Source organism: Oncorhynchus mykiss, chromosome 13, assembly GCF_013265735.2.
Source record: "Oncorhynchus mykiss isolate Arlee chromosome 13, USDA_OmykA_1.1, whole genome shotgun sequence".
In the NCBI taxonomy this organism is placed as follows: domain Eukaryota; kingdom Metazoa; phylum Chordata; class Actinopteri; order Salmoniformes; family Salmonidae; genus Oncorhynchus; species Oncorhynchus mykiss.
Window position 1 is genome coordinate 31,947,036 of NC_048577.1, and position 288,358 is coordinate 32,235,393.

Genomic DNA, 288,358 nt, shown 5'->3' on the forward strand with positions numbered 1-288,358 from the left:
CAGCGCAATGCTTGACGCACAACGAAGAGCTGCTGGCAAAACGCACGAAAGTGCTGTTTGAATTAATGTTTACGCGACTGCTTCTGCCTTCCACCGCTCAGTCAGATTATATGTGCAGGACATTATATGTGCAGGACACGCTAGATAATATCTAGTAATATTGTCAACCATGTGTAGTTAACTAGTGATTATGATTGATTAGTTTTTATAAGATAAGTTTAATGCTAGCTAGCAACTTACCTTGGCTTACTGCATTCGCGTAACAGGCAGTCTCCTTGTGGAGTGCAACGAGAGAGAGGCAGGTCGTTATTGCGTTGGACTAGTTAACTGTAAGGTTGCAAGATTGGTTCCCCGAGCTGACAAGGTGAAAATATGTCGTTCTGCCCCTGAACAAGGCAGTTAACCCACCGTTCCTAGGCTGTCACTGAAAATAAGAATGTGTTCTTAACTGACTTGCCAAGTTAAATAAAGGTATATATAAAAATAAATAAAAATGTTAATGGCAAATCGGCGCCCAAAAATAACGATTTCCGATTGTTATGAAAACTTGAAATCGGCCCAAATTAATCGGTCGACCTATAGTCTGAACCTATATACATTTGTTATCTTGTTGTTATTAGTCCCACCCTTCAGCTCCATTCAACCCTTCCCATCTATCGCTTAACACCATCTATATTGGATTTCTATTTGCAATATATTTTTCAACTGTGCTGTGATGCTTCACAAAAGCACTGACACTTTCTTTTCTCATAGTTTCCACAGATTGTAAATGAAAGAAACATTTTATTATTGATCGATTGACTTTTCAGATCACCCAGTATTGCTATCTGCAGTGTTAGCTCTAGTTAAATGCCATTCCTGGACCTGTGACCAATAACGGCCTACATATGGACAGTACCAAAATAAATGATCTAATAACGCAACAAAATCTGCAGAGCTGCAAAGATTGTATCCCCCATATATATACACAACTAAAAAAAGGGAACACTAAAATAACACATCCTAGATCTGAATGAATGAAATATTCTTATTAAATACTTTTTTCTTTATATAGTTGAATGTGCTGACAAAAAAAATCACACAAAAATGATCAATGGAAATCAAATTTATCAACCCATGGAGGTCTGGATTTGGAGTGACACTCAAAATTAAAGTGGAAAACCACACTACAGGCTGATCCAACTTTGATGTAATGTCCTTAAAACAAGTCATCATGAGGCTCAGTAGTGTGTGTGGCCTCCACGTGCCTGTATGACCTCCCTACAATGCCTGGGCATGCACCTGATGAGGTGGCGGATGGTCTCCTGAGGGATCTCCTCCCAGATCTGGACTAAAGCATTCGCCAACTCCTGGACAGTCTGTGATGCAACGCGGCGTTGGTGGATGGAGCGAGACATGATGTCCCAGATGATGTCCTTGCACAAAGGCGGAGGTAGCGGTCCTGCTGCTGGGTTGTTGCCCTCCTACGGCCTCCTCCACGTCTCCTGATGTACTGGCCTGTCTCCTGGTAGCGCCTCCATGCTCTGGACACTACGCTGACAGACACAGCAAAACTTCTTGCCACAGCTCGCATTGATGTGCCATCCTGGATGAGCTGCACTACCTGAGCCACTTGTGTGGATTGTAGACTCCGTCTCATGCTACCACTTGAGTGAAAGCACCGCCAGCATTCAAAAGTGACCAAAACATCAGCCAGGAAGCATAGGAACTGAGAAGTGGTCTGTGGTCACCACCAGTAGCACCACTCCTTTATTGGGGGTGTCTTGCTAATTGCCTATTCCATTTGCACAACAGCATGTGAAATGTATTGTCAATCAGTGTTGCTTTCACAGAAGTGTGATTGACTTGGAGTTACATTGTGTTGTTTAAGTGTTCTATTTATTTTTTTGAGCAGTATATATATATATATATATATATATATATATATATATATATATATATATATATATATATATATATATATAACATTCTATTGGTTGCAAAAATGCTGTATAATAATTCAAATTGAAAAAATTGAAGTTTTGAATCCGGTGTCGTTCTGCGTGTCAATTCATAAACCATGTGCCATGGAATCGGTACATTAAAAATCTCTTCCCAACTATTTAGCAATGTATATGCCACAGCTGTCAATTTGTTGGTCCTTAAATGTATATATTTTTATTTATCACAATTTTCTTTAACCAATTTTGGTCTTTAATGCAGGGCCGACAGACAAGTTCTTTACCCCTTTCACTTGCTTCTTCCATTTTTCTGGTAATGTTGCAATTATTTAGGGGCGGCAGGGTAGCCTAGTGGTTAGAGCGTTGGACTAGTAACCGGAAGGTTGTGAGTTCAAACCCCCGAGCTGACAAGGTACAAATCTGTCGTTCTGCCCCTGAACAGGCAGTTGTTCCCAGGCCGTCATTGAAAATAAGAATTTGTTCTTAACTGACTTGCCTGGTTAAATAAAGGTAAAATAAAATAAAAATTTGGTTGTAATTTTGGGGAGAGACATTTCCATATGTCTGTGTTAGCTGCATGTGTGACATAACTCCACCAGTCCTATTTATGATATAATTTACAAAGATTGTACCTTTTTTTATCAATTAGTATATTTGAGTTTAATAATAATATTTGTTCTATCTTTTCAGGTGGATTAAACTGACATTGCAACCAAATTTCTATGGCTGGTTTAAAAAATAACATTTTGTAGAATATTTCGTTTTCAAATAACCGAAAGTGAGTGGTTGTAATCTGAATAAAGGCAAAAAAGGCCATTCTTGAACATGGGGTGTGTCACATTCGTCATATTGATGAGACCAAGACGCAGCGTGATAAGCATACATTCTTCTTTTAATGAAGGAAAAACTAGAAACAAAACGACCGTGAATATATATATATAACGAGTGCTGACAGGCAACTACACATAGACAATAACCCCAAAAAACAAATTGGAAAAATGGCAACCTAAATAGGATCCCCAATCAGAGACAACGATACCACGAACAGCTGTCTCTGATTGGGAACCAATTCAGGCCACCATAGACCTATAATATACCTAGACTAACAAACACCCCTAAAAATACAAAAAAACCTAGACAGGACAAACAAGCATACCCACTCTCGCCACACCCTGACCTGACCAAAATAATACATAGAAAACTAAGGTCAGGGTGTGACAGGGTGAGACATTCTTTTTAATTTACAAGATTTTGGATTTAAGTATAACTTTTGTATGACTGATGCCTTTCGTGATAGGTGCTTTAATATTTAATCATTTCTGCCCTCCGAATTCATATTCATTATATAAATAGGCCCTTTTAATTTTGTCCGGCTTGCCATTCCAAGTAAAATTGATTTTTTATTTGCTCATGTAATTTAAAAGCAGGTTGCTAGGTTTAGGCAAAACTATAAGCAAATAGGTAAACTGTGATATGACTAAAGTGTTAATCAGGGTGATTTTTCCACAAATGGACAGGTATTTTCCTTTTCATTGTAGGAAGATCTTATCTATTTTTGCTAACTTTCTATAAAAATGTATTGGCGTGAGATAATTTCTCTCTTTCAGGATATATATACCAAGTACAGTTGAAGTCGGAAGTTTACATACACCTTAGCCAAATACAATTCAACTCAGTTTCACAATTCCTGACATTTAATCAGAGTAAAAATTCCCTCTTTTAGGTCAGATAGGATCACCACTTTATTTTAAGAATGTGAAATGTCAGAATAACAGTAGAGAGAATGATTTATTTCAGCTTGTATTTCTTTCATCACATTCCCAGTGGGTCAGAAGTTTACATACGCTCAATTGGGAATTGGTAGCATTGCCTTTAAATTGTTTAACTTGGGTCAAAAGGTTTGGGTAGCCATCCACAAGCTTCCCACAATAATTTGGGTGAATTTTGGCCAATTCCTCCTGACAGAGCTGGTGTAACTGAGTCAGGTTGGTAGGCCTCCTTGCTCGCACATGCTTTTTCAGTTCTAACCACAAATGTTTTCATTCCAAATTGGATTGAGGTCAGGGCTTTGTGATGGCCACTCCAATACCTTGACTTTGTTGTCTTTAACCTGTTATGGCTGCAATCCCGATATCGGGAACGATATGACAACTACCAGTGAAAATAGAGGGCGCCAAATTCAAACCACAGAAATCTCATAATTACAATTCCTAAAACATACGTGTTTTATATCATTTTAAAGCTAGTCTCGTTGTTAATCCCACCAAAGTGTCCTATTTCAAATAGGCTTTTCAGCGAAAGCACTACAAACGATTGTTAGGTCTCCACCAAACCACAATAAGCGCAGCCATTTTCCAGCAAAATATAGCATTCACAAAAAGCATAAAGATAAAATTAATCACTAACCTTGAATTATCTTCATCAGATGACACTCAAAGGACTTCATGTTACACAATACATGCATGTTTTGTTTGATAAAGTTCATATTTATATAAAAAAATCTGAGTTTACATTGGCTATTTAGATTCACTAGTTCCAAAAACATCAATTGATTTTGCATAGACACATCGTTTCAACAGAAATACTCATCATAAATGTAGATGATAATACAAGTTATACACATGGATATATAGATATACCTCTCCTTAATGCAACCGCAGTGTCAGATTTCGGAAAAAGCAACCCATGCAATAATCTGAGACGGCACTCAGAACAGTAGCCAAATTAGCTTCCATGTTGGAGTCAACAGAAACCAGAAAATACATGATAAATGTTTCCTTACCTTTGATGAACTTCATCAGAATGCAGTCCTAGAAATCCCAGGTCCACAATAAATGCTTGATTTGTTCGAAAATGTCCGTTATTTATGTCCAATTAGCTACTTTGGTTAGCACGTTTGGTAAACAATTCCAAAGTCACGAAGCGCGTCCAATATAACGTGACGAAATGTCCAAAAGTTCCGTAACAGTCAGTAGAAACATGTCAAACGATGTACTGAATCAAATCTTTAGAATGTTGTTTACATCTTGAATAACGTTCCAACCGGAGAATTAGAATTACTTCAGATGAGCGGTGGAACGCAAGTCCTTCCCCTGTGAACGCGCCTGGTGAAAGCATGGTCCACTCATGGCTGTCGTGACTATTTCCTGTGTCAATCGACCTCCCTTCACATTAGAGTCATCAGACAAAGTTCTATTGACTGCTGACATCTAGTGGAAGGAGTAGGAAGTGAAAACTCATCCATATCTCGCTGTAACATCAATTGGACCTTGGTTGAAAATCTGCCACCCCCAGAAAAAAAACAGGAAGTGGAATTTCTCAGGTTTTTGCCTGCTATGTGAGTTCTGTTATACTCACAGACATAATTCAAACAGTTTTAGAAACTTCAGAGTGGTTTCTATCCAATACTAATATGCAAATACTAGCAACTATGACTGAGGAGCAGGCCGTTTGATATGGGCACCTTTCATCCAAGCTACTCAATACTGCCCCTGCAGCCATAAAAAGTTAACTTCTTATGGTATTGGGGATGCTTGTGTCCCACTTGGCAAAAGCCAGGGAAAATGCAGCACGGCAAATAAAATAAAAATGATATAAAAATCAAACGTTCATTAAATCACACATGTAAGGTACTCAATGAAAGCTACACTCTTTGTGAATCCAGCCAACATGCCAGATTTTTAAAAGCCTTTTCGGCGAAAGCATAAGAAGCTATTATCTGATGATAGCACAACAGTAAACAAAGAGGGTAGCGTATTTCAACCCTGCAGGCGCTACACAAAACGCAGAAATAAAATATAAAACATGCCTTACCTTTGACGAGCTTCTTTTGTTGGCACTCCAATATGTCCCATAAACATCACAATTGGTCCTTTTGTTCGATTAATTCCATCCATATATATCCAAAATGTCAATTTATTTGGCGCATTTGATCCAGAAAAAAACAGCTTCCAAATTGCGCAACGTCACCACAAAATATTTCAAAAGTTGCCTATAAACTTTGCCAAAATATTGCAAACTACTTTTGTAATACAACTTTAGGTATTTTTAAACGTTAATAATCGATCAAATTGAAGACTTGAGATCTTGAGATGTTGCTTCAATTTATCCACATAATTTTCTATCTAGATTTTCTATGAGACACTTCAAATGAGTGGATGGACAAATCTGGGATCGGTGTGGAAAAACTTGAATGGCATGCACAGAGCCCTGACCTCAACCCCATCGAACACCTTTGGGATGAATTGGGACGCTGACTGCGAGCCAGGCCTAATCGCCCAACATCAGTGCCCGGTCTCACTAATGCTCTTGTGGTGTCATGGAATCTAGTCCATGCAGCAATGTTCCAACATCTAGTGGAAAACCTTCCCAGAAGAGTGGAAGCTGTTATAGCAGCAATGGGTGGACCAACTCCATATTAATGCCCATGATTTTGGAATGAGATGTTCGATGGGCAGGTGTCCACATACTTTTGGTCATGTAGTGTATAAAATAAAAGTGTACTATACATGACTGTACCCTATACAAGTCTGTGTGGCTTAGGTTAATTTTCCATTCATCCTAGAAACTTTGTAAAGTTGTCTAAACATTATGATAAATGACGTACTTGTTTTTTTCTCTAACCAGCATACTTAAGCTAGCTAATAGAATACCCCTTTCAATATTGATTTTAAGACTGTTAAATTACAATTGCTGCTGGAAGTTAACTTATACAGACGTTGATTTACGGACCACGTCAATTTGGCTAGCTAACAGCTAACCTTCAGTGGATAAACTAGCTAGTTATCTCTAAATGTTTGATTTGCTTCCCAGTAATGTAGTGATGTAGTGATGGCAGTAGTCAGACAGACAACTTTACCAGGATGAGTTTAGACTCAACATATAGGATAGGCGTACTTGCCAATATCAAGCTTTCTCCAAGAACCTTCTCTGTTTGCTTAGCTAAATGCCAGATGTACTGTATATGCTCCCCTTACGTAGGCTATCTGAAATAACACAATGTTTACTGATCATGAAAAGCATGCAGTTACCTGCGGTGTAACTATGATCTAGAGCTATATGTGCACAAACGTTTTGCATGGAATCATAGGAAATTAGTAGTTCCTATATGCTCTTTAGCAGTCCCTTGAAAACCACATGCAATGGTCAATGGTTTTAGCTGAGCTGGGTGTCTCCCCCCCCCCCCCCCCCCCCCAGCAGGCATATCAAACATTCTGAACCTTGATTTATTTATAACAACCTATTCAGAAAGTAAACCAAATTCCCATTCCATATGTTCGTTATTGAAAAGCACTGATAGGGAGAAAAGATTCATACGATTGACAAACTAAAATGATATCTTTGAATTGATAACTTGAAATAAATTTGATTGCAAATAGCAAACAAGACAATCTGGAACTCAGGTCACCAAAATCTTATTGCAGATCTACAATATAACAAATATTTTCCTTTTTCAAACTCCTCCAATATCTTTAGTATTATTTGTACCTTCTAAATTGCATAGTTTCCCATCCAACTGAAAGGCAGTGAGAATATTTATGGCATGCTACTGATGATTGAACCCTGGCCTAAACCATCGCCGGATGATTTATCCTCATTCTTCTTTGTCTAAAGCTATGAATGTCACTGTTACTAAATCTGGAGCTAGCTAGCTTCAACGGCCCCGAAGCATGCTGAACAAGACAAAATGGAGTGCTATATTTAGGCACTCCAGACACCGTTTGTAGTTTAAGGATGGAATAAAAGAGAATGAGAGAAAGAGGAGGAGTGGGATGAGGAGAGAGGAGGAAGTCTGTTATTAGTAAAAAGTTACCCTACAGTGGTATGATTATCTTTTTAAATGTAATCACACTCCTTGGGAAGTTTTGAAGAGGCTTTTAGGAGGAAAACAATTGTCCAGCTGTCTGGTTCTTATCCACGGCCCATGAATTCTGCAGATTGTAGCAGGTTAACCGTGCCAGCCATTTTAAACTGTCTCCTTGGTGTGGAAAGTGGAGGGAGGGATTAATTGTACAAACATGAACTGACAGAGGCTTCCAACGGAGTGTGTACCATTTCAGTTCTTATTTTAAAACTGTATGGGTTGTTGGTGGTGTTTCATTAATATACATTATATATTATATGTATCAGGTTTTTGTTGTGAACTTTTCATTAAACACACACACACACACACACTTGAGAAAGTGACACAAATGAGGGTATAATGCTCAAGTTGTGTTAATTGGTTTTACAGCCTTGTGTTTTTAAATTACACAATGTCAGATCCATAGACCCGCTTGCCCTAATATTGCATGCAGCAGAGTCAGAGGGTCAGTACTGAGAAGGAAATTACACTTGCTGTCTTCTCCCGTTCCCTTCGCCCATAGGGCTGGTGGCTGGTGTGTGATCTCCAGGTTCAGAGTGAGGTCAGAAGGTTGTCCCTGAGGGATAAAGAGATGGGTGAGACAGTGTTGACCACAATGGGCACCCCTGATTGGGGTCACCATGTCGACAAAGGCCAAGCAGGAAATAGTGACCAAGCAGGATACAGTACTAGACACCTTTCAAATCAAATAAAAAATGTGTCACATGCTTCGTAGACAACAGGTGTAGACTAACAGTGAAATGCTTTCTTATGGATCCTTTTCCAACAATGCAGAGTTAAAGAAGATACTCACTGTGTCACATTTTTTTTTCAAGTAACAAATTAAACCAAAGAGTAAAAATAAGATGTATTATTTTTTAAAACTTTTATTTAACTAGTCAGTTAAGAACAAATTATTATTATTATTATTATTCACAATGATGGCCTAGGAACAGTGGGTTAACTGCCTTGTTCAGGGGTAGAACGACAGATTTTTCCCTTGTCAGCTCAGGGATTCAATCTAACCTTTCAGTTACTGGCCCAACGCTCTAACCACTAGGTTACCTGCCACTCCACATATGGGTCTTTCTATAAATAATTGGGCCAATGTGTGTGATTAGGATCAACATTTCAAAATGTTTGAAACAAAAATAAAAAGGATGTTCATGCAGTTCCACATGTGTACTTAGAGGAATAAAAGTGAATATATGCAAATTGGCCCATAACTCTACCTATACAACATAGGCCCTGGACTATACAGCCTTTAAGCAGGGTTCATACAGACATTGGCAGGTCAAATTCAAGGATTTTCAGGGATTTAAGCATGCAAAAAAAAAAGGAGGCTATTACCACTAAGAACATTTGTACTTTTTTGGGGCCTTGCCAATGCTTTCATATTGAAAGTATTATTACATAAAAAAATATGTGCGAATAATGTGGACATTGCCAATCAAAATAGTTTGGATGGATACATGGCAATTTTTCTGTAGCCTATGTGGCCGACGCAGGCACACGTAATAAATCCATGAATAGCGGTAGCATTAATCGCACTATTTGAATATCACCATCGCTGTTTTTATAATGCGAAAGTGACCAAAAACTAGGCTCCTTTTTTAATAGACGGGTCTGTATGGAAAGCCAAGATAATTTTCTCTAATTATCTACCTTGCATCTACTTACTAATTTTGAGCTACATTGCAGCATGTTAGCTAACCCTAACCCTAACCCTTTAATGTAACTCCTAACCCTTTAATTATTTAGCTAGCATATTAACTAGCCCTAATCTTAAACCTTAAACCTAACCCCTAACCATAACCTTAACCCCTAGCCTAGCTAGCATTAGCCACAACAAATTGGAATTTGTGTAATGTACACAAGTAATTTGTTTCTGTTTCACAATAAGCTTTGATAGTGTTGTTTAAAAATGCAGGTCTAACATGGAAAACAAAATGTATTTGTCATGTTATTTCATTACCAGATCATATATAATGAATTTTGAATAAGTAATTTGGTAATGAAATAACATGACAAATACATTTTGTTTTCCATGTTAGTGTCAAGTTCTGACCATAGTTCTTTTGTGTTTTCTTTGTTTTAGTGTTGGTCAGGACGTGAGCGTTCTATGTTGTGTGTCTACTTTTCCCATTTCTATGTTTGGGAACCATATTTAGGTTGCCTGTTTTGTGTTGGGTTTTGTGGGTGGTTGTCTTCTGTCTTCGTGTGTCTGCACCAGACACAACTGTTTCGGTTTTTTTCACATTTGTATTTTGTAGTGTTCCCGTTTATCGTCTTTATCAAACATGATTGAACACTATCCACGCTGCGCTTTGGTCCTCTCCTTCGTCCACAGAAGAAAGCCGTTACAGTTAGACCTGCAATTTTAAACAACACATTATCAAAGCTTATTGTGAAATGGAAACAAATTACATTCGAAATTCGTGACAGGCACACAAAAAAGTCCACTATTTTATATGTATTACATGATCTTCATCACAATGCATTTTGTGTGTATTACACAAATTCCAATTTGTTGTGGCTAATGTTCGTGACCGACGTGAGTAAACCATTTAAACGTTAAGCTGTCATCAATGCAAAGGTTGGCTATTTAAATAATCTCAAATATAAAATATATTTTGATACACTTTTTTGGTTACTACATGATTCCATATGTGTTATTTCATAGTTTTGATGTCTTCACTATTATTCTACAATGTAAAAATGTAAGAAAAACCCTTGAATGAGTACAGTAGGTGTTCTAAAACTTTTGACCTGTAGTGTATGTACATACTGTATTCTATGGTGTCTTAGCCACTTAATGTTTACATATCTGGCATTACTCATCTCATATGTATATACTGTATTCTATACTATTCTACTGTATCTTAAACCGTTAAACCGTTAAACCGTTAAATCTTAAACCGTTAAACCGTTAAACCGTTAAACCGTTAAACCGTATATACTGTATTCTAACCTATTCTATGGTGTCTTAGCCACTTAATGTTTACATATCTGGCATTACCTATCTCATATGTGTATACTGTTTTCTATACCATCTCATTCACTTAATAATGTTTACATATCTTGCATTACTCATCTCATATGTATATACTGTATTCTATACTATTCTACTGTATCTTAAACCGTTACGCTCTGACATCGCTCTTCCATATGTATACAGTGCCTTGCGAAAGTATTCGGCCCCCTTGAACTTTGCGACCTTTTGCCACATTTCAGGCTTCAAACATAAAGATATAAGACTGTATTTTTTTGTGAAGAATCAACAACAAGTGGGACACAATCATGAAGTGGAACGACATTTATTGGATATTTCAAACTTTTTTAACAAATTAAAAACTGAAAAATTGGGCGCGCAAAATTATTCAGCCCCCTTAAGTTAATACTTTGTAGCGTCACCTTTTGCTGCGATTACAGCTGTAAGTCGCTTGGGGTATGTCTCTATCAGTTTTGCACATCGAGAGACTGACATTTTTTCCCATTCCTCCTTGCAAAACAGCTCGAGCTCAGTGAGGTTGGATGGAGAGCATTTGTGAACAGCAGTTTTCAGTTCTTTCCACAGATTCTCGATTGGATTCAGGTCTGGACTTTGACTTGGCCATTCTAATACCTGGATATGTTTATTTTTGAACCATTCCAATGTAGATTTTGCTTTATGTTTTGGATCATTGTCTTGTTGGAAGACAAATCTCCGTCCCAGTCTCAGGTCTTTTGCAGACTCCATCAGGGTTTCTTCCAGAATGGTCCTGTATTTGGCTCCATCCATCTTCCCATCCATCTTCCCTGTCCCTGCTGAAGAAAAGCAGGCCCAAACCATGATGCTGCCACCACCATGTTTGACAGTGGGGATGGTGTGTTCAGCTGTGTTGCTTTTACGCCAAACATAACGTTTTGCATTGTTGCCAAAAAGTTCCATTTTGGTTTAATCTGACCAGAGCACCTTCTTCCACATGTTTGGTGTGTCTCCCAGGTGGCTTGTGGCAAACTTTAAACTACACTTTTTATGGATATCTTTAAGAAATGGCTTTCATCTTGCCACTCTTCCATAAAGGCCAGATTTGTGCAATATACGACTGATTGTTGTCCTATGGACAGAGTCTCCCACCTCAGCTGTAGATCTCTGCAGTTCATCCAGAGTGATCATGGGCCTCTTGGCTGCATCTCTGATCAGTCTTCTCCTTGTATGAGCTGAAAGTTTAGAGGGACGGCCAGGTCTTGGTAGATTTGCAGTGGTGTGATACTCCTTCCATTTCAATATTATCGCTTGCACAGTGCTCCTTGGGATGTTTAAAGCTTGGGAAATCTTTTTGTATCCAAATCCGACTTTAAACTTCTTCACAACAGTATCTCGGACCTGCCTGGTGTGTTCCTTGTTCTTCATGATGCTCTCTGCGCTTTTAACGGACCTCTGAGACTATCACAGTGCAGGTGCATTCATACAGAGACTTGATTACACACAGGTGGATTGTATTTATCATCATTAGTCATTTAGGTCAACATTGGATCATTCAGAGATCCTCACTGAACTTCTGGAGAGAGTTTGCTGCACTGAAAGTAAAGGGGCTGAATAATTTTGCACGCCCAATTTTTCAGTTTTTGATTTGTTAAAAAAGTTTGAAATATCCAATAAATGTCGTTCCACTTCATGATTGTGTCCCACTTGTTGTTGATTCTTCACAAAAAAATACAGTTTTATATCTTTATGTTTGAAGCCTGAAATGTGGCAAAAGGTCGCAAAGTTCAAGGTGGCCGAATACTTTCGCAAGGCACTGTATAGTCTTAATTCATTCCTACTTATATTTGTGTGTATTGGGTATATGTTTGTGTAATTTGTTAGATATTACTTGTTAGATATTACTGCATTGTCGAAGCTAGAAGCACAAGCATTTTGCTACACCCGCAATAACATCTGCTAATCATGTGTATGTGACCAATTTGATTGTATTGTCAATAAACCCACTAGGCTATGTAATGTGTTGTCATTATATAAAGGATAATTCATAGGAATTGCGTTGGGTGCTGCGAAATAGTCTATCCAACACAATTGAACACAGTAGACTCTGTGTCCAATCCGAGGCACAAAAACACATGAAAGTATGAACTCATTACCTTGATACTTTCTCTGTTAAATCTAACGAAACCCTAAATTGAGTAGACAACAGAGGGTAAACATCAATTCGCTAGGGATTTTAGATCCAACGTGGGTCCAGGCAAAACTCTCTTTACCGGCGTAACGAATGACAAATATTCTGGACCTTCATTGCCAACACCTTTTTTTCCAGCACTTGGGCTGTTGTTGCATTGCATGTGCTATCACAACAGCTGTTTGTCACTCCACTAACGTTCGGAAATTTCTACCTGGATCAGATGATGATGTGTGAAAATATTGTGTAACTAATATCTAATCTAACTGATTAATGCTTAATATATGATATAATGACAACATACACAGCCATAAACGCAAGGACAGAAAATGCATGTTTTATATCACAAGATTTTGTATAGAACCGTCAAGACACCAACCATGATAAAGGGGTAAACACAGGTTTTTAACCAACTTGTGACTTTATTGAATATAGCTATGATCCCCCTTATATCTTTATGTAATTACATTATCTTCTTTTTTTATCAAGGACTTATCAACAGCTCTAACAAGTTTTCCAGTGTAGGAAATCCTCACTGGTACCCTAGTTTATAGAAATACCCATATTTGGGAGTAGAAAATAGCATAGCTATCTATACAGTGCCTTCTGTAAGTATTCAGACCCCTTGACTTTTCCCACATTTTGTTACGTTAGTCTTATTCTAAAATGGACACACAATACCCTATAATGTCAAAGCAAAAACAGGTTTTTAGAAATGCTAATTTATTAAAACATTTAAAATTAAATATCACATTTCTATAAGTATTCAGACCCTTTATTCTGTACTTTGTTGAAGCACCTTTGACAGCGATTACAGCCTTGAGTCTTCTTAGGTATGACACTACTAGCTTGGCACACCTGTATTTGGGGAGTTTCTCCCATTCTTCTCTGCAGATACTCTAAAGCTCTGTCAGGTTGGATGGGGAGTGTTGCTTCACAGCTATTTTCAGGTTTCTCCAGAGATTTTTGATCAATTTAAAGTCTGGGCTCTGGCTGGGCCACTCAAGGACATTCAGAGACTTGTCCCGAAGCCACTCCTGTGTGGTCTTGGCTGTGTGCTTAGGGTTGTTGTCCTGTTGGAAGGTGAACCTTCGCTCCAGTCTGAGGCCCTGAGTGCTCCAGAGCAGGTTTCATCAAGGATCTCTCTCTGTACTTTCCTCTGTTCATCTTTCCCTCGATCCTGACTAGTCTCCCAGTCCCTGCCGCTGAAAAACATCCCCACAGTATGATGCTGCCACCATCATTCTTCACAGTTGGGATGGTGCCAGGTTTTGTCCAGATGTGACACTTGGCATTCAGACCAGAGAATCTTGTTTCTCATGGTCTGAGAGTCTTTAGGTGCCTTTTGGCAAACTCCAAGTGGGCTGTCATGTGCCTTTTACTGTGGAGTGGCTTCTATCTGGCCACTGTACCATGAAGGCCTGATTGGTGGAGTGCTAGAGAGATAGATGGTTGTCCTTCTGGAAGGTTCTCCCATCTCCACAGAGGAACTCTGGGGCTCTGCAGAGTGACCATTGGGTTCTTGGTCACCTCCCTGACCAAGGCTCTTCTCCCCCGATTGCTCAGTTTGGCCTGCCGGCCAGCTCTAGGAAGAGTTTCGGTGGTTCCAAACTTCTTCCATTTAGGAATGATGGAGGCGACTGTGTTCTTGGGGAACTTCAATGTTGCAGAACATTTTTGGTACCCTTCCCCAGATCTGTGCTTCGACAATCCTTTCTTGGAGCTCTACAGACAATTCCTTAGACCTCATGGCTTAATTTTTGCTCTAATATGCACTGTCAGCTTTGGGACCTTATATGGACAGGTGTGTGCATGGAGCCCCAGGCCGAGGGAGATTGACAGTTCTTTTGTGTTTCTTCCATTTGCGAATAATCGCACCAACTGTTGTCACCTTCTCACCAAGCTGCGTGGCAATGGTATTGTAGCCCATTACAGCCTTGTGTAGGTCTACAATCTTGTCCCTGACATCCTTGGAGAGCTCTTTGGTCTTGGCCATGGTGGAGAGTTTGGAATCTGATTGATTGCTTCTGTGGACAGGTGTCTTTTATACAGGTAACAAGCTGAGATTAGGAGTACTCCCTTTAAGAGTGTGCTCCTAATTTCAGTTTGTTACCTGTAGAAAAGACACCTGGGAGCCAGAAGTCTTTCTGATTGAGAGGGGGTCAAATACTTATTTCCCTCATTAAAATGCAAATCAATTTATAACATGTTTATTTCTGGATTGTTTTGTTATTCTGTCTCTCATTGTTCAAATAAACCTACCATTAAAATTATAAACTTATAATTTCTTTGTCAGTTGGCAAATGTACAAAATCAGCAGGGAATCAAATACTTTTTTCCTTACTGTACATGTAGGTAGAGTTATTAAAGTGACTATGCATAGATGACAAGAGAGAGTAGCAGTGGTGTAAAGAGGGTGGGGGGGCTTGGAGGTAAGAAGAGTTTAGATGCCTCTTGGACCTAGACTTGGCACTCCGGTACCACTTGCAATGCGGTAGCTTAGAGCACAGTCCATGACTAGGGTGGCCGGAGTCCTCGACAATTTCCAGGGCCATCCTCTGACACCGCCTAGTTTAGAGGTCCTGGATGACAGGAATCCTGGCCCCAGTGATATACTGGGCTGTTCGCACTACCCTCTGTAGTGCCCTGCGGTCGGAGGCCGAATAGTTGCCACACCAGGCAGCAATGCAACCAAAGCTCCCAATGGCACAGCTGCAGAACCCCTCAAGGATCCGAGGACCCATACCAAATCCCCTCAGTCTCCTGAGGGGGAGTAGGTTTTGTTGTGCCCACTTCACGACTGTCTTGGTGTGCTTGTAATGTGTATTTCCTATGTGAACTCCTGATACTGTATAATTCCCCTTTGAACTCCTGACTCTGAATATCACAATGGCCATACTGTACAAATAAATGTTGTATAACTCAATAAATAGTTAAAACTTTCCAAGCTACCAGGTGTTGATGAATTCCTCAATAATGCATGTTGTTGCTGGATAACACCTTTGAGTTTTGGGACTGCCCCAATTGTTCAGTGGATGCTACTTCAACAGTGAGAGAGTTTTTCCCCTTCCTGCTGCCTTGCATTTTATGTATAGATGCTGGAAAAAGCAAACCTGCTAATGTTCTACTCATGTAGTTAGGAATAACACAGAGGTCTTGTGGTTGTCTGATAAATACTGCTGGGCGGATACTTGGAGTTTAACTTGGACTCAAGGGCAGACATAGTAAATGTAGATCTGGGACACTTCAATGAGTATGATAAAGTGCATTCAGAAAGTATTCAGATCCCTTGACTTTTTCCACATTTTGTTACTTTACAGCCTTATTCTAAAATGGATTAAACCAGGTTTTCCTCCTCATTAATGTACACACAATACCCTATAACGACAAAGCAAACAAAGTTTTGACATTTTTGCTAATTTAGTAAAAACTAAAAATTGAAATATAACATTTACTTAATTAAGTATTCAGACCCATATGGCAGACATACGCCCCCTTTGGAGAGATTGGGTACCCCTAGTAAACTGGAAAAAAAATCTGTCAAAAATTGCTAATATATGCAAATAAAAATTATTATTGGATAGAAAACACTCTAAAGATTCTAAAACCGTTGGAATTATGTCTGTAAGTATAGCAGAACTCACAGGGCAGGCATTCTTCCAAACTAGTTTTTGTGGCCATGAAAGTTGGAGCAACTTTGACATCATGGCCCCCACCCTTCCCAACCAGTTATGATTCTGGGGAGACTTTCTATCTCTTCCGCTAGATGTCCTCTTTCAGTAGAGCTTTGAATCGTTCAAATCCCGCGAGAATTGACCCTATGGGAGTGAAATTAGTGCGTGCCACGAGAGAATAGGCTGTGCGTATGGGCGCGAATTGGTCCCAGCCATTCCTTTGTTCCAGCACTCAGGAGAAGGGCAGACGATGGCCGATTGAATTGAAGTTTGTTTTGCGTGTCTAAAACATCATAAAGCTTGCTTCTGCACTTAGTTTGACCTGTTTAGTCGACATATAATATGTAATTTTGAAGTTTTGATGCGCAACTTTTCCGGACCAGAGGACGTTTTGGGTGCATTTCAGCTGATGTTATTAGCAGTAGCTAATACAAAGACGCAAGACTTGAAACCAAACGATGTATTGGGTAAGTATGAAGCCTTCCAGAACATTCTGAACGAAGACCATCGAAGGTAAGGGAATATTTATGCTTAAATCTGTGTTTCTGTTGACTCCAACATTACGTAGAAATGTAGCTTGGAACTGAGCGCTGTCTCAGCATATGGAATAGATTTCTGTAACGTTAAAAATAAATCTAACACAGCGGTTGCATAAAGAAGCAGTGTATCTTTCTAACTACATGTAGAACATGTATATTTAGTCAAAGTTTATGATGTCTATTTACGTTATCTTGCCGCGCTACATAGATTTCCTGCGGGCATTTTTGAGTAATTTCTGAACGTGAACTCACTGTAAATGGACATTTATGGATATAAATGGCATATTATTGAAAAAAAAAAATATGTACTGTGTAACATGTCATATTACTGTCATCTGATGAAGATTTTCAAAAGGTTAGTGAGCGATTTATTTTTTAATCCTGCGTTTGTTGATTGCATGTTTTGGCTATTCAAATGAGCTGTGTCTGGTGGTGGTTTTACATATATATGTGCTATGTTTTCGCCGTAAAACATTTTAGAAATCTGACTTGCTGGCTAGATGAACAAGGTGTTTATCTTTCATTTGAGCTATTGGACTTGTTAATGTGTGGAGGTTAAATATTTTTAAGAATATTTTTGCGTTCCATGCGCCACCGTTTCAGCTGAACGTGGGAGGGTTGATCCCCAATTGGGAACCAGTATCGTAGACAGGTTAAAGCACCTTTTGCAGCGATTACAGCCTCGAGTCTTCCTTTATACACCTGTATTTGGGGAGTAACTCCCATGCAAATCTGTAATCAAGGCAAAGGGTGGCTACTTTGAAGAAAGTCGAATACAAAATATATTTTGATTTGTTTAACACTTTCTTAGTTACTATATGATTCCATATGTGTTATTTCATAGTTTTGATGTCTTCACTATTATCACTAATCACTAATGTAAAAAATAGTAAAAATAAAGAAAAACCCTAGAATGAGAAGGTGGCCCAAACGTTTGACTGGTACTGTGCAAAACAGAAAGCTTAAGTTACAAGGCAATACTGACATGAAAAAAAGTTTTCAAGTACCGTTGACAAATCATGCATTCCAATTCTTGCATAGTTTGTAATGTTAAATCTTTTGAAGGTTGTACGGATTATTATGAGCTAATTCTAAGATAATTGCCAGATACAGTATGTGTGGAGCCATGTTTATTGACATCAGACAATGCATTCTGGGTGTCATGTAAATGTCTGTCAGACCAAAGATGTTATAACAAAATGAGGTAAAGGGATGGTTCACTCGTCTTTCGAGTAAACTTTTGGAAGTGAATGATGGTAGTCGACACACCCCGGATTGAGAGTACACTGCAGGGACCACTGTAGAAGGATCACTGTGTTCATAAATGTCAAAGGGTTAGGATTAGGTGAAGGGTTAGCTAACATGCTAAGCAGCTGCGAAATATGTAAATATTGTAAGTAGTTGCAAAATGTCTAATTAGCTAAAGTTGTCTGTGATGACATTAAAACAAGCAACCTTTGGTGTGCTAGATGTTTGCATTATACACCCACTTATCCACTCCAACAACACTACTTTTGTTTTTGCCTTAAAGAAACGTATGTCTTATTTAACCATAACAAACGTAACTTAACATAATAATTTGAGTGTCCTGGATTTATGTTTACTATTTTACGTGTAGACTATGAGTCCAAGCTGAGGAATTCTTCATTTCATTGAATTATATTATTTCCTAATCCAAAGCATGTCCTAATGGATAAAAAAATTATATTTTTTAAATATTGCATAATTAAACAAACAGAAAATGTATGGCAGTTAGTTAGACCGAAACATAGACACTCATTTAAAATCAGTAGGTCTTCTGAGGTCAGAAGTATTTGCATTCTATCACAAATATTTCTCATTCTCGGAAGATGAGGCTTCAATGATACTACGGGGATTCACAGAAAAGCATTATATTTTGAAATGGTATACATTTTAGAGCACCTATAGTGTCCAAATGGAGGCTAAGATATTCATGGGTGTTTCTGCTTCAACGGCTATCTCTATAGTTTGTGATATTCTGAGAACCCTGATATTACAGTTCATTGTGCACAGTGCATTGGAAGTGCAGAGGAGATGCCTCACAGCTGAAGGAACCTCATTCAGGGTTACTATGAGACATTGAAAACCCAAACTATAAAAGGTAAATTTAGAAGAGTCCTACAAAAGCAGAACACACAGAACACGCAGTCAAAAGGTCCCCAGTCCCGAGTGAATGTACTGTGTTTGTGGATTGGACCACAGAGTAGATGTAGACATAAGATAGACCATACAGCTACACTTTTAGAAAAAAAAGGTGCTAAGTAGAACCATACAGGGTTCTTTGGTTTGTCCCCATAGGGCACATGTGTCAAACTCATTCCACGGAGGGCTGAGTGTCTGCGGGTTTTCAACCCTCCCTTTGACATGAATGATCAATTAAGGTCACAGATTAGAAAGGAACTCCTCTCACCTGGTTGTCTTGGTCTTCCTAGGCCCTCCATGAAATGAATTTGACACCCCTGTCATAGGGGAACCCTTTTTGGTGCTACAGTTTTACTCACTGTTTTAGCACACTCTGCCAACCCTGATGTCCTTGCTGTGTCTGAATCCTGGTTTAGGAAGGCCACCAAAAATTCTGAGATTTACATACCCAACTATAACATTTTCCGTCAAGATAGAACTGCCCAAGGGGGAGGAGTTGCAGTCTACTGCAGAGATAGCCTGCAAAGTAATGTCATACTTTCCAGGTGCATACCCAAACAGTTCGAACTTCTAATTTTAAAAATTAATCTCTCCAGAAATAAATCTCTCACTGTTGCCACCTGCTACCGACCCCCCTCAGCTCCCAGCTGTGCCCTGGACACCATTTGTGAATTGATCGCCCCCCATCTAGCTTCAGAGTTTGTTCTCTTAGGTGACCTAAACTGGGATGTGCTTAACACCCCGGCAGTCCTACAATCTAAGCTAGATGCCCTCAATCTCACACAAATCATCAAGGAACTCACCAAGTACAACCCTAAATCTGTAAACAAGGGCACCCTCATAGACGTTATCCTGACCAACTGGCCTTCCAAATACACCTCCGTTGTCTTCAATCAGGATCTCAACGATAACTGCCTCATTGCCTGTATCCGCTACGGGTCTGCAGTCAAACGACCACCCCTAATCACTGTCAAACGCACCCTAAAACACTTCTGCGAGCAGGCCTTTCTAATCGACCTGGCTCGGGTATCCTGGAAGGATATTGACCTCATATCGTCAGTTGAGGATGCCTGGTCAATCTTTAAAAGTAACTTCCTCACCATTAGATAAGCATGATCCATTCAAAAATGGACTAAGAACAGATATAGCCCCTGGTTCACTCCAGACCTGACTTCCCTCGACCAGAACAAAAACATTCTGTGGCGGACTGCAATAGCATCGAATAGTCCCCGCGATATGCAACTGTTCAGGGAAGTCTGGAACCAATACACGCAGTCAGTCAGGAAAGCAAAGGCCAGCTTTTTCAAGCAGAAATTTGCATCCTGTAGCTCTAACCCCCCCCCCCCCCCCCCCCCCCCCCCCCGCAGCTACTCCCCAAGCCTCCCCAGCTTCTCCTTTACCCAAATCCAGATAGCAGATGTTCTGAAAGAGCTGCAAAACCTGGACCCGTACAAATCAGCTGGGCTTGACAATCTGGACCCTCTGGCGCCATTGTCGCAACCCCTATTACCAGCCTGTTCAACCTCTCTTTCATATCATCTGAGATCCCCAAGGACTGGAAAGCCTCCGCGGTCATCCCCCTCTTCAAAGAGGGAGACACCCTGGACCCAAACTGTTACAGACCTGTATCCATCCTGCCCTGCCTATCTAAGGTCTTCGAAAGCCAAGTCAACAAACAGATCACTGACCATCTCGAATCCCACCGTACCTTCTCCGCTGTGCAATCTGGTTTCCGAGCCGGTCACGGGTGCACCTCAGCCACGCACAAGGTACTAAACGATATCATAACCGCCATCGATAAAAGACAGTACTGTGCAGCCATCTTCAACGAGCTGGCCAAGGCTTTCGACTCTGTCAATCACCATATTCTTATCGGCAGACTCAGTAGCCTCGGTTTCTCTAATGACTGCCTTGCCTGGTTCTCCAACTACTTTGCAGACAGAGTTCAGTGTGTCAAATCGGAGGGCATGTTGTCCGGTCCTCTGGCAGTCTCTATGGGGGTGCCACAGGGTTTAATTCTTGGGCCGACTCTTTTCTCTGTATATATCAATGATGTTGCTCTTGCTGCGGGCGATTCCCTGATCCACCTCTACGCAGAAGACACCATTCTTTATACTTCTGGCCCTTCCTTGGACACTGTGCTACCTAACCTCCAAACGAGCTTCAATGCCATACAACACTCCTTCCGTGGCCTCCAACTGCTCTTAAACACTAGTAAAACCAAATGCATGCTTTTCAACCGTTCGCTGCCTGCACCCGCACGCCCGACTAGCATCACCACCCTGGATGGTTCCGATCTAGAATATGTGGACATCTATAAGTACCTAGGTGCCTGGCTAGACTGTAAACTCTCCTTCCAGACTCATATCAAACATCTCCAATCCAAAATCAAATCTAGAGTCAGCTTTCTATTTCGCAACAAAGCCTCCTTCACTCACGCCGCCAAACATACCCTAGTAAAACTGACTATCCTACCAATCCTCGACTTCGGCGATGTCATCTACAAAATAGCTTCCAACACTCCACTCAGCAAACTGGATAAGGTTTATCACAGTGCCATCCGCTTTGTTACTAAAGCACCTTATACCACCCACCACTGCGACCTGTATGCTCTAGTCGGCTGGCCCTCGCTACATATTCGCCGCCAGTCCCACTGGCTCCAGGTCATCTACAAGTCCATGCTAGGTAAAGCTCCGCCTTATCTCAGTTCACTGGTCACGATGGCAACACCCACCTGTAGCACGCGCTCCAGCAGGTGTATCTCACTGATCATCCCTAAAGCCAACACCTCATTTGGCCGCCTTTCCATCCAGTTCTCTGCTGCCTGTGACTGGAATGAATTGCAAAAATTGTTGGAGACTTTTATCTCCCTCACCAACTTTAAACATCTGCTATCTGAGCAGCTAACCGATCGCTGCAGCTGTACATAGTCCATTGGTAAATAGCCCACCCAATTCACCTACCTCATCCCCATACTGTTTATATTTATTTACTTTTCTGCTCTTTTGCACACCAGCACATGACCATCTTATCATTTATCACTCCAGTGTTAATCTGCTAAATTGTAATTATTCGCCTACCTCATGCCTTTTGCACACAATGTATGTAGACTATTTTTTAATACAAAAAAAATCATAATTCTGTGTTATTGACTTGTTTATTGTTTACTACATGCGTAACTCTGTGTTGCTGTCTGTTCACACTGTTATGCTTTATCTTGGCCAGGTCGCAATTGTAAATAAGAACTTGTTCTCAACTAGCCTACCTGGTTAAATGAAGGTGAAATAAAAATAAATAAAAAATAAAGTTGAAGTTGGAATTTTACATACCCCATAGCCACATTTAAACTCAGTTTTTCACAATTCCTGATATTTAATCCTAATACAAATTATTGGGTCAAACATTTTGGGTAGCCTTCCACAAGCTTCCCACATTCAATTACAAATTCTTATTTACGATGAAGGCCTACACCAGCCAAACCCAGACAACACTGGGCCAATTGTGCACTGCCCTATGGGACTCCCAATCACAGCTGGCTGTGATACAACCTGGATTTCAACCAGGGTGTCTGTAGTGACACCACTAGCACTGAGATGCAGTGCCCTAGACGGCTACGCCACTCGGGAACCCCTTTTACGAACGGAGAGAATTAAATTAATGAAAGACTCTATATTCCCAGGTGGCCATTGAGTCTGATTTTAACAGTCAGTGTCACCATTTGCGTGACCTCTTAGCCGTTCATCAGTTTCAAGCCTTCAGCTTTGTGCTCTATCTTCTAGCTTCGGCCCTTGGGATTATATCTCCTCATCCCATGGTGGCCTTTTCCATGATCTCTGTGCTTGGAAAAAAGTCCAAAATGGCACCCTTTTCTTTTTATTGCTCACTACTTTTGACCAGGGATCTAGGCTAGGATAGCATAGGCTGTGGGAGTCTATGTATGCATGTGAAATGGAACCCTATTCCAAGTATAGTGCACATTTGACCAGGGACCATACCACCCTAGGGTACTATTTCAGACACATAGACTTAACATGCAGACTTAATTCTAGAAAGATCTTGGGAGATGAAAGGCAAGCCGTGATGATTGTAAATCTCAACAGCCAATAGGAGACAACCACCTTACTATCCTCTGCATTCACAGAAACTAAGCAACGAAAACCCACAAGCAACAGAATACTGAGCATGATCATTCGCAGGATCTTTGGTACGAACTTAACTGACCTTTCTCACCTGTATCAGACACGAGTCACGCGGAAGGATTCAAATGGATTCAGCACATTTTTATCATTCACTGTTTCAACCTGCTTATGCAGCATCTTACAGTAAGAAGGGCTACTGGTGTGTGACGCCTCCCCACTTACCCCTGCTCTAAGGCTGCGTTAGCAGCGCGAATCATATATTTTGTCCAATTATTGTCAAAAGAACTGATCTGATTGGTCAAAATACCATTTATTGGAAAAAGATTAGAATTGTGCTTACTGTGTAAACACAGCTATTGGTCTGCTGGCTGGCACCTCGCAGACTGTCTCCGAGAAATAAACCAATAGGAGAACCATCCATATTTATTGTTTTCCCCCATGACTCTTTTTGAAGCATGCTGTGTGTTTATGGAGCTAATTGAAAGCTTTGAAAAGTATTCCGTTTTTTGGTTTATAAATACTATTCATTATCATAATTTTAAGAATATACAGCTACAATGAATTCCTATGGAATATAAACATGCCCGTAACACTGAATAACAACTCACTGGCAATTGTGTCCTTTTAAAACTGTGCATGTCAAGTTTTGTGAAAATGTGAGGAGAAGAAGAGAAGATGGATATGAAAATCTAAAAAATAAATGAAAATGATTGAAAGATGAGTTTCAATGGAAAGTTAGGAGAGTACTCTGGAACTACAATACTCCTAATCTAAGCTGGAGAATTGGAAGACAAACAAGGAAGGGGATATTGTTGAAACCATGGCCTTCCCTTTGGATTGAGTGTGAGGCGAGATATGAATGGTTTCATTCGTGAGCTTCCTGATAGCTGAGATGCTTCACTTGTCAGCTTAGGAAATGACTTTTTCTGTTAAAAATGAGTTGGCTCGCAGGTGAAGAGTACTCTGTAGATATTCGCTGTCAACATTACTTCAGGAAACCATCCATATTAATATTTCAATGATTTGTGTTCTAAATTTGTTTTGATATTTATTGTGAAATGGCCAGGATTTAGGCAGGATGTACAGACACAAACAGCTGGTCAGTGGTCCCCAGTTCCCAAGCCTTCAGTTTGGTATAGGCCAATGTCTGGACTATGTCTGAACTGCATTCAGCATCACCAAGATTTATCGTTTGATTATCACATATATGCATTTCATTGCCTTTGGTCAGAATATAGCCATGGTTTTGTATAGCCATGCTTTCCTAAAGGTCAAAATAAGACCTTCAAAAAAGCTAATAAAGTACGATATAGTCAAGGACTGTTTATAACCAAGCCTGAACCAGTCCTGCTCTGAATACGTGCAATCAAGTCTTCCTCCTTTTCCAAAACTGTGGATCAATGTCAGTGACCATCTGCCTCTTTTTTCTCTCTTCCTTATAGCCATTTCACTCTAAGAAGGCTGTTGAGCTTGGAAAGCCTTTACTCCTGCAGTATGAAATAGCAGCAGTTAATACATATCATCAGCAGTCAATACTCTTTCTAGTCTGCAGAGACAGCTGCGAAATGTGGTTATTGCCTCCCCATCATTATATAACTGAATAACTCACTAGAAATGCTATGAACAGGGTACACTCTGTAAAAAGCTGAACTGGTATAAAAAAACATATTCAAAAACTAAAAAGTAGGAACTGGAAAAATTGAAAACAATAGAGGATAGAAAAACAGCGTCATAGTAAATCAGTTCTTGATAGCCTCCAGAGGTTGAAAACAACTGTCATTGATATCTAGATGAAGTGCTGCCATTTACTGTGGATGAATGATGATATTATCACTTTACATTGAGCAAGCGTTGCATGGAAAGGTTGCAGATGGAGTGAATACTCAATGACAACAACAAAACAAGGTTATAATAGGTTGAAATGGGATGACTCACCTCCTACACCGCCTTTGAATTCAATTGAGCTTCATCATTAGGCACAATTAAAATTAATTAGCTCTAGGATACATTACTTATATTCTATTCTAGACTTGGAGTACAGTACTTCATACGACACATGAAAGAGCTTTGTGAGGTAACGCCATTTTTTTTCCCGGGAGAATCCATAAAGACAAGGCCAGTCTTGATATTTAGTTGGCCCCATGTTGAATCTCAACTATACTTTATGTCAAGATTTCTGCCTGGTCAGTCAGTGCTCTACATTCTATAGAGCACAAATCCCTGACATAGAACCAGCTGCTACCATGGAGGTGGCCCTTTGTCCCTCCAGTCCCCATTTAGATGACACAGGAGTCCAGGGACCGGAATGTACACTAAATAATGCTTGCTTACGGTCCATGGGACATCCTCAGCTTTACAGTACACTCAGCTGTTCTTCCAGGAAGTCAAGTTCGGAGAGAAGAATGGCATACATACATATATTATGGACAAGTCAATGGATGCTGTCAAATCTATTGTAACCAACAACAAAAATCTAACGGTAAAATTGTGTGATTAAATGTACTATTGTAAATGAAATGCACTACATCTGCAACCTTGCACAGTCTTGCCATGCGTTATATTTCGGTCATAGTTGTGGGATGTTCTTTTGTTGCATGAGAGTCACTGTCAGTGTCGCCTATGTCCAGTTTGTCAATTTGGCATAGTATAGTAGGGTGTGTTACATTTACACAATACCTAATTTTGGGAAAACAGTAAACATGCTAGCTCTTGAATTATGATTAAAAGCTTGGCTCTCTTTCTCGCCTTGTCGGTGTCTAACACACACACACACACACACACACACACACTTATGTTATATGTCATAATATAACTTGAAGGGTCTGTCCACAGCTCAACTATTTTAATTGTAATCAGATATCGGGCTTGGGAATTCAAAAAAGCTCAGTAGTTCATAAGGAGGACTAGGTGATGCATATATATCTCATGACTTTCCCAGTTCAAGGTACCTAATTTGTCTCAGAGGAAAGTGACAGAGCGGTGAGGAATGTCTCCCTGCAAAGAAAAGAGGATAATCCTTTTCTCAGCCTTTCCCTCAATTTTCATTCTGGAGAGTGACGGCGAGGGATTGAGTCACACACGCATGACCATGCAAGGAAGTCACGTAACTTTCTTTTCCCCTAAGAGAGAGAAAATAAATATTGTTTGAGGAAACTTCACAGAAGTCTATCAAGTGTAGAGCTTATTGCACCTAGGCTAACATATCCTTCCTTTGGTTGAGCAGCTTCCTTCACTAACGACCCTGGAAACACACAATAGAGGCTTAAACTCATGTAGCTAGTGGAGCTGCATGAGAGAACACATTCCCATGTCCAGCCAATGAGAGCAATAACACTTGGTGAAAAAAAATTGTGTAGGCATTTCCCTTGATGTATTTAATCTACAAGGATCACAACAGAGCAGTAGTCACATATGACATACAGTACAAGTTAACGTACAGGTACTGCTAAATGGGTGCCTCTATTATAGTGTGTGTGTGTGTGTGTGTGTGTGTGTGTGTGTGTGCGTGCGTGTGCGTGCGCACAACCTGCATCTTCCGCATCTCCTATACCTGAGATAGCAACCAACCCCATTAGAAGTGAACTAGAGAGATCCAAATCAAGGTAGGTAAATGTTTGACTGCTTTTGTTGGAAGCAAGCTGATTCCTCCCACACCAACTTGCAGGAAGTCATGTACCATAAATAATGGACTAATCTAGTGGCCCACTTAAACAGTATTGTAATGTTGGCCAGATGAGAGGTGGAGGATGTGTAAAAGAGGAGAAATGGGGTAAGACACTGCCAGCATGCTTGACTGACCTTCTGAAGTGCACTCAGAGGGTAAAAGGTACAATACAAGTCATTGAGTCTGTCACACCCTGATCTGTTTCACCTGTCTTTGTGCTTGTCTCCACCCACAACAAGGTGTCTCCCACCTCCCCTCATTATCTGTTGCCAGTTAGTTTTGTTCGTCAAGCCTACCAGCGGTGTTCCTGTTGCTCATGGCTGCTTAGAGTTTTCCCGGTTTTGACCATTCTGCCTGCCCTGACCCTGAGCCTGCCGTTCTGTACCTTGTCCCACCACACTGGATTATTGACCTCTGTCTGCCCTGACCCTGAGACTGCCTGCCGTTCTGTACCTTTTGGACTCTGATCTGGATTACTGAACTCTGCCTGCCCTTGACCTGTCGTTTTGCCTGCCCTCTGTTCTAGTTTTAAACTTTTGTTACTTTAAAACTGTCTGCATCTGGGTCTTGCCTAAAGCATTGAAAAAAAGGCGCAAGTTTAAGTTTGTTCCACCTGAGCGAGTCTGACCATAAGTCAGAGACCACTATAATGACACACTAAATGTGTTTGATGGATTGTGGGAAAAGAGCTGGAATAGGCTTTTGTAGACTACAGTCCAAGCTATGTCTTCCAATGCTGTTGTCGGCATCCAAAGATTAGCCAACTTGAATAAATGCTTGGAGGTAAGGATGACAGCAGTGTGTAATCTACGGCGATACAGATATCACTTATTATTGATATCTACATAGAGCATGGATGTGAATCACACTGCTGCTCTCTCATTTATCTTTTTGCTGTGGATGGCTTTTCACAAATCTACATTTGTATTTGAACTCAATAATGGCTGAATTCAAGAAGTTTAAGCTGCCTATCAATCATTGTTTATGAAATCAGTGGACAGCCAGTGTAAAATGTGCTCTTGCAACAACTGCAAAGCGCGAATCCAGGCCTATGGAATAAAAGTGGGGCATTTATTGCTCTATCTAATTCATGCTGATGAAATAAAAAATCTATACTGTAGGCCTAATGGACACTTTCCCAAAATCGCAAACTTTTGATAGACTTAAATGGGCAATCTGTAGTTGCTACATCCATTTTTGGACGTATACATTATATACACAGTACCCGTATATACAGTGCATTGCGAAAGTATTCGGCCCCCTTGAACTTTGCGACCTTTTGCCACATTTCAGGCTTCAAACATAAAGATATAAAACTGTATTTTTTTGTGAAGAATCAACAACAAGTGGGACACAATCATGAAGTGGAATGACATTTATTGGATGTTTCAAACTTTTTTAACAAATCAAAAACTGAAAAATTACTTTCAGTGCAGCAAACTCTCTCCAGAAGTTCAGTGAGGATCTCTGAATGATCCAATGTTGACCTAAATTACTAATGATGATAAATACAATCCACCTGTGTGTAATCAAGTCTCCGTATAAATGCACCTGCACTGTGATAGTCTCAGAGGTCCGTTAAAAGCGCAGAGAGCATCATGAAGAACAAGGAACACACCGGGCAGGTCCGAGATACTGTTGTGAAGAAGTTTAAAGCCGGATTTGGATACAAAAAGATTTCCCAAGCTTTAAACATCCCAAGGAGCACTGTGCAAGCGATAATATTGAAATGGAAGGAGTATCAGACCACTGCAAATCTACCAAGACCTGGCCGTCCCTCTAAACTTTCAGCTCATACAAGGAGAAGACTGATCAGAGATGCAGCCAAGAGGCCCATGATCACTCTGGATGAACTGCAGAGATCTACAGCTGAGGTGGGAGACTCTGTCCATAGGACAACAATCAGTCGTATATTGCACAAATCTGGCCTTTATGGAAGAGTGGCAAGAAGAAAGCCATTTCTTAAAGATATCCATAAAAAGTGTCGTTTAACGTTTGCCACAAGCCACCTGGGAGACACACCAAACATGTGGAAGAAGGTGCTCTGATCAGATGAAACCAAAATTGAACTTTTTGGCAACAATGCAAAACGTTATGTTTGGCGTAAAAGCAACACAGCTCATCACCCTGAACACATCACCCACCACCACTGTCAAACATGGTGGTGGCAGCATCATGGTTTGGGCCTGCTTTTCTTCAGCAGGGACAGGGAAGATGGTTAAAATTGATGGGAAGATGGATGGAGCCAAATGCAGGACCATTCTGGAAGAATAAACTCCTGATGGAGTCTGCAAAAGACCTGAGACTGGGACGGAGATTTGTCTTCCAACAAGACAATGATCCAAAACATAAAGCAAAATCTACAATGGAATGGTTCGAAAATAAACATATCCAGGTGTTAGAATGGCCAAGTCAAAGTCCAGACCTGAATCCAATCGAGAATCTGTGGAAAGAACTGAAAACTGCTGTTCACAAATGCTCTCCATCCAACCTCACTGAGCTCGAGCTGTTTTGCAAGGAGGAATGGGAAACAATTTCAGTCTCTCGATGTGCAAAACTGATAGAGACATACCCCAAGCGACTTACAGCTGTAATCGCAGCAAAAGGTGGCGCTACAAAGTATTAACTTAAGGGGGCTGAATAATTTTGCATGCCCAATTTTTCAGTTTTTGATTTGTTAAAAAAGTTTGAAATATCCAATAAATGTCGTTCCACTTCATGATTGTTGTTGTTGATTCTTCACAAAAAAATACAGTTTTATATCTTTATGTTTGAAGCCTGAAATGTGGCAAAAGGCTGCAAAGTTCAAGGGGGCCGAATACTTTCGCAATGCACTGTACACAGTACCAGTCAAAAGTTTGGACACACCTTCAGTACTCATTCAAGGGTTTTTCTTTATTTTTACTATTTTCTACATTGTAGAATAATAGTGAAGACATCAAAACTATGAATTAAGATGTTCAGAGGAAACTGCGTGAATCAGGCCTTCATGGCCGAATCACTGTAAAGAAACAACTACTAAAGGACACCAATAATAAGAAGAGACTTACTCGGGCCAAGAAACATGAGCAATGGGCATTAGACCGATGAAAATCTGTCCTTTCGTCTGATGAGTCCAAATTTTAGATTTTTGGTTCCAATTGTGTGTCTTTGTGAGATGCAGAGTAGGTGAATGGATTATCTCCATATGTATGGTTCCCACCGTGGAGCATGGATGAGGAGATGTGATGGTGTGATGGTGCTTTGCTGGTGACACTGTCAGTGATTTATTTTGAATTCAAGGCACACTTAACCAGCATGGCTACCTCTGCATTCTGCAGCAGTACTCCATCTCATCTAGTTTGCGATTAGTGGGACTATCATTTGTATTTCAACAGGACAATGACCCCAAACACACATCCAGGCTGTGTAAGGGCGGTTTGGCCAAGAAGGAGAGTGATGGAGTGCTGCATCAGATGACCTGGCCTCCACAATCACCCGACCTCAACCCAACTGAGATGGTTTGGGATGAGTCGGACCGCAGAGTGAAGGAAAAGCAGCCAACAAGTTCTCAGTATATGTGCTCAGTCCTTCAAGACTGTTAGAAAAGCATTCTAGGTGAAGCTGGTTGAGAGAATGCCAAGAGTGTGCAAAGCTGTCATCAAGGCAAAGGGTGGCTAAAATATTTCATAGTTTTGACCTTAGGTAGGTGTGTTCAAACTTTTGACTGGCCCTGTATATCCTTTGATACTTGAAGAATATAACTTAGAAATTGCCCCATGAGCTTAGTTCAACAGTCACACTCCATGAGAACCAAAAATATAAGCTTGTTTTTCCCCAATGTCTGTAAACATTGTAAATGTAAACAAATACTGTATAGCCTCATAACACGGTTAAACCAATCATTTTGATATCATGGATGGCCATGCATCAATAGCTCCGTCTATTCATCTGAGAGTGATTACATTTCTCCAGGCTCATCACTCAGCTTTTTACCAAAACAGAGGCGGGGGAACCATTTTGTTGTTGTTTAATCTATGGAGTTGCTCTTTCAACATCTGTATATTATCAAGATGTCAACGTGTCACCAACAAAAAGGTAAACAATAGGCCTATAGCAAATGCAGCATATGGCATTCATTTTTCACATCTAAATAGCACGCCATTCCATGAGCGCAGGACTTATTTTTCAACTCGAATCAATGAGCCCAATCAGTCCTCTATGACAATAAAATCATAAACAACAGAGTAGTGCTGGCTAATAAATCCTTAGTTTTGGGGTTATGCTCAGGTAAAACAATTTGATAATCTATACTTCCATACATCCATAAGTTCCATTCTTGAAGATCAAGGGGTATAACATTTATTGGAAAGACTGGAATTCTGATAATGAAATCTTATTCTTATATGTAGTAGAAAGAGATGGGTTAGAAGAAGCCTACATAACCTACCCATAAAGTAAAATGTAACATCCATAAACTTCAACATTGATTTATCCTGCGATAGATGTCGTTCAATTGGTAACATACATTTGTGTCTTCTTCTAATGCCTCTTAAGGGGAAAGTAATCTAAAAGTAACTGATTTTACGTTACTTTACTGATTACAATTTTGGGCAGGTGACATGCAACTGTAACGGATTACATTTAGAAAGTAACCTGCCCAACCCTGTCACATTACAATTTCAAATAATTGACCCAATGAGTAGGCTACTATATTGCAAAATCAATATTTTTTTATCCTTCAAGGACACCAGAAAAGAGCAGGTCGTTTTAGTATCGATCGCCACCACTTTATTGAAAGACGACCCTCCAAAACAAAGTTTCAGTGTCGCAGTCCTACCCTGAAAGGTTACCGTATGCTGTGGTACTCATAATTTGAGCAGGAGACAAACCAAATATGGCCAGTTGGTTCTCAGTCTGAATTATTAACAAGAAGAAGTGGAAACAAATGTAATTCTTCTCTCCATCACCGTGCACAGTATATCTCCCCTTAGAGTTGATGTCTGCGCCGCCGTGGAAAACAATTAGCATAATAAAAAAATCCTTATAGAAATCTGTCTGTTTAAACTAGAGATATGTTTTGCATGGGTAGTGTCTCAATTCACCACATCCGCCAATGGCATCCTTCCCCAAGGTGGATGAGCTACAGCAGTGTTTTTCAGACCATGAGACATCTTGAAAATGTCTCTTCTCACGAAAACGTCTGTAGCATCCAAACAGTTTGGGCTACACACTAATATGACACCTCTATGGAGAGATGAGACTCTCACGAAACACAAACATGTCAGTGTTTTGCTCTAGGATGACTCACAAGACTAGTCTTAAGGTAGCCGGTACCAGTTTAAAAAATTTATGGAAGTACTGTATATATGGAAGCAGTTTAGTGCCATTATTTTTTTTGGGGGGGGGGGTAAAATATATAATCATGTCCTGATCTTTCTTATATCTCTCAGATATAGGACAGGACACTTTAAAACAATGTTATTAGCCCATAGAAACACATTGAATAACATCACCCACAGCCTGCATTCAGAATGACTGCCAGGGTAGGGAACATTTAATACTGAGACTACCTTTATCATATAAACAGGAACAACCATCTCAGCAAGTGTTGCAATTAATCCAATGACTGTACTAACAGATTGGATTTGTTTGAAAAATGTATGTTTTATATCTTTTTGTAGCATAAAATTAATGAAGCAATCATTGTACATTCAAGAGCACAGATATTAAAACAAACAATTCTGAAAATCACCCTGCAATAGAGCAGGCTCGAAATATGATATATGGTTGTATGCAGAACCTTCTTGCCTTCCAAAGAATTATCAAAGAACCCTTTCCTCTAAAAACGGTTCTTAGGATGTTAAAGTTTCTAGGTAGCACGCTTTGCCTTTCAGCTAAAAACGGTTCTTGATAGAACCCTATCCCTCCACAAAGAACCATTTTTCTAAGCATGTAGAGGTTACAAGGGACCATTTTAAAAAGTTGGCAGAGCAGAAATACAGGAGTCTATAAAGCTGCCTGCTCAAATCTACACAACCCTATAAATTCATGCAGGTGCGACTGATTGTGAGAATACTTTTCAGACAATCACTAATGAAGCCATATAAAACAACAGCACTCGATTCCCTTCATGCTACAGGTGGTCAAGAGGACAGAATGTCACCAAACCAGAAGGCCATGTTTCTGGGCTCTGTCAGACAGACAGCCAGAGACTGGAAGGGGTGGAGTAGAGAGAAGGGTGTGCTGCTGTTGTCACAGACAAACTCATACTCAAACACCCCTCCCTGGCTGTTGCCACAGTGTCACCGTAAATTACTGTCCCCCTCCCAATCACTTCAGGGGCACCCTGCCTGCATTGTCATGCCCTACCGAAGCGAGCGTCTCACCAGCACTGGCAAGCCCCCCACTGGAATGCCCTACTGACAGGTACTGCTGAAAAATAGAGCTAAAAAAGGATGCCATCGATTTAAATATAGCCCCGAGGTATTCACACATGGCCTTGAGGCTATACCAGAACATGGACCTTTTGTACAGAAAGGTGCAGTGTGCCGGCTGCCCCCTTCCATCAAGGGACACAGGCGGGAGGACAAATGTTCCTAAGTATCTTTTGCTTGATCATAAGTTTAAACTTATTATCACACATGTACCATACTTGTAACTGAAATTATCATCGCAATGTAAAAGGAAAGCTAACCATCAAAATGGAAAATATGAAGGTGATGACTCATTCAGTAGTAACCTAACCTGGAAACTGTGCCTTGGGTGTATGTACTATACTGTGTGTTTGCGTGTGTGTGCAACAATACAACCTTGTGACATGAATGTTCAGGAAAAAAAATGTGTGGGCACTGGGTTTTCTCCATGTTTTCTTCTCTCAAGTTATATTATTGCATTTGTGAGGAAATGAGTCGTTTGTTAAAACCACAGGGAGAGTTCCTTGGGGTCTAATTAAATGATTAAACTCCTGAGATGTGTGGCGCCTTGGGGTAACAATGCTGTTTCTGAAGTGAACTTTGATGACATCTTCGTCTTCCTCAAGTTAAATAAACATTTTAATCAATAATAAATTCCAATCGTCATCCTCAACATTATCCACATCGTCATGAATATTCATCTCAAATTTACACTTTATGAATAATCTTTTCTGAAATACATCGGGTCCTTCCTAAATCGCACCCTATGCCCTTTAAATTACACTACTTAGGGCCCATAAGGCTCTGGTCAAAAGTAGTGCACTATGTAGGGAATATGGGGCCATTTGGGACCCAAACCTAGGCTACTGATGCGTTCATGACTTCCTACCTACACTGAAACAAATGGTACTTTGAATTGACTTAATTAAAATGTGTACATCGGTTCCACATGAATGAAACATGTTAGATAAACACAATTTTTTCATTTTTCAGTTTACTTATTTTCTTTTTGTCAAGCAAATATAATTTGTTCAAGTAAATGCATTGTACTGGAACAGAATCAATTCAACATGACTTGGTAAAGCTAATTTTATTTGAATTAAATGTGTAGCTTGAAATAGATTTGATCATGTTCCCTAAACCTGATCATTACTTTATAATTAACATTTTATTGATGATATTACTCATAATTAATATCATCAATTATGGACAAGGTTCTACATAATTATTAACGGAAGCACAAGATGAAATGCTGCCATTGTCTACCTTAGTGTTTGTATTTACAAAAATGAAAAGAGAATGTTAAAGATGTGTAACCAAGAACCAAGAGACCATTTACATCAGTGACGAAGAAGGCAAAAGGCATGAGTTTAAAAAATGACTGTATATTTTGTAACGACAAATATCCATTCACTGACATTCAGTGTACAATGAGTTGCACAGGTCTACATCACAGTAATATAGGCTATATATATATATACATACATCTGTATAAAAAAGAGTTGTCCTAACAATGGTTGTGGGTTCAGTTGGGTTCAGTCAACTGAGTAAAGATACATCCGTTATTAATGACATTCTCTAGACTTTAAAAACACATTATCTGAAATAGAAGTGACACATTTTGTTTCTAATTCCCATAACAGCACACACGCGCACATACACATACAGTTGAAGTCAGAAGTTTACATACACTTAGGTTGGAGTCATTAAAACTTGTATTTCAACCACTCCACAAATTTCTTGTTAACAAACTATAGTTTTGGCAAGTCGGTTAGGACATCTACTTTGTGCATGACGCAAGTAATTTTTCTATTGTTTACAGACAGATTATTTCACTTATATTTCACTGTATCACAATTCCAGTGGATCAGAAGTTTACACACACTAAGTTGACTGTGCCATTAAATTCCAGAAAATGATGTCATGGCTTTAGAAGCTTCTGATAGGCTAATTGACACAATTTGAGTCAATTGGAGGTGTACATGGGGATGTATTTCAAGGCCTACCTTCAAACTCAGTGCCTCTTTGCTTGACATCATGAAAAAGTCAAAAGAAATCAGCCAAGACCTCAGAAAAAAAGATTATAGACCTCCACAAGTCTGGTTCATCCTTGGGAGCAATTTTCAGACGCCTGTAGCTTTTGCACAAAAGCTCTGACGAAGGTCATGAGGCCGATACGTAAGCTTATTAAAGATCAGTGATACTATCAAGAGCAGTGTGCGGTTTCCTTTTTCCTTCATCTTGTTCAACTGTTACCATGCACCTGCAAAAAAGATTGCTCAGATGTGCGAGTGCCTTTTGAATTTCAAATGCCTGTAGGTACCACGTTCATCTGTACAAACAATTGTATGCAAGAATGAACACCATAGTACCACAAAGCCATCATACCACTCAGGAAGGAGACGTGTTCTGTCTCCTAGAGATGAATAAATCAATCCCAGAGCAACAGCAAAGGACCTTAGGTAGGTACAAAAGTATCTATATCCACAACGAGTCCTATATCGACATAACCTGAAAGGCTGCTCAGCAAGGAAGAAGCCACTGCTCCAAAACCACCATAAAAAAGCCAGACTACAGTTTGCAACTGCAAATGGGGAAAAAGATTGTACTTTTTGAAGAAACGTCCTCTGGTCTGATGAAACAAAAATAGAACTGTTTGGCAATAATGACCATCGTTAAGTTTGGAGGAAAAAGGGGGAGGCTTGCAAGCTGAAGAACACCATCCCAACCGTGAAGCATGGGGGTGGCAGCTGTTGTGGGGGTGCTTGCTGCAGGAGGGACTGGTGCACTTCACAAAATAGATGGCATCATGAGGACGGAAAATGATGTGGATATATTGAAGCAACATCTCAAGATATCAGTCAGGAAGTTAAAGCTTGGTCGCAAATGGGTCTTACAAATGGACAATGACACCAAGCATACTTCCAAAGTTGTGGCAAAATGGCGTAAGGACAACAAAGTCAAGGTATTGGAGTGGCCATCACAAAGCCCTGACCTCAATCCTACAGAAAATGTGTGGGCAGAACTGAAAAAGCATGTGTGAGCAAAGAGGCCTACAAACCTGACTCAGTTACACCCGCTCTGTAAGGAGGAATGGGCCAAAATTCACCCAACTTATTGTGGGAAGCTTGTGGAAGGCTACCCTAAACGTTTGACCCAAGTTAAACAATTTAAAGGCAATGATACCAAACACTAATTGAGTGTATGTAAACTTCTGACCCACTGGGAATGGGATAAAAGGTGAAATAAAACATTCTCCATACTATTATTCTGACATTTCACATTCTTAAAATAAAGTGGTGATCCTAACGGAGCTAAAATGGGGAATTTTTACTAGGTTTAAATGTCAGGAATTGTGAAAAACTGAGTTGAAATGTATTTGGCTAAGGTGTATGTAAACTTCCGACCTCAACTGTACACACACACTCACACCGACACACACACTCTAAAATGCTTCCAATTGATTGTGTCTCAGATAAAGGAGAGTTGTTTTAGGCTAGATTGTGTCCCTGACAATGACTCTCAGCCAGTGAGTCATCTTTGTAAAGCCAGTTGTGTAGGTTGGTACGACCACAAATTACGCCCATCATTTGTGTCCTACAGATAGTTTGCACATAATTAGGTATGACATCACAGACAGCAGTAGGTTCGTGGGCAGTGGGAGAGCGCTGAGGACAGTTTCTCCTCACTAATGAGCGGTTTGGTGACAGAAACATAACAGGGAGAAGGCAAGAAGATACAATCAACACAATTAGAATGACGAGACCATAGGCCTCAGCAGCCCTAACAATCTGTTCCTATTATATAGCCCTGCGTATTGTTTGTAGTAATGTAATTACTGTTTGGATCAATAAGTATGTTCCTGCCTGCCAGCCAAAGACAAAGAACCAAGAGGAAAAATGTATCCTACAAGACACAACTCAAAATGTGCTGTTGTGTCGCTTAGGCTTTTTTTTCTCTCAAATATATGTAATGAAATAAAAAAACAATCTCCCAAGCTTACTTTGTACTCCTAAGCTTCCAAATGCTATTTCAAACTCTAATTTGTTATGAATCACTAAAATAACATTATTTAAGAGCTAGATTCAATCCGGACCCCTGAAGATATGCATTTTAGCGTGACTGACATTCAAATGTAATTTTCCCATTAAGCCGACATATGCAGTGTTTACAGTGAATGTGGTCTTAACCAAAAAGGTGCATAGCTGAAAAGGGGCAATCAGATTAAATCTAGCTCTAAATTTGTTCTGTGTGGTGGAATGTACCGATAGGCCATATTTTTTACAGTGATACAATGACAATGAAGGGGTTAAACATCACAGAGAAAACTGATATGATAAGTGCCTAGGATTTACTAGGTGTGAAGCTGTCACTTCCCTCCACCAGAATCCTCCAAATGTTAAACATGAGACAGGAAATCCTACAGGCTTTCCTCCTCATCCACACATCAAAAGATTGTGATGCATCTCGTTGAATGGCTGTCCAAATCTTCACAAAGCACCAGCACCTGCCCCTGTCGTATCTCACCTCCTCACACACACACACACACACACACACACACACACACACATCTTCCACCTGACACAGGGGAACAGAACTGCCTGATTGATGGTGGCACATCCTTCTTTTCAGCACCGTGGCTTCCTTTGTCTTGTGAATCTAAAAAACCCAGGCATACAGTTGCAGGCATAGTGGTTAAATGTGGACAGTGAGGATTTAGCATGTTACCACCAACAAATCCAGGGGGACAACATCTCCCTTTCAATTTTTTTCAACCTTTATTTATCACAGACAATGTTGAGACAGCCTATGGGGAGGAGGTCCGAGAACTGGCAGTGTGCTGCCAGGACAACACCCTCACCCTCAATGTAAGCAAGACAAAGGAGTTGATCGTGGACTACAGGAAAAGGCGGGACGAACAGGCCTCCATTAACATCGACAGGGCTGTAGTGGAGCAGGTCGAAAGTTTCAAGTTCCTTGGTGTCTACATCACCAATGAACTATAATGGTCCAAACGTACCAAGACAGTCGTGAAGAGGGCATGACAAATCTGAAAAGATTTGGCATGGGTCCCCAGAACCTCAAAAGGTTCTACAGCTGCACCAACGAGAGTATCCTGACCGGTTGCATCACCGCCTGTCAGAGACTCCAGTCCACCAAGTTACAGACTGTATTCTCTGCTGCCGCACGGCAAGTGGTACCGGAGCACCAAGTCTAGGACCAAAAGGCTCCTCAACAGCTTCTAGCCCCAAGCCATTAGACTGCTGAACAATTCATAAAAATCGCCAACAGACCATTTACTCTGACCATTTACCCTCTTGTACAATGCTGCTACTCGCTGTTTGTTTGTTAACAATGCATAGTCACTTCGCCCCCACCTACATATACAGGTTACCTAAACTAGCCTGTACCCCTGCACACTGACTCGGTACCGGTGCCCCCTATATATAGCCTTGTTAGTCTTATTGTGTTACTTTTTATTATTACTTTTATTTGAGCCTACTTGGTAAATATTTTCTTCTTCTTGAATTGCACTGTTGGTTAAGGGCTTGTAAGTAAGCATTTCACGGTAACACTTGTTGAATTCGGCACCTATGGCAAATAGTTTGATTTGACTAGGCAAGTCAATTAAGAACACATTTTTATTTACAATGACGGCCTAGGAAGAGTGGGTTAACTGCCTTGTTCAGGGGCAGAACGACAGATTTTTACCTTGTCAGCTCGGGGATTCGATCTAGCAACCGTTCAATTACTGTCCCAACGCTCTAACCACTAGGTAATGCTGCCGCTAACCTCTGTGGGCTGGATAGCCTATACATCACATGAGGTTGGGCGGCACCTTAATTGTGGAGAACAGGCTTGTGGTAATGGCTGGAGTGGAATCAGTGGAATGGTATTAAATACATCAAGCACATGGTTTCCATGTGTTTAATGGCATTCCATTTGCTCCCTTCCAGACATTATTATGCACCGATCAGCACAAGCACTCTCCATGACACAAACTGTCAAACATTTTTTGTGTAATTTTAAAGCTAATTTCCTGCTATTCTAAACATTTTGCCATGTCTTATGTGTGTTCGTGTGATATTTGAGTGACTCAAACATTACAACAAAATCTATAGGCTAAAAATCCTAGCTAAAATGGGCTAGTTGATCTGGATATTTCTTACAAGTTATAAATAGCTCTCTAAGGTCTGCAATAACTGACATGACAAGAGGAAGACTGCTGAAGCGCTACCCTTTTTCCAAATTGCACTGTGTGCATTCTATTACCACAACATTCAAGAGTAAGTTAAAAAGCCAGATTGAGTTCCTGCTGACCGGGGGCGCGCCACACAGTTTGGGAACCACTGGGCTAGATGGTGGAGTAGGCCCTGCTCAGTAGGTTCATGCTGTTTTTTTTGTATCTTAGTACTTGAACAGTTATAATAATTATATACATTGAGTGTACAAAACATTAGGAACACCTTCTTAATATTGCGTTGCACCCCCTTTTGCCCTCAGAACAGCCTCAATTCATTGGGTCATGGACTCTACAAGGTGTCGATAGCATTCCACAGGGATGCTGGCCCATGTTGACTCGAACACTTCACACAGTGGACCCTTCATGACATACACGGGAAACTGTTGAGCGTGAAAAAACCCAGCAGCGTTGGGTAGGTTGTAGTGGGTGACGGTGTGACTGGCACCTACTACCATACCCCGTTCAAAGACACTTAAAACCTTTTGTTTTGCCCATTCACCCTCTGAATGGCACACATGCACAATCAAGTTGTCCCAACGCTTAAAAATGATTTAACCTGTCTCATCTACACTGATTGAAGAGGATTTAACAAGTGAAATCAATAATGGATCATAGCTTTCACCTGGATTTACATGGTCAGTCTGTCATGGAAAGTGTTCCTAATGTTTTGGACCCTCACTGTATGTAAGAGTAGTAAACCAATTCAAAAAGAGGCCATATCTAATGTTTACACAGACTGCATAGCATGTGTAACATTCAACCTGCACCTAAAGCTGAGAGAGCTTGTTAGGGTTAAGTTTAGGCATTCACTTTTTATTGCTGGATTTGAAGATGGACCCTTTGGCACCTGAGGCAGATAGCAAGCTGTCACAGTCAGAACACATAGACACTATGGTTGCTAAAATGGAAAGAGGTCTGTCCACGACAGGGCGTTGCTCTGCCTTCTTGACATCTCAGTCAACCAGACAGGTCCTACAGGCCCTAGTGTAGTCGCACCTGGACTACTTGCCAGCTGTGTATTCATGTGCGGTAAAGGACATAGGTAAGTCGGTCCAGAACAAAGTAGCAAATATCGTACTTAGATATAGTGTCAGTAACATGCATGTCATTCCCTCCTGGCTCAAAGTCGCCTTACGGCGAGGATAGCTGTGCTACAGGCCGACAGAAACTTTCAACCGGTTTTCCCAATTAAGCTGCTAGTTGGAGTCAGAGGCCGAGCCTTCTCTTGTCTCTACTCCTCCCGTTACTGGGTCTGAGACGCCGAAGCTTCCCACCATTAGCTCTGACAAATTGAAAACTCTAGTCATTGGCGACTCCATTACCCGCAGTATTAGACTTCAAACGAATCATCCAGCGATCATACACTGTTTACCAGGGGGCAGGGCTACCGACGTTAAGGCTAATCTGAAGATGGTGCTGGCTAAAGCTAAAACTGGCGAATGAAGAGAGTATAGAGATATTGTTATCCACGTCGGCACCAACGATGTTAGGATGAAACAGTCAGAGATCACCAAGCGCAACATAGCTTCAGCATGTAAATCAGCTAGAAAGATGTGTCGGCATCGAGTAATTGTCTCTGGCCCCCTCCCAGTTAGGGGGAGTGATGAGCTCTACAGCAGAGTCTCACAACTCAATCGCTGGTTGAAAACTGTTTTCTGCCCCTCCCAAAAGATAGAATTTGTAGATAATTAGCCCTCTTTCTGGGACTCACCCACAAACAGGACCAAGACTGACCTGCTGAGGAGTGACGAACTCCATCCTAGCTGGAGGGGTTCTCTCATCTTATCTACCAACATAGACAGGGCTCTAACTCCTCTAGTTTCACAATGAAATAGGGTGCAGGTCAGGCAGCAGGCTGTTAGCCAGCCTGCCAGCAAAGTGGAGTCTGCCACTAGCACAGTCAGTGTAGTCAGCTCAGCTATCCAAAATTGAGTGCCTCGACCTAGGTTGGGCAAAACTAAACATGGCGGTGTTCGCCTTAGCAATCTCACTAGGATAAAGACCTCCTCCGTTCCTGTCATTATTGAAAGAGATCATGATCTCACACCTCACACCTCAAAATAGGGCTACTTAATGTTAGATCCCTTACTTCAAAGGCAATTATAGTCAATGAACGAATCACTGATCATAATCTTGATGTGATAGGCCTGACTGAAACATGGCTTAAGCCTGATGAATTTACTGTGTTAAATGAGGCCTTACCTCCTGGCTACAGTAGTGACCATATCCCGCAAAGGCGGAGGTGTTGCTAACATTTACGATAGCAAATTTCAATTTACAAAAAGAAAAAAAGACCTTTTCGTCTTTTGAGCTTCTAGTCATGAAATCTATGCAGCCTACTCAATCACTTTTTATAGCTACTCATTGAGTTCCCTGAATTCCTATCGGACCTTGTAGTCATAGCAGATAATATTCTAATCTTTGGTGACTTTAATATTCACATGGAAAAGTCCACAGACCCACTCCAAAAGGCTTTCGGAGCCATCATCACCTCAGTGGGTTTTGTCCAACATGTCTCTGGACCCACTCACTGTCACAGTCATACTCTGGACCTAGTTTTGTCCCAAGGAATAAATGTTGTGGATCGTAATGTTTTTCCTCATAATCCTGGACTATCGGACCACCATTTTATTACGTTTGCAATTGCAACAAATAATCTGCTCAGATCCCAACCAAGGAACATCAAAAGTCGTGCTATAAATTCACAGACAACACAAAGATTCCTCGATGTCCTTCCAGACTCCCCCTGTCTACCCAAGGACGACAGAGGAAAAAAATCAGTTATCCACCTAACTGAGGAACTCAATTTAACCTTGCGCAATACCCTAGATGCAGTTGCACCCCTAAAAACTAAAACCATTTCTCATAAGAAACTAGCTCCCTGGTACACAGAAAATACCCGAGCTCTGAAGCAAGCTTCCAGAAAATTGGAACGGAAATGGCGCCACACCAAACTGGAAGTCTTCCGACTAGCTTGGAAAGACAGTACTGTGCAGTATCGAAGAGCCCTTACTGCTGCTCGATCATCCTATTTTTCCAACTTAATTGAGGAAAATAAGAACAATTTGAAATTCTTTTTTGATACTGTCGCAAAGCTAACTAAAAAAGCAACATTCCCCAAGAGAGGATGGCTTTCATTTCAGCAGTAATAAATTCATGAACTTCTTTGAGGAAAATATCATGATTATTAGAAAGCAAATTACGGACTCCTCTTTAAATCTGCGTATTCCTTCAAAGCTCAGTTGTCCTGAGTCTGAACAACTCTGCCAGGACCTAGGATCAAGAGAGACGCTCAAGTGTTTTAGTACTATATCTCTTGACACAATGATGAAAATAATCATGGCCTCTAAACCTTCAAGCTGCATACTGGACCCTATTCCAACTAAACTACTGAAAGAGCTGCTTCCTGTGCTTGGCCCTCCTATGTTGAACATAATAAACGGCTCTCTATCCACCGGATGTGTACCAAACTCACTAAAAGTGGCAGTAATAAAGCCTCTCTTGAAAAAGCCAAACCTTGAACCAGAAAATATAAAAAACTATCGGCCTATATCGAATCTTCCATTCCTCTCAACATTTTTAGAAAAGGCTGTTGCGCAGCAACTCACTGCCTTCCTGAAGACAAACAATGCATACAAAATGCTTCAGTCTGGTTTTAGACCCCATCATAGCACTGAGACTGCACTTGTGAAGGTGGTAAATGACCTTTTAATGGCATCAGACCGAGGCTCTGCATCTGTCCTCGTGCTCCTAGACCTTAGTGCTGCTTTTGATACCATCGATCACCACATTCTTTTGGAGAGATTGGAAACCCAAATTGGTCTACACGGACAAGTTCTGGCCTGGTTTAGATCTTATCTGTCGGAAAGATATCAGTTTGTCTCTGTGAATGGTTTGTCAAGGTTCCATTTTAGGACCACTATTTTTCCTCTTGGGGATGTCATTCGAAAACATAATGTTAACTTTCACTGCTATGCGGATGACACACAGCTGCACATTTCAATGAAACATGGTGAAGCCCCAAAATTGCCCTCGCTAGAAGCATGTGTTTCAGACATAAGGAAGTGGATGGCTGCAAACGTTCTACTTTTAAACTCGGACAAAACAGAGATGCTTGTTCTAGGTCCCAAGAAACAAAGAGATCTTCTGTTGAATCTGACAATTAATCTTAATGGTTGTACAGTCGTCTCAAATAAAACTGTGAAGGACCTCGGCGTTACTCTGGACCCTGATCTCTCTTTTGAAGAACATATCAAGACTGTTTCAAGGACAGCTTTTTTCCTTCTACGTAACATTGCAAAAATCAGAAAATTTCTGTCCAAAAATTATGTAGAAAAATGTATCCATGCTTTTGTCACTTATAGGTTAGACTACTGCAATGCTCTACTTTCCGGCTACCCGGATAAAGCACTAAATAAACTTCAGTTTGTGCTAAATACAGCTGCTAGAATCCTGACTAGAACCAAAATATTTTTTGATCATATTACTCCAGTGCTAGCCTGTCTACACTGGCTTCCTGTCAAGGCAAGGGCTGATTTCAAGGTTTTACTGCTAACCTACAAAAGCATTACATGGGCTTGCTCCTACCTATCTCTCTGATTTGGTCCTGCCGTACATACCTACACGTACGCTATGGTCACAAGACGCAGGCCTCCTAATTGTCCCTAGAATTTCTAAGCAAACAGCTGGAGGCAGGGTTTTCTCCTATAGAGCTCCATTTTTATGGAATGGTCTGCCTACCCATGTGAGAGACGCAAACTCGGTCTCAACCTTTAAGTCTTTACTGAAGACTCATCTCTTCAGTGGGTCATATGTTTGAGTGTAGTCTGGCCCAGGAGTGTGAAGGTGAACGAAAAGGCTCTGGAGCAACGAACCACACTTGCTGTCTCTGCCTAACCCTATTACAGGGGCTGAGTCACTGGTTTACTAGGGCTCTTTCATACCGTCTCTTGAGTGGGTTGAGTCACTGACGTGATCTTCCTGTCCAGGTTGGCGCCCCCCCTTGGGTTGTGCCGTGGCGGAGATCTTTGTGGGCTGTACTCGGCCTTGTTTCAGGATGGTAATTTGGTGGTTGAAGATATCCCTCTAGTGGTGTGGGGGCTGTGCTTTGGCAAAGTGGTTAGGGTTATATCCTTCATGTTTGACACCCCCGGACAGGGCCATCGGATGGGGCCACAGTGTCTCCTGACCCTCCTGTCTCAGCCTCCAGTATTTATGCTGCAGTAATTTGTGTCGGGGGGCTAGGGTCACTTTGTTATATCTGGAGTACTTCTCCTGTCCTATCCGGTGTCCTGTGTGAATTTAAGTATGCTCTCTCTAATTCTCTCTTTCTCTCGGAGGAGGACCTGAGCCCTAGGACCATGCCTCAGGACTACCTGACATGATAACTCCTTGCTGTCCCCAGTCCACCTGGCCGTGCTGCTGCTCCAGTTTCAACTGTTCTGCCTGTGATTATTATTATTTGACCATGCTGGTCATTCATGAACATTTGAACATCTTGGCCATGTTCTGTTATAATCTCCACCTGGCACAGCCAGAAGAGGACTGGCCACCCCACATAGCCTGGTTCCTCTCTAGGTTTCTTCCTAGGTGCTTCTACACCTGCATTGCTTGCTGTTTGGGGTTTTAGGCTGGGTTTCTGTACAGCACTTTGAGATATCAGCTGATGTACGAAGGGCTATATAAATACATTTGATTTGATTGAGTGTATCACTATTGGTCTTTGTGCTAGGCATTGATGTGTTTAAGGTACCGAAGTGTCTGTTCAAGCAGTTGGCACACAGTTCAAACACTCATCGGTACAACACAAGACACGCAACCAGAGGTCACTTTACAGTCCCCGGGAAACAGTCCCCGCACAGTATTATGTAGAGCCATGACTACATGGAAGGCTCTGACACCCCAGGTAACTCAAGCTAGCAATAAAACCTTTTTTTTAAACACATAAAAGAACACCTGCACAAATGGGACTGTGATGAGACAGCAATTTTATATATACTGTATTGTCACATTCGATGTATGGAGGAGACCAAGGCGCAGCGTGAATTGAATACATGTTATATTTTAATGAAGACAGACACTAAACAAACAACATGACGCTATACTACAAACATGCAAACACAGGCAACTAGACATAGACAATAACCCACGAAATACCGAAAGAAGATGGCTACCTAAATATGGTTCCCAATCAGAGACAACAATACACACCTGCATCTAATTGAGAACCAATCTAGGCAACCATGGACATACATAAACACCTAGATAGTAACCAACCCCAAAACCTACAAAACCCCTAGACAGTACAAAAAACACATACATCACCCATTTCACACCCTGACCTAACCAAAACAATAAAGAAAACAAAGAATACTCAGGTCAGGGCATGACATGTATTAAACCTAGATATTGTGTGTAAATCATAATCAAATCAAGCTATTTGTCACATACGCTCGAAAACAGAGAAATGCTTACTTACAAGCCCAAACCAACAATGCAGTTTAAAAAAAAAACACCCCCCCAAAAATAAATAAAAGTAACAAACAATTAAAGAGGAGCAGTGAAATAACAATAGCGAGGCTATATACAGGGGGGTATCGGTTAGTCGAGGTAATTGAGGTAATATGTAGATTTAGGTAGAGTTATTAAAGTGACTATGCATAGACAACAGGGAGTAGCAGCAGCGTAAAAGGGGGGCGGGCAATGCAAATAGTCTGGGTAGCCCTTTGGTTAGATGTTCAGTAGTCTCATGTCTTGGGGGTATAAGCTGTTTAGAAGCCTCTTGGACCTAAACTTGGCACTCCAGTACCGTTTGCTGTGCGGTAGCAGAGAGAACAGTCTATGACTAGGGTGGCTGGAGTCTTTTTTAGGGCCTTCCTCTGACACCGCCTGGTTAAAGAGGTGCTGGATGGCAGGAAGCTTGGCCCCAGTGAAGTACTGGGCCGTTCCCATTACCCTCTGTAGTGCCTTGCGGTCGGAGGCAGAGCAGTTGCCATATCAGGCAGTGATGCAACCAGTCAGAACCTTTTGAGGATCTGAGGACCCAAGCCAAATCTTTTCAGCGTCCTGAGGGGGAATAGATTTTGTCGTGCCCGCTTCACTGTCTTGGTGTGGTTGGACCATGCTTGGACCACTAGTCTACCTGCTGGGGTGGTAGGTATTCTAGTGGTTAGAGTGTTGGACTAATAACCGAAAGGTTGCAAGATCAAAACCCTGAGCTGACAAGGTAAAAACATGTCATTCTGCCCCTGAACCCCTGAACCCACTGTTCATAGGCCGTCATTGAAAATAAGAATTTGTTCTTAATTGACTTCCTAATTAAATAAAGGTAATAAAAATGTTAGTTTGTTGGTGATGTGGACACCAAGGAACTTGAAGCTCTCAACCTGCTCCACTGCAGTCCCGTCAATGAGAATGGGGGCGTGCTTGGTCCTCTTTTACCTGTAGTCCACAATCATCTCTTTGTCTTGATCACGTTGAGGGAGAGGTCGTTGTCCTGGCACCACACGGCCAGGTCTCTGACCTCCTCCCTATAGGCTGTCTTGTTGTTGTCGGTGATCAGGCCTACCACTGTTGTGTCATCGGCAAATTTAATGATGGTGTTGGAGTCGTGCCTGGCCGTGCCGTCATGAATTAACAGGGAGTACAGGAAGGGGCTGAGCATGCACCCCTGAGGGGCCCCTGTGTTGAGGATCAGTGTGGCAGATGTGTTGTTACCGACCCTTACCACCTGGGGGGCGGCCCGTCAGAAAGTCCAGGATCCAGTTGCAGAAGAAGGTGTTTTTGTCCAAAGGTCTTTAGCTTATTGATGAGATTTGAGGTCACGATGGTGTTGAACGCAGAGCTATAGTCAATGAATAGCATTCTCACATATGTGTTCCTTTGGTCCAGGTGGGAAACGGCAGTGTGGCGTGCAATAGAGATTGCATCATCTGGATTTGTTGGGGCGGTATGCAAATTGGAGTGGGTCTAGGGTTTCTGGGATGATGTTGTTGATGTCAGCCATGACTAGCCTTTCAAAGCACTTCATGGCTATAGACGTGTGTGCTACGGGTCGGTAGTCATTTAGGCAGGTTACCTTAGTGTTCTTGGGCACAGGCACTGGTCTGCTTAAAACATGTCGGTATTACAGACTCGGACAGGGAGAGATTGAAAATGCCAGTGAAGACACTTGCTAGTTCGTCAGTGCATGCTCGCAGTACACCTCCTTGTAATCTGTCTGGCCCTGAGGCCTTGTGAATGTTGACCTGTCTAAAGTTCTTACTCACATCGGCTGCGGAGAGCGTCATCACACAGTCTTCCGGTACAGCTGGTGCTCTCATGCATGTTTCAGTGTTATTTGCCTCTAAGCGAGCATAGAAGTAGTTTAGCTCGTCTGGTAGGCTCGTGTCACTGGGCAGCTCTCGGCTGTGCTTCCATTTGTAGTCTGTAATGGTTTGCAAGCCCTGTCACATCCGACGAGCGTCAGAGTCGGTGTAGTACGACTCGATCTTAGTTCTGTATTGACGCTTTGCCTGTTTGATGGTTCGTCGGAGGGCATAGTGGGACTTCTTATAGGCTTCCGGGTTAGAGTCCTGCTCCTTGAAAGCAGCAGCTCTAGCCTTTAGCTCAGTGCGGATGCTGCCTGTAATCCATGCCTTCTGGTTGTGGTATGTACGTACTGTCACTGTGGGGACGACGTCATCGATGCACTTATTGATGAGGCCAGTGACAGATGTGGTGTACTCCTCAATGCCATTGAAGGAATCCCGGAACATATTCCATTCTGTGCTAGCAAAACAGTCTTGTAGCTCAGCATCTGCATCCTCTGACCACTTTTTTATTGATCTCGTCACTGGGGCTTCCTGCTTTAATTGTTGCTTGTAAGCAGGATTATGGTCAGATTTGCCAAATGGAGGGCGAGGGAGAACTTTGTATGAGTCTCTGTATGTGGAGTATAGGTGGTCCAGAGTTATTTTCCCTCTGGTTGCACATGTAACATGCTGATAGAAATTTGGTATAACTGATTTAGGTTTCCCTGCATTAAAGTCCCCGGCTTATAGGAGCGCCGCCTATGGGTGAGCGTTTTCTTGTTTGCTTATGGTGGAATACAGCTCATTCAATGCTATCTTAGTGCTCACCTCTGGACTGATAAACAAATAAAAAAACACAATCGGTCAGGGGCATGTAAAACATCTGCCTTCTGCTCCGGTCCCATCTTAATCAATGATGTTCTGTACATTATATACCACGTCTAAGGGCTGTTCTTAGGCACGACGCAATGCGGAGTGCCTGGACACAGCCTTTAGCCGTGGTATATTGGCCATATATCACAAATCCCGAGGTGCCTTATTGCTATTATAAACTGGTTACCAACTTAATTAGAGCATTAAAATAAATGGTTTGCCATACCCATGGTATATGGTCTGATATAACATGGCAGTTAGCCAATCAGCATTCAGGGCTCGAACCACCCAGTTTATAATTAAGCAATAAGGCATGAGGGGGTGTGGTATATGGCCAATATTCCACGGCTAATGGCTGTTCTAAGGCACGACGCAAAGAGAACCACCCAGTTTATAATATGTATTATGTCATGTTTCATGTGGACCTCCTGAAGACTAGCTGATTCTTTAGTAGCAGCAAATGAGGATCCTAATTATTTTTAAATACCGTCCACAACACCCTAGCAAAACCGAATACTATTTGAAGGTAACAGCGCTCACTGTTGCTCATAGTGGCCAGTTTCCACAGCATCTCCCGACTTCCTGAAATATGAATGGACATCGAATACTGCCTCACAGGTGACCTGGTTGCCATGAGGGTTGGGGTGGCACAATAGGATCAACAACAGTGCCCCTGAGGGACAGAATGTCCTTTATTGTCCCCCCCCAAAAGTTCTAAAAACACTATACACAAAGAGACAATCATGATTCAGTCCTAGGTTAACAAAATGTGCAGATTCAGAGATACTATTAGGTAATGATGACCTTTACAGGACACACAAGTCAACATATAACATATAACATATATTCTACCGACTGTGGTACAAGAAAATTATTTCAAAACCCTAACTTCTCCACAAGGTGCTTCTGGAAGTATTCTTATGATGATTATTGTGTTATTTTGGACATACAGTATACACAGTCACCTTATTCGCACCCTCGATAATGATGAGGAAAAAACACTACAAAATAAATAGTAACAATACTGAGCTATATTGTATGCTCATAAAAATTGGAATATTATATTATTTTATACTAATACGCCATTATTTTTCATAATAAAATAATACAAATGCATCTGGTTTCCAAGCCTTCTTCTCTTATTTGTTAAACTAACTTCTATTGTCCACCAAGAGTGGCTGAATATCCTCTTCTCTTCAGTTTGCTCCTCTACTGATGTTGGAGAGTGAGGTAGCAACAGTGTTCCTCTCCCCATGTCTCCATCTTTATATTCAGTGAGCTTCCCAATACCCTCGTAAAGTAGGCCATACATCATCACCTGGGATATCATTGCTTTAGTGGTGCAATATGTGAGATGTCAGATAGACCTACTCTATTTGTTAAAAAAGGCTTTTGTCATCTCATCAATCTTTCTAACTCCTCTAAGAAAGAATTTAAGCCTGCCCCTTACATTACCTCGGAGAGATAAAGGACAGGCTTGTGGCCAAAACTGTTGTTTGTGTATGCGGAGGCATAATGCCCATAGGGGGCACAGAGGCACATGCCCCCTCAGATTTGTCCTCTTTACATTTTTCTTAAATAATAATAATTTTTCCTCTCTGTCATACTACTAGCCCCCTATCAATTTCATGAAGTTGGCTTTAGCTAGCCCAGAGAGTTTCCCAACCTCATAACTAGCTACCAAGTAGCCATTTTAGTCAATCAATTAAATTACATTTATATTTGTGCATTTTAGTCATTTAGAAGAGCAACTTACAGGAGCAATTAGGGTTAAGTGCCTTGCTCAAGGGTATATTGACAGATTTTTCACCATTTGCCGAGTACCTACAAGAGTAGCTAGCAAGAGAAAGAACAGTAGCTAGCTTGTCTAACTATGTTAGCTGGTATGCCTGCTGGCAAGGTTCGTATACTTTAGAAAAGTAAACAATAGCTACATGTACAGAATAAGACTCCTATTCCTTTCAAACTTTTAGCCAGACTTTAGCAGAGATGCAGGCCTAGCCCCCTTCTGGACCAAAACTTTTCACATGAAAATGCAATTTGGATACAATGGTGCCGGAGATGATGACTGCCATTTTACAGTCTCCTAACCAACTGTGCTATTTTGTGTGTTTCTTCACATTGTTTGTAACTTAATTTGTACATAATGTTGCTGCTACCATCTCTTATGACCGAAAAGAGCTTCTGGATATCAGAACAGCGATTACTCACCTCGAACTGGATAAATATTTTTTCTTTAATGAGTTTGGCGCGAAGGATATACTGCTTCTCTGAGACCAGGCACAAATCCCTGTCATTCGCTTGAAGAAAATACGAAATACAGGGGGCAGAGATCGGGGTGCCTTGTGAGAATTTGTTGGCGAGTGTGTAACCCGTCTCTACCATCCATTCTATTGGCCAACTTGCAATCACTGGAGAATAAACTTGATGATCTCCTATCGAAACTATCTTACCAATGGGACATTCAAAATTGTAGTATTTTGTGTTTCACAGAGTTGTGGCTGAACGATGACACGGTTAATATACAGTTGGCTGGGTTTTCCGTTCATCGGCAGGACAAAACAGCTACATCTAGTAAGATGAAGGGTGGGGGTGTGTGTCTATTTGTCAACAACAGCTGGTGCGTGATGTCTAATATTAAGGAAGTCTCGAGGTATTGCTCAGCTGAGGTAGAGTACTCATGAAAAGCTGTAGACCACACTATCTACCGAGATAGTTTTCATCTATATTTTTCATAGCTGTCTACTTACCACCACAAACCGAAGCTTGCACTAAGACCGTACTCAACTAGCTATATAAGGCCATAAGCAAACAAGAACATACTCATCCAGAAGCGGCACTCCTAGTGGCCGGGGACTTTAATGCAAATAAACTTAAATCTGTTTTACCAAATTTCTACCAGCATGTTACATGTGCAACCAGAGGAAAAAACTGTAGACCACCTTAACTCCACACACAGAGACACATACAAAGCTCTGCCTCGCAAAATCTGACTATAATTATATCCTCCTCATTCCTGCTTACAAGCTAAAACTAAAGCACGAAGTACCAGTGACTCGCAGAATACGGAAGTGGTCAGATGCTAAGCTACAGGACTGTTTTGCTAGAACAGACTGGAATATGTTTCGGGAATATGTTTTCATCCAATGGCATTGAGGAGTATACCACGTCAATCACCGGCATCATCAATAAGTGCATTGACGATGTCGTCCCCACATTACAAGCAACATCCGCACCGAGGTAAAGGCTAGAGCTGCCACTTTCAAGGAGCAGGACACTCATCCGTACGCTTATAAGAAATCCCGCTATGCCCTCAGAGTAACCATCAAACAGCCAAAGCCTACATGTTTCAAGCAGACCACCACAGTACATGTGCACAAGAAAGTGAAGATAACCTGCCTAAATGACTACTACCTCAATAGCCATGAAGTGCTTTGAAAGGCTGGCTGTGGCTCATATCAACATCATCATCCCGGAAACCCTAGACGCACTCCAATTCACATACCGCCCCAACCGATCAACAGATGACGCAATCATACTCCACACTGCCCTTTCCCACCTGGACAAAAGGAACACCTATGTGAGAATGCTGTATATTGACTACAGCTCAGTATTCAACACCATCGTGCCCACAAATCTCATCACTAAACTAAAGACCCTGGGACTAAACACCTCCCCCTGCAACTGGATCCTGGACTTCCTGACGGGTTGCCCCCCTGGTGGTGAGGTTAGGCAACAACACATCTGCTACGCTAATCCTCAACATGGGGCCCCTCAGGGGTGCGTGCTTAGTCCCCTCCTGTACTCACTGTTCACCCACGACTGCATGGCCAAGCATGACTCCAAACCATCATTAAGTTTGTTGACAACACAAGCGTGGTAGGCCTGATCACCGACAATGATGAGACAGCCTATAAGGAGGAGGTCAGAGACCTGGCAGTGTGGTGCCAGGACAACAACCTCTCCCTCAACGTGAGCAAGACAAAATAGCTAATCAAGGATTACTGGAAAAGGAGAGCCGAAAATGCACCCATTCACTTTGATGGGGCTGTAGTGGAGTGGGTCGAGAGTTTCAAGCTCCTTGGTGTCCACTTCACCAACAAACTAACATGGTCCAAACACACCAAGACAGTCATGAAGAGGGTACGACAACACCTTTTCCCCCTCAGGAGACTGAAAATAAATGGCATGGGTCCCCAGATCCTCAAAAAGTTCTACAGCTGCCCCATCAAGAGCATCCTGACCGGTTGCATAACTGCCTGGTATGGCAACTGCTCAGCATCCCACCATGAGGTACTACAGAGGATAGTGTGTACGGCCGAGTACATCACTGGGGCCAAGCTTCCTGTCATCCAGGAACTATATATTAGGCGGTGTCAGGAAGGCCCAAAAAAATGGAAAAGACTCCAGCCCCCCTAGTCATAGACTGTTCTCTCTGCTACCACACGGCAAATGGTCCCAGAGCGCCAAGTCTAAGTCCAAAAGGATCCTTACCAGCTTCTAACCCCAAGCTATAAGACTACTGAACAATTAATCAAATGGCCACCCGGACTATTTACATTGACAGGAATGGGGGGTTTTAAGTTACGTGGTACGCTTACCTTGAAAAAGGTGTTATAAAAAAGGTGTACAAATCAATAACAATATGATTACATTTGACATAATCACTTATTACTGAATTTTCAATATGATTCAACCTTGGATTTGAAATCAAAAACCTATGGATTTGGGTTACACTGATCTTTCTGCTGCACCACAAAGTCTGTAGCATTCTTAGAAGTCCCCTACAGATTCATTACCTATAATACATCTCTGCACTATTTTAGTTATCTGACTATTCTCTCATTGTTTATTTAATTTACTTATCTCAGCAAGTTGATGGTATCTGTATAGTGTTGGTGGGGCATATCATTCCGTTTTACTGTACTCCTGAACCACTATGATAAATATAATAGTTTTTCTTGAACGTATTATGCAAAGCTGAGATTTACTATGAAGTCCAAATTGTGGGAATACAGGTGAAATCAGTCACTGGTGTCGTAGCAGGAAGATCAGAATGCCATGAAGCAAGAAGTTATTCTAATCCCAGGTGAGTAAATGCTGACTAACAATGTTTAAATAAACATATATGTGTCTAATATGTACGGGGTAAAAACTGCAGCTATTTTGTGGCGTTCTGTGGACATCCTAATGACTTTTTGTTTGCAGGGTATCATGGGAAAATGTTAATCCACTTGTGTAAAGTTGTGATCACGAGAAAATCCACATGAAACTTTATATGAAATCACATCACATGTAAAGTGTTCCAAAACCACATGTATTCACATGAAATACAATTTTGCATGTGCAAAACATGTAGAAATTTCACATGTGAAATCATGTGTTTTTTCCGTAAGAGAACTATACACATGCTGGGGCATCAGGAGAGATAATGCAGTGCAATGGAAAAATAGAAGAAGGGGTAAGGGGATTATTTGAGTGGCCAGCCTAAATGACATTATAATTATTTATCTTTATGTTCCCATACAGTAGATGACATGGGTATACAGCAGTGGCAAATTATTGCTTTCATTGAACCATATCACAGCTTCACAGACACATTTTTTGGCCATAAATCGAGAAGCATGTCTAACATGTTGTTTTGATAAAAGTGAAAATAAGGTAATTTGCTCTCAGGAGGAAAAACAAAAGTGAAGAGAGGAGAGTCGTAAAGTGTGCAGTGACGTAGGATAGTCTATGCGATCGCATGCTGGAGTTTGTTCTATTTGCCTATGGAGGCTGAGAGAGACACACCGCAAACAAAATATTTCAAATTCTGAAAGCAGTCGGTCGGACTGAGTGAAGTGGAATCGGAGCTGAAACACCCCAAGAGCGATAAAGACTGTGGACCCGCACTGCGTTAAGAGGATACCGGTGTAGTTGTGTCAAACACATCATATTACGCGATTTCTGAAACTGAGCCTGCGAAGCACTCTTCCCTTTTCACTTTTTGGAGCGCAGCGGGCAGCTTTTAATTCATACTATATTTTCCCTCGGAGACAGGAGTGTGGTGTATGTTGCCTAGCAATTACAAGTTAAATGGTATTTTGGAGAAGTCAGCATTAAGAAAATAAATATTGGAGCACCGGACCAGTCGCACATCGGAAAAGCAATACTTGAGAGGACTGTTATGAAGAGGGGTTGAGAAAGGACGATGCAAAGGCTGTCAACGCTTTGAAGTTCGCGAGACCCGACCTCAATCTCTGACCGAATTTCAATCGGCCCACTGAATTAATTATTGGAACCTGTCATGTTCGTTTAATGTACACGGAGAAGAAGAGTTATTTACATGTAGGCTATTATTAAAACCACGCAAAACGCGGTACCCTGGAAAGTCCATTCACTGAAATATATAGCGTTGTAATACAGAAGGAAATAGACTACTGAACTACATAGTACAACCAATATTTCCGAAGAGACGTTTGAATTTCCTCTGAAATGGACTGACACCGATCAAACCAAACGTATCTCGATAAGATAATGATCGACAATTTAGAGGCTTATTGGGACTTCAGAGTTGAGAAAATGCATAATGATAAGTAACTGACTGACAGTTGGTGTTTGATGTGTGCAAGAATCATTCCAAAAGTGGTGTGATATCCTCTCTTGTGATGATTGAGTATCCCTACTCTGGTACCGGAGGCATCTCGTGGTAACACAGTAGCTGCGGCAAGGAAGGAGTGGAGTTTGGAGAAATCAGCAAATAAACGCACAGAAAAAATGTGGCTGCGAATTCTTCCGCAGGTATGTCAGGTGCATGCGAGATGCTTTGAAAAGGATTGTTGTCGTTTCAGTTAACTGCTATGTTGTTTTGTTGGCTCAGCCGAGATTGTGTTTTAGACTCTCACTGCTTGGGACTTTGATTATTATTATTATTATTATTATTATTATTATATATATATATATATATATATATATATATATATATATATATATATATATATATATATATATATATATATATATATATATATATATATATATATATATTCCCAGCGATGCAGAGTTTAGAAATAATAATACAAATAAAATAGTAACATGAGGAATAAAATAAAATACTCAAGAATGGAGCTATATACAGAGAGTAGGCTACCAGTAGGCCTACCAGATCAGTTTGCAGAGTTACGAGGTATTTGAGGTAGATATGTACATGAGAGAAGGGTAAAGTGACTAGGCATCAAGTTATATAATTATACGAGTGAAATAAAGAACAGAGTAGCAGCAGCAAATGATGAATGTAAAAGTGTGTGTGTGCAGTATGTGTGTGTGTTTTTCGTTTACTACTCCTGTAAAGAACAATATCTAGTGAACAATATACTTTTTCAAATGCAGGTTATTTTGGCACTGGAGCTCTCGATCACTACTAACTATTATGATTAAAAGGGTTATTGCTAAATATTGTTATGTAATTATTTTGTTGATTCATTCACTTGGCTTGTATTCAAGAATCCCAATTCCAGGGTTCTTAAAATAGCCCAATGACAGAGAGAACTTGTCGTCACCTAAATCAAAGTTCAGCTATATTCTACAACAGCATTCTTAATTTAAAGAATGCTGTCAATTTAACAGCAACAGCATTCTTAATTTAAATGTATAGGCTAATAACAACAGATAATCCCTTTAAAAGCCCAACCCAGATACTTGGACATGAATGCATTGTTACATTTCAGACAATCTTTCGGTGTTTTTGTGGCTCGTCTGATTTAGCCTAACTTAGGAGAAGATTATGCGTTGTCATTACACGTTTGAATGAGGGTCAAATCTAAATCGGTTTAATTAAATATGACTGTTTTCTTATACAATCATCACATCCGCATAGCCAACATTACCTGCGCAGATTGAAAGCGACGAAGGCAACAAAACACTTATTCAGCCCTTGCACAGGCCTACTTGCATGGGATTCTCCATTCTTGAATTCCAGGGGTGTGTATCTGGTGTATGCATTTGATCATACCTTCTTTGTGCAGTATATTCAAAACAGTATCAACATAGACACCACAATGCATTGAGAATCAAACTCATGCAGGTGCAAGTAGGGGATTCATTTCTACACAGCCACGGCCTGTGAATCACACTAATCCTATTGCTTGAGGTAAATCTGGCATTTGTCCAATGGAGAGAGCGGAGTGAATGCTACCCAGGGCTAGGAGGTGAAGGGATTGACAGTTTTAAATGCAGTGAGATTGGCATTCTAATTTAAGCAGAAAAGACAACCTGGACAATGACGAAGTGGAAATGAAAATAAAACCAACTATGCATATCTGATGGTAGATCAATCATCAACAGTAGCTAGACAACAGGCACATTCTCAGATCACTTTTTATTTTTACTGGGCAACCAACCCATGTCTTTGATTTTCATGTTAAATTGAATCACCAACATAACATCATTTTTATACTCTAAATTTGCCAAACTGTCTTACCCTGTAGACATTATTTTCCTCTCCACCAAACAATACATTTTACGTTTTCGAATGAATCACTAACATAATGTTATTTTTATACTCCCAATTTGCCTTGCAGACAGACTCTGTAGGCCTACAACTTTTTTTCCAGTCTACCAAACTTTTAAGGACAGTCCTAAACAGGGCCCTCTTTCAGAGGCAAACAGATCCTTGTTCCTTCATCAGGTGTGAATGTCAGTGAGACTCCAGTCTGTTCAGCCTCTCATATAAACTCTTCCTCAATAAGATATCAATGTCTACTTCTTCAATTAAATATCTCAATGTCCTCCTATTTACAGTCTGGGTCTGTCTGTCCCCGCTGATCTAATTAACTCAACGCAGAGTCCTCAGATGGAAAGGACCAGACCACAGAGCGGACATTCCCATTAAATTCTACTTAATTCTAGTACATTACTTCTATTTCAATGGGCACAGAAGCTACAGAGATTTAAATCCTCCCACCCAACCATATCACATAACTGATCACCAATGGCTGCTTGGCTGACAGATGGGAAAATGGCTTTTGAGGAATAACAGTGTGTGCTAGCACTATACAACAAGGTTCCCCAACAGGCGGCCCACCCATATTCGGCACGCAGGTGATTTTATTTGGCCCCCCAATTTTTCAGAGGAAAAAACATACAGTGGCGAGAACAGGTATTTGATACAGAAACCTTTGTTTGCAATTACAGAGATCATACGTTTCCCGTAGTTTTTGACCAGGTTTGCACACACTGCAGATCCTTCTCCAGATCCTTCAGGTTTCGGGGCTGTCGCTGGGCAATACGGACTTTCAGCTCCCTCCAAAGATTTTCTATTGGGTTCAAGTCTGGAGACTGGCTAGGCCACTCCAGGACCTTGAGATGCTTCCTACGGAGCCACTCCTCAGTTGCCCTGGCTGTGTGTTTCGGGTCGTTGTCATGCTGGAAGACCCAGCCACGACCCATCTTCAATGCTCTTACTGAGGGAAGGAGTTTGTTGGCCAAGATCTTGCGATACATGGCCCCATCCATCCTCCCCTCAATACGGTGCAGTCGTCCTGTCCCCTTTGCAAAAAAGCATCCCCAAAGAATGATGTTTCCACCCATGCTTCACGGTTGGGATGGTGTTCTTCATCCTTCTTCCTCCAAACACAGCGAGTGGAGTTCAGACCAAAAAGCTCTATTTTTGTTTAAGACCACATGACCTTCTCCCATTCCTCCTCTGGATCATCCAGATGGTCATTGGCAAACTTCAGACGGGCCTGGACATGCGCTGGCTTGAGCAGGGGGACCTTGCGTGTGCTGCAGGATTTTAATCCATGACGGCGTAGGGTGTTACTCATGGTTTTCTTTGAGACTGTGGTCCCAGCTCTCTCCAGGTCATTGACCAGGTCCTGCCGTGTAGCTCTGGGCTGATCCCTCACCTTCCACATGATCATTGATGCCCCACGAGGTGAGATCTTGCATGGAGCCCCAGACCGAGGGTGATTGACCGTCATCTTGAACTTCTTCCATTTTCTAATAATTGCGCCAACAGTTGTTGCCTTCTCACCAAGCTGCTTGCCTATTGTCCTGTAGCCCATCCCAGCCTTGTGCAGGCCTACAATTGTATCCCTGATGTCCTTATACAGCTCTCTGGTCTTGGCCATTGTGGAGAGGTTGGAGTCTGTTTGATTGAGTGTGTGGACAGGTGTCTTTTATACAGGTAACGAGTTCAAACAGGTGCAGTTAATACAGGTAATGAGTGGAGAACAGGAGGGCTTCTTAATTAAAGAAAAACTAACAGGTCTGTGAGAGACGGAATTCTTACTGGTTGGTAGGTGAACAAATACTTATGTCATGCAATAAAATGCAAATTAATTACTTGAAAATCATACAATGTGATTTTCTGGATTTTTGTTTGAGCTTCCGTCTCTCACAGTTGAAGTGTACCTATGATAAAGAATGACAGACCTCTACATGCTTTGTAAGTAGGAAAACCTGCAAAATCGGCAGTGTTTCAAATACTTGTTCTCCCCACTGTATATATATGCATTATCAGTCAAAAGTTTGGACACACCTACTCATTCATGGGTTTTCATGTTTTACTATTTTCTACCTTGTAGAAATCAAAACTATGAAATAACATATATGGAATCATGTAGTAACCAAAAAAGTGTTAAACAAATCAAAATATATTTTCTATTGGACATCCTTCAAATGATCCACCATTTGCCTTGATGACAGCTTTGCACACTCTTGGTATTCTCTCAATCAGCTTCATGAAGCTTCAGCTTCATCTCAATCAACTTCAGTCACCTGGAATGCATTTCAATTAACTGGTGTGCCATGTTAAAAGTTAATTTGTGGAATTTCTTTTCTTCTTAATGCTTTTGAGACAATCAGTTGTGTTGTAATAAGGTAGGTGTGGTATACAGAAGATTTGGTTAATAGACCAAGTCCATATTATGGCAAGAACAGCTCAAATGAGCAAAGAGAAACGACAGGCCATCATTACTTTAAGACATGAAGGTCAGTCAATCAGGAAGATTTGTGCAGTCGCAAAAACCATGAAACTGGTTTGATGAAACTGGCTCTCATGATGACCGCCACAGGAAAGGAAGACCCAGTTACCTCTGCTGCAGAGGATAAGTTCATTGGAGTTAACTGCACATCAGATTGCAGCTCAAGTAACAGACACATCTCAACATCAACTGTTCAGAGAAGACTGCGTGAATCAGGCCTTCATGGTCGAATTGCTGCAAAGAAACCACTACTAAAGGTCCCCAATAATAGGAAGAGACTTACTTGGGCCAGGAAACATGAGCATTGGATTTTAGAGCAGTGGAAATCTGTCCTATGGTCCAAATTTGAGATTTTTGGTTCCTACCACCATGTCTTTGTGATACGCAGAGTAGTTGAACGGATGATCTCTGCACGTGTGGTTCCCAAAGTGAAGCATGGAGGAGGAGGTGTGATGGTGCTTTGCAGGTGACACTGTCTGTGATTTATTTTGAATTCAAGGCACACTTTGCCAGCATGGCTACCACAGTATTCTGCAGTGATACACCATCCCATCTGGTTTGCGCTTTGTGGTTTGCGCTTTTTTTCTCCAACAGGACAACGACCCAAAACACACCTCCAGGCTGTGTAAAGGGCTATTTGACCTAGAAGAAGTGCTGCATCAGATGACCTGGCCTCCACAATCACCCCGGCCTAAACCAAATGTAGATGTTTTGGGATGAATTGGACCACCGAGTGAAGGAAAAGCAGCCAACAATGCTCAGCATATGTAGGACCCCTTGAAGACTGTTGGAAAAGCATTCTAGGTGAAGCTGGTTGATAGAATGCCAAGAGTGTGCAGAGTTGTCATCAAGGCAAAGGGTGGCTACTTTGAAGAATCTAAAATCTAAAATATATTTGGATTTGCTTAACACTTTTTTGGTTACTACATGATTCCATATGTGTTATTTCATAATTTTGATATATTCCCTATCATTCTACAACGTAGAAGATAGTAAAAATAAAGAACAACCCTTGAATGAGTAGGTGTGTTCAAACTTTTGACTGGTACTGTATATCCATTGATATCCATTAAAACTACTTTCAGTGCGCACTAATCCTGTGTCCCTGTCACTAGAGTAGTGAGTTGAACTAGCTTTGGCTGCCTTCTATTTGAAAGAATGGTAACGGCACTGGGCAGCTAGTTGGCAGAGTCAAAGTAGACTTGAATAAAATATGCCATTTAGCAGATGCCTTCATCCAAAGCAAACGGGTACATGGTAGGGGAAACATATCATAGAAACAGGCTTACATTTTTGATATCATGAATGGTCAGTCCTTGCATCTATAGCTCTGTCTATGAATTTGAGAGTGGTTACATTTCTCCAGCCCCATCCCTCAGTTTTTTACTGAAAGAGGAGCAGGTAGACACTTTGTTATTGTTTCTACTGCTGATTGCTACTTTAAGAAGTTAAGATGCAGATTAAATACACACCAAAATATGTTACAGATACTATAAAAATGTCCCATCACTCAGACTGTTAGTGAATACACAGCATGCAGAACATCAAACAATCAAATATATTTTAGAAAAATATATTTTTACAACAGAATAATAACCACAGTGGTTATAGAGAGTGCAACAGTTCAACACCTCAGGAGCAAATGTCAGTTGGCTTTTCATAGCTGAGCATTCATAGGTTGAGAGAGAGAGAGAGTCGAAACAGCAGAACCGGGACAACGGGTAAAAATAAATCAGAGGAAAAACAATTCCACTTCGATTCCATTTATGGATAGGTGCATCTTTGAATTCGCTGTTGAATTGCCTGCTCCTTCTCCATTTTCGGGAACACCATCCCACTCCCCCAAAGGAATCGATAGTATATCTTGGCTCACACTGTGATTGTGATTCAATGCTCTCAGGTTCATGGGTCAAAGTCATATAAGGTTTTCAAAGTAACAATAAAATTAAACAGCAATTACAATTCCCTGAAATGCTTTTTTATGTTCATTGGAGAGTCACCTATGCCCTATTATTAGTTATAATCAAAAATAATAAATCATTTGTATTGTGATTCATATGAATGAACCTTAGTAAAATGTAATTCATAAAACTAAGTGTTATAATCACAAGGTTATATATCCATGCTTAGACGGGCAGAAATATAACTACCCAGAAAAACTGACATTATTTTATTTTGACTCCCTCATATTTGATGTGTCACAGGTTTTTTACAAAAACATCCTGCTAAAATCTATAAAAATATATTTCACTTAATCCTTTGAGATTTGTTTTTGTCTCTCTGAGTCAACAAAACAAAGTTATTGTGTTTTAATATAAAATACTGGTGTTATACTGTATGACAATGTTTTGTTACCCTGAATGACACATATCACTACGGGCCACAAATATGGATTAAATGTGATTCCTTTAGCAATAACAATAAGGATCCTATGAACTATTATTAGTAGCAGCAATAGCATTTTTCTTTTATCTATTTTTTAAGTTATAAAACTGTGTAAAAAACAGAACAAGATCTTTAAATTGTGCAAGCTAGCTGTACTTATAGTTGAAGTCGGAAGTTTACTTACACTTAGGTTGGAGTCATTACAACTAGTTTTTTAACCACTTAAAAAAACTGTAATTTTGGCAAGTCGGTATGGACATCTACTTTGTGCATGACACAGCTATTTTTTCAACAATAATTCACTGTATCATAATTCCAGTGGGTCAGAAGTGTACATACACTAAGTTGACTGTGCCTTTAAAAAGCTTGGAAAATTCCAGAAAATGATGTCATGGATTTAGCTTCTGATAGGCTAATTGACATCATCTGAGTCAATTGGAGGTGTACCTGTGGATGTATTTCAAGGCCCGCTTTCAATCTCAGTGCCTCTTTGCATGACGATAGGAAAATCAAAAGAAATCAGCCAAGACCTCAGAAAAAAAATTGTAGACCGCCACAAGTCTGGTTCATCCTTGGGAGAAGGTTTCTCCCAAGGCGTTCTGTCTCCTGGAGATGAACATACTTTGGTGCGAAAAGTGTAAATCAGTCCCAGAACAACAGCAAAGGACCTTGTGAAGATGCTGGAGGAAACAGGTACAAAAGTATCTATATCCACAGTAAAACAAGTCCTATATTGACATAACCTGAAAGGACACTCATTAAGGAAGAAGCCAGTGTTCCAAAACTGCCATAAAAAAAGCCAGACTACGGTTTGCAACTGCATGGGGACAAAGATCGTACTTTTTGGAAAAATGTCCTTTGGTTTGATGAAACAAAAATAGAACTGTTTGGCCATACTGGCCATCGTTATGTTTGGAGGAAAAAAGGGGGAGGCTTGCAAGCTGAAGAACACCATCCCAACCGTGAAGCAAGGGGGTGGCAGCATCATGTTGTGGGGGTTGCTTTTCTGCAGGAGGGACTAGTGCACTTCACAAAATAGGTGGCATCATGAGGACGGAAAATTCTGTGGATATATTGAAGCAGCATCTCAAGACATCAGTCAGGAAGATAAAGCATGGTCGCAAATGGGTCTGCCAAATGGACAATGACCCCAAGCATATTTCCAAAGTTGTGGCAAAATGGCTTAAAGACAACAAAGTCAAGGTTTTGGAGTGGCCATCACAAAGCCCTGACCTCAATCCCATAGAGCATTTGTGGGCAGAACTGAAAAAGCGTTGACGAGCAAGGAGGCCTACAAACCTGACTCAGTTACACCAGCACTGTCAGGAGGAATAGGCCAAAATTCACCCAACTTATTGAGGGAAGCTTGTGGAAGGCTACCCAAAACATTTGACCCAAGTAAAACAATTTAAAGGCAATGCTACCAAATACTAATTGAGTGTATGTAAACTTCTGACCCACTGGGAATGTGATGAAAGAAATAAAAGATCAAGTAAATCATTCTCTCTACTATTATTCTGACATTATACATTCTTAAAATAAAGTGGTGATCCTAACTGACCTGAGACAGGGAATTTTTACTTGGATTAAATGTCAGGAATTGTGAAAAACTGAGTTTAAATTTATTTGGCTAAGGTGTATGCAAACTTCTGTCTTCAACTGTCGATCGGTTCTATTCTAGCGAGAGAGAGAAATTACCCATACGCCACACACATAAAGAAGATGGGTTTTACTATGAGGTACAATTTAATTAACTTAGGATTAAATAAGAATTGAACATTTCAAACAAAGCATAAATTAAAAAACATTCCATAAACATTGTGCAAAAAAATAGTTTTGCTTAAAATCATCATGAAACAGTGGATATCTTTCTCAAAGTAATATCATGGCATTTGAAAGAAATTATTCCACCAAAAAAAACAAAAACATTTCCTTATTCTGAACATCAGAATATTAACCAAATCCATTGTCTGAACATCAAATGCAACTCTTGAATGTTCTCAAACTGAACTCATCATTCAATATCATCTTTAAAACATGGATTTATTTGTAGAATGCTTGTGTATGTCGTTTTATTGTGTAAGCATATGTAGTATTATGTAGCCTAACTGGTGTGTAACTTGTAATTTGGACTGTAAACTTTCTGTAAACTTTTCCCAGTCAGAGTTGCAGAGTTTTGAATTCCTTCGTTTTGTAGTAAACGGCTCTGGAATACCTTAAAATGCCATGCAATAGTTTAAAATGATGATATTCCGTATTCATACAACAAGTAAATATGAATTGCATTATTAAATGTTGTAAACTAGTGAAAACATGGGATAACACAGCTACTGTCATTCAGTGTAATGAGTGACATTGTGGTATAACATGAAACTTTTGTTGTGCTGAAGCACAAAAGCGTGATACTGAAGGACGGATTTCATTCCTTGGTCACCTATATAAAGTAATGACCTTGACCTACAAAGATTATCCTTACTTTTCATATTTAATATGTTTTCTGTGTTGTACTGAAGGACATGCGTTTTTTTACAAAGGTTATTTGAGGGTGAAAAGGTGAAATCATCAAATATTTCAGAGAGATTTACTCACCTCATCACATTGATAGAGGGTCTTCAATGGGTCTTCTTTGTGGGTCTTCTGTGATTACCATCATGTGATATGCTTTAAAATGGCTTTTTACCGTTTTTAAACTGAATGATATTGATGAAGCGCAAAAGTCTGGACAAAGGTTATTCAAGTTTTTAAATATTTTTTAGATACAGTATGTCACCCATTATTCTATATATTGTTGCAAACACTTAACACAATTATGCCATGGGTGTTAATTTATCTTTTTATGTGAAATGAATGGCCTTCGGACATCAAATTTACAAGTCTCGTCTTTGACCCCCGACAGAGATTTATGGTCTTCACTGATCTTACTCTCTGTCAGCTCCATCTGTGGCGTTTAGGGGCAGGACTCGGTTGTATACTGGTGGTCATGAGCGCAATCTAGATGGGCCCCGAGCTCTTTAGCGATGGTCTCGGTGGACTTCTTCTCCACGGCAGCACAGGCACCCAGGGGTCAGTTTGGCAAGCAGTACTAACCGTTCTTTCTTGTTGGTAGAAAACAATTATGGCATCTATTAGGCTATAGTTATATTCAAGAATCACAGCATATACTTGAAATAAACAATAGCCTTTTAAATAATATGGATTTGCATGTACCACCTGCCTCCTGCACAGTCTCCCCCAGGATGAAAACGTTTTCAGGGATGAAGATGTCATCCTGAAAACAAACAAACGTTTTGTTAATACAACAGAACCCAAATATATCGGTTGGCATTAACAAGCTACCTGTCTTGTATGCTTTGTCCACACACACACACACACACACACACACACACACACACACACACACACACACACACACACACACACACACACACACACATTTATTTTTCAGCAAACATTAGCTATGTCAACTTCAGTCTAGCTAAATGAGATGGACCTAACAAAACATTACAAAAACAAATCTGTCAGCAAAATGTATTACAGTACTTGACTATCTGAGGTGGAAGCTAACTACATTAACTAACGTTACCTAATAACAGGGGTAAATGGATAAACTGTGTTGCAATTTTAGTTGCAGTTGAGTTGCTTACTAACGCTATTTGCTGGGGGGTGTTACACAAAGTTGTCCAGTGTCTGATGCTAGCCTTGTCAACAAAAGTCATGACCGGTTAATGTTACCTCAGGCTCCATTGCATTGACTCGTGTCACCTCCTCCGTTCAGTCGCTTTTGCTTGACTCCAAAGTCAGCGATTTTGATGATGGTCGTTCGGTAACCCCTACACCATAACATCGAAAGTGCCCTTCATCGCGAATTCTGCATCCGCGAAATGCTGTATGCATATCCTGCTAGCTCGAGCTGGCACGTCCTTCCTCTTCAGGACATGGAGCCACTTCTATAAAAGTTGTAGGTCCTTGGGCAGCCAATGGTAGTTTACCGAGGGATTTTCTTTGAGCCAATTCATACAGCCTGGCGCTATACAGTTCATGTTTGAATCACTACTTGCTGTTGCCATCATCGTTGTCCACCCCTAACCTCACTCTCTTCGATTCACTCCCCGCACGAAAACTCAATACCACAGACAATTTGCTGATTCCTGACAGTGACGCACTGGCGTCAGTCTTTACTATGGCAATTTAAAATGGCGCTGACCTTAGCTCAAATAAACCTTGTCGGCGATCAAAATACTAAATATAGAGATGTTTTTATGTTAAATGCACATGTTTAGTATTAGTGGATTGAATACATATCTTGCTTAGATATACTTCCTAAAGTGTTTCCATTCCCCTTTAATGCTGTGGGGAATATGATACATCTGTGTGACTGCGAACAGTTCCAGCGACCTTTACCACAGCCATGTGTCTCATTGACTACTTATATGGCATATGTGCATTTACACTATGGTTTGACCTTTCAAGACGCATGATGTGCGGGCTTCTCTCCCAACTCCCGTCACCTATAAAGCTTAAAGTTTATCTCAATACTTTGTTATATACCCTTTGTTGGCAATGACAGAGGTCAAACGTTTTCTGTAAATCTTCACAAGGTTTTCACACACTGTTGCTGGTATTTTGGCTCATTCCTCCATGCAGATCTCCTCTAGAGCAGTGATGTTTTGGGGCTGTTGCTGGGCAACACGGACTTTCAACTCCCTCCAAAGATTTTCTATGGGGTTGAGATCTGGAGACTGGCTAGGCCACTCCAGGACCTTGGAATGCTTCTTACGAAGCCACTCCTTCGTTGCCCGGGCGGTGTGTTTGGGATCATTGTCATGCTGAAAGACCCAGCCACATTTCATCTTCAATGCCCTTGCTGATGGAAGGAGGTTTTCACTCAAAATCTCACTATACATGGCCCCATTCATTCTTTCCTTTACACGGATCAGTCGTCCTGGTCCCTTTGCAGAAAAACAGCCCCAAAGCATGATGTTTCCACCCCAATGCTTCACAGTAGGTATGGTGTTCTTTGGATGCAACTTTGTCCTCCAAACACGACGAGTTGAGTTTTTACCATAAAGTTCTATTTTGGTTTCATCTGACCATATGACATTCTCCCAATCTTCTTCTGGATTATCCAAATGCTCTCTAGCAAACTTCAGATCGGCCTGGACATGTACTGGCTTAAGCAGGGGGACACGTCTGGCACTGCAGGATTTGAGTCCCTGGCGGCGTAGTGTGTTACTGATGGTAGACTTTGTTACTTTGGTCCCAGCTCTCTGCAGGTTATTCACTAGGTCCCCCTGTGTGGTTCTGGGATTTTTGCTCACCGTTCTTATGATAATTTTCACCACGAGGTGAGATCTTGCGTGGAGCCCCAGATCGAGGGAGATTATCAGTGGTCTTGTATGTCTTCCATTTCCTAATAATTGCTCCCACAGATGATTTATTCAAACCAAGCTGCTTACCTATTGCAGATTCAGTCTTCCCAACCTGGTGCAGGTCTATAATTTTGTTTCTGGTGTCCTTTGACAGCTCTTTGGTCTTGGCCATAGTGGAGTTTGGAGTGTGACTGTTTGAGGTTGTGGACAGGTGTCTTTTATACAGATAACAAGTTCAAACAGGTGCCATTAATACAGGTAACGAGTGGAGGACAGAGGAGCGTCTTAAAGAAGAAGTTACAGGTCTGTGAGAGCCAGAAATGTTGCTTTTTTGTAGCTGACCAAATACTTATTTTTCACCATAATTTGCAAATAAATTCATAAAAAATCCTACAATGTGATTTTCTGGATTTTTTTTCTCATTTTGTCTGTCATAGTTGAAGTGTACCTATGATAAAAATTACAGGCCTCTCTCATCTTTTTAAGTGGGAGAACTTGCACAATTGGTGGCTGACTAAATACTTTTTTTGTCCCACTGTATATGTTCGACGCCGCAAGGCTGAAATCCTCGAAAGCGCTTGCATCAGCAGCTCCACTTGAACATATTAATCAATGGTAGCCAGGTTGCCAGCACACACATGTTTTAAAGCTCACCTTCCCCAAGCCAAGGTGACTGGACTGATTGCTGCTGATAGTGTGATGCTTGAACTTCAATCAGTCAAAGTTTGAAGCCCAGTAATGAACCAATATCCCACTATACAGTATGTCATATACTTTAGGTGAGGCTGCCAGGTGTATCAATCAGTGCAGTTAGGAGTCTATTACAGAAGATATGGGAATGCAGTGTTTGCACTCTGCAGGAGTGGAGTACAGGTTATCTCTGTTAAGGTCAGGATGGAGGAGTTGAAGGTCAGAGAGGGGAGCTCTTCTATCTGCTCAGGGTCATGTTCAGTAGAGCACATAGTTGCAAACCGTTTTCCAATGGAAAACAGAAATCAGCATTCTTATTGGACATGTTCAGGTACAGTGGTGCTTCTCAGTTTCACTCCATTTTGAAAACTGTTCCCCCTAATGAACGGAAAACTGGTCATGCACAGCCCTGAACCTATCGCAGTGAAGGATAGCTCAATGTCAGGATTAGAGTGCTGCTGCAGATTTTATTAGATGTTTCCTCGTCTAGCCCATGAGAAATCTATGCCACTTCTGTGCAATTGGTCCCAAGGTATAGCAAGCAACTGGAGGAGAAATTCTAACCACTTGATTGATTGAGTCATAGGACATCACATCTAAAATCCTTATATAAATAGATGTAAAGTAGAAATTAGGATTTGGATTGCAATACATACATTCAGAGTTCCTCAAACCAATACAATGTGTAAAAAGAAATCGGAAAATGGTTTGAAACAAAAAGATATGTTACGACACATCACATAGACTGATGGCTAGTTGCAGTCTTTGCTTAACTACATATTAGCTCCTTTGTAAATTCATTCTATAAAAAGATAACCAAATCGGAGAGGACAATAATAGTCGCTCAGGAAAGCCTTTGCTTTTCCTCTCCCTAAGCCCTTACAACATGAGCCCTGTAAAATTCTCCGAAAATGGGTCTGATCAACTTCAAGTGAAACCTCATTACCTTGGCCTCATTACCGTGGCAGTGTTGACAGAGAGCTGGGTATTTAAAGGGGCAATCTGAGATTCAAACAAAAACAAAGTGGCCACCACTTTTTAAAATGTAAAAATGTATTCACTATTCCCAGATGGCCCCTTTAATAGAATGAAGGAAATAATTCCTGGCAAGCCAAACTGCGATCCATCTGCTGGCTTGCATGGCTGTTCTTTATTTTTTGACAGCACACTATGCTCACAGACGCATGTATAGAAGCACTTAAAGACACTGTAGGAGCACTCACTGGTTGCGTCCCAAATGGCACCCTATTCCAAAAGGGTCCATAGGGCTGTGAAAAGTAGTGCACTGTGTAGGGAATTGGGTGCCATTTGGGACGCATTTTTCTCTCTCGTTTCCATAGGAGTGTTGTATGAAACTGATATGTCTGTCATAAGGCCAATCAGGGCTGTGAAAAGAGTTGGTGGTGTAATAACCGGGTTACATAGAGATGATGGCTATACTGTAAAAATGTCTTAACTGTTGTTTGTAGGTATAGATTAATAGATTATACTGTATATGGGCCACACTGTATATTTGACCTTAGATACTGCAGCATTGTAAAATAACTGTTACATGCTGACCAGACCGGACCCGTCGCGTGCACGAGCGCTGCAAAATAAATGTAGAAATCCTTGTTATTCAATTATTGCACCCACACTGCTCGCACGCGCCAACAAGTGTCTGGGCTAAAGGGCTAAAGTAGAACTCCTTTCTATTTCTGACGCAGATCGCGCTGCAAGTCCTGCTTCTCCCATCTCCTCATTGGTTTATAGAAGCAGGTACCCACGTGCCATCTCCTCATTGGTTATACCCACGTGGGTGATTGAAAGACAAACTGTTTTGCCGGTCGTCGTGGTAATACTATGAAAGTGTAGATGCCAATCACCATATAAATTCAAAGATGGAAAAAGCCTAGAAGGAGGAGAGATGACTAGAAACGATTCGGTTGACCGTTTTATGTGTGGATTAATTGTTGGAGTAGAGGACCCTGTGCATTTCAGGTAAAATAACAACTCAATGTTTATATCCCAGGACAAATTAGCTAGCAACAGCAAGCTAGCTAAATAGGACAAATTATCTAGCAAGTGCAAGCTAACTATCTAAATTGCCATACATCGTTAATGCTTTTCAAGCTGTCCCCAAATTAATGTTGGTTCAGAGTTTGTTTTGATATTTTAACCTGCGTATCGTGATCACGTTTGGTGTAGGGGGACAAATTAAATTTATGCACGATGGCGCACACGTGCAGCCGGTTTGGGTTGCGTGTTAGAGATTGCATAGCACAGGGCTGAAGGGTAAGAACCGACGCTGGAGTAGAGAAGCAGGTACGGGGCGTCAACATTTAATTGGGAACAGACATGGAACAAAACTGGAACAGAGTCAGCACCGGGTAACATAACGACATACAAATATTAATCCTTAAGTGGGGAACAGAGCTTGGGAACAGAATGATATAAGGGAGGTAATGACACAGGTGATAGAGTCCGGGTGTGTCCAATAATCGCTGATGCACGTGACGTGGGATGGCAGGTGTGCGTAATGATGGTGGCAGGAGTGCGTAATGGTGGGGAGCCTTGCGCCTTCAAACACCAGGGAGGGGGAGTTGAAGCAGGCATGAAAGTGCCTCCCCCCTCCCCCTCTAGGTGCGCCACCCGGCCCGACAAGCTGGCTTAGGCACCCCCGGTTCCATCAGCCCCCGGACCCGACGTCACCACCAACTGGAAGGCCAGCACTTCCCGATGCTTCGTTTGATGGTTGCTGCGTTCTGTAAGAACCGATGCTGGAGTAGAGAAGCAGGTACGGGGAGTCAAGATTTAATTGGGAACAGACATGGAACAAGACAGGAACAGCGTCAGCACCGGGTAACAAAACAACATACAAACATTAATCCTGAAGCGGAGGGACAGAGCTTGGGAACAGACAAATATAGGGGAGGTAATGACTAGCGGTCAACCAATTATGATTTTTCATAAAGGACCAAAAACAGGATATACTGATTAATCGGACAATTTTTATATATATATTTGTAATAATGACAATTCTGTACAGCACTTTGAGATATCAGCTGATGCAAGAAGGACTTTATAAATACATTTGATTTTGAATTACAACAATACTGAATGAACACTTATTTTAACTTAATATAATACATCAATAAAAATCAATTTAGTCTCAAATAAATAATGAAATAATAATCTATTTGGTTTAAATAATGCAAAAACAAAGTGTTGGAGAAGAATATAAAAGTTCAATATGTGCCATGTAAAAAAGCTAACGTTTAAGTTCCTTGCTCAGAACATATGAAATCTGGTGATTCCTTTTAACATGAGTCTTCAATATTCCCAGGTAAGAAGTTTTAGGTTGTAGTTATTATAGGACTGTTTCTCTCTATACCATTTGTATTTCATATACCTTTGACTATTAGATGTACTAATAGTTACTTTAGCATTGCCATCCTAATCTCGGGAGTTGATAGTCTTGAAGTCATAAACAGCGCAATGCTTGAAGCAGAGTGAAGAGCTGCTGGCAAATGCAGGAAAGTGCTGTTTGAATGAATGCTTACGAGCCTGCTGCTGCCTACCACTGCTCAGTCAGACTGCTCTATCAAATCATAGACTTAATTATAATATAATAACACACAGAAATACGAGCCTTAGGTCATTAATATGGTCAAATCCGGAAACTATCATTTCGAAAACAAAACGTTTATTCTTTCAGTGAAATACGGACCATTCCGTATTTTATGTAACGGGTGGCATGCCTATGTCTAAATATTGCTGTTACATTGCACAACCTTCAATGACTCTTTAGAGATACTGGTTCCCATTTGGGAATCTACCCTCCCACGTTCAGCTGGAACGGTGGCGCATGGAACGCAAAAATATTCTTAGAAATATTTAACCTCCACACATTAACAAGTCCAATAGCTCAAATGAAAGATAAACACCTTGTTCATCTAGCCAGCAAGTCAGATTTCTAAAATGTTTTACGGCGAAAACATAGCACATATATATGTCAAACCACCACCAGACACAGCTCATTTGAATAGCCAAAACATGCAATCAACAAACGCAGGATTAAAAAATAAATCATTCACTAACCTTTTGAAAATCTTCATCAGATGACAGTAATAGGACATGTTACACAGTACATTTTTTTTTTCAATAATATGCCATTTATATCCATAAATGTCCATTTACATTGAGTTCATGTTCAGAAATTACTCAAAAATGTCCTCAGGAAATCTAGGTAGCGCGGCAAGATAACGTAAATAGACATCATAAACTTTGACTAAATATACATGTTCTACATATAGTTAGAAAGATACACTGCTTCTTTATGCAATCGCTTTGTTACATTTATTTTTAACGTTACAGAAATCGCACACTATTCAATATTCTGAGACGGCGCTCAGATATAAGCTACATTTCTCCGTAATGTTGGAGTCAACAGAAACACAGATTTCAGCATAAATATTCCCTTACCTTCGATGGTCTTCGTTCAGAATGTTCTGGAAAGGTTCATACTTACCCAATACATCGTTTGGTTTCAAGTCTTGCGTCTTTGTATTAGCTACTGCTAATAACATCAGCTGAAATGCACCCAAAATGTCCTCTGGTCCGGAAAAGTTGCGCATCAAAACTTCAAAATTACATATTATATGTCGACTAAACTGGTCAAACTAAGTGCAGAATCAAGCTTTAGGATGTTATAGACATACAAAACAATTTTCAATTCAACCGGTCTTTGCTTGTCCTTCTTTTGAGTGCTGGAACAAAGGAATGGCTGGGACCAATTCGCGCCACAACGCACAACATATTTTCTCATGGCACACACTAATTTCACTCCCATAGGGCCAATTCTCGCGGGATTTGAACGATTAAAGCTCTACTGAATGAGGACATCTAGTGGAAGACATAGAAAGTCTTCCCAGAATCATAACTGGTTGGGAAGGGTGGGGGCGATGACGTCAAAGTTGCTCCAACTTTCATGACCACAAAAACTAGTTTGGAAGAATGCCTGCCCTGTGAGTTCTGCTATACTTACAGACATAATTCCAACGGTTTTAGAAGCTTTAGAGTGTTTTCTATCCAATAATAATTATTATATGTATATATTAGCAATTTTTGACAGATTTTTTTTTCAGTTTACTAGGGGTACCCAATTCTTACAAAGGGGGCATAAGTCTGCCATATCCTTATGTCATATGGTCTTCACACAGTTTGCAACTAGCCAGGCAGCCAAAACCTGCTGCATATACCCTGACTCTGCTTGCAAAGAACACAAGAGAAGTGACAATTTATCTAGTTAAAAGAAATTCATGTTATCAGGCAATATTAACTAAATATACAGGTAAAAAAAAAAAAACTTGTGTATTGATTTTAAGAAAGGCATTGATGTTTATCGTTAGGTACACATTGGTGCAACGACCGTGCTTTTTTCGCGAATGCTCTTGTTAAATCACCCGTTTGGCGAAGTAGGCAGTGATTGAATGATAAATTAACAGGCACCGCATAGATTATATGCAACGCAGGATAAGCTAGATAGATTAGTAATATCATCAACCATGTATTGTTAACTAGTGAATATGTTAAGATTGATTGTTTTTTCTAAGATAAGCTTAATGCTAGCTAGCACCTTACCTTGGCTCTTTGCTGCACTCGCATAACAGGTAGTCAGCCTGCCGCGTAGTCTCCACGTGACGGGGGATAGGCAGGTGTGCATAATGATGGGGAGCCTGTCAGGGAGCCTGTCGCCTTCGAGTGCCAGGGAGGGGGAGCTGGAGCAGGTGTGGCCAAGCATGACAGATCTAATGTAAAGATAATTCTAACCTGTGCATTGACTATTACAGTTTAACTGGTAAAACTGGTAATCCAGAAACTCATGAAGTAACACGGACACGCTGGCCGATAATTGTCTGTCTCTTATCTATTCCTATTTTCTTTTCCTATTTCCTACTTTACTGTGACCGTCCCATAATCTGAATCTGATTGGTTTACTCTTCATGTTCTTAAGGTTTAGTGATGGGGTGTTGTCGGTAGATAGAATAATACAGAGATGATTTTGTCCAATATGGGCATTGTGAAACTGGACATCACAGGATATTTGCTGTCTAGTCCTTACATAACTAAACATGGCTAAATCAAATAAATACCAAAGCAATAAAGCGACTATTTCTGGACAAATATAATCCTTTATTTATTTTTCAAATGCCAGTCATTGTGTAGTCTATTTTCATTACAGTACTCAATGGCTATAAACCTTAGAGTCTAAGGGATAACAGTCTCATAATGTCTGAATAGGAATCTATGGGCCAGTTTCCCAGACCCAGATAACCACCATCATGCCTTTTAGTGAGTTTCAAGCACAGATTCAACTACAAAGAAAGGCACCGATTGGCACCCTTTGGTAGATGTGTAAAATAAATCGGGAAGTTATTAGGCTTTGGGTGGTGTATCGATACACCCAATCACGACAAAGATACAAGTGTCCTTCCTAACTCAGTTGCCGGAGAAGAAGGAAACTGCTCAGGGATCTCACCAGGAGGCCTATGGTGATTTTAAAAAACTGATACTGATCTAAATGACAGACTGAAAAAAAGGAAGCCTGTACAGAATACAAATATTACAAAACATGCATCTTGTTTGCAACAAGGCACTTAAGTGAAACTCCTGAATACAAAGTGCAATGTTTGGAGCAAATCCAACAACACATCACTGAGTATCACTCTTCATATTTTCAAGCATGGTGGTGGCTGCATCATTTTATGGGTATGCTTGTCATCAGCAAGGACTAGGGTGTTTTTGGGATGAAAAGAAACGGAATAGCATAGGCACAATCTTAAAGCAAAACCTGGTTCAGTCTGCTTTCCAACCGACATTGGGAGACGAATTCACCTTTCAGCAAGACAATAACCTAAAACACAAGGCCAAGTCCACGCTAGAGTTGCTTACCAAGACAACATTGAATGTTCCTGAGTGGCCTAGTTACAGTTTTGACAGAAATTGTCTTGAAAATCAATGGTAAGACTTGAAAATGGCTAACAATGACCAATAATCAACTTGACAGAGCTTGAAGAATTTTTAAAAGAATAATCGGCTAATATTGTACAATCCAGGTGTGGAAAGCTATTAGAGTCTTACCCCAAATGACTCACAGCTGTAATCACCGCCAAAAGTGCTTCTACAAAGTATTGACTCGGATGTGTACATCTGATATTTCTGTATTCCAAAAAAAATTATCCACTTTGTTATTATGGGATATTCTGTGTAGATAGTTGAGAAAAAAAATCGATTTATTCATTTCTGAATTCAGGCTGTAACCAAAAAAAGTGGAAGAATCAAAGGGTATGAATACTTTCTGAGGGACTTTTTTTTTGAGTCCCATGCAGCTTTGAAGCTTGTCAAGGTTTTTTTAGTTGACTAACTATGAGAAGATTTCTTTCCCAACTACGCTTCCTTAGCCGATATAACTCAGGCAGCGCATCTCCATACCTGCGCCAGGGTTTCACCTGAGCCAATTCTGTATGTTAATTCAATTCAACTGCACAGTCTACGGTGGTTTGAGAGCAGCAGGTACCGGGGATGGTGCCATAACAAAGCTTTGGGGAGCCAACCATGGTTTTGGTTGACTTTTCCGATGAGTTACTTAAATTAAGTTACTGTATGATTGTTTTGTTTTTGCAGAGTATATACTCAGTTTCCCGCTAACACAAACTCATCAAAGCAATTGTTTGCGGTTCCCAAAAGGGTTATCTTGTTTATTTCTCCTTTTTGTTTGATCAGAGGACTCGAGTGCAGTTGGGTTTATTTGTGGATATTTTGTATTCTTATTATCAGTGCAATTACATAGCCTCAAAGCAGCTCACAAACTAGCTAATTGGGAAAGGAAGTGGGAGATATCTATGATGTAAGGCGAAGAGACACTATAGCCGTGTCTCAGTAGTCTGTAAATAACAAGCCTTTTCACTCAATTGTTATTGATGTGAACTATATTGAAACAAAAATACAAATGCAACATGCAACAATTTCCAAGATTCTTTATTTAAATAAATAAATTAGGCCCTGATCTATGATTTCACATGACTGGGCAGGGGCGCATCCATGGGTGGGCCTGGGAGGGCATAGGCCCACCCACTGTGGAGCAGGCCCAGCAAATCAGAAGGATTTTTTTTCCCCACAAAAGGGCTTTATTACAGACATAATTACTCCTCCGCACCCCCACATACCCCTCAGACGATCCCACAGGTGAAGAAGCCGGATGTGGAGGTCCTGGGCTGGCGTGGTTACACATTGTCTGCAGTTGTGAGGCCAGAGGGACATACTGCCAAATTCTCTAAAAAGACGTTGAAGACAGTTTATGGTAGAGAAATTAACATAAAATTATCTGGCAACAGCTCTGGTGGACATTCCTGCAGTCAGCATGCCATTTTCACACTCCCTCAAAACTTGAGACATCTGTGTCATTGTGTTGTGAGACAACTGCACATTTTAAAGTGGCCTTTTATTGTCCCCTGCACAAGGTAATGTGTAATGATCATGCTGTTAAATCAGCTTCTTGATATGCCACACCTGTTAGGTAGATAGATTATCTTGGCAAGGGAGAAATGCTCGCTAACAGCGATATTAACAAATTTGTTCACAAAATTTTAGAGAAATTAGCTTTTTGTCTGTATGGAAAACTTCTGGGATTTTTCTTTTCAGCTCATGAAACACTTTACATGTTGCATTTATAATTTTGTTTAGTGTAATTGGGAACAACGATAGGGAGTTGCTAACAAGAGGTACTTTTACAAGTTCAATATGTTATTTTTGTTGTTCTTCTAAGTTACTTGCTTTTCAAATTTACTCCAACTTCTACTGTGGAAACCGGATGCACCTGAGCTCAATTACAAGTCTCATAGCAAAGGATCTGAATACTAAATGTGATATTTCAGTTTTGATTTTTTTTATACATTTGCAGAAATGTCTAAACAGTTTTTGATTCATTCATTATATGGTATTGTGTGTCCATTGATGATAAAAAAAATATAAACATTTTTTAGAATAAGGCAGCAACGGAACACAATGTGGAGAAAGTTAAGGGGTCTGACTACTTTCCGAATGCACTGTATATAGAATGGTTTATTTCAAATTCAACGTTACAAAGTATCGATGGCAGCTGATGCTGAATTGTTTGAAACAATTCATATAAATACAATGTGCACAAGAAATTCATCAACACAATTGAAAAGGCAACTTTAAAATATATTTATTTTAGGTACTGTGTAAAGACAACGGCTTTCCCACACCACATGTCCCTGCTAGAATCACCTTAATGACCTTTTATATTAGTAGACAACTTTTTGACATTAGCCGAAATTGAAAATGAAAGGCTTTTAAAATAGCCACAAAAGTTTGAATCGTTGCATTAATCAAGTGTGAAACATTATGTGGAATATGGTTTAGATAAGAAGCTCCTGTATAGTTTCAATTGCTATCCTTATTTTGTTTGTCTCTATACTATGGTATCTACAGTATGCTAGTAGCTGCAGTCACATACGAAGCAGGAATGTAGCTTTGGCCACACCACATCCAAGGCTAGTACAAACAGAAAAGTTGCAAATCTGATGTTGAAGAAAGATCTCACTAAACATTTTACTAATGTAAATGGCTCCACTATGCTACACATTCCCACCCTTTTGCTCTCTTTCTCTCTCCCTCTTTCCGCTTGTCTCCCCCCCCCCCTCCATCTCTGCTGTAATGTTTATGGTGCACTGTGGATTGTCCAGAGGCCTGATAACCCATGCTTGGCCAGGCTGTAAACACTGGCCTCCTTCCACGACAAAGTGACATATTTATGGTCCTGTGAGTGGGGACTTTTTTTATATCCCAGGTCTCCCGGTATCTGTCGCAGGCTCGAGGCGCCTGGGATATGCAGGAAGTTGAGTGGAAGCGTTTGACTCCGTGTTTCGTTCCCTCGTGTCACGAGCGTCTCAAAGAGACTGCAGCTATCCAGATGAACGTCATTGTTTAGTTTCTCCAGAGGGAAGACATTAAAAATACAAAGGAGAGAATCAGTCTGTATGGGGCATGACCAGGGGATCTTATATCAACGTACCACTCCGACATCTGATTTATTTGAACATGTACTGGTACAATCACCTCCATTCCCAAACGTACACATTCACCCATATGCAAGCACAAACGCAGACCTACACACACACACACACACACACACACACACACACACACACACACACACACACACACACACACACACACACACACACACACACACACACGACTGCCCGAGGGGCTGCACTAGAATTAGAGTAGGGAGATGTATGCAAGAGAGAGGTGCACTGTGTCGTTTTACCGCCATCCTTGATACAAGCCTGAGCATCCTCCATTAATTACCCACAGAGACAGCAGCTCCTCGCCGTGCCAGAGCTGGCATTAAATATATTGACTTGCTGGGCTACCGTAGGAGCTGGTGTCATTCTCATTTATCACAATTAGCAACCCTACAGCAACGATACCAGCCCAGAGTCAACCGCAACCGCAAGGTCAAGTGAAAAGGCAAAGTCGAGAGGCATACTTAGGGTGTATCCCAAATGGCAACCTATTCCCTATGTAGTGCACTACTTTTGACCACAGACCATAGATTAATGATTTATCCGACAGTCCCCCCTCAGAGGGTATCAAAATTGGAAAAAATAGGGATAGGGTTCTCTCATAGCCATTTTTTCTCTCAGGGTTTTGATTCCCTGGTGTTCTCAGTAGCTATCCCACTGTGTGAGAGGACGTTTATTTTTGGACAGTAGTGTGTGTGGTGCAGTTTCCGCTGTCTCTCATGCTTGCACTCACTATCTCTCTCACACACACGCACACACACACACACACACACACACACACACACACACACACACACACACACACACACACCCTCAGCTACTCTCTCGTTCTCTCTCTCTCTCTCTCTCTCACCGACACACACACTCTCTCAATTCAATTCGCTTTTTTGACATGGCAAGTTCATTATTACTTACATTGTCAAAGTATACATATCAAAAAATAAAATATATTTATATATTAGATATATATTTATATATAAATAAATGGTGGAACCAACAGCAATAATAATAGTAGTAGTGGACATGGGATTACAATTAACAACAACTACAACAACAATATTAATGAGAACAACAATACATTAAAGCAATGGTAGTGGACCAGTGTCAACATGACTGAGAAGACACATGACATGGTATGAAAGACAAAACAAAACGGGAAATATTATTGACATTACTTTGCACTTTTCACTGGCTGTCCCTCAGGTTGTGGCAGGAGGACACATATTTGGCTGCCAAAACTGCACATTTTGGCTTTTCACCCAATAAATATTAGATTTTTTCTTAATCTTTTATAGTTTCAAATTCTTTGTGTTGAATTATAATTTTGGGAAAGAAATATTATCTTAGGTCTGAATATTTGCCACAGTGTAATAGGAAATGCAGCTTTGTCTCTACCTCTCCCTTGGAGCAGAGTGAGCACGGCCTGTCCTCTCTGGGCAGCCAGGTTTGTCTGTGACGACCAGTCTCTATAGCCAGACTGTGCTCACTGAGTCTGTACCTAGTCAATGTTTTCCTCAGTTTTCTATCAGTCACAGTGGTCCGATAGTCTGCCACCATACACTGTCTGTTAAGAGCCAAATAGCATTGAAGTTTACTTAGATTTTTTTGTGGTGTTTTTCCAATGGATGATTTGTTTTGTGATGATTTGGTTGGGCCAGATTTTTTGAGTGCTGTCCTGAGGCTCTATGGGGTTGGTTTGGGTTGGTGAACTGAGCCTCAGAACCATCTGGCTGAGGGGACTCTTCTCTTTTTTCATCTCTTGACATTGTAGCTGTGTGATGAAATGTTTTGGGGTCACTTGTTTTTAGATGGTTGTAAAATTTGATGGCTCTTTTTTCTATTCAAATGAGGAGGGGGTATTGGCCCAATTCTGCTCTACATGCGTTATTTCAAGTTTTTCTTTGCACTTGCAATACAGTCTTGCAAAACTCTGCATGCAGTATTTCGATTGGATGTTTGTCCCATTTGGTAAATTCATTATTAGAGATTGGACCCCATACTTCACTGCCATATAGAGCAATTGGTTCTATAACTGATAGAAAAATGTTGAGCCAGATTCTAATTGGAATTTCGATTTTGATGTTCCTTTTAATGGCATAGAATGCTCTTCTTGCTTTGTCTCTCAGCTCATTGTCACGTTCTGACCTTAGTTCTTTTGTTATGTCTTTGTTTTAGTATGGTCAGGGCGTGAGTTGGGGTGGGTAGTCTATGTTCCTTTTTCTATGTTGTGGTTATGTGTTTGGCCTGGTATGGTTCTCAATCAGAGGCAGGTGTCGTTCGTTGTCTCTGATTGAGAATCATACTTAGGTAGCCTTTTCCCACCTGTGTTTTGTTCCACACGGGACTGTTTCATTTGTTTCGTTTATTCACGTTGTTATTTTGTATTTCAGTGTTCAGGCAAATAAACGTCATGAACACTTGTACCACGCTTGTACCACGCTGAGCATTGGTCCGATATTTCCTCAGACGAGGAGGATGACGATCATTACACTCATTCACAGCCATGTGAAAACTATCTGTGTTGCTGATATTTAGTTCTAGATATGTGTAGTTTTTGTGTGTTCTAATAGAACTGTGTCCAAATATAATTTATATTTGTCATCCTTATTTCCAGACCTTTTTTGGAATATCATTATATTTGTTTTTTTTAGGTTAACGGTCAGAGACCAGGTCTGACAGAACCTGTGAAGATGATCTAGGTGCTGCTGTAACCCCTCTTTAGTGGGAGACAGCAGCACCAGGTCATCTGCGTATAGCAGACACTTGATTTCAGTGTTGTGTAGGGTGATACCAGGTGCTGACGATTCTTCTAATGTTTCTCTCTCACTGACACTCTCTCTCTATCTCTCTCTCTCTCACCGACACACACACACACACACACACACACACACACACACACACTCTCTCTCAATTCAATTCGCTTTATTGGCATGACGTAACAATGTACATATTGCCAAAGCTTATTTTGGATATTTACAATATAAAAATGAGAATCAAAATTGTCAACGGCACAACAATAACCAAGGGTCAAAATAACCATACATTCAACAATAACAATAAGCATACAGTATAGTACATGTGCAGGTTGATTGGTCTGTCAGACACTGTCCCTCAACTTATGGCAGGCAGCAATGTAGTGCGCTGCCAACCCACAGTTCTCTGCGTCCTCCCCCAACAGGACGGATAGCCTATCCTCATCAGAGAGGTCTTTGAAACCTTGAAAAAGGGTTTCAAATTTGGGAAAATGACGCTCTCTAATTGTTTTATATTTTGTCAGGAAATGCAGCTCCGTCTCAGGTTCTGCTGTTGTGCAGTGGTTGCACAGCCTTTCCTCTACAGGGAGCCAGATTTTCCTGTGTCTACCCTTCTCAATACCCTTCTCTCTCTTGCTCACCGACACACTCTCTCTCTTTCTCTCTCTCTCACCGACACTCTCTCTCTCTCTCTCTCACCGACACTCTCTCTCTCTCTCTCACCGACACACTCTCTCTCTCTCACCGACACACTCTCTCTCTCTCTCACCGACACACTCTCTCTCTCTCTCACCGACACACACTCTCTCTCTCACCGACACACTCTCTCTCTCTCACCGACACACACTCTCTCTCTCTCTCACCGACACTCTTTCTCTCTCACCGACACTCTCTCTCTCTCTCTTTCACCAACACTCTCTCTTTCACCAACACTCTCTCTCTCTTTCACCGACACACATACTCATTCTCTCTCTCTCTCTCCTCCCTGCCTCCCTGTCTTCCCCTGTGATAATAAGGCAGGGTAAACAGTGGAGTGTCATAATGCCCTGTATGTGTAAACACCATTAGAGCCTTAAACAGAACAGAGCTGCTGCTGAGGCTGCAGCACCACAGCATGCAGGCACAGTGCCTGAGACAACATGGCCGTCCAGCTGAGAAGAAAGGGAGGCAAACTCTTCATCCAGCACCCACCCTTATTGATGGGCATCAGTGACAAGGGTCCATCCTTGTTACTTACGCCAACGGAGCATCCTCTGTTCCTGTTAAGTTAGTTAGCTTGCCATGGCACCTGCAGGGCTGGTTGTTTATCTACCCTATAATTTTAGGTTGGTCGATGAACACAAATTACAGTACAGCCCAGCTTCGAGGGTGGAGGTAGCTGTTTTTTTTTTGTCAGGCGTCAAATGAATAGAGAGATGTGTGTGTGTGGTAGACAAAGGCCTACTAATAGTCTCCCTAAGTGTTTGACCATCATGGCCCCCATCATGGTGCTTGCCTGTCACTGAGGTCTGCCGAGACTCCATGGCTGAGGAGAACAGACGCTTGGCCACTGAAATATGTACCCGGGAGAATGTCAGAACCCGGGTTCCACTTTCAGCTGGCAGTTTCAGGTTGTGTCTGCCATCCCCCGGCCCCAGCTTACCTCCAGATATCAATGTTGTTGTTTTTTGCAAGACAGCCGCCCTAGATTTACTCTAGCGTCCCTAGCTGTGCCTGTGAAAGCAATCATCAGTACAGGATGCAAAGCAGGCAACGTCTTTGCATTCTCCTGAAGCTCAAATACTTATGTGTGCTATTATTTCTCATTGCTGTGTGCTTCCTGTTCTGTTGGGGTACTCAACAAAACCTCTCCGAGGCTTGGGTTTGGAATGTGGGAAGTTGGAACAAACTTGGAGATATCTGATAGCTGAATAAACAAGGCATTCATCACGGTCTACTCGCATTGTTTTTCTTTCACTCCCTCCCCCCCATTAGTTGTTATAAATTGTTTGTTGGGGTCTGGTAGAGGCAGACCAAGTTCTACATCCCATCACTCACATCGCAGGGCCGGCGAGGCTGCACGCTGTTTTTTTACGGGCTCGTTCACAATTTGTTGTCAGCGTAGTAGACGTTGTTGTCTTCCATATGTGCTGCAACGTGTCTGAATCTGAATCTCAAATGAGCCATTTGAAAAGCCACCACTGAGGCTGCACAACGCAACACAGAGATCACGGTGGGAAATGTATTCACGGGCGGTTGACTGTGCCGTCTTGTTCGGTATCCAAAAATTCAGTGTAATTCTTCTCCTGACTGTTGCATGATTGGGCCCCGAGTTTGCCTACTTTGTCACACACCATGGAGGAATTAACAGCTTACGTCCATGGCTAGCATAAGCCTAACGTTAGGCTGGAGGAAGATTTGTGCAGTGAACATGAAGATTTGATTATGTGCTATGAGAGAGACAGAGAAAGAGGCAGAGATAGAGAGCGATGGAGGGACAGAAAGAGAGAGGGAGAGCGAGAGAGAGGCTGTTTAAAGTGACTGGAATGTCTTGTATTGTCAGGAGACTGAGACCAAGGCGGAAAGTTTTCATCCTTGTGGTAATTTTAAAGCACTTTGTCCCCTTCAGAGGTGTTTATAGTGGTTGTTAAAATTGGATCTGCCCTCAGGCCAAGAGCATGAAAACTAATTCAAGTGTATGGCCAGACCAAAGTGACTTGGCAGAAAATGTCCAACTTACTGTATTTTACCTTACCATCACATCCTCCCCCAGGTGAACTTTCTCTCCCCTAGTGGGAATATCGACTAGGTTTTTTAGAATACATTTTGAGAAGATTTTTAGGAACCACAACCTCTTCCGGTTTGATTCATTTCAGAAGTTCTGCTGGTGCACTGGATGTCAAGCAGGCACCCTTTTCCTGCTGGTCCCAGACTATCGACTCATTCACGGTGAGCAGCCTGTTCACTTTAGATAAGTGAAGCTCAGACACTGTAGCTAAAAAAACAGCCGCTCCTTATGGGCCACTAAGGCAGCCAGGCGCACCTTACCCTCAACAGCTGGAGGTAGTGGCTGTCAAGGTCTGCATCCCAATGGCCCTCTATTCTCTATATATAGCGCTATGGGCTCTGATTGAAAGTAGAGCACTATATAGGAAATAGGAAGCCATTTGGGACACAGCCATGAAGTCCCCCTCTCATCTCGTCCAATCCTTACCACTTTGATATGAATGGAGAACAGAGTAAATGCTGAGCTAAGAGAGGAAACTAAGCTAAATGAAGGGAAAGGGTTGTCTGGGTTGATGGAGCCATTAGCCAGGGGTGTGTGTGTGTGTGTGTGTGTGTGTGTGTGTGTGTGTGTGTGTGTGTGTGTGTGTGTGTGTGTGTGTAGCATCTGTCATCAGCCAATCAAAGATCCGCACAGTGACAGCAACATTGGCCACACTTCCACTCCCTATCACAGCTGTCAAGCTTCAAGAAGGCCCGGTCCCTGGCTCTGGAGATAAAGAAGGGGAAGAAGGAGGAATATGGGGATGGATGGATAAGGGGGCTTAGCCGCCCTACAGCCACTACCAGAGCGAAGACATATGGCGACAGAGACCTCCGTGGCCGTTTAACCAATTTGCTGCATCTTGAGTCCATTACCTTCCACTCTACAGCTGTATTGCATCGGCTTCCACCATTTTTTTCTCGCTCTCCTCATCCAAACATCATCATCCGGCATTACAGAGTAGTATGGCTGGAGGTGGTTGTTAAGACGTGTGCTCTTCTAAATCATAGGGTAAAGTGGAGATGAATAATCAAGGGTCTTTTGGAATCCTTTGAGGGTGGAAAGTAATTGGGTTCTAATGGGAAGATTAGGTATTTGGATTTCAAGTATACATATCAAAATTAGGTATTAAGTGTTTGGATGAATTGTACATAGCAACATATGCGACCATCACTGCCATTCGCTCTTCTACATCTTGGACTGGAGTGGAGCTGAGATATTTATTCAACAAAGGGCTTTTGGAATCTTTTGAGTTGGAAATGATTCTAATGGGAACATTATGTATTTGGATTTGAAGTGTACGGTACATAGCAACATATAGGACTCTCTTTACTGCTGGTCTCCTAATGTCCATGTGAGGAAATTTATGAATTCCATTTGGGCAAATAAAGGAAGGGGGCATGGTTGCTACCAAACCCCATTGGTCGAAAGTTTGTGCAATGGGAAACATTTAAATTCCAGGCATATGCGTTGTTCCTGGCTATGGCGTAGGGTTCAGCCAGGAGTTGATGGACAGTCGGAAGAGAGAATGAAAGGGTAGGAGGGACATTCCAGCTTCAAGTGGTGTCAGATTTCACACAGGCAGAAAAATCAGGGTGTAACGGCTTTCTTCCGCTGAAGGAGAGGAGGACCAAAATGCAGCGTGGTTAGTGTTAAACATCTTTAATTTAGACGATAACCGAGAACACAACAAAAATACAAAAATATAAATGTGAAAACCGAAACAGTCCTGTGTGGTGAAACAATCACAGACACGGAAACAATCACCCACAAAACAACAGTGAAACTCAGGCTACCTAAGTATGATTCTCAGAGACAACTAACGACACCTGCCTCTGATTGAGAACCATACTAGGCCGAACACAGAAAAACAACCTAGACACACAAAACATAGAATGCCCACCCAACTCACGTCCTGACCAACTAAAACAAATAATTAACACAATAACTAGGGTCAGAACGTGACAGTACCCCCCCTCCCAAGGTGCGGAATCTGGCCGAAAAAACCTGAACCTATAGGGGAGGGTCTGGGTGGGCATCTGTCCGCTGTGGCGGCCGACCCTGACCTGGGAACCCTAAACAACAGGCCCACCGGACTGAGGCACACCTCTGGACTTAAGGGGTAGCTCAGGACTGATGGGTAGCTCAGGACTGAGGGGTAACTCAAGACTGAGGGGTAGCTCAGGCTGGTTGACGGCTCTGGCAGCTTCTGGCTGACTGGCGGCTCTGGCAGATCCTGGCTAGATGGCGGCTCTGGCAGATCCTGGCTGAATGGCGGCTCTGGCAGATCCTGGCTGAATGGCGGCTCTGGCAGATCCTCGCTGATTGGCGGCTCCACGCTGACTGGCGGCTCTGGCGGCTCCACGCTGACTGGCGGCTCTGGCGGCTCCACGCTGACTGGCGGCTCTGGCGGCTCCTCGCTGACTGGCGGCTCCACGCTGACTGGCGGCTCTGGCGGCTCCTCGCTGACTGGCGGCTCTGGCGGCTCCACGCTGACTGGCGGCTCTGGCGGCTCATGAAAGACTGGAGACTCTAGCGGCTCTGGACAGACTGGAGACGCTAGCGGCTCTGGACAGACGGGAGACTCTAGCAGCTCTGGACAGACGGGAGACTCTGATGGCGCTGGGCAGTGCAAGGAACAGGACACACCGGGCTGTGAAGGTGTACTGGAGACCTGGTGTGTATAGCTGGCATCAAATCTTCCGGAACTCTAACACCAGTTTCAGGCTGAGTACGAGGAACTGACACAGGTGGCATCGGACAGCTAAGACGCTCCTCAGGGCGAATGCTGTGCATACTACGCCAAACCAACAGCTCTCTCTCTACTCTGTCCAATACCTCCTCAACATTCCCAGATGCACACCTCAACTTCGCCGACTGCTCTGATTCCATCCATGGCTCCTTACGGTAAACAGGGGGAGTTGGCTCAGGTCTAACTCCTGACTCTGCCACACTCTCCCTGTGCCCCCTCCCCAATACATTTTTGGGGCTGCCTCTCGGGCTTCCAGCCGCTCTGCCGTGCTAGCTCCTCATAATGCCGCCTCTCTGCTTTCGCTGCAGAGAGCTGGAGCTCTGCTTTGGGGTGGCAATATTCCCCTGGCTCTGCCCAGGGTCCTTTCCCGTCTAGGATCTCCTCCCAAGTTCATTTTTCTAAATAGTGCTGCCTCTCCCACTGCTGCTGCCGCTGCCGCTGCTGCTGCTGCCGTCTCCTGCTGCCTCTCCTGCTGCTTACCACGCCACTTGCTCCTTTTGTGGTGGGTGATTCTGTAAGCTGCCGGAGGACCAAAATGCAGCGTGGTTAGTGTTAAACATCTTTAATTAGACGATAACCGAGAACACAACAAAAATACAAAACAATAAATGTGAAAACCGAAACAGTCCTGTGTGGTGAAACAAACACAGACACGGAAACAATCACCCACAAAACAACAGCCTCACCCAGGCTACCTAAGTATGATTCTCAATCAGAGACAACTAACGACACCTACCTCTGATTGAGAACCGTACTTGGACGAACACAGAGATACAACCTAGACACACAAAACATAGAATTCCTACCCAACTCACGTCCTGACCAACTAAAACAAACAATTAACACAATAACTAGGGTCAGAATGTGAGACAGGGCTTCTGCTCCATGTAAGCTATTTTCGTCTACAGTGTCCACAGATACATTTATAAATGAAAATGTCAGTCAGAACCGATACCAGAACCACACAGGTCCCCTAAACAAGGGACTTTACATTTAAGAGGCTTATTAATTTACTCCCACCGGGGCCCGCCGGTGTAACTGCTAAACTGCTTGCTGACTGTACACTGTACTGCATTATTGCATGAACGCGTTAGTTCCAGTAGCTATGTTGACTATGACGTCACCTAATATGGTGGCAACAATGTACTTTCATTCATAGGCTAGGTTGTAGCAGCCTCATGGTGTGTTAGGAAAATATGAGTATCATGTAGTAGGCTAAACCTATCGATGTTCCTTTGAGCTTGTCACAATCTGACCTTAGTTCCTTTGTTTTGTCTTTGTTTGAGTATGGTCAGGGCGTGAGTTGGGTGGGCAGTCTGTGTGTTTTTCTATGTATGGGTTTTGAGTTCAGCCTAGTATGGTTCTCAATCAGAGGCAGCTGTCAATCGTTGTCCCTGATTGAGAATCACTTTTGGTTTGTGGGTGTTTGTTTCCGTGTGAGTGTTTAGGCCACACGGTACTGTTTCGGTTTTCAATTTGTTCACATCGTTTATTGTTTTGTATTTCAGTGTTCAGTTCGTTTTCAATAAATCATCATGAACACTTACCACGCTGCGCTTTGGTCCGATCCTCCTTCCACCTCTGAATGCCATTACAGAGCTGGGTGAATGGAATATGAATGACAGTCATCGAATATGCTGTAATAGAAATAAGGCCATTCTCATAAAAAAAAATAATTGGCCTCCCTCATCTTAAACAGCACTGACCGCCACTGCATCTGGCGGAGGACAGAGAAAATAGCAATCAATGTAAGATTGGCAGATCAATACCAAAGCTGAGAGAGACGTTTATCTCCATGACGGTTATGTCTAAAATGATAATTTGCCCTTAACCAACATCAGAGCAGAAAAACTGTAGACCGAAAGGAAGTCCTGTTTACCAGCGAACCAGAAATATCCATTTGAGCTTAGCTGGGGTATATGTAATATTGATGCCCTGTGGGCATTTCATGTTCGAGGAGGCTATATTCTTCTTCGCTTTTCATTCTGCAGCCAATATATTTTTGTTACTTTAAGGTGCATCATCGGCAACTTGCCACTAGAGTGGATTAAGTGACTGCCCTATGCGTGAAACACTGACCCATATAAGCAAGGCCTTAAACTGAGTTTGGTGAAATCCCCCTTTCATCCTAAAACCCTGTGCTGTCATTCTTTTAGAAGGCAACAGATTATTTTACTTTAGTGGTTAAGATTGATTTTCATTGTGTTCCATGGTGTTTATCGCCCCCTAGTGGAGCTTTCTGGTATTTATAAAGAATGCGCGAAAAACATGAAGTGGAGTAGAATAGTCATTCTGCACGCAGCTTAAAACAACTCTACGGTACAGTTATTTCAGTGCAGCTATTTCTTATCACGCTTCAGCCTCGGAAAACATTTGTTTGTGAGTTCAATTCCAGCATATTGCTAGTGTTGATACTATTGTTATTGATAGAATTGCTTACTTATCAACGTTAGTTGGTTACATTTACTCACGCAAATTGCCTTGCCTTTCATGTACGCCGTCAGCTGTGTTAGTTTTCTCCTGCGTCATGTAAGCAAATTGTTAAACATACTATACTATAGTTTTGTTACTGTTTCTAGTGTAAATGCTCTGTTATTGAACAGAGGTGTTTGCACATTATTAGAGTAATGACAGGAGTTGGCTAGTAGCTACTCAAATTATTATTGTCTTCACGTGAGATACATGGTACCTTGGCACTTGCTTTGTATTTTTGCAACTTCAACTTGAAATGTATAATGTACAGCTACAGCAGCAATTCATGTGAATTGAAAACTAAAGTACAGTGGCAAGAAAAAGTATGTGAACCCTTTGGAATTATCTGGACTTCTGCTTACATTGGTCCTAAAATTTGATCTGATCTTCATCTAAGTCACAACAACAGACAAACACAATACGCTTAAACTAATAACACACAAACAATTACATGTTTTCATGTCTTTAAACACACCATGTAATTCACAATGCCAGAGTCTCCCGTCTGTCCTGAGCTGCCAGAGTCTCCAGTCTGTCCTGAGCTGCCAGAGCCGTGGGCCTGTCAGGAGCTGCCAGAGATGCCGGTCAGCCAGGAGCTGCCAGAGCCGTCAGTCAGCCAGGAGCTGCCAGAGCCATCAGTCAGCCAGGAGCTGCCAGAGCCGTCCGTCACGCCGGCGCTGCCAGAATCGCCCTTCACTCCGGAGCTGCCGGAGTCTCCCCTCCGTCCGGTGCTGCCGGAATCTCGCGTCCATTCGTGACCCGGGGCTAGAGTCGAGGTCGGCGGCGAGGGTCGCCGTTTTTAAGAGGCCACGGAGGCGGATAAAGAGGCCGAGAAAATCTATGATGAAGTGGGGTCCACGATCCGCGCCAGAGCCGCCACCGCGGACAGACGCCCACCCAGACCCTCCCCTATAGGTTCAGGTTTTGCGGCCGTAGTCCGCACCTTTGGGGGGGGGGGGGGGGGGGGGGTGTACTGTCACGTTCTGACCTTAGTTCCATTGTTTTGTCTTTGTTTTAGTATGGTCAGGGCGTGAGTTGGGGTGGGAAGTCTGTTTTTCTATGTTGTATTTTGCGTTTGGCCTGCTATGGTTCTCAATCAGAGGCAGGTGCCGTTAGTTGTCTCTGATTGAGAATCATACTTAGGTAGCCTTTTCCCACCAGTGTTTCGTGAGTGATTGTTTTCTGTGTCTGTGTGTTCCACATGGAACTGTTTCCTTTTTCCTTTCTGTCTTTCAATTTGTTATTTTGAATTTTTGTGTTCAGTGATTTTGTTCATTAAAAGATGACGAACACGCTGCATATTGGTCCGATCTCTCGTCGAATCCCGTTACACACAGTCAACTTAGTGTATGTAAACTTCTGACCCACTGGAATTGTGATACAGTGAATTATAAGTGAAATAATCTGTATGTAAACAATTGTTGGAAAAATTACTTGTGTCATGTACAAAGTAGATATCCTAACCGACTTGCCAAAACTATAGTTTGTTAACAAGAAATTTGTGGAGTGGTTGAAAAACAAGTTTTAATGACTCCACCCTAAGTGTATGAAAACTGACAACTGTGTTTTGCAGTTTCACAACATAAATGTTTTCAATTTATTAATTCAAGAAAAGTCACACCTTGGGAGTTTTATTGAAGGCTCAGTTGTTAGCTATCTGTCTAGTTTTGCATGGGAACGCAATTCCAGGGCAGAATAAACCCCCAGAGTGTAATCAAAGTCTAAAGAAATATGTGTTTGTCATGCATGTCCTTTATTATAGACATCACAGACTCCACTTATCCCCCTAGCTTTGTCCCCATAGGAGAACCCTTTTTGGTGGTGAAAAATATTGTACCTTGCATTTGTGAAAAGGTTCCACTTGGATCCAAAAATAGTTATTTTCAGAGGGTTCTCCTGTGGCGACTATTGAAGAACCCTTCATGGTTCTAGGCTGTCCTTTTTTTCTAAAAGTCTTTCATATCTACTAGATCTGGGACAGGGCAGGGGCTGAGCGTCAGCTGATTTCTGTTCCTTAGTTCCTTCAACTCAATGACTGACCTTCGACAACCAGGTATGTAGGCTACACCTACTGAGCAATCATTGGCAGTAATGGATCACGATACCAACGAAAGAAGAGATAGCAAGCAGACACTGCAGTCCCTCTCAGTTGCCAATTGTGGTCCCAGTTGTTTGGAAGCATGAAGCGAGATAGAAATCATGTAGGATGGTCCATTAATCACATCTCTCTAGCACCGCTTATAATTCAACCTGTCACTTGGCCCTGATGCATTGATGTGTCAGGCTCATCTGCCATGCTAGCCTAATTGTAGCTAGCATGCATACTGGCGTGTGAAAGAAAAATTACATATTTAACTGATTTGTTGGATATTAATAGTTAGCAAGTAATACTTAACAAATGGGAAGACATTTCTGTCCTTTCTGCTAATGCTGTGTTTCATGGTATCCACTCTAGTTCCCTGCAGCTAATCTGGGCAAATGGTCACTAGAGATGGCTTAAGATGACAAATTAGTTAAAGACTGCATTACATAGACAATAATGTTTTTTAGTAGAGATAGTTAGGAGTAGAACAATCTCTCATTGTCTCAAAATCATCCTTGCATCTTAGAAACTAAGACAGGGTGGGGTTAAGACAACACCCCCATGCAGATAACGACATGATGAACCCAGAGTGACTTATGATGCCCCATGGGAGGGGTGGAACCACGCATGACAAATCATTCTTAGTGTCAGCTATATAAAGAACTCTGCATTTGTGTGAAAGGTTAGGTTACTCAGTCCAACACTCAAGGGTGTGGTTTCGACCAGCCTCATTATCACAATAATTAATCAATAGTGAATGAAGATGATTGTTTGAAGAAATGACAAAGTCTCTCTCAGTATACATGAATTTCCACGACAGGCGGACGAAACTTAAATCTCAATATAATGACATATGCCATTGGAGCTGCTATCCAGCTCTCCCTTAATAGCATATACATCAGTAACAATTAAACTGTGACATTTTGTCACAGGGCAAATATGATCAGATATGATAAGGGTTTGTATGACGTCAGACTTTTTGCTGTCACATGCTCTCTGACAAACATCAAAGCAGTGAGTAAGCTGTTACTACAGGGTAGCTAAGTAAGCTAGCCATGGATGTCTGACCTTCAAGACTAGTAGCCTTTGCCATCACCAAGGGCCTTTTAACAACTACTGTAGCACTTGGCCCTTCTATTTTCATGTCTTATTGAATTTTGAATTGTTTTGGCTAATGACGCAAATAAGGCAAACAACTTTGATTTAGTCTGCTTCTGAGCAGTGAACCATTTGGTAGTAGGGTTCAAACTGGGTCTGGGGACTCAGTTCTGTGTATTACAATTGCAAATATCTTCTAATAGGGAAGTAGTTCTGTTTGTATTGCAAATTTGCTTTCTTTTTAGCTATCAGATGGAGATGGAATACATTCTCAAAGCATGAGGCTTGTGTTGTTTATACACTTTAAATGCCTAAACAAAGGCAGCCTAATTATTCATAGGTTACATTTCTATTGGAAAGAGGCAAAAGCTCCATCTGTAATAGAAAAACTGATTAACACATTTGCTTTGATGTGCCTGACCTCGAACCAGCGGTTTTATAATTACTGTTAGTCCACTGTAGATTTGGATGAGATCAAGGACAAAGACCTACCAAACTACAACAATGGCAACGCCAATACTGCTTTTGACAGTTAAGTTTTGAGCAATGGACATGAGGGAGAAATTTATATATAAATAATAACATGGGGCATCAGATTTGGTTTTGACCTTGATTAAATGATGCAGTATTTGCTCATATAATTTTTGTTACCTTTAATCAGGCTTAAAGTGGTGGAAGCAGTTTAAAGTATTCATAACTCTGGGTCATATAGCACATTAATTAACATCAATATAATTCAATTGAGTCTCCGACAAATTAACTTACAGTGCCACACTAATAAGGTGTCTGTGATACCACTGAAGAAATCGTCGCTCGGGTGCTCCTTGAAGTGGAGGATCACACATGGGCATGCTACAAGTGAACACAACACACATACAACCACGAACACCAATGCAGTATACTGAGATACTAAAAAAACATTAAGAACACCTTCCTAATATTGAATTCTTAATTCTTCGGGCATGGACTCTACAAGGTGTTGAAAGCATTGAATTGGAATGCTGGCCAATGTTGACTCCAATGCTTTCCACAGTTGTGTCAAGTTGGCTAGATGCCTTTTGGGTGGTGGGCTATTCTTTATACACACGGGAAACTGTTGAGCGTAAAAAACCCAGCAGCATTGCAGTTCGTACCACAAACCGGTGCCCCTAGCACCTACTACCATACCCCGGTCAAAGGCACTTAAATATTTTGTCTTGCCCATTCACCCTCTAAATGGCGCACACACACACACACACACACAATCCATGTCTCAATTGCCTCATTGCTAATATAAGCATATTATTAGTAGTATTGGATAGAAAACACTGAAGTTTCTAAAACTGTTTGAATGATGTCTGTGAGTATAACAGAACTCATATGGCAGGCGAAAACCTGAGAAAAATCCAACAAGGAAGTGTGAAGTCTGAGGCTTGTAGTTTTTTAACTCAGCCCCTATTGTAGATACAGTGGGATATTGGTTATGTTGCACCTAAGGCTTCCCCTAGATGTCAACAGTCTTTAGAACTTGGTTTGAGGATTCTGCTGTGAAGGGGGGCCGGATGAGAGAGGAATGAGTCAGGTGTCTGGCAGATTGCCACAGGCTCTGAGGCGCGGTCACGAAAGAGTTAGCTCTCGTTCCATTGCTTTTCTACAGACATAGGCATTCTTCGGTTGGAACATTATTGAAGATTGATGCTATACTTAGTTTGACAAGTTTCTATGGGCTGTAACGGAACTTTTCGTCCAACGTTCGCGGGACCTGAACGCGCTTTTGGATTTGTTTACCAAACGCCCTAACAAAATAAGCTATTTGGACATAAATGATGGACATTATTGAACAAAACAAACATTTATTGTGGAACTGTGATTCCTGGGAGTGCATTCTGATGAAGATCATCAAAGGTAAGTGAATATTTATAATGCTATTAATGACTAATGTTGACTACCCAATATGGCAGATAACTTTTTGGCTGCTTTGTTGTCTGAAAGCAATACTCAGATTATTGCACGGTTTGCTTTTTCCGTAAAATTTTTTTTTAAATCTGACACAGCGGTTGCATTAAGGAGAAGTATATCTCTAATTCCATGTATAGCAGTTGTATTTTCATCAACATTTATAATTAGTATTTCTGTAAATAGATGTGGCTCTCGGCACAATCACTGCATGTTTTAGAACTAAAGAACGTAACGCGCCAATGTAAAATGAGATTTGTTAATATAAATATGCACTTTATCGAACAAAACATACATGTATTGTGTAACATGAAGTCCTATGAGTGTCATCTGATGAAGATCATCAAAGGTTAGTGATTCATTTGACCTCTATTTGTGCTTTTTGTGACTCCTCTCTCTTTGGCTGGAAAAATGGCTGGGTTTTTCTGTGAGTTGGTGGTGACCTAACATAATCGTTTGTGGTGCTTTCGCTGTAAAGCATTTTTGAAATCAGACACTGTGGCTGGATTAACAAGGATGTTATCTTTAAAATGGTGTAAAATACTTGTATGCTTGAGGAATTTTAATTATGAGATTTTTGTTTTGAATTTGGCGCCCTGCACTTTCACTGGCTGTTGGCGAGGTGGGATGCTAACGTCCCACATATCCCAGAGAGGATAAGAGATCATAGATTTCACTCATCAAAGGGGGAGACTCTAGACCCAAACTGTTACAGACCTATATCTATCCTACCCTGCCTTTCAAAGGTCTTTGAAAGCCAAGTTAACAAACAGATCACCGACCATTTCGAATCCCACGGTATCTTCTCCGCTATGCAATCTGATTTCCGAGCTGGTCATAGGTGCACCTCAGCCACTCTCAAGGTCCTAAACGATATCATAACAGCCATCGATAAAAGACAATACTGTGCAGCCGTATTTATCGACCTGGCCAAGGCTTTTGACACTGTCAATCACCACATTCTTATTGGCAGACTCAACAGCCTTGGTTTCTCAGATTACTGCCTCACCTGGTTCACCAACAACTTCTCAGACAGAGTTCAGTGTGTCAAATCGGAGGGCCTGTTGTCCGGACCTCTGGCAGTCTCTATGGGGGTGCCACAGGGTTCAATTCTCGGGCCGACTCTTTTCTCTGTATACATCAATGATGTCACTCTTGCTGCTGGTGTTCTCTGATCCACCTGTGTTAACTAACCTCCAGACGAGATTCAATGCCATACAACTTTCCTTCCGTGGCCTCCAACTGCTTAATGCAAGTGAAACTAAATGTATGCTCTTCAACCGATCGCTGCCCGCACCTGCCCGCCCATCCAGTATCACTACTCTGGACGGATCGGACTTAGAATATGTGAACAACTACAAATACCTAGGTGTCTGGCTAGACTGTAAACTCTCCTTCCAGACTCACATTAAGCATCTCCAATCCTAAATTAAATCTAGAATCGGCGTTCTATTTCGCAACAAAGCATCCTTCACTCATGCTGCCAAACATACCCTCGTAAAACTAACTATCCTACCGGTCCTTGACTTCGGCAATGCCATTTACAGAATAGCCTCCAACACTCTACTCAGCAAATTGGATGCAGTCTATCACAGGGCCATTCGCTTTGTCACCAAAGCCCCATATACTACCCACCACTGCAACTTGTATGCTCTCGTTGGCTGTCCCTCGCTACATATTCGTCGCAAAACCCACTGGCTCCCGGTCATCTATAAGCATTTGCTAGGTAAAGCCCCGCCTTATCTCAGCTCACTGGTCACCATAGCAGCACCCACCCGTAGCACGCGCTCCAGCAGGTATATTTCACTGGTCACCCCCAAAGCCAAATCCTTCCTTGGCCGCCTTTCCTTCCAGTTCTCTGCTGCCAATGACTGGAACGAATTAGAAAAATCACTGAAGCTGGACACTCATATCTCCATCACTAACTTTAAGCATCAGCTGTCAGAGCAGCTCACAGATCATTGCATCTGTAAATAGGCCATTCAACTACCTCATCCCCATATTGTTTTTTTTTCTTTTCTCCTTTGCATCCCAGTATCTCTACTTGCACATGCATCTTCTGCACATCTATCACTCCAGTGTTTAATTGCTAAATTGTACTTACTATGCCACTACGGCCAATTTATTGCCTTGCTTCCGTAATCTTACCTCATTTGCAAACACTGTATATAGATTATTTATTGTTTGCTGAAACCAAACCTCTTAAGCCTTCCTCAAACCTGATGGTTAAGGGGATCATGCTGTCTCAAGGGTTGGGGGTTGTTAGTCAGGGTTAGTGGAAGAACAACAATCCCTGGATATCAGTCTGTCCATTGCAGGGATCATCTGTCACGCCCTGACCTTAGAGCTTTTTATGTCTCTATTTTGGTTTGGTCAGGGTGTGATTTGGGTGGGCATTCTATGTTCCCTTTTCTATGTTTTTGTTCTGGCCAGGTATGCTTCTCAATCAGGAACAGCTGTCTATCGTTGTCTCTGATTGGGAACCATACTTAGATAGCTTTTTTCCCACAGGGTTTTTGTGGGTAGTTAATTTCTGTTTAGTGTTAGCACCTTACAGGACTGTTCTAGTTATTCTCTTGTTTACTTTTGTTTTAGTGTTCAGTTTTAATAAAACAAGCATGAACACTTACCACACTGCGCTTTGCTCCGATGATTCCTCTTCTTCAGACGACGAATACCGTTACATCGTCTCCACTCTATTTGTATCCTCCAACTCTATTTGTTCTGAGAACCAACCCGTCAAAGAGCCAGCCAGGCACTGTATGATAACACTGATGGTTGTTCTTGCTGACTGTAGTCAGCAGCAGCAAACTCATTCTTTCTACATGCTCCAGCCACTGGCTCCATGTCAGTGTCTCTGTGTGCCAGTCAAGCCTCTTGTTACGCAGCCTCTCCAAGATGGAGTTTGGCCAATGGTGGTGGATGGGGATGAGAATTGAGAGCGTGAGGACAGCATTGCCATTTGTAAGGGCCCAGCGTAAATATTGCATGTTGTTGGTGCCTGGTACCTAATTGTTAGACCTGGATTATCAAATTGTACAGCTGGCTGCAGTTGCTTCTCCCGCTGGTGTACTCAGAGAACACCGTGTGTGGCTCAGTCAGTGACCACAGACACACGACGGAAACAGACCCACACATACGTAGGCACGCACGCACACAGACATGCACACACACAGTAATTCTCTCCAATTAACACACACACACACACACATGCATGCTATATCTAATTGAATAGGATTTTATGAGATGCCATTCAACTTGCATGGAAAGGCTCTTGGCAAGGCATGTAGAACCCTGTCTGAAACTTTGGATAGGGTAATAATAGTCAGGGTTGTGCAATGTCAACGCCATTTTATGTAGTGCAATGTCAATACCATGTGCTAATGCCTTTCTGGCATATAAGGAGGACCAATGTGAATCGCACAACAAGGTAGTTGGGATAAACTCATTATTTGTCTCGAATTAAACCAAAAGTCCAAGAAAGTCTCCCCTGAAATCAGTAGAGACATTCTTGGACTCTCGGTTTCATTCGAGACAGAATGCACTTGCCTTCCAGCTTTGTCCCATTGTTTTCCGGATTTACTATCAAAAGTTTCCGGGAAGTCAGAGAGCCGTGAATTATGCTGAGAAGCCTGGGAGAGAGTCATGGGATTCCGTGGTGCAGCGGAGAAGGAGGGATTTCAGGCACTTGACTTCTCTACCCCAGCAGTTGTTCAGGCAGCTTAGAGCTGTGATACTCTGCCAAGACCGAATAACTTTCTTTTTTTCAAAATCTGTATCTGTATTCACTCACTAGAGTGTGTGGTCAGGTAATACATTTGTAGAACCCTGTTTTGAGTGAGACCTTTAATATTTTGTTGGGTTTTGATAAAGCCACAGAGTGATATCATGTTTGCAGACAGTCAGACACTGTAAGGTGATCAGTGGTGGATACAGGAGTGAAGATTGCCTCTCCGGGTGTTCTTTCATGTCCTTATAGGCTGATTAAAAGGCTGTGACCTGGGCATGAACCTGGCTTCAGTCACCACACAGGTGCATTGCTGATTGGTTACGAGTGCCATGCCCTGAGCTGTAAAGGATGCCAGAGCTGAAATCCTACTTTATATTCAAATTAAGATACAATGCGGGTTTTGGTGTGATTCTAACTCTTTCTGTCCAAAGTGTACACTTGTACACTCATCCCACTCATGGAAAACAAGAATGGAAAGAATGGAAAACAACATTGTGTCAGTCACTCTGCCTTGATTGCAGGCCTGCTGCCAGCCAGTGTATCAGATGTAAAGCCAGTTGGGCCAGTGTTATCTGGTGAACTCCATTAGACAGATAGTCAGGTAGTCACCCCGGCACCAATACAATCCACTTTCATTCACAGTCAAAAGGAACTCGATAGAAGATCAAGAGCCATTTCCCTGTTGACCCCTTTCATCTTAGCAATTGCATTTTGACACGTACACTACCATTCAAAAGTTTGGGGTCACTTAAAAATGTCATTGTTTTTGAAAGAAAAACACGTTTTTTGGTTGATTAAAATAACATCAAATTGATCAGAAATATAGTGTAGACATGGTTAATGTTGTAAATGACTTTTATAGCTGGAAACGGCTGATTGTGAATGGAATATCTACATAGGCGTACAGAGGCCCATTATCAGCAACCATCACTCCTGTGTTCCAATGACACGTTGTGTTAGTTAATCCAAGTTTATCATTTTGAAAGGCTAATTGATCATTAGAAAACCCTTTTTGCAATTATGTTTGCACAGCTGAAAACTGTTGTTCTGATTAAAGAAGCAATAAAACTGGCCTTCTTTAGACTAGTTGTCCCTGTCTGGAGCATCAGCATTTGTGGGTTCGATTACAGGCTCAAAATGGCCAGAAACAAAGGACTTTCTTCTGAAACTCGTCAGTCTATTCTTGTTCTGAGAAATGAAGGCTATTCCAAGCTAGAAATTGACAAGAAACTGAAGATCTCATACAATGCTGTGTACTACTCCCTTCACAGAATGGTGCAAACTGGCTCTAACCAGAATAGAAAGAGAAGTGGGAGGCCCCAGTGCACAACTGAGAGGATAAGTACATTAGAGTGTCTAGTTTGAGAAACAGATGCCTCACAAGTCCTCAACTGGCAGCTTCATTAAATAGTACCCGCAAAACACCAGTCTCAACGTCAACAGTGAAGAGGCAGAGTTGCAAAGACAAAGCCATATCTCAGACTGGCCAATAAAAATAAAATATTAAGGTGGGCAAAATAACACAGACACTGGGCAGAGGAAGTCTGCCTAGAAGGCCAGCAGATATTTCCCGCTGTCACGACTTCCGCCGAATTCGGTTCCTCTCCTTGTTCGGGCGATGTTCGGCGGTTGACGTTACCGGTTTTCTAGCCATTGCCGATCCACCTTTCATTTTTCCATTTGTCTTGTTTTCCTACACACCTGGCTTCCATTCCCTCAGTATTAGACGTGTATATAACCCTCTGTTATACCCGCTGTTATGTCTGTGTGTGGAATTGTTTGTTGTTTCGTGTTTGTGCACGCTAGACAGATTTGCGCTGGATTATGTCAACCCATATTGTGTTTAGTGTTCTTAGTGCCGTGTGTTTTGTTCGTCGAAATAAAAGGATCCTTTGGCTACCCAACCTCTGCTCTCCTGCGCCTGACTCCCTTACTGCCAGTTAAGCATACCTAACACCCGCTACATTAGTCATTTACAACATTCACAATGTCTACATCGTATTTCTGATCAATTTGATGTTATTTTAATGGACAAAAAAATAGATTTTCTTTCAAAAACAAGGACATTTCTAAGTGACCCCAAACTTTTGAACGGTAGTGTACATTTCCATTATTGAAGATTATTGTTAATGAATGGTTTCTGAAGCATCAATGCATGTTGTATACTGTACATTGTTAATAAAAGCTTCATTAATACCAAAGTAGTAGTTTGTTTAAAGGGAAACCAATAAGAATAGTTAATCACACGTACTAACTATGTCATGGTTGTCGTAAGAGCGGGACCAAGGCGCAGCGGATATTTAGTTCCACATATTTATTCCAAAGTGAAACTTAAGCCAAAACAACAAATCAAATAAATGAACAACGGAACGTGACTACGTGGTGCACATGCACAAATACAAAATAATATCTCACAAACACAGGTGGGAAAAATAGCTACTTAAATATGATCACCAATTAGAGACAACGATTACCAGATGCCTCTAATTGGGAATCATACAAAACACCAACATAGAAATTATAAACTAGAATACCCCCTAGTCACGCCCTGACCTACTACACCATAGAGAAACAAGGGCTCTCTATTGTCAGGGCGTGACACAGTCAGAATAAGATTATGTTTCAACCCTTCTGGCAACTGCAGAATGGGAGCAGGGCTATGGTGGCCTGTTGTATTACCATGTATTGTTCATTGTTTACAATTTTAGGCTAAGCTGTCAGGGGATTTGCTCATAAAATGAACACTGCTCTGCTGCCAATACAATCGTTCCTACAAAATGTGTTCTGTTGTTCTAGTTCTATTTTCATTGCTTTGTGTAAGTTGATTTTACCCTTCTCTGTTCGATATTCTGTCGACTTAACCTCAGAATTCCCAACTCAGCATTTTCACACTTAAAACAAACCCTCACTCGTTTCACCCCCTGTCTGCAATAAGAAAAATGCAGAAAAGTCAAAGTGATCAGGACAGGACAGGGCACACCCTGTGATTGTGGATAATAGAACGGCCAAATAAAACTCCCCTAAATGAGGATGTGCAACAGGACCGTAACTTAGTCAGGGTCAGTTGAAACCCAAGTTTGCCTGATGATGAATCAAGGAGCAGAATTTTGTATTATTTTTATTGAATATCCAAAACAGACAATATACTTGCAGTGAAACCGCAAGTCATCCAACAGGCTCCTATTCTGAGCGACACACAGAATCATTCAGGGTCAACGCCCTGCTCAAGGGCACGTCGACAGATCTCCCACCAGGCCAAAAATGCAGGGACCCGAACCCTCCAAGACCCTCCCCCACAGTTCCCCAACATCTGTCCCTCAACCATCCGAGACCCCTGCCACAGTCCCCCCCAAGAAAAAAAGAAAAAATACAATGAATTCCATTCCCCACCCCCAAGAACCCCCCCAATGCACCAACAACCAAGAAAATGAACTAATGAGAAAAAAGAAAACAGCAAACAACAATGCAAGAAAAAACAAAACTAAGGACAACTAACAGCAATGCCAAATGAATATGTGTGTGTGCATGTCTGGCACTATTACATGTGCGTGTGCCCGTGTACTGTATGTGTATATTTGAATGAGAGTGTGTGTATATGCATGTGTACAAACACCTGCACGGAATCAGCCTCAGGCAAACCGGCATTAGCTGTAAAAACACTGCCCCTCGGTGTCATTGAAACTTACTTTTTGTTTTATTTTGACTTTATTTTGTACTTTTATCTTTGACCATCATTGCACCATCTCCTGCACAGCAACTCCACTCCCATTTGTCTCTGATTCCACATCCCAACCCTCAGCTTCCCTCAGCCCATCCCACTATCTCTGCTGGCCACCCTCTTCGGAATTCTATGCATATATATATATATATATATATATCGTTCAACGTACAATTTCAATCTATCTAATCGAATAGAATCCACAGATTGCAAGTTGAAGACAAATACTTTTACTAAAAATATTAGTATATTAGTAATTGACTGACCTGGTCTCTCCAGATCTCCTAACAGTAGTATTTCTAGGGTCAATTTTAGAACAATGCTATGCATTTTCAGCCATTCCTGAACCTGAGACCAGAAACAGGCTACCTGAGGGCAATACCAAAATAAATGGTCTATTGATTCGGTATCCTCACAACAAAATCTGCAGAGATTCGATGATTTTATGCCCCAAGTTTTAAACATATTTTTGGTGGCAAGAATTCTACATAATAATTTTAGCTGAGAAGCACAATGTCTTGAATATTGCGTCATTTTATATATCAACTCATACACCCTGTACCATGGAATCGGTACATCAAAAATTGTAGCCAGGTCTGCAATGATTGTTTGAAAATGAGAGATACTTTGAAAAAAGTATCATTTTCAATTAAACGTCAAAAAAAGGCAAAAAGGCCATTTTTAAACAATGGATGAGCTTTTCTTAGTAATCTACTTGAGAACCATTTAGAGTTCAAGTAAAACTTTTGAGAAAGTGAAGCTTTTAGAGAGAGGTTTAGTGCTTTTATATTTAATAATCTCAACCCACCAATTCATAATATTCATTGTATAGATAGACACGCTTTATTTTGTCTGGTTTAGCGTCCCAGATAAAGCAAAATATTTTTTGCTCAAATGATTTGAAAAACGAATCATCAGGCGTAGGCAGCTCCATAAGTAAGTGAGTAAACTGAGATATGACTAAGGAGTTAATCAGGGCAATTTTTCCATAAATAGACAGGTATTTATCTCTCCATGGTTGCAGAATCTTGTCTATTATTACAAGTTTTCAAGAAGCAGAATTGGTACACTCGGTAAAACAGTCCATCACGAGGGAGACAAATATTAGCAATGGTATCTCACACAGACTTTCCAAAGCCTGCGAGAAAGCTCTCCCTGCTACCACATTTGGTTTGTTGGAAGTTGTGGGAACGAAGCCATACAGTAGGTTTCCTGACGGGTAAAACATTTTTTAAATGTTCTGAGAACAGAAGTGAACATTTAGCCTGTTCTGGTTTTTAGGTTGAAGGCAGGTTCTGAGAACAATTTACTCTGGTTCCTTGAACGTTTTTATGGGAGGTTTTATTAAAAAACACTCTTAGAATGGAAATGATAGGTTATTAAATTTTTTTTTTATTGTGACTCGGCATCAGTGAGATTCAAACCTATAATCTTCAGTTCTCTATACATGGAATTAGTCCACTGCGCCACCAGGATGGAGCTAGCACGCCATGTTTTTTACGTATTCAAAACTTTTCAGTTTAGTCTATTCAAACAGACGCCATTTCAAAGGATGCAACCTGAACAGGATAGAGAGAGTTTTGTTGATGCTGAAAACGGAATGCATATTTTTTTAAGTAACATTCTTTGAATGTTCTCTTGTGGTTTTTATGGAAGGTTTTCTTAACGTTCTCGGAAACAATTTGAAAACATTACTTTAAATAGAACTATGAAACCTATAGGTAACGTTATGCTGAAGTACTGAAATTCCCAAAGAAGAACTTTGCTTCTTAATGTTCTTGGAACAATTTGAGAACATTACTTTAAATAAAACCTTGAGGAAACCTGAAGGAACATGATTTCCTAAGTACTGAAATTCCTACAGTAGGACATTGGTTCTTAACATTCTCTGAACTATTTGAGTACATTCACGATTTTACATTCCTTAAACGTTACCAAATTGAAATACAACGTAACAATGTTCTGTTAAAGTAATGAAATACCAAGAAAAAATATATTTTTTGTCAAGTTACTTAAATGTGCAGAGAACGTTCCAAAGCCAAGCAACTATCCTGCACCATTCCCAGAAAGTTGTGGAAAGGTTGTAGCAAAATAACCATAGGACAACCACACTCTCACCATACGTTATGAAACATATGGTTCTCAGAACGTTATGTGCTAACTCAGTAGCTACCTTTAAAAAAAACTTCTCAGCCCGTAGAGTGTGACAGTTATTTTGGTGATAGCTTTACTCATGGTTGGCATATAGGTTCCATTTTCCCATAGAAAACTGCAGTCAGTTTCACTGAAGTGAACCAGAGCGAATCACATGTAGTCAGAGGTGACAACAGCCTCTGCTGGACACAGCACTTTTAGGTCATGAGTTGGACTCCCCCATGCCTACTCCTCTGTTCTGCTCTGTTGAATAACTGACTGAGGGCAGAAGGCTGGCTTCCTGTGTTTTCTTTCCTCTCCTCTCCTCTCCACTCTGCACTGTAGTACTCACTCTGGGCTATGTGTAACTCAGATGTTTGTTGGGGGAGTGTGTGTGTGTGTGTGTGTGTGTGCGCGTGCGTGCGTGCGTGCGTGCATGCATGCGTGCGTGCGTTCGTGCCAGGGTGGAACCAAAAATTATTTTTGTTCTGTTCTGACTAGCAAAATAAAGTTCTGAATCGGTTTTAATCAAAAAAAAGTACAGGTTTATAAAGATCCTTTCTGTTTCTTTTTTAACCTATGAAATCGTCAGTTTTTACATTTAGCTCATTAAATTACTTCACCAATCAGTACGGATAGAGCAGGCAAGCTAGTTGTTTACATGCGTGATGGACAGATAAGTGTAGCCTATGGCGCAAGATGTGACTGAAATGTACTGGGTGGGAAGAACACAGAGAGGGTTGGGGAGGAGGCTTGATGCGCTGTGCATCTTGTTATGACATGCATTCTCTGAATTAGAACCACAGAATTGTACCTAGGAGGAGTGGCTTCTATAGAGGAATTTTAAATCCTTTGAGCTAGTTAGCTAACAAGCTTGAGCTAGCTAGCTAACACGTTTGTGTGTGTAGACTGGCACAAGAATGAAAAGTCTTACCTATTTGTAGTTAATAAATCCAACGTGAAACGTTATAACTTGACCTATAGTAGTATAGTATCCTTAACTAGCTTTGAAAAAGGTAATCCATTCTTCTCTAGCTAATTTAAAATCTCTTTCTCTATTTGCTGAATAAAGCTTGTAATGTTAGTACAGTAGCCTGTGCATTGGAGGGGGAGGGGCAAGTAGCCTAAACATGCACAAACACTGGCAAAGATTTTCAGCTTGCAGGCAGACACCGGAATGTGTTTCTAAGTGACAGAGTGAAGGCTTTGCAAAGGTGCTTTGTTGTGTTTTTTTGTATGGATCACTTTCGTTCCCGGTTCCATTTCTGTTCTTTGGATCACTTTCTGTTCCGGTTCTTGGTTCTGTTCCCTGAACCGATTCTAACCCCTGGTTTGTGCTCAAATTCATGAGTGATATGTGCCTTGAGATCTATTTGCTAGAGGTGCAGCTTGTGAGTGACAGAAGTTTCTTTACCCTTTACTTGCTGCAGCTCAGACATTCTTTCTAATTATGGTTTGAGCGTGATTGACAGATCGTCATTTTCGGATTCAGCAAAAATCCCCTCTGGGATGGGTTCTTCTCAGGCTTTTGACATCACAAGTGGAGATTTCCATTCAACTCCACCCAAATTGAGATGAGAAGAAGTTATTTTTTTCAAAGCCAGCAGATAAGTGTCTCATTCAGAGTTGGCAGGAGACACTGTTGAAATATGAGGGAAAATTGAAAAATCGCAGTATTGAACCTTTAAACTGCCAACTGCACTTTTAAAAGTATACATTTTTAAACACATGCACACTCACTCCTGCCCACTTTGCTTTGGAGAGGAAGAGAGTGATATATGGGAATAATGAGTCAATGACCCCTGGATATATCTGCATGCCAACCTGCCCATGACCCCTGGATACATCTCCATGCCAACCTGCCCATGACCCCTGGATACATCTCCATGCCAACCTGCCCATGACCCCTAGGTATACAGTATATCCGTGCCAACTCAAGGCTTTGGGGAGATTTACTTCACACTGTGCCACAGTGAGGCCTGTTGTAAAAATAGAAAAAAGACCAAATATCTCTCTCTCTCTTACCACCCCAAACTGCAATGTGTTGGGGCTTTGAGCAGAGACTTAATCATGCTTCTGGATCCTTTTCCAATCAGAGGATAAGGAAGGACAATGAATGTATAGGTACTACAACAACTTGGGATATAGGGATAACAAAGACCACAAAGTCTTCATCATTTTGTCACTCTTACTTTTCTTTTTTCTTTTTACCAACCATGCACTTATTCAAATGGTTTATGAAGTGGGCATTGCTTAACACAGAAGTGTTATGCTTGGGAAAGTATTCCTCATGTGTGAAAGATACCTGCTGTGCGTCATCTTCACACCACACGGCTGTGTCTGAATTGGTTGAGTGAATTAAATGAATTGATGTTGTACTGTATTGGCCAGCTGCAGTGATGATGTGTGGTGATTATACGGCATTAGAGTGCATTACTATACAACCACGGCTAAGATGTTGCCAAACATGCCAATTATGTGAATGTCAGTCATAAGAAGAACTTTTCATGAATGTACGCTTGTGTTGCACTATCAAGGCTGACACAATTTTAGTGAAGATAGATTGGTCAAATATGGGTATGCTATTTACAGATGGGCTGTGTACAGTCGTGGCCAAAAGTTTTGAGAATGACACAAATATACATTTTCACAAAGTCTGCTGCCTCAGTTTGTATGATGGCAATTTGCATATACTCCAGAATGTTATGAAGAGTGATCAGATGAATTGCAATTAATTGCAAAGTCCCTATTTGCCATGCAAATGAACTGAATCCCAAAAAAACATTTACACTGCATTTCAGCCCTGCCAGAAAAGGACCAGCTGACATCATGTCAGTGATTCTCTCGTTAACACAGATGTGAGTGTTGACGAGGACAAGGCTGGAGATCACTCTGTCATGCTGATTGAGTTCGAATAACAGACTGGAAGCTTCAAAAGGAGGGTGGTGCTTGGAATCATTGTTCTTCCTCTGTCAATCATGGTTACCTGCAATGAAACATGTGCCGTCATCATTGCTTTGCACAAAAAAGGGCTTCACAGGCAAGGATATTGCTGCCAGTAAGATTGCACCTAAATCAACTATTTATCGGATCATCAAGAACTTCAAGGAGAGCGGTTCAATTGTTGTGAAGAAGGCTTCAGGGTGCCCAAGAAAGTCCAGCAAGTGCCAGGACCGTCTCCTAAAGTTGATTCAGCTGCAGGATTGGGGCACCACCAGTACAGAGCTTGCACAGGAATGGCAGCAGGCAGGTGTGAGTGCATCTGCATGAACAGTGAGGCGAAGGAGGATGGCCTGGTGTCAAAGAAGCCACTTCTCTCCAGGAAAAACATCAGGGGCAGACTGATATTCTGCAAAAGGTACAGGGATTGGACTGCTGAGGACTGGGGAAAAGTCATTTTCTCTAATAAATCCCCTTTCCGATTGTTTGGGGCATCCGGAAAAAGCATGTCTGGAGAAGACAAGGTGAGCGCTACCATCAGTAAAGCATTCTGAGACCATTCATGTGTGGGTTTGCTTCTCAGCCAAGGGAGTGGGCTCACTCACAATTTTGCCTAAGAACACAGCCATGAATTAAGAATGGTACCAACACATCCTCCGAGAGCAACTTCTCTCAATCATCCAGGAACGGTCTGGTGACAAACAATGCCTTTTCCAGCATAATGGAGCCACTTGCCATGAGGAAAAAGTGATAACTAAGTGGCTCGGGGATCAAAACATCAATATTTTGGGTCCATGGCCAGGAAACTCCCCAGACCTTAATGCCATTGAGATCTTGTGGTCAATCCTCAAGAGGCGGGTGGACAAACAAAAACCTACAAATTCTGACAAACTCCAAGCATTGATTATGCAAGAATGGGCTGCCAGAAGTTAATTGACAGCATGCCAGGGCGGATTGCAGAGGTCTTGAAAAAGAAGGGTCAACACTGCAAATATTGACTCGTTGCATCAACTTCATGTAATTGTCAATAAAAGCTTTTGACACTTGTGAAATGCTTCAGTGTTTCAAAGTAACATCTGACAAAAATATCTAAAGACACTGAAGCAGCAAACTTTGTGAAAATTTATATTTGTGTCATTCTCAAAACTTTTGTCCACGACTGTACAGGTACAGTGATCGGTAAGCTGCTCTGACAGCTGATGCTTAAAGTTAGAGAGGGAGATACAAGACTCCAGCTTCAGTGATTGTTCCAGTCATTGGCAGCAGAGAACTAGAAGGAAAGGCGGCTAAAGGTGGTGTTGGCTTTGGGGATGACCAGTGAAGTATACCTGCTGGAGCGCGTGCTACGGGTGGGTGTTGGTATGGTGACCAGTGAGATGTGATAAGACGGGGCTTTACCTAGCCAAGACTTATAGATGACCTGGAGCCAGTGGGTTTGGCAACAAATATGTAGCGAGGGCCAGCCAACGAGAGCATACAAGTCGCAGTGGTGGGTAGTATATGGGGCTTTGGTGACAAAACGGATGGCACTGTGATAGACTACATCTAATTTGCTGAGTAGACTGTTGGAGGCTAGGATCGGTAGGATAGTCAGTTTTATGAGGGTATGTTTGGCAACATGAGTGAAGGAGGCTTTGTTGCAAAATAGGAAGCCGATTCTAGATTTAATTTTGGATTGGAGATGCTTAATGTGAGTCTGGAAGGAGAGTTCACAGTCTAACCAGACACCTAGGTATTTGTAGTTGTCCACATATTCTAATTCAGAACGTCCAGAGTACTGATGCTAGTCTGGCAGGCGGGTGCGGGAAGCAATTGGTTGAAGAGCATGCATTTAGTTTTACTAGTATTTAAAAGCAGTTGGAGGCCATGGAAGGAGTGTTGTATGGCATTGCAGCTCGTTACAGCTAACGCTGTGTCCAAAGAAGGGTCAGATGTATATACAGAACTGTGTCGTCTGCTTCCAAAACTTCCAAAATAAAGGAATCATAAAGTGTCTTAATGGAATGGTGGGCCACCACAAGCCATAACAGCTTCACTGCACCTTGACAAGTGTCTGGAACTCTAGTGAAGGGATGCGTCACCATTCTTCCATGGGAAATTCCCATCATTTGGTGTTTTGTTGACGGTGGTGGAAAATGCTGTCTCAGGCGCTGCTCCAGAAACTCAAGTGTTTAATTGCATTGAGATCTGGTAACAGAGAAGACCATGGCATATGGTTTACATCATTTTCATGCTCATCAAGACCATTCATTCAAACCATTGACTTCCTATTGTGTTCCCATAGCCATGGTAGCCAAAATAATGGCCTGCCCAGCATGTTTATACATAATGGCATGTTAATTGCTTAGTTAACTCAGGAACCACACCTGTGTGGAAGAACCTACTTTCAATCAAATCAAATAAATGTTATTTGTCACGTGCCGAATACAACAGGTGTCAATCTTACAGTGAAGTGCTTACAAGCCCTTAACCAACAATGCAGTTAAGAAAAATATTTTTTAAGAAAGTATTTACTAAAATAAACAAAAGACAAAGAAAATGTGCAAATAGTCCGGGTAGCCATTTGATTACCTGTTCAGGAGTCATATGGCTTGGGGGTAGAAGCTGAAGCCTTTTGGACCTAGACTTGGCACCGCTTGCCGTGCGGCAGCAGAGAGAACAGTCTATGACTAGGGTGGCTGGAGACTTTGGCCATTTTTAGGGCCTTCTCTGACACCGCCTGGTATAGAGGTCCTGGATGGCAGGAAGCTTGGCCCCAGTGATGTACTGCGCTGTACCCACAACCCTCTGTAGTGCCTTGCGGTCAGAGGCCGAGCAGTTGCCATACCAGGGTGGGATGCAACCAGTCAGGATGCTCTTGATGGTGCAGTTTTATAACTTTTTGAGGATCTGAGAACCCATACCAAATATTTTCAGTCTCCCGAGGGGGAATAGGTTTTGTCATGCCCTCTTCACGACTGTCTTGGTGTGTTTGGACAATGACAGTTCGTTGGTGATGTGGACACCAAGGAACATGAAGCTTTCAACCTGCTCCACTTAAGCCCCATTGCTGAGAATGGTGTCGTGCTCAGTCCTCCTTTTCCTGTACGTTGAGGGAAATGTTGTAATCTCTGAGAACACACTGCCAGTTCTCTGACCTCCTCCCTATAGGCTGTCTCATCATTGTTGTTGATCAGGCCCACCACTGTTGTACCGTCGGCAAACTTAATGATGGTGTTGGAGTCGTGCTTGGCCATGCAATCATTGGTGAAGAGGAAGTACAGGAGGTGAAGAGGGAGTACCGGATGGGATTAAACACGCACCACTGAGGGGCCCCTGTGTTGAGGATGGAGGACTCTGGTGGTCTGCTTGAAACATGTTGGTATATCAGACTCGGTCAGGGACAGGTTGAAAATGTCAGTGAAGTGACTTGCCAGTTGGTCAGCGCATGCTCAGCGTAAATGTCCTGGTAAGCCGTCACTGGTATAACCTGCTTTAGTTTTTGCTTGTAAGCAGGAATCAGGAGGATAGAGTTATGGTCAGATTTGCCAAATGGAGGACGAGGGAGAACTCCCTGTGTCTCTTGGTAAATAGTTTGGTCTACAGCTTATCATGAGGTACTCTATCTCAGGCGATCAAAACCTCGAGACTTCCTTAATATTCGATTTTGTGCGGCAGCTGTTATTTACAAATAGACACAGACCCACCCCTTGTCTCACCGAAGCAGGTGTTCTATTTTGCCGATGCACCGAAAACCCAGCCAACTGTATGTTATCCATGTAGTCGTTCAGCCACAACTCGGTGAAACATTTCTTTTTTCTCTTGTCTCTTAGTAGTTTGGTCTATTTGGTCTGTTTGGTCTATTTTGCCGATGCACCGAAAACCCAGCCAACTGTATGTTATGTCCATGTAGTTGTTCAGCCACGACCCGGTGAAACATTTTATTTTTATTTTTTTTTATTTAACCAGGCAAGTCAGTTAAGAACAAATTCTTATTTTCAATGACGGCCTAGGAACAGTGGCTGCCTTAACTGCAGAACGACAGATTTGTACCTTGTCAGCTCGGGGGTTTGAACTTGCAACCTTCCGGTTACTAGTCCAACGCTCTAACCACTAGGCTACCCTGCCGCCCCAAACATAAGATATTATAGTTTTTAATGTCCTGTTAGTAGGATAGTATGATCCATTTTATTATCCAATGATTGCACGTTGGCTAATAGGACGGATGGAAGATGCGGATTACTTACACACTGATGGCTCCTTACAAGGCACCCCGACCTACATCTCCAATATCTCCCTCTCTTCTTCGTGCGAATGACTAGGATTTAGGCCATGTCGGGGTCTGATGTAAATCCTTCGCGTCCAGCTCGTTAAGAAATAATCTTTGTCTAGTACGAGTTGAGTAATTGCTGTCCTGATATCCAGAAGCTCTTTTCAGTCATAAGAGACGTAGGCAGAAACATTATGTACAAAATAAGTTACAAATAACGTGAAAAAACACACACAATAGCACAATTGGTAAGGAGCCCTTTAAACAGCAGCCATCTCCTGCGGTACCATCTCAGATATACAATACACTTTGTATCCCTCGTTTTCGCGTGTTTCCATTATTTTGGCAGCTACCTGTATATGTGATTGTATACAAATGTAAGCAAGGTTTAAAATTGTGTTTTAGTCAAATATGTTTGGGCTTCTTACGGACAATTTGCAGTCTACAAATGATTTGTAATTATCTTCTGGCCCCCTGACCATTCGCTCAAGAACAAATTGGCCTGCAGCAGAATCTAGTTGATGACTCCTGGCCTATAGGGATATTTATGTGTCTACTGCATATGTTTCCCTAGGTATGTAAATAGCCAGGGTATTCAGAAGGGAAAGGGTGGAATACATGGGAATATATTCTTTATAGCCTACATGACATAATGTGCATTAATGTTTGTACTTCAGGTTCAATGGAACCAGTCCTGAAAGTTATAACTACGTTGGTTGTTCATTATACTGTACATCAGGGAATAGTGTATATAAATAACATGTAAAATATGTGCATAAAACCAACATATACAATTAATGCAGTATTTTATGATGCTGAGACTGGGAGTATGTCTGATTAGTCAATTCATTTGATAAATTAACATCATTTTTTAAATCAGTGAACAGCATAGAAGGGCACTATTGGGAACTTGGGGATATTGTCAGCCTTTTTGTGTGGGAGGTAGGCTGACTGATGCTAGACTCTAGATACAGTGTCTGCCTATGTTTCCCTCGTCTCAAGTCGACAGTGAAATTCACATCAGTATTAAACTTATGTCATCTGTCTTTCACATAACAATTGGTTTTACCCCAGTTCCAGAAATAGACTGACTAGACTTGTTTTCTCTTTATTTATTTATCTTTTCCTGTTCAGGTGTTGACCATCTGGGCTGTGGTGATTTCCGGGACAACGGCTGACCTGACCTGCGATACACTGCTACTGCTGTCCACCAATCTCACTGGTGAGGCCCTCCTCCAATCGTATAAGGACAGTTTTATTTGTGGGCAGGAAATATGGTGGAGGAACATTTTTGATGGTCTATCATGTTAAATAGGGAGTTTAATCATTCTGAGTTCTTCCCATCACGGAATAGGCACTGGTGGAATACTGTACATAGGCAACAACAGTAATTATTTGTCAGTCCACAGCATCAGTGGGAAACAGGAATGCAATTGGTCAAGAATGTGTTCCCAATCGAAGTCCATGTGCACTCTATAGTCCCAATCACCTATGATGACACAAAGCTTTCAAATATATATATTTTTGGAATGGGGGGGCTGAACACACTGATTCTGCATGTGTTTTTCTGCTTCTCATTGAGAAAAATAAGATAAGGTATGGTTTGAGGTGGATGTGTTATGTTCACTATATTGTACCTTGGTAGTTATTGTTGTTTGTCCTTATTGAGTCATGGTAGCAAAACAATTCCCTCAGTGTAGTCTGAATTAATTAAGATAAATCAAGAAATATGTAAGTAACTTAAAAGTTTTGGAGAAGAGGTCTTAGTCGCGCGCTGTCTGGTGCAGTATTTGGGGCGGCAGGGTAGCCTAGCGGTTAGAGCGTTGGACTAGTAACCGGAAGGTTGCAAGTTCAAACCCCCTGAGCTGACAAGGTAAAAATCTGTTGTTCTGCCCCTGAACAGGGGCAGGAACATTGTTCCTAGGCCGTCATTGAAAATAAGAATTTGTTCTTAACTGACTTGCCTGGTTAAATAAAGTTAAAAAAAAAATAAAAATCTCAAGTAGTGTTTTTTTTCATGGAAACTAGAAGTGCACTGCAGTACGCTGCTACTACGCTCGAGACTGATGATTTCTGAGAACATGAAAACAACTTCAGGAAGCTGTTGAACTATCGTGAAAAAAAGCACAAGCAACAGTACACACTGTTTACCAGTGCATAAAATCAGTAGCTAATTCCGTCTCTGTGGTTGTCTATAAAGCCAGCTAGTAGCTAGAAGGCACTTTGAGCAGGTAGGCAAAGTTAGCAAAATCAGCTTATCAAGCAAAAGCTTATCAAGTCACTGGCGAGTGTCAAAGTGCTTTGGTGTCTTTTAGTTTTTACAACTTTCTCACTATCTATTACCAGAGTGTGTGTCTTTCTGGCAGTGTTTCATAGGGAATCATGTTACTAAACATGTTGCGGTGGGACACAAGGTGCTCGCTAATGGGTTCTGAATTTTTGAATATTGAATCATGGCAGTTGGGATGCATGTGCGCATTGTCTCCATTTGTAATTTTGCCCAAAACAGTGGTAGACTCGAGTGATTACTATCAAACACATCAGCAAGTTTCCACACAATAAGTTTAGGGGCCAAGTGGTCTTTCAACATAACATTGGTGATGTGTTGTCTTATGTAAACAAGTCCCAGGCACTCTGTAATGTGGGCAGATCTGTCACTGTCTGTGGGTTCTATCAAATGATTAGATTGAGCGCAATCAGCATAGCTGTTTCTCCGTGCATGACAATTCTCCGTAGGCGTTACCATCCGTGTGAATGGGCAAGTAGGCATGATCGTAATCAAAACCCAACCCTCAAATATCTAATAGATCTAGGAACGAAACAGCTTCCATAAATCTCGCAAATCTCAGTTTTGGAAGATACTGACTTTATGACCATAATTATGCTATTTACACTTTGTAGTACATGTTTTGTACAATAATCAATGTTTCTGACTATTATCGATGCAACATAGGCCATTGTCAACCAGAGAAATAAAAAATATTTTTAATTCATATTTTTATGTCTAGTTGCTCTTTAAGACTTTCCTAGGGTTAGCTATACAGTATACAGTACAGTAGCTTTGTTCAGAGAGCACTTGAGATATTTCAGATGAAATTGTGTTGAGGTGAAAGGAAGACACTCCGAGATGAAATTGTGATGAGACGAAAGTACCCCGACATGCACTCAGATATAAGGGGTTGTTGTGAGATGTGCTATTACCTCTGTCAGTAGTGCCATTCGTATTGTACCCAGATGGTTCAATTTGCCCATCACAAATCGCAGTTCACCCTTCAGTTATAAAAATACATTGGATGTGTCTTCAATGGCACCCTATTGGCTTTAAAGTACACACATTTTGACTAGGGCCCATAGAGCCCTGGATAAAGTAGTGCATAACAGTATATGGGCTCCCAAGTGGTGCAGCGGTCTAAGGCACTGCATCTCAGAGGCGTCACTACAGTACCTGGTTTGAATCCAGGCTGTACCACATCTGGCCGTTATTGGGAGTCCCATAGGGCGGCGCACAATAGGCCCAGCATCGCCCAGGTTAGGCCGTCATTGTAAATAAGAATTTCTTAACTGACTTGCTTAGTTAAATAAAGGTTACAGGAATAGGGTCAAAGTTAGTGCACTATAAAGTGAATTAGTGTGCCATTTCGGACACAGGCATTGTCTGAAGTTGACTTGACTACATGACAAAGGTGTGGGCAGGAGATTTCCATAGGCTGTGGGATCTTTTTGCATGAACAGTTTATCAAGACTGTCTAATCGTCTGTGGTGGTGATGGGACTTAGAGTTGCACCTCAGTTACCCTCCGTATCAATCTAGGAGTAGTCTGTGACGATTGCATATTCTTTTCCATAAGGATTAGTCCTCCCACCCCTCGCACCCTTCACCCCTCACTTTCACTTCAAAGGCCAATCAAAAAGATTATATGGAGCGATTGCTCTGTGCTGTATGTGTATACGCAGTGTGTTTGAGGACATTGGTGGAGCTCAGATCCGATAAGATCTATGATGGATTATCTCTAAGTTATCAGAGACTGCATGGGGAAGAGATGTCAGGTCATGGAGCACACTTCGTAGGCCCGTCTTTATGGCTTCCAACACTATGAGGGTTTGACTGACAAGATTCAAGACTCATTTGACCTGTAATGAAACAACAGTTTGACCTGTAGCACAAACCTTCAGACAGGTGTACAGTTGGCTATACAGAGGGCAATGAAAGGTGAAGAGCTTAAACATGGAAGCATCGAGAAAATCATGTCAAGCACATTATCTAGTCATATCAAGGATGAAATCATCCATATCTCTCACTCACCATGATAGTGTTTATAATGGGATTCAATGCGAATATTTATCTTTATCACTTCTTTGATTCCTTTTTACCCAGTCTGTTAAAAGATGGTTAGGAGAAAGGATGCCAAATATATTTCCTCTACAGTCGTGGCCAAAAGTTTTTGAGAATGGCACAAATATTAATTTCCACAAAGTTTGCTGCTTCAGTGTCTTTAGATATTTTTGTCAGATGTTACTATGGAATACTGAAGTATAATTGCAAGCATTTATTAAGTGTCAAAGGCTTTTATTGACTATTACATGAAGTTGATGCAAAGAGTCAATATTTGCAGTGTTGACCCTTCTTTTTCAAGACCTCTGCAATCCGCCCTGGCATGCTGTCAATTAACTTCTGGGCCACATCCTGACTGATGGCAGCCCACTCTTGCATAATCAATGCTTAGAGTTTGTCAGAATTTGTCAGTTTTTGTTTGTCCACCCGCCTTTTGAGGATTGACCACAAGTTCTCAATGGGATTAAGGTCTGGGGAGTTTCCTGGCCATAGACCCAAAATATTGATGTTTTGATCCCCAAGCCACTTAGTTATCACTTTTGCCTTATGGCAAGTGGCTCCATTATGCTGGAAAAGGCATTGTTTGTCACCAGACTGTTCCTGGATGGTTGAGAGAAGTTGCTCTCAGAGGATGTGTTGGTACCATTCTTTATTCATGGCTGTGTTCTTAGACAAAATTGTGAGTGAGCCCACTCCCTTGGCTGAGAAGCAACCCCACACATGAATGGTCTCAGGATGCTTTACTGTTGGCATGACACAGGACTGATGGTAGCGCTCACCTTGTCTTCTCCAGACAAGCTTTTTCCGGATGCCCCAAACAATCGGAAAGGGGATTCATCAGAGAAAATGACTTTTCCCCAGTCCTCAGCAGTCCAATCCCTGTACCTTTTGCAGAATATCATTCTGTCCCTGATGTTTTTCCTGGAGAGAAGTGGCTTCTTTGCTGCCCTTCTTGACACCAGGCCATCATCCTTCGCCTCATTGTTCATGCAGATGCACTCACACCTGCCTGCTGCCATTCCTGAGCGAGCTCTACTGGTGGTGCCCCGATCCTGCAGCTGAATCAACTTAAGGAGAAGGTCCTGGCGCTTGCTGCACGCCCTGAAGCCTTCTTCACAACAATTGAACCGCTCTCCTTGAAGTTCTTGATGATCCGATAAATGGTTGATTTAGGTGCAATCTTACTGGCAGCAATATCCTTGCCTGTGAAGCCCTTTTTGTGCAATGCAATGATGACGGCATGTGTTTGCTTGCAGGTAACCATGATTGCAGAGGAAGAACAATGATTCCAAGCACCACCCTCCTTTTGAAGCTTCCAGTCTGTTATTTGTGTGCAACGCACAGAAATAACAATCAATCAGTATGACAGAGTGATCTCCAGCCTTGTCCTCGTCAACACTCACACCTGTGTTTACGAGTGAATCACTGACATGATGTCAGCTCGTCCTTTTCTAGCAGGCCTGAAATGCAGTGGAAATGTTTTTTTTAGGATTAATTTCATTTGCATGGCAAAGAGGGACTTTGCAATTAATTGCAATTCATCTGATTACTCTTCATAACATTGTGGAGTATATGCAAATTTCCATCATACAAACTGAGGCAGCAGAGTCTTTGAAAATGTATATTTGTGTCATTCTCAAAACCGTTGGCCACGACTGTACACTTCATCATACATAGGTTATAGGTTATTTTGTGTCTTTTTCGGAGGAAAAGGTCAGAAATATTGCTGGATTTAGAGTTCACAAATAAAGAAATGTAACGTTTTCTTTCTTCAACTGTCATTCTCATGTCATGGGGTCACCACCTTCTTCTAGAGAACTCTTTGGAAATCAATAATGAAAAAGTTCTGAGATGACACACGACGAATGGGAACATAGTCTGCCAGGCCCACCTCTGTCAGCCATCAGAGTTTTTTTTTTCCTTTTCTTTTCAACTTCTACATGAAAGGGGAAAACACATCTTAGGGATGGGCATGAATGACAAATTACAATGACAAAATACTACTCCAAAATACCCTAAAAATAAAATATTATACTTTTGCAAAGTATTGTATTTAGTTAAAATACATGTATTCTGTATTTTTAAATACAAAATTACATCTGCAAGTAGCGAGCCAAACAGCAACAACATTCTCAGTAACAGTTACAGAAACGTCTTACTTGCTATGACTGTGATATGTTGGTGTTACTCTACCTTAGTTAAATGCACTGTTACTCTGGATAAGAGTGTCTGCTAAATGACCAAAATCTAAAAGGTATATGTGAAAAGTAACAACTGAAAAGCACACTGGGTATTGTCATAGGTCTAGTTTCAATTCAAATGTTTTACAGTGCATTCGGAAAGTATTCAGACTCTTTGACTTTTTTTACACATTTTTGTTATGTTACTGGCGTATTCTATAATGGATTAAAAAAAATTGATCTAAAATTTTGTGGGGGGGGGGGGACATATCACATTTTACTTAAGTATTCAGACCCTTTGTTGATGCACCTTTGGCAGCGATTACAACATCTAGTCTTTTTGGGTATTACGCTACAAGCTTTGCACACCTGTATTTGGGGAGTTTCTCCCACTGTTTTCTGCAGATCGTCAGATTGCATGTCGGAGCGTCGCTGCAGAGCGATTTTAAGGTCTTTCCAGGGATGTTCGATCGGGTTAAAGTCTGGGCTCTGGCTGGGCCACTCAAGGACATTCGGAGACTTGTCCTGAAGCCACTCTTGCGTTGTCTTGGCTGTGTGCTTAGGGTCGTTGTTCTGTTGGAAGGTGAACCTTTACCCTCGTCTGAGGTCCTGGGCTCTCTGGAGCAGGTTTTCATGAAATATCTCTCTGTACTTTGCTCCGTTCATCTTTCCGTTGTTCCTGACTAGTCTCCCAGTCCCTGCCACAAAAAACATCCCCACAGCGTGATGCTGCCACCACCATGCATCACCGTCGGGATGGTGCCAGGTTTCCTCCAAATGTGATGCTTGGCATTCAGGCCATAGAGTTAAATCTTGGTTTCATCAGAGCATCTTGTTTCTCATGGTCAAGGAGTCCTTTAAATGCCTTTTGGCAAACTCCAAGCTGGCTGTCATGTGGCTTCTGTCTGGACACTCTGCCATAAAGGCCTGTAGAGGTGGTTGTCCTTCTGGAAGGTTCTCCCATCTCCAAAGAGGAATCTGGAGCTCTGTCAGAGTGACTATCGGGTTCTTGATCACCTCCCTGACCAAAGCCCTTCTCCTCCTAATGCTTGGTCTGGCCGGGGGGCCAAGTCTAGGAAGAGTTGTATTTTTACATTTTTTTTTAAGAATGATTGAGGCCACAGTGTTCTTGTGGAGCTTCAATGCTGCAGAAATGTTTTGGTACCCTTCCCCATTTCTTTGCCTCGACACAATCCTGTCTCGGAGCTCTACGGACAATTCCTTCGACCTCATGGCTTGGTTTTTGCTCTGACATGCACTGTCAACTGTGTTGCCTTATATAGACAGATGTGTGCCTTTCCAAATAATGTCCAATCAATTGAATTTACCACAGGTGGACTCCAATCAAGTTAGAAACAGAAAACAGGATGCGCCTGAGCTCAATTTCGAGTCTCATAGCAAAGGGTCTGAATACTCATGTAAATAAGGTATTTCTGTTTTTAACAAAAGGGGTTTGAATACTTTCTGAATGCACTGTACATTTAGCAGACCCTCTTATCGCACCATAGTGCCATCAGACGTTTGATACCAATGTAGGGTGAAAGGGGACAACAAATTGTGAACAGCTATATAAAAAATGGTATGGAAAAGTATTTTGAAAATAGAAATGACAGACTTCGAAAGTATCTTGTTAGAAAATACATTGGTGTGTAGTTCAGCCCAGTGTAATACAAAACCGCAAAATGTGACCATCTCTGACAAGACTAAAGCTTTGCAAATACATTGGGGTTCTAAAATTATTGACACGCTTGAAAAGATGTGCAAAAATAACTGTATAAAATAAATAATTGAAATACTGAGTTACATTGTATGTTCCAAAAAATGGTGGGAAATTCTATTATTGCTCAATTGCTCAGAGAAATATGTTTTGTTTAACAAGTAATATCTTCTTTTTTTTTTCAAAAACAAAGGTCAAAATTATTGACCCCCATGTTTTCAATACCTCACCTTGCGAAGATGATGACACTGAGCTGTTGTATGAGTTAGAGAACACACAGCTTAGACCATTCCTCCATACACAATCCTTCTCCATACAAACTCCTAGATCCTTGGTACCGTTCCTCTGTGTTTTTGCACCACCCTCTACAATTCAAACCACCAGTTTTCATTGGGTTTCAAGTTCGTAGACTAAGATGGCCAATGCAAAATGTTGATTTTGTGGCCAATTAAAATATTATTTGTGGATTTTGATGTGTGCTTGGGGATATACCAAAAAATTATTACTTGTATTTCTATGAGTAATTGTATTAGCATAGAACAATATAACAAAATAAATGTTTGCACACAATATAGCTCAGTATTTCAATAACGTATTATTGCTGAGAGTATTTCTCTGCTACCTTAACTTTAGGTTATAGCCAGTTCAGCAGTTTACGTTGATGCAGAAATATAGTACATCTGTGCAAAATTGCTGATGAAGCAGCAGTATGGATGTTGTCTCCCTTGAATAAGCCTGCTAATTGGATGGAAGCCATTCACTACTAATGCAATAAGCTATTTTATTCTCCCTTTAAAGATCAAAGGGTTCAGTAACAAGCACCCACGCGCACACACCCACACACCCACACACACACACACACACACACACACACACACACACACACAGTGCCCAGCTCTTTAATTAGCTACACGTGATTTTGAAGGGATATCGAAGGACGAGACACACATTAGCCACTATTTGGTTGCAATGAACAGCTTAGTAGAAAGCAAGAATAATCCATATCCTTTTGATCCGCAGGCTTTATGAGCACCCCTTTGACCTAGAAAGAGAAGATACTGTGATAAATTGTTATGAGCAGAGAAAGGAGGTGTACATGGCGGTAGTGGCTTATAATTAAGGTTGTTGCAGTGCTGAGAAATAACTCTCAGGATCTAATAGACAAGCAATTAATGCAGAGACAACTCATCGACTTTGTTTAACACAATTGTCTCAGCCCACTTCAATAAACTGTTCTAAGAACTGCTGTTTAGAAGTCGGCGCATTGACGGGGGATGGCTGGCATCAATAGACGTTGACATATCAAACTTGTGGGTGTGTGTGTGTGGGGGGGGGGGACTTCAATGGGGTTATTTACAGCGGCGCCCTCACATTATTACTTGCTGCTGTGTAAACGTAATGCATCCAGTAAGATATTAAACAGCCCCCATAATTGTATAACTGGTTGTTTATTCTATAGGCTTTGTCATTCCATTCTCAGGATTCAGAGCATGTTTTCCTATGGATTTGATGTTCCTTTCCACCAATGCTCACCATGTATCCTGCTATCCTCCCTTTCACATGTCAAGAGAGTCTCTCTCATTCTCTCTCTCCCTGGCTCCATCCATATCTGAAATGTGTGCCCATTAAACAGAGGGAAGCTTAGGGAAAGTATGCGGATCAGTGATTAACATCTCATCTCAGATTTCCTGAATCAGTATCTGTCTCCCCTTAATGGGCCACTGAAGGCCAAGATGTCACGGTCGTCCTCCTCTTCGTCTGAAGAGGAGAGGCGAGAAGGATCAGAGGACCAATATGCGGCGTGGTAAGTGTCCATGGTAAAATCTTTAATAAAGAAAGACTGAACACTATACAAACGAGTAACAAAAACAATAAACCAAATTCGACCGTGAAGCTACAAAAAGAGACCTGTGCTGACACAAGCCACTAACATAGACAATCACCCACAAACAAACAGTGCAACCCAGGCTACCTAAGTATGATTCTCAATCAGAGACAACTAATGACACCTGCCTCTGATTGAGAACCATACTAGGCCGAAAACATAGAAATGCCCCAAAACATAGAAAAAACAAACATAGACTGCCCACCCAACTCACGCCCTGACCATACTAAATAAATACAAAACAACGGAAATAAAGGTCAGAACGTGACAGTACCCCCCCCCAAAGGTGCGGACTCCGGCCGCAAAACCTTGACCTATAGGGGAGGGTCTGGGTGGGCGTCTGTCCGCGGTGGCGGCTCTGGCGCGGGACGCGGACCCCACCTCATCATTGTCTTAGTCCGCCTTATTGTCCGCCTCCGTGGCTCTCTCAGCATGACCACCCCTCTCAATGACCCCACTGGACAGAGGGGCAGCTCGGGACAGAGGGACAGCTGCTCGGGACAGAGAGACAGCTGCTCGGGACAGAGAGACAGCTGCTCGGGACAGAGAGACAGCTGCTCGGGACAGAGAGACAGCTGCTCGGGACAGAGAGACAGCTGCTCTGGGCAGAGGGGCTCCGGCAGCGGCGCCGGACAGGCGGGAGGCTCCGGCAGCGGCGCCGGACAGGCGGGAGGCTCCGGCAGCGGCGCCGGACAGGCGGGAGGCTCCGGCAGCGGCGCCGGACAGGCGGGAGGCTCCGGCAGAGGCGCCGGACAGGCGGGAGACTCCGGCAGAGGCGCCGGACAGGCGGGAGACTCCGGCAGAGGCGCCGGACAGGCGGGAGACTCCGGCAGAGGCGCCGGACAGGCGGGAGACTCCGGCAGAGGCGCCGGACAGGCGGGAGACTCCGGCAGAGGCGCCTGACAGGCGGGAGACTCCGGCAGAGGCGCCGGACAGGCGGGAGACTCCGGCAGAGGCGCCGGACAGGCGGGAGACTCCGGCACAGGCGCCGGACAGACAGGACCACCTGCAGGGAGGAGACAGAGAGACAGCCTGGTGCGTGGGGCTGCCACAGGAACCACCAGGCTGGGAAGACCTTCAGGAGGCTTGGGGTTAAGAGGAGGCACCTGAAAGACCGGGCTGTGGGGGAGCACTGGAGCTCTGGTGCGCAACCTTGGCACCACTTCCCCAGGCTGGATAACCACTCTAGCCCGGACCGTCCAGAGTGCAGGCACAGGTTGAACCGGGCTGTGGGTAAGCACGGGAGATCTAGTGCTTACTACACGCACCTCTCCCTTCGGCTCCATTCCCACAGTCGCCCGGTACGAGCGGAGCGCGGGCAGAGGACGCACTGCACCCTCCCAGCGCCCCGGAGACACAGCACGCAGAGCCGGCGCAGGATACCCTGGGCCAAAACTGCGTACCGGCGACCAGACTCGATGCCCGCACTCGCATGACACTCTCGGGGGGCTGTCCTATAGCGCACCGGGCTATGGACACGTACTGGCGACACCGTGCGCTTAACCGCATAACACGGTGCCTGCCCAGTATCGCGCTGCTTATAATAAGCACGAGGGGTGAGCGCAGGTCTGCTACCTGGCTTAGCTCCACCCCTCGTGTGCCCCCCCCCCAAAAAAAATTTGGGGCTGTCTCTCGTACCTGTCGCACTGCCGTGCTGCCTCCTCATATCGCCGCCGCTCAGCTTTCGCTGCCTCCAGCTCTGCTTTGGGGCGGCGATATTCCCCAGCCTGTGCCCAGGGTCCCTCTCCGTTCAGTATCTCCTCCCATGTCCAGGAGTCCTGTGATACCGGCCGCTGTTGTTGTTGCTGCTGCTGCTGCTGTCGTCGCTGTTTTCTACCACGCCGCTTGGTCCTTGGTTGGTGGGTGATTCTGTCACGGTCGTCCTCCTCTTCGTCTGAAGAGGAGAGGCGAGAAGGATCAGAGGACCAATATGCGGCGTGGTAAGTGTCCATGGTAAAATCTTTAATAAAGAAAGACTGAACACTATACAAACGAGTAACAAAAACAATAAACCAAATTCGACCGTGAAGCTACAAAAAGAGACCTGTGCTGACACAAGCCACTAACATAGACAATCACCCACAAACAAACAGTGCAACCCAGGCTACCTAAGTATGATTCTCAATCAGAGACAACTAATGACACCTGCCTCTGATTGAGAACCATACTAGGCCGAAAACATAGAAATGCCCCAAAACATAGAAAAAACAAACATAGACTGCCCACCCAACTCACGCCCTGACCATACTAAATAAATACAAAACAACGGAAATAAAGGTCAGAACGTGACACAAGATGCCACCACAGCCATGATTTATCAATGCTATTACACCAACAAGTTGTTGAATTGGTTGTAGTATTGAACGTCCCCCTTAAAAAAAATCTGACCACCATAAGCAATTCCTACATTCTGGCCTATTTGTATTTATCCCTGATTTGTCTGGGTTATCTCTTATCTTCAGAGCTTATCCTGTACTCATCACACAGTTACTAATACCTTTCAGTGTGTGGGAGAGAGAGAGAGCGGTACTGCCTAGCCTGCCTATCCATCAATCATCACAGTAAGCCAATTATTGAGAACAAAAAGCTTGATTGTACTTGAAATGGTTTAAAAAGATGATTGCAATTGTTTTAGGCTCTGTTTCTAACATCTGCGGTTTGCATGAGTCATGGTTTATTAATTGAGCAATAAACTTGTCAAATTGCATCACGCCAGTCAACGGTGACATGAATCACTGGAACGTGTGTGTGGGTTAACCCGTCACATGAATGAATGCGTGAGCACAGCATGTATGTGAGTGGTATGTTTTTTATAACCAGGAAAGTTGACTGAGAACACATTCACAGCAACAACCTGGGGAAGTGTTACAAGCTGGGGATAATTAGGTGGCCATGATGGCAAGATTTGGAATTTAGCCAGAACACTGGGGTTAACCTCTTGAGTGTAGGGGGCAGTATTTTGATGTTTGGATGAAAAACGTACCCAAATTAAACTGCGTATTTCTCAGGCCCCCAAATCTAGAATATGCATATATTTGTCAGATTAGGACAGAAAACACTCTAACCTCTATTTTGAAAGCTTGTTCCATAGCCTGCCTTTGCTCCATTTAAATGGATATCAACCAGATTCCTTTTCATATGGCTTCCGCATGGCGTGAACAGTCTTTAGACATAGTTTCAGGCTTTTATTTTGAAAAATGAGCGAGAAAGATCACATCGCGTCATTGTATGGCTGGGTGCCAGCAGCGTTTTGTATGCGCAACAGCTTGGAGCAGCCATTTTCTCTCTCTCTCCTATTGAAGAAGCTACATTCCCGGTTGACATATTATCGATTATATATTGGAAAAACAACCTGAGGATAGATTATAAAAAATGTTTGAAATGTTTCTACGCACAATACAGATAATATTTGGAATTTCCGTCTGCGATGTCGTGACCTATCGAGCCTGTGGATTTCTGAACATAACGCGCCAACCAAATGGAGGTATTTTGACATAAAAATAATCTTCATGGAACAAAAGGAACATTTATTGTGTAACTGGGAGTCTCTTGAGTGCAAACATCCGAAGATCATCAAAGGTAAGCGATTTAATTTATTGCTTTTCTGACTTTCGTGACCAATCTATATGGCTGCTAGCTGTTTGTAATATTTTGTCTACTGAGAGCGATGTCCTTACATAAACGCTTGGTATGCTTTTCCCGAAAAGCCTTTTTGAAATCTGACACGCCAGGTGGATTAACAACAAGCTAAGCTGTTTTGGGCTATATTGCACTTGTGATTTCATGAAAATTAAATATTTTTAGTAATTTAATTTGAATTTGGCACTCTGCAATTCAGTGGTGGTTGATAACAATTATCCCACTAACGGGATGGGTGCATCAAGAAGTTAACACCACTACTCTTACAATAATTGCCATGGGATCTTTAATGACCACAGAGAGTCAGGACACCTGTGGGCTAGGTATTCTGCTAGAGTCCCACCTCTACAACATCCGGTGAAATTGCAGAGCGCGAAATTCAAAATAGAAAAATCGTAATATTAAGCATTCATGAAAATACAAGTGTCTTACATCGTTTAAAAGCTTAACATCTTGTTAATCCAACCGCGTTGTCATTAAAAAAAGGCTTTACGGCAAAAGCATACCATGTGATTATCTGAGGACAGCACATACAACAGCATTAAAAACATTTTTCAAACCAGCAGAGGCGTCACAAAAATCAGAAATAGCGATGAAACAAATCACTTACCTTTGAAGATCTTCCTCTGTTTGCAATCTCAAGGGTCCCAGCTACACAACAAATTGTTGTTTTGTTCGATAAAGTCCTTCCTTATATCCCAAAAAAGTCAGTTTATTCTGTGCATTTGATTCTGTAATCCATCTGTTCCACTCGTTCAACATGCAGACAAAGGAATCCCAAATGTTACGGGTAAACTTCATCCAAACAAGTCAAACAACATTTCTAATCAATCCTCAGGTACCCTAATATGTAAATAAACAATAAAAGTTAAGACGCAATGTAGTATGTTCAATACCGGAGATAAATAACGAAGTGCGCGCCCTCAACCATGTGCGCCACAAGACTGGAGTCCTAACGAGGGACAGGTTAGAAAAACTACAACTACTTGCTCATTTTTCAAAAAACAGGCCTGAAACCCTTTCTAAATACTGTTGACATCTAGTGGAAGCCATAGGAACTGCAGTCTGGGAGGATTTCCTTTGAATATCCCAGACTAGCGTTGAACTAGCCTGTGTTCTCAAAAAAATAATTCTAGATGGATTCTCCTCGGGTATTCGCCTGTCATATCAGTTATTATTGTAACAGTTTTAGAAACTTCAGAGTGTTTTCTATACACTGCTATCAATTATATGCATATCCTAGCTTCTGGGCCTGAGTAACAGGCAGTTTACTTTGAGAACGTCAGTCATCCAAACTTCCGAATACTGCCCCCTAGCCCAAAGAGGTTTTAACATCCCATCTGAAAGACAGCACACTACACAGGGCAATGTCCTCAATAACTGTCCTGGGGTATTGGGATATTATATTTTAGACCAGAGGAAAGAGTGCATCCCACTGGTCCTCCAACACACTTTTAGCAGGAGCTGGTCTCCCATCCAGAGACTGACCAGGACCAAATCTGCTTAGCTTCAGAGGCAAGCAGGATGGTATGCTGTTGGCTATTGTTATGGTAGCTGGTTTAGAGGCAACAGTACCACCAGTGCACTGAGGAGTGGCGCCTGTCTCTCGTAGATGTGTGATGTTTGATTTCTTGATAGAGTTTTTGAGACCAGTGTGAAGTGTAAACTCTGAGAGCTACAGTAGGGTGACTTTGACCTCTCTTCAGTTGTGTTCAGTCAGCCACACTGGTAGAATAGAGGGCATTGACCTCTGCTACTGTACAGAAGAACGTCATGAGATGGGGCTCAGTCTTTGGAGATGGGTGATCTATAAGATTTCCCATTGAATACATACAGTACTGTAAAATTGTTTACTGAGATGGAAAAGCAAATTCAATATTGTGTATCTCTATGGGTTTTCAATGTATCAGAGAGATCACAGGGATCAGCTGCACTGTATTGGCTCTGAGCCTGTATAGGTTGCAGGGCATGTTATCTCATTGGCCTGGTCCTTTGACATAATTATTATCTACCCATGCAGAGATTCACTGAACCTGAAAGCTCCCTTAACCAAGGGCATAGGATCACTAGGGGCCTGAAGTCTCTCTGGCATGATTGTCTGAATCCCAAATGGCACCCTATGTAGTGCACTAGTTTTGACCAGGGCCCATAGGGTGCAGCTTCTCTAATTATAACTATTTATAAAGGATAGACTGTCACAAGCCATGTCCAGAGCCTGTTAGGGGAGGATGTTATGGTAATGTTTGTGGAGCGTGGACACAGTCATCACGAGTGATTACGTCCCCGGGGAGTTCCTCTAGTATAGAATCATTCTGAGGATGGATTGTAGGACTTGTGTTATCAATGTAGTATCCCACATGCTGTGTGTGCTGTCTGTGTGACCTACCCTCTAACTAGTAGACCGCATGTCCTCACAGTGCTCACAGCGTGTGTGCATGCGTGCTAAGTGCTTGGATACTTGTCTGCGTGTGTCTTTCTCTGAACATAACACAACCGTTTATGCTGAAATCGTGTTCACGGGACAACTTGTTTTTATGTCAGTGGATGGCAGCCTCAGAGGCAGTTAGGGGGAACAGACTGAGAGCCTAAGAGACACCTTTTGGGGGCTGTGAAAAATGCATCGTAACTATCCACCATCACATCAACATTTACATGGCCATCTAGCAAGGCCAATGTACCAGACGAACATGGACTCCCACCAAAATGGGATGTGAATACACCAAAGATACAGGATGTGTCATGGAAAACAGTTAGCAGAGTTTTGAGGATGAAATGGGTTGTGTGTTTTGAGCCACTACGGTGTGCTGTGTGACCTCTATGTTTCGGCTCAGGTCTTGAGGATGATCAAAGATGAAATGAAAGAACGGTCTGTCCATTCATGTGAGACTGCCTCTGACTTTTATCACCTTATTAAAAAACAGCCCAAACTGCCTGTACTTTATATATATTTGAATGTATATTTGTTTCATTTACATAGACAGCATCCTCTGTCCAGTTGTCCTTTGATCTAAGTTCAGTGAGGGGAATAGAGAAGGTAGACAGGCATGAAATTATGTTTGGAAGGAACTTTTTGGCAGTCATGAGTGCTAGGCTTCCTTCATGACGAGATGCGATGTGGGCCTGGCTCAAACGAAACATGCTCCATGGGTGCCAGGTACCCTGCACTATTTGAATAATGCAACTGTACATCAAAGCATATGCCGGAGAGAAAAAGGGAATATTTCCATGTATATATTATGCATAGCATGAAATGAAGTGCTGTGGAAATGTAAGGGGAGAGGAGTGGGATGAGGGTGTGGGTGAGGGATAAGGGGAATGGGGCGTAAGGAATGGTTGGTTACAGAGTGACGAGCATCATTTGCCTGCAGATGTTAATCTAAGACGATTCCGCTTTTTGTCTCTTGTGTTCCACCTTGTCCGACTGTTTAAATTATTTCACAAGTGTTGCGTTTTGGGTGCCAGTTGTCTATGTTGACTGGTAACACCTTTTTAAAGGTAAATGGGGGACAGAATACAAAATAAGATCATTCCAAGACTTTTATGACATCAGTCTCTTTCTTTTTTTGTTGTCAGCATTGATCAGACACATATCCATCTTCGTGTCAAACCTGAATAGGACGATAAATGAATTGTAAATGTCATATGGTTTTATTCATGCGTTTCCTGTATATTTTAGTGGTGCGTTAATATCTGATTTTCCTCTTGTGTTTCAGCACGTACGTTGGCACTGTGGAATCTGACCCTCACACCCAGCAATGTCACCGCCGGTGAGTACAGTAGAAGTGTTCCTGTGGTCCCAAAAGTGTAAGTGTGTATAGCCTGGTGTCGGTTTATGTGTCACTTTTTGATGCTTTCGCCAAAGATATGATTCACGGTGTGTAACACCAAAGAGCTGCATTAATTTAGATAGAGAGAAAACGGGTGTCTGTCCGGGGCTTTATTTGCATTTTCGATCAGAATCCGTTTTGTTACATTTTGCTTTTGATTTTTTTGTCAAGAGTATAACGACAAATGTATTGATCATCGTGTTTCAACTTGAATCAAACTTAAAGGACATTTCATTTGTATCACTTAAAAATATTCAAATCAAATCAAATGTTATTGGTCACATGTTATTGCGGGTGTAGCGAAATGCTCGTTTTCATACTTCCACCACTCCCCATTGTGGCAAAATTATTAGGATGGAAATTGCATTGGGACAATTATATTAGACAATTTAGCCAGTACACTTTATTTTACGGTCCTATTTTTGTTTATATTTGGTTTAATGTCACAGCCCGCTGTGCTCTTCCAAAAAAGAAAGATACTGTAATGACCTGGCTAGATCATAAAGGAACAATTGTCCAGACAGTTTGGCCGTAGCCCACGCCAAATAAATGAAAGATTAAACAACCATGACATTCTCTTGTGAAGACCAGACGTAAGAGAGAGAACAATGGCTAAACATGGTCTTAGCTTGCAATGCTCCATCCCCCCTCCACCAACTGCCAGGATGCCCGGCATCAGAACATTCCAGGCATTGGCAGATAGCAGGTTGATTGGCATGTCAGACCCCGCGAACACTGAGTACTGGTAAGTACAACACAACCTACTAATAGCACAAGACATAACACACAGCTGTCTGTGCGGGTCACTACCCCCCCCCCCACCACCACCACAAAGTCCCTTGTCCCAGGGAACAAACAAAGTTTCTGAACGAACTCGGAGGTCACCTTTGCCTGCGTGGCCGTGATGGTCACAAAGTGTCCAGATGTGAAACAATGGGCTCAGTCTGTGGCAGGGGGCTGCCCCTCTGGGGCCCAGGGGATATAGGGGACAAGGATGTGGGAACGGGGAATGTAGTCCGTGGAACCACGCGGTGACACAGGGGGGGAGACTGGGGTGTAGGCTTTCTGGAACCTTTCTGGAACCTTGTCTGCAGCATCTGGGGGTGGGTGCATGGAGAATGTCATTGCCAGAGAGGGGAATTGTGGGGGTCCCTGGGGTTTGGGGAGAAGAGGCCCCTCTGTACGGGGCTAACCTGTCCCGGTGCAGTGCCACCTTTCTCCCCCTGTGAGTACGCTGCACCCGGACACTGCAGGGCCCCACCCAGTGGCTGTCCAACTTGGGGCTTCTGTCTTTCTTTCTTAAGGGGCTGTAGACCTAGACCAGCTCCCCAACCACAAAGTGCCTTCCCCGGGTGTGCACGTCATAGTTCCTCTTCTGCCTCACACCTGGTGAAGGTGTGGGCTGTATCCAGGCAGTCCTGGAGTCTCCGGGCATACTCCGGCCCGGGGGAACAGAAAGGCTATCCTTTGGCCAACCAAACGCCATCTCTGCAGGGGTGTGGATCTCTCTCCCAAACATGAGGAGGGCAGGCGTGCAGGAGGTGGAGACTTGGACAGCGGAGCGGCATGCCATGAGGACCATAGGCAGGTGCTTGTCCCAGTCACGCTGGTGTTTGGCACTGACGATGGCCAGTTGCTGTCCAAGCGTTTTGTTGAAGCGTTCCACAAGGCCATCACTTTGAGGATGGAGAGGAGTAGTGCGGGTCTTGTGCATACCCAGCCTCTCACACATGGTGACTAAAAGTTTCTGCCTTGGTCGCTGTGGATGGACTCCGCAGCTCAAAACCTGCTGAACATCCCCACTGTCAGGGTGTCAACAATGGTTTCTGCCTCCTGGTCAGGCAGAGCATAGGCTCCGGGCCATTTTGTGAAATAGTTCATGGCCGTGAACACCCAGCGGTTTCCACTGTCTGTGGTGGGGAACGGCCCAACTACATCCACTCCCACCCTCTCCATGGGAGCCCCAACTGGGATCTGTTGGGTGAGAGCGGCCTGGAGGGCGGGATGTGTCATGGAGGTAGCTGTGGGAATGTAACACACAGCCGCAGGTGACAGTGGGGCTGGAGAAAATTCACACACAGATGTTGGGAGGGGGGGGGGGGGGCAGCCATGAGTCTCTGCTGCTTTAACTGTTGTAGTAAATGGGTTATTGAGTTGTGTGAATGTGACATTAGGGGGGGCCATGGTGACTGCCCAGTGTGCCCCCATTTAGGTCTCCTGGGATACAAGGTCCCTGCACAAACGCCACCCACACAGGATGACTCATAGTCCTGCCCCCTACTGTCAGGGCACCCCTTCCACAGTGACAGGGACATGACAAAAGTCCCTAACACAGGTCCGGCCCACCACAACAACAGGCTCCATCCGCTTGCCCTCGTCTGCTTCTGGGGGACTTGGATCCTTGCTCCCCCATCTGTGTTGGTGGGATCCTCCTGAAGATGGTGGTGGTTGGGAAAGTGAGCCAGGGGTCCACAATGCCCCGTCTATGAGGACCCTGAGCCATTTCCCTGAGCTCTGGGGGACATGGGGAAATCCGGCGCAGATGGCCTGGCTGGCCACACCCCCAGCAGACCCTGGGACCAGTGCGTGTGACCTGGGACCAGGGCTCTCAATGTCATTAGCTAGCACCCTTAGTGGCTCTCCAGGCTTCCTGCGTCTATTACTCAGCTCTGAGCGCAGCAGCCCGGGCTGTACACACTGTCCAAAGCGCCTCCTCAGTGCTCCCAGTAAAGCCCCATAATCACGTCTGTCCACGGGGCAAATCAATATCAAACAGGACAGAGGATCATCCGTCAGGCATAAAGCCAACTGCAGTGCCCTTTCTTCATCCAACAACCCCCTAAATGAGCTAACAGTTCAAACTGAGCATGAAAAGCTTCCCAAACCGCCTCACCGGAATACTTCTGGGTCTTAACAGATTCGGACACAGCCGGGAACTGGGTGCCGCCATGTTTGTTTACATCCTGAGCCCCAGATTCCTCTTCCCGCAGCGTCGACGTCACCCCTTCGGTCCGCCCACCAGAATCCTCACGAAGCACAGTCGACGAAGTACTCATGCCCGCTTTAGCCGACATCATTCTAGCGGTCTCCCTCAAACGGCCTCTGTGCTCCGATGCCCTGGTGATCTCCTCAGCCAGATCCCCCGATGTCCATGCACATGCACCTCCTTGGCCATAGTCGTCCCCTACCTCCCCCTTCACTTTCGGAATCCCTCAAAGCATTTTCAACCCCCGATGTCACGTACGTTAGCTAGCTACCGGTAGTCAGCTAGCTAGGTGGCTAACTCTTATCTACGTTTTTACTTCTGACACCAATGTAATGAATGACCTGGCTAGATCATACATGAACATTTGTCCAGACAGAGGATGGAGATTACGAATTTACGGTTACTGAAACAACCCTGACATTCTCTTGTGAAGACCAGACGTAAGAGAGAGAACAATGGCTAAACATGGTCCTAACTTGCAATGCTCCATCCCATTGCTAACCCCCCCATCCAAACACTCCACTACACCATCCACCAGGATGCCCGGCATCAGAACATTTCAGGCATTCCTGTGATTGGCAGATAGCAGGTTGATTGGCATGTCGGACACTGGGTACAGGTAAGTACAACACGACCAACTAATAGCAATACACATAATACACATAACCTGTGCTGGTCGCTACAAAACATTTGACCCCCCTCCGTGAAATTAAGGGGAGGATTTTCTCTTAGCCAATCGCTATGCATCAGGGGCTTTTCTTTTGGCAGCCCTGAGCATGAGCCCTGCAGTTGTAAAAATTGTGCAGGACAAATTACAGTCCCCTTTGTTTGATTAATAAGTAACACATTTTTCTCCCACAGCCCGGAGTAATGTTATCAGCTATATGAGGGCTGCCTGCTTGCCTCCTCCAATCTGACGTGCTCTAATTAGTTTTAAACTGCCTGCAGCTTCCCAACTTTGCGTTTTATCCCCGTTTTAGTTTATCAGAATCGTGTTTGGGGTTGTGCTAGGTTTTCAAATCCCTCCAGCGTCTCTACCTCTCTCATTTACATAGTGAGGATTGGATGTCTTCACTGAAGTTTTAAATCTTTGGGGAAGAAAAAAAAAACATTGGAAAGTCTTCTCCCCTTAAGACTCATCGAATCACTAGCATATGTAGTCCGACAACGCTAAATGTACCCAGACAGACACCTCCTATTTTGCTTATGTGTTCCCTTCTCTTACTCCCATCTATTTATCCAACCATAACCCTTTACGGAAAAATCACATCATTTCATGTGAGATTTCACATGTGAAATCATGGTTTTGGAACACTTTACATGTAATGAAAGTTCACATCAAGTTTCACATGTGGATTTTTACATGTGATCACATATCCTTTCACATGTGAAACCATGTGGTTTTGGAACACTTCACATGCGATGGTATCTCACATGTCGTTTCACGTTTGAAGCATTTTCACATTTGAAAATCAAATTTGCAGTTCCACATGTAAGACAAATTCCCACGTGAAAAACTACCTCTCACAAGTTTAATTGCATTTTCACAAGGGAAAAGCGTTCACGTGTGAAAATCGAAGTTGCAGTTTTACATTTATTGTCACATTTATTCCACATGTGTAGTTTTGTTGTTGGTATGATCATCACGGAAGGTTGCTGTGAGGTGTTAATCCCTTTATCCCCAGGTACAGGTTTGCTCCTACCTGTAAGCATGTTTTCCACTAGAGTGTTGTCGCTAGCACGTTAACACAGATGTTGCTAGTACGTCAGTGGCTCGTGGTGGATTACGGGTCCATAGACAGCCACGCAGATTGTGACTCACCTCTTCTGTGTATATCACATCTGCTTATTTTCCATGAATTGGAAATATTTGATTATTTTATCATGCTTTCATCTTTATGCACAGGCATTGCAGGAATGAACAAACGTTACAGGGGAAAACTCACCTAACCCTAACTGTAAATCGTTCTGCATAAGAGTGTATGCTAAATCACCAAAAATGGAAAAGACCCTAAAGGGAGGCAGAGACCTGAGATGTACGCATGGTTATTGCTGGGATGATCTAAATACAACAAAAAGCTAACCCAGTCACCTCCCACTATGTATCCAATGTACCGGCTTAACACGTAATGTCTGTGCGTAATAGAATGTCAGATTGTCATAGAGAAACTGCCTGCATCACTGCCTTCTTCACTTGTTGGCCACATACCCCATGCACAAAATAGTGGCTAGCAAGATGGAGATCACAGAGGTTATTTTTAATGAGTGCATTTCGCAAGTGGCTAGTTTGCGTCAACTACCTTCACTAAAACAACTGCTGGCCTGCCCGGATTCTCCTCTTCACTGTTGACATTGAGACTGGTGTTTTGCGGGTACTATTTAATGAAGCTGCCAGTTGAGGACTTGCGAGGCATCTGTTTCTCAAACTAGACACTCTAATGTACTTATCCTCTTGCTCAGTTGTGCACCGGGGCCTCCCACTCCCCTTTCTATTCTGGCTAGATCCAGTTTACGCTGTTCTGTGAAGGGAGTAGTACACAGCGTTGTATGAGATCTTCAGTTTCTTGGCAATTTCTCACATGGAATAGCCTTCAATTCTCAGAACAAGAATAGACTGACGAGTTTCAGAAAAAAATCATTTGTTTCTGGCCATTTTGAGCCTGTAATCGAACCCACAGATGCTGATGCTCCAGATACTCAACTAGTCTAAAGAATGTCACTTTTATTTCTTCTTTAACCAGACAACAGTTTTCAGCTGTGCTAACATAATTGCAAATGGATTTTCTAGTGATCAATTAGCCTTTTAAAATGATAAACTTGGATTAGCTAACACAACTTGCCATTGGAACACAGGAGTGATGGTTGCTGATAATGGGCCTCTGTACACCTATGTAGATATTCCATTAAAAATGAATACTTTTTCATTTAACCAGGCAAGTCAGTTAAGAACAAATTCTTTTTTACAATGATGGCCAAAGAACAGCAGGTTAACTGCCTTGTTCAGGGGAATAACAACAGAGCTTTACTTTGTCAGCTCAGGGATTCGATCTAGCAACCTTTAGGTTACTGGTCCAACGCTCTAACCACTAGGATACCTGCCGCCCCAATCAGCCATTTCCAGCTAGAACAGTCATTTACAACATTAACACTGTCTACACTGTATTTCTGATCAAGCTGATGTTAATTTAATGGACAAAAAAATGTGCTTTTCTTTCAAAAGCAAGTACATTTCTAAGTGACCCCAAACTTTTGAATGGTAGTGTACATTACTGCATAGTAACTGTAATCCTAGTTTGCACTTTGCACATTTCAAGTATTTGTAAACAAACTTTCAATCAACATTATTTGTGTTATTTTAGGCATTTATAGATTGAGGGGTAGTCTAAACAAACCAATGAGTTTCTACTGTTTAGCTCAACTTCATTTAAGAGGGATGGAAATGTCAACTGCAATGGGTAAACATGGTACAACTTTCCAAATTGTACAATGTTCAAACATGAGAAAAGTTAGGGGTTGTTATAATTGAAAACAGCTGGACATGCCCTGAGGCTGTAGCTCCGTTGATGACTGGTGCCATAGTAATGACCTCTGTGACCATGTGTGTGTGATCGACCCTACTGTCGCTAGGGCCAGTTACTGTACCTGTAAGCACTGCTAGGCAGGTTACGGTGGTCATGTCCTGTTCTTTATTTACCATTCTCGCTCTGTTAGACAGCTGTGACACTACGCTCTTTAACCTCTGTCCATCCACAATCACGGACAAAAATCCACTGGTTGTAATGCAGTATTTTTTTCTCTTGTCTTTCATTCCTTTTGTGATCCCCTTCTCTGTGTCTGTCTCTCTATCTCCCTCCCTCCTTTCTCTGTTGCTCAGGCCTGTTCTGTAACATGTCCATCGATCCCATCGGTACCTGCTGGCCAAAGAGCACTGCAGGGGAGTGGGTGTTACGGCCATGTCCAGAGATGTTCTATGGCGTCAAATACAACACCACCAGTGAGTAGAGCCACATTGACAATGCTTATTTGTGTGTGTCTGTCAATATCCAAGGTTGTACATTACCAGTCAAAAGTTTGGACACACCTACTCATTCAAGGGGTTTTCTTTATTTTTACTATTTTTAACATTGCACAATAATAGTGAAGTCATCAAAATTATGAAAGAACACATATGGAATCAGGTAGTAACCAAAACAGTTAAACAAATCAAAATATATTTTAGATTCTTTAAAGTAGCCACCCTTTGCCTTGATGACAACTTTGCACACTCTTGGCATTCTCTCAACCAGTTTCACATGGAATGCTTTTCCAACAGTCTTGAAGGAGTTCCCACATATATTGAGCACTTGTTGGCTGCTTTTCCTTCACTCTGTGGTCCTACTCATCCCAAACCATCTCAATTCTGTTGAGGTCGGGTGATTGTGGAGGCCAGGTCATCTGATGAAGCACTCTCCTTCTTGGTCAAATAGCCCTTACACTGCCTGGAGGTGTGTTGGGTCATTGTCCTGTTGAAAAACAAATGATAGTCCCATTAAGCGCAAACCAGATGGGTTGGCGTATCGCTGCAGAAGGCTGTGGCTTAAATTCGAAAATAAATCACAGACAGTGTTACAAGACAGTGTTACCAGCAAAGCACACCCACACCTCCTCTTCCATGCTTCACGGTGGGAACCACACATGCGGAGGTCATCCGTTCACCTACTCTGCGTCTCACAAAGTCATGGCTGTTGGAGCCAAAAAAAATCTCAAATTTGGAGGACATATTTCCACAGGTCTAATGTCCATTGCTCGTGTTTCTTGGCCCAAGCAAGTCTCTTCTTATTGGTGTCCTTTAGTAGTAGTTTCTTTGCAGCAATTCGATCATGAAGGCCTGATTCACGCAGTCTCCTCTGAACAGTTGATGTTGAGATGTATCTGTTGCTAAGACTTTGTGAAGCATTTATTTTGGCTGCAATTTCTGAGGTGCAGTTAACTCTAATGAACATATCCTCTGCAGCAGAGGTAACTCTGGGTCTTTCTTTCCTGTGGCGGTCCTCGTGAAAGACAGTTTCATCATAGTGCTTGATGGTTTTTGCGACTGCAATCTTCCGGATTTGACTGACCGTCATTGTGATGTGGTGAGGTTGGACCCAGGTGCAGAGAAGAGACCAGACGAGAAATCAGTGGTTAAGGATAAACATAAATGATTTACTGAGAAACAGCCGCAGGATTACAGTACACTGGAAAAAACAACAAACACTAAGTCTTGAAAACTCACCCAGGAAACAAATGCACAGCTTAAACAAATCAAGCTTCTGCAAAGGAAACCATAAAACAGAGCCAGGGCGACCCCCACGTAGTTAGTTGAAGTCCTGAAAGGTCCCAGGTCCAAGATGTCCCGGGCAGGCGCCCACGCCCACGCCCACTCCTGGGGACCATAGCCCTCGCAGTCCACCAGCTACTGCAGGGTGCCTCAGGCCCGAACCAAAACTGACATTCAACAGTCCAGTGCACGTGTTCGGCAGTGTGTTATGAGCATATTCCACCCAGGCGAGGAACTTGCTCCAGTTGCTGGTCTGAGTGGAGACGAAACAGCGGAATAACTTATCCAGCTCTTGGTTGGCCTGTAGGTGGAACCCCGAGGAGAGACTCACCGACGCTCCCAACAGAGAGCAAAATGCCTTCCAATAACGTGCGATGAACCCCACAATCTGAGACAATGTCCTGGGAAAATCTGTGTTGCTAAAAGACATGGGTAATCACGAGATCAGTGGTCTCCTTCGCTGAGGTCAACTTGGGTAAGGCGATGAAATGGGCTCCCTTTCAGAAACGATCGACGACCACCAGGATAGTGGTGCAGTGCCGTTGTATTTTATTTGTCCTTTTTTTGTATCATATTTCTCCCCAAAGGTCTATTTTTTTGTTTTGAATTCGCCCGAGGGAATTGGTAGTGTTTAAAAAAAAATGAAAACCAGTTAGTGATGTAGTCATGGGCACGACAAACAGAAGGGGGTACATTATGTATGCCTATGCTCCACCTTTTAGCAAAAAATATATATCCGCCTCTGGTTGTGTTTCTTTCAGTAGGTAGGGGATAAGAGGAGGACTGACTGGAAAGAAAACAGCCAGAGTTCTGAATATCCTTTAGACCTACTTTCAGGCCACACCTTCACAGATTGTTATCTGAATATTGTCAAGGCATCAAAGCGGTACAGAAACAAATGCAATAGAAAGATGAGCCATGAATATTAATGCCTATATTCAATTCAATATGATTCGGGCTGTTGGCCATGGGATATTTTATGACGGATCCTGTAAAGGTTTGAGCTCTCGTGTTCAGTTGGTTACTAAAGCGGACTGTTCACCAATTTCCCCCGTCATCATCCGTTTTCGGGGAGAAACACACTTAAGAAGTAAACGGAAACTGCAGTAACAGATACCTCTCTCTCTCTCTGAAAAATATTGTGGGAGCCCTCCCAAAAAGCTTGTGAACTTGAAGCTTCAATCTCAGGGCTCAGAGAACCAGTTGGCTTCCACACACAACCCCACACAGCACAGGATGAAACCAGTTAAGACCAACATGTTACTTTCTGTGAGAGCTATGATGATCTCTCTCTCTCCCTCTCTCTCCCTCTCGCTCGCTCTCTCACCAACACCAAAATCTGTTTTATTAATTTACGAAGTAAGATTTAGTAAACTCTTGAGACATCAGTGTGGATAGTTTAAGTAGCTGACGCTAGTTTGAAAGAGGGCTGTCAATGATTTTTTTTTTCACGTTGCTCCCATTCCAACAATAATCAACTATCACTATCAGAAACAAGCTTATCCTCCTTTTCTCAGAGGGTCAATGTGTGCTTCTCTGAAAATGATCAGTAGAGTGAAATTAATACTAGTGTTGTGTGGATGCACCCATTAAATACATGAAAGTCTTCTGATTCTGTAGATAACATTTTTTGATGATTTTTTAATTGCTGGAGTAAGTGCTTAGGCATGTGTATGTGATATTCCCTCTAGCAATTAGTCACTAACCATTAAAGACGAGTGACGATGGCAAAGTGGAGGCCACACAAAACTACCCGCAGTACCACTATAGGACCAATTACTCTTGCTCTGTCCTCTTTTGCCCTAGGAAATTGACGAAAAAGCCATGTTAACTATTTAATACACCACTCGTAGAAGGCTACATTACAATATGAGAAACACACCACTCTAGAAGGCTAAATTACAATATGAGAAACACACCACTCTAGAAGGTTACATTACAATATGAGAAACACACCACTCTAGAAGGCTGCATTACAATATGAGAAACACACCACTCTAGAAGGATACATTACAATATAAGAAACATACCACTCTAGAAGGTTATATTACAATATGAGAAACACACCACTCTAGAAGGCTGCATTACAATATGAGAAACACACCACTCTAGAAGGTTACATTACAATATAAGAAACACACCACTCTAGAAGGTTACATTACAATATAAGAAACACACCGCTCTAGAAGATTACATTACAATATGAGAAACACACCACTCTAGAAGATGACATTACAATATAAGAAACACACCACTCTAGAAGGTTACATTACAATATGAGAAACACACCACTCTAGAAGGTTACATTACAATATGAGAAACAGCAAAGTGGTAATCCATCTGTCACAACCTGACCTAAGACATGTGATTTATTGCATGATCTGAGGTATCCTATATATCCTATTCAGTGATTTCATTTCTCTAGTCCTTCACTTTCATTGTAGAAAAGATAACTCCCTAACACATGAATGCTACATCTGCATGTTTATTGTGTTGACATTTAGGACAGAGAACTTTTTCAAGAAGATAGTACTTCCTCTCCTCTGTCATCCCACCCAATCCAAAGGGGTTTTAATTGAATCACTAATTTTCAGTGTTTTCATAAAACAAACGTAGACGTACTTGATGTTATAGAAGAGCTGGCTGACACCATCACGGAAATGATGTGCGCACACCGATGGGGCTGAAGGGCGTGTGATGTTTGGATTTCTGAAAGGTCAGACAGCTAGCAACTATGACATGAAGCTGCCATGTGGGGTATCGTAGATGGCTGGCTTCCGATAGTTTTATCTTGTTCTTGATGTCATATCTTGTCTAGCCAACAACTGTGACAACGTACTTAAGAGACAATAAATGCTCATCGTGCAAACGTATTGATGTTTTCAATAAACATTTGGGTGCAAAATATCGTTTCGGCCTACACGTTGTCAACAATCTCAGCCAACACAGTCTGTTTTGCCCATAGTTGTGCAGCCGTCGGTTTTATTGCTAAACAACCAACCTGTCTATAGCACTGACATATTTTTTGGCCTCTGAAGGTATTGGGAATTTTACATAAATTGAGCAGATAATTGTAATGGCTACAATATACTGAAGCTTATTTTAATGATGATAAAGCTCCTGGTTCCTGGTTTCATTGGAAGCAACATTATCTTCATATTATGTAGAAATTATAATAAAAACAATTTAAAAAGTTTACATACACCTTAGCCAAATACATTTCAACTCAGTTCAATTCCTGACATTTAATCCTATTAAAATGTGCCTGTCTTAGGTCAGTTAGGATCACCACTTTATTTTAAGAATGTGAAATTTTAAGAATAATAGTAGAGAGAATGATTTATTTCAGCTTTTTCTTTTTCATCACATTCCCAGTGGGTCAGAGGTTTACATACACTCAATTAGTATTTGGTAGCATTGCCTTTAAATTGTTTAAATTGGGTCAAGCCACAAGCTTCCCACAATAAGTTGTGTGAATTCTGGCCCATTTCTCCTGACAGAGTTGGTGTAACTGAGTCAGGTTTGTAGGCCTCCTTGCTCGCCCACGCTTTCTCAGTTTTGCCCACACATTTTCTATAGGATTGAGGTCAGGGCTTTGTGATGGCCAATCCAATACCTTGACTTTGTTGTCCTTGCCACAAATGTGGAAGTATGCTTGGGGTCATTGTCCATTCGGAAGACCATTTGCAACCAAGCTTCAACTTCCTCACTGATGTCCTGAGATGTTGCTTCAATATATCCACATAGTTTTCATTCCTCATGTTGCCATCTATTTTGTGAAGTGCACCAGTCCCTCCTGCAGCAAAGCACCACCACAACATGATGCTGCCACCCCAGTGCTTCCCAGTTGGGATGGTGCCCTTCAGCTTGCAAGTCTCCCCCTTTTTCCTCCAAACATAATGATTGTCATTATGGCCAAACAGTTTTATTTTTGTTTCATCAGACCAGAGGACATTTCTCCAAAAAGTACGATATTTGTCCCCAGGTGCAGCTGCAAACCGTAGTCTGGCTTATTTATGGCAGTTTTGGAGCAGTGGCTTCTTCCTTGCTAAGCAGCCTTTCAGGTTATGTTGATATAGGACTCGTTTTACTGTGGATGTAGATAATTTTGTGCCTGTTTCCTCCAGCATCTTCACAGGGTCCTGCTGTTGTTCTGGGATTTATTTGCACGTTTTGCATCAAAGTACGTTCCTCTCTAGGAGACAGAACGCGTCTCCTTCCTGAGCGGTATGACGGCTGTGGTCCCATGGTGTTTATACTTGCTTACTATTGTTTGTACAGATGAACGTGGTACCTTCAGGTGTTTGGAAATTGCTCCCAAGGATGAACCAGACTTGTGGAGGTCTACAAATGTTTCTCCAAACGATTTGTGATATCATTTCCCAGTGCATTATCAAAATGATGAACTATCTCCCGAGGGAATCAACGTTGGTCTTTTAGCCAGCGCAAACACTATCGAGCTCCTCCAGTGGTATAGTCAGATGATCAGAGCAGAATTGATTACAATTGATTTGAAGGAAAGGACTTTGATCTCTAAAAATGGAGCAATTATCCCAGTCTGTTCCTCATCCAGAAGTTCTCCGTGGAAATGACTCCCCCCCCCGACACAGATTTGAATTTATGAAGTTTCCTGACAAGAATAGAACGATGATGAACTGCTGGGAGCTGCTTCTCTGTAATTTTAAATGGTCCCAAACCACACTTTAGCTGATATATTAGATTAGCAAAGGTAGATATCTGGACACATGCAATGGTCTGGTCCTGTTTTGTAATATTATCTACACACTGTCAAACATCTGTTAAAAGGGACATTTCACCCCAAAATCAAAGTTAGTCAGAACTCAAAAGTGGACTAATTGTCCCAGGCTGTTTTGTAACTAAAAAGTTGATAATTGATTGTGCGTTTAAAAAGGCTTAGTGTTGGTTTGTCTTTTAAATGAGCCATGTGTAAGGGGTGCATACTGGCGGCAAAGAAGTCAGACGCAGGAGAGCAAAAACTGTGTTTCCAACGGCGCAGTTTAATAATAGAAACCCACCGGAAACCAGAACAATCAATAAATGGGTACAAAACCCGACGCACACCAGACATAACAAGCACTTACATCAAACAATACCGGACAGGGACATGGGGGGAACAGAGGGTTAAATACACAACATGTAATTGATGGAATTGAAACCAGATGTGTGGGAAGACAAGACAAAACAAATGGAAAATGAAAGATGGATCGGCGATGGCTAGAAGACCGGTGATGTCGACCGCCGAACGTCGCCGGAGGAAGTCGTGACACCATGGCAGTTCTGGAAGCACACCAGTATTCTCAATCTTTGTTGCAGAAACGTAAGAAGATCAACCTCCAGTTTCACAAAAATTTAACCACACACTCAATATTTATTGATGCTCATCAATGCTCATTAATGCTCATGAACACTGTAATTACAAGTTGATAAATGCCTTGATTACCCATCAGTGACATCGTAAATCAAATTACTTTAACTAAATGATGATTCATGTTTAGTTACTTAGAATCATTCTCCTGCCAATTTACATCACCATATTCTATTAACTAATCGATCCATGAGTCTGCCTTCAGCCCAGCACTTTGTCAGGAGCGTGTGTGTGTGTGAATGTGTGTGCGCGCGTGTGCATGTGAATGATCGTAGAGCTCTTTCATGGTTTGACAGGACCAATTAAGGAAACCCTTGGCTTTTATATGTCTAATCAATACAACTACCAAGTATAGGTAGCATTAGAGGCAGAAAAGAGTGGAAAGAGAGGGAGATAATGGAAATGAGGGGAAATGGTGACAGGAACAATTACAACAGACATTGAGTTGTGTATGTGTGATCTAAATCACCTCAACCTCCAAGCAGGGAGGACTAGGAGGAAAAGGACAATAATAGTCCAGAAAGGATTCAAGTCAAGACTCCAGTAGAGTGATGGATATAAATTGGAAAGAAAGAGGTGGAAAGATGTCATCTCCTGGACTCCCTCTCTTCCCCCCCAGTCTCGCAGGTCTCTTCTATAACATGTCCATCAACACATGTCCATTTGGCCTACAGCGATGCCTATAGTCTGTCTGTCTCTGTCTCTCTCCTCTCTCACACACACCCTCGCTCTCTGTATTTCCCCCTTGTTATATCGACACAGTCAGTAGAGTCAGTTCTCCAACCTTGTACACCACCACCGCCACCCTTCAACGACTCAGCCCAACTCTCCAGTCACTGCTCTGTTGCATTCCACCTCTACATCCTGCCCAGAAACACTGTCTGGCCCCAATCTGCTCAGGCTTTACAGAAGCTGTTTTGGGGCCCTTCCTTAGTCCCTCTGGTCCAAGCTAGAGTGATCGACTAGCACAGTACTAGTCACATTACCGTCGGTGTCCAATGGAGCTTACACCTGCTAGGAGACAAACAGTTGGGAGGGAAGAGCTGAGACAACTGATGGCCAAAGTCCTTGACTACCCTCCAATTGCTTCTCTCTTGGCTCAGTGTACTCGTCATTATGGATAACCCAAGCGTGGATGATAGAAGGGTACAGGCCAGTCTGAAGCTGGAGAACTTTGGCAGAAAGTTTGGCAGAACGTTTCCTTCATACATGGTGCTGTATCATCATTTCAAAGCTGTGATTATCTTCCCAGATAGGTTACATTGGTATTATCGTTACACAGCGCTTTAGATGTTTCATCCCTTATATTAGTGTTTCACACCCCTAGATCGAGTCTGGAATTATACCGTTCAATTGGGTCCCCACTCCTGATCCTTCTTCACATATATCTCCTTTGTAGCTGGGTTTACTGATTGTAGGTGTTCAGTTCAGTTCAGTTCACTTTTTAACTGGGCTTCCCACTTTCTTCTTAGAGTTCCTAGAGCTCTTCAGACAGTGAAGATTGAACCCCATTCGTATTCACCAGATATATTCTCCCCTGTAACAAAGAATGTTCCTCAACGAATGGTAAACAGCATTCGCTATTCTGCGTTGCCATGCTTACTACATAGCCTGGCAGCTCGTCGATTAAGCCCACTTAAGACGTGCCGGAACACAACATACCCATCCCGTTTGAGGGGGCGAGAGAGAATGTTAAGCTTCTGGCGGGGGCTTACATGGGATTCAGCTAGATTTCGATTAATTATAGCTTAGAAGGTCGGCTGCGTTAATAGAGTGAGTCATCCAATACCAACGGGGGTTGCCGTGGCGGTCGGGAGGGCGGAAAGAGGGAATGAGATCACACTGAATAAGAATTGAAACTGTAGCAAAACACAGGCACTCCGACGTCCTTAAATGGCAATGTGTCAGCTGTAGGTGTTGATAATTGGAGTTTAAGCATGAATGATCTTTGGAATTACTGTGTATTGAAAATGAGTGCCGGAGCATCTCAAGGTGGTTTCCTTGGCAAGAGTTGAAGTTTGGATTTTGCGCTGGCCTTTACACTGTTTAAATTATAGTCAGGAGGGGGTACATGGCCTCTTCTTCAGGGTAGATATTGACTCTGTCGGGAAAATGCAGAATGCAGATGCAGACTTTAAATCCTTCCCTCTCTTTCCTTTCCAATTTAAGTCTAGCTCTCAGCTGGAGCTCTACTTTAACTGATGGAATTCCATTCTCCATTTTTATATTTATCCAGACGGTTGGAAGGAGAGGTGGCGACAGATGAGGGAGTATGTGAAGATTAGAAATTCCAGACTTGGAATTTACTGAACCTTCTAGACTCCATCTTGAGGAAGGAAGTTCTGGACCTGGGATCCCTGTCTCTGGAGAAAACGTCTACTCCTGAAATTGGAGTGTTCCCACTCCACCAAAACTCAGCATTCTATTGGGAGCTTTATTTGTGATATTAGTTGTTTACGATCGATACAGGGACTGATGGGTGTAAATGATTAGCCGTAGGGACGTTGCTGTGCTTGAGTTAGCCTGAGTTCCTTGTCACATTGGCGTGATACTGGACATTATAGCGACCTCATTTTCAAACAAAGCTAAAAGAAAGAGAAACTATTCAGAAGGCTTAGAAAAAGGTCACCATGACTGATTTTCAAAGTCAAAAAGATGAAAACTATCGTTTTTGTGGATCATTTCATCCATGACAAACATGTAATCTACTCCTCTCAGTTCAATGCTCTTTCCTTAATCTTTCCAAGAAAGCTTATTCCCAGGAACAGCAGTATGGCATTCTTAAACCTTCAGAGAAAGTGTACTATAGCTCAAAGTTCAGGGTAGAGTGAGGAAGAGGACCTTGCTCGGTCCAGGGCCAGCTACTCTCAGCTGCAGTGGGAATGATTGAATCCCACTGATAATACCTACTCAGCCTTAAAGATATTGACTTGAGGCCTTCCCCAATTCCACCTACAACAGAACCCCACAATAGGGGCGATTCAGGTGGAAGAATGATATAATTCTGGAAGGTCCAGAGCAGGTGAGCAGAAATGTATTGTCAGCGGTTTGTTTCAGAAGACAATACATCCTTTGCTTTCTGCAGGGTATGTGTGTGTGTGTACTGTCTCATTCTCTTTCATGTATGTACTGTATGCCATATGTTCAGTACAACCCAACCTCCAACCCAGTTCAAAGATCGAACCTTGTGTATGCTTAATTACATCATGTATACTGTCAACCAACTATTGTGGTGCTCTTGGCAGACAGTCATGGTATAATGGTAGCGACAAAGAACTAATCTGTCGGACAGATGTATAGGTTATTCCGACGGTGTTCAGTGATACAGACTATGAAGGTTAAAATGTTGACGTCAATGATCAATAAATGCGTGAGAGAGTGTGTTAACTAGTGTTTGTATTACAAAACCAACTCCCACGGATCAAGAACAGGTCAGTATATGTAGACTACATAATGGTTGGAAATAACTACTTTAATACAGAACCCTTATAGCAAAAAAACATGACGTTTGAAAAATTCTGATAATCTCAAATATTTCTTATTTTGGGGCGGGGGGGGGGGGGGTGTATAAAATGTCAAGAGTGTTATTGTTGAGATATCATGGCATCACACTTCTCTTGTTCAATTATAGTTATTGATTTCATACCTTTTCCAAACTTTTTATAATGATTCATCTAAGTCTATAAAAAAAAATGTTTTTATCCCGTTACTTCGCGTTTGTACAGATCTCCATCTTGAGAGCATAGCAGGAAGTATACAACATTGTATGGCCTTTAGGTCGTGCTTATGTTTGATATGTTTTGTGTTTTGTCTGTAGGATTCATGTGATGTAACATAATGTAACATATTGAGAGCATGGCATGCCACCTACTCTGTGTCAATCAACTTAAGAACAACCAATTAGACCTGTCATGGGGTATCAACATGATGCTTCCTTTCTTGCACTTTGTCAGGTAATATTACGATGGTTCATTAGGTGTTAGTAGAGCGTAGCTGACAGTCTTTATTTTTAGGTTAGCTTAAGATCTGACTGCTTTTGATGTGTTTTCGGCTGTCTCCAACACTCTGTCGCTTACTCCGTCGCAACCTTGTGAACACAGCAGAGAGTCTTTTAGAAGTCTGTGCCTTTGATTCTCTGTTTGTCTCTTGCTTACTTCTGGAGTCACGTTACCTCCACCGTGTGCATGTAGCATGTACACCTGACATCAAATAAAGACACCTCTCAGCCGTGGGTGTTTTCTTTTTTGTTGCTTCACTTTATTCCGGGAGACTTTGTTGCATTTTTTTTGTATTATTTAGAGAATAAAAAAGGGGCAGCACTGTCAAGAGTTCCAATACTTATTTGGAAATGGGTCTGGCGTGCAACATTGCAACATTGTCAAAGATTGGATCGCCCTGTGTGGTTTTTGCAGAATCTGAGTTTAAGGCTGCAGTTTATTTAATCCGCTTGTATGAAAGGAGAAATGGTGCATGTTTGCTTACTTTATAACATGGTTTTCAAATCTTTATTTCCGCAGACAATGTGTATAGAGAATGCCTTTCCAACGGGTCTTGGGCCGTGAAAGGCAACTACACCCAGTGTCAAGAGATTCTCAATGAGGTATGTACTGTATGTAGCATGGTTATTGGTGTATGGAAAGTTAACTGTTTAACTCGGAGAATACTGAGAATTTCTCTACAATGGATAGTAAAATATATTCTTCCATTCTTCTTCTAAGGATACAAGCACTGCTGAAAATATATTTACTATCTATTTGCAGAGAAATTCTCAGTATCCCTCAAACCGAAACACGCACATGATGGGCTGGATAGGATCAGACACAGAGCAGCCCCCCTAAAGCATTGTGGGAGTTGTTTTTTTAACCAACTTTTCATTTTTACAACCACATCTAATTTTTTAAAATGTAAATGGCACCTTTTCTGTGATTTCACTTGTTTTTGAGAAACTTACCTCAAACAGCAAATCACTTCCTCACCCTCGTTGTGTAGTCTGGCATCCCGGAAAATACATGAGCAAAGGCTCCAAAAACAGCTCTCAATATTGTGACGCAGGTCATTAAGATGTTGGACACACAAAATGGTTTAATTCCAAACATTATTGACAACATTATATTCCCTTTTACTGCGACTCAAGCGATTCCTCTCCATCCATTCTACAAGTAACAGCCAAAATAAAGGAAACACTTGAGTAAATGAGGGGTACAAAAGTATATTGAAAGCAGGTGCTGCAATACAGGAAGTTCCAGACTCTTGTGGAATCTATGCCAAGGCACAATGAAGCTGTTCTGGCAGCTCTTGGTGGCCTAATGCCCTATTAAGACACTTTATGTTTATTTTATTATAAATGCCAGTTACGTGTAGTAGCAAGCTACACAGATAATGGAACAGCTCGAGTTGCACAAAAGGGAATATAACGTTGCGGTAATGTTCAGAATGACACAATTTCATGTGTACAACATCTAAACATCTGCATCACTATACTGAGAGATGTTACTTTTCTAAAAGGACGTATGTGGGTGTTTTGGGAGAGTTTGTTCATGTTTTTTTTCAGGGGCCCCATACTACACAACGAGGATAAGGAATTGATTTGTTGTTTGGGGTAAGTTTCTCATAAACAAGTGAAATCAAAAAAAAAAAAGGTGTCTGGACCCCTTCTATAACATGTAATTTTCATAAAAAATATAGATTTGATTGAAAAAACAAGGCTTCTCCTGTAAGTACCTTGCTCAAGGGCACAACGGCAGTAGCACCTGCGATACTGACGCAAGCAACCCTCCGGTACCAGCTCACATCACACCAGATTTTTTTCCCGTCGGTCCTGGTATTCGAAGCGAGTGGCTACCCTCAGGCTACTGGCCCTCTTCTCGAATCTTGAGGCAACAGCTGCCAATAGAAACATTCTGTGGTACAACAAAAATCAAACCAGCACCACCATGTGCCCTTCCAGCACACATTCTCTTAACAAAATTACAGGACTGAATTTATAGAGTGGGTGTTCCAAGCTTCATCTCTCCAATTTGCTTTTCGTTGTCAATGAGCATCCTGTTGATGCTGGATGACTAAGCCGTCACAAGTGAATCCTTTAGGGCATACAGAGGTAACTGTATCCAAGATGGCGTAGCAGTGAAGACGTGTTTGTTTGTCCTCTCATGTACTTTTGTATTTTTCGTATTTTTTTGTATATATATTTCAATCTCTTTTCGATTTTTTATTCGATTATACCTTCCTGTAACCTGCCTCACCCAATGTGATACGGAATCGCTATTATTTTCGATTTTAGAACACATTCAAGAACCTCCAGAAGCTAACCAGCTGATTAGCTACAAGCTATTTAGTAATTGTTAGCCACTGCTAGCGGCTTTTACCTTCTGCACAGATACCAGCCCTGTTTTTAGCCTGGATAATACTCACTAGTCTACCTGTATCGGACTGTGTCTCCACAACAACGCCGGATTCCTGCCGTAATCCCTGGACCACTACTTCTCACAGCTCACAGCTAGCTTGCACTCATCGTGGCACCCAGTACCGAAGCTATCCGTGAGGCCCACCTCCTGGCCTTCGAACCCCATTCATACATGGCTAGAGCCCAATACTCCACCAGATCCTTGCTGTAAACTCTGGACCTTGGCACCGGATCACCGCTGCTACCGATTGGCTATAGTGGCTAACACCACTGCCACGAAGCTAGCACCAGTTAGTTGTGAGCCAGGCGCATCTCCCGGCTAGCAAACTAAATTCTACAATACCTCTTTCCCCATCTGGCTTGGATTCTCTGTCGACACGGAACCCCACCGCACCACCATGACTGGTCTGCCGACGAATACTCCATCCACTGTGCCTTCAACCGGCCTCCGTCGGAGCAGACGCTCCTACTAGCCCCGGGCTACTAACTTTAAACACCGTGTCGCTAGCGTAGTGGCGGCTTCCCTGTTCCATCTACTGCTGCCCCCTGGACACTATGATCACTTGGCTACATAGCTGATGCCTGCTGGACTGTCCATTAATCATGGTACTCCATTCTGTTTATTTATTTTTATCTGTCGGCCCCAGCCGCGAACTCAGGCTCTGTGTGTAGTTAATCCGACCCTCTCTGCCTAGTCATCACCATTTTACCTGCTGTTGTTGTGTTAGCTGATTAGCTGTTGTTGTCTCACCTGTTTTAGCTAGCTCTCCCAATCAACACCTGCGATTACTTTATGCCTCACTGTATGTCTCTCTCAAATGTCAATATGCCTTGTATACTGTTGTTCAGGTTAGTTATCATTGTTTTAGTTTACAATGGAGCCCCTAGTTCCACTCTTCATACCTCTGATACCTCCTTTGTCCCAACTCCCACACATGCGGTGACCTCACCCATTACAACCAGCATGTCCTGAGATACAACCTCTCTTATCATCACCCAGTGCCTGGGCTTACCTCCGCTGTACCCACACCCCACCATACCCCTGTCTGCGCATTATGCCCTGAATATACTCTACCACGCCCAGAAATCTGCTCCTTTTATTCTTTGTCCCCAACGCTCTAGGCGACCAGTTTTGATAGCCTTTAGCCGCATCCTCATCCTACTCCTCCTCTGTTCCACGGGTGATGTGGAGGTAAACCCAGGACCTGCATGTCCCCAGGCACCCTCATTTGTTGACCCCCCCAGCTCCCAGCTGTGCCCTGGACCCCATTTGTGAATTGATCGCCCCCCATCTAGCTTCAGAGTTTGTTCTGTTAGGTGACCTAAACTGGGATATGCTTAACACTCCGGCAGTCCTACAATCTAAACTAGATGCCCTCAATCTCATACAAATCATCAAGGAACCCACCAGGTACAACCCTAAATCTGTAAACAAGGGCACCCTCATAGACGTTATCCTGACCAACTGCGAGCAGGCCTTTCTAATCGACCTGGCACGGGTATCTCATCCAGTCAGTTGAGGATGCCTGGTCATTCTTTAAAAGTAAATTCCTCACCATCTTAGATAAGCATGCTCCATTCAAAAAATGCAGAACTAAGAACAGATATAGCCCTTGGTTCACTCCAGACCTGACTGCCCTCGACCAGCACAAAAACATCCTGTGGCGGACTGCAATAGCATCGAATACTCCCCGCGATATGCAACTGTTCAGGGAAGTCAGGAACCAATACACGCAGTCAGTCAGGGAAGCAAAGGCCAGCTTTTTCAAGCAGAATTTTGCATCCTGTAGCTCTAACTCCAAAAAGTTCTGGGACACTGTAAAGTCCATGGTGAACAAGAGCACCTCCTCCCAGCTGCCCACTGCACTGAGGCTAGGCAACACGGTCACCACCGATAAATCCATGATAATCGAAAACTTCAACAAGCATCTCCAACCTCGGCCAACAGCTCCCCGCAGCTACTCGCCCAAGCCTCCTTTACCCAAATCCAGATAGCAGATGTTCTGAAAGAACTGCAAAACCTGGACCCGTACAAATCAGCTGGGCTTGACAATCTGGACCCTGTATTTCTGAAACTATCCGCCGCCATTGTTGCAACCCCTATTACCAGCCTGTTCAACCTCTCTTTCATATCGTCTGAGATCCCCAAGGATTGGAAAGCTGCCGCGGTCATCCCCCTCTTCAAAGGGGGAGACACCCTGGACCCAAACTGTTACAGACCTATATCCATCCTGCCCTGCCTATCTAAGGTCTTCGAAAGCCAAGTCAACAAACAGATCACTGACCATCTCGAATCCCACCGTACCTTCTCCACTGTGCAATCTGGTTTCCGAGCCGGTCACGGGTGCACCTCAGCCACGCACAAGGTACCAAACGATATCATAACCGCCATCGATTAAAGACAGTACTGTGCAGCCGTCTTCATCGAGCTGGCCAAGGCTTTCGACTCTGTCAGTCACCATAATCTTATCGGCAGACTCAGTAGCCTCGGTTTATCTAATGACTGCCTTGCCTGGTTCACCAACTACTTTGCAGACAGATTTCAGTGTGTCAAATCGGAGGGCATGTTGTCCGGTCCTCTGGCAGTCTCTATGGCGGTGCCACAGGGTTCAATTCTCGGGCCGACTCTTTTCTCTGTATATATCAATGTTGTTGCTCTTGCTGCGGGTGATTCCCTGATCCACCTCTACGCAGAAGACACCATTCTGTATACTTCTGGCCCTTCCTTGGACACTGTGCTATCTAACCTCCAAACGAGCTTCAATGCCATTCAACACTCCTTTCATGGCCTCCAACTGCTCTTAAACGCTAGTAAAACTAAATGCATGCTTTTCAACCGTTCGCTGCCTGCACCCGCTCGCCCGACTAGCATCACCACCCTGGATGGTTCCGACCTAGAATATGTGGACATCTATAAGTGCCTAGGTGTCTGGCTAGACTGTAAACTCTCCTTCCAGACTCATATCAAACATCTCCAATCTAAAATCAAATCTAGAGTCGGCTTTCTATTTCGCAACAAAGCCTCCTTCACTCACGCCGCCAAACTTATCCTAGTAAAACTGACTATCCTACCGATCCTCGACTTCGGTGATGTCATCTACAAAATAGCTTCCAATACTCTACTCAGCAAACTGGATGCAGTTTATCACAGTTCCATCCGTTTTGTTACTAAAGCACCTTATACCACCCACCACTGCGACGTGTATGCTCTAGTCGGCTGGCCCTCGCTACATATTCGTCGCCAGACCCACTGGCTCCAGGTCATCTACAAGTCCATGTTAGGTAAAGCTCCGCCTTATCTCAGTTCACCAGTATCTCTACCGGCACATGACCATCTGACCATTTATCACTCCAGTGTTAATCTGCAACATTTAAATTTTCCGCCTACCTCCTCATGCCTTTTGCACACAGTATATAGACTATTTTTTTCTTTCTACTGTGTTATTGACTTGTTTATTGTTTACTCCATGTGCAACTCTGTATTGTTGTCTGTTCACACTGCTATGCTTTATCTTGGCCAGGTCGCAGTTGTAAATGAGAACTTGTTCTCAACTAGCCTACCAGGTTAAATAAAGGTGAAAAAAAAAAAAAAAAAAAAAAAAAAAAATCTGTACTCCAATTTAAATATTTCGAAGAGGGCTCAGCTCAGTCATTCACAGCAGAAGCTACCAGTCATACAGAGTCATACCTTTATATCTCAGTCCTCAAGCCAACAGGGCTTTTACCTAAACACTTTTCTTCCGTCTTTGGGAGGAGAAGAGAGTGGAAGGGAGCTTGAGCTTAATGTATAGGCTTATTTGTAGCTTGTATTTAACTAGGCATAAGTGGTTGTTTACGTCGACCAGATCGTTATGGAGCGTAATGGAGGCGTAATGGAGGTGATCTGGTTGGAGGGAAGGAAAGGTAGCGAGAGGTAGTACTATATGCATAGTCTCCCAAGCATATACTGTACAGTAGCTCCAATCACTTGTTACACATACTGTACAGCGTGAGCTGAAAACACATTTTCTGTGAATTTTCTAACATTAAGCTATTCCAATGCCCATACCGTTGATTGTAAACTGGTCAATTAGATTACCTTATTATAACTCTTACTGTACATTTTCATTTTTCTCTGAAATACTTTTTAACCACAAATTTGACCAGTGACCTTTTTGCCCTCCTTTCCGTTCCCTGAAAAAAACACCAACCTTCATTTGAATGAGTCGGAAAGCTGCAGTATATGAATCACTTACAGGACTATGAATCATGTAAAAACAAATTAGCTCCCTTCCCAAAACCAATGGCACAGATTGATTGAGATGGCCATTGGCAAGCAGGCAGCTGATAGCTAGCAGCATTGTGAATGGGCGAACACGTGAGTCCTCTAAAGCTGGTGAGGACCCCCTTGCTACTGGGCAGACGGCTGCACACTGCCTGCTCTCCTCTCCCCACCATCTGTTTCCTCAGGGACATACACATGCAAATGAATAAGTCCACTCACACAGGGGAGCACGCTGTCGCCTCGGACGCCCACTGCTTTGTGGTTTGGCTCATCCAGATCCAAGCATCGGGAAGGTTGGTGCTGCGCGTTTACAAAATCAAACCTTGTGGTATAGGGGAAATTAAAAACAGTATGGGACTCAATGGCATGGTTATTCAAAGACTGACGACGGTGGCAAAGCAGTGCTACTTAATTAAAAGTAGTTCCAGTGACCTTTACTGATATTCAGAAAGTGTGCAATCCTTTAGGGCATAGCTTTTGCTTACAAATCTTTTTAACATCAAGTAGGGAAAAGGTTAGCTATATTACTCTTTCTTGGCATTCACTATATCTGACTACAGTGGTTATTTTGTTGGAGCTGTTTATGCCAGTAATTCACACATTTTTAGAGGTATGCAGTGACTGTTGAATTTGAACACTTAAGTCTTGGGTTTTATCACCGGTTGCATAAATAGTGGTAGACCAAACTTATATGACTAGGTTTTGTTGAGAAGGAATACAAGCCATCTGCTGCCAGTGTTGCTAGCATCAGCATTCAATATCACCTTTATGGAAAGACAGAATGCAGTGGAGCAAAGAAAAATCTGGCCTCATCTTAGAGCAGGAGAGTACAAAAGGAAGTTCATATTTTTTACCAGGAAGGTCTGTGTATTGAGCTGGCTCGTGTTGTAAATGATAATTTGCCCTTTCCACCTGTAGAACATTTTAATCCTCTTACAGCATAGTGGGCTACTGACAAGATGAGTCAACCACTTCTGTGTGGTTACAAAACGTTCAATTTGATCTCACAATTTGTTCCGTATACCAGCACAGCAGGAGGGGGCTGAGTAACTGCTTTCTAGGGCATCTTCCTGTCCGCAAAGCTTATAGCTGACGATAAACTATAATCTTCTCATTCCAATCACAAAGCTGCATTCCTTGAAATCCCAGCAACCCCTGAGTCTATTTTGGGTTTGTTCAGTTGGTAATGGTTGTTTAAGGAGGAATTGCTGTTGTCGCTAGAGTGCTTATTTCATTAAAATCATGTCTAGCTGTTGGTTTACGTTCTGTGGTAAGTCTCCTCCTGCCCAGGCTGGATGATTTGGGGTTATTTCCTCTTTAGTAGGCAGCCGAGTGAATGCTCCGCTCCTATGACTTTGCAGACTAAATCAGTGAGGAACAGAAATGAGCTTTGACCCTGGAATACGTAGCTAGTTCACCCCTTTTAAGTTTCCTTTCCCTGGGCTAGGCTCCCTCTAGAAGAGAGGTCATGGGTTACGAGTCATGTTAAGGTTTCTTTTGTTTTAAAAGAACTTGGCAGAAGCAGAGGTCCTATAGCCTATGCTTTTCATGAGATTACCATGATCATGGACTTGAATGATTTATGTACTGTATCTGTTTATTCACTGCATGCGTTTGTAATAGAAAGAGGGAATTACTGTGAAATGTTTTTCATTCCAGTCCAGTGGCATATGTAGCAAGGATAATGAAGCCATGTCCTACAGACTTGACTACCCCAGTTTAAACGACCAATAGATGATTGCAAACAAACACCGGGAGAGTACATGCGCTTTTTAAAAACTTTTTTAACACACAACTGTACCGTTTTCATTCGCTATATACAGTACATATCTGTGCTGCTGTACTAAAACAACACCAGTCCCCATCCCATTCCACTGTGGCACATGAACTCTTAAACAAGAAAAAGCACTTTGTTACGGTAGGAAAAGGTCATTGTCACCAGAGCCCCAGAGGCAGGGGTTATAGAAATAGCCACATAGTCTATTTTCCCAGGTCAATCATGGCTGCTTGTCACTCCGTGATAATGCAGTTTCATGGTAGTGTAACCTGTACTGAGCAAGATCCACAGAAATGACCATAAATAAAATGCTTACTGGCCCAATGCTTTTTAGTTGTTGTATATTTGAACTCCGGTTGAGAATAAGGCCCTCGGGGCTTCTGTGGATGGGCCAAAGACAAAGTATAAAAAAATCGCTCAAATGTGAAAACAAGTGCACGAAGAAACAAGGCAACAGTGAACATGTAATCCATAAATGAAACAGTGCCCCCCCCCCCCCCCCCCCCGGGCAATTAGTGACAATTATTACAACATACAACAATGAAGCCATTATGGGATACTTGTTTCTCATGCGGAGATGCATATAGAGTGGGGTCCGAAATTATTGATACCCTTGATAAAGACGTTAAAGTAGGTATGGGATCTTTTCTGGTCATGGATTCTCATTTTGATGCCATACCCAATACTGGTGTGCGTGGCCAAAGAGCTCTAAGTTCATGTCTATCATGTTTCAGGTAAGACCCAAATGCAGACAGTGTTGAAGTAACAATGTTTATTACAGCAACAGGGGCAGGCAAACGACAGATCAAGACAGGCAGAGGTCAGTAATCCAGAGTAGAGGCAAAGGCACAACATGGCAGACAGGCTCAGGTCAGGCAGAGGTCGGTTATCCAGAGTAAAGGCAAAGGTACAGGACGGCAGGCAGGCTCAGGGTCAGGTGCAGGCAGAGTGGTCAGGCAGGCGGGCTCAGTCAGGACAGGCAAGGGTCAAAACCAAGAGGGCAAGAAAAAGAGAAACTGGGGAAAAGCAGGCGCTAAGGCAAAAACGCTGGTTGACTTGACAAACAAGACGAACTGGAAACAGACAAACAGAGAACACAGGTATAAGTACCCAGGGGATAATGGGGAAGATGGGGGACACCTGGAGGGGGGTGGAGACAAGCACAAGGACAGGTGAAACAGATCAGGGCGTGACAATATAATCTGGCTAAAGCACCAGTTCCCATTCAAGTGCCAATACCGTTTAGCAAACTCAAGACGTCTGCATTTGTTGGATGAAATGAAAATAGAGCTCTTTGGCCATGCACACCTGTGGTGGGTTTGGCATCCAAATGAGAATGCATAAGCAGAAAATAACGCCATACCTACTGTAAAAAATGGTGGTGGATCTTTGATGTTATGGGGCTATTTTGCTTCCACTGGTCCTGAGGCCCTTGTTAATGTCAACGGCATCATAAACTTTACCCAGTACCAGGATATTTTATCCTTAAATCTTGTTGCCTCTGCCAGGAGGCTGAAACTTGGCCTTCCAGCAAGACAATAACCCCAAGCACACAAAATCCACAAAGAAATTGTTAATTGGCCACAAAATCAACATTTTTCAATGGCCATCTCAGTCTCCGGACTTGAACTACATTGAAAACCTGTGGTTTGAATTGAAGAGGGCAGTCCATAAGCGCAGACGAAGGATATCAAGGATCTGGAAATATTCTTTATGGACGAATGGTCTGAGATCCCTCCCAATGTGTTTTCCAACTCATAAAACATTTTAGAAAAAGGTTCTATGCTGTTATTCTCTCAAGGTAAGGTTTTGAAAGGTATTGAAAACAGGGGTGTCAATGATTTGCAGAAAATCTAATGGGCAAAGCTTATAGGTCGTTATGGGAAGCATGTTTCTCATCAGGGGGTGCATATATGTACAACATTTCATGCATGAAGCTTGGGCCAATCAGTGTAATTTTGTAAACGCATCATTCACCAGTGGTGTCTGCAATATCGTCTGCGACAAATGTACGGAGACAGATCCATTGTCGCCCCCCCCCTCCTATTTCCTCATGGGGACAACAACTGGCTCAGGCAAGTTATCTTGTTGAATTACATCTGTTAGGGGGATGCTGCTTTGCCAGGAAAGAGAAAGCGATGCCTCAGTACAGAGTACTATCACCATGTCTCGTTATGCTGAGGCAGACGAATGAGCAATGAGGGATTCGTTTCCGAGTAAAAAAATACATCCCTATGTCTGCCCTACATTCCAGAGTTATTGTTTTGTACAGAACACAAGGTACTCGTTGGTTCATTTGTGAATGACAAAGCTAGCTCCCCCCAGTTATAGCACAGCACAGAGAGAGAGAGACACAGGCACAGATAGCAGACAGGAGAGTGTGCTGTAGATTAAGCAGTGTTGTAGCCTGAGCTATAACAGACTCCCCCACCTGCGAGATCAAAATAGCCCTGCATGAAACAGCTGCTAGGGTGAATATAACATTTTTCACAAAGGGTAGTGGGGAAGACAGTTGGGCACAGAGCGAATTAAACTGTGAGTGTAACTGCTACCTCTGTATCTTAGAACTAAAACATTAAAGTCCAGAGGTTAATGTTTTGCACATACAGTACTGCGGATTGTTAGCCTACCCCACTAGAACTAGAGGGAAACTGCATGGATGTGTTTTAGTTTTTTTTCTCAAACCCACTTTTACTAATCATTACTGTATGTCCATGTACAGTTTCCAGGTGCTGGAATCTCCACTTGCAGATTTCAAGTCTATCAGTAAAATCTCAGCTCTAGAGATACTCTCTTGTGTACCAGTGGCACAAATGTTTTCTATAATCACAGATCATAGTCATCATCAGGAGTCATTATACAACAGACGTAGTCATTCTTATGAATATCAAAGTAATATAGTAGTTGATCTAAACCAGCGCTGCACCATTATAGGGTTAAGCAGAAGGAGAGTCAGGGGAGTCCGGAGAAATGAGACGAGGGCCCAGCCATCTCTACTGTTCACTGGGCTGGCGAGGCAGCCTGCTCCCTCTGTTTGGCTCTGCATGGCATACTGCTCCTCCATTCTCCCTGTCCTGTTTTATTGGCTCAGAGGGCTTTCACTGGCCTCCTTTAAGAGGGCAGGAGGAAATTGGTGACAGATTTGGCCGGCGGGAAGGCTGGCCTCTAAGAGTGGGAGGCGGCTGGGCACCGCCATCAAAAAGCATGTAATGTGTGTGTATGTGTGTGTGTGTGTGTGTGTGTGTGTGAAGCCTCCCCTTACCGTCCCCCTCCGCGGACCAGCTTTACTTGACAAAACATATGTGCCTTGTTCTTATCTATCAGGTTTCAGGGAGGTCAGACACACAACACAAGGCTCAAGCCTCCGATGTTTCAATAAACATTAACTATTGGACAAATACACAAACAACCTATCCTTACACACTGGCACATACACAATACACATGCATGTCCTGCTAAAGTGTGTAGATGGGTGGATAAATGGATACAAGCCTGTGTACTCCATCGTATGCTAGGACTATCCGGTCTGTCCCTATTGCCTAATTAAAGAGATAGAGGCCAGGGACGACATCCACAGAAGCACTTTGGATCCCTCACTGACATCTGTTTCCCTCAGACCCAACAAGAATATGAATATTTCTAAGAAACTGTAGCCAGTAGGAGAGTTAGGATCAGCGTTACCATGAGTGACACCCTATGAAAATTATCCTTATGAACCTGATAGTTGTTTTTACTATGGGTTGGTATGGTGGGATGAGTGTTGTCCTGTTGAGTTACGGCTTGCCTTCAATGTGTTCGTTTGGAGGCTTCTTCGAATGCTGGTACTGCTCAGCCAGGAAAGAGAAAGACATGACCTCAGTGCTGAGTACTATCACCACGTGAGTGACCACGTCCTGAGACCACCTTTGCTTGCTTTCCACCATTGACCTCTTGTGTCCGATGACTACTCAAGCCATGAACTTCCTCTTGGACCTTCCATCTCATGAATGACGTGGTTGTTTCCCAAATGGATTGTCTTTTTTGTGTTGCTTTTGTCACGCCTGTTGTAAGAATTGGACCAAGGTGCAGAGTGACGAGCGTACATGTTCTCTATATTAGAAAAATACGCCAAACAAAACCATAAACACTACAAAACAAACCGTGAAGATTAAGGCTAGGTGCCATAAACAAAGTCAACTTCCCACAAAGACAGGTGGGAAAAGGACTACCTAAGTATGGTTCTCAATCGGAGACAACGATAGACAGGTGTCCCTGATTGAGAACCCTACCCGGCCAAAACATAGAAATACAAATTATAGAACGTAGAATACCCACCCCAAATCACACCCTGACCAAACCAAATAGAGATATAAAAAGGATCTCTAAGGTCAGGGCGTGACTGCTTTAAAGCACTTGGAGATGTTTTATGTAATGAATAGCACTATAAAAGTTGTTTAGTTTGTGAATGACAAAGCTAGTTCCACCCAGTTAAAGCACAGCACAGCGAGAGAGACAGAGACAAAGGCAGAGATGGGAGACAAGAGAGAATAGATTAAGAGTCTCTAGGAGAGTCTTGGCAGTGTTTTCGCCTGAGGTAAAACAGACTCCCGCATTTGCGAGAGAGCCCTTGATCTCGAAAAAGTTGCTAGGATGTATTGCATTTTTTGGGGGCATGAGTTGGTGGGATTAGTGTGTTAGTGTATGTTTGTGCATGCTTGCGTATTTGTACAGCGTGTTCGAAAAGTTTTCAAACCCCTTTACTTTTTCCACATTTTGTTACGTTACAGTCTTATTCTAAAATTGATTAAATGTTTTTTCCCCCTCAATCTACACACAGTAACCCATAATGACAGAGCAAAAACAGGGTATTCAGGCCCTTTACTCAGTAATTTGTTGAAGCGCATTTGGTAGCCATTACAGCCTCAAGTCTTCTTGCATATGACGATACAAGCTTGGCCCACCTGTATTTAGGGGAATTTCTCCCATTCTTCTCTGCAGATCCTCTCAAGCTCTGTCAGGTTGGATGGGGAGCGTCACTGCACAGCTATTTTTAGGTCTCTCCAGAGATGTTCGATCGGGTTCAAGCCCGGGCCACTCAGGACATTCAGAGACTTGTCCCGAAGCCACTCCTGCATTGTATTGGCTGTGTGCTTAGTGTCGTTGTCCTATTGGAAGGTGAACCTTAGCCTTAGTCTGAGGTCCTGAGCACTCTGGAGCAGGTTTTCATCAAGGATCTCTCTGTACTTTGCTCCGTTCATCTTTCCCTCGATCCTGACTAGTCTCCCGGTCCCTGCTGCTGAAAAACATCCCCATAGCATGATTATGCTCTGACATGCACTGTTGTCATGTATACTCCCTCTCCAGCCTCTAGGTCATCAGGCTGCTGATTATCCCGCACACCTGTCACCATTGTCTCGCGCACCTGCGCCTCATGACACTCACTTGGACTCCATCACCTCCTTGATTATCTTCCCTATATCTTTCACTCCCCTTGGTTCTTTCCTCAGATGTTATTGACTCTGTTTTCATGTCGGTGCGTTGTTTGTATTTCGTGTTCATTGTTTGTTTTATTTATTAAAACACTCACTCCCTGAACTTGCTTCCCGACTCTCAGAGCACTCGTTACAGAATAACACCTCACCTAAAGGAAGCATCAGGGAGTGTTTTAAAAAAAAAATGTTGTGTCAGGGTAATGACGTCGGGTCTGGGAACTGCTTCAGGCTTTCATGCCTCAACCAGATCGTCAGGCTCCCCTGTCTCAGCTAGCTCGTCTGGCTTTCATGCCTTAGCCGGATCGCCAGGCTCCCCAGCCTCAGCCGGCTCGTCGGGCTTGCATGCCTCAGCCGGATCGCCAGGCTCCCCAGCCTCAGCCGGCTCGTCGGGCTTTCATGCCTCAGCCGGATCGCCAGGCTCCCCTGCTTCCACCAGCTCGCCAGGTTCTCATGCCTCAGCCGGATCTCCAGGCCCCCCTGCCTCAACCAATCTGTCAGGTTCCCGCGCCCCAGCTGACTCGACAGGTTCCCGTGCCTCAGCTGGCATGACAGGTTCTCGCACATCAGCAGGGGTGACCGGTCCGCTCCTGATCCCCGGGTTCGTCCCCTTTGTCGGTGTGCTGCGGCTGGAGCCGCGCGTCAGGGAGGGGGTACTGTCACGTATACTCCCTCTCCGGCCTCTAGGTCATCAGGCTGCTGATTATCCCGCACACCTGTTACCATCGTCAAGCGCACCTACGCCTCATGACACTCACCTGGACTCCTTCGCCTCCTTGATTATCTTCTCTATATCTGTCACGCCCCTTGGTTCTTTCCTCAGGTGTTATTGACTCTGTTTTCATGTTGGTGCGTTGTTTGTATTTCGTGTTCATTGTTTGTTTTATTTATTAAAACACTCACTCGCTGAACTTGCTTCCCGGCTCTCAGCGCACTCGTTACAACTGTCAACTGTGGAACCGTATATAGACAGGTGTGTGCCGCTCCAAATCATGTCGAAACAGTTGAATTTACTACAGGTGGAATCCAATCCTTTTGTAGAAACATCTCAAGGATCATCAATGGAAACAGAATGCACATGAGCTCAATTTCGAGTCTCATAGCAAAGAGTCTGAATATTTATGTAAATAAGGTATTTCTGTTTTTTATTTTTAATACATTTGCCCAAAATTCTAAACCTGTTTTCACTTTGTCACTATGGGGTATTGTGTGTCGATCGATGACGGAAAACGTTTATTTAATCTAAGGCTGTACCATAACAGACTGTGGTAAAAGGTGTGTGACCTGAGGTGGCTACAGATTGTTTCATGTTTTCCCCATCTGACTCATCAAGGCGTAGGTTTGTAATCTGCCAGTGGTAATCTATCAAAGTCACAGATTAGATTGGGGGATTACAGAGGAGATAATCCCATCAGGATGATCCGGATGGATGAAGATTCACATTTGTCTCTGGGGGGGGGGGTTTGGAGTTTGATCTTTGTTTCTTTGTCTGTTAGTAGAGGTCTTAGAGGGGAGAAAAACAGGGAGATAACGGGAAGAGGAACATGTTAAAAGAGACACAACTAGAAGGTGCGCTCTGTGATGAAGTCATGAGAACAGGTACAGAACAACATGTCCAGAAAGAAGACAGGGAGGAACTGTAGAGAAGGAGGACATAAGACAGTTGAGAGACAGTTGCCCCAGAGGTGTTAACTGTACGGGAATGTGGTCGAATCTGAAACTCACATGGGTAACCACAATTTGTGCCACAATAAAGCTTCAAAATCAAAAGACTCGTCAGTTATCAAGAACACACTGCAGGCAGGGCAGCGGTCTGCTCCCCGCCGTTGTTTCTAATTGACTTGTAATTTGCTGCTCCCACGTCGTACAGAGCAGCAACTGCTGTGGAAGGCCGGGATTACAATACTCAAGTATATTCAGTTTCACCCTTGATTTCACATCCATTGAAGGAACACAAAAGTCTTCTGTTAAATTGGGGTGTGCTAAGTAGACCATTTAAATGCTGTAAAGTAAAAGATGTGATTTCAAGTACCAGTGACATATCATTTCCCTGTTTGATGTCAATGAAAATGACTAAATTACCAGCATGCGATATTTGATATCACAACAGTGATCGTCTTGTCCCCTGTGAAATGCCATCTGGTTTGGGTTATATGGGTCTTTTCCACAGATGAGGGGAACTCATATAATCCAGAGTCGACTCAAACCTCTGCACTTTGACTCTATCTATTCAACACCAGACTGTTCTAACAGTGCATAATACATGCAGACATATTAAACCATTTTTATAGATGAAATTCAACTATGTTACTTTTATAGATCCGTTGCAAAGTCTACTGTACATGATGACCTCATGAGTGAAGGCTGTAATGCATGAACTATTGACATATGTATGGACCACATCATCAAATGTAATTTTATTTGTCACATGCGCCAAGTACAGGTGTAGACTTTACTGTGAAAAGCTTACATACGAGCCCTTTCCCAATCAATGCAGATATTAAAAGTGAGAAACATTTCCTAAATAACAAAAAGGAAATATTAACACAATAAAATAATTATAACGAGTCTATATACAAGGAGTGCAGGTACCGAGTCAGGGGTTTGTGCAGAGGTACGAGGTAGTTTAGGTATTTTAGGTTATATATACACATGTAGGTAGGGGTAAAAGTGACTAGGCAATCGGGATAGATAATAAACAGAGTAGCAGCAGCGTGTGTGTGTGTGTGTCTGTGTGTGTGTGTGTGTGTGTGTGTGTGTGTGTGTGTGTGTGTGTGTGTGTGTGTGTGTGTGTGTGTGTGTGTGTGTGTGTGTGTGTGTGTGTGTGTGTGTGTGTGTGTGTGTGTGTGTGTATAGAGTCCGGTGAGTGTGCAGAGAGCCAGTGCAAGAGAGTCAGTGCAAAAAAAAAGGGTCTCAATGCAAATAGTCTGGATAGCCATTTGATTAACTGTTCAGTAGTCTTATGGCTTGGGGGTAAAAAGCTATTCAGGAGCCTTTTGGTCCCAGACTTGTCACTCCGGTACCACTTCCCGTGCGGTAGCAGAGAGAACAGCTTATGACGTGGGTGGCTGGAGTCTTAGAACATTTTTAGGTCCTTCCTCGGACACTGCCTTGTACAGAGGACCTGGATGGCAAAGAGCTCGGCCCCATGATGTACCGGCCCATACGCACTAACCTCTGTGGCGCCTTATAGTCAAATGCCAAGCAATTGCCATAACACAATTTATAGATGATGCGTTTTGCACTGTTTTAAACAGTAGGCAATAGCAATACGAAGGTGCAAGGTATCTCTCATGAAGTTATTAGCTATCTTTTAACTTTGACAATGACGTACACTGCCAAGTATAGAATTGTGTGTCCATACTATAGTTTGCATATTACTGTAGTTTTTTTGTGTGGTATTATCTGGCTTTTTTTTGTCTCCTTTCTGCAGAAAAAGAGCAAGCTGCACTACCACATAGCGGTGATCATAAACTACATGGGACATTGTATCTCTCTGGCAGCCCTACTGGTGGCCTTCATCCTCTTTATGAGGCTGAGGTGAGTAGCACTGTCCTCCTTCTGTCATTCCTCCATCATGTCAACACATCATACAACAGAAACAGATAACAACACCACACCCGCCTGTCACTTACCTTCACCATGTCAACACATCATATAACAGCAACAGATAACAACACCACACCCGCCTGTCACTTACCTTCACCATGTCAACACATCATATAACAGCAACAGATAACAACACCACACCCGCCTGTCACTTACCTTCACCATGTCAACACATCATATAACAGCAACAGATAACAACACCACACCCGCCTGTCACTTACCTTCACCATGTCAACACATCATATAACAGCAACAGATAACAACACCACACCCGCCTGTCACTTACCTTCACCATGTCAACACATCATATAACAGCAACAGATAACAACACGACACCCGCCTGTCATGTTCCTTCACCATGTCAACACATCATATAACAGCAACAGATAACAACACGACACCCGCCTGTCACGTTCCTCCACCATGTCAACACATCATATAACAGATAACAACATGACACCTGCCTGTCACGTTCCTCCATCATGTCAACACATCATATAACAGAAACAGATAACAACACCACACCCGCCTGTCACGTTCCTCCACCATGTCAACACATCATATAACAGATAACAACACGACACCCGCCTGTCACGTTCCTCCATCATGTCAACACATCATATAACAGAAACAGATAACAACACCACACCTGCCTGTCACGTTCCTCCATCATGTCAACACATCATATAACAGAAACAGATAACAACACCACACCCGCCTGTCACGTTCCTTCACCATGTCAACACATCCGATGTTCTGGTGTCACACCCACACAACCCCTTAGTCTCGGTTATGGCTAAGTGTTTCATACTAAATCCAATACAACATGAAACATTGCTGTACAAAACCGAGAAGAAAATACCATAAATCCATAGTTCATAACACTCTATAATAATCCTGCCAAGATTCATGTAACTTCATGGCTCAGTTGACAGGAGCCACATTCTTGTGCTTGATAATTGTCACTCACCGGGGGGAATATGTCTACCACCAGCCCGGCCCTCAACCCTGCAGACAGTGCATGGTCTGTCATGACCCATCAATGTCTAAATTGAATGAGGTGGTGAATATAGTGCAGCGCTGATTCGACCTAGGTGTGATGCAGCTCTGTTCGGTTCTGTCCTGTATGTGTTAAGCATATTAGGGAAGTGTGTCCTGCTGGAGTGGGGTGTATTATTCAAATACATTCTCACACACACACACACACACGGAAACACACACACTGACACCGACAAATCCACTCAGACTCAAACCCGTGAGAGGAGAGTGATGGGGGGTAATCAACGTAAATTGACAACTCAACCAAATGTAAACCAAAACTAGATGCTGAAATTACATCTGTTTGGGAAGGTGTTGATCAGTTAAGGCATTGTGTGGTGGTGGAAGCAGTAATAGGTGACAAACAGCATGTCACTAACAACCCAACATGTCCGTCAGCCAAAAACCGCACGTCTGTGTTTTCTCAAAGGCCACACTAACACAGATTATCTGGACTCTGAGATTAAACATATAGTGTAAGAGATTGTTTAGAACAGATTATCCCGGATTCATCTGCTCCGATTAATGTCAGCAAGATACTGTCTCACTGCTTCAATATCTCCAATCAGGAAGTCTCATTTGAGTTGAGACAACAGAGGCTCAATCTGGTTTGAATAGTTACATCTTCGACATCAGTGTCCTGTTTATTAACCTCTTACCCTCTCGGCTAATATAGCCAGCGCTGTGTCATGAAGACATTGCGATTGGTCGTACTGTATGTAGAAAATAGAGAGGAAAGGCTAAAATCGTAAAGTAGCAGACCGGCCGGCCGGTGCTGGTCTACTGTTTACTTCCTTAACTGAAATGAAACAGCTAGCGGGAACAGATGTCTGGGATGGACACACACACACCCTGAGACTTCATTACTCCCTCTCCACACATGGGCTGAACTCGCTGGAATCAGGGCCTGTTTTATATTTTCATTTTATCAGGCTGTGACAAAGGTATCCTTTTTAATGTTTCATACACAAAAAAATATATATATATTTGTCTCTAAAGCCCCCCTAGCTACTTCATGGGTATAGACCTCTCACAGGAGAATGGTAGCTGTGTGAGTCATACATTGTACGTACTGTAACGGCAGAAGAAAAGTCCCTGAAAGGAGTACTTTCTCATTCACATGCCTCGCTTTGATAGATTATAGGCCTTCAATGTCTTTTGGCGTAAAATCGAAAGACAAAGGGGCTGTTTTTTTTTCACACCCATAAAAACAGAGTTATTTTTATATATAATTTTATATCCTCTCTAATCTGCTCTTCAGGACTGATTACGGAGATGAATCTAAATAGCTTCACTGCCCGAGTGCATCGTACAGTTAAAAGACAATGCACATCATTGTCACTCATGAGTGTATAAACTCCTCTTTAATCATGGAAACCTTTGCTGTACAGTTTAAGTGCCTTCAATGCATGCAGATTGTTTGGGTAGCTCGGCCAAGGAAGCCACATTTAAGAGGTTTTGTGTCTGCACATTAGCTTCGGTAACACTTTCGTTTGGATAGTCCTAAACCTCCTATTCAAACCCAGTGAAGACCCCAGGCCTAGTTTAGTGTGCGGGCAAGTTTAGATTGAATGACTTATTTCCAGACAGGCAACACGACGGTAAGAAAAGGGTAAACACGTTGCTATGCCTACTTGTTCAAGCGTCACGCACTGTGAACAGTATTACTGAGTCTGAGTCGTAGGCAAAGCATCCACGGAAGGACCCTGATGCTTCACCTCTCCTTTTACTCACACTCGGTGACATTTGATTTGATGCTGCCGAGCACTGAAATATACAGACTCGTGTAAAAGAGGTAAAGGTGCTTTCGTATGGGACGAGGGCTTATAGTTGTATGTGTGGGAACTTCAACGGACATTTATCTAATTATATAGAATTGGGGCGGACCTACATTACGTTCGGGTTACACGCATGGATATATAGTTGTGGAATTGCCACCACTTGGAGACTTTGTAAACTTCATGATTGGTCAATTATTTTAACACTTAAGTGATTACGAAAAAGGAGAAAAATATCAGGGAAACAACTCGCTTAGATTATCAGTGACTTTCCACTGATCCCTGAACTAGGAGGACCTGGTGGTTTCTATTCCCATCCATGCTGACGTAGCAGCAGGATGAAGAGACAGGGGATGTGAAGGACAGGAGGCTTACAGACCTCAGAGACACATGGTCTCAGTGTGAAGTGATGGCCCCTGGCCAGCTTCCTTCAGGTCCCCAGTGAACTGAGAAACGCACCGACAGCGAACAGACCCAGGATCCCAGCACTGCACTGGCAGGGTGTTACCAACGCAGTGATATGCCATTTGGACTGTGAAACACACCAGGGGGGATCTGCGTCAGTGGGAAAAGGACAAGCAGAGCAGCACTGCTGTCATCCACTAATGGAAAACCCCGTTGTGAAAACGACAGAGGCGTTATTCACGTAGCTAGCCAGTATCTTTGTCGGATCTTAACAGTAAAAGGAGCAGCAGGTGTTGATACAACCTGGTCTCTGAGAATTTCGTATTATTTTGTGTGTAAATCTGAGACTCTCTGTTTAGTATGATATGCTATAGTATGTATTCCTTCGTCCATCACACATTTTGTATGATACATTATGAATTACAAACAATTCTAGCTAGGTGGCTAATGTTAGTTAGCTCACTAACATTGCTAGGCTAGGGGTTAGGGTTAAGTTAAGGAGTTAGGTTAAATAATTAAACTATGGTTAGGGGAAGGGTTAGCTAACATGCTAAGTAGTTGCAAAGTAGCCAAAAAGTAGTAAAACGCAAAAGTTGTACGTGATAATATTCAAACTCGCAACCTTTGAGTAGCTAGACATTCCCGCTATATGCCTACCTATCCACCCGACCAACCACCTTCCTTTCATTTTTGCCTTAAATAAACCCAACAGTCTTATGTAACCAAACCGAATAATACGAAATGCTCCAAGAGCAGGTTGGTTTGCAGCAAAATGCCCATGACGCTGTCCTAGTTCATTCACAGTGGGGAAGGGGTTTGAAGAAGAATAGTAACCGTCCTTGTGTCCTTAAACATTTCCCTCGGGCTGTGTAAAATTACTCTCGAGTTCCCAATGCTTTGGCTTTAAAATGGCATCCAAATCAAAGGATCAGTAGTAACTGCAAATGAAGGGAATGGACTTAAACAGTCTCTGCTGTGAAAGTGCCTAATTTCAAGCATGAAACAGGAAATGCTGCTGCTTTCAAGAATGTGCATAGTGAAGATACAGGACTCCCTGGTAGAGAAAAATTAACCAAGAGATAAGCCAGTAAGATGAAAGGCACTGGGGTGATGTGAAAGGGGTTTGTGGTCTACTGTACCACTAGGCCTTTGAGATCAAATGTAGTAAGGATCCACTCAGCACAGAGCCCAGGGCTGTACAGCAACTCAAACCCCCTCAAATATGCGATACTATTCATATAATAAAGTGTAAGACATAAAGCCACTGTTCTCCCTTGGAACAAACGTGGTGGAACTTTGGGATCCCAAAGCAGCTGCTCGCCCACTTTCAGAGCGAGCATCCTAGTGTGATGTGTGACAGTTGGAGTGGTGCCTTGCAGTGATTGTCACAGTTCACCTGGCGCTTGCTGGCATCCAACGCATCAGATGAAAAGTTGTCTAGCCTAGTGCCAATCAATGTTTCAGCATGGTCTGATTTTTTATATTAACTTTGCTTTAGCTCACTCCATTAGAGCCGGTTTGCAGAGGTCCACTCCATTAGAGCCGGTTTGCAGAGGTCCACTCCATTAGAGCCGGTTTGCAGAGGTCCACTCCATTAGAGCTGGTTTGCAGAGGTCCACTCCATTAGAGCCGGTTTTCAGAGGTCCACTCCATTAGAGCCGGTTTGCAGAGGTCCACTCCATTAGAGCCGGTTTGCAGAGGTCCACTCCATTAGAGTCGGTTTTCAGAGATCCACTCCATTAGAGCCGGTTTGCAGAGGTCCACTCCATTAGAGCCGGTTTGCAGAGGTCCACTTCATTAGAGCCGGTTTGCAGAGGTCCACTCCATTAGAGCCGGTTTGCAGAGGTCCACTCCATTAGAGCCGGTTTGCAGAGGTCCACTCCATTATAGCCGGTTTGCAGAGATCCTCTACATTAGAGCCGGTTTGCAGAGGTCCAAGTTCAAACACGTTGTTAAAGACCTTTGTTGCCACGGTGCGAGCATGAACATAACATCCGCGTTGAATCAAGCTGCAAATCATTGACATAAATACAGCTCCCTGTTGAAAGGGACAAAAGTCTGCTACCAAACAGGAAAAGCAAATAGCTGTAGAGATACTGTACCACAACATTTCTACCCAACTTAGCAATGTCCTCATAATAAACCAAGGCACTTTTGCGGTTACTTAAAGGGGACGATTACAGGCTCGTTTTAACAGCGATATGGCATGTGTTTTTTTTCTCCAGAGGGGGGTCCCTGATCCCTCTTTCTTTTTTACAAAAGCTCAGAGATGTGTGAAAAGAGCCTTCAGCCCACTGCTTATTAGTACTTCAAAGGGCTTCCTGGGGTAGCCATGGTGCTATGTTCTGTCTTCATTTGGTTTAATGGATCTTAGCCAAGTGTCTGTCTAATTTCACTTTGCTTCACTAATGACTTTTAAAATTAATTCTACCCTGACCATAGTACTAATAACATGGTATAGGACTTCAAACTGTAGCACCTTCCAAAAGCGTAATGAATGTTGCATACAAACTACTTCAAGGGCAAAGCTGATGGCTAGAGAAGCGGAGAGGCTGAGGAGATTGAATTCATGCCTTTAATAATCCTTACAGCTCCATAAAGAGACTTCTTGATGATTAACATGATGGGAGTAATTTGTGACAACCTTCAAGGCATCCTGGAACAACATGGGACCATTGATTATGCTACTTTGCTTCAATACCCGGGTACTCTTGCCCTTGAGGGCAAGGTAGTTTTGGGCATCGAGTCATTATAGAGAGACCATTTAGAGACCCAGTGACCCACCTAAGGCAAGTCATTATCTCGATGGGTAACCTGCACTCTCTCACACACACACACACACACACACACACACACACACACACAAACACATGACTCACAGATACAATTCCCATGCCCCACGCACACTCCAGCGTTACCTCCTCCTGAAAAGGTCAAGTCCTATAGCCTGCTGTTGAGCAAGCAGATACACTAACCAATCACACAGATTGCTGACTTGACTCTAGTGCAAACAAGTGATGATTGTTCGTCAACATATTTGACGTTGGGGGATTAAATAATACTTATTAATGGCTCAACAGACCCTGTATCTGCTATCTGGGTTAATGGTGTATATTGTAATACACATTAATAGAAATTGACTGAAAGAACCAGTCAATACTCGTTTATACTGATTCCAGGATCACTTTATCAGGTAATGCACAATGGCAGAAGTGTGGTATATCATATGGGACATAATTATTCGCTTCTTTACCAAGACTGGAACTTGTTGTAAGCCTAAATAAAAAAAGCCAAGGAAGGGACAACTGCCTATATCTCTCTGCTGAGTACTGAACTCACATGTTCATCATCTCATTCTGCTGGAAGTTAGTGATTCAGAGAATTTCTGACCTTTAATTATTTGATTTCTGCCATATAACACACTAGGGAATACATGTAGTTGTTCTACTTAAGTAAAAATACTATTATTTTAATTTTTTTATTTTACCCACTTTTTTCTCCCCAATTTCGTGGTATCCAATTGTTAGTAGCTACTATCTTGTCTCATCGCTACAACTTCCGTACGGGCTCGGGAGAGACGAAGGTTGAAAGTCATCCGTCCTCCGATACACAACCCAACCAAGCCGCACTGCTTCTTAACACAGCGCGCATCCAACCCGGAAGCCAGCCGCACCAATGTGTCGGAGGAAACACCGTGCACCTGTTAACCTTGGTTAGCATGCACTGCGCCCGGCCCGCCACAGGAGTCACTGGTGCGCGATGAGACAAGGATATCCCTACCGGCCAAACCCTCCCTAACCCAGAACAGCATGTTCTGATCTGGGTTTGAATGGTCTTGGTTTTACCACACTTGTGGCCATGCCCCCAAGTTTACCCAGCCCAGTGTGGCTTTAAACACTGCACTGCACCACACTCCAGTTCTTTTCCACGGTCCCCTTTAACTTCTTGTAAAATAATATTTTATTCTGCAGGTCCCTGCTGCTCAGCTATGCTTGGTGGTTAGAGCATGGAGGCTGGAGTTGGAAGTAAGAATGAGAAGTGTGTCCGATTTTGACAATGTGACAGTGGTTGTGTTGCCAGAGATTTGAACTTTGACTGAGCCCAGAGAAGAGAACTCAAGTGTGTGTGTGCAACCTTGTCTCAGGGCAATTTGTTTTATTCTGTGACAATCCATTTAGTAATATATGTTACGTTACGTTAAATTACATTATGAATGGAATAGCAGTCGTACAATATCATATGAATTAGAGGACCCATAGCAGGGTTCCCCAAGTTTTCAGACCCCAAACAAATATATGCTAGAATTTGCATTGTTGGACATTAAAAACACCAGCCAGTGATTTTAATTTGGAAAATTATGTTCCCAAGCATAATAGAGAGACACATGAATGTATACAAATGTATGCATGGTTTGAAATTATTGTGTTTTAGTCAAATATTGCATCTGTTTGGGCTTCTTGCGGTCAATTTGCAGTTGCTGGTTAAATAAATCACAGACAGTCACCAGCAAAGCACCCCCACACCATAACACCTCCACCTCCATGCTTTAAGGTGGAAAATACATATGCAGAGATCATCCGTTTACCTCACACCACGTCTCACAAAGACACGGTGGTTGGAACCAAAAATCTCCAATTTGGACTCCAGACCAAAGGAGAAATTTCCACCGGTCTAATGTCCATTGCTCGTGTTTCTTGGCCCAAGCAAGTCTCTTTGTCGGTAGTGTATATAGTACCAAACGTCTTACCTGGTCATACAATAGCATCTGAATTGGATGATGTAAGTTATCATATGTCTTGGAGAACATATAGTATTATACATCTTTCTCTAAAACCAGGTTGCTTGTTGCGTCTTAACAACAAAGGACATGTTATGTTTGGTGGTTAGGTGAACTAACTACAAAGGTTAGGATAAGTTTATTTACATTAAAGGTTAGGGAAACTAAAGCGACAAAGGTTAGGTGAATTGACATAGCAGGTTAGTTGAATTGGGATAATTTTAGAGTAAGGGTTAGTGGAAGGGTTAGCTAAAATACTAGTTTTCCCTGACACGACTCGACACGCAACGTTTGGGTTGTGAGACATACGTAGTGCACTACTTTTTTGGGCATTACACTTACCCATCCTCTCTGACCAACCTCCCTACCTTTTTTTCTGTCGGAAGTAGCTAGACCATTAGTAGGTATCATATGTCTTGCAGGTGCTCAGAAATGGCTCTGAGGCCAGGCTGGTGTGTGTGTGTGCATGTTAATTCCACATTCTGAACCTCACCATGTAGCCTGGGACCCCATCCAGAAAAGCTTGTTTCTCCCAATCACCACTTAATTTAGATAAAGGCTACAGCACTGCTGGTGGTGTGGATGTGTCTGATGATTTAATATGTAGAGTTACTCTCGTCATTCATGGAGCTAGGCAACATCTTGACTGTGGTGGCATGTTCCTTGACTATGGTGGCATATCGCACAAGCATCTCGCCACACCCGCCATAACATCTGGTAAATATGTGTATGTGACCAATACGATTGGATTTGTTCTTAATATAGATAAATGGCCCCCATGTTCTGGTCAAAGTACCTATTCCCTATATAGTGCACTACTTTTGACCAAAGCCCTAATCAAAAGTAGTGCACTATGTATAAAGGGAATAGGGTGCCAATTGGGATGCAACCAGAACCTTGGAACCTCAGTCCCTCCCCTGAAGACATCTCGCCACTGTCCATCTTTGGCAGTCATTTCACCTCTATTAGAGAGAGAGAGAGAGAAAGAGAGAGTTTGAGTTTTTATAAAACCTTTATTTTTTACTCAAGTGTTAACATAAATAATGACACACTGCCTTTTCAGAAATGAAACAACAAATGTAATTCCTAAACAAAAATAAATACATAACACATACATTCAACTTCTTTCATCAGCAAAAAATAATTTCCCCTCCTCTACAAAACAAAGCGCTCCTTCATATGCCCACTTCTCCTCAAATAATAGGAGATCTTTTACAGCTGAAAATAACTCAAAATCTACTTTTATTCTTGCTTTCACTAAACCTTTAAAAACACATCTTACATCCTGCCCATATCCCGTTTCAATCTTATGTTTCCTACTCAGAAAAATTGACATCTTAGCTTGTCCCAAAATAAAATTTAACATTTGACATTTTCTTTTCTGTTGTTTACTATATTGAAACCCCAAAATAAAAACAGTGTTATTGAAAAATTCCCCTACAGCTTTAAACAAAGATTCCAGCATTTCAAATAGAGGTTTTATCCTCTCACACTCCATAAAACAGTGAAAAATGGTTTCTCTTATATTACAAAAAGGACATCCATCTCTAACATCTGAGTTAATAACAGATACAAAAGCATTAACTGCAATGATGCCATGTAAAACCCTCCATTGCATATCACCAGTACCCTTTTGTAACGGTGGCTTGTACAGTGCTCTCCATGCTGGCTTTACCTTGTCATCAATGCCCAATTTTACCCTCCATGGAGTGTCTTTTCTATTTTTCAATTTATCTTTATTCAACACCTTGACACAAACCCTATACAAGTCCATCCCATTCACCTCATCCAAACCCACCTCCTCCAACCCTCTCAAATCCAGCAATAACGCCTTTCTTTCTGACTCTGGGATATTTGGTGTAATCCCTATTCTTGGAAATGAGACGTCTTCATCTTGTACCTTCTTCTTGTGGCTACTAAGCAAACCCCATTCTTCCGCTGACAGAGCCTTCCTGCAGCTCCCCAGCATTTGTCCGACAATCCTTTCCGACCTCATCCCCAAATGTTCTGCCACCCGTCTTCCATCCATTAAGGCGTGCCCAGCCATGGCCATTAACTGTTTTAAGGTGATGATTTTCCCCTTCACCAGAATCTTGGAGAAATGTGGAACAGCTGCAGTTGTACAATCCAGTCTTGCCCCTTACACCAGAGGTTCATCCAACAGCCAATGCACTGACTCCGCTGAAGTTCGTCTGGACACCTTCATTATGCTCCACACTCTGAGAAGGCCTCTGTAAAACGGAGGTACTCCCTCCCTAGAAATCTGGCTACTATCAACAAGAAATAAAGCCTTCTTTAAACCTAATCCTCCAACCCGCTGTAATATAAGACCTGCCACCCCTCTCCACACCACATTTTCCGGTCCATAAAGCAACCTTTGAATAAACTGAAACCGGAAAGCAGCAGCCCTACTAGCAAGATGTACAAGACCTTGTCCCCCCTCCTCTTTTGACAAATACAAAACACTTTGTGGAACCCAGTGATATTTATCCCAAAAGAAATCCACAATAATTGCCTGTATCTTAGCCAGAAGGCCAGATGGTGGTTCTAAAACTGACAACCGATGCCACAGTGCAGATGCAATCACATTGTTAACTATAATAGTGCGCCCCCTATATGACATACGAGATAGTAACCAACGCCATCTCCTCATCCTCCCTTCCACAATTTCAACCACCCCACTACAATTTTTTTCCATAGTCCCCTCATCTCCTAGGTACACTCCAAGATACATAAAACCTCCCTTACACCATTCTAGCCCCCCTGGCAAAGCCATGATCCCTCCAGACCATTCTCCAATCTGTAAAGCACAACTCTTTTCCCAATTTACCTTTGCAGAGGATATTCCCCTAAAACGATCAACCATTAGACTCAAGCTATCCACCTCCGCTTGATTTTTCACTAGCACAACTACATCATCAGCATAGGCTGAGAGACGAATAGGAGGAAAATCCTCTGAAAGGCACACCCCTGCAATGCGACTTCTAATGCTATTTAGTAGTGGCTCTATAGCAATGGCATACAACATTCCTGACATAGAACATCCCTGCCTAATACCTCTACACACTTTAAAAGGAGCACTCAAACCACTGTTAACTTTCAATACACTTTCAATGTCACCATATATCACCTTTATCATGGCAATAAAACCAGAGCTGAACCCAAACACTTCAAACGTGTGCCATAAATATTGATGTTCAACTCGGTCAAATGCCTTTTCCTGATCAATTGAAATTAGACCAGCATCCAACCCAATAGCCCTAGAGACGTCCAAAAAATCACAAATCAGAGAAATGTTATCCCCTATCTGCCTGCCAGGAACACAGTAGGACTGATCCGTATGTATGATTTGCCCCATCACCTCCCTCAGCCTGTTGGACAAAGCCTTTGACAATATCTTATAATCAGTGCACAATAAAGCCACCGGCCTCCAGTTCTTCACCTCCCTCGGGTCACCCTTTTTGGGCAGTAGGGTGAGGACAGCCCTTCTGCAGCTTATTGGTAGTAACCCTCCGGTTAAACTATCATTAGCTACTTCTAACCAATCCTCTCCCAACATAGCCCAAAAAGACTTAAAAAGTCAACGGGAAGCCCATCAATGCCTGGTGCCCTTCCATTTTCCATGCCTTTTAATGCAGTGTATAAATCCTGCAAAGAATGGTTGCTCAAGCTCAACCTGAGCTTCTGCAGCCACCTTTGGGAGCCCATCAAAGAACTGCTGTGTCACTGTTTTGTCCTCTTTGTACTCACACTTGTAGAGCTCAGCATAGAACTCTACTGCCCTCTTTCTAATTTCACTAGGGCTAGTGAGCTCTTGTCCAACAGCTGATTTGAGACAATGAATAATTTTTCTTTGTCCATTCTTTTTCTCTAAACCAAAGAAAGATTTTGATGAGGCATCCATTTCAGATATTCCCTGAAACTTACTTCTCACCAGTGCCCCCTGTGCTCTGATACCCAGCAGGTCTGCCAATGCAGCTTTTCTCCTCTTGAGGGCCTGAGTATGGCCTCGATCTCCTGTGGTCTCAACCAACGTCATGAGTTCCACCATTTCAATCTCTAGGGCTTTCATTGATCTGGTGATATCCTTGGTGACATTCCTCGTGTATTGATTACAAAATTGTTGAATCTGGATTTTCCCTATATCCCACCACTGTTGAAGAGACACAAGTTATATTAAAATGCCAGTATGCGCTTTTGGGTTTTACATCGTTAATGAACACCACCTCTGTTATTAAACAATGATCAGAAAATCCCACTGGGGTTATCACACTTGATTTAGAGACCTGAGATTGATGCTCAAAAACATAAAACCTATCTAACCTGGCCATAGAGATGATGTTCTCTCTCACATGCGCCCAGGTGTACTGCCTTGTTCCTCCATGTTGACTCCGCCAAATATCACACAGTTCATTTGTTATAATGAGGCGTTTTAAAAACGTCCTTGAGGCTATATGAGGTTCTTGGTGATTTCTATCTAAATCGCTAAGTGTGCAGTTAAAATCCCCAGCAATAAATAAATAATCTTCTTTGTTACATTTCTCAATTATATTTGATAATGTCTCTAAAAAACATACCCTCTCAACTGTCACCACTGGGGCATATACATTTATCAGACACATAGTGATGTTTTCATACCTTGCTCTAACTTTTAATAACCTCCCCTCAACTACCTCTTCAACCTCATATGACAAAGGCAAAAACCCTTTTGAGAACAATATAACCACACCCCCACTTTTTGAGTTTTTATGACTACACACCACTGTCCCCCCCACTCCTGTTGCCACATAACTTCATTTTCCAAATTACTATGCGTTTCTTGTAGAAAAATTATGTCACTTCCCTTTCCCCTAATTGACTCATACACCATTGCTCTTTTTTTAACATCTCTTGCCCCATTTACGTTTAAAGAAGAAATCTTAAAACTGCTCATGGATGAAAAAAAATATATACAAAGGAAGATACAGCTACCACATCTCTTTACAGAGTTAAAACTGCAACTGAACTCTTTCATTTTCTTTAGAATTTACATCACTTATCACTCTAGTGACCACTTTCTTGAGTCTAGCAATTTCAGGGCTTTTCAAACCTCCCCTGTAATTTTTGACATCAGAAACTTTGCTGATTCAATAAACAATTAACGTTCAGGGAAGAAATCAGTTACTTTGTAATCCTGCATTTACAGTGCCTTGCGAAAGTATTCGGCCCCCTTGAACTTTGCGACCTTTTGCCACATTTCAGGCTTCAAACATAAATATATAAAACTGTATTTTTTTGTGAAGAATCAACAACAAGTGGGACACAATCATGAAGTGGAACAACATTTATTGGATATTTCAAACTTTTTTAACAAATCAAAAACTGAAAAATTGGGCGTGCAAAATTATTCAGCCCCTTTACTTTCAGTGCAGCAAACTCTCTCCAGAAGTTCAGTGAGGATCTCTGAATGATCCAATGTTGACCTAAATGACTAATGATGATAAATACAATCCACCTGTGTGTAATCAAGTCTCCGTATAAATGCACCTGCACTGTGATAGTCTCAGAGGTCCGTTAAAAGCGCAGAGAGCATCATGAAGAACAAGGAGCACACCAGGCAGGTCCGAGATACTGTTGTGAAGAAGTTTAAAGCCGGATTTGGATACAAAAAGATTTCCCCAAGCTTTAAACATCCCAAGGAGCACTGTGCAAGCGATAATATTGAAATGGAAGGAGTATCAGACCACTGCAAATCTACCAAGTCCTGGCCGTCCCTCTAAACTTTCAGCTCATACAAGGAGAAGACTGATCAGAGATGCAGCCAAGAGGCCCATGATCACTCTGGATGAACTGCAGAGATCTACAGCTGAGGTGGGAGACTCTGTCCATAGGACAACAATCAGTCGTATATTGCACAAATCTGGCCTTTATGGAAGAGTGGCAAGAAGAAAGCCATTTCTTAAAGATATCCATAAAAAGTGTCGGTTAAAGTTTGCCACAAGCCACCTGGGAGACACACCAAACATGTGGAAGAAGGTGCTCTGGTCAGATGAAACCAAAATTTAACTTTTTGGCAACAATGCAAAACGTTATGTTTGGCGTAAAAGCAACACACCATCCCCACTGTCAAACATGGTGGTGGCAGCATCATGGTTTGGGCCTACTTTTCTTCAGCAGGGACAGGGAAGATGGTTAAAATTGATGGGAAGATGGATGGAGCCAAATACAGGACCATTCTGGAAGAATGGAAGAACAAGACAATGATCCAAAACATAAAGCAAAATCTACAATGGAATGGTTCAAAAATAAACATATCCAGGTGTTAGAATGGCCAAGTCAAAGTCCAGACCTGAATCCAATCGAGAATCTGTGGAAAGAACTGAAAACTGCTGTTCACAAATGCTCTCCATCCAACCTCACTGAGCTCCATCTGTTTTGCAAGGAGGAATGGGAAAAAAATGTAGTCTCTCGATGTGCAAAACTGATAGAGACATACCCCAAGCGACTTACAGCTGTAATCCCAGCAAAGTATTAACTTAAGGGGGCTGAATAATTTTGCACGCCCAATTTTTCAGTTTTTGATTTGTTAAAAAAGTTTGAAATATCCAATAAATGTCGTTCCACTTCATGATTGTGTCCCACTTGTTGTTGATTCTTCACAAAAAAATACAGTTTTATATCTTTATGTTTGAAGCCTGAAATGTGTCAAAAGGTCGCAAAGTTCAAGGGGGCCGAATACTCTCGCAAGGCACTGTATTTCTACCCTTTTGTCAACTTCAGAAATTGACGTATCTTCTCGATCCCATACCTCCCTTCCACCCCATTTATCTCACTATATTGTTGTGACGCGTCAGATGACTCACTCTCGCTATCCTCCCCAGAAGAATACTCCACCATCTCTACAACTTGTTCATCTTCAACGGATTTATCAATCTCTAACTTTCTCTTAGAATTAGACCCTTCACCACCCCTTAAATTCTTCCTTTTACTCCTCGGTATTTTGAAAACATCCGCTTCCTTTTCTGTTATTTCAATCTCCTCTTGACTTCCAATTTCATTTTCCAGCACCACCTCAGCGACTGCAGTCGCAATCTCACCTACTGTTTCCCCTCCCTCTTTGTTCTGATCTATCACAATTTCCCCCGTATCCACAATGCCTTCCTCTCCTACTTTTCCAACCACATCTGCCCACCTTCTCTCTTCCCCTGCACCCTTAGTATGTTCATCCCTTCGTGGTGGTGCGTCAGTTGCACCCGCACTAGAGCTACTACCAGGCTCAGCGCGCTCATTCTCGGGACAACTACGCACCAAATGCCCCTCTCTTCCACAGCCAAAGCATTTCATTGATTCAGTAGATGCATAGAAGACATAATCAAATCCATCAATTTTAAAGCTGAACGCTAAATTCAGTTCATCTCCGTCCTTTTTTAAAATCATATACACTTGTCTTCTATGAGACACGACATGTTTCAGCAACGGAGATTTGCATCCAAAAAGAACCTTCTTTATTGTATATACGATTTGACCATGGCGAGATAACTCTCGCTCTAACACTTCATCTCTAACAAATGGTGGCACGTTAGAAAGCATAACTTTCTTCGCCGGATTCATAAGCGGAAATACCGCCGTCTGTGTCTCCCGCAACACAACACCCCTCTCAACTATATTATTCACCTTTTCAATTGAATCTAAGAATATCACTACAGCGCTATTCATCCTTGAGGCTGATTTGATGCTATCATACCCAATGATAGCACCCACAGCTAAGCTACATTCTTCCACTGAACACCCGGCCGCAGCAGGAATCTTTACTCCATGCCTCCGACTCAGTTTTTCAAACACTACACTTCCGCGAGTGGCCATTTCAACCAGCCCCACCCACTGGTTGTGCCCTCGCGAAAAACCAACCTCAAAGATCCCACCACCCCTATACGTGCTTAGTGATAGTTAAACAAGATACCCTTAAAACAACTAAACTAATCAATATATATATATATATATATATATATATATATATATATATATATATATATATATATATATATATATATATATACATACCAAAACCCGATAGAGTGAAAATAAATTCCATTCGCTCTCACAATCACTCCTGCTTAACGACTCACTCCCAGCATGCACTCTGACGAGAGAGAGAGAGAGAGAGAGAGAGAAAGAGAGAGACACGTTGGAGGGCATTGGTCCTTAGAACTTTCCTTTGGGTAAACCAGCTGGAGATGTTCTGACGATTTAGGAAAAAAAATCCTGTTTTAGATTCTCGAAAAACAACTGTGACTGTTTTCGTTCCAGTTCATTTCTACCATTGTAAAACTCTTGTTAAAGTTTGACAGAAAGAGGTTTGTTCGGATATGGTTTATATCCTTAGGATATGGTGTTTTTATTCTCTTGAAGGCAAAAAAGGGGACTTACTGAAGTTGTAATATAGCCCGTTTAGCAGACGCTTTTAACCAGTCGTGCGTGCATACATTTGGTGTACGGGTGGCCCCAGTGGCATTGAACCCTCAACCCTTGGTGTTGCAAGTGCCATGCTCTACTGACTGGTCACACAGAATCACTGTGTCACAGAATCAATGTGTGACCTAAAGTTACTGAAGCATCATATCTTTCTCCCTCATATATTTGTATACCCTGTAAATTGGTAGTGTGCTTACAGTCAGTACTCCCCAATGAATAAATCGTGCACTGGGCAGTCTGGCACATTCAAGAAACACTGTAAATATGTTTAGGCCCCTGAGATGAGAATCGCAAATTGAGTTTCTGCGTTTATTGTTCTTTTCATAATGTGGCTTCACTTTGTCCTCCCTCACTCCCTAACTTTCCCTTCTCCCACTTTCTCGTAATATTTATCTCTGTCACTTTTCTAATGACAAAAAGTTGAAATTGCCTGTGAAATGACATGAAGTGCCTTACTATTAATCAAATTAAAATGAAAAGAATAATGATAAAGTTCATTTTCAGGCCAATCTTTTGCTCTCACAGCTCCACACAGCACAGAGTTCTATCCAAGCCCTGTATTGCATTCCTCTTCAGGGCCATTCTGTTTCCCTTATTACCTACATTGATATGCAGAGGCAAATAAATCAAAGAATCACTTTGATGCCTCTTATATTCTAATTTGTTCCTCTGAAGCCTGCACTTTAAAATAAATAAATGTGCTTGCTCTAACGCAATCCCTCCGTGGCACTTCTCTATGGAGAGCTGTGACGACCAGGGGCTCTGCGTACAGTTTGCATGTGTGTATGCCTTTCAAGGTGTGTTCTATTTAAGATCATCATTTTGAAAGTATGTGTGTGTCTCTGTCAATGCCTAGATACTCTGTCAACAAGAGACTATCTACATATACTCCCCAAAAAAGACACATTCTGAAACCTCAACCTCCTCAGTGTTTTGATTTCAGATTAAAAGTGACATTTCCTGTATGACACACACCAGATATTTTGGGTTTATGTGAGTGTCTATACTTAAAATATTAGTCCTCTAGAATGCTTTTAAGTCTCTTTAATTTAATAGGATTTGATGGGTCAGCCCCCGGACTTCTCAAATATCTACTTAATTGGAAACATAACACACTTGTATAACTCGGCATACCTACCAGCTATTCCAAAATGTTTTCTCCTCAAGAAGACCATCGCAGACCATCGCAGTCCAGGGCCCGTGTTCAAAAGTAGTGCACAACAAAGGGAATAGAGTGCCATTTGGGATCCTTGTTTTGGCTCTGAGATCTCCATGAAAGTGCATCTGTAAATAGAATTGAGGTAGATTTCTAGAGCTTCAGATCCTTTCTTTGGCTGACATATGAATAGTAAGACACGTAAGGTTATGTCTGATGGGAACTGAGCCAGCAACCCTTGACTTGGACAACTCTTGTCCAGCGATACCTTGTCAGGGATAATTGGAAGAGAAGTGGGAGGATACGGAAACATGGGTCCGCTCTCCACTGCCTCCCGTAATTTAGTCCAGCCTGACGAAGAGAAAGGAAGAGGAAGAGAGACGGGGGAGGGGAGAGAGAGAGAAAAATAGAATGAGGTGGGTGACAGAAAGACAGAGAGTGAAGAAGAGAGGAGTAAAAATGAGGAGTAAATTACAGTGGTCATTTTGAACGAGGGAGAAGGAATGAGGGTGAATGAAGGAGAGGGTTAAAATGAAAGATGACACACAGAGGGGGGGGGGGGGGGGGGGGGGGGGGAGTCAAAGGAATTAGTGAAGTTTCTTGTGAGAGGGAAAGGTAGAGGACAATGTCTACATTGGCTGTACCCCAAACAGTCTCTGGTGGATTAGACATTAATAATTTAGGAATTCAGATGTTTTTTTTTCCAAAGCTTAAAGGGCTTTGTTTTTGGCAGAACCCGTGTAGCTGTAGCTATGTCAGCCATGTGTGCATGCAAGCGTGCGCGCATGTGTGTGCGTCTCTTGTACAACCACTGACTGTAACATGGTAAAAACAGGTAATCTAGCAGAGTGTGCATTCTGTCACATTTATCACATTGGTAGGAAAGGTTTTTGAATAAACGCATGATGTAATGAGCCATTGAAAATGTAGTATAAAGTGGGAGGAATGCTGTCAATACATGCTTTCAGAAGGTATTCACACCCCGTTACTTCTTTTCACATTTTGTTGTGTTACAGCCTGAATTTAAAATGGACAAAATTTATATTTTTTTGGTCACTGGCCTACACACAATACCCATAATGTCAAAGTGGAACTAAATTAATTAAAAACGAAAATCTGAAATGTCTTTAGTCAATAAGTATTCAACCACTTTGTTATGGCAAGCCTAAATACATTCAGGAGTAAACATTTGCTTAACAAGTCACATAATAAGTTACATGGACTCACTCTATGTGCAATAATCGTGTTTAACATGTATTTTTTTAACGACTGCCTCATCTCTGTTCCACGCAGTGAATTTCAAACACAGATTCAACCACAAAGACCAGGGAGTTTTTCCAATGCCTCACAAAGAAGGGCACCTATCGGTAGATTAGTAAATATAAAAAAACAAACATTGAATATTCCTTTGAGCATGGTAAAGTTATTAAAGTAAATCCGCTCCCAAAAACAGTATTTGGGGGGTCGGAGCTAGCATGTTGGAGTGAACGGATGTGTGTGAGAGAGGCTCCTGCAACTTTTTTGCGAAACAATCTAACCTACTTTACAGCACTTTCTACAACAAACGTCTCTTTCTAATACAGTATTAGTAACTTTCTATGTGAACATGCCGAGTAATAGGCGACCAAAGGACGACAAATCCTCATCGGAGGCCTCCTCCCCACCAAACAATGAGACGGACATAGCGGAAGGCACAGGTAACAACGTGACACTTGCAGAACTTACATGGGCTCTTGGAGAGCTACGTGTTGCTATAGCTGAGGATTTTAAGGCTACTATTGCTGAACGGGACACCAAAATCGAGAGCACCATTTGAATGGTTGCTTCGCAGGGCCAGAGAATAGTGGACCTTGAGAAGTCTTCTGAATTCAACGCTGGTAGGATCGACGAGTTAGAGAAGCTATGCACGTCCTTGCAGGATAGTGTGCAGAGGCTTTCTGAGAAAGTGATCGACCTGGAGGGCCAATCCAGACGTCATAACCTTCTCGTTGTTGGTCTGGCAGAGGGGGCGGAGGCTGGCTCTCGCCCCACCGACTTCTTCGCCAAGCTATTGAGGGATGCAATGGGATCGGATGTTTTGGCGTGGGATCCCCAGCTGGACCGTGCACATCGCTCTCTTGTCCTAGTGCTTCGCCAAGTAATCATCTGTTGTCACAGTTTCAAGCCCAAGGATCTTATCCTGCGCGAGGCTCGAATGAGGGGTAAACTGTTACATAAAGGACATCCCTTCCGAGTATGCGCCCGGTGTGGCAAAGCATCGCGCCGGCTACGGAGATGTCATGACCAAACACTACACACTCCATCTTCGTCCAGCCTTGCTCTTCCCTGCAAGACTCAGAATTACCCCGCCTTCCGGTGAGAAGATTTGGCTCTCCTCGGTTTTGGACGCAGAGAAGTTTATACGGGAATATACGCCAATCCCCCGTACGGGTTAGAGCGCCTTGTCATTGTGTGTTAGGGTCTGCTCATGGACTCGAATCCATACTATTCCATAACGGCTGAAAACGTATGAAACTGTCTCTGCAAGGGTTGCCGACTGAAGGTTTATTGTCGCTACCGAACATGTAAGATGCTGAGCCGACCAATGGAGGGCAGTCAGAGCTCTTCTTTAACGTTCATTTCACTGTCATTCCAGCTGGACGACTGATCTCTCGTTGGAGTTCAGAGAGATACCTGTTTGAGTGGCCTTCCAGGTTTGATCATTGACACTTTCGGATGGATATACTTATATTCCCCCATTTTTGTTTAGTTGCGTTATTTATTTCTCAATTCTTACATTATTCTTGTTACCATACCATGTATTTATTGCCTGCAGGGGACTTGGGGTGATGGTTGGGGCGGGCCAGACGAAGACACCTGGATAGCAAGTTGGTGTTTTGTGCCGTTCTGCTTCTGTCATAGCCATGGGCCGCTCTCCCAATTAGATTCCCACCAGCCTTCTGTGGTGCTTGTGTCAGTGTGTGTACATAAAATTATTATTTGTACTTTATTATTATTATGTGTATATTTAAGTTAGTGTAGATTATTATTTTGGGGTATGAATGTTTGTGTATGTATATGGATGTATGTAGGTAAAAAAAAAAAATATATATATATATACAGTATGTCACAAAAGTGAGTACACCCCTTACATTTTTGTAAATATTTGAGGTTATCTTTTCACGTGACAACACTGAAGAAATTACACTTTGCTACAATATAAAGTAGTGAGTGTACCTGTGCCTTCCGCCAAGCTTGTATAACAGTGTAAATTTGCTGTCCCCTCAAAATAACTCAACACACTGCCATTAATGTCTAAACCGCTGGCAACAAAAGTGAGTACACCCCTAAGTGAACATGTCCAAATTGGGCCCAATTAGCCATTTTCCCTCCCCGGTGTCATGTGACTCGTTAGTGTTACAAGGTCTCAGGTGTGAATGGGGAGCAGATGTGTTAAATTTGGTGTCATCGCTCTCACACACCCTCATACTGACTGGTCACTGGAAGTTCAACATGGCACCTTATGGCAAAGAACTCTCTGAGGATCTGAAAAAAATAATTGTTGCTCTACATAAAGATGGCCTGGGCTATAAGAAGATTGCCAAGACCCTGAAACTGAACTGCAGCACGGTGGCCAAGACCATACAGCGGTTCCACTCAGAACAGGCCTCGCCATGGTCGATCAAAGAAGTTGAGTGCACGTGCTCAGCGTCATATCCAGAGGTTGTCTTTGGGAAATAGACGTATGAGTGCTGCCAGCATTGCTGCAGAGGTTGAAGGGGTGGGGGGTCAGCCTGTCAGTGCTCAGACCATACGCCGTACACTGCATCAAATTGGTCTGCATGGCTGTCGTCCCAGAAGGAAGCCTCTTCTAAAGATGATGCACAAGAAAGCCCGCAAACAGTTTGCTGAAGACAAGCAGACTGACTTGCCTAGTTAAATTAAAATAAATAGCCCTGTCACCTTCCACAGATATCTGTAGTTAAACTGATAAATTTTTATGGGGATTTCTTTATTATTCTAAATATATTTCCACGGGGTGCTGACAATTGACTCTAGGGGGTTTAAACAACTGCTTTTGTTAGCTTATTCTCTCACTGCATTGGGTTTAAGACAAGTGTTTAGTTATCTTGGAATTAAGTACATTTCCAAGACAAAATCCAATAATCTAATTTCTTCATAACTTTTTTAATAGGAAGAAACATAGGAAGAAGCTACAAACTGGTTAGGGCTAGGGGTTCCGCTAGCGGAACATTCACACGTGCAATACACCAAATTAAAGCTTGACTTCTTGTTAATCTACCCACAGTGTCCGATTTCAAAAATGCTTTACAGTGAAAGCACACCATATGATTATGTTAGGGCAGAGCCTAGTCACAAAAACACATACAGCCATTTTCCAGCCAAAGAGAGTAGTCACAACAAGCAGAAATAGAGATAAATTAATCACTAACCTTTGATCTTCACCAGATGACACTCATAGGACTTCATGTTACACAATACATGTATGTTTTGTTCGATAAAGTTCATATTTATGTCCAAAAATCTCAGTTTACATTGCCGCTTTATGGTCAGTAATTGCCTCAAAAACATCCGGAGAATTTTCAGAGAGCCACATCAATTTACAGAAATACTCATAATAAACTTTAATTAGAGATACAAGTATTATGTACAGAATTATAGATATACTTCTCTCCCTAATGCAACCGCTGTGTCAGATTTCTAAAAAACATTTTTTGGAAAAAGGACACCATGTAATAATCTGAGTACAGTGCTCAGATAACAAAACAAGCCAAACAGATATCCGCCATGTTGTGGAGTCAACAGAAGTCAGAAATAGCATTATAAATATTCACTTTCCTTTGATGATCTTCATCAGAATGCACTCCAAGGAATCCCAGTTCCACAATAAAATGTTTGATTTGTTTGATAAAGTCCATCATTTATGTCCAAATGCCTCCTTTTTGTTTGCGCATGTAGCCCAGTAATCAACATCCATGAGGCGTGATCACTAGGTGCAGACAAAAAGTCAAAAAGAGTTCAGTTTACAGTCCGTAGAAACATGTCAAACGATGTATAGAATCTATCTTTAGGATGTTTTTAAATCTTCAATAATGTTCCAACCGGACAATTCCTTTCCTTTTTTTAGTCCTCCTCTTTAGAATTGCAATGGAACGCAAGCTACCGCTCATGTGAGCGCGCGTGACCAGCTCATGCCACTCTGGGAGAGACCTTACTCAATCCCCTCTCATTCGCTAACACTTCACAGTAGAAACATCAAACAAGGTTCTACAGACTGTTGACATCTAGTGGAAGCGTTAGGAAGTGCAATATGACCCCATAAACGCTGTGTATTCGATAGGCAATGAGTTGAAAAACTACAAACCTCAGATTTCCCACTTCCTGGTTGGATTTTTCTCAGGTTTTCTCAGTTCTGTTATACTCACAGACATAATTCAAACAGTTTTAGAAACTTCAGAGTGTTTTCTATCCATACTAGTAGTAATATGCATATATTAGCATCTGGGCCTGAGTAGCAGGCAGTTTACTCTGGGCACGCTTTTCATCTGAACGTGAAAATGCTGCCCCCTAGCCCAAACAGGTTTTAAGAACATTTCAAATAACTTTACTGAGGAATAGCAACTTTTCGTAGTTTAAGTATAAGCTTAAGGAAAAAAATGGCGCTTACAAAGAAATGTATTCTTAAGAAGGTTTTGTGAATCAGGGCCCTGCTGGTCTTGGATGCTTTCCTTTGCTAGTGTCTTATTACCTCCAAGTTTGTACACCAATTGTGTGAATTACAACCTTGACTGATCTAATAAACCATGCATTAGCTGGTCCAATTCGATCAGTCATTCCTGTGGGTTGAAGAAACTGCTGGGCTGCTAGTCATACTGAGGCCTGTGGAAAAGATTGATCTGCCTGCCCAACTGTACCGTTAGAGGGTAAAGGGAGATTATTGTGATGTGGTTTGCTTTGCCACTGGAGGTGGGATGAAGTGGTTAGAACAGAACAGAGAAAGTGATACACCACCTGCTGGAGGGAGGGGGTCTTGTCTAGCTCTTCAGACTTACTGTAGGGAATATGTAAATTGTGGTACACACACAAAGCCACACACGGCCATAGTCCCACACACACACGCTCACAGACATACACATGCTGTACTAATAATGCCAAACACTCATCCAAAAACACTCACACACACAAACTTCCCCAACATCTCTTAACTTTCTCTCTTTTTATCATGGTCCTATTATTCATCATTCCATCATATGTATTAACAAAATTATACTGCATAGCATGAGGAAATGTCGTGCTCGCCTCAAAATGTTGTAGTAAGAAAAAATGTTTTTGCACTAGGTTCAAAGGTCATAATTATACTGAAGTAGGAAAAACTGCACTCACTGCAAACACTGCAATAATTATACTACATACCACCAGCCCTTAACCTGGCCACTGTTCTCTCCTCTACCACCAGGAGTATTACAGTGCAACGTATTGACTTAGGCGTCAAGAACAGTGATACATATCTTTTTGCAAAAGATTCACAATGTGATGCGTTGCACTGTACAGTATAATTAATAGGCACCAGTGCTTACCCTTTCCTCTTTTCTCCTCTCTTCCACCAGGAGTATCCGCTGCTTGAGGAACATCATCCACTGGAACCTGATCACAGCTTTCATCCTGAGGAACGCCACTTGGTTCGTTGTACAGCTCACCATGAACCCTAAGGTGCACGAGAGCAATGTGGTGAGTACAGGGAAGTTAACTGTACATCCATTTCAGGCCGCTTTATATGCAATAAACATATACAGTGGATGATGTATACAGCAAAAAAGTATTTAGTCAGCCACCAATTGTGCAAGTTCTCCCACTTAAAAAGATGAGAGAGGCCTGTAATTTTCATCATAGGTACACTTCAACTATGACAGACAAAATTAGGGGAAAAATCCAGAAAATCACATTGTAGAATTTTTTATTTATTTATTTGCAAATTATGGGGGAAAATACGTTTTTGGTGACCTACAAACAAGCAAGATTTCTGGCTCTCACAGACCTGTAACTTCTTCTTTAAGAGGCTCCTCTGTCCTCCACTCGTTACCTGTATTAATGGCACCTGTTTGAACTTGTTATCAGTATAAAAGACACCTGTCCACAACCTCAAACAGTCACACTCCAAACTCCACAATGGACAAGCCCAAAGAGCTGTCAATGGACACCAGAAACAAAATTGTAGACCTGTACCAGGTTGGGAAGACTGAATCTGCAATAGGTAAGCAGCTTGGTTTGAATAAATCAACTGTGGGAGCAATTATTAGGAAATGGAAGACATACAAGACCACTGATAATCTCCCTCGATCTGGGGCTCCACGCAAGATCTCACCTCGTGGTGAAAATGATCACAAGAACGGTGAGCAAAAATCCCAGAACCACACGGGGGGACCTCGTGAATGACCTGCAGAGAGCTGGGACCAAAGTAACAAAGACTACCATCAGTAACACACTACGCCGCCAGGGACTCAAATCCTGCAGTGCCAGACGTGTCCCCCTGCTTAAGCCAGTACATGTCCAGGCCTGTCTGAAGTTTGCTAGAGAGCATTTGGATGATCCAGAAGAAGATTGGGAGAATGTCATATGGTCAGATGAAACCAAAATATAACTTTTTGGTAAAAACTCAACTCGTTGTGTTTGGAGGACAAAGAATGCTGAGTTGCATCCAAAGAACACCATACCTACTGTGAAGCATGGGGGTGGAAACATCATGCTTTGGGGCTGTTTTTCTGCAAAGGGACCAGGACGACTGATCCGTGTAAAGGAAAGAATGAATGGGGCCATGTATAGTGAGATTTTGAGTGAAAACCTCCTTCCATCAGCAAGGGCATTGAAGATGAAACGTGGCTGGGTCTTTCAGCATGACAATGATCCCAAACACACCGCCCGGGCAACGAAGGAGTGGCTTCGTAAGAAGCATTCCAAGGTCCTGGAGTGGCCTAGCCAGTCTCCAGATCTCAACCCCATAGAAAATCTTTGGAGGGAGTTGAAAGTCCGTGTGCCCAGCAACAGCCCCAAAACATCACTGCTCTAGAGGAGATCTGCATGGAGGAATGGGCCAAAATACCAGCAACAGTGTGTGAAAACCTTGTGAAGACTTACAGAAAACGTTTGACCTCTGTCATTGCCAACAAAGGGTATTTAACAAAGTATTGAGATAAACTTTTGTTATTGACCAAATACTTATTTTCCACCATAATTTGCAAATAAATTAATAAAAAATCATACAATGTGATTTTCTGGATTTTTTTTTATCATTTTGTCTGTCATAGTTGACATGTACCTATGATGAAAATTACAGGCCTCTCTCATCTTTTTAAGTGGGAGAACTTGCACAATTGGTGGCTGACTAAAATACCTTTTTGCCCCACTGTACATACAGGTAACTGCCAATATAAAGGAAACACCATCATAAAGTGTCTTAATAGAGCGCCATCAAAAGTCGTTAAAACAGCTTCAATGTGCCTTGGCAAGTGTTCAAATCGGGTGACTGAAATGGCCAAGGCATATGCTAAACAACCATTCAGTGACCACTTGTGCTCTGTGGATGGGGGCATTGTCACCCTGTAAGAAACCACTCCCATCAGGATAGAAGTGCTTCACCATAAGGTTGAAGGTGATCATACGGAAGGGCTGCTGGCTGTGTATTTATTGATGTTTACCTAACCCTCTAAGGGGATGAGTGGACCTAAACCATGCCAGGAAAATGCACCACACACACACACACACACACACACAACTAATCCTGGTTCACTGTTAATTGCCCCTCAGCTCGCCTGCCTTGATGTTATTGCTTGTGCAAGCTGAGCGCGCTCAAAGCGACCCAGGGGCTTGCTGAGTGGAGCAGCGGTCTAAGGCACTGCAGTGCTACAGACGTCACTACAGATCACGGCTCGATTCCGGCCGCGACCGGGAGATCCATGAGGCAGTGCACAATTGTCCCAGTGTCGTCCAGGTTAGGGGAGGTTTGGCCGGCTGGGATGTCCCTTGTCCCATCGAGCTCTAGCAAGTCCTTCTGAGTCCGTACTGGAGTTGCAGCGATGGGACAAGACTGTAACTACCAATTAGATATCATGATATTGGGAAGAAAAGGGGGGAAAAGGTAAAAAATAAAAACAGTGATCCAGTCAGTCAGCCCTCCTCCTCCATCTATTCTTATTCTATTCTGAGAAGAAACAAGATGGCTGCCGTCAGCTATTTGCCTTGAGAAGTTCTGCTTGTCAGTTGAAAGACGAAGGCTTGCTGGCTCGTTTAATTAATTATTTGTGCTAGGTCGTGGAGCAAGTGACCTGCAGAGGAACACAGTCACACAGAACACAGTACATAAGTCAGGGCTAATATGTAATGTGTTAAAAGCAACAGCACAAGTCAACGGTTGTCAGTTCATAAATAATATATTGATTGCTTTTGGGAGGTTTTGGGTGGAGTTAATTAAAGATCAATGACTTACTGATTAGGTTTCTTTCTTGTGTTTTTTCTTAGACCACATTCCATTGACATGAACATTTGGAAAATCCAAAATGTATGAAATGTTAGAAACTTTTTCCACATTTTGTTACGTTACAGTCTTATTCTAAAATGAATGAAATCGTTTTTCCCTCATCGATCTACACACAATAACCCAAAATGACAATGCAAAAACTAGTTTTTATACATTTTTGCAAATGTATAAAAAATGTAGAACTGAAATATCACACTTACATAAGTATTCAAACCCTTTACTCAGTACTATGTTGAAGCACCTTTGGCAGCGATTACAGCCTCGAGTCTTCTTGGGTATGACACTACAATGCTTGGCACACCTGTATTTGGGGAGTTTCTCCCATTCTTCTCTGCAGATACTCTCAAGCTCTGCCAGGTTGGGTGGGGAGCATCGCTGCACAGCTATTTTCAGGTCTCTCCAGAGATTTTTGATCTGGTATCAAGTCCGGGCTCTGGCTGGGCAACTCACAAGGACATTCAGAGACTTGTCCTGAAGCCACTCCTGTGTTGTCTTGGCTGTGTGATAAGGGTCGTTGTCCTGATGTCCTGAGCGCCCTGGAGCAGGTTTTCATCAAGGATCTCTCTGTACTTTGCACATCTGTACATCTTTCCCTCGATCCTGACTAGTCTCCCAGACCCTGCTGCAGAATTTCACGATTCCAAAACGTCCAATTTGTTGCTTTTTAACCATTTCCATGACTTGATTGTGTGTTTAGGATCATTGTCTTGCTGCATGACCCAGCTGCGCTTCAGCTTCAGCTCACAGGCGGATGGCCTGACATTATCCTGTAGAACTCTCTGATACAGAGCAAAATTCATAGTTCCTTTAAGGCAAGTCATCCAGGTCCCGAGGCAGCAAAGCATCCCCAAACCATCACACTATCACGTCCATGCTTGACCGTTGGTATAAGGTTCTTACTGTGGAATGCAGTGTTTGGTTTTTGCCAGGCATAATGGGACCCATCTCGTCCAAAAAGTTATACCTTTGACTAATCTGTCCATAATACATTTTTGATGATCATTCAGGTGCTTTTTGGCAAACTTGAGTCAACATTTGGACATGATGGGTCCCATTATGTCTGCAGCAAGACAATGATCCAAAACACACAATCAAGTCATGGAAATGGTTAAAAAGCAACAAATTGGACGTTTTGGAATGGCTTAGTCAAAGTCCAGACCTAATCCCAATTGAGATGTGGCAGGACTTTAATTGAGCAGTTCATACTTGAAAACCCACAAATGTCACTGAGTTAAAGCAGTTCTGCATGCAACAATACTATTTTGTGGGACTGTAACTGCATACTGTGTAGTAATCGTACTACATACCATTTACAACGTACTGTTGCTGTAAAATCTAATATCAGCATACTAGGCCTATCCTACTGAGATCACGTCAGCTAATGTACAACTGCGTTGATTCCCGCCATTCAATCCTTTTGGTACAGCTCATGCCCTCACCTGTTTATCAGCTGTTGTCAGACACATGTGGGTCTCGAAAGAAGATTCTCGTCCTATTTTCAAAAGGGGAGTTGTCTAGGTCAAAAGCAACTCTCGAACCTAAGGAGAGTTATTTTTCACTTATGAAAGCTGTGATTTTTGTGTTTTTTCTTGTCCTTGGTACACTGGGTTCACCCTTCGAAAATAGGACGGTAACGAAATCACGCTACTACACTCGACCACGGCCCCACTTCACTAATCACACTGAGTCTCTCACCGATTAAAAATGAAAAAATTGAATGAACTGCAATCCTGATTTGACAGCTGCCCTGAAATGCCTTTAGACTACACAAGGGGTAGAGTGGAGGGAATTGGGATCTTAGCCCAAATACACTGAGATTGCTGGCTGTAGAGTCCCATTTTCTGTGTGATGATTTGATGGGTAGTACCGGGTCAGGGAGTCTTTCGGTATGTCCTTGAAGTAAGTGGGGAGGCAAGATAAAATGCGAGTCAAGATTTTTCAAACTCCTTACTATATTATTTTCACTAGGTACCATATGAACAAATGCTAAATTCAAATATTTGTTCTTATTGTCGTGAAAAGCAGGTAAATAAGTAACACCTGATTTGGAAAAACTTATTTTGATTGTGACCCAAGACCACTCCCGACCTGCATGACAATTAAGAGTTCTCGTCTAAGCCTCTAGTCTTACATTTGTTAGGGAATTTCATGAAACTACTATAGTTGAACACTTAGACAACACATTCATCACAGGCCTTCAGAGATGGACTTTGCTACTTTTGAACAAACGCCAAATGGGAGCATCTTCCCCTTCCTTCCGAACTGACATCATCTCCCAATGAGTTGTCTCTCATCCGTCTTCAGAGAGAGATTAAAGATGGACAGATCTCCTGTCTCATCTCCCAGCTGTAGACACCTAGTCCAGACTCCCCCAAGTGCCATTCTCTGACTCTCTCAATCCAAAGGAGCTCCCAAGTGACTCTCAATGATCTGGTCTCATTATTTGTCAAAGAAGATAGGGATTGAAGTGTTAAAAGTGGCATACAGATGTGTACTATCTTAAATTGACTAGTTTCTCACAGCATGAAAATAATCCCGCAGAGAATGTGAATTATTAGGTGGATTTTAATTCATGAACGTTTTTGTAGATGTTGATTACTGTTTCTTTAGGACAAATAGTTTTACATTTCAAAGTGGAAATTGCTAACTTTAGAACCATTTTTAATCCTCAAATACACTACAATTCGCATTTTCTGCTGCGCAACAGAGTGATTCAATTAAGATAGCACATCTACATTGACTTTGGATTTGTTGAGAGGTATAGTGTAGGATCCTACAGTGTAGGATGATTCAGACTGCCGTAGGCCATGGGAAGTGAGAGCTATGATGCAGTTTAACAAGTAATGCAGGGGGTCAAATCTGCGTTTCTTAAACTGCTGCGGCGACCTTTGTTTGCCAAACATCTGCCTAAGAACCAGTTCCAAATTGAAAACATTCAGAGAGTCCTTTTGTCACTACTCAGTGCACGATAGAGACGCTCAAACAAGCTGCATATGTTAAATAAGGGTCGCACGGTGGAGTTTCACTCGCAGGTTGAGTGTTTTTTTAGAGAGACTACTAACTGGGCACACACTGGTTGAAATGTTGTTTCCATGTCATTTCAAATGAAATTCCATTGAACCGACGTTGAATTGACGTCGGGGAGAACAGGGACAAAACTAACACTTCATATTTTTCCTAATTACTCAGAGATCGATAGAGCTAGAGATACCATATTTTATGACAAACAAACGGTTCCTCTACCGTTAGTAACTGTAATTTCATTTCTGTAGTAAATTAGTTTAAATTAAATAGACCAAGAATAGAAATACCACAACGTTACTTTTTTCTATCTGCCGGTGGGAGTAGCGCAACCTTGGGAAGGAAGTAACAGCTGGCGAGAAGTGCACAATATCTGTCTTATCTCCATGTTTTTGGTTTGTAATGCTCATTACTTTCACCAAATGTATTATCAGACATAATTTCTTGTTTGTGTCAATTTGAATAATTAATGCTGTAGGTTCATATTTTATGAAAATGAACCATGGGTCAACATCGCAATGTTGCACAACCACAATATTTTGCCCTACAATATTGATCAGATAATAGCTATATTAACCATCATTTTCTTAGCTCACTTTAATGGGAATGTAGTAGGAGATGTTCTTCACCATTTTCAAAGACTATTCAAGCTTAAATCAATGTGTCCATAAAGAACCAGGGCTGCATCCGGAATGGAACCCTATTCCCTATTTAGTGCACTACTTTTGACAAGGGCCTACAGGGCACCATTTCAGACGCAGGCCAGATCGTTTTTCCAATAAGCAATAACCCCCTAAGGAGTCAGGAAAGGGAACCAGTGGTGCCTTTACTCTCACTTTTATATTTTTACTATCCTTAATCTTTTTTTGTTATTCTTTCCTTCCTCTCTATAAAAGTTGTGGTGCCGGCTGGTCACGGCAGCCTATAACTATTTCCACGTGACAAACTTCTTCTGGATGTTTGGGGAGGGTTGCTACCTGCATACAGCCATCGTGCTTACCTACTCCACCGACAAGCTACGCAAGTGGATGTTCATCTGCATCGGGTGGTGTGAGTAGCCTACACTTAGTTGATCTAAGGAAAGACGGATGTGCATTGATTTATTCATTCGACTGATCACAAAGGATGGAAGTCAACTGTAACAGAGACCATGTGTGATGTTTTACAGGCATCCCTCTTCCAATCATCATTGCATGGGCCATTGGCAAGCTTTACTACGACAACGAAAAGTAAGGAAAAAAATTGTTTCTTTCTCATTCTCTCCATCTCTATTTATGCCCCTGTGCAATCCATTTGTCTTTGGAATCAGGCAACAATCTTGTCCGTGTCTAGCTCCCCTCAGATCCATCAGAGTGATAATTGTAGTGGATGAGAGATGGATGTCACCCAATCATCTCCTTAACTTTCTGCATTAAACAATCAATTCATCCTCATTTTAAGGGAGTCTTGGTGAACCTGTAACCTGTAATTGCTCTGCATACAGAATAGCAGGTTGACATTTATTGTCATGAGTCTTGTCTAGGTGGCAGAACATTGCAATTTCCCCTCAGATAGGCCAGCTGCAAAGTCAAAATTGGCTGTATTGTAAAAGTTTATGAAAACAATTGCCTTTTTGGTTTTAATTTTAGGTTAGGGTTAGGCATTCGGGCTAGCAGTGTGGTTAAGGTTAGGATTAAGGTTAGGTTTAAAATCAAATTTTGGGAATTTGTGGCTGTGCCAGCTAGTGACCACTCTGCAGAGTTGCCTCCAGAACAAGATTCATGATGAAAAACACTATCCTGCTACAGAATATGGGATCCATTGACCAATGTGAATCCATACCCATTACCAATAGGAATGCTAATCTGAGAGTGACCTAGTGTGCCCAATAAATAATAGATGAATGTGTCGGTTATACCATTACTGTAGTAATGATCCATTGATGAGACCTTAGAAATGTACTATAGATGTGTTTTATGATGAGAACTACTGTCATTAGAGCATTAGTGTGTGAAGATCCCATGATGACACATCAGATAAGATAAATCATTTGCTCAAAAGATACGTACCTGCAGTCAAAGATATAACTCTGATTTAAATGCTTCTTTTATAGCAAGACACTTCATCATAACTCAGTGGCATTGTGGTTAGTGTCCACCCTTAGATTGGAAGGTTGGGAGTTTGATCATCAGCTGAATCATACCAAAGAGTTTAAAGATGGGACTTGATGCGTCTCTGTTTTGCACTCAGCATTAAGGAGATTTAACGGCCGTAGCCATGGGAAGTAGGGGTGCTGAGGGTGCTGCAGCACCCCCTGATAAGTCTGAAAAATAGTGCACTGGGCCTTTAATAGTCCTGTATTAGCGGACCAATATAGCCAGTCTAACAGTCTGCAGCCTGGGTAAAAACGTGTCCCTCACCCCCGTCGAATAAAAAAATCGCAGCACCCCTACCCTACTTCCCGCTTCTATGGGTAAGGCCCTGCGACAGACTAGTGTTCTGTCCGGGGGTATATTTCATTATCGCCTCACAGTTCTCTCTCTCTCTCTCTCTCTCTCTCTCTCTCTCTCTCTCTCTCTCTCTCTCTCTCTCTCTCTCTCTCTCTCTCTCTCTCTCTCTCTCTCTCTCTCTCTCTCTCTCTCTCTCTCTCTCTCTCTCTCTCTCTCTCTCTCTCTCTCTCTCTCTCTCTCTCTCTCTCTCTCTCTCTCTCTCTCTCTCTCTCTCTCTCTCTCTCTCTCTCTCTCTCTCTCTCTCTCTCTCTCTCTCTCTCTCTCTCTCTCTCTCTCTCTCTCTCTCTCTCTCTCTCTCTCTCTCTCAACAAGGTGAAGACAGAACAAATTAATAATTCACTCCACTGAATTGAGTCTGTAGAATGAGTGAATCTGGAGCTTCTCATCCCCTTGGAGTGTGTCTACTTTTCCTTTTTTCCTCCCTTTGTTTTTACAGCAACATTCTTTGTTTTAGGTGATTTCTGTTGCTGGAGAGGAGTGATGTGCTTTACAAAGGCCTCTATTGTTCTCTGACAGTACTGGCTTTGATAGGCTATGCCCTCTCAACCAACCTCTGATATCAATTAACGTGATTGGCCGTAACCCATCCTCGTTTTTGTCAACAATAAAGAAATGTTGGCAAAGGTCCCGCAGTCTGCTTTGTCATTGAAAAAATGTGATTGGTTGACCTTCTGACATCGTCCAGTATGATTGGCTCAATTCTCTGTGTTCTAAATTGCAGGTGCTGGTTTGGGAAGAAGGCAGGAGTGTACACAGATTACATCTACCAGGGCCCAATGATCCTGGTGTTGCTGGTAAGACAGTGTTACACAATCCTTTTCACATTTCTCCTCCTTGTATAGACATAGTGTTCTAGCCTCGTCGTTGAAAACTGCCAAAACAACATTACTGTTCACTCAAGAAAAAAATTGTGTTTCGAGGTCAAGTAATTGCTTCAAAACAAACAGTAGAAAGGTCGATGGTGTGTGAACTTTATACCGCAGCCTTCCAACGTACACCCTCACGCACATGTAGTAATACCATCATGTGGAAGCTATTTGAATGACATGACACCTACTACACATACGCAGAACTGACTGGGTCATTTGGAATGAATGAGGAATGAGGAATATATATGAATAGTATATGATTTGCAGAATGCTAAACTGTAACTGTTTTAGCTCAGCTTAACTATCTTAACACATATCCCCCCCTTAAGCAAGTTTAAATATGTGAGCTATTATCTCATGCCTTTTCCCTACATAACTCATCAGATACTCACACAGCGTTGGAACACGATTTAAAATATCGTACAACTAGCAGGCTATATTTTAATGTAAAAAAATGTATATGATTGATTTTCCCTTAAAACCACAGTCAATCATCCTAAGACCGTTACTCGTTGTTTGGCAGATGGTTTTCATTTGATATTTATTAGTTTGCTCAGAATTATGTTGGAGAATTCTGTTTGAGATGCAGCGCTCATTGCAAAAGTAGCACGGTCAAAAGTTGAGACACCTACTCATTCCAGGGTTTTTCTTTGACTATTTTCTACATTGTAGAATAATAGTGAAGACATCAAGTCTATGAAATAACACATACGGAATCATGTAGTAACCACAAAAGTGTTAAACAAATTGAAATGTATTTGAGATTGGAGATTCTTCACAGTAGCCACCCGTTGCCTTGATGACAGCTTTCCCCAAGTGTTTGTCTTTCCCATGCAGATTTAACAGATTTATAATCTATACCACTCAGTAAAAAATAAAAATAAGTATTGATTTTATTTGGCACCGGTCTCCTTGCATCACTTAAAGCCCACTACAGTTATTTCCAGCGCAGACAAATATTGTTTTATTAAATGTTTCTCTCTCATAACTGACCAATTTAAATACTGACCAATTCTAAATTCTTATTTTCTCTCTGTTTCCAGATCAACTTCATATTCCTCTTCAACATTGTGAGAATCCTCATGACCAAGCTGAGAGCCTCCACCACCTCAGAGACAATACAGTACAGGTGAGCCAGAACCAGGGCCGCAAACTCCCTTTACAGTGCACTACTTTTGAACAGGCCAAAGTGGGGTTAACATGCATTTAATTGTTATTTTATTGTCAACTATCTAGACCATCTACATGTTAAAGGGGAATACGTTTTTTATTTTATAACAATAAAACACTAATATACCTTGATGAGATAAGTATCCCCCCCCCCCCCCGAGTCAATACATGCTAGAAACACCTTTGGCAGCGATTACAGCTTTGAGTCTTCTTGGGTAAGTCTCATAAGAGCTTTGCACACCTGTACTGTACAATAGTTAACCATTATTATTTTCAAAATTCGTAAAACGCTGTCAAGTTGTTGGGGATCATGGCTAGGCAGCCATTTTAAAGTCTTGGCGCAGATTTAAGTCAAAACTGTAACTTTCCCACTCAGGAACATTCACTCTCTTCCTGGTAAGCAACTCTAGTGTAGATGTGGCTTTGAATTGTAGGTTACTGTCCTGCTGAAAGGTGAATTCCTCTCCCAGTGTCTGGTGTAAAGCACACTGAAGCAGGTGTTCCTCTAGGATATTTTGCTTAGCTCCATCCCAGTCTTTGCCGATGTCAAGCATACCCATACCATGATGTAGCCACCACCATGCTTGAAAATAAGGAGCCAGTTATTGAGTGATGTGCTGTGTTGGATTTTCTGCAAACGTAAGGCCTTGCATTTAGGCCAAAAGTGTATTCCTTGTTTTGTAAAAAAAATAAAATTGTATGACTTTTGTGCCTTGTTGCATACATATGCATGTTTTTTATATTTTATATTCTTTTCACTCTGTCATTTAGGTAATTATGTTGTACAATGTCGTAGTTTTCTCCCATCACAGCCATTGAACTCTGTAGCGGTTTTAACATCACCAATGGCCTCATGGATGACATCTTTAAGCAGTTTCCTTCCTGTCCTGCACCTCAGTACAGAAGCACGACTGCGTCTTTGATGTGTCTGGGAGGTTTAATACATCATCCACAGCATAGTTATTAACTTGACCAATGCTTAAATATATATTCAATGTCTGATTTGTTAGTGTTACCCAACTACCAATCATTGCCCTTCTTTAAGAGGCTTTTGAAAAGCTCCCTGGTCTTGTAGTTGAATATGTGCTTGAAATGTAATACTTGACTGAGGGACCTTACAGATGCTGTATGTATGGGGACAGAGGAAGGAGTAGTCACAAAATCATGTCAACCCCTATTAGTCCATATAACTTACTATACTATTTGTTAAGCCAAATTTGACTTATTAACTTATTTAGGCTTGCCTAAACAAAGGGGGTGAATACTTATGCAATGACAATATTTGTATTATTACATTTTTATTAACTTCTAAACAGTATTTTCTGATCAGTATTTTCAATCCCACTTTGTAAAAGCAACAAAATGTGGAAAATAATTGAAAAGGGGTGTAGACTTTCTATAGGCAGTAGGGATTGGGATGTATAGCCAGGGTCATCTGGGGCAGCCCCAGCTTTAAAGTAAACATCAATGGGCTGTTAATTAATACACACCGAAAAAAAACATCAATGGCCTCGCTGGAAGAAACCTAAGAATCGATACCTGTCTGGTTGAGTTGCAGTAATTGATTGTTGTGTGGAGGCAGGTGGGGTGGAAGTGTGTGTGCGTCTGCACGAGCACGTGTGTGTGCGTGTGTGTGGCTGCATCATCAGAAACCATCACACCCTTCACAGCTACTGTATACCAGCTCCTTAGATTTCCACAACTGGCTAACACACCATGCTGACTATTCATAAGCAATAAGAACTTTCACACCTTTTATTGGTACAGTAAGATCAGACGGTTTGACTGACTCCTTGGATAATGAAACCAGAGTCACAGACGCTGCATGGGGTCATCTGCCTGGAAAATAGCCAAGCAAACATCCTCGCTCATTGTTGTAATTTAATGGAGTCATTTGTCAATCACACTTCTTATTGCGCAAATTCAATTTGGCCTCAGCCTTCCTTACCCTTCAGCCAGCTTTCAGCCTGCCTTATTATCTTTATAGTGCAGTACTTTTAACCAGGGCCGGCCATGGTCAAAAGTAGTGCACTATGTAGGGAATAGGGTGCCATTTTGTGTCTCTTGTACCATTGAGCCTCTGCTAGTGCTCCTCTATTGGACTCTGCTGGTCAGCACTTCACTTGTGATGAATAATATGCTGATGGATGAGAAGCCAGTATGACCTAGAACATGACCTAGTCCTCATACATTAACCCCTTGGTGGGCCGTATCGCTGGTATGCACCACAGCAATGCACTTCCACTGTTATTCAACTGGGAGTTGGATGAGTTGAAAGAATTCGTCAGTGTCACATTACTTTAGGCCATGTTAGAAATTTAAATTGTACATTCCTTTTGTGCCCAATTCGCATCAGTATAGATGAGATGGCAGTACGGCGACATGCTAGCTCTGACAGCGCTGGGTAACATTTTCAGCAGCTGACATCGGGGTCTTTCTGCATGCAGGTGATGGGCACAGCTGCCATGCACTCATTCACAGGTGCGAGAGCGCCATGGGGCGGCAGAGGATGACACACACGCACACAGGCGTTCACACGGCATACACATGGCATGCACGGCACGCGCACACACACAAAAGCCCAAAGAAAGCACAAAACAAACACACAGCACATCTATGTCTCATCATAGCAATTTTAAGAACATACATATGTTAACAGAATAATTAAATTGGGAGTTATTCATCTACCTGTTATAGCGGACTATGAGGTATTGCAATATGCATGTGAACTGGGAACTTTTGCCACGGTTTGAACATGTAATCCCACACCCAGTGTGGAATTAAAGTATTGAAGGAACTTGACAAACATTATCACTACCCTAGGTATGTTGACACCATAAATCCAAACTACACACGCCAGTATTGTAAGTGCTCTCATGAACCATACAATCACTGAACAGGAGAACCAAAAACTTGGCAGCCATTATCAAATTAGTATTGACTCACTAGTTGTCTGGCAGGTCTATTCTAGCCATCTATTTGTGTTGCTAGTACGACTCTGTGTCTGTGTCTTATTGACTCTAGTTGGCGGCCAAGTCTTTATTTAATAACGTGACTCTTGTGTTACTGTGTGTCCATCAGGAAAGCGGTGAAGGCCACTCTGGTGCTGCTGCCTCTCCTGGGCATCACCTACATGCTATTTTTTGTCAACCCCGGAGGGGAGGATGAGGTCGCCCAAATAGTCTTCATCTACTTCAACTCCATTCTGGAGTCTTTTCAGGTATGCCCAGGCCCAATGAAAAGTGTTATAAAGGGTTTGGGAACTTGTTTTACGCTGTCAACATTCTAAAGCGTATAACGATATATAAAACATATAATGTGTGTGAAGGTGTCAAAGAAATATTTGTAGTACAATGTAGTGCTGCTCACACTGCTCATCTTTATCGTCAATGTTCAACACTCTTTCTCTCTCCTCCCCCTCTCCATCTCTTTATCTCTGTCTTCACCCCCTCTCGCCATCTTTCCCTCGGTCTCTGTCCTCCAGGGCTTTTTCGTGTCAGTGTTTTACTGCTTCCTGAACAGCGAGGTAAGCAGATTAACGTTTTGTCCCATGATCTCCCACCGCTCACACTGTATCCGTAAATGCTTTTTTCTTAACCAATCCCTTCCTCCCCTTATCCCCCCCTCCCTCTCATTCCTCCCAGGACTATTGGAAACATGTCCACTTGGCACCATTTCATGCAGAGCTAAAAAATGCCCTAAAAATGTATTGTGTCATCTAAAATGCAAGCCTTAGCAGCAGGGTTACCTTGGACATACAGATTGCCTCCACTGAACATCAGCATCAATAGGATCACAATGAGCTTCACCTCGGCCCAACTCATATATACACCCCCCATGTCAGAGGCTGCATGGTGCCCTGGTCAAAGGTAGAGTAGTATATTAGGAATAGGCTGCCATTTCCAATTTGCCTAAATGGATTTATCATAAAATAGTAAATCGGTGAGAAACCTAAATCTCGCATGAGTTACAAAAGATTGTTTGCCCTAAAACCTGACAAATCCTTTGGGAGAGCGGTGAATGTAGCCTTGCTACACAGCTTGATGTAAACATTGCAGTTACCTCCTTCTCAGCTCTCCCATTCTCCCTGGAGCAATCTGTCTCAACTGGAGACTGCCCGTGTCATGTCTCATGGATCACTCATCTGAGTATTTTGGTTTATAAATGCATTTATTTGACCTCAGCATCATATGGATAGTCGGGAAGGATGAAATGAGGCCTACACACTAACGCTGAGTAAAGATCAATGTACGTTAGCATGACGCCACTTAGAATGGCAGATATCTCCCACTGAGATGCAGTTACTTAGGGCAAAAGTGGCCACTCAATAGACGTGTGCTGGCAGTTTGCTTAGCCTATCAACCTCTGTGTCTCCTGTTGGGTCACTAATGTCGAGGCAGCTGCTAATTTGTTGCTCTCGATGGTATCATGGGAATACATCCAAAGGACAAATGGTGGAGTTCAGCGGTTGTTCAAATGTTATCATGAACGATCAGCGATCTGTGAAGCAAAGCCTGAGAGGACCGAATGTTTTTCTTCCTGCTTTTTTTTCATCAACGACAAGGTAGGGAGAACCAGAGTAGTGCTAACCTCAGACACACAAGCACGTGTTATTGACTAGCCTTCTCTGATGTTCTAGAAGAAGTGCTGTTACTCAAGCAGTAGGAATGAGAGTAGAAAGAAGTGCTGCTTTAACCGTACCAGTCAGCCGCGGCCGACTTTTAGCATTCCTATCTAGTACAGCTCTCCTTCACACTCACACAGTGGCTAATGACCTAACTGATATTAACCAACTGCACTGAAATCATGATGAGGGATTAACCTTCTCTCTTCTCCAAAATCTTATTTTAATAACTCCTATGCTGCTGGGAGACCCCTTGAAGCAATTACACACAACCCTGACTCGAATGACAGACTTAGAGCCTGCTGATAGGGGAAAATCTAGCCTAGCCAAAAACAAAGACGCACTCACCTTGTGCTAACCTCACTAGCAGGGAGAAAATGGATCTGTTGGGTATCTAAGCGTGTAACCCTGAGTAAAAACCCATGTGTGAAAAGACTTAAGCAATACCTGGATTGTGGTGGTAGTTATGGTGTATTTGTTGAATATTCCAGAGTCCGGACGGAGTCATTTTGTAGTGTGTTTCAAAGCCATTAGACCCCACAATCTGATGGACATATTGAATGTCATGACATGTATTGAATCCCATGGAAACTAAGTGGTGGTCAGAGTAAAACGTTCTCAGAACCTCCCTGCAACCTAAAAAGAAACATTCCCAGAACAGGCAAAATTTTCACTTCCATTCTCAGAACGTTTTAAAAAAACTTAACGTTTTACCGGTCAGAAAACATATGGCTTCCTTCCCACAACCAGTGTGAAACCAAAAACATATATTCCTATAACACATGATTCCACATGTGAAAGGTTATGTGATCACTTATGAAAATCCACATGTGAAACATCATCACATGTGAAGCGTTCCAAAACCAGATTGAAATGTCACATTTGAAATCCTGTGATTTCCAGCGACTTCATAGCTTTACATAATTGCCTTCTCTTAAAAAGGGGTTATTTTGAAATGTTAATGGTTTGACACTCATGGCAGGCTGTGTGTAAGATTGTCAACCTGTCAGGACAATAGGCTAGTTTATTTTTAACGCCCACCCACGCACAAGAAAAAGAGCAGGCCAAACTCCCAGCCTAGCCTATAATACAGTAAGCACCTCTAACCTTATGGGAATAAATGTGAAACTCATATTTGCGTAGATATGACATTTACCCACAGTAACCTGTGAATAATTATAGAGTAGAGCAAAACGGTACAAAGCCGCATACTTATTAGACCAACACGGGTTCTTAAACTTTTCCAGCCTAGGACCTTTTCCAAAGGGCTGGAGTACAGAGTCAAGACAAAACAAATGTGTAACTGTCCCAATACTTTTGAGCTCACTGTATGATATAAAACATGATTAGAATGGAAAGCACAGGAAACTGCAGTAATATTGAAAGTTTTATGTCCTACAAAATAACGCCATATCTCTTATGAAATTCTGGAATTGGTTACCTCAGTGAACTGAAGGTAGCTAGCTATTCATCTCAGTTTGTATCTGTTGTTCTGCTATTTTTCTTCTGAGTTATCGTTTATATTCATTCAACTCTACACCTTTTCACACATATTACCGCCTTCTTCTTTGTTGTCATTAAACTGACAACAGTAATAGACAAAAACACTCAGTGTTTTAGGCACTAGCATTGGAGTATACACAGTCACACACATTCACTTACACATGCATTCACTTATGCCACAATCTCCGCCTGGGTTGGCATTTATTTTAAATGGATCCATTTTCCATCCAATTTGTGACAGATTTTCATGCGGATATTCTAAAATCAACATAAAGATGCAAATTTCCCCATCAGAGCTGTGTTTCCATCAACATGACTTGTTGCAGATAAAAAGCAATGCTTCTTGACATAGGGCACATAAAAACACTTAGTCATATAACTTTTTATTTACAGAACAAAACCAAAAGTTCTATGTGTTTCCATCCTAGTTTTGGCACAAAAAGTGTGCGATAAACAGCAAATGTGCCCATGTGCCCATACACCTTAGCCAAATACATTTATACTCCGTTTTTCACAATTCCTGACATTTAATCCTAGTAAAAATTCCCTGTCTTAGGTCCGTTAGGATCACCACTTTATTTTAAGAATATGAAATGTTAGAATAATAGTAGAGAGAATGATTTATTTCAGCTTTAATTTTTTCATCACATTCCCAGTGGGTCAGAAGTTTACATGCACTCAATTAGTATTTGGTAGCATTGCCTTTAAATTGTTTAACTTGGGTCAAACGTTTTGGGTAGCTTTCCACAAGCTTCCCACAATAAGTTGGGTGAATTTTGGCCCATTCCTCCTGACAGAGCTGGTGTAACTGAGTCAGGTTTGTAGGCCTCCTTGCTCGCACACGCTTTTTCAGTTCTGCCCACCAATTTTCTATGGGATTGAGGTCAGGGCTTTGTGATGGCCACTCCAATGCCTCGACTCTGTTGTCCTTAAGCCATTTTGCCACAACTTTGGAAGTATGCTTGGGGTCATTGTCCATTTGGAAGACCCATTTGCGACCAAGCTTTAACTTCCTGACTGATGTCTTGAGATGTTGCTTCAATATATCCACGTAATTTTCCTTTTTTATGATGCCATAACATTTTGTGAAGTGCACCAGTCCTTCCTGCAGCTAAGAACCCCCACAACATGATGCTGCCACCCCCATGCTTCACAGTTGGGATGGTGTTGTTCGGCTTGCAAGCCTCCCCCTTTTTCCTCCAAACATAACGATGGTCATTATGACCAAACAGTTCTATTTTTGTTTCATCAGACCATCAGACTTTTTCTCCAAAAAGTACTATCTTTGTCCCCGTGTGCAGTTGCAAACCGTAGTCTGGCTTTTTTTTTTTTTGAGCTGTGGCTTCTTCCTTGCTGTGCGGCCTTTCAGGTTATGTCGATATAGGACTCGTTTTACTGTGGATGTAGATACTTTTGTACCTATTTCCTCCAGCATCTTCACAAGGTCCTTTGCTGTTGTTCTGGGATTGATTTGCACTTTTTGCACCAAAGTACGTTCATCTCTAGGAGACAGAACGCGTCTTCTTCCTGAGTGGTATGACAGTTGCGTGGTCTCATGGTGTTTATACTTGCATACTATTGTTTGTAGATGAACGTGGTACCTTCAGGCGTTTGGAAATTGCTCCCAAGAAAAATCTTAACTGATTTATTTTGATTTTCCAATGATGTCAAGCAAAGACACACTGAGTTTGAAGGTAGGCCTTGAAATACACCCACAGGTACACCTCCAATTGACAAAAATTATGTCAATTAGCCTATCAGAAGCTTCTAAAGCCATGACATTATTTTCTGGAATTTTCCAAGCTGTTCAAAGGGACAGTCAACTTAGTGTATGTAAACTTCTGACCCATTGGATTTGTGATACAGTGAATTATAAGTGAAATCATCTGTCTGTTAACAATTGTTGGAAAAATGACTTGTTTCATGCACAAAGTTGTTGTCCTAACCGAATTGCCAAAAGTATATTTTGTAAACAAGAAATTTGTGGAGGGGTTGAAAAACTAGTTTTAATGACCTGTATGTAAACTTCCGACTTCAACTGTAGCTCTAGCCAACAGCTCGCAGATACAGCTCGGAGGGTAGATTAGAAGGTTATGTATAAGACCAGGATCATTTTTGTTTTTCAACTGCTAGCTAATTATGGATAATCATGTCCCTACCATACAAATTAAGACCATCAATAGTTATTGGAAAGGAGCTTCAAGCTCATTACCGTGCACTTTCACCACCCTGTGAAGTTCATAAACTAATAAACTGTGCACGCTTTGCCAAGTCGCAGTGGGAGGATCGCACAACATAGCATAGCGTGAATGCAAGTTTACTTCAAAATGATGGTAGTATGTCAATATGTGCGGATAAAAGCGTTTCTACTGCAATTATCACATTTTATTTCACAGACCAAAAAAAATATCCCACATATTTGGTTTTGTCAACAAATTAGATGTTTCCAGCAGGCCTGACATTTTTTATCCAACAAACTTTACTCTAACAAAAAGTTTACATGGAAACCTGATTACAGCCTCTTATGTGTGAAAGGCTTCCAGTCTCTGAGAAAAGAGCGGGAAAGTGATTCCTTTTTCCTTTTTTCCATGAAATCACTCCAGCACTCCCACACTGTACTCCAACTGTCAGGCAGCTATTCAATCTATAATCATGAATATACAGTTATCATTATTTTGTACTCCCTAATAAACACTCAAGGCTCTATTCGCAGACATAAACAAATGTCTTTACTGTATTCACACCCCTACTGTACACAGTCCTCATCCTCTGTGACACAATTCCTTCAATTCCACAGCCAACTGTGTGAAGTGTTCCAAAGGACCCTGCAGGGTATCACATGATAAGATAAAGTGAAAAGATAGAGCTGCTTGTTACTCTAATTATTTAGAAGCGGGTGAAAAAACAAACACGTTGGCTTGAAATAAATATACTGGCGGAGAGCTTCCCAGCCTGTGAGAATGTGATAGGCGTCTTACATAATGCCTGCGTTTTAGTAGAATCATGGATACAAACATTATGCCTATGAGCGTTAATTGTCATAATCATAAACACTTTCCTGCTGAAGAAAGAGAATGGTATTCAAGATGTAGAAGCTCTATGGAGCACACCGTGTCATGAATATAAGTTTAGAAGGGGAACAACCCGAACTTAGATTTGGATCTTTTCAGCATACTTAAACCAGGGAGCCAAAGAACATAGTGCTGCTTCTCCTTTGTAAACTAAATTATTAGTGAGAAAGGGGTCTCTAACACGTATCCTTTGATACATCCAGTCAAAGTTTGGGCTTCTAATGAGGTTAATAAGATTCGAAAGCAAATAAGGAAAGTAGTTCTCATCATGTCACTGACTTGCTATTAGAGAACACAGGGTGGTCCTCAAGATGTAGCACAAGTTTTAACCCCATGGCATTGTCCCAACACTGTCCTCCTCTTCTCCTTGGTTACCACAATTTGGAAGTATGGGATAAATATTTGAATTAGGTGAAAACAATTCAATGGAAACTCACTTAACCTGCCAGTTAACGATAAGTGGTATTCAATCAAACTGACATTGCCGATGATGTAGTTTCTGCCCTGAAATGTTTCTTTAGTCAACAATTACACCATCAGACCAACCAAAATCCATTTTTATTTTCTCTTTTTCTCCTTCTCTCTCTTGCCCTCTGTGCTATCCTCTCAGGTGCGTTCTGCGGTTAGGAAGAGATGGCACCGCTGGCAGGACAAGCATTCAATCAGGGCTCGAGTGGCGCGCGCCATGTCCATCCCCACGTCCCCCACAAGGGTCAGCTTCCACAGCATCAAGCAGTCATCAGCTGTTTGAGGACCAACAAAACTCTGCTTTGGCTGAAAGCCCCCGTCTAACCTCTCACCGCCAACCACCCCTCCAACATGTCCACCACAGCAGAGCATCTCTTTCCCCTCTTCTCTCCAAACCAACCGAGGGAAACAGCTACCGCACCGTGATGGTTCACACAGGGTACACTTGGTCTGTAATACAAACCTCACAGACCCCCTCCCAGGGGAGCGGTGACCTCTTTAGTCTCTCGCCTGCTGATATATTGAGGTACGTTCGCTCAGTGCGTTCCCTCCGAAAGCTACGGAGGCTCATGATTATAATGGCCAAACAAAGTAATATCAGGAGCTGACTTTTTGCCAAAAGGCAGCACAGGGTATTGGTACAATCCCTGTGGCGTTGGCAGATTCAGTTGAGAGGTGACGTTTGATGACAGATCTATTTTTTTCACCTGTTCGTCAGTATATTTAGTGTTCTCTTATAGTTTTTTTATTCTGCAAAATCCAGAAGTTGGTCCATATGGATGGAGTTGGAGTCCATAACAAGACTTTGGGGCACGTGCTTGTATCAGTGTCAAATACATGATCCCTGTTGGACTGACCTGTTCAAGATCATAGACACAACCATTTGATTCTTGTTCCTTTGCATGTTTTTATTTTCTGTAGAAACATTTCTGAACTTTGAGTTGGCTATGCTTGCTGGCGCTGCAAAGGGAATGACTGCCATGGACCATTCATTTCAGGTCTGTCCAGACTACTGTCTCTAGAAAACATTCTCCCTTTCCTTCCAGCTGTTTTTCTGATGGATCTTCATGGAGACCCTGTTCCGATGTGAAATATTTGGCCTCCATTGAAGATGGATGCCTTTCCCATTATCCGTACAGCAACAACCAAGGCATTGTGCAAGCGGAAAAAGGGGACATGACGTTATCCAACACTGTTGCTAATGTGAAGGAACTGTGAAAATTGGTACCCACCTGTCAAAGTAATGTTCTGTTGAGTGAGGTTGTAAAAGGTGTTAATTTTCAACTGGATAAGCACTCCTTTATGAAAGCACTTTTATTTATTTCAAATTCCAAAATTACCAGCACCGTAGTAAGACACCGTCCACTTTAGCATAGCATTGTTAAAAGCCAGATTGGGAGAAATGCCAATTATTTTATTTTTTTAAAGAATTGGGCTAGATATGTTAAGGTCTGAGAGGAACGTGGATGCTTTGGTTGATTCATCTCTACAACTTGCGTATCTTATCTGTACTAAATCCAGTGGGTACTGGTAATACGTTTTCCTTTCATCTTGAGCCATCCATTATGAAGGACCATAAAAAAATCTGATCCTCATTCCAACTCATTCCAGAACATAAAACCATAACAGATATTGTCATGCACATAGCACAACTTTATTTTTTTAATTACACATTCATAAGTCAAAGTAACTAGGAAAAGATGAACACAAGGTCTGGAAGATGATTGAGTGAATGCTGACTTCTTGTGGTTTGTTCTGACAAAGGGGAATAGCGGTGATGCATATTCAGATAGACATTATCTAGACAGGACCAGTCTCAAATGTATTGCAGTAGGATTCACCTCTGAAAAATATTGTGGGAGCCCTCCCAAAAAGCTTGTGAACTTGAAGCTTCAATCTCAGGGCTCAGAGAACCAGTTGACTTCCACACACAACCCCACACAGCACAGGATGAAACCAATTAAGACCAAAGTGTTACTTTGGAGTGCTAACTGATATTAAAAACACCAAAATAAACAAACTATTTGACACATAAACATCATGCTGACAACTCATCGAAATCCAAAATGACGCACCCTGTCACAAGACGCTATGATTATTTTGCAAAGTCATAAACAAAGCCAAAGCCTCCGTTGCCAGATATGTCTATAGGCAACAACAAAAAATTGGTTGATCTGAATCCTTTTTTCCCTCCCAGACCCTTTTGATCATTGGCATAAAGCAGTCAGAATAAAATGTGTGATTTCATTGGCAATGTTGTTTACAGATCGCTTTCAGTGATAGTTATAAAACGTATTGTCAGACAGATGTATCCTATTCGCTGAAACGAATGATCACAAGAATCACAGACGCGGCTTCATCTATGTCTGCCAGTCACCTGTGGGCTCTGCTTTGTTTCCCAGTCAGGGATGCTACAGTCATCTAACACACACCATGTACTCCTAAACAGCCAGGATACATAAGGTTATTACATGCATTAGATTGGATGTTAGTCTGGAATGGAATTGCCAATGTATGATAGTGTTATGCATTCCAATTCCAGGTATCTGCCTCTGTCATGAAACTATGTTACCTCATACCAAAATGATTTACCCTGGAATTCAAAAGCCAGTTGGTTCTCTGTTATAATGTTACAAGGACCCTGTTCTACATCACTGTTTCCAGATTTTGGGGACTTGTACTCCAAACACAATGTAATTCTATTCTGAACACATATTCCAGTTATCATAACCAGATGCTTTTGAAAACCTTTTCAATCAAATGCAGTATTTCAGTATTATGTAGAAAATTGACTTTTTGGCTATTTTCCTTCCTTTTCCAGGAAACAGGAATATTTTCCTTATTATTATAGGTGTCTCTCAAAGTGTCGTAGTCAGCATACTTCTCTAATATAGTAATTACATTGAAAATGGCTCTCATTATCCAGTATACAGTACACAGACGGCTTCATAATGAATTCCAGTTATTTGCACAAATATTAGTGTAGTCAGCTGTCATACCACTGACTGTCAGCAACATCGGTGTGATCAAATGTTTTCTTGTTTTTCTTTGCCATTCCCTAAATAGTTTGTGGTCACAAACATCCTCCAAAGACACAAGCGCAGCTATCTAGTCAATAGGCTGTTCTTATTTCTTCATTTCAATAAGAAATGCTGCTACCCTTTCTCTTTTTTGATTGTTTGTTTTGTTTGATTTGTTTTCCTTAATTGTGCAGAGGGGTCTTGTCCGATTGCTCTCGATGCAGTTATAGTTACTATAACAACGATGTAAGTAAGTGTTCCTTCTCGGGTATGTACGTTGTGTTTTGTCTTTTGTGAAGGTCTAAGAAGCGAAAACATTTGTATTTATTTAAATGTCACAGAATTGTATATTTATCACATGATTTAAAGGGTACAGCTTTTGTTGAAGGACACAGGCCAACATTACCTATAAACGTAGATTGATAAATACATCTAATTACATCCATAATGTGTCTACTTAAGATTTTGTAATGATGAAAGGTAGGTTGATGTCATTTTTTCACTTTTGTTTGTTATGTTTGATAATGTTGCAATTTCAATGTCCAAGAAGGAACAATTATATTTATTATGTTTATGAATCTACTTGTTCAATGTTGGAAAGCGTTGAGGAATTGTACAGAGTTTGTAAAATAAAATAAAATACATAGCAATCTAATAAGAGAAATGTGGCGAGAGTTCAAAATATATGGAACAGTGCTACTACATAAATTGTGCATTAAAATGTGTTTTTTTAACAAACCAAAAAATTCTGTCCATTCCTCTCTTCCATGTAACATAACTTCTCACTGAAATCATTGTGCAATAACATTTTACATAATTTTACATTTTTCACTTCAGAAAAGATACAGCAAGTTATTCTGAGTGACAATGAATGAGTGATACCACACAGTGTAATGTCATTCAATAGAATATACTTGACACGAGTGAGACGTTTCACAGATTCTTGTAGTGGCCTTCAGAAAGTATTTACACCCCTTGTTGTGTTACAAGGTGAGATTCAAATGTAGGTTTTTGTCATCAATCTACGCAGAATACTCTGTAATTTCAAAGTGGAAGACAAATTCTAACATTTGTAAAAAATAAAAATAGAAGGAAAAAAACAAATATATCTTGATTACATAAGTATTCAACTCCCTGAGGCAATACATGTTAGAATCACCTTTGACAGCAATTTCAGATGTGAGTATTTCTGGGTAAGTCTCTAAGAGATTTGCACACCTGGATTGTACAATATTTACACTTAAAAAAAAATATATATATATATATATATATATATTCTTCAAGTTGGTTGTTGATTATTGCCGTAGATTTTCATGCCTTTTTAAGTCAAAACTGTAACTAGGCCACTCAGGAACATTTATTCCAGTGTATATTTGGCCTTGTGTTTTAGGTTATTGTCCTGCTGAAAGATGCATTTTTCTGTTGGAAAGCAGACTGAAAAAAGGTTTTCCTAGGTTTACAGTAGCTCTATTCTGTTTATTTTTATCCTAAAAAACAACTTGATAGTCCTTGCTGATTACAAGCATACACATAACATGATGCAGCTACCACCATGCTTGAGTTAGGAAGGACGTCTATCTTTGTAGTGACTGGGTGTTTTGATACACCATCTAAAGTGTAATTAATAACTTCACCATGCTCAATGTCTGCTTTTTTATGTTTACCCATCTACCAATAGGTGCCCTTCTTTGCAAGGCATTGGAAGAAGTCCCTGGTCTTTGTGGTTGAATCTGGGTTTGAAATTCACTTCTCGACTGAGGGACCTTACAGATAATTGCATGTATTTTTGGTAGGACAGAACTACATACATGTGTGGGGTACCGAGATGAGGTAGTCATTCAAAAGTCATGTTAAACACTGTTATTGTACACAGAGTGAGTCCATGTGACTTGTTACAAAAATATTTGCTCATGAACTTATTTAGGTTTACAAAGGGGTTGAATACTTATTGACTATGGACATTTCAGCTTTTCCTTTGAAATTAATTAGTAAAAAAAAAATTTAAAACATAATTCCACTTCACATTATTAGGTGTAGCACAGTGACACAAATTCTAATAAATTTGAAATTCAGGCTGTTACACTACAAAATGTGGAAAATGTCAAGGGGTGTAAATACTTTCTGAAGGCGATGTATCATAAAGATCCTATAATTAGGGCCCTGTGTTTTGTGCTATCATGGGAATTCCTGGATATTAACCTTTTATTTAGTTTTACTCAATTGAGAGACTTTTTGCCCCCTTTGTGTAACGCACTTCTATCTATGAGTAGTGGGTGCGGAGTCAGGCGCAGGGAACAGAGGGTAAAGGACAATTGTTTTTTATTCCGGCGCAGGAGAACGGTCACGCCAAAACACCAGGTGCATAACAAAGACCGGCCCAAAAACAGGACCCAACCAGTCCGGAGAAAAACAAGAGAATCGCACAACCACCAACACGAACAGAGGAAATAAGCCTGCACAAAAGCAGGCGGGCATCTCCAGCCTAAATATCCCAACTTTAACCTAAACAAGAAACAGGTGTAAACAATAAGACAAAACCAACAAAGTGGAAAAGGGATCGGTGGCAGCTAGTAGACCGGTGACGTTGACCTCCGAGTGTCGCCCAAACAGAAAGAGGAGCCACCTTCAGTGGGAGTCGTGACACTTTGCATACACCTACGTATATATCGGTCCGCTAATGCAGGACAATTGAAGGCCCCCTACTTATGTCAGAAGGAAATATATATAAACAATATATTTGAATTACTATTCTACATTTTTTTCAGGGGGTACTGCAGCACCCTCAGCACCCGTACCTGCAAAATGCCACCAAGTTTTGTTTTGTGGACTCTTTTGAAAATCGAACACATTGTTCCAAAGAAATGCTTGCATGCAATTTGTCAGACGGTAAAACACCATCCTCAGACAAAAGATTTCATTTTTTGGTGCAATTCTCATTACTGGATGAGGCTCAAATTAGAGTATAAAATCTTACTATACCAAGGGATTGCGCAAAACACACGGCCCTGGCTATAATACATGCTCTATATGTTTACTGAACCAAAATATAAAACGCAACAGCTTCAATTGACTTCTCCTTTAATATACTTGTCCTCATTCAATCTCTTTGAAGAGAACCTGATTTCTTGATGGTAGATATATACTGTATAAATACAGTCAAGAGATAATTCTGTGTGGCATTAAGCCTTTTGTTTTTCTGTGCTGCCATGGTAACTGGTTGACACATGACACTATCTGTACTGTATGTACAGTACATTCATTGCTATCATCAACGCATGACTAAGAAGAAGATCAGAGAGTCTTTGATCCCTTCCACACGACAAGAAAAACATGTCTGTTGATATGGCAAGCCCATACATGCGGATTTAAAGCTAGAATCTGTAGTTGCTACATCCATTTGTGTACTTATAAATGAATGACATACCCTTTTGATTCTTGAAGAATATAACGTATGATGAATGCCTCATGAGCTCAGTTCAACTGTCGATCCCCGTCAGAACCCAAAATATAAGCGTACTCCAATGTTTGTAAACAACTTAAAATAAAAACAAAACACTGTATAGCCTCAAGACATAGTTAAAACTATCATTTTGATATCATAAATAGTCAGTCCTTGCTTCCATAGCTCTGTCTATGAATTTTAGAGTGGCTACGTTTCTCCAGGCCCATCCCTCAGCATTTTACCAAAACAGAGGCACGGTATCCCTTTCTTTATTGTTTCAACTGCAGATTCTAGCTATAAGTAAGTAAAGTAATTAAGCCTTGTCCAAGCCAGAGCAATCCATACATGCACCTTTACAAAGAAACAATACTTTGTTTTTGAAAGCCCTTTAGCTTTAGCTTGTGATCCCTCTACATGATTGCGATTCAAATGCTTTACTCAAACCCCCGCCAGCAAAATCCAGAGGGTTTAATGTGGATGAGAGAATCTCTGGCTAAGGAGAAGAATAGAAACTGACTAAACACACCTATCTCACAGCAACCCAGTTGAGAGAGCCATGGGTCAAGCCAACGACAAGTGAGAGCTTTACAAGTTATTAAAGTTGTGTGGGTGTGTTTTTGTTCTAACTAACACTTCATAGTTACTTAGAAGTTTGCTTAAGGCATTTTATCCTCATTGTGCTTCTTATTACAAACTATTCAGCCCAGATGAGGGCTTAGTTATGTAGTCTGCTTCCATTGAGATCGCTCCCTTGCGTCACTGTGATTCTATAGAGCGAAATATGTCTTTCTCTGAACACATTACAGCTTCTTAGAAGAGGTCTCGGTTCAATAACACAGAGCATTATTAACTGAAAGCAGACATGTAAACAGGGAAAATAGATTTACACTAAGAGTGTGTACCCCTGAAAGTTATGCTATCTTCAACCTCACCAAGACGATTTCCAAGTCAAACTTAATGGACTTGGCTCCTGTGTCTGTGGCAATGTTGTTCTGTCAGACTTGAATGTACGTTCATGCATGTGTAGACGGGTGTGTCCCTTAAGGAAAAACCATGTGTTTTTGGAACACTTCAAGTGACATTTCCTGAAGTATAAAATATGGATTTTCACATGATCATAATCTTTCACTTGGGGATAACAATTTGTGATGCCCTGCAAACAAAAACAAGTCCTTATAATACACACATTATTTGTACATATTTGACATACATGACTACATTGTGTATGTTTATTTCTACATAAATTATTATTCAGCCTGTGTTTACTTGGGATTTGAACTCACAACATATTGGTTCATGGCATTCCGATATCCTTGCTACTCCCACCATGTCTGTGTCAATAACTGATTTCACCTGTATTCCTACACTTTGGACTTCAAAGTAAATATCAGTTTATTTAAAAATCCAAATCAAGAAAAACTATTATATTTGTCATATGCCCCATTAGACAACTATACAGAATTCCCTAAAATTTCTTAAATAAGTAAATTAAATCAATGATGAGACAATAGTCAGATTAACTGATAACTAAAATAGCAATGCAGATCGAACTCTTTTGCTAAGTGCAGAGCTGTATTATAGGTAAGGGGACTACTGTAAACTAACTCTCACGTGTGAAATTGCATTTTCACATGTGAAAAACTTTCACATCTGATAATCAAATTTTCAGTTTTACATGTAAAAAAACATTAAAATGGTATCACTTGTTGAAATTTTGCATCCCCATGTTGTCACATTTGACATGAGATCAGGTTTTCACATGTGCTCAAATGTGTAGCTTTATTTTATCACATGTTGCTTTTACATTTTGACATACAATGCCAGTCAAAAGTTTGGACACACCTACTCATTCCTGTTTTAAAAAAAAAAAAAAATACTATTTTCTACATAGCAGAATAATAGTGAAGACATCAAAACTATGTAGTAACCAAAAAAGTGTTAAACAAATCAATATATATTTCATTTTTCAAAGTAACCACCCGTCCGTCGCCTTGATGACAGCTTTGCACACTCTTGCCATTCTCTCAACCAGCTTCACCCGCAATACTGCGGATTCCCCACTGGGTCACACCCGTGATCTCCCAGCCTACCCCAGTGTCCCGAGAACCCTGCTTACCTCCTCCAGAGCACTACGCTGGAGATTCCCGGAACCTGTCAGGCTTTTCTCTCCCAGTGCTCCCTCATTTTCAAGCTGCAGCCTTCTTCCTTCCCCTTGGACCACTCGAGGATAGTGTACATCATAACGCTGATGTCCGGGAGGGCACTCGCCTGGGCCACGGTGGTGTGGGAGCAACAATCCGCCATCTGCCTCAGTCTAAAGTTCGTGGAGGAGGGTTGGAAGGTGTTTGATTCTCCATTGTCTGGGAAAGAGGCTACTCACAAGCTGCTCTAGCTACGTCAAGACTCCCGTAGTGTGGCAGACTATGCAGTGGATTTCCGCATGTTGGCAGTTGAGAGTGCTTGGAACCGGGAAGCGCTGTTCGACATGTTCCTACACGGAGTACCGGAGGAAGCAAAGGATGAGCTCGTAGCCCGGAACTACCAACAGATCTCGACTCGCTCATCGCCTTGACCATTCGGATCGATTGGAGACTACAGGAACGAAGGAAGGAGAAGAGCTTTGATTTCACTCGCCCATCCAAGGATTCCACCTCGCCTCCAAAGTATTCCCGGAAGTCCCTTACGTCTCCGTCTCCGAAAGAACCTAAGCCTACCCGAGATTTCCAGAGAGCCTCCGAAGACTGCCGATTCACCTCTTCCCAAGCCCATGCAACTAGGCTGCACACTAAGAGCTGGCTGTATTGCGGGACTAATGGTAATTTCTTCTCCACCTGTCCACTAAAATACCTGGCTCACAGATAGGAGCGAGTACTTTGGTGGGCCATACGGAGAACTTTTCCTCTCCAATTACTCGCATCCCTTTCCACACCGTGTTGCTATAAACTAGATTACCCACAATACCACCCCTATCAACCTACGTGTGTTAGGAAACCACAGCAAGACGATCCAGTTCCTGCTCCTTAAGTCTCCTCAGGTTCCCGTGGTATTAGGATTATCCTGGCTCCAGCGACACAATCCCCTCATTGACGGGTCTGCCAGTGCCATCATTGGCTGGAGCCCGTTTTGCCACGCCCATTGCTTGAAGTCAGCGCAGCCTGCCCCGGGACATCTTCCTGGGGGCTCGGAAGCTGCCCTGGACCTCTCCACCATTCCCGCAGAGTACCAGGAACTCCGGGAAGTGTTCAGTAAGGCCCGGGACACTTCACTGCCGCCGCACTGACCTTATGACTGCAGGATTGAACTTCTCCCAGACACTCCGGACACTCCGCCCCGGGGACAACTGTACTCTCTGTCGGGTCTGGAGACCAAGGCTATGGAGACCTACATTGAGGACTCCCTAGCTGCTGGGTTCATCTGTCTTTCTGCCTCCCCCGCCGGCACAGGGTTCTTCATTGTGGAGAAGAAGTACAAGACCCTGCGCCCGTGTATCGACTACCGGGGTCTTGACGACATCACAGTAAAGATCCGTTACCCGCTACCGCTCATCTCCTCGGCCTTCGAGCCGCTCCAGGGGGCCACCGTGTTCTCCAAGCTGGACCTACGGAACGCCTACCACCTGGTGCGGATACGGGAAGGGGAGGAGTGGAAGACTGCCATCAACACAACCAGTGGTAACTACAGTATCTGGTCATGCCATTTGGCCTTACCAACGCCCCTGATGTGTTCCACGCTCTGGTCAATGATGTTCTCCGCGACATGTTGAACAGGTTCATCTTCATCTACCTCAATGACATCCTCATCTTCTTCCGCACCACCCAATAACACGTGCTCCATATCCGACAGGTTCTCCAACACCTCCTGGAGAACCATCTTTTTGGAAAAGCAGAGAAGTGCAAATTCCATCACTCCGCCATCCCCATTCTGGGTTACATCATCGCTGCAGGGAGTGTACAGATGGATCCTGGTAAGGTGATAGCGGTGGTGGTTTGGCCCCAGCCTATGTCCAGAACACAGCTGCAACCTTTCCTGGGATTCGCCAACTTTTATCACCGCTTTATCCGGGGCTACAGCACCCTGGCTTCCCTCCTGTCTGCACTCACCTCTCCCAAGGTTCCATTCATGTGGTCCCAAGCTGCTGACCGGGCGTTCCGGGATCTCAAACACCACTTCCCCACAGCTCCCATCTTGGTTCACACTGACCCGTCCGGTCAGTTCGTGGTGGAGGCCGATGCTTCGGATGTCGGAGTGGGGGCTGTTCTGTCCCAGCAGTCTGCCCTGGACCTCAAGTTAAATCCCTGCGCATTCTTCTCCCACCGCCTCAACGCCATGGCGAGGAACTACAATGTTGGGAATAGTAAGCTTCTTGCGGGGAAGATGGCATTGGAGGAATGGAGGCACTGGCTGGAGGGGGTTGAACATACTTTCCTTTGTGTGGACCGACCACAAGAAACTGGAATATCTCCGCACCGCCAAGCATCTCAATTCCAGGCAAGCTAGGTGGCCCATACTGTTCACCCGGTTCAATTTCTCCCTCTCATACCTGCCGGAATCCAAAAATGTCAAGCTGGATGCCCTGTCACACTGCTATAGCCCCATGGCTACTACCCTGGAACCTGAGACCATCCTTCCCACCTCGTGCCTGGCACCGGCACTCAGCTGGGGAATAGGAAAGCAGGTTTGTGAGGCACAGCGTTCCCAGCTATACACTGTGGGGTGCCCAGATAACCGGATATTCGTTCCTGATGCTGTCCACTCCTCGGTCCTGAAGTAGGCCCACTCCTCCAGGCTTGTCTGCTACCCGTGTCCCACCATAGTTTCTGATGCCTCCGCATTCGTCGCCGCTTACACGGCTTATGCACTGAACAAAACTCCTCTACAAGCTCCGGCTGGTCTCCTCCGACCTCTGCCTGTCCCTGGACTTTGTCACGCATCTCCCCCCATCTGATGGCGACACTGCTATCCTGACCGTAGTGGATCGGTTTTCCAAAGCCGCCCACTTCATTCCTCACCTCAAGCTACCCTCTTCCAAAGAGATGGCCCAGCTCATGGCGCAGCACGTCTTCCGGATCCATGGACTGGGATACGCACCCTCATTGGGTTGTCGGCCAGCCTGTCCTCCGGGTTCCAACCCCAGTCCAACGGCCAGTCGGAGCGAGCCAACCAAGACCTATAGACCACTCTGCGCTGCCTGGTCTCCGCCAGCCCCACCACCTGGAGCCAGGAGCTTGTGTGGGTCGAATACACACACACCACCCTTCCCTGCTCTGCCATGGGCTTATCACCCTTTGAGTGTTCCCTGGGGAATCAGCCCCCGCTCTTCCCTGAGCAAGAAGAAGAGGTTGACATACCTTCGGCCCAGATGTTTGTCCATTGCTGTCATCGTACCTGGAGGAGAGCCCGGTCGGCCCTCCTCAAGACCACCTCCAGATATCGACAACAAGCGGAAATCTGTCTTTTGGTCTGATGAGTCCAAATTTGAGATTTTTAGTTCCAACCGCTGTGTTTTTGTGAGACGCAGAGCAGGTATGATCTCTGCATTTGTGGTTTCAACCGTGAAGCATGGAGAAGGAGGTGTGGGGGTGCTTTGCTGGTGACACTGTCTGATTTATTTAGAAATCAATGCAGACTTAATCAGCATGGCTACCACAGCATTTTGCAGCGATACGCCATTCCATCTGGTTTGTGCTTAGTGGGACTATCATTTGTTTTTCAACAAGACAATGACAAAACATACCTTCAGGCTGTGTAAAGGTGATTTTACCAAAAAGGAGAGCGATGGAGTGTTGCATCAGATGACCTGGCCTCCACAATCACCTGACCTCAACCCAATTGAGATGGTTTAGTATGAGTTGGACCGCAGATTGAAGGAAAAGCATCCAACAAGTGCTCAGCATATGTGGGAACTCCTTCAAGACTGGTGGAAAAACATTCTTGGTGAAGCTGGTTGAGAGAATGCCAAGAGTGTGCAAAGCTTTCATCAAGGCAAAGGGTGGCTACTTTAAGAATCTAAAATATATTTCTTTGTTTAACACTTTTTTGGTTACTATATGATTCCATTTGTATTATTTTTTTTCTACAATGTAGAAAATGTTTTAAAAAAAATAATAATAATACAACTTGAATGAGTAGGTGTGTCCAAACTTTTGAATGGTACTGTATATTATGTGTGTGTGTGTGTGTGTGAGAGACTAAAAGAGAGAGAGCGAGCGAGAGAAAGAAAGTGAGAAAGAAAGAAAGCACACACACAATGAGGCTTTGTTGGACCTTTATGCCCATGAGACATAGCAGGTTAATGCTTGTCCTGATTTAATCTAGGCCATACTCTCACCAAGCCGAGCCAGCACACCCTCACCCCAATATATCTGCTGTCTGCCAGGGCTGTTAGACAGTGATGCCAGGGGACATAGTAAAATGATTGGTAATGAAAGCAAGACACACTGTGCAGGGTTCAGAGAACTGACTTTACCTCAAATTAAGCACATGGGTATGACATGTACTGGCTCATGGGGGTGAATGAGAACGTCAAATATTCCATGAAATATTATATTTTAAAATAGAAAAGAGAAACTGGTATGATTAACATTACACATGGATTTATGAACCAACTGTTGTTAAATACATTTAAAGATCTTTAAGGTGAAAAAAAATAATGCTGTCCATCCCAAGGTGTTGGGAATTATGGTACTTCACTGCTCTTTCATGTTCACGGTAAACAAGTGGTGATAAAACGTGTAAAGTTAGTGTTTTGTGTGTGAAAACAGTTTAATTGGTCAAAACAAGTGAAGGAAACGAATACAGTAACACGTAGCGTTCATAGAAAGTGTGTACAGGCATGTTTAATATATTTGGGTCAAGTACAAAATTATTTGGTCATGTTTTGGCCCCACGCAACAAACATTTCTAAAGACATGTTTACACTTTGTTATTATGGGGTATTGTGTGTCGATGGGTGATAGAAAAATTATATTTAATCCATTTGGAATTCAGGCTGTAACACATCAAAATGTGGAATAAGTCAAAAGGTATGAATACTTTCTGAAGGCACCGTAGACTAACACAAAATATATCATTTGCAATAGTGTTGAGTTGGATCATATGTGTGTGTGTGTGTGTGTGTGTGAGAGAGAGAGAGAAAACATGCATGTTTTATGTTGCAAAACCCTACCAAGTGCATTGTCGCTCTCTGTGGAGTGTTTTGCAAATAGTAACTAAAAGGGTCTCAGATATAACAACAAAAACGATCAACAGCAATATGATGTAGCACAAACATGTTTATATGAAACCATAGACGTTACCATTTGTAGAGCATGTTCTTTGTGTCAACACTCTCACTGACAATAATGATGAGACTAATAGTATTTGGCATTATGTCAGACCTGTAAACTGCAAATCACGTACCTTTTAACCTCAATTATTCACTTTCACCATGATAAACAAACATCGATTTCCAGCTATCAAATCATGTACTGATCGTTTGTCTCACATTTATTGCTCTCATTCATGATTTGGGGCATCAGATCACTGCAGGCTAATGCATCGCAAACAGGAGAAATTCACCTCTGAAATCCATTTAAAGTGCCATCGTTTTTAGATTAACCTGAACCGCTTTGTCAGTTATGGAGAAATGCCTTCAGGTTATTGTAGAATGAAGGAAATTGCCTCGATGCGTTGTGTTCAATCATGGTAGCTCTTGATGGCAGGTGAGGTCGTAATGGGAAGGTATGTTTCTGATCAAAGCTTGTTGGTTAAAGGCACAATCTTCAATTTCAACATTCTGACCCTGCCACTTTTTTACTGTAGGTATGGCCTTTGAACAGCAAGATATTGCAGATTGTGTCTTTAACGTGCTTCAGACTGCTCACTGGCTGTCCCTGGTGTTTGGTAATGGCTATGACCTTACATTCCAGTTCTGCATTTTACCTCCAGTGTTACAGTATTCATGACTGGCTTGTTTGTTTAAAGGCAATTAAACGCTAAAATCCCTGTAAGCGAAATAGGGCAAAAAGTTAACGGATAATGTATCGAACCAGGTCATTCGGAGTAGAAGCACCAGATGTATTTCAGATAGAAAGAGGATGATAAACCTGAACCTCCTGAGCACCAGTGATACAAGAACATAAATATTTTGTTCCCTAAATGAGACGCACACTGACAAAAACTTGAAAGCACATTCTGTACTAATCCACTGATTTACTTTTTGTCTTCTGCTCACATTTCCTTTGATAGATACAAGGGAACTGATCTAACACCAAATCAGCAAAGTTTTCGAACTCTTCGACGGTTGTGGAGGGGATGAGAAAAAGACTTGGGTGGAATATTGAAATAATCCTTGCACATCTCACAGTGTAAAATACCTCGTCAGCCTTTTGACACATTGAGAAGATGTTGGAGATGCTTCCCTCAGAGTCGTCAACGGATGGTCTCTCTCTGTGAGGTCATTGGTGACAGACAGTGTGAAATGTCCTTCGTAATGATGAGACTTGAAGCGTTATGGGGCTCTCTCACTGACAGGTCTTCACACTTACATCCTTAAAAAACCACAGACACACAAATAGAGCTAAAACACCTGCGTTCTATAACAGAAAACTACATTCATATACTGGCCAGAAACTCTATTCTGTCAGCCAGTGGATGACTGTCAAATTTGTCAACGATGGCTTTTCCCAATAAAATCACAACCAATTCCCTTTTACATTAGTTTTATGCCAAGGGAGTGAGCATATACTGTAATGTATACTGTAATGTAAAAAAAAGTGTTTTGGTCTGAGAATAATCCCAAAAGATGGGATCTTCTACACTAACATTAAAAAAGTATAAGCATGCCTGAATGGTATCATCAGTGATAGAAAAAGTACCCAATTGTCATACTTGAGTGAAAGTAAATGTGCCTCAATAGAAAATGACTAAAGTACAATTCACACAGTAAAATACTACTTGAGTAAAGGTATAAAAGTATTTTGTTTTAAATATACTTCAGTATCAAGAGTAAATGTGATTGCAAAAATGTACTTAAGTAACAATAGTACAAGTACAAGTATAAATCATTTCAAATTCCTTATAATAAGCAATCCATACGGCACCATCTTGTTTTTTAATTTTACGGATAGCCAGGGGCACACTCCAACACTCAGACATCATTTACAAATGAAGCATGTGTGTTTAGTGAATCCACCAGATCAGACGCAGTAGGGATGACCGGGGTGGATCTCTTGGCAAGCATGTACATTTGTCAATTTTCCTGTCCTGCTAAGCATTCAAAATGTAACGAGTACTTTTGTGTTAGGGAAATGTAGAAAGTACACTATTTTCTTTAGGAATGTCGAAGTAAAAGTTTTCAAAAAACATAAATAGTAAAGTACAGATACCCCCCCCCCCCCAAAGTACTTTACATCACTGCGTATCGTCCTGCTGAGAACTCCACCATCGGTGGAGCACTGAGGGAGGCACCTCCACTAATAGTCATAGCATCGCAAAAGGTTGCGTTGCGTGTTCAGTGGTAATTTTAGCCCTAGAAATTTAACAGTGAGAGTTCAATTGTGACCGACCGCCTTGATTTGGTCTTTGGATAAAAGTAGAGACTAAGAGCTACAAAATGGCGCTTGAATGTTTTGGTATACCTACTGGAGAGCTCTTCTTTGTCTACACTTATTCAGCATCGTTCACACCTTCTTAAGCCTTAGCCCCACCCATCTCTTTAAGGATTCACATGTAAGGATATGTGCTAAGGTAGTGAGTAAGTTAGTGTAGGAAACGACAAAGTGGTGTAAGGAGTAGCATACAATAAGGAAAACTCCAGGTAAAAAACACTATCTAGTCCTTTGCCTATATCCTAATCTGACTTTGGTGCAGGTCATGTTGTTCTTCACATTACCTTCTCTGGTAAACACACACTTTATCAAATCAAATAAAATATGATTTGTCACATGCACAGGATAGGGAAGGTGTAAACAGTGCAGTGAAATGGTTGCTTGCAAATTTGCATTGGGACAATATCAAAAATGGAAAGTGTCCCGAGAATGATTATTATTTTTTAAATAATTATTAGATGTTGCCTACCCAGACACACTTGTCTAAATTGATGGGTCAGTTGAAAGAAATGCAACCCCCCCCCCCCCCCCCCCCCCCCCAGCTAACATTACGCTATAACTAGCCATGCAAATGGCTTTCTGAGATACAAATAATTTTACTACAAGATCATACATTTAACCTTAGCTAGGGAGCCAGCAAGCTAACAGTACACATTAACTTGTAACGGAAACGACTTTCTGACAAAATGCGAAATATCTGAAAATGTAGCTTGACTCTTACCCGTATATATGGATGAATGCTTCACGGCAGCATGTATTTTCCATTTTGTTTGTAGCTAACTACAGCTTGTTTGGCCCCTTATGTCAAGTCACTCCGGTTCACACTGACCATGTGCAGAAAGTAGTACATCCCAATAGGCATGCCAAATTGAGTGCAGCAATGTTCTTGAGAGCAGTAGCAACACCTTTGCAGTTCTCAATGGCTAAAGGTATATTTTTCAAAAAAGCAGTGGCAGCAAAGACTATCAACACATACTGAGCAGCTAATGATATAGTCAGAAGCATGCTAAATGGAAAACCAATCCGAACTCATCTCTCGGCATGTCCAGCCCATCCATTATTTCAGCCAATCATGGCTGGCGGGAAGGTTCCTGTCTTTTTCCATGGCTTAACCTACTAGGCTCGTAATTTAACAATTGTATTTGTATTTACAGATAGCATACCAGTTCTTTATTAAGGGATAAGGAAGTTCATATGTTCGAGAAGGCATTTCTGGCCCCCCAGGATGTTGATAAAAAATACACCTAGCTTGTTGAAACAGGTCACAATTATGTGACATGGAGTGTGACTGTTTGAGGCTGTGGACAGGTGTCTTTTATACTGATAACAAGTTCAAACGGGTGCCATTAATACAAGTAATGAGTGGAGGACAAAGGAGCCTCTTAAAGAAGAAGTTACAGGTCTGTGAGAGACAGATATCTTGCTTGTTTGTAGGTGACCAAATACTTATTTTCCACCATAATTTGGAAATAAATTCATAAAAAATCCTACAATTTCTCTCATCTTTTTAAGTGGGAGAACTTGACAATTGGTGGCTCACTAAATACGTTTTTGCCCCACTGTATATATACACACGTTACACAACTCACTTTGGACACGCACAACATCCCACAAATCCAGCTGAAGTCGAAAGTTTACATACACTTATGTTGGAGTCATTAAAACTCGTTTTAAACCACACCACAAATGTCTTGTTAACAAACTATTGTTTTGGCAAGTCAGATAGGACATCTACTTTGTGCATGAAACAAGTACATTTTCCAAAAATGTATTACAGACAGATTATTTCACTTATAAATCACTGTATCACAACTCCGGTGGGTCAGAAGTTTACATACACTAAGTTGACTGTGCCTTTAAACAGCTTGGAAAATTCCAGTAAATAATGTCATGGCTTTTGAAGCTTCTGATAGGCTAATTGACTTAATTTGAGTCAATTGGAGGTGTACCTGTGGATGTATTTCAAGGCCTACCTTCAAACTCAGTGCCTCTTTGCTTGACATCATTGGAAAATCAAAAGAAATCAGCCAAGACAATCGTACACAAGTATAACCACACAGCTGTCATACCGCTCAGGAAGGAGACGCGTTCTGTCTCCTAGAGATGAACGTACTGTGGTGCAAAACAATCCCAGAACAACAGCAAAGGACCTTGTGAAGATACGGCAGGAAAAGGGTGCAAAATTATCTATATCCACAGTAAAATGAGTCCTATATCAACAAGGAAACAAGAAAGAAGCCATTGCTCCAAAACCGCCATAAAAAAAGCCTGACTAAGGTTTGCAACTGCACATGGGGACAAAGATCGTACTTTTGGAGAAATGTCGTCTGGTCTGATGAAACAAAAATATAACTGTTTAGCCATAATGACTACCATTATGTTTGGAGGAAAAAGGGGGATGCTTGCAAGCCGAAGAACAACATCCCAACCGTGAAGCACGGGGGTGGCAGCATCATGTTGTGGGGGTGCTTTGCTGCAGGAGGCACTGGTGCACTTCACAAAATAGATGGCATCATGAGGACGGAAAATGATGTGGATATATTGAAGCAACATCTCAAGACATCAGTCAGGAATTTAAAGCTTGGTCGCAAATTGGTCTTCCAAATGGACAATGACCCCAAGCATAATTCCAAAGTTGTGGCAAAATGGCTTAAGGACAACTAAATCAAGGTATTGGAGTGGCAATCACAAAGCCCTGATCTCAATCCCATAGACATTTTGTGGGCAGAACTGAAAAAGCGTGGGCGAGCAAGGAGGCCTGACTCAGTTACACCAGCTCTGTCAGGAGGAATGGGCCAAAATTCACCCAACTTATTGTGGGAAGCTAGCTACCCAAAACGTTTGACACAAGTTAAACAATTTAAAGGCAATGCTACCACATACTTATTGAACGCATGTAAACTTCTGACCAACTGGGAATGTGATGAAAAAATAAAAGCTGAAAAAAAATCACTCTACTATTATTCTGACATTTCACATTCTTAAAATAAAGTGGTGATCCTAACTGACCTCAGACATGGAATTTGTACCAGGATTAAATGTCAGGAATTGTGAAAAACTGAGTTTAAATGTATTTGGCTAAGGTGTATGTAAACGTTCGACTTCAACTGTATGAGTGAGTCCAGTTTTTGATGGGCAGAGACGTTGCACTCTGTCACTGCTTGAGGGAGACTGCAAGTATTGTGTGACCTGTACAGTCAAGAGGATGGGCAGATATCCAACCTTCTAATAACTTCCCTAGCAACCTTTCAGGGCACAGGTCATAGAGCATTTGAGAGGCAGGTTTATGCTACCCCATAGACTCTCAGGCTCTGGTCATGGGGGATGGGGAGTGGAGTGTGCAGGTAGCACTAATCAATAATTTGCGTCTTTGTAGCTAGCTAATGCATTTTTGGTTTGTCTAATCAACTCACTTTCAGTTATGTAAGCACAATGTCTCCTTTAGACCTGGTTAATCTTGCTTCATGGTATCATTAATATTAATTCAAACTAAGAACCCAGCTAACAAAAGGACGTCCTGGGGAAAATGGTAAGGGACTAACAAGAAACGTTGTGAACGTCCGTAGAATATCACTATCAGCTGGGTAGCTAGCTGGGCAAATTCCAACCATTTTGTAAATACCAATACTACATAACGTAGCTAGATATCCAGCTAACAACTAAGCAAAAATTCACCCAATTGAAAATGTTGCTAGTTCCAAACTGTAGTTGCAATTTTCAACACACCAGCAAGCATTAAAAAAAACAAGTGGCCAGCTTGTGCAAAACAATCTCAAGCATGGGGAATCAATTCCTAGAGAAATGTCCAGAGCATTTGGTTTTGGATACACACAATTGTGCAAGCAAAGATACTATTACTATTGTCTGTACCATTGAGAAACTATGCACTTCTCAAATATCAAAAATATATCCAGGAAGTCATTGTGTTTAGAAACACTGCTTAAAAATGCTAAAGCAAAGCCAGTCACATAAGAGAGAAAGCAACTATTAGCATTCAAAAATGATTGTACACTTTTGAGATGACTTTACAATGCGAGGAAGTTCCGAGATGGAAACCTAGATTTGTTTTTTCTCTCGTGAGAATAACCCATGTCCTCCAGCCCATTCAAATAACATAATGCTTAACATGCAAACCCAAAAATCTGATCTGCTAGGCCTGATCACTGTAGATTCCTACCCACCTGTGCCCTCTTCTTTTGATGCCAAAATCAATGATGGAGCTGTCCTTGTCCATTCCTTGCCTACACACCAAGTTTCCACATTTGGCAAATATGGCAGTAGTGTAGAGCTAAAGTTGAAAAACTGCAATTGAATCGATAGTGTGTGACACATTCAAAGAAAATAGTCTAAAATACTCAATGAGAGAGAATCAATGAAAGTCTGAAAGAAGACAACCACGCTTCCATGTAAGCTCTCTGACTTTCTCAGAAATCATAACAACGGTGTCCCCCAATGGATTTGAAGATGGAAAAGAGAGCTCAAAGAGCTCTCCGACATCAATTACGGAATGTGACTACAAAGAGGCAGACACAGGAGTATGCCTTCATCTTAAAAATGCCCTTCAAAAGGGTGCATCAATCATTATAATTATGATCAGTGGACACAGACATTGTCCTCCTTGGGTTGTTCTTCCATCTTACCAAGGATTATCCTACCGTAAAGCTGTGGGTTGCTTTTGGTTTGGTTAAAACCTACCAGCAGATTTCAATCAACGCAATCACAGGTTGTGATAGAACCTCAAAGTTTCATGGAAAGGGCAAAATGACAGCTTGAAGTGCATGGAAGTAATTTCCAGAGGTGACTGATGCCTTTGTTTCCATGGCAACAGAACCGTTTTAACAGCTTGATCTGGATTCATCCACTTTCACATTACTTGAGAGATACAGCTGTGTTATCTATGACAAGACAACCAGCCTAGATTGTTTCAATGATCTGAGCAAGGATCTCTTCTCTAAGAGGTCATTCTCAATAGGGAACATCCCCACCAACACAGACTGCACTGCTGCAACATTCAAACCAAGCACTGTGCCAAACCAACATTTGGTCAATAAGTCTGAAAACCATCCAATTGAAACCTTCACCAGAACGTTTTGGATGGGCTCAAACAGTTGATTGCTGGACACCTTTGTGAAAACTCTTACCAGAGACTGATAAAGCTTGCAGAGAACTCCTGAGGCATGGCTACATCCCAGGATGTTGGATTGTCATAAACATGACCATGGATTCATTACCATCTCCATAGGTGGCCATTTTGAATTACACTTCCTTTTAAATTTAAACTGAACACCCTAAAATGACATTTTGCTATAATCTCAGGAATGTTTGTACCATATTTCATGCTTTTATCTGCTTAACAGTTTTTCTGGTCATATACCAGCTATTATGGCAGCCATTTTGAATTTTCACTATAACTCGCTTCCTGGTTAAGTTTGAAATGGGCACTTCTTATGAGATGTTTTCATACTGTATAACTAGAGGAATGTTTATTCCAAATTTCATGCTTGTATCCACAGGTAACATAGAGGTTAGAGCATTGGGCCAGAAACTGTAAAGGTTGCTAGATCGAATCCCTGAGCTGACAAGGTAAAAATCTGTTGTTCTGCCCCTGAACAAGGCAGTTAACCCCCTGTTCCTAGGCTGTCATAAGAAGTTCTTAACTGACTTGCCTGGTTAAATAAAGATTTTGTTTATTTTTTCTGCTAAGGACTACTATGACAGTATGAAGTCTAACAGTACTGTATTTATTGTCTCCTCAATGGTTTTCTGCTGTCCTCCCTGCTGTGCCGAAATAGAAATGACATTGCCTTAAGGCATTACACTTCCTGGTTCCTGGGCAACCAGAGAGGAAGTGCAATTGTGTCACTTCCTGTAATCCTCATTACCCCTCCCCATTGGATCAATGAACATGGCTGTGAGCCATTAGGAGGATGCATTACTATCAGTCATTTCCAACTTCATTAGTGCTTGTTTACTTCAGTGGACTCGCCCAGTAAACTAAGTATCGCTCCAGGGGACACTCTGCTTCCTCATTATTAATATACTGTCACTTCTATTATCCATCACATCAACCAGTGGGTGCCTATGGATTTGACTAATGCCCTCCTAAAACGTGTGCCTTCCCTTTGTAAACCTCCAAACATTGTGCCCCACTTGAAGAATTAGGACAGTTCACTTCCAGTGACATCCCCACTTTTCTTTCTACATAATCTCCATCCAGGGACAGATCAAGGTCCTGTTATTAATAGTAGCCCCCCCTGCTATCAGCATCTATATTCATGCTCCTCTGGCACCATCTATATTTATGTTGGAGTCAGACAGACCCATCCCAACAGGTAAGGGATAGAGGAGTCACCCCTCTAGGACACCTCAACCTGCCTTACTCAGGAGATGGGCAGCTAGAGCCCCTTTGAAATCAGTGCCAACTTCCATCACATCCTCACTGACCTAAATCATGTCCACCTGGGGAGTATAGAACCCAGCCACACCTGCGTTTCATTCAAAACACATCCTAACCTCCTGTGACTGGTTTGGCAATAATACGCCCCGTTTATCCCCATCCCGCCTTCACTCAAAACACATATATTGCTACCCCACTGGTGTTCTGTTCTATCCGTCAACTGGTAGATGGGTTTGTAACCCCTGGGGCTGGCACTTAGGGTAGGAGAGGATGGGATGGAAATGCACTGGGCACCGACACTCACACATTGACACAACTATACACAACTCCCACCAGGAGGTTGTTATTTACAGTTGTCTACTTCATCAATGGACAGCTGTGGCTGACATGGCACACACAGATGAGAGGCTATTACACTCCATTGGATAGAGATTGTCCACGTATAGGGCCATGTGTGTGTGTAACAGAGAGGAAATAAAAAAGAAGGAGTGTGAGAGAGAGTGTGAGAGAGAGAGAAGGGAAGACCGAGAGAAGTGAGAGAACTTGATCGAAAGGCAGAGGTAATCAACTTTTCACTTTTCAGATAACAGTGAAGGCCACACACACACACACACACACACACATACACCATGCTTCAGTTAAATTATATTAAACTGTGCTCTCTCCTGGGCCCAGAAGATTCCTCCCTCATGTCACTTCCATTATTCCACAGTACTGAGAGAAGAAAAAAATATGTTTAATCTCGACAGCAAGTGACACACTGATAATGTCCAGCGACCAGCTCTTTCACAAGGCTGGTGGCTCTATCTGTTATGTGTCTCTACGGCTAAGTCCCAAACGGAGCCCTATTCCCTATTATAGTGGCCTACTTTTGACCAAGGCCCATAGGACGCAGGTCAAAAGTAGTGCACAATTTAAGGAATAGAGTGCCATTTAGGATGCACCGTCTGTCTTCTTTACAGGGCCAGGCTCTATCTGTTGTGTCTACATCCCATCTATACAGTCAGGCAGGCTACTCCAGAAGGAGCTGTGCTGGTCTAGCCCACACATTAAATTACCCCTCCATACAGTCAATGACTATCGACGGGTAGAGATGTCCCACAAGGCAGTACTGACGGCTGGGCAGCAAAGGGAGTCTCACTTGACCGCCCGGTGCAATTTGTTTATCCATCTCCCTTGCCCCTAAAACAGGGAATGTTAGTTTGAGGTTGTATGAGAGCAACACAAAAGGGTCTGACAGGGGCTTCCTTCCAGAAGAGGTTGGTGGGAGGGGCTAGAGGAGGATGGGCTCATTGTTATAACTGGAATGGAATAAATGAAAACTGTCTGACTAGTTTTTTAAACGAATTAACATATAGTAGAGAATAACAGGAAAAACAGCAGATGAACTGAATGAATACTGTAGCAAAAAAACAGGATAAACAACGTTTTTTTCTGTACAATGACTTTGACATCCTATAGCTTCTCCTACCAGCCTCCACTGCTTCCAACTGGGAGATCTCCAAGGGCTTTTCTCTGACAGAGAAAACACTCACTACTATATGTTAATGAGTTTCATAAACTCCTCAAACTAGTCAGACAGTTTCCAAAACATTATAACACCACAAGCATAAAGCATTTACTCCCACACTTAGTTATTTCCACGTTACCATTATCCTCCACTGTACAGTGCGCTAATGAGTGTCTTGCATGCCTCTTACCAGCAAACTATTTCCAAGTCAGTTTATAGTGTTTAATGAGGATAGACTCACTTCTACAATGCTAACTTTGGGTTCTCAAATGGTCATGCACTTCAGCAGCCTATAGGTAGGTATAAATGGACCATTTGTAACATAAGGAAATACACATATCCAGGACAACGTTTGTCAACAAAATATAAGATCATTCAATGCATAACCTCTCTCACCATGGCAGTAGGTGTTTTTTTAATGTAATTTTTTTTTATGGGGTGGATCAGCTTAATATTGTGGAAGATCATTGCTTCCATCAATGCAACTGTCTGCCTCATTTCTAATCCCCCATATCATTTTTTTGGTAAATATATATATATATATATATATATATATATATATATATATATATATATATATATATATATATATATATATATATATATATACACACACACATACATACATATATCCATATACATACATATGAACATATATACATACTTTTTTTAGAATATGCCTTTATTATTCTCCGCAAACCCTACCACCCTTCCCCCAATTGGAGTAGACTAATAAACAATAACACTTAGGCTTCTACCTTCAGTTTATACATCTTATACACATTTTACAGACAATCTATTTTACCAAATGTCTGAACCTATATACATTTTACAGACCCCGTATGTTTTACATTGGTTATCTTATTATTAGTCGCACCCTTCAGCGCCATTCAACCCCTCCCATCTATCTCTCAACATCATCCATTTTGGATTTCTATTTGCCATATATTTTTCAACTGTGCTGTGATGCGTCACAAAAGTACTAGGTGTTAGTACATATGTTATAGATCAAATTATATATCACTTGTAGATATTAAGATGTGATAAAACATCATGTGGATATGAATGATGCCTCCTCTGTCTACGTGTACAGAACAGCTTCTGGGGTCAAAGCTGACAGCAGTTTCCTGCCAAGGCAAGACCAGCTATCCATGACTCATCGTCCGGCCGGGTAGGAAGACAATACCATACCTTAAGGGAACATTTCGGCATTTCGTGTATGATCAGTGAGAAAGTCCATATTGCAAATGTACGGTCCCTTACCGGACGTCCGAAATCGTTTGTAAAATCCGCGGTCGGCGTCGGGACGTGCGGTAGGGCCGGACCTACCGGGAAGTCATCGAATGAACTTTGTCGGACTTTCGGTTTCCGTTTAAAAAAAAAAACAAGTTTCGGACCGTTTTTCCGCCGTCCCGGACACTCCCACCAGATGGCATACGGAATCATATGGCAATTTGGCAAAACATCACGAATCGCGACGGGGCCTTATCTCAAAAACTGAAAATATTTCAAAGCCGAAACTTGGCGAGCGTAGATTTGGCTCAAGGGGCAGTTGGCCCCGAACGGGATGGCGTCTAGGCCTCGACGGTTTTTGAGTTACGGCCATTTTTCTGGGATTAAAGGCTTAAAATGGAAGTAGAGAAATTATTTTTCCACTTCGGGTCAAAGCCAAGGAGCCTCCGGTGTCAATAAAAAAAGAACCAGCCATTTATCTATCGTCATTTAAGAGAAACGGAACAATGACAAATTGGTGATGGTCACAAATAGGCGTTTTTTTTTTTTCAACGGTTACAGATCCAGTTGCAGGGTGTTCATACGAATCTTTTTAAAGTGTGCTGCGGAGCTCTGCGACATTTCTGTGATTTTCTATGATTTTCTGAAATAACACAATAACCGACCATTAGAATAGTAGGCCCAAAATGAAGCCTGCCCCACAATGTCATTTGCTTTTGAGTGACAGTGAGAGAACCGTTAGGGTGAGAAGAAAAATTCCACCACATGAATGTTCCTAAGGTCCTCCCGATCTCAACAAGCCTAACCTTGACCGTGTGGCATTAACCCTTCACAGTAAAACAGTGTTTTTTGATCTCACAGATTACAGTGTCATCTCTCCCCATAGGAATACATAGCCTGCACCACAAAATTCAACCTGAGGCCTATGTGGGTTATGAATGCCGTATGAACCTGTCTTCGGTACCAGTCCAACAGGCCACTATGAGGTCTACCTGTGTTGATTCTAAGCTTCCTGGACCAACCGGAAGTGGTTAAAATGCCCCTAAAAGTGTTTACCCATACACTGCATGCAGTTTGATAGACAGTGCATTCAACCCTGTGTAGATCAGTCAATTCTTAACGTAAGGACTTAAAACTCAGGATTCTGTAACAGCATACCCCAATGAGGATATGTGTTGATTTATAACTTCCTGTGCCAACCGGAAGTGCCATAATTGGTGTCTCAGGGGCTGTTTCGAAGGGTTAAAAAAGTCTGATCTTTCCAAAACTTCATATGTGTGATTAGGCAACCCCCATGAACTGTAAATCAGTCATTTTTCCCAAAAAAAATCAAAGGAAAAAAAAATCACACTAAAACACAACTTGGAAGGAGGGACGTATTGGGGTGCGTAGAGACAGACAGTGGCTCCAATAGTTAGCTTTGTTGGAGCTAAAAAAGAACCGTCGGACCTAGAGTTCCGAAACTTTAGAAACCTGTTCTAGACCTCCCGTAGATGGTGCGTGGTGAGTTACGTGGCTCTAGAAGGTTCTCGGACCCAGAAACAGCCTCGTACATTTGCAATAACTTCAATTCATTTTTGCATCACGAAAATGACGACATTTAGAAATGTCCCAGAGTCGCAAGACTAGGTGCATTGCGAACGTCTCGGCCCATATAGACAGACCCCAACGTTTCTGTCCGATAGCTCATTCAAGGACCCCGTAGCAAGTCATGGAAAATAGTGGATTTTCAGCACCAATTAGGGTTTTTCTCGGACACCAAATGACCCATCGAGCCGAAACTTGGGAATCGGGGTTGCCTCAGCTAGGCCAACACATAACATAAGAAATGGACCCGCAGCTAGAACGTAACTACGTGTTTTATGGTTTTTTTATGGTTTGAACCGAAGGCGTTGTGAATTTTGGGCCAGCTCTGAAGTATGTAATAGTTGGCTACTAAACGAGTTGGAAAAAGTGTGTTTGGTGTCAGTTTGTATCAGTTTGGTGGTCAGAATGATATCTAATTGACTGATGGACTCTTGTCCACTTGACTCTTGTACATTTGCAATATGATTCTATAGTGAAAAAACATCACCAAAAGCGACATTCTGAAATCAACCCAAACGAGCGATTGAGATGACCCAGAATCACTGCAAGGCCATCCCGAGTTCATCGGGCCAGTCAATTTCACATTCCTGCAGGATTTTTATAGCATGACAAATTCGTGATGGTACCTGCCCATTAAAACATATTGCAAATGCACAGTGACTTTGAAAAAGTAAGGAAACAAAAAAAAATACATCTAAAAAATTTTGAGCATGACAAATTCGTGATGGTACTTGCCCATTGAAACATATTGCAAATGCACAGTGACTTTGAAAAAGTAAGGAAACATAAACAAAAAAACATCAACAAATGTTTTAGGTAACCAGTTGCATATTTGAGATCACAAGATGACAAAGGTATAGTTTGAGCAAAGTAAAGCTTGAATTTTGAGCATGACAAATTCGTGATGGTACCTGCCCTTTAAAACATATTGCAAATGCACAGTGACTTTGAAAAAGTAAGGAAACATAAACAAATTCGTGATGGTACCTGCCCATTAAAACATATTGCAAATGCACAGTGACTTTGAAAAAGTAAGGAAACAAAAAAAAATACATCTAAAAAATTTTGAGCATGACAAATTCGTGATGGTACCTGCCCATTGAAACATATTGCAAATGCACAGTGACTTTGAAAAAGTAAGGAAACATAAACAAAAAAACATCAACAAATTTTTTTGGGTAACCAGTTGCATATTTTAGATCACAAAATGACAAAGGTATAGTTTGAGCAAAGTAAAGCTTGAATTTTGAGCATGACAAATTCGTGATGGTACCTGCCCATTAAAACATATTGCAAATGCACAGTGACTTTGAAAAAGTAAGAAACAAAAAAAAATACATCTAAAATTTTTTGAGCATGACAAATTCGTGATGGTACCTGCCCATTGAAACATATTGCAAATGCACAGTGACTTTGAAAAAGTAAGGAAACATAAACAAATTCGTGATGGTACCTGCCCATTAAAACATATTTCAAATGCACAGTGACTTTGAAAAAGTAAGGAAACAAAAAAAAATACATCTAAAAAATTTTGAGCATGACAAATTCGTGATGGTACCTGCCCATTGAAACATATTGCAAATGCACAGTGACTTTGAAAAAGTAAGGAAACATAAACAAAAAAACATCAACAAATTTTTTGGGTAACCAGTTGCATATTTTAGATCACAAGATGACAAAGGTATAGTTTGAGCAAAGTAAAGCTTGAATTTATAGCATGACAAATTCGTGATGGTACCTGCCCTTTAAAACATATTGCAAATGCACAGTGACTTTGAAAAAGTAAGAAACAAAAAAAATACATCTAAAAAATTTTGAGCATGACAAATTCGTGATGGTACCTGCCCATTGAAACATATTGCAAATGCACAGTGACTTTGAAAAAGTAAGGAAACATAAACAAAAAAACATCAATTTTTTTTTGGGTAACCAGCTGCATATTTTAGATCACAAGCTTGAATTTTGAGCATGACAAATTCGTGATGGTACCTGCCCATTAAAACATATTGCAAATGCACAGTGACTTTGAAAAAGTAAGAAACAAAAAAAAATACATCTAAAACATTTTGAGCATGACAAATTCGTGATGGTACCTGCCCATTGAAACATATTGCAAATGCACAGTGACTTTGAAAAAGTAAGGAAACATAAACAAAAAAACATCAACAATTTTTTTGGGTAACCAGTTGCATATTTTAGATCACAAGATGACAAAGGTATAGTTTGAGCAAAGTAAAGCTTGAATTTATAGCATGACAAATTTGTGATGGTACCTGCCCATTAAAACATATTGCAAATGCACAGTGACTTTGAAAAAGTAAGATACAAAAAAAAATACATCTAAAATTTTTTGAGCATGACAAATTCGTGATGGTACCTGCCCATTGAAACATATTGCAAATGCACAGTGACTTTGAAAAAGTAAGGAAACATAAACAAAAAAACATCAATTTTTTTTTGGGTAACCAGCTGCATATTTTAGATCACAAGCTTGAATTTTGAGCATGACAAATTCGTGATGGTACCTGCCCATTAAAACATATTGCAAATGCACAGTGACTTTGAAAAAGTAAGGAAACAAAAAAAAATACATCTAAAAAATTTTGAGCATGACAAATTCGTGATGGTACCTGCCCATTGAAACATATTGCAAATGCACAGTGACTTTGAAAAAGTATGGAAACATAAACAAATTCGTGATGGTACCTGCCCATTAAAACATATTGCAAATGCACAGTGACTTTGAAAAAGTAAGGAAACAAAAAAAAAATACATCTAAAAAATTTTGAGCATGACAAATTTGTGATGGTACCTGCCCATTGAAACATATTGCAAATGCACAGTGACTTTGAAAAAGTAAGGAAACATAAACAAAAAAACATCCCAAAAAATGTTGGGTAACCAGCTGCATATTTTAGATCACAAGCTTGAATTTTGAGCATGACAAATTCGTGATGGTACCTGCCCAATAAAACATATTGCAAATGCACAGTGACTTTGAAAAAGTAAGGAAACATAAACAAAAAAACATCCCAAAAATTTTACCAGTTGAATATTTTAGATCACCAGGTGCACATTTCAGGTCACCAGGTGCACATTTCAGATCACCAGGTGCACGGAGGAAAATATTTACTTTTGACTTCCTATGACATCATATTGCAAATGGAGAAAACATATGCCTTATGCACAAGTAAAACAAAAAGAAATATGTAATACAAGTTGACAAAGGTATAGTTTGAGCAAAGTAAAGTTTGAAATTTGAGCATGACAAATTCGTGATGGTACCTGCCCATTAAAACATATTGCAAATGCACAGTGACTCTGAAAAAGTAAGGAAACATAAACAAAAAAAATCAAAAAAATTTTGTTGCACATTTTAGATCATCAGTTGCACGGAGGAAAATCGTTACTTTTGACTTTGACTTTTGACTTCCTATGACATCATATTGCAAATGGAGAAAACATATGCCTTATGCACAAGTAAAAAAAATATGATAATAAAGCATGACTAAAGTATGTTGATAAAGTTCTTATACATGTGTTATTGACACAAAAATCGAAAGAATTTTGAAAAAAGGTCCAGAAAGCACTTTTTTAAGGATGTATGAAGTTTTTTACCAAATTTTGACATTTTTGACTTTTGACTTTTGACTTCCTATGAAATCATATTCCAAATGGAGAAAACATATGCCTTATGCACAAGTTAAAAAAAATATATATATATATGATAATAAAGTATGACTAAAGTATGTTGATAAAGTTCTTATACATGTGTTATTGACACAAAAATCGAAAGAATTTTGAAAAAAGGTCCAGAAAGCACTTTTTTAAGGATGTATGAAGTTTTTTACCAAATTTTGACATTTTTGACTTTTGACTTTTGACTTCCTATGAAATCATATTGCAAATGGACAAAACATATGCCTTATGCGCATGTACTTAAAAAATATATATATATGATGACAAAAGTATACTCATACAGTTCTTACACATGTGTAATTGACAAAAAACTCGAAAGAATTTCGAAAAAAGGTCCAGAAAGCACTTTTTTAAGGGGTTTTAAGTTTTTTTTTTTTTTATTATTTTTTCAAAATTTGGCTTTTGGATGTTGACTTGGGTGCCATTTGCAATATGAAAAGCCCCGGTGGAACGCACACGCCCCCTATTGGAATTTTGAAGTGTTACAATTGGCAATTGCCATATGGCATTTGCAATATACTTTGCATGAATCAACGCCAAATTGGGTGGTATTGGCCATCGTGTATATGGTTTGTCCAATGCCAATATTCCGCCATTTGTTTTTGTCCAAATCAGGGGGGTATTCCCTTACATTAAAAAAATGTGACTTTGACTTCCTTATTTAGATTGGTTACTCTGTAGAGCAGAGGTGCTCAAATGACAAACAACGACGACCTCCAAAGTTTTTAGCCAGCATCTGAAATGCTGAAATAAGATACTGAGAAGATGGCAGAGTAAAGCTTCTTAATGTAGATGTTAGACTGTGAATCACGGACAAGACACAGGAAATTGGAATCAAATTAACACTTGCCAGTGATATAATTTATCCTCCTTTTTTATTGATACTCAAACAAAATGCCAAGAAAGTGAGCACTCATACAAAATGGAGGGCTGCCAAAGCTAAACAAGTGGAGTCAGGTGTTTTAAGGCTTACCTGTACGATTACCTTGATTTATGGTCATAAAAAAACATGGTCATAACTGGGTTTCTTATTTTAAATGGAGGTGCTGTGAAGACAGGGAGGGTATTTAATCTTTTGGACCCTCTGAACTGCAAGTTAGCTGTTAAAATGAAGTGGGACTGTAACGTCTGCTTCCAACTCCAGCCCACTTTCCAGCTCACACTCTCAAACACCTAGATCCCCTGAACGCAGCTCACTCTCCAGATCCAAATCACCTGAATTCTAATCACCTGTTCACACACCTGTATGTCATCATCACACACTATTTAGTTCAGTTCTTTGCACCCCATCACTGTGAGGCATTGTTTGTTTTGTGACATGTTGTTAACTTCTTGTGGCTGAAATCCCGCCTAATTCAAACAGAAATCTCATAATTACAATTCCTCAAACATGCAAGTATTTCACACCATTTTAAAGATAAACGTGTTGTTAATCCCACAGTGTCCGATTTCAAAAAGGCTTAATGACGAAAGCACACTAAACGATTGTTAGGTCAGCACCTAGTCACAAAAAGCAGAAATGGAGATAAAATGAATCACTAACCTTTGATGATCTTCATCAGATGACACTCATAGGACTTCATGTTACACCATATCTATATTTTGTTTGATAAAGTTCATATTTATATAGAAAAATCTCAGTTTACATTGGGAGTTATGTTCAGTAATGTTTTGCTTCCAAAACATCCAATGATTTTGCAGAGAGCCACATCAATGTACAGAAATACTCATAATAAACATTGATAAAAGATACAAGCGTTATGCATGGAATTATAGATCCACTTCTCCTTAATGCAACTGCTGTGTCAGATTTAAAAAAAACTTTACGGAAAAAGCACACCATGCAATAATCTGAGTACAGCGTTCAGACACTAATACAAGCCATACAGATACCCCTCATGTTATGGAGTCAACAGAAGTCAGAAATAGCATTATAAATATTCATTTAACTTTGATGAACTTCATCAGAATGCACTCCCAGGAATCCCAGTTCCACAATAAATGTTTGTTTTGTTTGATAAAGTCCATCATTTATGTCCAAATACCTCCTTTTTGTATGCGCGTTTAGTTCACAAATTCATGAGGTGCGAGCACTAGGTCCAGACGAAAAGTCAAAAAGTTCCGTTACAGTCCGTAGAAACATGTCAAACGATGTATAGAATCAATCTTCAGGATGTTTTTAACATAAATCTTCAATAATATTTCAACCGGACAATTCCTTTGTCTTTAGAAATGGAATGGAACGCAGGTCGCTCTCACAGGCGCACACGAGACTGAGCTCATGGCATTCTGCCAGACCTCTGGTTGAAACAGCTCTCATTCTCTCCCCCTTCAAAGTAGAAGCCTCAAACAAGGTTCTAAAAACTGTTGACATCTGAGTAGCAGGCAGTTTACTCTGGGAACCTTTTTCATCCAAGCTACTCAATACTGCCCCCCAGCCATAAGAAGTTTTAAAAGCTGTGATTCCTGTGTTTTACGCCTCCCGTGTATGATAGTTTTTACCTGCCTCTCAAATGATGCCTATTCCCTGCCTGTACTTTAGCCTATCAGGTTTCCTGTTATCTACTTATTGCCTGATCTCCCGGACTACGTCACTAGCCTTTTCCCTGCCTGTACTGTTGCCCTTTTGGACCCCCTGTGTATGACCTTCTGCCTGCCCCTGGACCCAGCTACCTGCCTCCTCCTGTGTATTACCTTCTGCCTGCCCCTGGACCCAGCTACCTGCCTCCTGTGGTCGTTTGCAATAAACACCTGCTGCGCCCTGCGTTTGAAACCAGCTCTCTGTCTCTCCTCGTGTTCATTACATGGACTTGTCATGGTTAAATCAATATCTTGATTAGTGATTCTACAGAAAAATATTGCCACATGAATACTGTAGGAAGTTTGTCTCTTAAAAGAGGTTTCAGTTAGATAGACATCTAGCTAAGTGGTACTTCGCCTACAGATTTTTTATATTTTTTTATCAGATTGATGAAAGTGTATGAACTTTTTAATATCACTTTAAAACAGGTGGTAATTATAAATTCAATCCCACACTTAGCGGCAGAGCCTGATCCATACTTTGACAAACGTGTGACATTAAATGACCTAAACGGTGTAACCAACCAAACAAGCAGGCTCTAATGAATGCTTGAGTTTTGACAACATTACTTAACTTAATTAACAGCACAGTTAGAAGTTAGAGGTTGGCTATTAAACATGTGGTTGTAGAAACACTCAGCAGAGGAAAGCTTTCAAAGATTTAACATTTGACACACAGTTCTGTTGTGGCTGCTCCTATTTCATTGGAAACGCAAACAATGCATGACACTCTGGGTGTATACAGCGTACACATTATTAATATATTTTTTTAATGAACTCACAAGGTGAATCCAGAGTTTAAGTAAGCTCTGTTGATATTCTGTTCGGGGTGGTCTGAACAACAATAGATTGTGAAAGGTCCCAATGTCAGTCACAAGAGGACTGTTCAAATTTGAAACTGGATCATAGGAGATTCATGACTACACCGGCAATATAAACAGGGAGGAACTAATTCATTAATAATTAATATTGTTATGGTTGTGTTCTACCTAAGCCCTGACAATAATTTTCTAACATATTTTGAAAATACTTTCCTGTTTCCAAGCCACTCTGAAATACATTGTTCACTAAATTACTATGTAGTAGAACATGGTTAATTGAATTCAGGGTTGAAATGGAATATTCCCTATGATTTCCTCCAGGTTTTTTCAAACACCATTAAATTGCTTTGGAGAATGAGTGTTTGACTCCACTGAGAACTTCTACCTTTGAAAAGTAAATTTTGCTAAGTTAATTTCCCTCTTTGAAGTAATCAACCATGCACGTTAAATGTAATAATATATCAACTTGTCACGTTTCTTGTAATGAGCGGATCAAGGCGCAGCACAACAATAAATACAACGAACCGTGAAGTCATGCCGTGCACACAGGCAACTAAACACAAAACAATATCCCACAAAACACAGGTGGGGAAATGGCTACCTAAATATGATCCCCAATCAGAGGCAACAATAAACAGCTGCCTCTAATTGGGAACCATATTAGCACCAACATAGAAATAGACATACTAGAACACGCCCTGACCTACTACACCATAGAGAACCAAGGGCTCTCTATGGTCAGGGCGAGACACAACTAATAATAAAAAAAAGCCAATATAATGATGTCGGCTTTACTTTGAGACAGCGGATGCTTATCACAGGAAAACATCTGCATTAGTTTACAGAGAAGCATGGTTTGGCTTTGAGGAGAAGAATAAACGAAGGCAAAAAATGAAACATTGATTTCACGGTCAGTTTAGAGATAGAAGTCACAGTATAATAAGAACCAGGCCCTGAACTCTAACAGCCAGACTCCCGGGGTTGATTTTATTAACAAAACATAAAAAGCAACTACTGTCGTAATACCTTTTTAGTTTATGCCAGATTTTATTTAGCAAATCTTCCGAGACACACAGGGATGGCCTCCAATGGCTAAATGGCTAGACTGATAAATATCTTGCCATAGTGTGTCCTTGCATTGATATTCTCCACATCTCTGCCTTGGCCTGGTAACTCTTCGATAGCCTGGTTAAACCAAACACTGCACAGTGTTCAGTCTGGTTTACCCAAAATAGCTCATTGACACTAGTAATGCACTGGACAAGTGGAGGTCAAGGTTGACAGGTAGGCACTCTAAACCAACTTAAAGGGATAGTTCGGCCTTGTGTTAACTATATGGCGGAAAGTGTAGAGTTGCACTCGTTTAAATCAGGCTCTGGGTGGGAATTCTGAATGTTGGGTGGAATTGCTATTACTTTGAGTTGTGTCTGAAGGCCCATAGTGACAGAATCCACATTATAAACTGGGTGGTTCGAACCCTGATTGCTGATTGGCTGACAGCCGTGGTCTATCAGACTGTATACCATGGGTATGACAATATGTATTTTTGCTGCTCTAATTACATTGGTAACCAGTTTATAATAGCAATAAGGCATCTCGAGGGTTTGTGGTATATAAGGGCTTTGTCCAGGCACTGTGCGTAAGAACAGCCCTTAGTCGTGGTATATTGCCCATATTTGTATTTATTATGGATCCCCATTAGCTGCTCCCAAGGCAGCAGCTGCTCTTCCTGGGGTCCAGCAACATAAGACAGTTACATACAGTTAAAAATACTACATGACATTACATTTCATAACCCCTTACCCAAAACATTCAGTGTGTTCCTTCCCTCAGGCCACCGCTCCACCACCAAATATTTACAATACAACATCCATGTGCACATGTGTTGGAGTGGCGCAGTGGTCTAAGGCACTGCATCTCAGTGCAAGAGGCTTCACTGAGGTAGTGGATGTTTGGTGTCTGGAGCAAGACAGTCGCCGTGAGGAGCGTGGGAATAGTCAGGTACCATGTTTTGCGGAGATATGCAATGTGTATCCAGTGTGCATCCACAGCCCGGTGTTTTCTGTGCCAGCTCCTCGCACTTGCCGTGCGAAAGGGAGCATCCAGCCAGGACGGGTTGTGCCGGCTCAGCGATCCTCAGCGATCCTGTCTCCACAGTCCAGTACGTCCTGTGCCTCTTCCCTGCACTCGCCCTGAGGTGCGTGTCACCAGCCCGGTACCACCGGGTGCTGGCACAACGCATGAGGACTCCAGCGCACCTCCACAGTCCAGAGCTTCCGGCGACGGTCGGCGGTCCGGAGCCTCCAGCTGACGGTCGGCGGTCCGGAGTCTCCAGCTGACGGTCGGCGGTCCGGAGCCTCCAGCTGACTGTCGGCGGTCCGGAGCCTCCAGCTGACTGTCGGCGGTCCGGAGCCTTCAGCAGGGGTTCTCAGTCCAGATCTTCCTGCGACGATCTACGGTCCGGTTCCTCCGTCGACGATCCACGGTCTGGTTCCTCCGTCGACGATCCACGGTCCAGAGCTTCCGACGATGATCCCTGCACCAGAGTCGCCATGGAGGAAGACGTATCTGCGAGCGGAGTGGGTACTTCGTCCCCACACCGGAGCCACCCCCGACGGTAGATGCCCACCCGGGGCATCTACCGTCGGGGGCGGCTCCGGGGGGGTTTTAATGTTTCACAGTAATAGATCTGATGGTGACGTGGGTGGTCACCGGGACATGATCTGAATTCCAATGAGATGAAAGTTAGACATTGTTTAGAAGGTAAAAAGGGACATTTGAACACTTCAAAAAATCAGTATCAAATCATTTCCAATGGGTGGTTATGAGTTGATTAGAGATATAGTAATTGATATTTCATCAGCAAAATAAGTAAGTGTAAACAGCAGCTTTCCTATCTCCCTTTGACGTCCTTCTTAAAGATTAGATTATATTTTCTCAATGAAGATCGAAATATAAGGATAATCAAGGTACTGAAGCTCAAATATATTCACTCTCAGCCTAAATTGTGCATGTTACTGCTGACATAATACTAATCTGAGTGCGAGTACCTTTTGAGCTCAACTAATTTACGCACCAGCCACCTACTGGCCTTGAAGCAGACCCTCACCCTGGTTCTCTAGTGGCTACATGGTGAAACATCCCCATCCACTCCTGTTGGCACATGTCCACTGCAGTCAGCCATCCTATCACCTCCATACCATCAGCCATGTCAGCTCAACCATCACAAAAATTAGAGATTAAACTGTAAATAAACCTCAGCCCACTCGCCTGGAAGACTTTTAATCAAAGACACTGGCTAGCTCTCTACACCATCTCAAATGCTGCTATACTCCAGTGAATCAGTGATGTCAGGCTGCAATTGGACTGTGAGCTGTGGACGGCAGAGCAGGCCAGTTCTGATGCTGGATGCTGGAAGCATTCCTGGGTGGGAGAAGAGCCAAAAGTGGAGTCTCAATGACAAACACATGGCCATCTGCTTACCTCGATCTGCGCAGAATGAGATGAGAAAATCACTTCAGAATCGCATGAAATAAAATACACAAACTGATTAAAGTAATGTCAATAGCCATGACCCCTCTAGCGTTGTGTTACGAATCCCTTTTGGCCCGACAGTCTAGGGGAGATGGTAACGAGACCCGTAACATAACTCATGCAATTTATAATAGTGACAAACAGTGAGAACGAAATAACCACAGACAACTAAATTACCGTCAAACACATGGTTTATTAGAAAACACACGGTAATGGGGGGGGGGGGGGGGGGGGGGGACAGGAAAAGGGGCTGAGCTGGACCTAAGGAAAGAAATAATAAATATTCAAAAACACCCCTAAGCTAGACTAGCCTATTTCAACAACAGCTAACTAACTAACCAAAAATACAGTGGGTGGTCCGCCCAGTTCTAACTAGTGTATTTAACTAAGTTTACCGACGGGTAGTGTATGCCCATGGGCGACTTCCCCCTTTTCCCACCATCAAACAAATAAACACCATAACCAAAAACAATACTCACAGGTTAGGACAAAGTGATATGGAGGTGCTCAAACAAAAGATAGCTCAATACTTAAAGCGCGATAGAGACATAGTAGGAGAGGGTGAAACAGCGCAATCTACAGACAAATGGCATTTTACAGAGAGATTGAGCTCTAGAGCAAACAACTGACAGGGTTTTTAAACCAAGGGAAAGGAACTGTGATTGGGTAGGAAACAGGAGGTGTGTCTTCTGATTGATGAGTGATTGGTGACTGATTGGGGAGTGATGACACAGGATACACACACACACACACACACACAGGATACCTGTATCCGTAACACGTAATAATGCCGCTCTCACTACATTGGAAGTTAATAGGAAGATTACTTTTAGATCGCGAAAACGTCTATCATACATGTCAGATTTCAAAACTGATCGATGTCATAATGTGGAAAGTTGTCTTCTCTCAAAAGAGCCATTGATCATATTTTAGCGATATCCCTACCTCAAGAAATGTGTAATTTAACAGAGGGTCCACCACATTTCTCCTATTTTTCTGCCGCTTCAGTCCAGGGTCCATAGCATGGTGCCATTGCGAAAGTCAGACTCTCTCTGCAAAGAAAACAATCTGCAGGTTGATCATGGAGAGATTGTAGACTCCTAAGTTGATAGTGCAGCTTGTTTAGGTGATTTTACAGCTAACTAGCTACTTCACATGCTGATATTGACTTTGGTATTATTGTGTGTAACTACGCTTGCTAGCTAGCTATCCAGCTAGCCAGCCAGCCAGCTGCATTGCATTGTGGGTTTTGTAGTCGACTTGAGCTGCAACAGCTTTCCAAAACGATTTTCATATTGTTACCAACCGTATAACACAATTAAACATTTGTTCACAAAAAATATTGTTCTCACATATTAGCAAATTATAGCAATTAGTGCTTCTTTGTGGATTTTACCTTTTATATATCAGCCATTTTCAAAGTTTCCAATGATTATTTTGTGAAGGCATTATGTTATTATGTAGCATTAACAAAAGGCATGACACTGAATGCACACAAGGAATGGACGAGATTCAGTGTGTATGTGCTTATGTAGGTTGTGTCAATTTGAAAAGATAAAGTACAGTGTTTTGAAAGAAACCCTGGTCTTGTATTAAAGTTTCAATGGAGTAAAGGAAATTGAGACAATGGAGGATTGAAAAGGAGAACTGTTGTTTATTAGAGTAATTCTTTCATTTCATTAGTTTCTCTCTTTCATTTTTTTCTCCCTCTCAATAACTTTGCTGTCGTCTGCCCAAGAGTGATACTGTTGAATTCCTCACCCTGTCACGCACTGATCTGTTTAACCTGTGCTTGTCTCCACCCCCTCCAGGTGTCGCTTATTATCGCCGGTGTGTTTATCCCTGTTTTCTCTCTCTCTGTGCCAGTTCGTCTTGTTTGTCAAGTCAACCAGCGTTTTTGTGTCTCAGCTCCTGCTTTTTCCAGTCTCTTTTTTCGCCCTCCTGGTTTTGACCCTTGCCTGTCCTGACTCTAAGCCCGCCTGCCTGACTACTCTGCCTGCCCCTGACCTCTAGCCTGCCTACGTCTTGTACCGTTTGGACTCCGACCTGGTTTATGAACTCTCGCCTGTACCCGACCTGCCTACCCCTTTGCTATAATAAATATCGGAGCTCAACCATCTGCCTCCTGTGTCTGCATTTGGGTCTCGCCTTGTGCCCTTATACACCCATAAGTTAATGTAGTCACAATAAAATAACATTTCCTGGAGTTGCATCCAAGAATCGCCATGTGACATTGTCTGACAATTTGACAAGTGTCTACATTCTTTCCACAAACAAGATGTGACAATGTATATTATAATGTAAACTAAGCACTAGTACTATTCATCTTTCATGTTGGGTACATTTCAAACCCTGTTACTTGAGTCTTGTTTACAGTTTTCCAAGACCACAAGTATTTTTTCTCCCTTTTGACAGGCAGGGAAAACACACATGGTTGTGGAAAAGTGATATTCTGACAAAAAGTTTGATCCTCTGTGGCTTGACCCCACTTAAAATCTGCCAATTCTAATTTTAAAAACATGGCCAAAGAACACATTATGCTCTGTTCTGAAGTATATCGGCCTTGTGTTAACTATATGGCGGAAAGTGTAGAGTTGCACTCGTTTAAATCAGCCTCTGGGTAGGAATTCTGAATGTTGGCCATGGGTATTCTGACACTACACTTGACATTATACTTGATCTAAAGTCAAGTATACTTGACTTTACAGTTATATTTTTCTCTGCGTCAACAAACTTAAAATAGCAAAAGACTGAGAAGATGTCAAAAAATATTTTCCTTTATGATCTGGAGTGAATAATGCACTGGGAAAATAAATCATGGCAGCTCAGTGAAGGTCTCTGAACAAGCCATAAAAACATTTTGGTAATGTATCTCTAAGATGCAATATTCCCACTGTTTGATAATTAGGGATAATGCCTCTCAATGGAAATATTTCCACGGATGAGCACGAACCATGACTGTTTTTCCCACATTTGAAAATGTTTGTTGAATAGTAGCAGATTCGCTGCTGGGGATCTAGAGACAGACAATGACTGAAGCCAATGCTTAAACAACTTCCATATTGTTTTTATCTGCAAATGGAAGACAACAAAGAGATCCAAACTCCAATTGCACAACAGTACAGCTGGGCACTTAAATGTTAGAAGCAGCAGTTAGCGAGGCAGTATTAACTGGCTTGCCCTCAGGTTTGGAACAGAGAGAATGTTGTTTATTATGCTGTCAGCACGTAGCTTACAAATGAGACCATGTTCAACTGGAGGTTTGAATCCCATTGTTCAAGAACGTATTTTTCTAGTGAAAAGAGAGAAAAGCGAGAAAGCATCTCTAGGCACACAACTGCTGACACCCACTGAGAGATGGACAAAAGCATACTCAGAGTAATGGAAAAAAACATGTTTCTGAGGACATCTGCAAAGGTTACGATTAAAGAACCCACTCATTAGTTTTGTTCACTGACTTTATCGTAGTTTGTGTGTGTGTCGTTCATGCAGACGCAGTAATGACGTAATGAGATAATGAACGATCACAAAGGAGAGAAGTTGATTTGAGGAGAAAATGAACAGTGAGAAGCAGCCTAGCTGATTGGTCTAGGCACAGGGCCTTGACTGTAAGGCTATGACTAGTACTGTGTAGCAGCCTCAAACTCATCCAAAACTCTGACCGGACAGCAGTAGGCTGGAAAACAGACTCAAAATCAATGCTATAGGACAATTACAACTAAATTGCCATAAAATGAATTTAAGATTGGACATAATCAGGTCTTTTGAACACAGATGATTACTGTTTTGAGAAAGTTTGTAATCCATTGTGAGACCTTTTGATCAGGGCTACTTAAAAAAAAATGCAGAACTTCAAATGCTGCAAATACTATAGCTAATCAAGTTTTCAAAACGAATTGACATAATTCGCAAACAGCTTGCACACAAGGGACAAGTAGCATGACAGTGAGTGAATTAACCAGGTGTTTTCACTGTTTAAAGAGGCAATCTGCAGTTGCCACATCCATTTTTGGACTTATAAATTAATTATATTTACCCATTTGATTCTTGAATAATATAACTTATAAATGCCTCATGAGCTTATGTCAACTGTCGCACCCCTTCAGAACCCAAAATATATGCTAACAAACACTGTATAGCCTCAAAACATGGTTTACTATAATATAATTGTGTATCATGGATGCTCAGTCCTTGTATCCATAGCTCTGTCTATGAATTTGAAAGTGGTTACATTTGTTCAGCCCCATCAGTCAGTTTTTTACCGAAACAGCTGCGGGTAAGACGCTTTGTTATTGTTTCAACTGTTGCTTGCCCAGTTAAGATATTACATTACTGGAGTTATTGGGTGGGTTATTATTCTGTTGGGTGGAGCTGGAGCCTGGAGGTCAACAGAAGAGGTGGACGTGGGCCAAGTTCTAATACTCTTCAGTGGCATCCTCTAGTATGTCCTGCTTCACGTTTCCTCCCTCTTGCCGGTCTGAGTGGAAGGACAGGTTAAAACAATATGGCAGCTACAGGAAGGTCTACTACATTACACGGGTGCATCAATAGACTCTTAATGATTTAACTTTCAGATATAAGCATGAGATAATCTGCCAAAATGAAGACAAAACGCTAAGCAGACATATAATTATTATGATGTAGAAGAACAGCGTACATGCAGTGGTGTAAGTACTTAAGTAAAAATACTTTCGTGTACTACTTAAGTCGTTTTTGGGGGGTATTTGCTTAACTATTTATATTCTTCACTTTTACTTTTATTTCACTACATTCCTAAAGGAAATAATGTACTTTTTGCTCTGTACATTTTCAATGCTTAGCAGGACAGGAAAATAGTCAAGTGGTCCAATTCACGCACTTATCAACAGAACATCCCTGGTCACCCATACTACCTCTCATCTGGCGGAGACACTAAACGTAAATGATGTCTGAATGTTGGAGTGTGCCCCTGGTTTTCCGCAAATTAAAAACAAACAAAAAAATTGTGCCATCTGGTTTATTTACATGAGGAATTTGAAATGATTTATACTTTTACTTTTGATACTTAATTATATTTTAGCAATTACATTTACTTTTGCTACTTAAGTATATTTAAATTAAATACTTTGACTTTGATTGAAGTATTATTTTACTGAGTGACTTTTACTTTTACAATTTAAAATGGAAACTTAAGAAATCAATTTTACATTTCAAATACACTATCAGTTTTGCAATTCCTGCAACAACAGGGTGATTTAAATTAAGAAACTGCATCTGTAGTCCTCTCATCTGAGATTATGAAATAAATGTAACAATTAGCTAATGGCCAATGTCAGACTGGTTCTGTAGCTCTATTTGGCACATTCCATAATACAAAATAATGTTCATTTGTAACAGTTAACAGGCTTGCTCGTAAAGTGGCTAATTAAAGTAGCCTAGATTTTTCCTTTCTAGCTAGCTAGGTAGTTTACAAACAGTGCTCAAATTTTAAGACAACTTTATTTATCTAACCTTTAGTTTATCATATGACTTTGACTTCATACATTTTAATTAAATAATCAACTTTGCCGGTGGTGACTGTGGTGGTGAATAAATAGATTTTTTTATTTTTTGTTCCATACTCCTCATTCACTTTTTTTTCAGGTGGGGAAAATAAATACATTTCTTCTGACACATAAATTGATTTAGATTTTGTCCTGTCTTAGATTTTCTCGATGTTTTCCTAATTCATCCAATTATGTTGTCTAGTCCGTTTACACAAAGAGGAAGTTATTTACCCAATCTTTATCTTGTCAGACGCCTTAGACACACAGCTTATGAAATCTCTCTCTCTCTCTCTTGCAGTGCATGCTGGGAGTTTTTGGAGTTTGATTGTTTGGTGTGGAGGGCTCTGTCCTAGGTCTTTTGTTTTAATTTTATTTTCTATGGTGGAGGGTTAATGGATTATTTGTTTTAGCGGTATCCACAAGTTTTTTCAAAGTTAGGGTGGAAGAGGACAGAGTTAGTTTCCTGGGGTTTGGAAGGTGTGGTGTGTGCGATGGCTTCTCAGCCTAGCGCGGAGGAGACGCTGTCGATACGGCATGGATTCAGGTGTGTTCCTGAGAATGGAGTTGAAGTGGAGGAGGTTCTGCTTGCTGTCGGTGAACAGGTAGGAGCTGAATTTATACATTCCGCTTCTAGAATGAACAAAGCTGTGTTTGTGTTCATGAAAAGAGCAAAATTGGTTGGTAGGCTAATTGGTAGTGGAATATTTGTAAGGGGTGTGTAGGTGCCAATTTCACCTCTTCCTACCCCTTCGACAAGGATGGTAGTTGCAAATTTGCCCCAGTTTATTACGGATGATGAAATCAGGAAACAGCTCAGTCGTTTTGATAAGTTTGCTAGCGGTTTTCGTGTACTGTTGGCAGGTTTTCAGGCAGATGCCGTTAAGCACGTTGTTTCGTTCCGGAAGCAAGTGTTTATGTTTCTGAATAACAATGATCAACAGCTAAATGTGCATTTTAACCTGTGAGGCATGGGGAGGGGCTTTATGCAGGGTTTGCTAGCACAGATAGTCTATGGTGTTTTGAGTGTGGGGAAGATAGACAAGGTGAGGGCACAAGCGCCAGTGGAGGAAATCGAGGTCAATGTGCAGAGGGCAATGAGATGCAGAGGCTGGGCCTAGTCATGCCAGGGATGGTGGTGTAGATGAAGCTGGGTCTAGTCATGCTAGAGATGATGGTGTAGCAGAGGCTGGGTCTAGTTAGGTTATGCTAGTGGATGAGGAGAGTATAGTGGGGAAGTGTAAGAGAATAAGGGGGAGGAGGAGGGTGTCAAGTGGAAAAGGGGTGTGGTCAAAGGCACCATGGAACCTTTGCCTGGTGCTGGGGGGAGGCCCTGACCAGAGAGGAAGGGCAGGTGGTCAGGATGGGATATGAGGAGGAAAGTGAGTCTGAGGAAGAGGACGTTGAGGAGTTTTTTTTTTCAGACTCCTCTTCAATGGGTCCGGAGCTGACAGCCAGTCAAGGACAAGGGTCAAAATACACGTTGAGGGAACTGACAAGGTTCCTGAATGAGACCAAGGGGGAAAAAAAGTTCATCTTGAGGCTTCTTTTTCTGATCCGAGAAAGTTTGTAAGATCAGCACAACATGCTATGAAAAATGAGGGGCATGGTGTCCTTTCACCAAGGAAACGATTAAAGTTGAGAAAGTGGGTCACAACAGTGTGTCTACCTTCAGACATTGTTTAGATGTATTGTTTCTTTCTGGCACTGGGGCCTTTTGAGCTTTGCTATTGGTCTCTTTCATTGCTGGCTTTTCTCCCTCTTCTTATGGAGACTCGTCGGGTAGGCTCACTCAATATAAATGGTGACAGAGATGTGGGAAAGAGGAGTGTGTTGGGTGAATATGTAAAACAAAAAAAGTACAGGTCGTTTCTGCAGGAGACGCATAGTGATGTGTTGAATGAAGTCCATTGGGGGCTCTGGTGGAAAGGGGCAAGTGTGTTGAGCCATGGGACAAATTTTAGTGCAAGGGTGGCAGTCCTTTTTGTACCGGGTCTGACTGTAAAAATGTGCTCCTCAAAGGAGGTGTGTAGGGGTAGGCTGCTTGTTGGAAAAGTAGAAATTAACAACATGGATTTTGTCGTTATACATGTCTGTGCGCCTAACACAGGGAGAGAGAGGGGGGATCTATTTATGTGTCTTAGACTGAAACTCTCACAGGTAGCGGCTGAGGAGACGCTGGTGGTCAGCGGGGACTGGAACTGTACAATGGATTTTACAAAGGATAGAAATGGGAAAGAGCCTCATTCAGTGTCAGGGAAAGTGCAGAGTGCCAAATTCAAAAAACAGAAATCTCATAATTAAAATTCCTCAAACAAAGTATCTTATACCATTTTAAAGGTAATCTTGTTGGTAATCCACCAAAGTGTCCGATTTCAAATAGACTTTACAGCAAAAGCACCACAAACGATTGTTAGGTCACCACCAAGTCACAGAAAAATGCAGCCATTTTTCCAGCCAAAGATAAGAGTAACGAAAAGCACAAATGGAGATAAAATGAATCACTAACCTTTGATGATCTTCATCAGGTTACACAATACATATGTTTTGTTCGATAAAGTGCATATTTATATAAAAAAATCTCAGTATACATTGGCGCGTTACGTTCACTAGTTCCAAAAAAATCTAGTGATATTGCAGAAAGCCACATCATTTTACAGAAATACTCATTAGAAATGTCGATGAAAATACACTTGTTAGACATGGAAATATAGATACACTTCTCCTTTAATGCAACCGATGTGTCAGATAAAAAAAATAAAAAAAATAGCAAAAAAATTTAAAAAGCAAACCATGCAATAACCTGAGTACAACTTTCAAACAAAAAAGCAGCCAAAAAGATATCTACCATATTGGGTAGTCAACAGAAGTCAGAAATAGCATTATAAATATTCACGTACCCTTGATGATCTTCATCAGAATGCACTCCCAGGAATCCCAGTTCCACATTAAATGTTTGATTTAGTTTGATAATGTCCATCATTTATGTCCAAAGAACTACTTTTGTTAGCACGTTTGGTAAACAAATCCAAAGTCATGAAGCGCATTCCCTAGTTGCAGACGAAAAAAATGTGTTACTGTCCGTAGAAACATGGTAAACGCTGTATGGAATCAATCTTTAGGATGTTTTTAACATAAAACGAGAATAATGCTCCAACCGGAGAATTCCTATGTCTGTAGAAAAGCAATGGAATGAGAGCTAACTCTCTCGTGACCGCGCCTCAGAGCCTGTGGCTCTCTGCCAGACACCTGGCTCATACACCCTTATGAGCCCCCACTTCACAGCAGAATCCTCAAACATGTTTCTAAAGACGGTTGACATCTAGTGGAAGTCTTAGGAAGTGCAACATAACCAATATCCCACTGTGTATTCAATAGGGGCTGGGTTGAAAATCGACCAACTTCCGATTTCCCACTTTCTGTTTGGATTTCTTCAGGTTTTTGCCTGCAATATGAGTCCTGTTATACTCAGACATCATTCAAACAGTTTTAGAAACGTCAGAGTGTTTTCTATCCAACACTAATAATAATATGCTTATATTAGCAACTGGGACTGAGGAGCAGGCAGTTTAAGAAGTTTTAAGGGACATCACCCCCTACAGTTTTAAGGGACATACCCCCTACAACCTCTGCGTTAAGGGGAGGAACATTAGGAGCCTAACAGGAGTGAAGGTACATCAGTGGAAGGGGGTATGTGGTGCGGAGAACATGGTGGGTTTTAGATGGAGGGCGCTCTACAAACCCCCAGGACCAAAGAGGTCAGAGGACCTCCAGTGGAGGGTTCTTCATGGAGCCCTGGCCACTAACAGCTGGTTGGCACGGGTTGAACTGGGAGTCGGGCAGGAGTGTCCTTTCTGTGTTATGAAAGAAACTGTGATTGTGTGTTCAGTGTGCGCTAGGTTCATGCCATTAATGTCTGTGTGAGAGGTTGGGGGTGTTTTTTACTGTTGGGATGTTTATAATGGGGTACAGGTACTCGAATAAGGAGAAAGCCAAATTCAACAAAACACATTTGGCCATTTGGCTAACAAGGAGGAACAGGGTCAAAGGTGGGGATAACAGACCCTTTTCTATTATTTAATAGGATGGTCTCTGCACACCTTAGGGTTGAATTTGAGTTATATAGAAAGATAAAAAGTGTGGAGATGTTTCAGGAGATATGGTGTGTTGGTGGGCTGTCTGTATAGCTGGTGAAGATGTTTTGGATGTACGGTCGTAGAAGTGGTGAGGTTTTTTGGTTATTGTGATGAAGTGATATTGTTTTGTATCGTGTGGTAGAGGGAAAGGTGAGTATGGTACATGTATGCTCTACAGAGTATATGTTGGTGTTTTATTTTTAAGGAGGGGGGGTTTAAATTAAATGAGAATGTTTCATTAAAGGAAAAACAAAAATTGGTCTCTTTCTCTCTCTAACAGGTGTTAACATTTGGATTTCTTCATGCTCAATGAATTTCCACTCTGACTAAGAGACGACTCTATGAGAATGTATATCTCTCTCTCTCGTTCTTTCGAGGAAAAAAGTATTTGATCCCCTGCTGATTTGCCCACTGACAAAGAAATGATCAGTCTATAACTTTAAATGGTAGGTGTATTTGAACAGTGAGAGACAGAAAAATGCAAATTTTGCAAATTGATTTGCATTTTAATGAGGGAAATAAGTACTTGGTGGCAAAACCCTTGTTGGCAATCACAGAGGTCAGACGTTTCTTGTAGTTGGCCACCAGGTTTGCACACAACTCAGGATGGATTTTGTCCCACTCCTCTTTGCAGATCTTCTCCAAGTCATTAAGGTTTCGAGGCTGATGTTTGGCAACTCGAACCTTCAGCTCCCTCTACAGATTTTCTATGGGATTAAGGTCTGGAGACTGGCTAGGCCACTCCAGGAACTTAATGTGCTTCTTCTTGAGACACTCCTTTGTTTTGGGTCATTGTCATGCAGGAATACCCATCCACGACCCATTTTCAATTCCCTGGCTGAGGGAAGGAGGTTCTCACCCAAGATTTGACGGTACATAGCCCCGTCCATCATCCCTTTGATGCGGTTAAGTTGTCCTGTCCCCAAAGCATAATGTTTCAACCTCCATGTTTGATGGTGGGGATGGAGTTCTCGGGGTCATAGGCAGCATTCCTCCTTCTCCAAACACGGCGAGTCGAGTTGATGCCAAAGAGCTCCATTTTGGTCTCATCTGACCACAACATTTTCACCCAATTGCCCTCTGAATCATTCAGATGTTCAGACGAGCATGTATTTGTGCTTTCTTGAGCAGGGGGACCTTGCGGGCGCTGCAGGATTTCAGTCCTTCATGGCGCAGTGTGTTACCAATTGTTTTCTTGGTGACTATGGTCCCAGCTGCCTTGAGATCATTGACAAGATCCTCCCGTGTAGTTCTGGGCTGATTCCTCACCGTTCTCATGATCATTGCAACTCCACGAGGTGAGATCTCGCATGGAGCCCCAGGCCGAGGGAGATTGACAGTTCTTTTGTGTTTCTTCCAATAATCGCACCAACTGTTGTCACCTCACCAAGCTGTTTGGCAATGGTCTTGTAGCCCATTCCAGCCTTGTGTAGGTCTACAATCTTGTCCCTGACATCATTGGAGAGCTCTTTGGTCTTGGCCATGGTGGAGAGTTTGGAATCTGATTGATTGATTGCTTCTTTGGACAGGTGTCTTTTATACAGGTAACAAACTGAGATTAGGAGCACTCCCTTTAAGAGTGTGCTCCTAATCTCAGTTCATTACCTGGATAAAAACACCTGAGAGGGGGTCAAATACTTATATCCCTCATTAAAATGCAAATCAATTTATAACATTTCATAGATGGCACTCTGGCCGCCACTTGGGCAGCCGCTCAGTCTGGCCCGTAATGGCATGGCCATGTCTCATATCAACATTGCATTCATTTTATCTTGCTGCATTTAGCCCCATTTACAGCATATAAGATCAGGATAAATTCTCCTTGATTCCCTTTTTCAGACAGACATCTAGTTCTTTGATCCCCTACAGAGAGGGAATAGAAACATCATGACTGATCTGACGTCAGCTACTTGGAGCAAAGCAGAGCATGTTGAAGTTGTAAAATAAATACTGCCGTGATAAATTCAACCTGACACATTGGAGTCTGCAGCCCTTTGCAACTCTTTAGCTTCTTATGGAGGTGGTCCCTGCACAGGGATAGCTCAGCGGAAATTTCAGAGCGCCACCTATAGTACTTGAGTAAAGTACTCGATAAAACTCAAACTTTCACAAAAATACACATGCAAGGTACTGAATTAAAGCTACACTCGTTGTGAATCTAGCCACCAAGTCAGATTTGTAAAATGCTTTTCGGTGAAAGCATGAGAAGCTATTATCTGATAGCATGCACCCCCAAAATACCAGCACGACACGTAAACAACAGATTTTGCGGTAGCCGGCACTACCCAAAACGCAGAAATAAAACATAAAACATTCATTACCTTGGACGAGCTTCTTTGTTGGCACTCCTATATGTCCCATAAACATCACAATTGGGTCTTTTTCCCGATTAAATCCGTCATTGTATACCCAAAATGTCATTTGCTGAAGACCAGTCTGATGCTGAGAAAAGTCCATTTACAAGACGCAACGTCACTTTTTAAAATTACAAAAGTCGCCTATAAACTTTTACAAATCACTTCAAACGACTTTTCTAAACCAACTTTAGGTATTAATAAACGTTAATGATGTATCAAATTGATCACGGGGCGATCTGTATTCGATAGCGGCAAGTCTGGAAATCATCGTCCATTTTTTCAGTTTCACAACATACTGTGATGCGCCTCAAGAAAGGAGGGGTCTATTCGTGTTGTAACCAAGGATAAATGATTCTGATATTGATAGCAATGGCGACACCGTGTGGAAGCTGTAGTAGGCGTTTACAGGGGATTCGCATATATTTTCTCTCGTCTTAAACGATTCATTGAATGGCGGACGAATATTTTTGTTTTGTTTTTGGTAAACAGTTTTACCAGGGATTTTTACTCCTAAACACGTTCTGTTATAGCCACAGACCCGATTTAACCAGTTTTAGAAACTTCAGAGTGTTTTCTATCCACACATACTTATCATATGCATATACTATATTCCTGGCATGAGTAGCAGGACTTTGAAATGTTGCGCGATTTTTAACAAAAAGCTGTGAAAATTCGCATCATCCATAACATGCTTAACTGGCTCTAACCAGAATAGAAAGAAGAGTGGGAGGCCCCGGTGCACAACTGAGCAAGAGGACAAGTACATTAGAATGTCTAGTTAGTGAAACGGACTTCTCACAAGTCCTCAACTGGCAGCTTCATTAAATACTACATGCAAAACACCAGTCTCAATGTCAAAAGTGAAGAGGCGACTCCGGGATGCTACAAGGATTTTTGAATAAGATGAAGAGCAAAGTCGACGTGGTACTGAGATCAGCTATCAATCACTTGTCTGATTAGGTTCAGTTCAGGGTGGTCACAAGCTTTAAGGGCTGCTGCCATAGTAACAAGCTAGCACCTCCTCAAAGATAACACAGGTTCACCTTTACTAGAGTGGCATTTCAATTATCAGCTGATATCTGTAGCTCGATTCTGATAGGTGGGCTCCTGTCATAATACATAGGATTGACTTTTACGTTAATCCAGCACAGATCAATAGCGCAACATTAATCAATAAATAGGGCCAACAAATCATTTTGACAACTCAATCGGACTTCCTTGCTCATGTGGACTTCTGCCAGCCGCTCAATGCTCCAATCAGATCTGGCTGTAATTTCTGTATGTGTGTCCAGAAACCAATCACCTTTCATCAACAGTCTCTACCATATCAATTTGCATAAGGGTGTTGCAATGTTTTACACACATTTACAGTGTAAGTGCACGAAGCCCCTGTTTTGGAGCCAATTATCTTTATTTGTAATGGATAGCTCTTGATATTTTAGTGGACCAATTCGACCAATTCGAAGTATGGCCTTGTCTGGTATGAGGGGAATCTCTGCACTCTCAGATGTTTCCCAAATGACATGACAATGAATGACCCGATGACATTCACAAACAGTTTTCTACTGGCAGATCTTGCCGTTTGCCTGTGTTGTCATATTACAGTTCATTGTAAAGGGAAGACTGAGGATGCCGATCTGGTCAGAAACTATTTACGATCAGCTTGTCATCCCGGGCTTCTTTCTCTCTCTGCTTTTCAAATGCAACAATCCAAGGCTTTGGATAGCAGCCTTCACGAAATCAAATAGGAAAAAGTGGCTAGACTGTTGTGTGATTTTTGTACTTAAAAGGAAATGCATCTCTTTATCTTATTTTACCGTGACAGAAGCTATTGTGAGAAAAGGAGCGTTTATCCAAAGGACTGAGACGTTGGATGAAACTGGTTGAATATTTGCATTTGAAAAGCCAATGGAAGGGTGGTAGAGGGGTGGCTCCTGTCTTAGAGGAGAACTGACCACACAACTAAACATGTTCATATCATTGCGGAGTTCAGAGTATGCCCATAGCGAAGGCAGGGGCCATAGAAGTGTCCACACACTCCCATACATGATTGGCATTCATGACAGTAAGTATCAAGAGTCTGAACACACAAACATGAAGCATTGGCATTTCCATTACTCCATCCATCCTCCCTTATTGACATGCACAAAGATGGGGGAAAATCCATCACTAGCTAGGTTTCCATCCAAAATGCAACAGATTTTCATGCAAATATTAAAATAAAAAATAATCTGCATATTAACAACTTGCTAATTTTTCCACCAGAAATGTACATCCATCAAACGGACTTGTTGTGCATAAAAGGCTTTGCATGATTACATAGTACACATTCAAATAACTTTTGCGGTTAAATTCCCATGTACTGTGTACAGGATAAAAAATACAAGTTAAGTGGGTTTCCATCGCATATTCCACTCTACCGATGGTTTTGTCACAATTTTGTGTTCGTTATAGTGAATGTGTCCACTGGTATTGGCATTTGCTAAAAACTCAAAGATACAGTGTGGCTATAACCTACATGATGAGATTATTATGGACAAAAGAGCAACGTCATAAACGGCAGCCAAGCATTGACCATCATGTCACCAGAACAAGCCCCTCAAAATAAACTGCATGCTTTCACGAGTTGTAGTGGGAGGACCACACAGCATGTCATCGTGTGACTCCGAGAATAGGCGAGCCTGGAGAAGCTCATCTGATGCAGCAGGACAACAGGTTTGGGTAAATAGCAATGGGCCAGGAAGACAACCCGATGCAGAGATAAACAAGTCATAGGCATCTGTCCTCATCAATACCTGAAACGTGACATTGAGTTGCTGTGTCTCTGTGCCTCTGTCACCAGATCTCAACCCAATTAAACAATTATGATAGATTCTGGAGCAGCACCTGAAAAAGTCAGTGAAAGCAAAGGCCAGGGTAACAACCAAAGATAGATAAGATTCTCACATGAATGTTTTTAACATGTTTAACTGCAAATTTCACATGTGAAAACATGTTGTTTCTCCTTACATGTGAAAAGGTGGTGTTAACATGTGAACATGTTATTTTATACAAGTGAAAATTTGGTTTCACATGCAAAATTTAAGCTTGTCATGTCAAAACAGCAAATACACATGTGAAACTCAGAGCCGCCAACTATCACGCATTGGCCCTGAGACACACGCATTTGGCTCTCGTCTCATGCTCTTACGACACACCTCTAATATTTCAAGCATGGAAAAGTAACGATTTTAATTTTCTAATTAATACATTGTATAGTCAGCGAGTTTTCAACTGTGCACCAAATTGTTTTGAAATCAGAGCATCTAGGCTTGCAATTTGACATCACGAGAGGAACCTGTATCATTGTCCTGTTTTACCACAGCACTGTGAACCGCGGCACATTGAAGCATATGATTGGCTTAAGTATGTAAGGGATCAAGAGAACAGTTCACACCAGTCATCCCAAGAATATTGCTGAACTGAAACAGTTTTGAAAAGGGGAATAGTCCAAAATTACTCTTGACTGTTGTGCAGGTCTGCTCCGCAACTACAGAAAACGTTTGGTTGAGGTTATTGCTGCCAAAAAGGAGGGTCAACCAGTTATTCAATCCAAGGAGTCACTTACTTTTTCCACCCTGCACTGTGAATGTTTACACAATTTCTCTGTAATTAATATTACCTGATTGAGCTAATCATGTAAATGTAAATAACTAGAAAGTCGAGGCACCACGAAAGAATGTTTATAGAGCTGTTATCTTCCGAATAAACTCTTAAGACCTAGTAATCTTTTACATATGTAGCAGTCAATATTTAATCGTCCCTTTATTCAGTCTCATCTGAAAGTTGTAAATTCTTGGTTATCTTCATGAACCCTGGCTAACAAGTTGAATCAGTAATCCGAAATTTTGATTATTTATTTACTAAATACCTAAATAATAACACAGAATTACATCTACACACAATGTATCATGCATTGAGTGAAAGAGCGGGAAGACTGAGGAGCAGAAAGGTTTTGTCTCTATAGGCAGCTATGTAGGCAGCTATGCTATCGTAAATACAATATCTTATGCAGTCTAAACAACCGCCCATTTGAAAAAGGAAAATGCAATAAATATTTACTCTGAGCTGCGCTTAGGTAGATTGGTCGTAGATAGAAGGCGGGGAGGTCCAGCATGGATCTCTGGTCCTCTGAAGAATGTCTAGCGGTGAACTGGAGCATGGTAGAATGGATACTCTGTCCGTCCTCTCCAAGCCCACGTCTACAGTAGCTGCGCTCACGCAACGGCTAGAAGGTACCACTTCTATAGTGAATAAGAGTTCAAAGTTCATACCAAGTTGCCATACTTTAAGCTCATGCTATATTCTGGCTGGTATAGTCAAAATTCATCCTTTCGGCGTGTGGATCGTCATCTTCACATTTCGTTAGGAGCCTATCTCCTGTTTCTGTAGCGTGAGGCAGCTTGATGGACAAGTACACCCCATGGACAGGATGCTAGTCTATCGCAGGGCCTTACCCCCAATCTATCTCCTTAGTAGGCATAAAACACTTGAATATTTGTATTTTCATAAAGCTTGGGTGATTGAGAAATTATTGTTATAACAAGAACCTTTTCAAACACCCAACACATGGGAAATATATATCAGGGGTGGCAAACCCTCCTGGAGAGCCAACAGGATTTTCTTGTAGCCCTATTTTAACGAAAGAGTTCACTCAAATTACAACATGTTTGTGTCCTTACCTTGAAATCAGTCTATGGACAATGAGACTGCAATCTATGATTTGGTTACCCACTGCGATCAACCTTTCATTTAAAAATGTCCTGTGCAGAATCTTGGTGTATTGGTAACACTCCCTGGCATGTGTCGCATACGACTTTCCACCTGAGAATAGGAATCAATCCCTGCTTCCAACCTTTCCACTGTCTTATAGAATTTGCCTGTCTATCCCATTTAATTACTGTTTGAATAAAGTGTCAAACCACCTAAAAATAGGTTTAAAAAAACATTACACGGAACCCAAACCAGCAGGGCACATGCACCATCATGCTCTATCGTACATACATTTATTTTGTCCCCCCACACCAAACACGATCACGACACGCAACTTAAAATATCAAAACAAACTCTGAACCAATGACATTAATTTGGACAGGTCGAAAAGCATTAAACATGTATGGCAATTTAGCTAGTTGGCTTGCACTTGCCAGCTAATCTGTCCTATTTAGCTAGCTTGCTGTTGCTAGCTAACTTGTCCTGGAATATAAACATTGAGTTGTTATTTTACCTGAAATGCACAAGGTCCTCTATTCCGACAATTAATACACACATAAAACGGCCAACCGAATCGTTTCTAGTCATCTCTCCTCCTTCCAGGCTTTTTCATCTTTGAACTTATATGGTGATCGGCATCTAAACTTTCATAGTATTACCACGACGACCGGCAAAACAGTTTGTCTTTCAATCACCCACGTGGGTATAACGAATGAGGAGATGGCACGTGGGTACCTGCTTCTATAAACCAATGAGGAGATGGGATAGGCAGAACTTTCAGGGCAATCTGCATCAGAAATAGAAAGGAGTTCTATTTTAACCCTTGGCATCACAGACGCTCACGAGCAGTGTGGGTGCAATAATTGAATAACATGGATTTCTACATTTATTTTGCAAAGCTCGCATGTGTCCAGGCTGGTCAACATGTTAGTGTTCGTTACATTTCATTCCCCCAAAATCTCAAAGTAAACAAGTTGAGTTTTGAGTGTTCATGTATTGTTCAAAGAATCCTGAATACACCTAACCTGTAAAAATGTCCACCCTGGTCATAGGCCTAAGCTATGTCAAAATACATAGAATAGCAGGAAATTCGCTTTAAAATAGTAACATTTCCCCCCCGTCTAAGGGTTGTGCCAGGGAGCAATGGAAATTCACAAAGAAAATCTTACTCCAAGCTTTCTTCAAAAGTTGACGGCCCTGAAAACTGCACACATGCGAACCCCCCAACAAAAATGATCCCCCCCGTCGACCCCAGCCCCACCCCAAATCATCTTCCTGCGGACATGGGCCTGGTCAACTGTCTATAGAAGCTTCATTGCCTATGTCCTCATCTGCCTCCTAGCCTTAGGGCCTGGATGAGATCAAAATATTATATTTATCCATTATTCCCATGATTCTTTCATATCAGAAGACAAATAAGTGAGAGTTTTGTAGGGTATTCAGAGAGCCTATTTATGAAGTGATTGAAATGGTCAGTTTGAAATATAATCACATTTGATATACTGCAAAAATAAAGGAAACATTGTTACATCGTTTTCAGGTTCACCAAACCATTCAGTGACCACTCGTGCCCTGTGGATGGGGGCATTGTCATCCTGGAAGAGACTACTCCCATCTGGATAGAAATTATTCACCATAGGTTGAAGGCGATCACTCAGAATGGCTGTGTATTTATTGGTGTCTACCTTACCCTCTAAGGGGTTGAGTGGACCTAAGCTATGCCAGGAAAATGCACCCCACACCAAAACAGAGCCGCCAGAACCCTCATTAACTCAAATGTTGGCTTTATTTTGGCAGATAATTGTATGTACACACCATTTACCCCCAACCAATCATATGGTCGAACTGGTCAAAACTAGTTTGAGTTTCCCAAAATCTTTCTTGCTAATGTGGTACTTTGTTTCTCTCAAAGACCCAGACCAGCGCTCCATTTGAATAATTTTGTTCATTTACGATTGTCTTGCCATTTTTGCTACTCTCTTGTGGCTGAGAGAGAGATTAAGTGCCACATAGCTTTTGGGAATCTCACCCCAGAACATTTCCAACACTGTTTTCACCAATAATTTTACAATTAGAGAAAACCTTTCCCCTACATAATGTTGAATGGGCTGAAGCCTCTTGTTTTCCCGTCATGAACCACTCTATTCACTGTGGAGGGAAGCAGTCATCATCCGTTTTGGATATCAAACAATGTCATGCATAAAACGGAAAAGTCACTGTGAATGCTAAATCTTGGTTGTCAACCGGCCAAGTAACAAAACAAAAAGTACCGACAGCTGAGGCGGCACTTACATCATCTGGCGACAGCACTCATATCAGTCATATACGACTGTCTCAAGCTCAAGCACACTGTCAGAAGATACTGTATAGCATTATCTCGAGGCTGAATTGCGCAAGGTCGGTTGGATGATTGAAGCGGAGCGTAAGATCGATGATGTTAACATGGGAATCTAAAGCTGCCGTCACTCTTTCTCTATCACCCGCTCCTCCCCTCTACCTTGAATTATTCATTTTCAATGTAATATATCATATTTCCAAGAAATGAGAAATACTGTGTATGCTTGTTGGCCATTATCAACCTTTCTGAACCTCTTTCAGAAATGTATAATTGGTTGCAAAGCAATTTTGACTCACACTGATTTTTCTGAAAGGGTGAATTGAAGCGAACAACACTCTACAGCACCATCCTATGATGGATCTCTCACAGAGAGCAGGTTGCCAGACATTTCTTACTTTTTAATGTATCATAATCTTATCAAAAACATATACACTGCTCAAAAAAATAAAGGGAACACTAAAATAACATCCTAGATCTGAATGAATGAAATATTCTTATTAAATACTTTTTTCTTTACATAGTTGAATGTGCTGACAACAAAATCACACAAAAATGATCAATGGAAATCAAATTTATCAACCCATGGAGGTCTGGATTTGGAGTCACACTCAAAATTAAAGTGGAAAACCACACTACAGGCTGATCCAACTTTGATGTAATGTCCTTAAAACAAGTCAAAATGAGGCTCAGTAGTGTGTGTGTGGCCTCCACGTGCCTGTATGACCTCCCTACAACGCCTGGGCATGCTCCTGATGAGTTGGCGGATGGTTTCCTGAGGGATCTCCGCCCAGACCTGGACTAAAGCATCCGCCAACTACTGGACAGTCTGTGGTGCAACGTGGCGTTGGTGGATGGAGCGAGACATGATGTCCCAGATGTGCTCAATTGGATTCAGGTCTGGGGAACGGGCGGGCCAGTCCATAGCATCAATGCCTTCCTCTTGCAGGAACTGCTGACACACTCCAGCCACATGAGGTCTAGCATTGTCTTGCATTAGGAGGAACCCAGGGCCAACCGCACCAGCATATGGTCTCACAAGGGGTCTGAGGATCTCATCTCGGTACCTAATGACAGTCAGGCTACCTCTGGCGAGCACATGCAAGCTGCAAGGAGGGCTGTGCTGCCCCCCAAAGAAATGCCACCCCACATCATGACTGACCCACCGCCAAACCGGTCATGCTGGAGGATGTTGCAGGCAGCAGAACTTTCTCCACGGCGTCTCCAGACTCTGTCACGTCTGTCACGTGCTCAGTGTGAACCTGCTTTCATCTGTGTGCGCCAGTGGCGAATTTGCCAATCTTGGTGTTCTCTGGCAAATGCCAAATGTCCTGCACGGTGTTGGTCTGCAAGCACAACCCCCACCTGTGGACGTCGGGCCCTCATACCACCCTCATGGAGTCTGTTTCTGACCGTTTGAGCAGACACATGCACATTTGTGGCCTGCTGGAGGTCATTTTGCAGGGCTCTGGCAGTGCTCCTCCTTGCACAAAGGCGGAGGTAGCGGTCCTGCAGCTGGGTTGTTGCCCTCCTACGGCCTCCTCCACGTCTCCTGATGTACTGGCCTGTCTCCTGGTAGCGCCTCCATGCTCTGGACACTACGATGACAGACACAGCAAACCTTCTTGCCACAGCTTGCATTGATGTGCCATCCTGAATGAGCTGCACTACCTGAGCCACTTGTGTGGGTTGCAGACTCCATCTCATGCTACCACTAGAGTAAAAGCGTCACCAGCATTCAACAGTGACCAAAACATCAGCGAGGAAGCATAGGAACTGAGAAGTGGTCTGTGGTCACCCCCTGCAGAACCACTCCTTTATTGGGGGTGTCTTGCTAATTGCCTATAATTTCCACCTGTTGTCTATTCCATTTGCACAACAGCATGTGACATTTATTGTCAATCAGTGTTGCTTCCTAAGTGGACAGTTTGATTTCACAGAAGTGTGATTGACTTGGAGTTACATTGTGTTGTTTAAGTGTTCCCTTTAGTTTTTTTGAGCAGTGTATTTTAATTGCCTGGGGAGTCAGAACAACACAGTATTGTGTATTCAAGCAAACGAAAGAAAGCAACTTGAGTAGAGGAAGCTTTTTCAAAATTTGTAAAGGAACACAAATTACATGATTTACTTACTAATTATGCTAAGTTGTCATGGTGATGCTAGTAGAGTGCAGCTCTCAATTCTCCTTGTTTAAATCTTGACTACTTAGTATAGTAGGAGTGAGAAGAAAACAACAAATCAATGGAGGAAGTCAATAATTGTGACGTAAAGAGATGGCAGACCCTCACTGATATCCCGACTTTTCCTCACCACAACTTCTGAGAAACGTACAAACAGTTCTGTTAAGAGCTACGCAGGAGGGTGTTTGTGCTGCCAAATCCATACATCTAATTCCTTCCGTTCCAATAGGAATGGAAAAAGCCTCTCAGGTAGTCATTGGCATCCCACCCAGATCATCTCCTCACCTCTGATTGCGTTTGGTTTAAGATGAAAAACATCTTAGATAAAAGGGGAGAGTTCGATTCTGCCTCGGGCCTGGTATAACTACACTAATAACAATTAGCAGAGAGGGTGGAGTGGAGTGGGTACAGGGAGATTAGTCAAGCCAGAGTTTGCAATTAGACTTTATTACACAGACTCTCGAGGGGTTGCTGTGTGTGCATATGTGTTTAGCAGTGCCAAAGCAGCAGGTGAGCTAACTTAACCCTTGTGTAGTCTTAACATTCTGTAAACTCCCCTTGTCCTAACGGTAAAAAAAATTACTCACCTTCACTAAACCCCTAAAATAAAGCAGCTTGATTGAATTTTAAACCCCAAATCTATTTTGCATGAATAAACAACCTGTCATTCATCACAAACTTTGTAAATATCTGGGTTTCCCCTCTTCACAATGCAGAGAGAGTGCATTTAATCAGTGGACACCACTCGTTTTTATTACAACACACCTGTCATAGTTGTTTTCTTTACTAAAGTAGGTTATTTTTATTGCTAAAGATACTGCACTTGTATAGCTGAAGAAAGTAGCAGAAATAAGCAGAAAGTAGTTTAATGCATTTTATTGAAGGGAAACGATAAGAGTTACACATGGAATATGTCACACCCTGGTCTTAGTATTCTGTGTTCTCTTTATTATTTTGGTTAGGCCAGGGTGTAACATGGGTGATTTATGTGGTGTGTTTTGTCTAGGGTTTTTTTTGTAGGTTATGGGATTGTGTTGAGTGAAGTATTCTAGGTAAGTCTATGGTTGCCTGGAGTGGTTCTCAATCAGAGGCAGGTGTTTTTCGTTGTCTCTGATTGGGAACCATATTTAGGCAGCCATATTCTTTAGGTCTCTTGTGGGTGATTGTTCCGGTCTCTGTGTTTGTTGCACCAGAGAGGGCTGTTTCTGTTTTTCACGTTACTTGTTTTGTATATTGTTCATTTTTTCATCTTTTATTAAAGATGTATAAAGATAACCACGCTGCATTTTGGTCCTCCTCTCTTTCACCAGAAGAAAACCGTAACAGAATAAACAAACATACAGCCAATAATACAATAGAAAAAGTATATTTACAGTGTGTGCAAATGAGATAGGATAAAGGAGGTAAGGCAATAAACAGGCCAAAGTGGCGAAATAATACAGAAGATGAATGTGCAATGGAGCTAATTAAATACAGTGGGGCAAAAAAGTATTTAGTCAGCCACCAATTGTGCAAGTTCTCCCATTTAAAAAGATGAGAGAGGCCTGTCATTTTCATCATAGGTACACTTCAAATATGACAGACAAAATGAGAAAAAATCCAGAAATTCACATTGTAGGATTTTTTATTAATTAATTTGCAAATTATGGTGGAAAATAAGTATTTGGTCACCTACAAACAAACACGATTTCTGGCCATTCCAAGATTTAGACACGACTAGGACATCAGGGTTGGCAGAGTGTGCTAAAGCATTGAATAATACAAACTTAGGGAGGAGGCTTTTAATGTTAATAACATGCATGAAACCAAGGCGTTTATGGTTACAGAAGTCAACAAATGAGAGCGCATGGGGAATGGGAGTGGAGCTTGGCACTGCAGGACCTGGATTAACCTCTACATCACCAGAGGAACAGAGGAGGAGTAGGACAAGGGTACGGCTAAAGGCTACAAGAACTGGGGGGACTGTCATCTGCAGCAACTTCGACCTTCACCTTTCCCGAGTCCGTACGGGAGTTGCAGCGATGAGACAAGACTGTAACAAACCAATTTGGATACCACGAAATTGGGGAGAAAAAGGGGTCAAATAAATAAAAGTTAATAGTTGCAAGATAGCGATATCTTCACCATCCGCCCATTTAAATCAGTAGACCACATCGCAATTCCATTACACAATTTATGTGCCACATAGTGGAAATTCTGTTGATTGGTCAATATTATACCATTCACTTTAAGTTAGGGGTCTTTTGGATAGGAATTGGAGTGTATGATGATAAAAAAAAAACATCACAGGAGGTTGGTGGCACCTTAATTGGGGAGGACTAGCTCATGGCAATGGGTGGAATGAGTGGAAGGGTGCCAAATACATCAAACCCTTTACTCAGTACTTTGTTGAAGCACCTTTGGCAGCGATTACAGCCTTGAGTCTTCTTGGGTATGACGCTACAAGCTTGGCACACCTGTATTTGTGGAGTTTCTCCCATTCCTCTCTGCGGATCCTCTCCAGCTCTGTCAGGTTGGATGGGGAACATTGATGTTCGATCGGGTCCATGTCCGGGTTCTGGCTGGGCCACTGAAGGACATTCAGAGACTTGTCCTGAAGCCACACCTGCGTGGTCTTGGCTGTGTGCTTAGGGTTGTTGTCCTGTTGGAAGGTGAACCTTCGCCCCAGTCAGGTCCTGAGTGCTCTGGAGCAGGATTTTAACAAAGATCTCTCTGTACTTTGCTCAGTTCATCTTTGCCTCGATCCTGACAAGTCTCCCAGTCCCCTGCCGCTAAAAAACATCCCCACAGCATGATGCTGCCGCCACCGTGCTTCACTGTAGGCATGGTGTCAAGTTTCCTCCAGGCGTGACGCTTGGCATTCAGGCCAAATCAATCTTTGTTTCATCAGACCAGAGAGTATTTAGGTGCTTTTTGGCAAACTCCAAGCGGGCTGTCATGTGCCTTTTACTGAGGAGTGGCTTCCGTCTGGCCACTCTACCATAAAGACCTGATTGGTGAAGTGCTGCAGAGATGGTTGTCCTTCTGGAAGGTTCTCCCATCTCCACAGAGGTAATCGACAGCTCTGTCAGAGTGACCATTGGGTTCTTGGTCACCTCCCTGACCAAGGCCCTTCTCCCCTGATTGCTCAGTTTGGCCATCCATGCTAGCTCTCGGAAGAGTCTTGGTGGTTCCAAACTCCTTCCATGTAAGAATTATGGAGGCCACTGTGTTCTTGGGGACCTTCAATGCTGCAGACATTTTTTGGTACCCTTCCCTGGATCTGTGCCTTGACACAATCCTGTCTCGGAGCTCTATGGACAATTATTTTGACCTCATGGCTTTGTTTTTGTCTGACATGTACTGTCAACTGTGGAACCTTACAGACAAGTGTGTGCCTTTCCAAACCATGTCCAATCAATTTAATTGACCACAGGTGGAGTCCAATGAAGTTGTAGAAACATCAAGGATGATCAATGGCAACAGGATGCACCTGAGCTCAATTTCAAGTATCATAGCAAAGGGGTCTGAATACTTATGTAAATATATTATTATTATTATTTTTCCCTAAAACCCTGTTTTCACTTTGTCATTATAGGGGATTGTGTGTAGATTGCTGAGCATTTTTTTTTTTAAATCCATTTTAGAAAAAGCCTGTAATGTAACAAAATGTGTAAAAAGTCAATGGGTCTGAATACTTTCCAAAGGCACTGTATAGTTTCTGGGTGATTTAAATTTTGACTGGCTTTAATCAGGCTGCCCACTCGAGAGAGCTTCAAACTAACTAGTGCCTGCAACCTGGTTATGTCAACCTACCAGGGTAGTTAAACACAGGAATGAAATCATCAACATGTATTGATCACATCTTTACTAATGCTGCAGAAATCATCTCTAAAGCAGTATCCAAATCCATCAGATGGGGCGATCACAATATAGTAGCCATATCCAGGAAAACCAAAGTTCCAAAGGCTGGGCCTAATATAAGCTATAAGGGGTCATAACATAAGTTTTGCAGTGATTCCTATGTTGTTGATGTAAAGAATGTGTTGGTCCATGGTCTGTAATTAGGATATTGCAATGCACTTTAATGATTTTGTCATTGGCAAGATTAGGCATAACATGCCAGCAACAGACGCTGACACTACAAATTATGAAAGACAAGTGTTGTAATTTTGAATTCCTTAATTAATGTGAGTGTGGAAGAGATGAAATTACAAGTCACCGTGGTCTGATTCAGAATTTTTTTGTTTACTTGTGTTGTGTATTGCAAAGTATGGCATACATGTAAAACTACTACTACTGCTAATACTACTACGTATTTTGGATAAATACTCTATCTCATGGCTTTTCCCTGTTTCTCATTCTGTAGTAATAACCATTTCTACTGTATATTCAATATTCTACACATCTGAGCTGTGAATCATTCCACACTCGTTTGACATTATTGTGAAATCAGTATAGAATTCCAGAGATAATCATTGCAAGTTGTTTGATGCAATTTGTCTTCATACCCAGGAGCGTTGCAAGTCACAAGTTCAGGGAGGCATCAATCACTAAGAATGCTCAAGGTTATTGAAAAATCAGCTCAATAGTCTGTTGCTTGAAACACATGCACCTGAACACACACACACACAACTGGTCTTCTTATTACTCACCCACATCTATCTAGCCAATTTTCTTTCTAGATAAAAAGAGAGGGAAGCTCGGGGCAGTGTTGTCCAAACTGTACATTGGCATTTGGCTACTTCTTCGATCTCACTTGTTTGCTAGTGGAGCTGGGGTTGGAACCGGTTCAGGGGTTGGAACCGGTTCAGAGAATGGAATCGGAAACTACAACAACAAAAAATTCAGAGGAACATAATCAGGACAGAAAACGAGAGTGATAATAACGATCAATAACTGGTTAATAACGTTAATTTATGTTCCCATTGTACAAAAGTTGACCTATACTATACAGTGCTAAAAATGTGTATTCAAAAAATAGTCTGGGACGCGATAGATCCCAAAATAATACAACTACTAGCATCAAACAAACTTTTTTATGCAATGAGGCTGATGCAACAGATCAGAATGTTTAGCTTAAAATATTTATAAACTATGTCTTCACATTATAAGTGCAGCAATGCGCACACAGCAGTAGGCGATAAGCACGAATATTCCATTTGCGGGAAAACACCATTATCAAAAGTGACCACAACTGCAATTATGCATGTAATCATTTCATTATAAAGGTGCATTTTTATGGTGGAAATTATCTTCCCCAGTCTTGAACTCACACAATGCTTATGTATGCCAGTTAGGCTCTACACCACTTGTAAAGCGGATCGATGTGCTTAATTTTAAGATGTAATTTGCCCACTTTAGTTGTGATACAAACTAGAGGTCGACTGATTAATCGGAATGGCCGATTTCAAGTTTTCATGACAATTGTTAATCTGCATTTTTGGACTCTGATTATGTTGCACTCCATGAGGAGACTTCGTGGCAGGCTGACCACCTGTTACGCGAGTGCAGGCAGCAAGGAGCCATGGTAAGTTGCTAGCTAGCATTGACTTATCTTGTAAAAACAACAATCAATCTTAACATAATCACTAGTTAACTAGCTCGTCTTGTGTTGCATATAATAAATGTGGTGCCTGTCACTTCTCTTGCGTTCAGTGTAAGCAGTGTCAGGGTATATGCAGCAGTTTGGGTCGCCTGGCTCGTTGAACTGTGTGAAGACCATTTCTTCCTAACAAAGACCGTAATTAATTTGCCAGAATTTTACATAATTATGACATAACATTGAAGGTTGTGCATTGTAACAGCAATATTTAGACTTAGGGTTTCCACCCGCTCTATGAAATATGGAGGGGTTCTGTATTTCACTGAAAGAATAAACATTTTGTTTTCGAAATTATAGTTTCAGGATTTGACCATGTTAATGACTTGAGGCTCGTATTTCTGTGTGTTTATAATATTATAATTAAGGTCTATGATTTGATATTTGATAGAGCAGTCTGACTGAGCGGTGGTAGGCAGCAGCAGGCTCGTAAGCATTCATTCAAACCGCACTTTCCTCCGTTTGCCAGCAGCTTTTAGCAATGCTTGAAGAAAAGCTCTGTTTATGACTTAAAGCCTATCAACTCCCGAGATTAGGCTGGTAATAGTATAGTGCCTATAAGAACATCCAGTAGTCAAAGGTCTATGAAATACAAATGGTATAGAGAGAAATAGTCCTATAATAACTACAACCTAAAACGTCTTAACTTGAATATTGAAGACTCATGTTAAAAGGAACCACCAGCATGCTCATGTTCTGAGAAAATAATTTAAATGTTAGCTTTTTACATGGCACATATTACACTTTTACTTTCTTCTCAAACACTGTGTTTTTGCATTATTTAAACCAAATTGAACATGTTTCATTATTTATTTGAGACTAAATTGATTATATTAAGTTAAAATAAAAGTGTTCATTCAGTATTGTTGTAATTGTCCTTATTACAAATATATATACAGTGCCTTGCGAAAGTATTCGGCCCCCTTGAACTTTGCAACCTTTTGCCACATTTCAGGCTTCAAACATAAAGATATAAAACTGTATTTTTTTGTGAAGAATCAACAACAAGTGGGACACAATCATGAAGTGGAACGACATTTATTGGATATTTCAAACTTTTTTAACAAATCAAAAACTGAAGAATTGGGCGTGCAAAATTATTCAGCCCCCTTAAGTTAATACTTTGTAGCGCCACCTTTTGCTGCGATTACAGCTGTAAGTCGCTTGGGGTATGTCTCTATCAGTTTTGCACATCGAGAGACTGAATTTTTTTCCCATTCCTCCTTGCAAAACAGCTCGAGCTCAGTGAGGTTGGATGGAGAGCATTTGTGAACAGCAGTTTTCAGTTCTTTCCACAGATTCTCGATTGGATTCAGGTCTGGACTTTGACTTGGCCATTCTAACACCTGGATATGTTTATTTTTGAACCATTCCATTGTAGATTTTGCTTTATGTTTTGGATCATTGTCTTGTAGGAAGACAAATCTCCGTCCCAGTCTCAGGTCTTTTGCAGACTCCATCAGGTTTTCTTCCAGAATGGTCCTGTATTTGGCTCCATCCATCTTCCCATCAATTTTAACCATCTTCCCTGTCCCTGCTGAAGAAAATCAGGCCCAAACCATGATGCTGCCACCACCATATTTGACAGTGGGTTATGGTGTGTTCAGCTGTGTTGCTTTTACGCCAAACATAACGTTTTGCATTGTTGCCAAAAGGTTCAATTTTTGTTTCATCTGACCAGAGCACCTTCTTCCACATGTTTGGTGTGTCTCCCAGGTGGCTTGTGGCAAACTTTAACCGACACTTTTTATGGATATCTTTAAGAAATGGCTTTCTTCTTGCCACTCTTCCATAAAGGCCAGATTTGTGCAATATACAACTGATTGTTGTCCTATGGACAGAGTCTCCCACCTCAGCTGTAGATCTCTGCAGTTCATCCAGAGTGATCATGGGCCTCTTGGCTGCATCTCTGATCAGTCTTCTCCTTGTATGAGCTGAAAGTTTAGAGGGACGGCCAGGTCTTGGTAGATTTGCAGTGGTCTGATACTCCTTCCATTTTAATATTATCGCTTGCACAGTGCTCCTTGGGATGTTTAAAGCTTGGGAAATCTGTTTGTATCCAAATCCGGCTTTAAACTTCTTCACAACAGTATCTCAGACCTGCCTGGTGTGTTCCTTGTTCTTCATGATGCTCTCTGCGCTTTTAACGGACCTCTGAGACTATCACAGTGCAGGTGCATTTATACGGAGACTTGATTACACACAGGTGGATTGTATTTATCATCATTAGTCATTTAGGTCAACATTGGATCATTCAGAGATCCTCACTGAATTTCTGGAGAGAGTTTGCTGCACTGAAAGTAAAGGGGCTGAATAATTTTGCACGCCCAATTTTTCAGTTTTTGATTTGTTAAAAAAGTTTGAAATATCCAATAAATGTCGTTCCACTTCATGATTGTGTCCCACTTGTTGGTGATTCTTCACAAAAAAATACAGTTTTATATCTTTATGTTTGAAGCCTGAAATGTGGCAAAAGGTCGCAAAGTTCAAGGGGGCCGAATACTTTCGCAAGGCACTGTATATATATAAATAAAAATCGGCATTGGCTTTTTTGGGTCCTCCAATAATCGGTATCGGTATGGAAAAATCCTAATCGGGCAACCTCTAATACAAACCTTATGTGCTAGGCTAAATGAGGTGTGAGAGTCGAAAAAGTCACTAAAAAGGCATAGTTTCTTGTCTTTAGCTGGGCATCATTCAAAAGTGATAATATATAATTCACATGTGATGGGCTAATATCGTCACCCATCAGACTATTCTTGATTTGATCTTGTCTTTACATATACGTGTGAAATTCGTTTTGATTTAGAATGGATCATTATCATGCACCTGTCTCGAAACAGGGGCAGTGCACTTAAATAGCGAATGGAGGACGCTTTTCCTGTGGTTCATTTTCATGCCAGCCAGGTAGGCTATACTCCTGTTGTAAAGATAAGCAATGTTTTTAATATTAGGAAAGTTAATAAATAAATATAGTAGGCCTAACTTATAGAAAGCCGATGGGATCCTCTTTTTAATAAAGGCATCACTCTGTTTTCTTGCGCAGTTTCATAGCCTATAAAAATGTTGAGCAACATGAGCTCATGGGTTCTCATTAAGTGTTTGATTATATTTTCGATTACATTTTCATTGATTTCAGAGTGATTAGAGGGACAATGGATTGCTTAGTACCAGGCAGTTAGCAAGCTAATTAGGCTACTAATGACCATAAGCAGCATCAGAGCATGGAGAAGCCTAATTACAGTGTCTACACAAGTCACATGAAATTTGACTGCCTTCATGACTCACGATCGCCGGTGTGGCGGTAATACAGTCAACGCAACAGCCCTAGTCACTCAAACTTATTCCAATGTCTGCCCGCCTGCCAGCTGAGAATCTTTGCCAGTCAGTGTGTATGCACATGTAGGCGACCTAGTAGCTGACTGATATTACAACCGTGATTCTGAAATTCTGGCCAATATGTGGTTGCTTAAGTCCGATTTGAATTTATTTAGAATTCTTTTTCCGCTGCATAACATTTAGAAGGTATCCCTTTTCAGGTTTAGAAGAAGTGACTGCTAAATGCTAACTCCCGTTCATAAGTTATAATTTGGTTAAACATAGCAAACATACAGAAACTGTGATGCAGTTGATTGGTGACATGAACATCGTGTTGGGGTTGACATCCATACAAGCATTATACTCCAATTCTTACCTTAACATGGTGTGAAATACACATAAACAATTATTATCAAACTGTGAACACAGTCCAGGTCCCATCTTCTGTTATCAGATCTGTCAGAGGCTCGATGCACTCCATTGAACCAGTCACTGGGCTATGGGGAGTGGATTCTTCATTCATGGTTTCATCAAGTGGATTTTCAAGGAACTGTGTGCAAGAGAGTGTTTGAGTGCATAACAGAAATGTTTGACCCTGACACTGCTTTTTCGTACAAATCCATGTCTATTACCTATCTAGCGAGAACCCTCCTGAAGTATTGATTAGCTCGTTGCTCTGGCCTTGTAAGAGCCAATTTTAATGTGCCCAATAATGCTAACCACTACATGTGAACTGTTCACATTTATTCTGCTATCTGAGCAGCAAACCGATCGCTGTACATAGTCTATCGGTAAATAACCCACCCAATTTACCTACCTCATCCCCATACCGTTTATATTCATTTACTTTTCCGCTCTTTTGCACACCAGTATCTCTACCTATACATGACCATCTGATCATTTATCACTCATTTATCACTATTAGCCTACCTCCTCATGCCTTCTGCACATAGACTCTTTTTTTCCTTTTTTTCTACTGTGTTATTGATTTGTTAATTGTTTACTCCATGTGTAACTCTGTTGTTGTCTGTTCACACTGCTATGCTTTATCTTGGCCAGGTCGCAGTTGTAAATGAGAACTTGTTCTAAACTAGCCTACCTGGTTAAATAAAGGTGAAAAAATAAATAAATAAATAATAATAATAATAAAAATTCCACCCTCACTTAGGCATTCTCCCATCCGTCCAATACTAAGAACAGTACTGTCCTCAAGGTGGAAAAATAAGGTTTGATAAATAATATTAATTATAAATAAATCTTAATGAGGCAAAACCATTCACTGACAAACAGATATTGTAATAGTTACAGGATAATTGAATAACATTTATATTGGGATAAGTCCAAAGATCTTAAGCTATAGGACCTGTTATGTTCCCCAGCAAGAAAAATGTCACTCAAACAGAAGGGCCAACTAACAAAGTCACTGACAACAACCAAAACAAAACAGGTGGGATTTTAGGAGGGGTTCTGAAAGATACACATGGGGGTGTCCACTGAAAGTTGACTAGCAACAACAACTGGGTCCTAAAAAGACACCCACCATGATCGCAAACTAAATTTGCCCACTATGAGTCAAACAACAGAAAAACCCATGTCAAATTTAAAGACAGGAAGCATACCAAGAAGCACCAACTAAAGGCATTAACCCTCCACCTCTCTGAAGACCAATGGAACACTGGGCCAGCCACTCTTAAATATCAACTGAGCCAGCACAGGTGAAACACCGTCCCATTAACAAGATGACAAACCAGCACAGGTGTAACACATACTGACTAACGAGGTGACACCAATCGGTGCGCCCCACGTGCTAATGTCCAAACTAAAAATATAAATGGAAAAACCAAAGCCTGTAACAGGAACATATCTGTAATAAGAACATCCTTTTGGAAGTTCAAAGTCAACGAATACTCCACGATATCAACGACCATTATACTAAAAGACAGCCCCCTATAAAGACTTTCCAAATAGGCTTATTAAAACCTACGCTTTGATTCATGCGCTTTTAATATGTCTGTTTGAGTTATTTTTACATCTGTCTATTACATCAGTAAAAACTAATAATAATAATGAATACTGGTGTACACTTCATCTTTGGCACATCCGCATCATTCCTTTTCATCCCGTGCCAATCGAGTGATGATTTAATTATGAAATTATAATTGTTATTGAATCCCAAAGTACATTGTAAATTAGAAAAGGGTGTTAACTCTGGAAGAGTCATGGTAGGCAGAGGAGGATAGGGTGCTTAGTCAGATGTTTAAGCAGTCAAGTTGAACATTCATTTCAAGTCAAATCAAGTTTTACAGTGCTTGCTTACTTACAAGCTTCTTTGGGATCGGTGTCCCTTCCGCGGGATGGTTGAGCTACCGTAGGATAATGTGATTAGCATGAGGTTGTAAGTAACAAGAATATTTCCCAGGACATGTAGACATATCTGATATAGGCAGAAAGATTAAATTATTGTTAATCTAACTGCACTGTCCAATTTACAGTAGCTATTACAGTGAAAGAATACCATGCACAATTTTGAACATGAAAAGTTATTAATAAACAAATTAGGAACATTTGGGCAGCCTTGATACAACATTTTGAACAGCAATGCAATGGTACATTGGATCAGTCTAAAACTTTGCACATACACTGCTGCCATCTAGTGACAAAAATCTAAATTTAATCTGGGCTGGAATAATACATTATGGCCTTTCAAAGATGACGGTACAAAAAAATACAAAATAACAGTTTTTTTCTTTGTATCATCTTTTACCAGATATATTGTGTTATATTTTCCTACATTACTTTCACATTCCTACAAACTTCAAAAGTGTTTCCTTTCAAATTGAACCAAGAATATGCATATCCTTGCTTCAGGGCCAGAGTTACAGGCATTTGGGTATGTCATTTTAGGCGAACATTTTAAGAAAGGAGCAAATCCTTAAGAGGTTTTAACCAACAATTTGGAACTAGCGAAGCGTGATTGCTTAAACACAGGGCATGAGATAATACATTTCCTCAAAATATTTAAAAAGGGCTGAGCAGGTAGGTTATGAATAAAGAGCAAAAGAGGTGGTTAAACTGAAATCCGATGATGAGTTCACAATTGTGCGTGAAAGTGTGGTTTAAGAACCCTGGCATATTGTGTGAAAGAAAGTGATTACTGATGCTGCCAGCTACACCTATCCTCTCTCCGAGATGGCCATAGCCCGCTACAACGCCCGTCCAGTCAGCAGAGAAATGACCATGGCAACCTCTCGGTGGTGGGGGCTCCATCTGGTGCAACAAATAGAGGGCGCACTGGAGTAGGAAGCCACTGCATTTAGATGGGGTTCCGCCAGTTGAAGGCAACACCTCTCAAGTATGTTTGAGACGTTGAAGACTGCGAAGAACCTCTTCCATAGCCGTTCCCAGTTGTGCCAGCTGATCGTGGTGTTGACGATGTATCACTGTTCGTCAACCATTTGGGAGTTGTCCTGATTTGCTTCTGGTTCCATTTGTCAAGGCAGTATTCTGTAACTGAGACGATGGGAGTCGAGAAGCAGGTGGTGCATTTTAATAATACAATGAACATGGACCGGTACAAACCAAGAGTAGTGTCTGGACATGAAACATAATCAATACTGCCTGGGGAATGATACAAGGGAGTGACAGATATAGGGGATGTAATCAATGAAGTGATGGAGTCCAGATGTGTCTCATAATGAGGTGCGGGTGCGTGTAATGATGGTGCCAGGTGTGCGTAATGATGGTTGTCAGAGCCAGTGATTAGCAAACCGCCGACGTTGAGCGCCGAAGAGGGGGAGCGGGAGTAGACGTGACACTAATTCTCTACTTTTCACACGGACATGATACAAACAGCTCTACAGGCTTCACTGTGATGATGCTCAGTCAGCACATAACACTATGCTCATCATGTCTTAGCAGGATCAGATGGTGATCCTGGTCTCATCAGGGTCAGGCAGCCAGGGAAGACCAATCTGTGACAGCGCAGATAAACTTTTGCAGATACACTTTATTTTCTCTGTGCTGCAATCACTGGACAAGCAAGAAGCTTCAAATACTGAAACAGTGTATCAAGGGTTGAAAGAGGCTTTTCCCAATGACACAAACCATTTAAAACATAAATGTGAGGAAGACATGGGATATGCTATTGATGATGAATACCCAGTCATGTTCACATAATCGCAAGACAAATTATTGCAGGTTAAAACCACCCATAGAATGTACTATATGCTGGTGAAACTGAATATCATGCACACAGAAATGTATTTATTCTGCTGGAGGTGTAAAACTCAAAAGGGGACATACTGTTTGTGATGGTCTTGTGAAGGCTGGTTGAATTCTGGCAAAGAGTACGTTTGTCTCAGCATGTCTACAGAGTCTCTCTTCTCCCTGTTTTTGTTTGCTTGGAAATGTTGATACTGGAGACTGAAAATGTAAAAACTAGAATTGATAGCGGCTAAGAAACGCATTGCCATTAATTGGAAAGTTATACTCCCACAATGGAAGGTGGAAGAAATGTCAAGTTATGTATCACTAGATTTAATTTATTGCAAGATTAAAGGTATACAGTGCAACTTTCACAAGGTCTGAATGCCTTACATGGAATACTGTATGAGAAAATTAGTCTGTATTAAAAACATGCCCACGTCAGGGGAGATACCTATTTAGGTCATCCCTAGCTTCTGGGCTGCCCAGTCCTGACCCTGGGGATCTGCAGTACTGTTGCTTGTCACTCTGGCATTGGCCTAACACACCTAAAACTAATCATACATTTTTGACTAAGAGTAAAATGGTCCCAACAAAACCACGCCCATCATTATCATATTTTCCAGCATGCTCTACTGCAGGTAGGTTTTTTTTTTTAATTGTTTAATAAAAATAATTGATTACTCTTATGCTAAACAAAGATAAATAACATGTTTTTCTAAACTAATCCGATCAGTTAGTTAGTTAGATTTATTGCACCCGTTACTGAAATGTTTGTTCCAGTTTAAATGTTTAGGTAGTCTCCTTTATCAATTTCTGTTATCCTGATAACCATTCTGAATGCGGTTTGTGGGTAAGTAGAAATTCAATTTGTTGGATATCTTAACTCTGTCTGGATTCCAATAGGATTTACTCTTCACTTTGCACACCAGCATGATGTAACTTCAGTGCTGTTTATGATGAGGGACATTGATTTTTTGTTGTTGTTCATGAACATGGTCTTATTTCTATCACAGCATGTTGGATGACTGTCATTCATATTCCATTCACCCAGTTCAATCTAACATCAATAGGTTTGGTCTACTTCGTGATACTCAAATTTTCCTTATACCCGTCATGATGTTGCTACAACGTAGCCTATGAATGAAAGTTTACAATATAGTTGAGAGGACATTTTTAGATGACAGTGTGTCACGTTCTGACCTTAGTTCTGTTATTATATCTTTGTTTTAGTATGGTCAGGGCGTGAGTTGGGTGGGCAGTCTTTGTTTTTCTATGTTGGTTTTTGAGTTCGGCCTAGTATGGTTCTCAATCAGAGGCAGCTGTTAATTGTTGTCCTTGATTGAGAATCATACTTAGGTAGCCTGGGTTTCACTTTTGGGTTGTGGGTGTTTGTTTTCCGTGTGAGTGTTTGGTCCACACGGTACTGTTTTCGGTTTTGTATATTCACGTCATCGTTTGTTGTTTTGTTTGAGTGTTCTATTGTCTTTATTAAAAAACATTATGGAAACTTACCACGCATTGGTCCTCCAATCATTCTCGCTACTCCTCCTCAGAAGAGGAGGACGAGGAACCTTACACAGTGACACATTTAAAACCGCCTTGCACACGCTTGCCTGGATCTCGCTTATCTAGGGTGTAATCATTAGTCCAACAGTTGCAAATGAGAGTTTCTATTGGACAAATTCAGGTATTTTTAACCCTGTTTCGTTTGCTTTCGTTAAAGAAACTTTTTTCAACAGAATTGTCGGAATGAATACACCCCTAATCACGCATAAACACAGTTCACTTTCATAACAGCCCTGTTGTATTCATTCTAGCCTCTACGCACTCTTTTCCTCTCACCTTTCCTCTTTGTTTGTGGACTTAATTGAACAACACTACCTGTATGTGACAAGGTGAAAAAAAAATCCAAGCCAAACCATATCAAAACCGCTACACACAGCCTACATCACTGTCCCCATATTAGCTAAAGTAACCTCCTAGTCAATATAGCTAATAGAACAAATGCATTAGTAAACCTGCTACAATCATGCAGTAACGTTAGTGTAAAGTCAGTAAGCAGTTACACTGGCGGGCCCAGGTGGCAATAAATTAATAAAACCAAATGCTTACCTTGACTTGGAAGAGTTCCAGTGTTGTGTTTGATAGTCATAGCCAGCTGGCTAACGTAGCATCCCTCTGTTTGAGCCGGGTGTTTGAGTAACTAAACTAGCCAGCTGCTTTGCTAGCTAGGTAAGTGAAACTGAAATTGGAAAAAATTATAATCACTCTCTTGCTTCCCTTTAATTTTTGAAGAAATTCATTTGTTGAAACCTATTCAACTATTGTCTTTCTCTTTGAGTCAACTACTCACCACATTTTATGTACTGCTAGCTAGCTGTAGCTTTCAGTACTAGATTAATTCTCTGAACCTTTGATTGGGTGGACAACATCTCAGTTCATGCTGCAAGAGCTCTGATAGGTTGGAGGATGGCCTCTGGAAGTTGTCATAATTACTGTGTAAGTCTATGGAAGGGGGTGAGAACCAAGAGCCTCCTAGGTTTTTTATATTGAAGTCAATGTACCAAGAGGAGCTAGCTGTCCTCCGGCTACACCATGGTGCTACCCTACAGAGTGCTGTTGAGGCTACAGTAGACCTTCATTGCAAAACAGTGTTTTAATCAACTAAGTTAGGATAAAACTATGCCATCAAAGTAAGGCCTTATGAGATGTAATGTATATAGTCAGTTTCATTTTAATAATAACATTCGCCTAGGAACTCACCTAGTGAATGCCACAGGCCTTTTTAAAGGAAATAATCAACAACCATGTCTGTGTCACTAACAAATACAGTCATGGGTGGTAACTCTATAATTCACTCAAAGAAAATAGCCCCTAGGAAATATGCATAATAGGCTTTACACCATTACATTATATTTCCCTCCACTGTAGAGTGAAATACAAATGAGTTCACTCCAGTCTATTGTGAGTTTCACAGAGCCAGTGTTAATTTTCGACTCTGTATAGGGTTACAGAAACACTGTCTAATGTTAATATTTTAATACTTTTGAAAGTGTGAAATTCATTCTGTTGAGACTGGACGCACATACATACTGCAAATACTGCAAACACTGTAGCAAGTTAACAAAATCGGAAGTGTTGAACAGTCTATTGACTCAAATCAAGATCAACCACTACACTTAATTTTCCTCTATTCAAATAACAAAAGTTGTCTACTGTGCACTTCCTGATATATGATAATGCACCTCAGCAGTTCTAATCTACTCTCTCTGTCTCTTTATCATACAAAACATCTATACCATGTCAGCATCTCCTTGTTATTGATGTGCTTTATCACAGAAGAGCAACAGCATTAAGGTGTTATGCAATACAAATTAGTGATGTGTATCACAGATGCTAGCATGACAGTGTTATGTAACACTGTAGCCTAGTGTAGCTGTGCAGGCAGGCAGAGGTTATCTATTGAAATCCTCCCTGAGGGACCCTGCTGCTTTTAGTCTGATTTGTCGCGCAAAGGTGGTAGGCTTTCAAAAAAGTTAGCGTTTTCATATGGCATTACCACAAGCCCATTAGATTATTTCCCTTAAACGACCAGTAAGATTGCAGGCGTTGCTCCCCGAGTCCCGAGCATAAAACGCTAAAGCGTCTTTTCAGGAATTGACATTCACTCCCCATTTTAAGTGTTTTATAATTTATAATTTATAATTCTTAGATGAGATGGCTTTCACACATGTTCACTCTTGTCCTGTACTACCTTAATGTTTTTAGGGCTAGATCACAGTGTCTCCGACTCTTTCATTAACAGAGGGTATTCTATTTAAACGGCCTCCATTCAAGCTCAGCAATTTAATCGGCAGTCCTTTCCGAGCCAAGGCTCTTTTGGTCACTATAAATCGAGTCTGGGAGAAGATTGCTATGAAATGCCAATGCGTTTCCACTTTCAGAGTGTCTCTTGTGAGAGCGCTGTGCAGCTCTCCAGAGTCCTGTTCTCCTAGCTCACTTGAATCGAGTGGTAGGCGGGCTATTGAGTGGATGCGGAAGGGACAGAGGCGGCAAGGGAAGGGTGGATGTGGAGGGTCGAAAGGGATGCACACTGGGAAGAAAGGGTCAAATGGACCAATCGATATGTCTGGAAAACAGTCTCTCTCTAAACACCCTCTGCTGCTACTTAGCCTGCATGCTCAGGGCTTACAAGCCCCCAGTGTTTGCCAATGAGCTCCTCCTCTGGTGTATCAGTGAGTAATGAGCTACTGTCTGTCTGCTACAAAGCCGTGGGATTCCGTCTGTAAGTAAGATTAGCAGTATATTCAAAACACCAGACAGGCCTCCATCTCAATTTAAGCATCAACAGTCCAAACTCACTCCAGTAATGACTGAACCAACACAGTGTTACTTTATGGGGGGGTTGCCTACTCTTTTCTTAAGGTGTAGAATTTATTCTAAAATTACGCACACACACACAACCACACACATGGCAATGTTTTATTGAATATATTTATCTATTTCACTGATCATGACCCTCCTATCAATAGCCAATTTTTTTATTTGACCTTTATTTAACCAGGTAGGCTAGTTGAGAACAAGTTCTCATTTGCAACTGCGACCTGGTCAAGATAAAGCATAGCAATTTGACACGTACAGCAACACAGAGTTACACATGGAATAAACAAAACATAGTCAATAATACAGTAGAACAAAAAAAACAAAAAGTCTATATACAGCGAGTGCAAATGAGGTAAGTTAAGGCAATAAATAGGCCATGGTGGCGAAGTAATTACAATATAGCAATTAAACAATGGAATGATAGATGTGCAGAAGATGAATGTGCAAGTAGAGATACTGGGGTGCAAAGGAGCAAGATAAATAAATAAATACAGTATGGGGATGAGGTAGGTAGATAGATGGGCTGTTTACAGATGGGCTATGTACAGGTGCAGTGATCTGTGAGCTGCTCTGACAGCTGGTGCTTAAAGCTAGTAAGGGAGATGTGAGTCTCCAGCTTCAGAGATTTTTGCAGTTCGTTCCAGTCATTGGCAGCAGGAACTGGAAGGAAAGACGACCAAAGGAGGAATTGGCTTTGGGGGTGACCAGTGAGATATACAGTGGGGCAAAAAAGTATTTAGTCAGCCACCAATTGTGCAAGTTCTCCCACTTAAAAAGATGAGAGGCCTGTAATTTTCATCATAGGTACCCTTCAACTATGACAGACAAAATGAGAACAAAACAAATCCAGAAAATCACATTGTAGGATTTTTTTATGAATTTATTTGAAAATTATGGTGGAAAATAAGTATTTGGTCACCTACAAACAAGCAAGATTTCTGGCTCTCACAGACCTGTAACTTCTTTAAGAGGCTCCTCTGTCCTCCACTCGTTACCTGTATTAATGGCACCTGTTTGAACTTGTTATCAGTATAAAAGACACCTGTCCACAACCTCAAACAGTCACACTCCAAACTCCACTATGGCCAAGACCAAAGAGCTGTCAAAGGACACCAGAAACAAAATTGTAGACCTGCACCAGGCTGGGAAGACTGAATCTGCAATAGGTAAGCAGCTTGGTTTGAAGAAATCAACTGTGGGAGCAATTATTAGGAAATGGAAGACATACAAGACCACTGATAATTTCCCTCGATCTGGGGCTCCACGCAAGATCTCACCCCGTGGGGTCAAAATGCACTCTGGACATGCGTTGGTAGTACCCAACTCACTAAGACAGTCAGTGTCACATCCTGATCTGTTTCACCTGTCTTTGTGCTTGTCTCCACCCCCTCCAGGTGTCGCCCATCTTCCCATTATCCCCTGTGTAGTTATACCTGTGTTCTCGGTTTGTCTGTTGCCAGTTTGTCTTGTCAGGTCTTACCAGCGTGTTTTCCCGTCTTCCTTGTTCTCAAGTTCTGTTTCCTAGTTCTGACTATTCTGCCTGCCGTCCTGTACCTGCCTGACTCTGACCTAATTACGAACCTCTGCCTGTCCTCGACCACCCCTTTGCCTGCCCCGTGTTTACAGCAAATCATCTGAGAACTATACTATTCGCCTCCTGTATCTGGGTCATATAGTCAAGTCACTAATGGCCTTGTGCTCAGCATTCTATTGTCTCTCTAACCACTCCAACATCAATGCAAATTAAATTGAAAATCACATCAAAACACTTCTATCATGCTTTTAAAACTCACCTCACTGTGATCAATCATTTTGAAGAAATGGTTGAAACTGAGTGGAAAACATGGTCACTGTGGATAGTTGGATAGTGTTTCAAAGCTAAACACAACGAAATGGACAGAGCTTTCCAAGGTGATGATTAATTCAAAACACCCATACTTATATTAGAGATTATACATAGGCATAAGCCTATATGAGCCATCCATAAGAATCACATCTTCTGCAAGTTCATATTTAAGCAGTGAAACTGTTTGTTCAATTGCTGTTTCTCTGAAATGCATGCTGGGCATTAGACAGGTGCACAAATATATAATTGTATTCACACTTATAGTTGCCTCATCAAACCAATTATTCACTCTTTATTTGAGCACCTTCCAACAACACTGTGTGAACAATTCGATAATTGCAGCAACAGCATGATATGTTAGAATTTGGAAAGCCAGCTTGGACGCTCTGTGCTATGCACAATGCTGAGCTGACACCTTCAGTACATTCAACTGTGGAGGCACTTAAACTATACAAATAACATCCCTATCACCACAAACACAAAACAGGACATTCCTCGCTACGGTAGTGACAAAACAACACCTGTTGGGGAACTGCCTTCAGAAAAACAGCTGGTTGAGTCTAATAAAAAAAAAACACTTTCACCATAAGCAAACTTTCCACTGTCGCACACACACTGGTGAAAGGGCCCTACTTGTTCAAACATTCGTTTTGGTGCCAACAAGGATAGTAAAACCAAAAACACACCCACATGTACATTGAGGCTGTCAAAGTGGTACTGAGTCACAGTGACTGTTTGGTATTGCGATTTCCTACCCACCTGTATATCTGGCCAATCAACACACTAGGTTAGCTAGGCTATGGGTTATTTATTTATTTTTATTTAACCTTTATTTAACTAGGCAAGTCAGTTAAGAACAAATTCTTATTTACAATGAAGGCCTACCAAAAGGCAAAAGGCCTCCTGTGGGGACGGGGCTGGGATAAAAAATAAAATACAATTAAAAAAAATATATATATATACACAAATATGACAAAACACACATCACGACAAGAGACAACACAACACCACATAAAGAGACCTAAGACAACATCATAGCATGGTAGCAACACAATATGACAACAACATGGTAGCAACACAACATGGCAGCAGCCAAACATGGTAGCAGCACAAAACATGGTACAAACATTATTGGGCACAGATAATAGCACAAAGGGCAAGAAGGTAGAGACAACAATAGATCACACAAAGTAGCCACAAATGTCAGTAAAATTGTCCATGATTGAGTCTTTGAATGAAGAGATGGAGATAAAACTGTCCAGTTGGACTGTTTATTGCAGCTCATTCCAGACGCTAGCTGCAGCGAACTGACAAGAAGAGCAACCCAGGGATGTATGATCTTTGGGGACCTTGAACAGAATGTGACTGGCAGAACGGGTGTTGAATGTGGAGGATGAGGGCTGCAGTAGATATCTCAGATGGGGGGAGTTAAGGTTAGGGTTAGAGGTTAAGGTTAGGTGACATGCTAGCTAACTAGTGAAAGGATTAAGGTTAGGGTTAGGAATTAGGGTTAAATGGTTAAGGTTACATGAAGGGTCAGCTAACATGCTAAGTAGTTGCAACAGAGCTAAAAAGTAGTATGTAGTTGAAAAGTTGCTAATGGTGTCCATAATTAGATTCAAACACACAACCTTAGAGTTGCTAGATGTTTGCATTATGAGCCTACCTGACCAACCTCCCTTCTATAATTTTGTTGTTAAGTAACCTACTGTCTTCATCTGTGATTGAAATTCACTGTATACAAAATCGTGTACTGCGCACGAAAAAATAAGCAATTGGTGCCTATTTCACAATAACCTGTGATATTAAGTTGGGACAAGCCTCCTGAAGGCTGGACGATTGATGATCTATCAAGGTTGACATACAAATAAAGATGGCCACAGATACAGAGCCCAAGGTTTTTACACTTGGTTAAACCTGAGAATTCCGTTGGAAACTGGAAAAATAATTTTGAGGATACACAATCATCTTCCCTTTCATCTGTAGAATTTGAGCAATTTAGCCCGGAACTAAATAATTCCCGACATGCAATAGGATGACTGATGATTCCTGAATAAAGTGTCAACCACTTACAGGGACATTTCAGCACTGCTCTATTTCACAATATATGCCCATTAATGAGTGTAATAAAAATGTTGAATTTCCTCACTATGTGCAAATACAAGAGTTTC

General features: G+C 41.8%; 1 protein-coding gene across 1 annotated transcript; it reads left to right on the forward strand.

The window, feature by feature from the left end:
* Positions 1 to 54,705: 54,705 nt before the first annotated feature.
* LOC110486134 (corticotropin-releasing factor receptor 1) lies at positions 54,706 to 212,129 on the forward strand. Its single transcript, XM_036940770.1, has 14 exons — positions 54,706 to 55,706; positions 112,172 to 112,259; positions 128,504 to 128,557; positions 135,478 to 135,597; positions 146,806 to 146,888; positions 163,634 to 163,740; positions 188,023 to 188,143; positions 194,864 to 195,017; positions 195,136 to 195,196; positions 197,178 to 197,250; positions 198,369 to 198,454; positions 201,577 to 201,715; positions 201,980 to 202,021; positions 208,304 to 212,129. The coding sequence occupies exons 1-14, from the start codon at positions 55,683 to 55,685 to the stop codon at positions 208,442 to 208,444; spliced, it is 1,293 nt and encodes a 430-aa protein (XP_036796665.1). The 5' UTR covers positions 54,706 to 55,682; the 3' UTR covers positions 208,445 to 212,129.
* The last annotated feature ends 76,229 nt before the right edge of the window (positions 212,130 to 288,358 follow it).

What these genes read in the sequence shown, in the direction of transcription:
- LOC110486134 (XM_036940770.1), top strand. Translation starts at nt 55,683, where the DNA reads ATGTGGCTGCGAATTCTTCCGCAG. An exon ending in GGCTGCGAATTCTTCCGCAG is followed by an intron (nt 55,707 to 112,171) that starts GTATGTCAGGTG and finishes TTTCCTGTTCAG; the next exon opens with GTGTTGACCATCTGGGCTGT. An exon ending in GTCAAGAGATTCTCAATGAG is followed by an intron (nt 146,889 to 163,633) that starts GTATGTACTGTA and finishes TCCTTTCTGCAG; the next exon opens with AAAAAGAGCAAGCTGCACTA.